The sequence below is a fragment of the Bos taurus genome, chromosome 15 (genome assembly GCF_002263795.3).
Source record: "Bos taurus isolate L1 Dominette 01449 registration number 42190680 breed Hereford chromosome 15, ARS-UCD2.0, whole genome shotgun sequence".
Lineage (NCBI taxonomy): Eukaryota > Metazoa > Chordata > Mammalia > Artiodactyla > Bovidae > Bos > Bos taurus.
This window is the reverse complement of record NC_037342.1, coordinates 27,871,214-28,082,594: the sequence shown is the minus strand read 5'-3', so window position 1 is coordinate 28,082,594 and position 211,381 is coordinate 27,871,214. Positions and strand designations below refer to the sequence as shown.

Here is a 211,381-nt window from a genome sequence, read left to right as displayed (position 1 = left end):
TAGAAAATTTTCATGTGCACTTGAGAAGGCTGTATATTCTATTGTCCAATAGAACATCTATATATGTCTGTTAGGTTCACTTGGTCTAGTCTTATTCAAATTCACTGTTATTAATTCTCTGTCTAGATGATCTATCCATTGTTGAGAGTGGGGTATTAAAGACCCCAACTATTACTGTACTGCTGTTTATGTCTCCTTTTAGCTCTTAACTTTTGCTTTATGTGTTTATGTGCTCCAATGTTGGGCACATAAATATTTACAATTACTTGATCTTCTTGATATATTGGCCCCCTGATCATTATATAATGATTTTGTCTCTTTATCACTTTTAAAGTCTGTTTTGTCTGATGTAAGTATAGTTACCCTACTTTGGTGGTGTTCTTACAATCTGTTTGAAACATTTTTCCATCTCTTTACCCTTAGTCTATATGGCTTTAAGGCTAAAATGATTCTCCTGAAGGCAGCACATCTTTGGATCTTTTTTTCCCCAGTCAGTCATTCTATGTCTTCTAATTGAAGAGTTTAATCTGTTTACATTTAAAGTAGTTGATGATAAATAAGGACTACTGCTGCCATTTCATTTTCTAGATCTATTGTTCATTGTTTCTTATCCTGCTGTCTTTTTTTGTGTTTTGATGTCTTCTGGTATCAAAATGTTTTGACTTCTTTATCACATTCTTGTGTATAACTACTACAGGTTTTTCCCTGTGGTTACCATGAGGCTTAAATAAAATATCTTAAAATTGTAATTCCCTATTTCTTTAAATTTTTATATTAAAGTATAGATGACTAACAATGTTTTAATTTCAGGTATACAACAAGGTGATTCAGTGATACATATACACGTATCCATTTTTCAAATTCTTTTCCCATTTAGATTATTCAAGTGTATTGAGCAGCATTCCCTGTGCTATAGTAGGTCCTTGTTGGTTATCGATGTTAAATATAGCAGTAGTAACATTCTGTTTTAAACTGATAACTTCAATAGAATTTCAAAGCTTGACATTTTTACTTCTCCTCACATTTTAGAGTATTGATGTTGCAATTTACATGTTTCTATATTGTATAACTAAAAGAATATTGGTAAAATGGTTATTTTTACTACATTTGCCTTCTAACTTTTAAACTAGAGTTGTGAATTACACACTACTATTACTGAACCTGACTGTGTATTTACTATTTATGATGTTAACTAGAGTCCTTTTATTTACACTCAAAGAATTCCTTCTTATCAGTTCAGTACAGTCGCTCAGTCATGTCCAACTCTTTGCAACCCCATGAATCACAGCACACCAGGCCTCCCTGTCCATCACCAACTCCCAGAGTTCACTGAGACTCACGTCCATTGAGTCAGTGATGCCATCCAGCCATCTCATCCTCTGTTGTCCCCTTCTCCTCTTGCCCCCAATCCCTCCCAGCATCAGAGTCTTTTCCAATGAGTCGACTCTTTGCATGAGGTGGCCAAAGTACTGGAGTTTCAGCTTCAGCATCAGTCCTTCCAATGAACACTCAGGACTGATCTCCTTTAGGATGGACTGGTTGGATCTCCTTGCAGTCCAAGGGACTCTCAAGAGTCTTCTCCAACACCACAGTTAAAAAGCATCAATTCTTCGGTGCTCAGCCTTCTTCACAGTCCAACTCTCACATCCATACATGACCACAGGAAAAACTATAGCCTTGACTAGACGGACCTTTGCTGGCAAAGTGATGTCTCTGCTTTTGAATATGCTATCTAGGTTGGTCATAACTTTCCTTCCAAGGAGTAAGCGTCTTTTAATTTCATGGCTGCAGTCACCATCTGCACTGATTTTGGAGCCCCAAAAAAATAAAGTCTGACACTGTTTCCACTGTTTCCCCATCTATTTCCCATGAAGTGATGGGACCAGATGCCATGATCTTCGTTTTCTGAATGTTGAGCTTTAAGCCAACTTTTTCACTCTCCACTTTCACTTTTATCAAGAGGCTTTTGAGTTCCTCTTCACTTTCTGCCATAAGGGTGGTGTCATCTGCATATCTGAGATTATTAATATTTCTCCAGGCAATCTTGATTCCAGCTTGTGTTACTGGAAAAGGTCAGTATTCATTCCAATGCCAAAGAATTGCACTCATCTCACATGCTAGTAAAGTAATGCTCAAAATTCTCCAAGCCAGGCTTCAGCAATACGTGAACCGTGAACTTCCAAATGTTCAAGCTGGATTTAGAAAAGGCAGAGGAACCAGAGATCAAATTGCCAACATCCGCTGGATCATGGAAAAAGCAAGAGAGTTCCAGAAAAGCATCTATTTCTGCTTTATTGACTATGCCAAAGCCTCTGACTATGTGGATCACAATAAACTGTGGAAAATTCTGAAAGAGATGGGAATACCAGACCACCTGACCTGCCTCTTGAGAAATCTGTATGCAGGTCAGGAAGCAACAGTTCGAACTGGACATGGAACAACAGACTGGTTCCAAATAGGAAAAGGAGTACGTCAAGGCTGTATATTGTCACCCTGCTTATTTAACTTATATGCAGAGAACATCATAAGAAACGCGGGGCTGGAAGAAACTTTTCTTATAGGGCAGGGCTAATGGTGAATTCCCTCAGCTTTTGTTCAGGAAAGTCTTTATCCCTCCATTTCTGCAGGACAGTTTCATCTAATATAGTACTCTTGGTTGACAGGTGTTTTTTTTTTTTTTTTTTTTTTTTTAATTTTAAATATATTATCTCATTCCCTTCTGACCTAAAAAATGTATGTTGAGAAATTTGCAAACAGTCTCCCCTTCTACATAACTTTTCTCTTGCTGCTTTAAAAATTCTTTGACTTTTGACAATTTAATTACAATGTGTCTCACTGCAGCCCTATTCAGGTTCAACCTATTTGAGGTTCTCTTGGATCTGGATAAAGTTTTCAGCCATTATTGCTTTAAATATACCTTCTATCTATTTCTTTTTATCATTCCAGAATTCCCGTAATGTGAATATTGTTTCTTTTTATTGTGTCCCATAAGTTCCATAGGCTTTCTTCACTTTCTTTTTCCTTTCTTTTTGCTTCTCTGACTGTACAGTTTCAAATTTCTTATCGTCCAGGTTACTGATTCTTCTGAATGCTGAGTCTGCTTTTTTTTTTTTTTTACTCTACATTGAATTCTTCCATTATATTTTTTCAGCTCTATGATTCCTTTGTTTTTGATGGTTTCTATTTCTTTGCTGAACTTGTTGGGCTCATGCATTGTTTCCCTAATTCCATTTAGTCATCTTGTATTCTTGTAGCTCACTAAACTCCTTTAAGAACATTATTCTGAATTCTTTGTCTGACAGAATATAGATCTCCATTTCTCTAAAGTTGGTTTTTAGAACTTTATTAGTTTCCTTTGGTCTCATATTTATCTATTCATGATCCTTTATTATTTATGTTGGTATCTTCCGACATGAGTAAGGTCTCCCAGTCTTTGCAGGTTTGCTTTGGCAGAGACAATTCACCTGTCAGCTCAGTTTAGCTCTGGACATACCTGCTGGTAATGTCCTTGGGCAGGTGGGCCTACTAATAGGATCTATTCCTGTTTGAGGCAACTGTTTAAGCTCTGAAGTTGGGGGAGGAGGTGCCACTGGCTAAGAACAGTTGGATAAGACTGCTGGCATGGTTCTCTAGCCAAAGGAGGCTGTAGGATAGGCTCTGTGGTTGTCTGAATTCTCTGGTCAGGCTTCCTACACAGTGGGGCTGGGTACTATACTTAGCAGTTGGTGGGGCTATGGCTTAGCTTCCCTTGCCCTCATGGGACAGAGGAATGGGACCCAGGGCCTGCATGGCTCCTCATTTGGGGACTCAAATCAGGCAAAAGTTGTGCACTGGATATCCTCATCAGGTAAGGCCAGCAGCCTTGCTCCGAAGACAGGGAAAGCCTCGGGCTGTGCTCTTTGTCCAAGTGACACTGTAAGCAGGACTGTTGGATGGGTTATATGCAGCCTCTCTCTGGGAGGATTCCCTGGCCAGGTGGGCCAATGGCTGGGTTTAGCAATAAGTGGAGCTATGAATTAGTTTCTCCGCCCAGCTGTTCTTGGGAGGACAGCTCCAAGGCCAGTAAGGCTCTTTGTGGTCCTGACTGAAACCAACGTGTGCCCCAAGTTCCCTGGCCTGACCAGGGCTACTACCCTTGCTAGGGGTGATCAGCTCTGCCCACCTGCCTCTGGGCTCAAGCATTGATGGATTACATAGCAGTTTTCAGGTGTTCTCAAGCAGCCCTTCCTCTTAATGGGCAAAAAGCAAATTGGCAGGAGGTAAGGCTATGTCTGTTCTCCCGCCTGGGTGGGACTGGGAGGCCCATTTCAGACAACTCCCAGATTTTTCCTGAGTAGGCTTTCCAGCTGGGAGAGGCTGAGAGGCACACCAGAGCTGGCAGGACTGTATAACTCAACTCTTCCACCTTGGAATGAGCTGACCAGGCTCCGGTGCTGGTGGAACTCCTCATCTAAGGGCTTGAGTCTCGCAGACCTGCATGCACTCTGCCAAGTTTCCTGGCCATGTGGCACCGTTGATTTGCTCTGCAGATGAGCAAAGCCACAGATTGGGACTATAATTGGTCTCTGCAGGTACAAATTTGGTCTGCCAAGACCCAGTGCTGGAAGCCCCTCCACCTTCTCCATGATTCCCAATGGCTGAGCCTCGCAGTCTCCTGTGATCCCAGTGGGGTGAAACCAGAGCAAGGACTCCCATGAACTGACCCACAATGCTGGGGGTGCTGGATGTCACTCCCAGGCTCTTTCCCTCTGGAAGAACCATAGTCTCAGGGGAGACCTCTCCGTGTGGGGCTGTGCCAGCTCGGGGGAGAGGCAATGTGGTCAGTGTGTAGCTGTTCCTCTTACCCCCTCTAAGGCAATATGCCTGGGTCTTTGTGGTACAGAGGGTGCTTCAGCCTTGCTCCCAGGTTCTAGGGTTCTCTCAGCAGTGCCTTATCCATGAATAGTTGATAGTTGCTATTGGGAATGGGGGAAAATCAGGAATACCCATCATTCCCCTTACTATGTGTTGAACACTGTTCTGAGAACTTTGCATGGATTAACTTCTTTAATCCCCGTAACAACTTTATGGGCTAGATACTCCTATTTTTAAATCTTTTTTATTTTTAAATTTTAATAGTTGATTTACAATGTTATGGTGATTTCTGCTATCCAGCAAAGTGACTGAGCTATATATTTCTCAAATTCTTTTCTGTTATGGTTTAAAACAGAATATTGAACATAGTTCCCTGTGCTATATAGTAGGACCCTGCTATTTATCCATCGTATATATACTCATTTGCATCTGTAACCCCAAACTCCCAATCCCACAGATCTGTTCTCTATATCTGTCTGTTTCATAGGTAAGTTCATCTGTGTCATATTTTAGATTCTACATATAAGTGATATCAGATGGTATTTGTCTTTCTCTTACTGACTTCATTTAGTATGACAATCTCTAGACATATTCATGTTGCTGCAAATGGCATTATTTCACTGTTTTTATGGCTGAGTAGTATTACATTGTATACATGTACCACATCTTCTTTATCCATTCATCTGTTGATGGATATTAGGTTGTTTCCATCTCTTGGCTATTGTGAATAGGGCTGCTATGAACATAAGGGTGCGTGTATCTTTTTGAATTATAGTTTTGTCTGGATATATGCCCAGGAGGGGGATTGCTGGATCATACAGCAACTCTATTTTTAGTTTTTTGAGGAACCTCCGTACTATTTTCCATACTGACTGCACCAGTTTACATTCCCACCAACAGTGTAGGAGGGTTCCTTTTTCTCCACATCCCCTCCAGCATTTGTTATTTGTAGACTTTTTAGTGATGGCCGTTCTGACTGATGTGAGGTGGTACCTCAATGTAGATTTGTATTTCTGGTAATACTTAGTGATAATGAGCATCTCTGTTTGTCTTTGTAGAAATGTCTATTTAGGTCTTCTGCCCATTTTTCAGTTGGGTTGTTTAGTGTTTTGTTCAGTTTGGCTAGATTTTGCTATTAACCCCATTTTAAAGAGATGAGACTCAAGGCACAGAGAGGATAAAGTGAACCTTTGATTCACACTTCCACTGCATTTAAACCTGAGCAGGACCCCTCAAGAGCAGATGCCCCTCTCCTCCATGATGAAAAATGGCGTTACACTGCCCTTCCCTGGGCCCTCTGTATGTACCTGCTGGAGGTGGCAAAGCCAATCAGGGAGGCAGGAGAGGAAGACTGGAGATGCGGGAGGAAAGGAGGAACGAGATGTTCCAGCTCATCGACACTGCTGAGGGCAGGTGCTATTTTTTTTAAACCATCACTTCCCTGCCTTCCCCAAAGAAGCTGCTGGAGGAACAGGCGGCAAGAGCTGCCAGCACCCCTCCCCATCCAAGCCCTGTGTTAAGCCACTGGATGAGGCAGCTCCCCACCCAGGGCAGACCTCTCAGTCACCAAATCTGAGACAGCCACCCTGCTTCATCCCTGGACTGTGCATTCGGGCTTCAAGCTTTTGACCAGGGAAGACATGGGCCCAGAAAGGACCTATTGAGGTCACAGAGCTTGTAAATGTCAGAGCGAAAAGTAAACCCAGGTGTCCTAAGGCCAGGGTTATTTCCCCACTCCCCATACAGCCATTCTGTGTGGAAGCTTCCATGGTAGAGGGGCTATAATCATGCCCAATGGGTCTCCCTTAAGAAAAAGAGGAAATAAACATATCACAGAAGAGCTCTGGGAAACTGTCCGATCCCCACAGTAGGAAAGACCTTTATCCCACCTGTAAAAGGGAAGTGAGTCAGAACAGTTTCCTTTTTTTTTTTTTGTATTTGTATAAAATCCCCAGAAAGAACTGGTATATTTGTTACCTTCAAGATGGCCCATGGATGAACTGACTTTTGTACCAGTTAAATACAAAGCCATGTGAATGCAGAGGCTGTTCAAAATAAATATCCTTTTTAAAACCCTCTTTCCTGAAGCCCCAGTCAGGACTGCTCAGGTCTGGTCTCACCTCTGCTGCACCGACTGTACTTCTGGCCTCTCCCGGAATCTCTTTTGGGCCACCTCCTCCACGGTGAGATCCGAGTGGGCTGAACAAGTCATCTGCAGGCTCCTCTCAGCACCTTTCTCCCTCCCATCCTCAGAGCGGCTCAGACTCAAAAGGCTAGGTACCTTTGTATGTTTGTCTTTACGTTGGTCTTCTTTTGCAAGTCCATGAAATGCAAATTTCTCAGCTGGTTCTTCTGGCAATTTTGCTGCTACAAATCCAAGACCACACAGGCTATTCACACCACTGGAGCAGGAAAAAAACCCACCTGACTTTGCCAGCTTAGAACTTCAGAGAGCTCACCTTTGCGTGAAGAAACAGGGTCGAGTAGCCCCTGGGAAGTGGCATGGTGAGTCTCCGGCTGGTAGGTGGAGCTGGGGCATGATGAGGGAGAACTCAGCTGGGGGCTAAGTGCCCCCAGCACTACTCCAAAGGGCAGAGTGCTCTGAGGACACAGCCACGAGGTGTGAGGCTCCGTGCTTGTAGGGAGCTTCAGGCATTTAAACTCCAGGAGTTCAACTCCAGGACTTCAGGCCCTGGTTTTCTCACTCACAGAAATGGAGCTGAAACTAACTACATAACAGGTTTGTTGGGATTAGATTCAACAGTGCGGTATTCTTTTTGAAAAATATTTTATGCGTGGCTTTGCTGGGTCTTCGTTGCTGCGGGTGGGCTTTCTCTAGTTGCAAGGTATGGGCTCTAGAGCACAGGCTCGGTAGCTGTGGCTCACAGGCTTAGCTGCTCCACAACATGTGGGGTCTTCCTAGACCAGGGATCCAACCTGTGTCTCCTGCACTGGCAGGCAGATTCTTTATCACTGAGCCACCAGGGGAGCCCTAGGTGTTCTGTGAATGTTCATTTCCTTCCCTTTATTCTTAAGCAGAAGGAAGCAAAGGCCTTCAAAAAGGAGACACATTCACACAGCTACTGTGTAGCAAATGGACCTGCAGAGATTTAATTGATGTATAAAACACAGGATTGTCACCAAAGTTGGTTGCAGCACATGAGCTATTCCCGAAGCACACAGAATGAACAAAAATGGACATCCTATGTGGTAGACCAATGCCAAAAAAGTACCTGGGGGTAAACAAGCCAATGGGATCTCAGTTCCTTATCCAAAGAAATGAGGGGTGGAGAGGTGGTTTCTATGCACTGGAGAGGCAGGGGAACCCCCACCACTTTCAAGACAAGAAAAGGGGGCGCATTTTATTTAAACGATGGGGCAGATGTTAAGCACTGCCTGCATGTCCCCTCAAGGAGCCTGCTGATGTGGGAAGGGTGGCAGGGTGCTGTGCTAGACGGCAGGCATGGGCCCAGCCCCTCACCTCCTTCAGAACAAGTCTCCAGGCTCTGAGAAGGGGTGGCAGGGACGGCACAGGTGGAAAAGACAGACGGAAACAACGCACATATATACCCGAGGTGATCCAGGAAGAGGAAACCATGGTGAGCCCTCCCAGTCTCTTCCCGTGGCTCACTGGCTTCCTGTAAGCTGGGTGCCCGAGACCTGAGAATGTAGCTAGGATGCTCTGGGGAGGAGCCCCAGGACAGGGGGAAGGAAGTGCTCCTGAGGAAAGCCCCTGAGGAAAGCCCAGGACGAGCAGAGAGAAGACAGCTGGCAAAACTTCTGGGGCCAGCCTCCAGCCACCGCCCACAGGGCTCTGGGCCCAATCCTGAGATAAGTCAAAAGGTGAGACAGAGTGCTCAGGAAAGGGGACATTAAAAAAAAAAAAAAAAAAGGCTTGATGTCTACAGGGCTGAGGTATTAGAGAGGCGGGCCCTGGTCCCAGAGTACAAACATGCCGGGGGGACTTTGTTCTGGGGAGTGAGGGACCACATATGTGACCCTGGGAGCTCCCAGCGGGCCCCACAGGTCCAACAGACTGACTCTACTCCAAAGGAGTCCCCTGGCCTCTGAAGCAGGAGCTCCTCCACCGCCAACTCTGCCCCCGCTGCCCTACATCAGTGTTGCCAGGTTCATGCAGAAGTCACACAGGGCAGCCTGAGATGCTACAGGCTAGGGGTGGCTTACTGTTCCCGGTGACACCATCCATTTCCCCTGGTGCCCCGGGGCTCCTCTAAGTTCCCAGTGAGGCAAGCAGCACAGAGCGGGGCCGGGAGGATGCTTTATCAGGGGAGTAACGTGCAGGCAGCAAGTAGGGCACATAGTCTGGGTGCAGAAGAGGCCAGGCTGCCCCCCGGCTCAGCGCCTCAGTAGTGATAGATTTTCAGTCTGTTGTTCTCATCCAGGTCCAGCTGCAGAAAGCTGGAACCAGCCGCTGGCTTGGGCACCGAGGAGAAGAGAGGTCTGGCCACAAGGTGAAGGAGAACTCCGCAGTCAGCTGAGCATGGTTGGGGAGGAGTCACGGGCCAGACGGGACCCTCCTGGGACGCCCCCACCCTGCCTAGGGCCCACCTGCCCTGGCAGTTAGAGCGGGAAGGGATCAGGGTTTGGGAGGCAGCTAAAAGGATACAACTTGGGGTCATTCTTGTAATGTTCTAGCCATTTTCGGTTAGCCGCGATCATGTCCTGCAAGTTGGAGGTGCCCACCTGCGGGACTCGGGAAGAGGGATGCTGCAGGCGGCGGAGCTGCTCACTGCAGGGAGGGGAGAGGAGGCAGGAGCACAGCAAGAGTGCCCCTCTGGGGTGAGGAGCATCCATTTCCAAAAGGGAAGAGGGTGGAGCCCCCATCCTGGATGAATGCGCCCGACTTCAAGGCTCCCACGTCTGCCTGTGCCCAGCCAATCTCATCAGCAAACACTTTCCTCTCTATCAACTCAAATACCTTCCCAGCATCAGCTCCCAAGCTGGCTAAAGGGTGAGAGGGGCTGTGTTTATGGTTGGGGGCCTGCAGGGACACATCAAGGGGGGGGGGTACATTTGGCACGGAATAAGATGAAGGGGAAATTAATAACAAGTTTCAATAATTGCCCATCTGTCTCCCCCACAGGGAGCCCCCACTCCCTCCAGATGTTGCTCAGCAGGTCTGGGGGAAGAACGGAGCCGTGTGCAGCAGACAAACAGCTCAGGGCAGAGACAAAGGTCTCACTCCACGGCCAGATCCCATCTCTTCCCAGGGTGCCATTGGGCAGCTTCCTCATGGGGCTGGCTCAGGTAAGGCCAGCCTGCCCCCACTGGCTTCATGGCCTGGGGGACCTGCCTAACGTCTGGGTGATGTGACAGGGCCTTCTGGTCCCGTCACCAGGTCCCACCTGCCCTGGGAGCTGCAGCTGAACGGAGTGGCTCCATCCTGAGCCCACAGGGAGGCTTACCTGGCAGACACATAGCCCAGCCTGTTTTCCAAGGGGGCAGGGCCACTGCTGAGGAACGGGATGCCAGCTGGAAAAGTATGAGGGAAGCAGTCAGAAATGAGCAGCAGTTTAGCCAAGCCAGCCCCTTCTCGCCTCCCAAACCAAAAACAGGAAAAGCTTCTGAGGGTGAGAGAAAGAGTACCCAGGAACTGTCCTACTTATTTCTAAAACTGAAATTACTTTTCAGTTTCGGTAGGGACAAGAAGGTAGAAGCTTTTCCTTCAAATAACTGTTTTTATGGATTTTCACATTCCTCAGCAGGGCCATGAGACCAGAGGAAGCCACATACAGCCAAAGAGCTACAAACCCCAGAGTCACAGACATGGGGTCAAAATCCAGTCTGTGGTACCATGGAGGATATTACTTAACCTCTGAGTCTGCTTCCCCATCTGTAAAATGGGGATTAAAGTGTGGAATAACCTCAGAGGGTTATTATAAGGACTCAGTGAAAAACCATATATAAAATGCCTGGCCCATAATATATAACACTCAAGATGGCAGCAATCACAACTCTGACAAGTGACCTCCTCAGGTTCAGCTGAGCTCTAGAATCCATCATAAAGGCCCCATCAGGTAACCCGTCCTTGACCCAGAGGGCCTCCAGCCACAGGGAGAGCAGCAAGGTCCTCCCAGGGACCCTGAGAGTCTGGGGGCCATGCCAAAGCTGGGCGTGAGGGGCAGGCATCGAGGAGGGAGGAGGGAGGCGGGGAGGCTGAGCCAGAATTGTGCACAGCCCAGAGGGAGGCTTACTTGGAAAATACTTGCGCCATTTCTCCACCAGGAAGTCGTCCACGGTCTGAGCTGCAGAGGAAGAGAGCCTGGGGCCCAGCCCCGGGTCCCAGGTCCACTGGGCAGACGTGGGCCGAGCTGGGGACGAGGCTGAGCCCCGGGTCAGGGACGGGTGGGGGGGAGCCAGGGTGCTCCTGGAGGCCTGGGTGGGGAGCGGCACAGGCGTGGAGGTGAAGAGCGGTGGCGGCTGGGCGTTGAGGCTGCCCACAACACCGAGCACCCCGTTGAGCTGGCTGCTGATGCTCTGCAGGGAGCTGCTCAGGTAGTGGATCTTGTTGGGGAAGGTGGGGCTTGGGGTCAGGTTGACTGCAAAGGGAAGAGGCGGAGGGTGGAGAACGGCCTGGCAGGTACTGCACCCTACTGGCCCACATTCCTACCCCTTTCCCTGTTCCTCTCAACAAAAGCCCCACGGCTTCAGTGTTTCAAAAGCGTCTATAGGGAAAGGCTCTCCAGGAAAGGCCAAGAGGGACGCATCTCTTGCTGAGAGACCCCTGTGCGCTCAGAAGGTCTCCCCGGAGCCTCTGGGCCCTGCAAACCCAGCCAGCTCGCTTCTGCCAGGGCATTTGCTGACCACTTGCTCTGGACACCGGCACGGCAGGGGGGCCCTCTCTTGCAGGGCTGTGGGGAGGGGCTGCATCACTATCCTCCCCCCGCCCACTCACAGCGAGGCAGGGGGCAAGAGTCAGAACTGTCACTGCTCCCATCTTCCAGGTCGCTGAGGTCAAAGGTCACCACCTTCTTGGTCGGGGGTCCTCTCAGCATGTCCTCATCTGAAGCCTGGTGGGAAGATGCAGCAGTTGAGGATGGCACCTGCCCTGTGCTTCCTGCTCTCGTGACAGCTGAGGACTTGGTGGGTAGGCTCTTTGGGTCCCAAGTTCTGGGGGAGGCACAGGCTGCCTTGCAAGTGAGGCTGAGAGAACTCAGCCACTGGAGATATAGGCAGTAAGACCACCAGGGTCAGGCAGGCCCCCACCCTCACCCCGGTAAACACTCCCACGGTGTCTTTCCAGCTCCTTCTGCACCCACATCTCAGGCATCCAGAGAAAAGCCTATGAGGCCCAGGGGTAGCGAAACCGAGGAGCCTCTATTCCTGGCCCTCAAGGCACACCTCTTCTCGGGCACCAGGGCAGGGCCAGTCCTCTCCCGAGAACCTTCAGCAAGAGGATCCAAGTCTGCTCAGGACGTCTCAGCACAGATACCCAAACCCCCAAATGTGCTCGACAGTCAGAGCTGAAGTCACAGCCACTTTCAGCAGCTCAGAAGCCCCAAGCCTACTGCCAATCCTGGGCCTAAGCTGCCCCAACATGGGACCCAAGAACCCCCACCGAATCCCAGAACAGAAGAGGGAGGCTGGGGCCAGGCTGGGCTGCACCTCTTCCCGGAGAGAGGACTCCAGCTGATGCAGCTTCTCCTCCTTCTTCTTCAGCAGGTCGTGGCCTTTCCACAGGGCTGACTTCATCTCATCCAGGTGCCTGGTCTCCTGCAGCCAGGGAGGAAGGGGAGGAGGAAGATGGTGACTAACCACACAGGCACATGCAGGAGTCCCCCCACTCTGCTGTTTGTTGGCTGGGTGATCTGGGTGAGCTTAAATTACTGAACTCTGGATATGCATCCAAAAAAAAAAAAAAAACTTTTCATAGGGTCTTGAAGATTAGAAGAGAGAACATATGATACGTGCCCTCCACTATGCCTACATCTAATAAATTCTCAAAACAGTTACTATTAAACAAATGGTTATTCTTATCATCACTGTTCCAACTACCATTACTACCCCCATCCTCAAGAGCAGGGATTCAGCAGAGCAATTCCAGGCCCTGGGGGTGGAATGCAGATGACCCTGGAAGGCTGCCCTTCCAGAGGTACTGACCTCTGACCCTCTGCTGCCCCACTGCCAGACTTAGGGGCCACAGGGCCCACAATCCCTCACCAGCTCTGAGCATCATTAGAACTCTAAGAGACCAGACATAATCTTCTGCCAAGATCCTCACATGGCAAAGAAGAGTGTGATCACACTAATAATAACCATGAAGACATCTCCTTTTCATTACAAATTAGAGTCTCAGAGAAGGAAAACAGGGAATTCGGCTTATGCTGAGTGTGCTCAAAAGATTTTCACTTATGAGTAAAGTCTTGAGTGTGATGGAATGGCCAAGCAATGTGGAACTTCTAGAAAATGGGAACACCACTACAACCCTGTACATCGTCTCTGGTTACTGTGAGGCCCAAATGACTTCCTAACAGAGAGAGCATTCTGCGAGTGTAAGGAGCTTCCATCCTTGTGGTGATCCATAACCTCCGTCTCCTGTCTGGTCTCCCTAGACTTGTCCAATGACCCTGTGCCTACCTGACCACTCACAGGGAGCCCTGGGCATGATCTGAGGGCAAGCCCAAAGGGAGGGCCAGCTTCCTGCCCCCGGCCCCCCACCCCCAACGTGGCTGAGTGCCCCCGGGGCTCCTGACCTCCTCCAGGTCCTTGCACACGTCCTCCAGGGCCTTGGTGCCTGGTGGGTCTTTGTCCGCCTCCTGAGCACTGGCCAGCTCCTGGCGCCAGTGCTGCTGGGCGGCCTTCAGAGCTGTCTGCCGCCTCCGCATGGAGCGCGACTGTTGCATGAGGAACTCTTTGGCATTGCGGAGAGCCACCCCTTCAGCAGAGAGGTAGTGCCGAGCGCTGCAGAAGGGCAGGGCAGGGGGTGGAGCGGGGACACACGCACTGTGGACTCCTGCTGTGGGTCACGAGCACTGCCCCAGCAGATGTCCAGCTTGAGCACAGACCGCAGGGCTAGGAGAGGGTGGGGACGCCGCTGCTCGAGACCCACGGCGTGGGGCACGCACGCTGTGCACTCCAGTCCTCCCACCCCGACCCTGACAGGAGCCGCACCTGAGGCCTCCAGAGACGGCCAGACTCTCCCATCAGCCTGACCCTCATGCAAGGGTCAGTCCATGCCAGCGTGCTGTGTCAGTGATCACCCTGGGCACCTTCCTGGCTTGTCACAGAAGACTCCTCAGGGCCCCAGCCCCTATCCTCAAACCAAGCCCCACTGGAGACCATGGGCCCAGATCAGTCCCCAGCCCTGACGCACGTCCTCACTCAACCATTCCTGGATCCTCAACCCAAAACAGGACAGGTTATTGGAACGCACCTGTCCAAGGATAGGTCAGTCTCCTTGCTCTGGGAAGAGAGAGAAGGATACCTCTTTAGTCTGGTTCTTAAGACACACGCAGTAGAAAACACCCACTGAATATAACAACATCAGGTAACTACAGGCTCAATGGACCCTGAAGTCCCTCCTAGGGGCCCAGACGATGGTTCTGCCAGCCACCGAGCACCACTTACAGATATATAATTTGACTGATGGAGAAGTAGGGCCAGGAATGATAAGAATAGGAGACTAAAAAGTCCTAGGCAGAACAGTCAGGACCCTTCCTGGAGCCCCACCCCCCGGGGCCCCTCCTACCCACTTCCCCCTGCTGAAGACCCATCCCTCCTGGACCTCAACCCCTCCTAGAGCCCCGCCCAACTCCAGCCACCCTGACCCTTCCAAGAGCAGCTCACCGTCCGGGGGGATCTCCTCAGGTCCTCAAGGAGGAGGTCGGGCTCCAAATGTGGGGAAGTGTTACTGTCCTTTACCTCCAGCTCTTTCAACAAGTCCTGCTTCTTCTGAGCTTGGACCTCCAGGTCGCTGTGATGGGAAATTGCGGAGTGGGGGGAGTTGGTGAGGCAGGGTCACATGCTGAAGCAGGCCTTGCAGCACCTTTCAGGACTCCTAGCAGGGAAGGGGCAGAGCCACCTCCATCCTTTCAATCCTGCCGAAGATGCTGAGGCAGGGCTGGGGCAGGGACAGTAGACCCGGGGGGCCCGGGCTAGTCACAGCCTCTTAACGCCCCCCCCCAAGTCCCTACAAAACGCAGCCCCTCTGCCTGGCTCCACCTCTGCCTGCTAACTGGGCCACGAAGAGACAGAGCCCCCAAGTGGCAGAGGTCAGAAGGCAGGCGGGAGGCACAGGGGTGGCGGAGCGCAGGGGGCCAGACCACCTGACATGCTTCTGCAGCCTCTGACTCTGGGCCTGCAGCAGCTCCACCTGGGACTCCAGCTCCAACTTGCGGGCCTGAAGCTCCTCTAGGATTCTTCGGAGCTGCTGGTTTGATTCCAGCAGGTGGGTGTGCTCCTTCTTTGCCTCCTCCAGGTGCTGATGAGTGGCTGTGGCTTCCTGGGAGGCAGAAGGAAAGACAGAAGGACCTGAAGACGTGGGAGGGAGTCGATGGGGGAGTCAGAGCAGACAGCGGGGTTGCACTGGGGGAGAGGCTGGGCCAGGCCCCACCCCTCCGTGGCCCCGCCCCCCAGGGTTGCCTGAGCTGGTCTCCCACAGAGAAGCTATCTGTGGGGTGCTAGCCAACAGAGTTTGGTACGTTCCCCAGGGGAATGAAGGGGCTGGGGGAGGAAGGAAGTCTAACAAGGGAGGACAGGAGAAGCAGCAGACGAACCTCGCTCTCCAGCACGACCTGCCTCTGCACGTCGAGGAGCTGCTGCTTCTCTTTTCTGGCCACTTCCTTCTGCGGAGCACAGAAGGTCTGGCCATCTGGCTGACTCCGGGCCTCTCCTGGGGGAGCGGACTTCCGGGTCAAGGGTACCTGAGAGCCTGTCCTCCGCCCCTACTCCCGCACCTGGACATCCAGCTGAGCCAATCGGGCCTTGACATCCTTGGTTCTGGTTTCAAGTTCCACCTCTAAATCTTGGAGCTTCCTTTCCTGCACAGAGTGTAGGTAGAGAGAAAGATGGGAGTGCAGCCAGTGCCCAGGCCCGAGCTGAGGGCCAGGAGGAGTTCGCGACCACGTGCCCCACACCATGTGCTCCAAGCTGGGCTGGGCTCCCCCAGCAGAGCATCACCCTTTACTTATTTCAGGGGGAATGGTGAGCAGAGGCAAAGACACCAACCCCAAGGCCTGAGGTGCACTGACCTCTGCTTCTAGTCCTGGGGTGCTCCTTGGCCCAGAAAACAAAAGAGCAAGGATGCCCCGGCTTGGGGATGGCCAGCAAGAGACCTCCCCACCCCCGAAGCCGGCAGGCCCCACCCCCCACCCCTGAAGCCGGCAGGCTCCACCCCGCCGCCGTGGCCCCCAGCACTCTTCTACCCTGGGTGGAGGGGTCGGGGAGGGCAGGCCCCAAGCACCATCAGCCCGGCGCCCACCTGCTCCCGGTGCCGCCTCCGCAGGTCCTCCAGCTGCCGGTCCTGCTCCTGCCTCACCGACTCCAGCTCTCGCTCATGGGCCCTGCGCAGGCGCTCCAGCTCTCCCGTCAGGTGCCCTAGGAGCTCAGCCCGCTGCTTCCTCTCCTGACAGAGGGTGGGGCCGTTGGTGGGAAACCACCGCGGCCCTTCTCAACCCTTTGACCAGAGCCGCCCCCTACCCCCTGCCCTGCCGCCTCAGGTCAGTAAGATCAGGGACCCCAGCAGGCCTCTAAGGCCGGCTCCTGAAGAGAGTGCCCAGGACCACGTGGTCTCAACCCCAGAAAGCCTGCAACCCCTGTCTGCTGCTGAAACAACACTGGACAGATGTCCTGAGAAATCCCTGGTGTGGACACCTGCCTCTCCTACCACTCCTCGCACACACAGCCTTCCTTCCTTAAGGGAAGGGGTCATTACTAAAATGTCACTATTTTTCAACAAGGGCAGAACTGGTTTAGAAAAGGAGTCAACTACATTTTCCTCTGGGCCACTATTTCTGCCCTGGTGCAGAGTCTGGGATACTGGTTCAAGTTTCTGGAGGTGAAGCCTCCAGCTCTGGGCTAAAGTCAGCCACCAGCCCTCGCAGTCGTTCACCCCAACGTGAGCGTGCCACTGGGTCCACTTAGTCACTGAACTTTCCCCTCCAAGCCAGAGGCTGAAGATGGGTATGTAATATCTACATATTGGTTGGCTCTTGGCAATCTATTTCCGGGAGTCCTGGAATTTCTGTAGGCCTGGAGGCACAGGGTTGGTGGTTAAAAATCGAAGGCTCTGGAGTCAGATAGTCTTGGCTTGAATCCTAGCTCCTTTACTTATCAGCCAGGGAGGCTTAAGGGAGTTGCTTATGCTCAAGTCTCAGTTTCCTCTTTTTCAAATGGAGAGAAGGATAGTACGGACGCCCCCACCCAAGGGTATTGTGAAGACTAAATGAGGTTAATGCGCAAAGAGCTCAGGATGCACCTGGCACACGGTACAGGCTCAGTACACCTCGGCTGTTATAAACAGGAGAGCAAAGTGCAGCCTGGCGGCGGGGAGGAGCAGCCCTCCCGCAATGCTCTAGTACAAAGGCAAAACTGGGTTTCACCACTGCTGGGGGCCCGGGAAGGACGCTTCCCACCAGCCCTGACTCCCAAGGCCCTGCGGACATCCGGGAAGGACCCCAAGGGGTGGGAGTGAGTTTCGTGTGCGCGCGCACACACACGTGCGCCAGGGGCTGCGGCCCAGTCACCTCGGCCTCGTACTGCTGCCTGGCCTCAGCCACCACCTGCTGGTGCTCCTCCTTCATCCTGTCCATCTTCCGCTCGTGCTCCCGCTCCACCTCCTGGCGCTTCTCTCTCAGGAGGCCACTGAGCTGCCGGGCAGGAGGCAGGGATGCAACATGCAGGGCTGAGGCACTTGAAGGACTCACACACGTGTGCGACACGCGCCCACCTCCCCCAGCGTCCCTACATACACACGCGGCCACACCCAGCTGCTCCACTCACGTACAGGGCACGGGGTGGAGAAGGACTTGGCCTCCAGGGAACTAAGGCATAAAAACTGAGCCCCAGCCGAGCCGTCCAAGGCAAAGCAGAGGCCCTTCGGGCCAGGACGGCTTGGCCGGCTGTCCAAGTCGCCGGGCCCCCAGGGCGAAAGGAGCAGACCGGCACTCACCTCCTGTTCGTACTCCAGCACCTGGTACACCCTGTGATGGGCTCGCTGCTCCGCCCGCCCAAGGCTCTCCTGCAGCTGGGCCTCCTCTTTCTGGTGAGCTTCCTGCATCTTCTTCTGGAGGCTGGAGACCACCTGAGGAGGCGCCCGCACCGGGGAGCGTGACCCTCAGAGGGCCCTACAGAGGCCGCGGGCGACTCGCTTCCCAGGGACCCAGCCCCCATCCCCCGGGGCTGCAGGAGAGGGAAGCTAGTGGCAGGGCTGGGGTTGGGGTGGAGTTCTGCCGACCAGCCAGCCATGAAGGCTCAGAGCCCGGGGCCCAGCACACCAGGCTCTGCCTGTCAGGCAGGGCTGCCACCTCTCACCTCCCTGTGCTTGGCCTCCAGTGAGGAGGAGAGCCGCTCCAGCTCCTCTCTGTGCTCCCTCTCCAGCGCTGCTGCCGCCTGGGGTGCAACACAGGGCCTGTGAGGACCAGGGCAGGCTGGCCGGGCTCTGACTCTGGGGAGAGGAAGAGCCAGAGAGACCATCCCCAAGGCCCCTCGAGCTAAGGAGCCAAGGGGAACCACAGGCGCGTCTGTATTCCTCCAAAACAGCTGTCCCTCAAGCCTGCAAGCCATGGAGGCCAGCGTGGAGGGAAACTTTCAGTGAGGCTCGGTCATGGCCCTTCCACCCTCGGGCCTCTGGGCCAAACCACCGTACACAGGCCACACTCCTGCCTGTGAATACAGGCCAGGAGGCCTGGCGGCTCAGCACCTTCTTCCTGAGCACGTGCAGCGCAGTGACCTCCCCCGTAGGTCCCCTTGGTCTGGGAACTGACACTCCACCCAGAACCAAAACAAAACACCAGTTCCACCTGACCTACTACCTACTTCTGCCTCTTACCTAGAGACAGACCACTGGATGGGAGGGATAGGGAGTAAGGATAAAGGAGAACAAACTCCCCTGAGTGAGCCAGCCTCTTGCTCTGAGGCAGGGGAGGGAAGGAGAGAGACGAGAGGTCATCACAGCTGCCCTCAGGGACAAGGACGGGGACACTGCACCTTCGTCTCAAGACCTCTGGTCTGGTTTCAGTTCTTTCAGTCATGGAGTCTTCCCAAACCCCCAGGTCCTTTGCCTTCAAACTTCTCTGCTGCTGACAACTCCCAACAGGCCCTGGAGGGGGCCTCTGGACCCCACCGTGGAGACCAGGGCAGCACCTGCTCTGAGTCGAGCGGGCTCCACATGGGCCCAGACGGCCGGCCCAACATCTCCACGCCCTTCCTCGAAGACCCCTGTGCTGCCGGCTCCCCTGGGCGCCAAGGCTGGCTCTTGTTCTTCCTCAGCAGCCAGCCCTCCCCAGGGACACACGGGGGTGAAGGGGGGCACTCACTTCTCTCCTCTCCCCTTCCAGCTGCTCCCTCAACTGCTGCAAGGCCCTCTCCTTCTCCACCTTCAGGGCAGCCTGCTCTCTCTTCTCCGAAGCCTCCATCTCTTCCCTGAGCTGCTCCAGGGTCTGCCTGCTTCTCTCTTCCAAGCTGGCCCTCTCGGCCTTCTGCAGAGACTCCAGCTCTTCTCGCAGCCTCTGCAGGGAAGCCTCTTGCTCGGCCCTGGGCAGAAAAGGAGGTAGGGGTGGGTCTGGGCACTTGTGTTGGTCGGGGTGCGGGAGGGGTGCCGAGAGGGGCGAGCCTCCGGGGAAGGCCAGGCCGCCCACAGTCCACACTCACCTGATTTGGTCCTCATCGGCCTCTGAGCTGGACTGCACCTGGGCGCGGAGCCGGGACAGCCTCTGGCGCTCCTGCTCTCTCATCTGGGTCTCCTCCTCCTCGGTGGCTCTCTGCAGCTGCTCCTTCAGGGAACTGCAAAGCAAAGGCAAGTTTGCTGGCGGGACCACAGGCCTTCCCCTTTCTACACCTAACCCCTGGCTCTCAGCCTCCAAAAGCCTGGAGCCTGCTTGTGAAGCTTCCTATGTCTTAAGGACAAGCCTAACCTCAGCTTCTGGGTCCTGCTGCCTTTAATACCTCCCAGGGCGAGAGGGGCTATGAACTCCACCTGCCCTTTGCCACAGGAAGCAGATCATGAGCTCCATGATCCCAAAATAGCATTTCTGCAAAAGGGTCTCCTCTGCAACCAGGTGGGAGGGCATTTACTCAAGGTTGGATCCAGTCTGACCCCAACCCAGCTCTGGCCACATCACATGAGCCAGCACCTCCAAACCCCACCACACTCCTCCCTGCCTCCTGGCCTTTGTTCAAGCCAGCTCTCCCATCGAGAATCCCCTTTCCTACCTGACGAACCCATGTTCCGTGTTCAACACCCAATTCCCTTCTCTCAGAGAAGCCTTCCCAACTCTCTCCAAGCTCACCAATCCCCTTTCAGCTCCCATCACGCTTTATATGAGGACCTTTCTTATCCATGCCGCTCTCAGCTCCCATCACGCTTTATATGAGGACCTTTCTTATCCATGCCGCTCTCAGCTCCCATCACGCTTTATATGAGGGCCTTTCTCATCCATGCCGCTCTCTGCCACGCATAACATCACACCATAATTCAGCCTCTGTATGTGTGTTTTCCATACAAGTATGGGAGCGTCTCCAGAGAAGCAATCTTGTCTTAAAATCTGCTATCTCCCAAGTGCCAAGCACAGTAACAGAAATGGAAGTAGGGACTCCATGAATGCTGGTTGAATTTGGGCAGTATCACCCAGGCCCAAACTACAAGCAAGTTATCTCTAAGGGGCCCCTTATTCACAGACCGAGATGGTGACCATCTCATCCCAAGCAGACAACCCTCGCGGCCCCCACGTGACCAGGGGCTGTCATATGACCAGTGCTGCGCACTCGGGGAGTTCAAAGCCTGAGAAAAACATGATTCAGAAGACAATCTCTCGGAAAAGCTTCTGCAGTGAATTCCAGAGCCAGAAAAGACTTTGGATCATTTTCTATTTTCAGCTGTCAACACCACTGCTTTCTTCCGTAATGACAGAAAATTTAAAGATTCTTCCTGCTAGATTCCCCCAGAAACCCTTCCTCTTTGTCCCAAGGCTAAATTTTACACATACCACCACAGAATGGAAGGGTCTTTAGCAGTTAAGTCCTGCATTTTACAATGCTCTCCTCTCTTCATCTTACAACTAAACTCAGTCTCTCTGTTTTGTAACTAAAGAAACTTAAGCATCAGCCCGCCTGCCTGCCTTCTCATTCAAGAAATATTTGCTACAAGGTCAGTTGTGGCTTCCAGAAATTTCTACCAAGTGGTAATTTCCCAGCAGAGAGGAGACCCTACCTCTCAGAAAGGCTCATGTATAAATAGAAACAGGGTTCTCATGACAAACTACTTTGAAGAGAGCCAGGCAAGGCACTGCCCACAGAGAAATCACTTAGTCAAGACCACAAACACTGTACTGATTTTAGTTGAAAATACAACCAAGAACCAGCTTTTATTGAGCAACTATCGTGTTTCAGGCCCTGAATCAGATACTTTCAACAGGCTGGTTTTCACTACAACTTAGGAGGGCTCTGGGAGGCCCCTCTGAAGTTGGGGGGTTCGGGAAGGGACAGGAAGCTGTCAGCACAGCCCAGGGTGGCCAGGGAGAGAGAGGAGCCTGGTAGGGAGACATCACCAGGATTTCTTCCTAGGCACTGCCTCTCAAGGTAAGCTGAGTTGCACTCTGTTTGGGAGGCCCCCTACCCCAAGTTCCAGGCAGCTGGAAGAGGAGGATGCCTGGGACCATCTATTCTTTGGGATGCTCTCTGGCAGGGGGATCCAGGAGGGCTGACATAGGATGAACCCTGGTCAGCAGAGCCTGTGTTGGGCTAATGAGGGAGACTGTCCCCAAACCTCTGGGCAGTTGGGTGCTGGTTTTCTCTTAGTTTCTCTAAATTAACCATAAATATTTTATACAGTCTTTGCCATGTATGATATAAAAATAGTAAGTCTACAGCACTTTGGGATCTTCTGTCCAAGAGGACAAGATTTAACCTTTAGCTTAACTGCCAAGTAAGTGAAACATATTAACGTCTTTTTGTAGCACTTTCCCCAACCTGGGACTGTGACAGAGATGGTTTATTACCCTCTCAATATCCATTCTCCCACTTTTCTTTACTAAAAGAACCCTAATTTTATTTTCTCAGGCCCAAAGACCAGCTAAAGGACTACATTCCTCAGTCAACTTTGCACCCTTTGCAAGCAGGAGTGGCCAGTGAGATATAAACAGAAATTATTGGGTAAAGTTCCCATCAAAGTGCCTTTGAAGGGACTGAATGAGCTAGAAGGTGCCCCTATACTTCCTGCCTGGAACACAAATACGATGGCTGGAAATCCAGCAGCTACACTGGACTGTAAAGAGAGCCTACGAGTAAAACTCAGCACTGAAGATGACAGAAGGATCAAAGGACCCCTGGTGATGCTTTACTGTGGAGCCATCATGCCAGCCCTCACCTGCCTTTTCCTATAAAAACCATAACTCCAGCACAGGAGCACACAATCCTATACACACAGGCCCAGCCTAAGCCCATGTGCTGCATTTGTTGAGGGCCTGCCTGTCATGTACTTAAAGAGTAGGAACCCAAACAGAAACTTCTGGGTCCTGGGTAAGAGCACCTCACACCCTATCACATGCTGCATGGTGCAGCCAAAGTAAAAAAATAAAGAATAGTGTTTAAAAAAAAAAAAGAAACAGGTTCTGGAGACAAACTGCCCAGACTGTTAATCCAGGCTCTGCTGTTTATGAGGCTCCACACCTTGGACAAGCTACTTAACCTTCCTGTGCCTCAGCTCCCTCGTCTATATTATAAATTCCACAAAACAGACTTGATGACAGAAACTCATAAGGGCCATTCCCAAGGACTCAACGAATTAGCAGACACAAAGCACGTGGATCAGAGTAATCTCTCAAAAAATACCGGCCATCCCCATTACTATCATGCCTCTCAAGTCCCTTCCCAAGAGAGGAAAGGCATGGGTCTTGACCACGGAGCCCACCCCTCCTCCACCCGGGCCACAGAGGAGTCATCCTGGAGGGGCAGCCAGGGTGACTGGGCCCGGCGGCAGGACCTGAGCGCCTTCTCTTTCTGCTGGTGAAGTTGCAGGGCCTCCGCCTCCTCCTCCCGACACAGCTTCTCCCGCAGCCGCTGCATCTTCTCTTGTTTGGACTCCAGGAGCCGTGTCTGTTCTTGCTCGAGTTCTCGGGTCACCGCCTCGTCCGTGGCCTCCAGCGCGGCCTCTGAGAGCTGCTCCCGGAGAGCTGCGGGCTCTGCAGATCGCCTGCCAAGGGCAGGAGCAGCGTTTCACTCAGTTTACTGCTCACCCACCTTCTGGCACCAGGGTTTATACAGATACTGAACACCCCACATGGAGCCCTAACGGAGGGCCCCTGGTCAGGAGTCACACGTGCATGTCAGGTCGCCCGAGGGCGAGCAGCAAGGCTACCCTCTCGAACACAGGGGCAGCATCTGTTCCACAGCAGCGGCCCCCAACCTTTTTGGCACCAGGAACTGGTTTCATGCAAGACAATTTTTCCACAAACCAGGGGTGCGCGGATGGTCTGGGGATGATTCACATGCTTTACATTTACTGTGCACTTTATTTCTATTATTACTGTATCAGCTCTGGCTCAGGTCCTCGGGCATTAGATCCTGGAGGTTGGAGACCCCTGCTCTATACAATAAGCCCCACTGTGGCTGTGTGAGGGAGGGCCTGAGTGTCTAAGGAGCGGGGTGACACATAGGAGGCCCTCAGGGGACTGGGTAGGTTGTGGCCCGAGTGAACACCCCAAGACATGGCTCAGGAGCTGGCGGCAAGAGAAGAGGGCAAACTTCTGTCCCTCATGGACTCCTCCCGAGTGGGTTCATGGCCCTGGTTCCGTCTCCTACCAGGGATCTCCCTATTACTTGAGGCTCATGCCGGCAGTTTGGGAAGTCCCCAGAGGCTACGCCCTGACTCTCAAAACTGAACAGAGGTCAATGCTTATGAGCCGGCAGGAGAAGCAGCAGCATGTCTCCTAGCCCTGGGGCCCAGAATAGTCCTTGGAAGCCCAGGAATGCGCAACCTCTTTCCACAATGCCAAGGGAGCCAGGCAGGAGACCCTTCCCTAAGCCAGAGTAGCAGGGGCACATCTGAAATGCCAGACTCTGTATCTCCTCAACAGTGCCACAACTTCATCTGCTTAGAGTGAACTCACCATGTGGAAATGGGTAAAAGAATTCTAACTGGGATGCAAAAGGGAGGTGGTTAGATAAGAACAATGGGATTGGTCAAAGAGATGTCTACAAAGTCATGAAGGCTGTTCTGTTGAGCATATTTTAGCTCTTGAAGGAAATAGCCAAAGAGAAACCCCAAGAACATTTTAAGCAATGGAAACATAAGTGGGATAAAGTATTTTGCTTCCCAGAGTGGCTTTCCTAAAGCCAAGGATGCGTGTGCAGGCCCAGGTCCTTAAATCTTACATTAGAAATTGGTCTGGCCACCCAAGCACCACCTTCTCCTGCGATGCTCAGCCTGTGGCAGGCCTGGCCCCACGGCCGAGTGGACCACAGCAGCATGCAGGCAGGGGGTGAATCAAGGAGGGGTGGGGCCAGAGTCCGAGAAGGGGAGCCAGCCTGCAGGGGATGCAGAACCCCCTCCGCCCTCAGCCCCCGCTCTGCAGCAGATGGAAGGCGGCGGGTGGGATCAGACTAGCAAAGCAGAAGGAAATGAGGGCTCTGGAATTCCCTTCCAGCCCCTTGAGGCCAGAGACTGAGGAAACAGACAAAAGGCTACCAAAGTGTCTGAAATACCATTAAGATCCTTCCTAAAATCGTGACTCAAACCAGAAACGGTCCTGACCTCTGTCTTCAGCCCCCTTCCGCTCCCAAGCCCATCTCCCTCCTTCCAATTCCTGCTTTCTCTCAGTCTCCTGACGCAGCCCAGACTGATGCAGATGTAAGATGTAGCCACCACCTCCTCTGAGAATCCTGCCTGGCAAAGAGCCTCCTCCCAACCCTGCCACCGCCGCAGCTCTCCGCCTCATCAACCCTCCAACTCATTTCCAACCTGAGCTGAAAACATCTTTTTTTCCCTGAGATGGTACCTTTTAATGTCTCCCTCCCCTGTGGGCTGCAGAGCTATGTGGGGCCCTAGGGACCGATGCTGCGGAGAGATGCAGCACCAGCCGGCGTGACAGCACGCACCCAGGCTGCACGCACCGCTGAGCCTGCCTGCATGCCTGGCATGCAGGCAGATCGGGGCTGCTTTTCAGCAGGCCTCTTCACCGTGTCCCTGTTTTCAAGACTGAGTATCCCAAACTCCCAGCTTAGGTCCAACGCAGTCAACAGTGAGCCTGAAAGATCTATGACACGCCTGGGAGGTTAAAGCCTCCAGGGGAAGAGGCAGGTCTGATTTCTAGGCCACTCCTCAGGTATCACCATCAGTGAGACCCAGTTTCCAACAGCGAGTGGCCTAGACGAGGCTCAGCAGAACATGTTTCAGGCTGCCTGCCGAGTTACTCTGAGACCTATATGAGGGAAAGCGAGGAGGGACAGGCAAGGAGGGAGGAGAGGGAAGAGGGCTGTGGTATCCACAGTCCTGACATGGCCGTGCCACCACTAAAACTCAGATCACTATCAGGGATTCTGTCTCCACTAATTTTCAACCCAGTGGTTTTTTGTTGTTTTTTTTTACCTTTTATTTTACACTGAAGTGTTAGTTAGCCCCTCAATTGTGTCCGACTCTTTGCAACCCCATAGACTGTGCCAACCAGGTTCTTCTATTCTCCAGGCAAGAATACTGGAGTGGGTAGCCATTCCCTTCTCCAGAGGATCTTCCTGACCCAGGGATCAAACCCAGGTCTCCTGCATTGCAGGCAGATTCTTCACCGTCTGAGCCACAAGGGAAGCCCATTTTATATTGGTAATCAATTAACAGTGCTGTGACAGTTTCAAGTGGATAGCAAAAAGACTCGGCCATACTCCCCTAAACTCCCCTCCCATCCAGGCTGCCACATAACACTGAGCAGAGTTTCATGTGCTATACAGTAGGTCCTTGTTGGTTATCCATTGTAAATATAGCAGCATGTACCTGTCCATCCCAAACTCTCTTAACTATCCCTTCCCCACAACCATAAGTTCATTCTCTAAGTCTGCGAGTGTCTTTCTTCAGCGTGGTGGTTTTAATACATTTGCCTTCTCTCTCTACAAATACCTCAAGAAGGATGCTGGGAAGACAGAGGGAAGGATACGCTTATTTCCCAGACCCAGGCCTTCCAGCCATACAGCACACACAGCAGTGGCTGCTTGCTGGACCTGCCTGCACTCTGACCTCCCTGTGCTCCTAACTCCTCCTGATTCAGCTTGACAACATCCGTGCAGGTGACAGACCCTCCTAATCATGTTTTTTATTCTCTATATTTTACAGTGTTACAATATGTGAAGAAGTTGGCTGGTCAAGGAGAGGGTGCCCCTCCCCGGACCAGGCAATCCTTATAGACAGCAAAGGGAATATGTCTTTCCTAAGCAAACCCACCCTACCATCTCCTAATCTATTTCTCATGCCCTAGATCACCCAGGGCCGGGCCCCAGGCAACCAGAGACCATGCCCAGAGCCCAAAGCCGTCGAAAATTATCCAAACTGCACCCCCCCCACACACTCGCTCGAGTACTCACCCCACCTCACCCATTGCATCCCACGAAAACCCCAATAACAACTCCGGGTCATGCTCTTCCTTCTCGCTTCTTTCCCCTCCTGACCAGCTCTGGTCCTTCCCCACGTGGCTCCACCTGGCATGGCATGCCCTCTTCTCTCTGGAAATATAAGGAATAAATTCTTCTTTCAGTGGCATCAGCCTCTCGGTGTTGTCACTCAGTCACCTCTGCAAATTAAAATTCCATGGATACAAATGAGGCACAGAGTCACTCCCCCGCGAAACCCAGAGAACAAATCCATTCCTAAGGCAGCTGTAAAGGTCAATAGCAAGGAAGTTCTAGAGCCTGAGAAGAGTCCAGGAAAGGAGCAGAAGACATCTCCTAAGAGCACCATGTGAACTGAAACTGTGGGGTCAAGGAGAGGCCGGCCCAGCGGGGACAGCCTCGCAGGGACGGGAGGAGACACACAGAGAGGAGGGCTTGTCAGCCTGGGTGGCCAGGAGGAGCCTCACTGCCCAACTTCTCTCCCAGAAGCCCTGGGAAAACGCCCTCTGACCCCTGACCTCTGCCCAGAGGGTCCTGTTTCTGAAGCCCGGTCACCTCCTGTCCTCATCATAAGCACCCTGATCCAGCTGTCCACAGCCACCAAGGGTCCCTCCCCTACATCACTCCTTCAGCACCACACAGCGCTACAGGAGAGCATGCGTTCCTGGGTCCCTCCAGCCCTTGGTGACACTTGCTGTGAGTAATCAGCGCATGAACCTGTCTCTGCTCAACAATCAGCCCCAATCCTGAAGACTCTTAATCCTTCTGTACTGCTCAGCTCACAAGCAGGAAAAACTGTATCACCCTGAAACCCTGACACCACGCAGGGAAAAGACACAGTGGCTGCAGACCAGGAGACAGAAGTCAAGGGCTCCAGAGACTAGAATCTAGATCTAATTCTGCAATCAACTAGCAATGTGACCTTGGGCAAATCCCTTTGCCCCTCTGAACCTCAGTTTCCTCATCTGTAAAAGAGGTGAGGGGGGAGAAGAGCTAAAAGGTTTCTAAGTTTTAGAAGTGTAACAATGTAGGTGTGCTGTGAACCCAGGCACAAAAGAGCTATATTGTGTACTGGATAATTCCATTCAAATGAAGTTGGGAACAGGAAAAATGAATCTATGTGACAAGCCAGAAGAGTGGTGACCTGGGGCAGGTGGACTAAGAGGAAAGGAGCCCAAGGAAGCTTACAGGATGGGTGGAAATGTTCTCAAAGATCTGGGAGGTTATGATACGGTGTGTGAAAAGTGTTAGTCACTCAGTCATGTCCGGCTCTTTGCAACCCATGGACTGAAGCCCACCAAGCTCCTCTGTCCATGGAATTTACAGGCAAGGATACGGGAGTGGGTAGCCGTTCTCTTCCCCAGGGGATCTGCCTGACCCAGGGGTGGAACCCAGGTCTCCTGCATTGTAGGCAGATTATTTACTGTCTTGAGCCACCAGGGAAGACTGTGACATGGTGCATATGTATATAAACATTCATTGACTTGTACAATTCACGTGTACATACAACCAGGTACATAAATACCTTAATAATTTTTTAAAGGAAAACAGGGCTTGACAGAGCAGAAAACGCGGTTGACCAGGTTTCTGCTAAGGACCCAGAAGGTACTCTGCCCCCTCGCTTCCAGCCTCATACCCTAGGTGTTGACAAGGGGAGCCCTGGGGGCTGCTTAGGGGTCAAGGCTGCACACAGAACCAAGGGTACACTCACTTTCCCCCCACTCCACTCCTTGAGCCAGGGCCAGAGCACCCTCTCCCCACCACCCAAGACGGGATGGACACTAAAGCAATCCACACAACGGAGGACAGGGACAGACATGGAAACTGGCCCTTACACCTCTGGAGAGCCTGGCGGGGTGGGGCTGACCGCCACCTTCTCCTTGGGCTCTTCCTGCCCAGGGCCCGGCCCCTCGGCCTGGGGACGCCATTCTTGGCCCCTCTCGTGGGCAGCAGGTGGGCTTGGGAGCGCCTCCCTTGACAACAACAAGGAAGGAACTGCGTTAAAGCCAGAGGAAGGTGAGAGGCTCCAGGTGTACCCCGCTTGGGGCCCAAGAGCTCTGATGGGGACAAGGGAGGAGGCAGCCCCAGCAACATGTGCCATCTCAGGCCTCGGGTCTCAGCTCCGCTCCCCACCTCCCCACACAGCAGGGGCTGCGTGGGTGCTGCTGCTCTGCCTCCCCAGTGACTCATTTCAGTCAGGTGAGCTCTAAGGCCGGCGTCTTTCTCTTCCTGGGGGAAGCCCGGGGCACTGCACCTCCCTGACCTGGGGCCCAGCACTAGCAGGGCTCCCTCCACCCCCAGGGCTTGCTGAATGACCAGCGGTGGGATGATCATGGGGAAGAAGGGGGCTGGCAGGTGGGGACCAGGAGACATGGCCACCCCCCGGCCGGAACGGCTCAGCCCAGGTGACAGCAGACTCTGCCCTAGCCCCTGCCAGGGGGTGGCTGGGTCAGAAGAGACACTTCCTTGTGCCAGAGTTTCTAAGCTCCCCTAACCAGCCTGTGCACCCCGACTGTAGCTGCAGGCTGCAGACTAGGAAGAGGCAGATTTCCTCAGTTCATATGAAGCACTAACCAGAGACCTCCATTGCTGCTGCTTAGGCTGCAAACCCGCCCCCTGCTCTCCCCACCTCTCCAGACCCACTGCCCCCCAACCCTGGGAGGCTTCCAGCCGGACCTTACCTCTGCAGGGAAACAGAGGGTGGGGGGCTGCCCAGAGAGCCCTCCTCAGGCTCCGCTGCCTCCTTCCACTCAGGCTGCCCCTCTGGGGCCTGTGGAGGCCCTTCGTCGGTGGCCTGGCTGTGAAGGAGACTCTGGAGCCGCTCCTCACGCAAAAGAGGGGGAGATAACCTGAGCAGAGAGCAGAGTCATTGCCTCCACTCAGACAGCAGCAGAACTGCAGAGTGGAGTACGTGGACCCAGGTCCATGCCTCCTCCGGGCTGGACCCCAGTCCTGGCCCCACCTCCATGGAGGGCAACACGGCCAGAAAAGCAGGACAGAGAAGCTCCCTACTGAGCTCGCCCTCTGCCTGGACTGGACTCAGCCCTCCCAGGTCATGGGCTGCATTTGCGTGGCCCAGGAGTGACATCTGGGCACACTCACAGGTGTATCTATCCCCATCTCTGGGGTCTGGGAGTTGGCGAAGTGATGGAAGAATTGAGCAGAAAGAGGGAGAAAGATAGAAGCCAGCCTCAAATGATCACTCTATAGAAAATGCATGAAGCTGTAGCTTTGAGGAAGTAAAAATGCTGATAGCTTTTAAAGGTTCAAAAAGTAGAATGACCACCCCCTTCCCTTGCCAGGGTGGCAACCCTTCTCTTTCATGGGCCCAGGCCTGAGAAGCTGGAAGCCCCTGTCTCTCAATCACACAGACATACACACACAGACACATATACACACACAGACACAGCTGCAGCCATTTCTGGTGTGGCGAGGCGTGGCTCAAAGCTCTGAGCTGCAGCACCGATCCTCTAGCGTGGTCCCCCAGACCTCTAGCAGACTATCCAGCCCTGACCCATGACCAAGGACACACGAGGTTGACCCAATCGGGTGAAGAGGACAGAGCCCTGGCCCCACAACGGTGCTGTGGGCACAAAGTCCCACCAAACGCTGCAGCAGTACCTCCCACTTCTGTCTTGGTTTGCGTGACGCGCACACACACACAAACTCTGCAAGGCCATCCAGTCAGTTCATCACCTGCCTTCAGACAGGAGCACACTGAGACACGCAGACCAAAGGCAGGAATTCTGGCCCCAAGTCCACGGCATCCCAAAGTCCCCAAGGGCCGCCTCCCACACACGGTACCTCTCCGAGCCTCCAGACTGCTTGCTCTGCAGCTCCTCTTGGCTGGACTGGCTGGCATCCTTGTCTTCTCTTCCCAACCTCTGGGCCTGCAGACAAGTAGCAGTGGAAAGTGCACACTGGGGTGGGGGTCTGTACTGACGCCCATGCCAGGAGGGGGTGCTGAGAGGTGGCTCTTGGTGAGGGAGGGCCACTTGGGATGCAGAAGAGAAGGCCTGTCTGCTGTACAATGAAGCCCCTGCGGCCCTGGCTAAGCCCCCAGGCTCACAGCTGCTCCCAGAGCCGGCCTTGCTGCCCTGGGGAGGATGAGTCAGACAACACAGCCACTGCAGGCAGAGTCAGAAGCCACAGGCTGAAGGAGGACACACAAGAAAAAGAAAATCCTGCTTCCTGCAGGTGGAAACATTCACTGCCAGCTGCAGAGAGAAAGCAGACACGTCTGTGAACACCCCAAATCCACGGGCTCCCAACCGCCAGAGCCACCGATCATCGGGAATGCTGAAATTCAGTGAGCAGGACTGGGGACGGCAGACAAAGTGCATCAAAGAGGGAGGATCCTGGAAAGATGGAGATGTGGTGAAACGAGAGACAGCTATACTCCAGATGAGAAGGGCACTGCGAGGGCAACCTGAAGGGAGGAAGATGGAGCGCTCCTTTGCACCATTCTGAGATCCCCCGACACCCAGGTGCCATCAGTACACAATGATGTCCCCTTCCTAATCAGGAATTATACCTGCCAGACAGTGCAAAGAAGAAACGAAGAGAGTCAGCCCCAAACCTCATTTTAAAGTTTGGGTGTCGGGGCAAAGTTAGCAAGCTGGTGAAAAGGACTATTCTTAATACATTCACCAAATTTCTGCAGGGGTAAGGTTACAGGGGTGGAGCACTGCTGTCAGCCTGGACTTAACCCTTAGTTCCAGCACCTCCTCCACTGCAAAATGGGATCACAGGGCTTCCCTTGGATTTCCTCGGTGGCTCCATGGTAAAGAATTCGCCTGCAGTGGAGGAGACGCAAGAGGCATGGGTTCGATCCCCAGGTCGGGTGGCTCAGTGGTAAAGAATTCGTCTGCCAGTGCAGGAGACACAGGTTCCGTCCCTGAACCGGGAAGATCCCACACACCCAGAGTAACTAAGCCTGCGCGCCACAACAATTGAGACTGTGCTCTCGGGCCCAGGAGCCACCACTACTGAAGCCCCCGCACCCTAGAGCCCGTGCTACCTGCAACAGGAGAAGTCACCGCAATGAGAAGCCCACACGCTGCAGCTAGAGAGGGGCCCCTCTCGCCGCAACGAGAGAAAAGCCCACACAGCAACGAAGACCCAGCACAGCCAAAGATAAATAAATAAAATTATCTTTTAAAAAATGCGATAGCGAACCACAGTGTACAGGGCTTCTAGTGGGGCCCAACTCCGGCCCAAAAAAGGCAGGCCACAAACACAGCTCTCCTCACACTCCTCCTCTTCTCCCCCAGCCTGGGGGTAAAAAAAAACAAAAGACACCCAGCTTTGCCAGTGCCAGTCCCCGTCCTAGGACCTGCACTCCTTCCGTCACATTCACAGGGGCCCCGTCTGTCCCGGACCACGAGGGTTAACAGGAGAGGTGGGGCTGGAGACAGCCCACTCCATCTTCCCCGGTGGGGTTCCGGCCGGGCTGGCACACCTCCGTGTCCCCAGCCCCGTACCCGCAGCCCCCCACGCCTCTCCACTGGCAGCCTGAGCCCCGGCAGCTGTGGCCGACTCTGCCATCTGGATGGGTGAGGAAGGGCAGGGTCTGAACTAAAAGCCAGCTCCCCCAAATTACATTAAAAATAGAAACGCTCCCTGGGAGTGCCTCCCGGTGCCCGCAGCAGAAGGGCTCCCTGCCAGCGCTGCCATTCCTGATCGCATCAGCCGGGCAGAGCCCACAGACAATGGCGGGGCGGGCGTCCTTCTCCTGCCCTGCCTCCTCCCCTTCCAGGACTCAACTTGCAACTTGTCTTCCCTACAGATCACACCACACTCAGCAGAGAGCACCCGCCTCCCACAGGCCAATCTATTTCACAAACTAAAATATAAGATGGGTAACAAAGTACAGTGGTCGTAATAAACATTGAGGGGCTGAGCCCTGAATCAGAAAGGATGAGCTGCAGACAATGTCTGTTTCCTTCTTGATTCACCTTTCTGCTAGAAACTCAACCAGTCCTGAGCCAGAGAAAAGGGGATACCTTGGGCAAGTACCCACACAGAGGCCCTTTGAGCAGAGTTCTAGTTGCTCCCTAGAACTTTCTGCCCCAGAAAGGGAGTCAAAGGAACCAGACAAGGCCATCAGGCACGTCGGCACTCTTCAGAACGAGGAGACACATGCCTGTTCTAAGCCTCTGGCTTAAGACTGCTCAAGATACCCCTTCCCTAACCTAAACTCAGCTCTGGGGTTTTGCTTTTGTTCACGATTCAGTCTTCACTTAAGGAAATCACAGGAACTTCCCTGGTGGTCCACTCTTTTCAAAAGCCTCCCAAGGAAATCTGTCTTTTTAAAAGCCCCCCAAGTGCTTCCCTTGTAGCTCAGCTGGTAAAGAATCCGCCTGCAATGCGGGACACCTAGGTTTGATCCCTGGGTTGGGAAGATACCCTGAAGAAGGGAAAGGCTACCCACTCCAGTATTCTGGACTAGAGAATTCCATGGACTGTATAGTCCATGGGGTCGCAAAGAGTCGGACATGACTGAGTCGGACACGGCTGAGTGACTTTCACTTTCTTTCACTTAAGGATTCTAATATTGGCCAGATTTTAGAGTCAGAGCAATGGAAAATCACCTTGCCTGGCCAACTCGGTAACTTTCCCACTTACCTGCTGCCAAAGGTACCTCACCAAAAACTGCTCCAAACCCTTCCTGACGAACACCACCTGGCCTTGTCTATGCCTTTACAGACCTCCAATGCTGCAAACGGAGGGCAGGCAGTGATGGGGAGAGATCCAGTGTCCAGCAGGGACCCGGTGGCTAGGCAGTGGCCCAGGAAGGCTTATCAGCCAGAGCTGAGAGGAACATGTCAGGCTCTAATCAACCAGACTCACAACTCTACCCTGACTCAGGACCAGCTTCACTAAGGGCTCCCAGGCTTGATTCACATTAAATACCTTGTTTGTTTCACCCAAATCAAATGCCCCCTCAAACCTGCAGAGACTGCATGTCAGAACCTCTCTCCTCTCAATAATCCCACAGAGGAGGCAAAAATGATGTTGGCATTTATGTTTTAGACTTTTTTTAAGGATGGACATTCCAGCCGGTCTAAAGTGATACCTCATTGTAGTTTTGATTTGCATTTCTCTAATAATTAATGATACCGAGTACCTTTTCATGTATTTGTTGACCATCTGTCTGTCTTCTTTGAAGAAATGTCTGTTTAGGTCTTCTGCCTATTTTTTGATTGGGTTGTTTGATTTTTTGGTTATTGAGCTACATGAGCTGTTTGTATATTTTAGAGATTAATCCCTTGTCAGTTTTGTTTGCAAATATTTGCTAGTGTTTCACCATGATATTGGTGCTTGTTTTGAGAAAAAAAAAAATCATTTTAGTCATGTTAAATAAATGGCTTCCTTAATGCTATTATTTTTAGAAATTAATATTAAATTTATCAAATACCTTTTGATCTCAAAGTGATCAGAAGGTTTTATCCTCTGATTCACAGATATCATGAAATATATTTAGAAGATTCATAATATTAAACCATCCTTCAATACTAAAAAAAAATTAAAAAATGACCTTGGCTTCAAGCTCCTTGCACATAGGACCTGTGTCTGAGTCATCTTTATCTCCTACTCTGGGTTCAACGACACCCATGCCTGCCCAGCGCTTACATCTGGCAGGGGAGACAGAGAACCAGAAAACAAAAGCAGGAGCACTCAGGGAAGCAGAGGGAAGGGCCGATTCAGCCTGCATGGAGGAGGTGACATCAGAGGTGGGCCTCCGAGACCAAGAAAGAGCTCTCAGGGCACAAGGGGAGGCAGCTGGCAGGGGGGTGGTAAAGCGGTGGACGGTGTTGCCCCAGGGAATGGTGAGCGGTGGGCACAGCCAGGGCATGGCAAGTGGGCTGAGGACATGACTGCAGAGGTTGAATGGGCCAGGTTAGGAAGTGCCCTGAAATCCACAAGCTGCACAGTGCTTTTTTGCACAGGCGCAAATGGTCGGCCCTCAGGTGCTAAATGAATAGATGAAGAGACAAAAACAGGGAGAGAGGGTGCAGGGAATGCCCTTAATTCACAGCAGCAACAGACCACGAACGCCAGAAGCCCCATCGCAGGCAACGTCAGGGCCTTGCCTTGATGAACCAGAAGGGAGAGAACTCTCAGAAATGCACCCTGGGATGGGCAGGCCTCAGCTCTTGATCATCCCCAAAATGAGGCCCCAGCCCAGCCCCAGAGAGACTCACCTCCCACCGGGCTCCATCCAGGACGGAGGAGTGCACGTCCATATCCAGCAGGCGCTCTGAGATCTGGCTGCGGAAACCGAAGCCCTGGAGATGGCGGAGACAGAGAGGTCAGCTCTCCCCCAATCACGGTCAGTGCCCACCAGAGATGAGGGCCTCTCCTCCACCCCCACCTTCCAGAAAGATGCTACTATGTGCCAGACACTGTGCCAAGCATTCCAATACCTACTCACTAACCTCATCTTTAAAATAACATTGGGCTTCCCTGGTGGCTCAGACAGTAAAGAATCTGCCTACAATGCAGGAGACCCGGGTTCGATCCCTGGGTCAGGAAGATCCCCTGGAGTAGAAAATGACAACCCATTCTTGCCTGGAGAATCTTATGGACAGAGGAGCCTGGCGGGGCTACAGCCCATGGAGTCACAAAGAGTAGGACATGACGGAGCGACTAACACTTTTGCTTTTCTTCCAAATAATTCTGTTACTAGATGGAAAGGTATGTGGTAAAGCAACTACGGTATACTGCTCACTGCAGACTCTAGGGAGTGAGTATGTAGGTATTTGCTATAAAATTCTTTTAATTTTTCCATACAGTTGAAATTTTTCATAATCGAATTACAGGGGAAGAAAGTAACCCAATGAGACTGTCCTCTTATTTTTATCTCGCAGAGTAGGAAGCCGTTTGAGAGCCCATGTAACTTGCCCAAGGTCACGCATCTGTTAAGCAGCAGGGCTGGGGGTCAGATGTACCCTGGGCCAACTCCAGAGCCCAAGCTTTTTGCCTGACACGTGCTGCAAAGCATGTCACTTTCCAGCTGTCTCTCCCTCCTGGCGTCCGACAGGAGGCCTAAGTGCCCAGGTCTGTGGGCAGGCAGGAAACAGGGCCTGCCAGGCCCCTCCCAGCGCGTTCTTTCCCCTTCCCATACAGGTGCCCCTCTGGACAATGGGGATGGATCAGCACCACTTTCTCCACTGGCTTCTCTTTGGGATGGACAGCAAGGGCCCACGCAAGTGCCAGCTCCCCACTGCCCTCTGGCTGCCGTAGAGCCAGGACCCCTCCCCCTCCGAAGCCAGGAGCCCCACTGGGCTAGGTGATGGATTGCTACCCGACAGCATGCTAACAGGGACAGTTCTGTCATCAGCCCTGATGAATGGCAGGACGCCCAGCCAAGGTCTGGTCCTGCTGGCCGTGGCTTCCTCCACCCACTCCCGTAAAGAAGAAAAATGCTGACGGACACGCTCCTCCACAGGGCGACTCCCTGAGAAGGGCCAGGGCCCTTGCTTCAGAGAGCTCTGTGGCACAGTGACTCCTCATGATGGTTTCTGCCAACAGTGACTTTGCCTCCTCTCCCTGGCTTGTGGGTTTTCTTTGTGGATGACATTTGCCTTTCAGCGTGAGTTCTACTCCACTCAATGCAGCTGCCATCTGGCTCCTTAAGCCCATGGCTCAGCGAGGGGCTTGAGCGCACACAGCCTCCTAATTCCTCTGCAGCCCCTCGTATCACTACTGCTCATCCCTGACCCTCTCCCACTAATCCCTTCCCTTTGATCTGTCTCCTCCAAACAGATGGAGCATGGTTTCTAAAGAAACACTCTGCCAAAAAGCACCCCAGACTACTCCCCTTAGATACAAACCCGGCAAGTGAAGCCAGGATTCGGGAGGCTCAGTGGAAGGTGGAAGGGCTGGAACAAAGACACTACGGATGCTGGCATTCCAGAGCAGTCTTCACTTTGGAAATGGCCACACCACAACACACATCTTGGTCAGAGCCTGAGGACTGGTCCTTCCCTGCCACAGTTCAGTGATCCCATAAACACATGTACACACAGTCTCTAATCTCCTACACTCATACAATGCTCCTGTTAGGAGCCCAGAGGCCATGATTTCATATGATCTCACAGGCAGTTCATGCAGCAGTAGTAATAACAGCTATGCTTGTTTAATATTCATATGCTAATGATGTACATACACTTTACCCCACTTTCTTCTTGCAACAAACCTAAAAAGTAGGTACTGTTACCCTTGGTAAGGCAAGCTGAGGAAATGGAGTTAGACAAGACCCAAGTTTGAGTCCTAACTTCCTCACTTACAAGCTGTGAGATGCTCGGCAAATTATTTAACCACAGTGACTCGCATATCCATGTTCTTGATCACTACTCTGCTGCCCACCGCCCCACCCCCCCAACTCCTATCTCAGACTCAGACTCACCAAGCCAAGGAAGGACTTGGGGTCAGAAGCAGCAGAGTCTGAGAGCTGTAGCTGCTCCCCGTGTTCACTGATCTCCGACTCCTGGGGAGACAGACACAGAGAAGTCACCGGAGCAGAAGACAGAGGGTCGTTATCAGCCTCCATGGCGCCCACACAGGGCTGAACCCAAACCAAAATCCACCTCCTCTGGAAAACCTGAAAGAGGCCTGTGGACCCTCCCATTCCCAGCCCCCAGCCCACTCAGGCTGGGCAGCCCAGTAGAGGCAACACTCTACACGTGGAGGGACAGCCAAGTGAAGCGGAGTGGGAGGTGGCTAGAAAGTCAGCGGTGGAGAAGTCTGATGCTCTCCTAGAAAAATATGACAAGAGCATCTTTTCCAGAAAGCAGTGAAAAGGTCTTTAATGAATTCCCTCACCACCCCCCTGGAGGAGGAGCAGGACTAAGGGCTGGAAAATGAAGACACCAAATGCTCTCGCCCCTGGCTCCTACGTCTGTTCATCTGGGTCACTGGCCTCATCTTGCCAAGACTTCCTGTAACCCTGACTAACTGGTGCTGGGGCAGGACACTCCCACATGTGGCCCCCCCACCTCCCTCAATGCCTCCTCTCTTTATAGGAATATAAGATGCAACCAGGAATAACCCAAAACTGATGTCAAGAAGTAGGAGGGGGAGGTGGGAAATGGCGAGAGGAAGTAAGTGGGAGCCCAGAAGAGCATGAATATCCCAGGAGGGTGCCCGTGGAAAAGCAAATGTCTGCTCTGAACTTCTAGTGCCAGCAGGTATGGAGTTTCATTCAGGATTTTACTGCCTGCTGGGTCTGGGCATATTTGTCACAATTAAGGGTTCTGGCTTATGTTGACAGCCCATTGCAGGGTCTACAAATGAAGCTTCTGACTCAGTAATAAAGATGAAAAGAGAGAAACGTGCTCCCGGCTCAAGAGAGCAGAGAGGGCTGGAGCCAGCAACTGCCCACAGGACCAAGTGACTTACTTCACTCACCTCCGATCTGCTCTCCTTCGGGACAGAGGCCTCCTCCTTTGGATCCTCTGCTGCCTCTTCCTTCCTGGAACCCTGCTCTCCTGCGTCCACCGGGTCCTCTGGTGCCTCTTTTTCAGTGGTGTTGGCAGGCTGATCACCTCCGGGGTCCACCCCACTTCTGGACGTCCCAGGATCATTCTTCTCAGTCTTTCCTTTTCCTGGGAGCCAACTTGCCTCTCTTCGCTGTCGCTCTTTGTCATCAGCACTGCTCAGGCTGCTGTCTGCACCTTGGCTGAAGGGCTTGCCAGAAGTAAGGGGGCCAGCAGCATCGGAATCAAGAGAAACGTCCTTCTCCTCTGGCTGGCTTGCTCTTGGAGACTCCTAGGGAGCAGCCAACCGCGTCAGAAGGGAAGACATCAGGAATTAATGCAAAGAGTTTGGAGACTTGATAAGACAGAACTGCCATTGTTCCTTGATGCCTGCAGTTCTGAAACCAATGGTTATCCCATACCTCAAAAGCTTTTAAAAACAGACTCCTGGCTCCAGCCCAGATCCACTGACTCTGAACTTCCACGTTGACCTGGATACACCCAACGTGACGCCCCTCCACTGAAGGGCTTGGAATCCAGGGCCCTGGACAGTGCCCGACTCTGTGACCACCCATCACATCCTCAAGTAATAAATCTGTCTTGTTCCAGTCCCACTGGCCAAACCGTAAGATTGCAGGCTCAGAAGTCAATATTTGTTTCCGATAATGATGACAGAGAACCTCATAAGAGAAAGGTCCAGAGCTTCTGTTTTTCATTTTTAAAAGGCAGCAGGGAAGAAATATGGAAAGGGTGCCCCTTCTCCATAGCAATGAGGGTAGCTCTCTCCCTAAAGCACCGCCCCCCACCCGCCACCAGGAGGCTACACAAGCAGCCCAGGAGCCAGGCTCCTCTGTCCGAGGACTGTCAAGTGAGTCCTCTGGGCACGAGGTGCCAGATGGGGTGAGGTGTGTAGGAGACTGACGGGGGGGAAAGGCCCATAGAGGACACGGAAGGTGGGGAGAGGCCTGGGAACACAGGTCTGAGACCTGTGGCGGGAGAGAGGGAAGGAGAGCGCCCGAGGAGGAGAGCCTCGGGCCACAGCCCAGGTCTGAGAGGGCCTCTAGCCCTGTGGAGAGTCCCGCAGTCATCAGGCAGAAATGGCCCTGCTCTGGGGCCTGCTGCACCACCACCGACTCCTTCAACAAGCCGAGCCTTGGCACAAGCTGGGGCAGATCAAAGGTTCAGGAGCTTCAGGCCGTTAATCCACCAAGGTCCCCTCTGCAGGGTCTCTTCAAAGCAGATGGGAGCACCACCCCTCTACAGCTCCCCACTCTGCTTCTCACTCACAAAGCCCATGGGAAAGACCTAGAGAAGAGACCTAGGAAAACGCTTAGAGCTGCCACAAAAAGAAAAGGAACCCCCACCCTTGGAAATACAGCCAGTGATCTCTCCTGAGCTCAGGCAGAGAAGACCTCCTCCCAGAAAACATTTGGCCTGACACTTGGGCCGTCAGTGTGAACAGCTTATGGGCAGGGACTTTTGAAACCTCCTGACCCCTGACTCTGGACACTCCAACAAGAAGCCCGATGACCAGAGTCCAGAGGGCCAAGGAGAAGCCCCAAATCCAGCATCCACCCATGCCGTCTGTTAAAGGATCCACCGAACCCAAAGCTGTGACCACCCACTGTGGGTCTGGCAGCTGACCAACAGGCCCACCCAAACTTTCCAAGGATGGTTAAGAGAAAGAAGCAGCAGAGTGCCTTCAGAGCCCAGCTTCGGAGACAGAACACCCAGGTTTCAAATCCTGGCTCCATGCTTCCAGGGACCTCGTGCAAACTAAATTTTCTGTGCCTCAATTTCTTCCCCTAAAATGAGGGGGTATCATAAGGCCTATCTCATGGGACTGTTGGGAAGATTAAATGAGTTAATGCTCATTAAGTGAGTAAAGAGCAGAGAACTGTACCTGGACACTGCAAGCACTCCGTAAACGCTAACTCATTTTTTTGTGTGCTTATTTGGCTGTACCAGTCTTATTGTGGCAGGCAGGATCTTGGATCTTTATTGCGGCATGCAAGATCTTTTTCAATCTTTTTTAGTTGCAGAATGTGAACTCTTAGTTGTGGCAAGTGGGATCTTAGTTCCATGACCAGGGATCAAACGCAGGCCCCCTGCATTGGGAGCATGTGGAGTCATAGCCACTAGACCACCAGGGAGCTCCGGATAACTCATGTTTTATGATGAGACCCACACGTTCACTGACTGAGCACCTTCTCAACCCTGCCGTGGGGACCCAAGTATGAACACCGACCTTGCCCTCAAGGAATTCAGCTGGGTCTGGAGAAAAGTGAAATGTCCCCGGTGGCCCTGGCTATGAGCCTTAACTGCCAGAAGCAAAGGGCACGGGACACGGTGCTGATGCTGTCATGAGCCTGTGCCCCGGGGAAGGAAGCGGAGGCTGAACAGAGAAGGGGTGAGCTTCCCTCGTGCTCTGGCAGCACCAAAGCACGGTACCCTCCAGTGCTGCCCGCCCTCCCGACACCCCAACTGCAGCGTGGGGGAATTCCGCAGTCAGCTCCTCCCTCCTCTTTGAGAGGCATCTCCAGGGCAAGGCCAGGCCTCCTCACCTCAGTGTCCCCACAGTGGCCAGCTCTCAGCAGTGGCCAGTACGCAGTGACTGGTTGCGGGCTCACGGAGGATGTGGGTAAAGAAGATGTGGCACATGTATACAATGGACTCTTTATTACTCAGCCATAAAAAGGAATGAAACTGCGCCATTTGCAGAGATGTGGATGGACCCAGAGACTGTTATACAGAGTGAAGTTAAGTCAGAAAGAAAAACAAATAGTGTATATTAACGCATATATGTATAATCTAGAAAAAGGGTACAGGTAATCTTTGCAAAGCAGAGAGAGAGACAGAGAACAAACCTATGGATACCAAGCAGGGAGTGGGGACTGGGACTGACATATATACTCTATTGATACTATGTAAAAATCAGGTAACTAACGAGAACCCACTGTACAGCGCAGGGAACAGTGGCGAGCTGCACAGCACAGCTCAGTGCTCCATGTTGACCTAAATGGGAGGCAAAGCCAAAGGGAGGGAGTCCATGTAAACACAGAGCTGGTTCACTTTGCCATACGGTGGAAACGAACACAACATCGTAAAGCAACTATAATCCAACAAAAATTAATGAAAAATCTTATGGAGAAGAAGAATGTGGGGGTGTCTTGCGGGGAGTGAAAGGTGTCTGACCCAGCGAGCAGGACCAATCCGCCCTGGCCATGCTCATCTCCTGATGAAAGACGGGCACAGACATCTGATTGGAGGACAGAGAGCGTATCGGACCACAAGTTCACGTCTCCTTGCACGGCTCACGGCCTTTCTCACCCAGCCCTGCCTGCTCCTCTGAGGTCATCTCCAGCCACACACATCCTGCCTGCAAACAAACATCACGCTATTTCCCTGCTCTGTCGTGCATATCCTTAATATACACACAGAATCTACCCTGAGAAGCTCCCACTGGTCCTGACAGCATCACCTCTTCCAGGAAGCCTTCCTGAGATCAGCCTGCCCCACCTTTTGCACAACTGCTACTGTACTATAACAGCTGGCTTCCTTGCCTGTCGCCCCCACCACATCAGCTCCCTAATATCCGCAGTGCCCTCTGGCACATACAAGCTGCTCAGTCAGTGTTTGGGACGCAATTTTTAAAAATGATTAAGTGCGTCAACACAGAGAAGAAGTCCTACTCTGTAAAGTGGTATCTAGTTTACAAAGCTATACAGAGGTCAGATTATATTTGTCATGGTGGTTGTGAGATGGAAAATAGCTAAACAAAAGTCAACTATGGATATTCAGGATGATGGAAAAACAAGTACGCTATCAAGAATCAGAGGACACCAGATCCACGTGGAGATTCCCATTCTTACACATGAGAGAATACTGCCAGACGGCAAGAATGTCAGGCCCAGGCTATGCCACTCTCAAGCCTTCAAAAGAAGAGCATTTCGTGACAGAGCTGAACCTATTCTGTCTATCTAAATAGTAAAATATTAAAACGTGGCGAACATTAAAATAAATGAACTTGCATTCCCCGTGCCCACGTCAACTGCAGTGACAGTGCGGGCACAGGGACATCTTGTGGGGAAGATGGTAGAGGCACAGGCATCTGTTGTGGATCATCCACAAATGGATGACGGGAGCTGAGTGTCTGGAAAACCCAGCCGCCTCCATGCTCCTCTCCACCCCTGCTCCTCATGCCATCTCGGGGCCCACGGCCTGAGGCCCCGCCCAGGCCCCTGCACATGGCCCCCTGCACCAGCGTCCTATGAGTGAGAACGGGGACACACCCCCAGCGCGGCCCTACTCCCAGTTCAACCATGCTCACGCTCCTTCTGTCTCCTCCTGTCACAGCCCCTGGTCCTTGAGTATCTCAAGGCACATTCCTGCTGTTTACTCCAAAAAGATCTTGCCATCTTTATGAAGGGGGGTGGGGGAGGGTGCAGGAGAGTGCCTGTAAGAATCAGTTCATGAATATTGAATGTACCCCCCCAAAAGCTCTGAGGTCTCCCACACCACAGTCCCCCTCCTGTAGCCCAGAACACAAAGGCAGGGGCCCTACGATCTACAGGGGGGCTCAGGGTGGGGAACAGGGGAGCTGAACAAGACGTCCTTGCACTGATCCCATGCTGGGGAGACCCCCACCAAGCCAAACGTCAGTCTGGTTTCTTTCCCACGTCTCATTCCCACCCAGGCAATCTCAGCTCTTTGCACCGCTCCCCAGTGGTGTGGTTAGCGCTTTCCAATCACACTGACATCATCCTGTTATTTCTAAGCGCAGCTCCCTCCCTCCCCTTTGATCTGCTGATGGGCTTTTCACCAGCTCCACAAGGCCACCTGCTGCCTGCTCGCCTACCCTTCAGCCTCCCCTCTTTCACTCCCTTCCATTCTTAGTGTCTGTTCCAGGAACTGAGCGCTTTTGATTCTGTAATAGACTAGAAATGGGTTTAAGCTGAAGGCAGGAGAGGAGGGGGAAGGGGAGAGAGAGGCATTCTCGCCATCCTGCTGCCCTCTCATGGAATCATGAGCACAGTGACTGTTCACCGCGAGACAGGGTAGAACAAACCATCGGATAAGCTCTCCATCTCGGGCAGCCTGAGATGCCCAACAGCCGGAAGAGGTAGGCAGCTCAGAGGACCCACAGTCTACACTACTGCTGTTCGGTCACCAAGTCGTGTCTGACTCTCTACAACCCCATGGAGCATAGCCTGCCCAGCTCCTCTGTCCGTGGGATTCTCCAGGTAAGAATACTGGAGTGGGTTGCCATTTCGTTCTCAAGGGGATCTTCCTGACCCAGGGATCAAACCTGGGTCTCCTGCACTGCAGGCAGATTCTTTACCGTCTGAGCCCTACCAATAAACTGGGACAAAAGCCATTTTATAGGGTATGGCAATCAGAGACAGCTTTGTCTATCCTGAAACTCCCGTTCATCCCCAACACGAACTTCCCCCACCACCAAAAGCCCCAGTTCCTGCCTGAGGCTAGAACACAGGACTCCAACACTCCATGTGGCAAAAAGAAGGAAATCTGCTAGGACGCTAGAGACAGTGGTGGGGAGTGTATGTAACACCTCCCACTCCAGACATTTTCCCCCCATCACACTGAGTTGCCTATTTATATTAAAGAGGTTATAAAAAAATGCACTTAAAAACTCCCACTCCTTCAAAGAAGCACATAAAGATCAGAAGGGAAGCGTCTGAAAATCCAGGACATGTCAAAGAAGAAAATCCCTTTTTTTGTTGACATTTATATTATAAAGTAAAAATTAACTCTTCCAAGTCATAGTACATTATGATTGGTCCATATGGGGATTTTCAGTTCACCAGCTGAAGCAGGGACCAAGTATCCACTCTAGCCAGGACCTGGGAAAACCCAGGGAAGAAAGAAGCACAACGAGACCTGCCAGCACATCCTCCGGTCCCAGCGTGGCTCAGTCACTCACTCACCTATTCATCCTCTCAAGAGAAAGTGAAAGTCACTCAGTTGTGTCCGACTCTTCGTGACCCCATGGACTTAGCCACAAGGCTCTTCTGTCCTCGGAATTCTCCAGGCCAGAATACTGGAGTGGGTAGCCGTTTCCTTCTCCAAGGGATCTTCCTAACCCAGGGATCAAACCCAAGTCTCCTGCATTGCAGGTGGATTCTTTACCATCTGAGCCACCAGGAAAGCCCAAGAATGCCAGAGTGGGTAGCCTATCCCTTCTCCAGTGGATCTTCCCAACCCCAGAATCGAACTGGGGTCTCCTGCATTGCAGTGGATTCTTCACCAGCTCAGCCACCAGGGAAGCCCATCATCCTCTCAACTGCTCAGCAAAATACACCCAATGCACTTCCTAATTTCCACAGTAAGCCCAGTGATGGACACACAGACATGAACAGGCCAGAATCTTTACTCTCAATTTGCTCGGTCTCGGGGAGACTGCCCTTTCTCCAAAAGCCAGTGAATCCTCCTGACACCATATTCCTACTCATGGTCATCCTTCCAGGCTCAGAACCTGAGCTACTGACTCCAACAGCATCTTAACATCTTAATGGCAGATGAGAACAAAAAAAAGTTATCATTTCAAAAGCATCAAAGAGACAGAAGGCTATGGATTTAATGCCAACAGACCATGCCACACTTGAAAGGAAGAGTTTCAAAGTACACCCAAATTAGGTTGATGACACTCAGAAAAAAGTGTCACACATGGCAGAAAGTGTCAAAGTCATAATCAAAGCATACATGATTGAGCAGAGCCAAAAACGGAGACAGTTTCTGAGGCAACAGAGACAGCTCGGGGACTCCCCAGGTGGTCCAGTGGTTAAGAATCTGCCTTCCAATGCAAGGGACATGGGTTCGAACCCTGGTTGGGGAACTAAGATCCCACATGTTGTGGGGCAACTGTAAGCCTGCATGCCACACCCCTGCACACTGCATAGAAGACCCAGCACAGCCAAAAAGTAACCTTAAAAAATAAAACCAGACAGCCTAAGTATAAAATGGGACCCACCTAATGGCTAGAGTGAAGTCAGCTGAAAAAGCCCACCTACATCTCAGGACATAAGTTTGAGCAACCTCTGGAAGATGGTGAAGGACAGCGAAGCGTGGCATGCTGCAGTCCATGGGGGCAAAGAGTCAAACACAACTGAGCTACTAAACAACACCTCAGGGGTCAGCGAGCATCCTCAACCTCAGCCAGCCTGGGACCTTCTCCAGGCTCTCGAGGAGAGCTGAAGATCACAAAGCAAAAGTCAGAAACGATAAGGACGTGAAAAGGGATGATAAGGATATAATACTAAAAGATAATAAGGAAACGGTGAAATCCATGATACACACCCTATTGTTTCATTGGTCAGTTTTATGACCATTCTAATAAATGTGAGTGATCTCTTCATTTGAAAGTGTTCAAAGTCTTTAAGAGAATTTTCTACTTTATGGAAAGTTTAACTGACCTGGCAATCAATATTTCAATGTTTGGGGAAATCTGAGTTGCTGACTTCATGATGTATTGGTTGTTTGAATATTTTGGGCACCCTTCAGTTCAGTTCAGTTGCCCAGTCATGTCCAACTCTTTGCCACCCCATGAATTGCAGCACGCCAGGCCTCCCTGTCCATCATCAACTCCCGGAGTTCACTCAAACTCATGTCCATCAAGTCGGTGATGCCATCCAGCCATCTCATCCTCTATCGTCCCCTTCTCCTCCTGCCCCCAATCCCTCCCAGCATCAGGGTCTTTTCCAATGAGTCAACTCTTCGCATGAGGTGGCCGAAGTATTGGAGTTTCAGCTTTAGCATCAGTCCTTCCAATGAACACCCAGGACGGATCTCCTTTAGGATGGACTGGCTGGATCTCCTTGCAGTCTAGGGGACTCTCAAGAGTCTTCTCCAACACCACAGTTCAAAACCATCAATTCTTCGGTGCTCAGCTTTCTTCACAGTCCAACTCTCACATCCATACATGACCACTGGAAAAACCATAGCCTTGACTAGACATTCCTTTAGAGAAAGCTTAATTGTCAAAAAATTACTAAATTAGACACTAGGCCAAGAACAAACAGTAGGCAATGTGCCTTTTTCAGTAGAAAAAATGCGTTGGAGACTTTAGCTATTACAATGACATGATGAGTTTTAGGTTTTGTCTGTTCGTTTTAAAGAACATTCTGGTGGGAGTGGAGGACAGACCGGGGAAAGTGATGAGAAGCAACACAGCTGCTGGGGGCACAGTCTGGAAGCTCTTCCCTCCACATTCTGTGGTTCCCAGGCCTTGTGTCTTTGTCCAAGCTGTTCACTTGCCTAAAACATCCCTTCCACTCCCACGTCTAAAACTTAACTATTTCTCTTCAAGATCCAGGTCAAATGTCGTCTCTTCTAAGTTCTCCCTGATCTCTCAGCAGGTAATTTCTCTCCCCTCTAAGGACTTCCCTGGTGGTCTGGTGGCTAAGACTCTGCTCCCCCAGTGCAGGGGTCCCCATTCAATCTCTGGTCAGGGAACTAGATTCCACATGCCTCAACCAAAAGATTCCCTGTGCCACAACCAAGACCTGATGCAACCAAATAAATCAATTCTGAACAGTGTAGCTGTGCTCGAGCTCTTTACACACTCTCCCTTGCTTTAACACTTCCTAAATATTCACTTATTCATCATATACTGAGGGCTCACCAGAGTACCCAGCAGCCTTCCTCTCTGACCGCACAGTCCTGGAGCCCACCCTGGACCACACCTTACCAGTGTTCGGGTCGCCCACAGGGTCCAGCACACGGCTGCCCCACAGCCAGCACTCAAAAGACATTAAGAATCCGGATGGGGAGACTTCCCTGGCAGTCCAGTGGCTAAGACTCCGCACTCCCAATTCAGGGAGCCCGGGTTTGATCCCTGGTTGGAACTACATCCCACGTGCTGGAACTAAAGAGCCCGCATACCACAGTGAAGACTGAAGATCCTGAGTGCTACAACTAAGCTCCAACACAGCCAAATAAAAAAATTTTTTTAATTAAAAAAAAAAAAAAAGAACGAACCCAGATGGCATTACACTTCCATTTATACCCTCCGATGGCTCCCAACACCTATGTAATTCAGTCCCAACTTCTCAGCCGGCACTCAGGCCTTCCATGACCCAGCCCAACCCACCTCCACAGCCCCGCCTCCCGATCCTCTGCCACACACGCCCCGAGCTCCGGGTGAAAGGATGGCCCTCGCCCTCCCCTCCTGCCTCTGCCCATTCAGCGCCCTGCAGCGGGCTCTCTCCCTCGCGGCTCGCCTCTGCGCCTCTGGCCATGCTACCGTTCTTCCCGGCTCACCTCAGGTGTCAGATTCTCACTAAAGCCTTTCCAAACAGACGGGACACCCCCGAATTCTGCTCCCCACAGCACTGCGGCTTACTGCCCGGATGGCCTCCCTCCCTGCATTCTACTCTTGTGTTCTGGTTACACGGGTCTCTCTTTTATAAGAATATAAACTCTTCGAGGGCAGGAATCGCAGCTAACTGAGGCTTGTATGGCTGACAGTGAAGTGCCACACACAGAAAGAGCTGATAAATGGCAGTTACTTGATAAATGAGTGAATGGATGAATTCCTTTCCCTGCTTGTACTTCCCTCACCCCAGGAACCCCATCTGGACAGGACCGGGACTAAAGAGTTCTCTTTCCAAATATATCTCCCTGAGAAGAAAGGCTTAGGAAGGAAGGGGGAACCTGCCGGGCTGAGACGTCTGTCTGCAGGCGCTTCGGGCTCTTACCTCATACTCAAAGTCACCCCCCAGCGCCCCGATGTCCAGGTGCAGGTTCCTAAGAAGCTCACTTGAGCTGCGGACGCTCTGAAAATGAAAACGATGGCAAGGAAACTGGTCAGCCCCGGGTGCAGGACCAGAAGCTCCTCACAGGTCCGAGAGCTCCACTCCTGGGTCAGACCCAGCAGTGATACAGACTGGGCAAACAAGGAAGCTATGGGCTGGAAAACCGCTTTCACTGATTTTCAAAGTAGCACAGAGGTTAAACCAGAAGGTTAAAGCAGCTCAAGTACCCACCAACAGATGAACGGCTGAATGGAATGTGGTAATTTCATACAATGAAATACCATCCAATCACACATGCTACAAAACACTATGCTATATGAAAGAAGCCAGACACACAAGAGGACAAAGACAGCATGATTCCAAGTCTATGAAATATCTAGAACAGGCAAATTCACAGAGACAGAGTAGATCAGGGACTGCGGAGAGGGGAGGATGCAGAGTTATTGTTTAATGGGTACACAGTGTTTCTGGGATTATGAACAAGCTTTGGAGACAGGTGATGATGAAGACTGTATAACACTGCGAGGGTAGTTAAGGCCACTGAATTGTACACTTAAAAGTGGTTTAAATGTAACTTTCAAGGTGTATATATTTGACCACAATTTAAAAAAAAATTTTCGTTGTTGTTTTTTTTAATGGCCCAGAGGATTTTCAGGCCAAGAAAAGGATTCATTCTTACCTGGTTGTCACTCTCTGCCTCATCCTCCTCGTTGGTCTCCTCCCCTAAAGCCAAGAGGCTGAGAGCATTCTTGTCCTCATGGATGGAGCCCAGGAGACCTTTTGTAGCAGCAGAAGGCTTGAGACCCTGTGATGGCTCCAAAAAGAAGGAAGGTCAGGGCACTCCGTGGGAAGACCCTCAGCATGCTTCCACATCTGTAAAGATGGCACCTAGAGCGAGGCCACCACGTCTGAGAAGCTGACCCAGCAGCTCCAGCTCACACTGGTCCCTCCCTGTCCAACTCCTACTGCCCTGGCCGGGAAATGAGCCCTGAGTCTCTCTGACCGTCCTCCACGGCCCACCCACGTTCAGCATCACCCAGGTGTGACTCACCTTCTTCCACACCATATGAGTGTTGAGGACTCAGCCTGTGCCCTCTATTTCTCGATGGGCCACGGCTCCTAGCAAGGAACACGGAGGCCCCACGGTAACTAACTACACTGTACACAGAAAAAAAAGCATTTACCAGCAAGAGTTCGCCGAGCTGACCAGACTCCACCGAGCTCCCCAGGCTCACACTCTGAGGTCCATGAAGAGCAGAAGGCGGGGCATCCACCAGGCCCCTTAATGGAGCCAGGCCCCCAAGAGGAACATGGACGGGGGCTAACGAGGAGCCCAGGGCCTGGGCAACAGAAAACATCCTGTTAGAAACCCAAGTAATCACAGGGCTCTAAGAGTGTGGAGATGGATGTAAAAATAAAACATCTAAATCCTGCCCGCTCAAGTTTAAACCACCTCCGTTCAGAGGCTGCTAAAGAAACACAACATCCAGAAGTCAGCATTGTGCCAACCACGTGAGAATCACGGGCTGGTTTCCCGATTCTCGTAACTCTGCGGCTATCTCCCAGCAAGCAGCTCTTCCACGTCTGGAAAAGCTGCAGAGGGCCCTGCTCTTCCCTTCTGAAGCCACAGAGGAAGCTGGGGAGGGGGTGGGGAGCAGAGACAAAAGCCTCATCTCCCAGCATGAGAAGACTCAATACATAAAGCTGAAAACTGATGAATCAAGAAAAAGCAGCCTAAGCATATTATTTACAAATATGGAAGCAGACACCAGAACAAAGGCATTGCCATGGTAGAGATGGGAGGGGTACCCACACTGTAGAACTGCTATATTTTGTTTTGCACCTTTTGGCTTGTCTTGGCATTGTTTAATATGGGCATGTATTACTTTGATTAAAATGAATATTCACTTTGAAACACACCCATGAGGGTAATTCCCTGGTGGTCAAGTGGTTAGGGCCCCATGCTTCCACTGCAGGGGGCATGGGTTCAATTCCTGCTCAGGAAACTAAGGTCCCACATGCCACACTGCATGGCCAGAAATAAGTTAAAAAAAAAAAAAAAAAAAAAACACATGAGAAACAGAAGAATTCTCTCTCTGCTCTCCTGAGGAGCAAAGAGGCTGGAGAGAGCTCAGCCAGAGGATTACTGCGGCCGCTCCTCTATCTATTCTCAGGATGGTGGGCTTCATGCCCATGAGGACTGGGGAGAGACACCAGAGAGATGGCAGAATTTGTGAGACTTGGGCCACTCATAGGATCTTGGATTCTCGGTTTACTCATCTGCAAGTCACAGATGATATGTGCATGCTACTTAAGGTCTGCTGAGAACTTCAAATGAGATACTGAATGTAAGAAGCACGTGTGCATGGCCCAGACTACCCCAGTGCATGTGTGCGTGGCCCAGGCTACCCCAGCGCATGTGTGCGTGGCCCGGGCTACCCCAGCACGTGTGTGCGTGATCCAGGCTACCCCAGCACGTGTGTGCGTGATCCAGGCTACCCCAGCGCGTGTGTGCGTGGCCCGGGCTACCCCAGCGCGTGTGTGCGTGGCCCGGGCTACCCCAGCGCATGTGTGCGTGGCCCGGGCTACCCCAGCACGTGTGTGCGTGATCCAGGCTACCCCAGCGCGTGTGTGCGTGATCCGGTCTACCCCAGCGCGTGTGTGCGTGATCCAGGCTACCCCAGCGGGTGTGTGCGTGGCCAGGACTACCCCAGCGCATGTGTGCATGATCCAGGACTACCCCAGCGCATGTGTGCATGATCCAGGCTACCCCAGCGCGTGTGTGCGTGGCCCGGGCTACCCCAGCGTGTGTGTGCGTGGCCCGGGCTACCCCAGCGCGTGTGTGTGTAGCCCGGGCTACCCCAGCACGTGTGTGCGTGGCCCGGGCTACCCCAGCGCGTGTGTGCATGGCCCGGGCTACCCCAGCGCGTGTGTGCGTGGCCCGGGCTACCCCAGCGTGTGTGTGCGTGGCCCGGGCTACCCCAGCACGTGTGTGCGTGGCCCGGGCTACCCCAGCGCGTGTGTGCGTGGCCCGGGCTACCCCAGCGCGTGTGTGCGTGGCCCGGGCTACCCCAGCGCGTGTGTGCGTGATCCAGGCTACCCCAGCGCGTGTGTGCGTGATCCGGTCTACCCCAGCGCGTGTGTGCGTGATCCAGGCTACCCCAGCGGGTGTGTGCGTGGCCAGGACTACCCCAGCACATGTGTGCATGATCCAGGACTACCCCAGCGCATGTGTGCATGATCCAGGCTACCCCAGCGCGTGTGTGCGTGGCCAGGGCTACCCCAGAGCATGTGTGCGTGATCCAGGCTACCCCAGCATGTGTGTGCGTGGCCCGGGCTACCCCAGCACGTGTGTGCATGGCCCGGGCTACCCCAGCCACGTGTGTGCGTGGCCCGGGCTACCCCAGCGCGTGTGTGTGTAGCCTGGGCTACCCCAGCACGTGTGTGCATGGCCCGGGCTACCCCAGCGCGTGTGTGCGTGGCCCGGGCTACCCCAGCGTGTGTGTGCGTGGCCCGGGCTACCCCAGCGCGTGTGTGCGTGGCCCGGGCTACCCCAGCGCGTGTGTGCGTGGCCCGGGCTACCCCAGCCGCGTGTGTGTGTAGCCCGGGCTACCCCAGCACGTGTGTGCATGGCCCGGGCTACCCCAGCGCGTGTGTGCGTGGCCCGGGCTACCCCAGCGTGTGTGTGCATGGCCCGGGCTACCCCAGCGCGTGTGTGCGTGGCCCGGGCTACCCCAGCGCGTGTGTGTGTGGCCCGGGCTACCCCAGCGCTATGGAACTGCTATCATAACAGATTAGTGTCACAATGGTCTGGGCTTAGAAACTTAGAGGCAGGAGAGCATTTTGGTGACGGTTTACAATGAGCTCCTCAAAATCCATTTCTTAAACTTAAAATGTGTATAAAACAAAAATTCCATTCCACTCTAATCCCACAGTGACTGAAGAGAGAAAGGGGAACCTAAGGGGGTCAAGATGAGAGGTTCAGGTGGCCTATCTTCTTACCTGCGGCCAGACCACTGGGTGGGTTCCAAACACAACCTGTTTCTGCCCGGGAAAGGCATTAGACTCTCAGTTGAAAGGTGACATGAGACCACCCACTGCCACCCTCCACCCCCGAAATCTTTGTATTGGGTTGGCTAAAAGTTCGTTTGGGGTTTTCTGTATCATTTTATGGAAAAAGCCCAACTTTTTGGCCAACCCAAAGAGATTCCCAGTCATCTAGCCTGTTGCAGGGTATCTTCTCAAGGCAGAAAAGGAGCTGAAAATAATAAAACTGGCCAACACTGCCTGAGCCCTGGGCTCCTGGGTAAAAGCACCTGTCTCATTCCACTCTCAAAACCATCTGAAGTCCCAGTCCCCACAAGAGCAAATGGAGAATGGTGAGGTCAAGACCTCTGCCTGCCCCAAATCGTGGGGCTAGCAACCACAGGAGTAGATATGAGAAGCAGGGCAGTGTCTAAGCCAGTATCTCACACTGCCTCCTGGCTGTGGCAGAAAAGGAGCCCAGGAGAGCTGCTCTGCGGTGCACCATGAGCAAACCTGACTGGCTCCTCCCAGCTGCCCAGCCCACCCAGCAGATCAGTGAGCAAAATTCTTCCCACACTGTATTAAGGGAAAATTACAGACTCCTGACATGGCTAATTTGCTGACGTGCTGGGGGCCTGAGGGAGGGAGACGTGCCCGCTGAGGGCTTTGTTCTCCCAGGCCTTTACCACATCAGCAGTTAGTAGGGAAATTATACATCCCTGGCTCCTAGCTGACCAGCTTCTATAGATGGCCATTAACTTTGGCTAAGAGCTGTGCATGGCGTTGTCCTTCAGAGCGGATAAACTTGCCGCCATTGAGCTAATTAAAACTTTGCAGGATAATCTGCAGCTTATCTGATGTTTATAGTGCTACAGGGGTTATTAGAGCTAACGGAGAACCCAGGCATGTCAGCAGTTAGGAACTGAGGTAGGAACTGAGTAAAGCCACAGCTGGGCAACAGCAAAAGAAGCCAGGGAAATGCAGATAAACCCCATGGTCTGTGTCTTATTTGACTTCTGAATGAAGACGGTGGTGACTCTTTAAAGGGACAAAGGGCCCCGAATGACAGGGCAAGCCCACTCTTTGGTAGATCCCACTAGGGGAAGAAGTGGTCTGTGCAAATTTGACACAGGCTATTCACATGGTTCTGGAAACCCTGGGAAGGAAGGAGCAGCAGCAGCCACTGAGCAGAAGAGAGCCCAGGTTTCGGTCTCTCCTCTCAGCTGGCGCTAGTGGTAAAGAACCTGCATGTCAGTGCAGGAGACGTGAGAAGCTCAAGTTCGATTCCTGGGTCAGGAGAAGGGAATGGCAACCCACTCCAACATTCTTGCCAGGAAAATTCCATGGACAGAGGAGTCTGGTGGGCTACAGCCTATGGGATCACCAAGAGTCAGACACAACTGAGCAACTGAGCACATCATAGCCTCAGGACAGTATTAACTCTCTGTGCTAAGTCACTTCAGTCGGGTCTGAGTCTCTGTGACCCTAGGCACTGTAACTCACTAATTCTGTGTGATTCTGAGAAGGGACTAAGTTCAGAGGCTGGGGGCAGGGTGTCTACTTGGGAGGACCTCTCTATACTATCAGCTGATGGGGAAGGCTCCCAAATCCTGGAACCGTTCCTACATCTTGCATGAACACCATGATCTGTGCCACCTTACTCACCCTCAAAACAGATCATCTTCAGAGCATGTAAAGCACCCGTGAAGTACAGTCAGATCAAGGGAAGGGAAGCCCAGACACCCTCCGCCCCCATCTTGTAGGTGATGGGGTAGAAGAAACAGGAAATGCATGTCATCCCACAAGATGGCCATCCCGGGTGGCTAAGGGCTCCCTGGTCACCGAGGAAGGACAGACAAAAGGAAAGCTGACCTGATGGCTGGGTTAAGATTGTCAGCACAACCTGCTCCCTCCCTGCCAAGTTCACTGGGCCTGATGGCCGTGATGCTCTCTGAGAAGCCTACCTGGTCGAGAAGCTGCATCTTGCCTGGCTCTGCCGCAAGCCCTCTGCTGGAACTCAGCGCGACCAGCCCCTGCCTGAGGGGGCTGCTGCCTGGCAGGAGACGACAGGCTTCCTGCGCGGCCGGGGCAACGTCCACTTCTGGAGGATGCTCCTGCGGCTCCGGCCCCCAAGGCAGAAGCCCAGAGTCCATGGCTCTGATGGCCTCGTGCTCACCCTCGCTAGACAGCCTGGAAGACTCGGCGGCCAGGCAGCAGATCACGCTGGCCAGGTCTTGGCCTGGCATCTCCCGCGTACTCTCGGGCAACCCCAGACCCTCTAGCCGCCGGGAGATCTTGACCATCTGCAGGATGTGCTGGTAGAACCTCTGGTCCTCAGAGTAGTCTTCGCTCTCTGACTGCTCCTCAGTGGAGCTCTGCATGGGGAGCAGCTGGGGCGCCAGGAAGGCGCTGGGGTGCCGCTCTGTGGGCCCAGGGCCTGACTCACCCACGGCCCACTCAGATCCCCGCGGGCTCTGTAGGTCCCACGGAAAGTTGGTCACCTGCCCCAGGACCTCTGAGCCAAGGCGAGAGGCCAGGCTGCTGCTGCTGCTGCTGCCGCTGCTCTCCAAGTCAGGCTCACACCCACTTGGCCTCCTGTCCTCTTGGGGGGGCTCTGGAGAGCCTGGGGATGGGCTCTCCTCAATGGCAGGAGGCCCCCCAGGAGCAATCCCTGCAGGGGTGCTTTGGACCAGTTCTGAGGCTAGGGTATCAGGGGTATTAGCAACAGCCCCTGGGGTGGACCTCCAGCTGAGGCCCCCGGAGCCTCAGGGTCATCAGGCTCGGTTTCCTTGCCGCCCCTGGAGGCGTCCTTATGGACAAGCTTAGAGACCTGCCCCATCCACAGTCCTGGGGCCTCTCTTCTCCTCCTGTCTCTGCCCACGCTCCCCACTTCTCCAGAAACACCCTGCCAGCTCTGGTCTTCAGCTGGGCTGCTGTCTAACAAGAACTTGCCCTTCCCCGTGAGCAGCATGGGGTCAGAACAAGGGGACGGCGAGGGGGCCTCCTCGGGGGATGGTGAGGGAACGGGGCTCTGGCCCTTGTCCCCCCCAGGGCCAGTGGAGCTCCGTTTGGCCACGTCATGCCTGTGCTCCTCCCTTCTCAGCTGCGGGCCCTTGAGGGTCTCAGAAAGCTTTGCGTGGACAGAGGCCTGCGTCTTGCTCTCTAACGCATCCTGCCTGTTCTGGAAGGGCCCGGTGTTGTCAGGGCCCAGAGTGCCAGGTTTCAGCTGTCTGCTCCTCATCTCCAGCTCTTCTATTTCGGGGTCTGGAAACCCCAGGTAGATTTTCTCTGTCAGCGGCTGGGGTTTCTCCAGACCCTGCTGGTCACCTAATTCTGTCCTGCAGTGGGCTGGGGCCCTGCCTAAGATTTTCTCCACATCGGCAAAGATCTGGTGGGTTCGGGAAGCTTGGCCTTTGAAGAGTGGCTGCAGCTTGCTGGGCAGGGAGCCCGTGAGAGGCCTGGGGGTGTCACCCAGCACGCACGGGCTCTTCCCTTTCTTAAAGGAGCCCTCAGTTCTAGCCTGCGTCTCTCGGTCTAGGTCCAGATCAGCCAGCCCAGGTGCTGGGAGAGGGGATGGGCCACGGAGAAAGGAGGAAGAAGGCAGAAGGCCCTGCTCAGGCTGTGTTTCCTAGACGGGTATATAAAGAGGCAGAGAAAATGAAGACAAAGCACTGCTGACTTCTACTGGCTACCATAGCTGCTGGCAAACCCTTAGCAGAAACCCACCCTCCATTCAAAGTAAAAACACAAACCAAAGAGGGAAGAAAAGCTAAAAACTCCCTTGGGCTTTGTTGTTTTCTAGGCTCTAGTTTCCTTATCTACAAAGAGACTTGACTAGATCCATGGCTCAGGAACCTTGCTCCCATGGCACCCTGGGGCCACCATAGTGGGTATGTGGTGGGGAAGGAGCATCGCCTAGACCCCCACTCCCAGGTTCAACCAGAGCAGCTCCGCTTCTTTAGACACTGGCCCTCCACAGAGGAACTGATGTGAAGATGGCGTCACTACTAACAAAAAGTCTGAAAATGTCCAACTAGGTTATCCTGGAGGTACCATCAAGCTCTCAATTCTGTGACTGGTTAACTTCATAAAAATCCACCATTCTTATCAAGGACTATCAGAAATAATCTAAGAAGGGAAGGAAGAGGGGAAACATGAGCAGTGAGCTGAGCCTTGAACACTCAGACTAGGTCTTCTACCAGATGAGCTGGTGCAGCTCAAGAGAGGTCCACACAGTCAGGGAATCTTGGGGTAGGGAAAAAAAACCCCAAGGACTTCCCTAATGGTCCAGTGGTTAAGAAGCTGCCTGCCAGTGCAGGGACATGGGTTCAATCCCTGGTCCAGGAAGATCCCACATGGCACAGAGCAACTAAGCCGATGCATCGCCAACTACAGAGCCTGCACGCCACAACTAGAGAAGCCACGGCAAAGAGAAGCTTATACACTGTGACGAAGGTGGCCTCCAAAAATGCCCACGTGCAGCAAAGAAGACCTAGTGCAGCCGTAAAGAAAGAAAAAAGGAAAAATTCCTATAAGATCAACCACATTCTTCAAATATGCACACTAAACTCCACCCGGCTCTCCTCCAGGAAGCCCAAAACACCTGAGCCCAGATCACCCACCTGGTCAGGTCTGCCTCCAAACAAACTCAAGTTTCAGGCACCTGTCCTGAGCCCTAAGATCCAGACTGGCAGCCCAGGCCTGTCCACTTGCCCTAAGCTCCTGAACCACAGGAGGAATCCTTTGTAACAGGGAGCTCCAGGAACTCAGTCAAATACCCAGAACCTAGGTCTATTACCCAACTCTCCAACACAGAACCCTCACTTCATTTCCTCTCTCACCTGCAGTCATGTCAGAGACTACCCAGATGCCGACTGTCATCTAAAATAGGCCCCGGCAGGAATTCCCCAATGGTCCAGTGGTTAAGACCACTTGCACACTTTCAGTGCAAGGGGAGTGGGTTCCATCCCTGGTCAGGGAACTAAGATCCCACACACCTCGTGATCAAAAATAAGAAACTAAAATAGTCTGGGATTAGTGAAAAGCCCATTATCCATCTTTGACCTTGCAAATACTTGCCATTAGAAAATTCAACCTCTTTGGAAATGACGTGTCCTCTTTTCTCCACCAGAAGAAATGGGTTTGCTATCTTATTTCTTAGAACCACGACTAGTAATGTGGGGTAGGGGTGGGGGTATGGAGGAGGCCTATCGGTAGAGCTTGGAAATGATAAAAAGGATAAATTTATCAGCAACCATCCAGCACCAGAACTGACACCTTGGGAAGGAAGGCAAATGGGGGAATTTTTGCTGAGAAGTAAGCACAGGCGCCGGTGGGAAATAAAGGCCATAAATAAGAGAGCAAATCAACCCGACCACTGAGAAGGTATTCCCAGTGCTTCCCGCCTGGCTGAACTGGGTTCCCAAGCCCCTCCCTCTCCTCAGCGTGGCCCACCTGCCTCACACCTGGAGGAGGGACACAGGACAGTAATGGGAAAGAGCTCTTTCAAGTCTTGAGTGAAAAAGCTGCTTGGGGAATAAGGTAAGGGCATGCAATCAAACGTCGGTGTCTACCGCGAACCAAGGACGCCGGCTGCAAAGACCATCCACGGGGGCAGGTAAAGCCTCAGACATTTCTCTTTGGATCCTGAAGCCACTGGTGGTCTGACAACCGAATTATGGCCCATCAGACATCCAGGAATTTGCACCACTAAGACGCACGATGAATCCACCCGGGGCAGGCCTGGCTTGGAAAGGAGAGGGGACGCACTTGCTCCTCCAGGCTCTCTGGCCTCCGCCAACTGCTCTCTGTGACCCGACTCTCCATAGAGGCAGACAGCATCAATTCTCGGACAACTGCAAAACCCTGTCCCCAGTCGGGCCCTCGCTCACTGACACTATTATGTTATATATGCCTCCCAATAGGGAGGGGGGCAGAAACTGCTTAGCAATAGTAAGCACTAGTTCTAGAAGCTAAAAGGAAAATCTGCCAGAAAACAGATACAATTCAGATGATGTACTATCACAAAATTACTACTGTTGTTGGTCTTAATCTCCCAGCTGTAAACAGCCAGAGGTTCCCAATACCCCCTCAGGTTTCAGGCCTGGTCTCTCTGGGAGCTGGCACCCACTAACTCACCAGGGGACTCTTGGAGGTCTCTTTATCCTTCTTGTCTTTCTTTTCCTTTTCCTTTTTCTTTTTCTTTTCTTTCTTCTTAGTGGCCCCAGGAGTTGACAGCTTGCCCCGCTCTTGGATCACCAGGTTCCGATAGTGTTCATCACAGGGGTGGTCCCATGTGGACTGCCCGTTGGCAAAGTTGAAATAGTAAATATCACCTGTGATGTCCTGGCTGGGGGATGAGCAGAGGTCACAAGTTAGTCCCTGCTCAGGTCCAAAGCTACCCAGCAAAAAAGAAAAACAACAAGGAAGCAGAGAAGAGGGAAGAATTGTGGGGAGAGGGAACGAGGGAGAGAGGAAAAAGAAGAGAAGAATTAACACAAAATTGGCTAGATTTGGCTAAGAATAAGGAGTTAGGTTAGAAACAACCAATTAGGATATTAAGGACTTCTCACATGGAGATATTTAATCATTAGGTTTCCTGAGAATTCATGCTAGACTAAAGAAGGGAAACTTGATTTCAGATGGATAAATACAAACACTATGATGTCTTGGAGATAAATTCTAGGATAGATGTTGCTTGATATTTTCATAAATGATCTAAAGAAAAAAGATATGTTGTGAAAGTTCTGATTTTCAGAAATACATAAGAGACAACAATCCAAGTTAGTGCAGTCAATCAACAATAAAAGAAAATAATGTAGGTGGGCCTCAAGAATCTGTTTCAGTATGGCGAAAATAAGTCTAAAATAAGTCATTCATCCCATCCACCATTATCAGTAATCCATTAGGACAGCTAATAGGAAAAAACCCATCACAATAGCAATCAATGTGAAAGATAAAATACCCAGGAATAAACAGTGTGTGCAAGACCTTCATAAAGTTCCACTGAAAATTCGGGGCAGGGGGGAACAACTGGTAAGACACCCCGTGTTCCTGAATAGGATTCAAATCTGTAAACATGACAATAATCCTCAAATTAATATATAAATCCAATACAATTCTAATCAGGCTCGTTATGAAACTGGACCTTGTCTTGGCCAAGAAGCACACGAGAAGATGTTCAACATCACTCAACATTAAGGAAAAGAAAATTAAAACCACCATGAAGTGCCACTTCACACCCATTAACACAACTATTATCAAAAGAGCAGAAAATGACAAGCGCTGGCGAGGATGCAGAGAAACTGGAACTCCTGTACACTCCTGGTGGGAACGTACAACAGTATAGCCAAAGTGAGCAACAGTGCGACAGGTCCTCAAAAAGTTAGAATTGTGGTCCAGTGGTTAAGAATCGGCCTGCCAATGCAGGGGACACGGGTTCAATCCCTGGTCCAGGAAGATCGCACACGCCACAGAACAACTAAGCCCGTGTGCCACACCTACTGAAGCCCCGCACCCTAACGCCCGTGCTCCGCAGCAAGAGACGCCACCGCAACGCGAAGCCTGCGCGCCACAGCTCGAGTGGCCCCTGCTCTCTGCAACCAAATGCCTGTGCCCAGCAACGAAGACCCAGTGCAGTCAGAAATAAAGATAAAGTTTAAAGATATAGCATGATATTAGAAATCTGAATTACCATATAAACCAGCAATTCTACCCCTGGGTGTACACTCAAAAAAATTGAAAGCAGAAATTCAAACAGGTTATTTGTACACCGATGTTCACAGCAGCATTATTCACATAGCCAACAGAAAGAGAAATTCTCAGAGGCCAGAAACAGAAAGAAAGCATGAAATCTGAGTAATAAGTGCATGAACTGACAGGATCTGACCTGGATATAGGCCCAGGGAACTTGAGTTTAAATGCCAATCTAGAACAAAATGTGGCCTTAGGGCGTCGTAAGTTTGGAAACTAAAACTTAGACCCTAGATATTTCTGGGGCTCTTCAGGCTGTTCTCACCATGAATGGAAAGCCCTAGTGGGCCACGAGGAAGCACATTGCCCACTCCAGGTTCTAGGGGGCAAAATAAAATTTAATGAAAAACTGAAACCCCAAGACATATGTAGATAGAGTCCAAAATGTGGTAAGAAAATGCCAGGTCCAGGAAATTAATGTAAAAATTTAGTCCTAAAGCACTAAAGAATCCTTGGCAGAAACTCCTATAAGGCTACTCAACAACCCAGGAATGAGACACTCACAGAAAATAAACTTCTGCAGAAAGTGAATTCACAAAATGCACAATAAATAATTACACACCATGTGAGGAAACACTTCACCTTGAGGGAGAATCAGTAACACAATGAAAAGAAGGACTGGGAGTAGACAACAAAAAGAAGACTGAAAAACAACAATATTTAAAATTACTGGAGGGAGAAAAGGAAGAGAATCCATAATGAAAGAACAGAACTCTCTAAAAATAAATAAATAAACCTACACATATCGTAAAGAACGTAAGAGGACTTCCCTGGTGGTCCAGTGGTTAAGACTCCACACTCCTAATGCCGGGGGCCCGGGCTCAATCCCTGGCCAGGGAACTAAGATCCCACACGCCCCAACTAAACTCATACACCACAACTAGAGAAGCGGACATGCCACAGCAAAGACCCACTGCAGCCAAAATGAAAAATAAAATTAAAAAAAAAAGAAAAGAAAATAAGAGAACTTGTAGGAATTCGTAGTCATTAAATTCAAAACAAACAAACAAAAAATAACACGTTGATTAAGCAGCAGATTTGCTATAGAAGAAACAAATAGTGAATTGGGAAATATATATGCTAAAAAAAAATATAAAGTCATTTTTAAAATATGAAACAGAAGTTAAGAGACATAGTGGATAAAAATAACTAGGTCTAATATATTTATAGTAAGAGTTCTAGAAAAGAAAGTGATAATGGTTGAGAAGTTTTCAAAATTAAAGAGAGACATGAGTCCTCAGAGCAAGAAAGCATTCCAATTCCTGTACACAGTAAATAAAAGTGAATCCACACCTAGATATACTGTAGTGAAATTACAGGACACCAAAGATTAAAAACAAAATAATGAAAACAACCAGAGGGGGGAAAAATTGATTACCTACAGAGGAACAACTAATAAAGCCAAAAAACATGTCTTATTAGCAAACCCAGCAGACAGAAGATAATGGTACACAACATACAATATTGTCAAAGGGCTGTTTGACAGATCTGCATGCAACTAAACCATTATTCAGGAGTGAGACCAGGAAATTCCCTTGTGGTCCAGTGGGTGGAACTCGGCACTTTCACAGTCAGGGCCCTGGATCAACCCCTGGGTGGGGAACAGCGAGACCAGACAACAATTACTCAGGACACGGGAAGATCAACACATTTAGCATGCTTGATAAAAAGGACATTTAAGAAAAAAACAGACTCACAGACAGGAAACAAGCTTATGGTTACCAAAGGGGATGGGGAAGAACAAATTAGTTTGGTATTAACAGATACAACAAGGTCCTACTGTTTAGCTCAAGGAACTGTATTCAATATTCTGTAGTAAACCATAATGGAAAAGGACATAAAAAAATATTTCTTATATATATAAATACACACACACACATATACATATATACATAACTGAATCATTTTGCTGTATACCAGAAATTAACACAAAAATGTAAATCACTATACTTCATTCTAAAAAACGAGAGACCACATTCTTATCAAGCACACATAAAACATTTAGGTAAGCAGGATCAATTACTGAACCAGAAAAGAATTCTGTAACAGCATGTAACAGAGAATAGATATAATGAACAAATAAAATTGGAAATCAATAATTCAAAAAATACCCATCTCCATCTCATCTCCTTCAAGCTATTATTTTGGAGAAAAGATACTTAACAAAATTTTAATAAATGAAATCCAATAATATGTAACCATTATCAAGCAGTTTACCCCAAGAAAGTAAGGTCAGTTTAACAACTGAAAGTCAATCAATATAATTGACCGTATTAACAGACCAATATAGAAAAATCATGATTCTTCTGTATATGCAGATGCATATATAGATGCAGAAAAAAACATTTGACAAAATTCAATATCCATTTTGGATTTAAACTCTCAACAAGCTAGGAATGCAAGGGAACTTCTTATCCTGACACAGGACATTTAGAAAACCCTACAGTTAACACTGGCTAACATCACACTCAGTGGTGAAAGACTTATGGGAAATTCTTCCCCTTAAGATCAGAAATAAGCCTAAAATGTTCATCGTCACCATTTCTATTCAACTGTATTAAAGGTTCCAGGCAGTGTAATAAGGCAAGAAATAGAAATATAAGATATCCAGGTTAGAAAAGAAGATGAAAAAACATCTTCCCAGAAGACATACTATCTATGTAGAAAATTCTATAGAATCTACAAAAAAAGCTACTAGAACTAACATAAGTTTAGCAAGGTTGCAGGCTAGAAGATCAGTATACAAAAATCAATTCTATTTTATACGAATGCAACCAACACTTGGAAATTGACATTTTAAAAGATAACATTTATAAACATAATGGAAAAGAATATTAAAAAGAATGGATGTATATTTATAACTGAATCACTTTGCTGTACAGAATTAATACATCATAAATCAACTATACTTCGATAACAAAAATAAATACAAGATACCATTTACAGAAGCATCAAAAAAGGAGATAAATCTGACAAAATATGGGCAAGATGTATAAACTAGAAACTAGAAAAGATTTCTTAGCAATATTAAAGAAAGCCTAAATAAATGGAAACAGACTGTGTTCATGGGTTGGAAAACTCAATATTGTTTAAGATGTCAGTCCTCTCAAACTGATTTATAGACTCAGTGCAATTTCAGTCAAAACCCTAAACAGGATTTTTTATAGAAATTGACAAGCTGATTCTAAAATTCATACAGAAATGCAAGGGACCTAGAATACAACTTTGAAAATGGAGAACAAAGTTGCAGAATTTACTCTAAATGACATTGCTGCTGCTGCTGCTAAGTCGCTTCAGTCGTATCCGACTCTGTGCGACCCCATAGACGGCAGCCCACCAGGCTCCCCCGTCCCTGGGATTCTCCAGGCAAGAACACTGGAGCGGGTTGCCATTTCCTTCTCCAATGCATGAAAGTGAAAAGTGAAAGTGAAGTCATTCAGTCGTGTCCGACTCCTAGCGACCCCATGGACTGCAGCCTACCAGGCTCCTCTGTCCATGGGATTCTCCAGGCAAGAGTACTGGAGTGGGGTGCCATTGCCTTCTCTGCTAAATGACATTAAGATGTATAATAAAGCTACAGTAACCCAGACAGCATGGTATCTGTGTAAAGGTAGACAAACAGACCAATGGAAAACAACAGAGAATCCAGACCCGGAAGGAACTCCCCAAGTGACAGCAATTACTCACGGGATTGGGGAGTGTAAGGGTGAAAGCGGACACATATACATAAGTTTCTTTTTTTTTTTTTAAGTAGGAAGTAGAAATAAGTTTATAGAAATGAGATAATTTTTTCAGTATACAGCATGATGATTTGATAAACTTCTTTACTATGAAATGACCACCACAGCAGGGTTAGTTAACACCTCTACTACCTCCATAGTCACCATTTTTCTTTTGTGGTGAGAATATTTCAGATCTGGGACTTCCCTGGTGGTCCACTGGCTAAGACTCCATGCTCCCAGTGCAGGGGGCCTGGGTTCAATTCCTGGTCAGGGAACTAGACCCCACATGCCACAGCTAAGAGTTCGCATGTAGCAATAAAGATCCCACGTGCCCCAACGAAGACTAAAGATTCTATGTGCCACAACTAAGACCCAGCACAGCCAAATAAATACATTTAAAAAAAAAAAGAAAGAAAAAGAATAAAGAGATTAATGATGAGGCAAATGTGGCTAACACGATGGATACTGGAGACCAACAGAAACCACTACCCTACAAACACAACCATGAAGCCCCAGCACCTGGAATACCATGCACAGCGCTGACGGCTTTCCTACAAGAAAGATGTCATGAACTGGAGAAGGTCCAAGGAAAAGCAGCTAAAAAGGTCCAGAGAACAGGGAACCTGCCACGCAAGAAGAAGCTGGAAGGATTAGGCCTCTGAGGCGGCGATGAGTGAGGCTACAATTGCAGTCGTTTTGAAGCATAGCCAATGCATTCAGTGGTTCAGGAAAGAAGAGAATCATCACACCCTGTACACAAGACTGCACAATCCCAGCAGAAGACACGACCCCTCCGGGACATCTGAAGGCTAGTGTGGGACAAAGGAAATCCTACTCTTTGGTACAAAACTCAGGTCACTTACTGTAGGGAGGCAGCGTGGAGAGAGCTCTGTGTACACGAGGAAGACAGAGCTGGGTCTCCAAGAGTGAAAATCCTGGTTTGTGGGGAGGCGGGGGGGAGACAGAGGTGGATGGCAGCGGCTGCGCCACCTCAGCCAGTCTGATCCTCACCGTCAACCTCTGTTCACCCGAGATGACCTAAGTGAATGCCTGTTCCTCACAATTCAGAGCTCAAACTGAAACTGCAAACATGGACCCGCTCATGAACAGGTCACACAAGTTCAGGGCTGGGCAGTCCAGGGAGACAGAAACCGCTGCCAGTCTGTGTCGCCGCACGCAAACCTCTCCAACGCCAGCATCCACTCTGGACACGCTGACGAGGTCCCAGTATTGTCACTCTCCATCTCAGTCAGCAAAGAATAACAGTGACACCTCCTCCGTGTGCTGAAACAGATGATGGCGCTCGAAAGCTTGATGCAGGGCAGCAGCTGAGATCCTGGGACCCTGGAAGTCTGTGCTGAGACCCTCCGGGACCAGAAAGGTAACCTGGCTGCTGTTGTTCAGTCGCTCGGTCGTGTCCAACTCTGCAACTCCATGGACTGCAGCACACCAGGCTTCCCTGTCCACCATCTCTCGGAGTTTGCTGAAACTCATGTCCATTGAGTCGGTGATGCCATCCAGCCATCCAGCCATATTGCCCCTTCTCCTCCTGCCTTCAATCTTTCCCAGCATCAGGGTCTTTTCTAATGAGTCAGTTCCTCACATCAGGTGGCCAGAGTACAGGAGCTTCAGCATCAGTCCTTCCAGTGAATATTCAGGGTTGATTTCCTTTAGGATTGACTGGTTGGATCTCCTTGCAGTCCACAGGACTCTCCAACATCACAGTTCTTCTCCAATGTCACAGTTCGAAAGCATCAATTCTTCAGTGCTCAGCCTTCTTTATGGTCCAACTCTCACATCTGTACATGACTACTGGAAAAACCATAGCTTTGACTATACAGACCTTTGTCAGCAAAGTAATGTCTCTTCTTTTTAACACACTGTTGAGATTTGGCATAGCTTTTCTTCCAAGGAGCAAGCATCTTTTAATTTCATGGCTGCAGTCACCATCTGCAGTGATTTTGGAACCCAAGAAAATAAAGTCTCTCACTGTTCCCATTGTTTCCTCATCTATTTACCATGAAATGATGGGACCGACATCTGCTGGATCATTGAAAAAATGAGTGAGTTCCAAAAAAAATCTACTTTTGCTTTATTGACCATGCCAAAGCCTTTGACTGTGTGGATCACAATAAACTGTGGAAAATTCTTAGAGAGATGGGAATGCCAGACCACCTGACCTGCCTCTTGAGAAATCTGTATGCAGGTCAAAAAGCAACAGTTAGAATTGTACATGGAACAACAGACTGGTTCCAAATTGGGAAAGGAGTACGTCAAGGCTGTATATTGTCACCCTGCTTATTTAACTTGTATGCAGAGTACATCATTTGAAATGCCAAGCTGGATGAAGCACAAGCTGGAATCAAGATTGCCGGGAGAAATATCAATAACCTCAGATATGCAGATGACATCACACTTATGGCAGAAAGCGAAGAACTAAAGAGCCTCTTGATGAGAGAGAAAGAGGAGAGTGAAAAAGTTGGCTTAAAACTCAACATTCAAAAAAATAAGATCATGGCATCTGGTCCCATCACTTCATGGCAAACAGATAGGGAAACAATGGAAACTGTGAGAGACTGTTTTCTGGGGCTCCAAAATCACTGCAGATGGTGATTGCAGCCATGAAATTAAAAGACGCTTGCTCCTTGGAAGAAAAGCTATGACCAACCTACACAGCATATTAAAAAGCAGAGACATTACATTGCCAACAGAAGTCCATCTAGTCAAAGCTATGGTTTTTCCAGTGGTCATGTATGGATGTGAGAGTTGGACTATAAAGAAAGCTGAGTGTCGAAGAATTGATGCTCCTGAACTGTGGTGTTGAGAGTCCCTTGGACTGGAAGGAGATCAAACCAGTCAATTCTAAAGGAAATCAGTCCTGAATATTCACTGGAAGGACTGACGCTGAAGCTCCAATACTTTGGTCAGCTGATGCGAAGAAGTGACTCATTGGAAAAGACCCTGATGCTGGGAAAGATTGAAGGCGGGAGGAGAAGGGGTCGACAGGATGAGATGGTTGGATGGCATTACCAACGTGATGGACATGAATTTGAGTAAGCGCTGGGAGTTGGTGATGCGCAGGGAGGACTGGCGTGCTGCAGTCCATGGGGTCGCAAAGAGTCGGACACGACTGAGCGACTGGACTGAACTGATGGGACTGGATGCCATGATCTTCTTTTTTTGAATGCTGAATTTCAAACCAGGTTTTTCACTCTCCTCTTTCACTTTCATCAAGAGGCTCTTTAGTTCCTCTTTGCTTTCTGCCATAAGAGTGGTGTCATCTGCATATCTGAGGTTATTGATATTTCTCCCAGCAACCTTGATTACAGCTTGTGCTTCATCCAGCCCGGCGTTTCGCATGATGTACTCTGCAGGGAAGTTGAACAAGCAGGGTGACAATATACAGCCTTGACGCACTCCTTTTCCAATTTGGGACCAGTCCATAGTCCCATGTCCAGTTCTAATTGTTGCTTCTTGAACTGCACACAGGTTTCTCAGGAGGCAGGTGAGGCGGTCTGGTATTCCCATCTCTAAGAATTTTCCACAGTTTTTTGTGATCCACACAGTCAAAGATTTTAGTGTAGTCAAGGAAGCAGTTTTTTTTTTTCTGAATTCCCTTACCTTTTCTATGATCCAACAGATGTTGGCAATTTGATCTCTGGTTCCTCTGCCTTTTCTAAATCCAGTTTGAACATGTGGAAGTTCTTGGTTCATGTACTGTTGAAGCCTAGCTTGGAGAATTTTGAGCATTACTTTGCTAGCGTATGAAATGAGTGTAATTATGCAGTAGTTTGAACATTCTTTGGGAAAAAAAAGAAAGGTGATCTGGGCTCCAGCCCAAAGCATCAGGCAGCCCAGCAGAGGGATGGCCCACTGCTGTTTCCAATTCTATGCAGGACAGGCTTCAAAAGGTGGCCAAAGGATTTCCCTGGTAGTCCAGTGGCTAAGACTCCATGCTCCCAATGCGAGGAGCCCAGGTTCAATCCCTGGTCAAGGAACCAGATCCCACATGCCACAACTAAGATTAAAGACTCACAACTGAGACCTGATACAGCCAAATAAATGAATAAAAATGAACATTAAAAAAAAAAAAAGGTAGCCAGTTAAAGCTGATCTCCTCCCTCTGCCACACAGGTCAAGCCAGAGGGCCACACCCACGCTGAACTCACCATGGTTTCCACTCCACAGGCAGTGGGGCCACAATGCCCTCCCGCGCCAGCCACATCAGCTGTGGTTCCTTTATCGGATCAATGCCAATCTCTCTGGCAAATTCAAGAATTTCTGCAAGGAAGGGCAGGGAGGTGTCAAGGTAAGAGAGGTGGGAGTGGGAGGGCGTGGGTACAAAGAAGGAAAAATCACAGTCAGTCTTGGGAGATAATGAGAGAGATATATTGGTCTCTGCCCCTGTTCCAGCTAATATTTGGTCTCTGGCCCCAGTTCCTGACTCTGAGCTCCTACATCTTGTGCAATTTCCTGAGTGATGGGAGGGTCTTCCGTCCCAATGAGGCAACTCTGGGTGGGCTCCTGGGTGCAACCTGGTCACCAGGAAGACCAGTCATGATTAGAAGCTTGGAACTTTCAGTCTCATTGCCTCCATTCTCTAGGGAGGGGCTATAAAATGAGTTAGTAGGCGATCATACCTACATGATGAAGCCGCCATAAAAATCCCTAAACTTGGGTTCAGAGAGCTCCCAACACTTCCACGTGCCAGTAGAGTGTCACATCCCAGCTCCACCAGGACAGGAGCTCCAGTAATTGGAACCCTCTCAGGTCTTGCCCTATGTACCTCTTCATCTGGCTGCTCACCTCTACCCTTTATCCTGTCCTTTTTGGGCTTCCCTGGTAGCTCAGCTGGTAAAGAATCTGCCTGCAATGCAGGAGACCCGTTTGATTCCTGGGTCAGGAAGATCCACTGGAGAAGGGATAGGCTACCCACTCCAGTATTCCTGGGCTTCCCTTGTGGCTCAAATGGTAAAGAATCCGCCTGCAATGCAGGAGACCTGGGTTCAATCCCTGGTTTGGGAAGATTCCCCGGAGAAGGGAAAAGCTATCCACTCCAGTATTCTGGCTTGGAGAATTCCATGGACTCGGTAGTCCATGGGGCTGCAAAAAGTCAGACACAGCTGAGTGACTTTCACTTTGTGGGTCATTTCAGTGGAGAATTTTGGACGCTGACATACCCAGGGACTAGGAAAGGCAAAAAGGACCAGCTGAAATGTAGCTAGCCAAGGACTGTGTGTTCTTTAATTTCACAAATATCTTCTGAGTGCCTTCTATGTGCCAGTCACCATGTGCCAAGACTACAAGAGAAATGGAGCTGACATGCTGGTAGAAGAAACAGCCAGTAATGACATAAACAGAAAAATAGACAAGGAATTAAAGCTTCTGATAAACATAATGAAGGCAGTGAGTGAGGTATGAGACAGAGTGTCGAGGTAGAGGGGCACTCCTTTAGAATGAGTGGTCCAAAAATCTCTCAGAATGGTGACGCTTAACCAATTCTGTGGGAAACAAAGAAGCCAGGTGTGCAAAACACCGAGAAAAGAGCTCTTGGGCAGAAGAGCAGATGCAAAGGGCCTGCAACACGTAGCAGCCTGACTTGTCTGGGGATGGTCAGAAAGGCCATGTGACCAGTAAATGGAGGGAAAGGCAGGCACTGAGTCAGCCTGGCCAGGAGGCAGGGCCGGGTCATACAGAGTCCTGCACATCCCACTAAGGGCACTGAGTACAATGCAAGATTACATGGAAGATTATGAAAAGCAGAGCCCTGATAGGATCCGCTTCACACTACGAGTTCACTCTGGCGCTAAGTGGAGCACAGACTGGAGGTGGAGGAGGAGAAGCAGGGAGGCAGACTAGGAAGCGGCTGCAAGCCCAAGAACAGAAAACGGGGGCTCCAACTCAGGATGTCTGCACGTGACTGAGCAGAAGAGAGGTTTTTTAATAAAAATCCTGAAAAAAAGTTAGACCCCTTTCACAATAGCAAACCAAAAAGAATAAAATATTTAAGAAATGAACTGAGGGGACTTCCTTGATGATCAGTGGTTAAGACTCCATACTTTCAAAGCAGGAGATGTGGGTTCAATCCCTGGTTGAGGAACTAAGATCCCACATGCCACATAGCACAGCCAAAAAACAAACAAACAAACAAACTGAGCAAGAAGTGTGCAAAATCAAAATGAAGAAAACTTCCAGTTACCCATGAAGAAAACAAAAAAAGATGCAAACGGAAAGGAATAGATGTTCTTTGATAGGAACCGCCAGGTTGACCTGGATGCATAACTTAACTGCACAGAGATGGCAATCCTCTGCAGTCTCATTAATAAATTTAACACAATTTTCTCTAATTTTTTTCTACTAACAGTTCCCCAATACACAGCCCTCCCCAGAAAGACAGGGTGATTATAAAGTCCATGGGGAGATAAAGCAGACAAGATAACCAAAAAAACTTTAAAAAAAAAGAAGAAGGGCACTTCGGCCTTACTAGACACTGGAAGGCTTATAACCGAGCCTCAGTAATTCAGAGCACAGCTCTGTAAGAACAGACAGCCTCAAAGAACAGGAGAGAAAGTAGACCCTCATACACACACGCGGCACTCAACCAGCGGGCAAAGGATGAGCTCTTCAGTGAACAGTGTGAACGAACCCGAGGAAAACCTGAGAGCAGGGGAGCTTTTCTAACTATGATCAAAATTCAGGGGCCATATGAGAACTGACTTATAAATGTAACACAAAGATTAAAAATCTCTACATGGCGGGACTCCCCTGGTGATCCTGCGGTTAAGACCTCATGCTTCCATTGCAGGGGGTGCAGGTTCAGTCCTTGGTTGGGAACTAAGATGCCATGTGCCACACAGAGTGGCCAAAAAAAAAATATTTTTTTAATTGAAATTTCTACATGGCAAGCAAACAATAATCCTATGCTATAACAAATCCTATCCTATCCTAATGTGGGATCCACAGATCCAACAGTTCTTCCCCCAAACTGGCTCACAAACCATCTGCACTATAAGCAAAATCTGTGTGTCCAGGTCTGCAACTCAGGAGAAATGCAAAGAAATCTTCACCCATCAAAATAGTCTAGTGTTTCACAGTGAGGGCCCTGGAACTAGAAGACCTGGTTATGGAACCTCACTGCCCTATAGTACTGTGTGACTACTGGGAAGTAACTTAACCTTTTGGTGCCTTGGTTTCCTCATCTGTAAAATGGGATAATAATAGTGCCTCAATCATGGAGTTGCTATGAGGGTTGAAAAGGAAATAACACGTAAAGTTCTTTTGCAGAGAGACTGGCACATGGTAGCACTCAATAAATTTTGTTGTTATTGTTACTAATAATGCTATTGTTGTTTTAAAAAACACAACCACTTCCTGATGGCTCAGACTGTAAAGAGTCCGCCTGCAGTGCAGGAGATCCGGGTTCAATCCCTGGGTTGGGAAGATCCCCTGGAGGAGGGCATGGCAACCCACTCCAATATTCTTGCCTGGAAAATTTCAGGACAGAGGAGCCCCGAGGGCTACAGTCCATGGGTTGCAAAGAGTTAGACAGACTGAGCAACTAACACACTTTAAGAAACTGAGTTTCCCCTAGCCTCAGGACATACTGTATTATATGGTATCTTCTTAACCATATTTTCATTTAAAATTAATCACTGATCTGACCCGAGGTCACCAAATTTTTTCCACAAAAGACCAAACAGTAAATATTTTAGGCTCTGTGGGCTGTACAGTCTCTTGTCACAACAACTCAATACTGCCCCTACAGTGTGAAAGCAGCCATATACAACACATAAACAAGTAAGTGTGGCCGTTTTCTAATAAAACGTTATTTACAAAAGCAAGCTACAGGCCAGGTGAGGCCCATGGGCTATAGTTTGCCAACCCCGGATCTAACTCAAATATACTGAGCAGCCCTGTGCACATTCCCTCCTCTGCACTAGAAGGACGAAAATTAAATCAGAAGCAACTGCCCTCACAGAACTATCACAACACCTCCGGGGCCTCTTACCATGCTCACTGGGGATGTAGTTCTCATCATAGTCTTCCTCCAGAACCAGCTGGTCTCCTATGCGGATGGGTCGGCCGGCCATGATCAGTCTGGGCTCCAACGCCTAGATTCCCCAACCCAAAGAGAAAAATCAGTGTCCCAGCTTAGACGGGGAGAAGTTGAAGCTGGTCTTGGGGCACCTGGGCAGCCCAGCCCCTGCAGGCAGCTGGGCCAGATAGGAGGTTTTTCCAGAGACTGGGGAGAGTGGAGCGGGGAACCAACAGCTCAGAACTTACAAGCCTTATAGGCTCTGTACCCGGGAAAGTTCCTGGAGACACACCTCCCCAAAAGCCTTGCTGAAGACTCCATGGACCACAAAAGTTCTGGAAACCCAACTCTCTCAAGGGTTTGACTTCATACATTTGCCCACAAAGACGAGTAACAACTAACAGTCTACGACCCCTGCTAGAAAACCCTAAACACCAAAATAGCTAGCAGCACACACACCCCCATACACCAGTGTCCCCCAGTGCGCTCAGGCTGTCTCAACACGTGGCCCTGTTTGCACATTCCTACTGACACTCAGCGAAGCCCTCAGGGGGCTTACAGTGTAGTGGAGGCAGGCACACAGTTTCACCAGAAGTAGCAGGCAGAAGAGAAAAAAAAAATCCTGCTCTGGGGAGTATTAAGAAAGAAGTCACACACTCCCAGTGCAGGGATGAAGGAAGACTTTGTTAAGGAACTGGGTACAGAAGGCTGACAAGAGTTCTGAGGGCAGAGAGAAGAACCCAGGCAGAGGAAACAGCCTTTGAGGCAAGGCATTATGCAGTGCCAATGCCAGCGTGCATGGCAGGGACGGAGGGGAAGCCAGGCCTGGTCATGGTCGTGGAGAGCTTGGTGGATGATGCTGAAGGGCCTCGACTCTGCCCTGTAGCACAGGGGAGTCACTGAGGGCTCTGGTGGGAGAAAGTGACACAGAGTGGTTTTTTTTTTCCAAGATGAGAACTTTGGCAGGAGTGCCCTGGCCAGATTGGAGAGATGAGAGACTGCTGCTGCTGCTGCTAAATTGCTCAGTCATGTCCGACTCTGTGCGACCCCATAGATGGCAGCCCACCAGGCTCCCCCGTCCCTGGAATTCTCCAGGCAAGAACACTGGAGTGGGTTGCCATTTCCTTCTCCAATGCATGAAAGTGAAAAGTGAAAGTGAAGTTGCTCAGCCGTGTCCGACTCTTCACGACCCCATGGACTGCAGCCTACCAGGCTCCTCGGTCCATGGGATTCTCCAGGCAAGAGTACTGGAGTGGGGTGCCATTGCCTTCTCCGGATGAGAGACTAGTGTCAGGAAAATCACTAAAGAGGCTACAGTCCCTGGGAAAGATGATGAGGCCTTAACTGGGGCAGAAGCAGTGGGAGTGGAGAAAAAGGGACAGACACAAGGGACGATGTGATGTTAGGTTTAACGTAAGAGAGTCAACTCCTAGGCAGGTTGATAGGAAGCCCGGGGTTCCTGAGGAGGAGAGGGGGGTCTGGGGCTCTAGAAGAGGAGATAGGGGTCTGGAATTCTCAAGGAGGAAGAAAGGACAAACACCTTTTTTTCTCTACATTCCTTAGTCTTAGGCACCTGAAACACTTTTTTTTCTTTAAGCCTGGAACTGATGATTACACAACAAACAACTCAGTTTAAACTCTGTAACTAAGAATTATATATCCATGTATCCTGCTTGAGGACAGTTTCTCCTTCCTGAAAACCTTCTGGCTCATCCTGTTATTTTAAAATGTAAATTATGGGAGTGAGTCTAGTAAGATCTTTACAACCTTGAGACATTCTTTTGATTTATTGCAGTTAACTAATTTAAAAAACTATATAACCCCCTTGCATAGACTAGCAAGGTGGGGGCATTCTCCATCCCCCTTCTGATGTCTATGTCAGAAGCTTTCGAAGTCCCTTTTCACTTCAGTAAAACTCTGCTACACAAAAGTTCCTGGTCCCCGGTCCCCAGGTTAAATCTTCTTCGGAGATCATGAATCCAACACCTAAGCTGTCAACAGGACCAGGATGGGGGCGGGGCGGGGGCAGAAGAGTGGAAAGGAACCCAACCTGAATGCAAGGTTTCTAGCTCAGGGACGGTGATCACATTCTTCAACTGACAGGCTGGTGCGGTTCCACACCTGTTCCTCCCTTCGAATCCCAGCTCCTTCATCCACCTCAGGACCCCAGGTCACAGCATCAGTCCCCTGTGGGAGCTCACACACTGAAGCCTGACGACGCGTGGACAAGTCAGCCTGTAGGCGCGTGCAGACAGCCCTTCAGAGGGCCTCCCCCACTGAGGCAGCATCAGCTGCTCCGCTGTGACCAAAGGGAGGAGCCTGAAGGAACTTTCTGACGTCTCCTGCAGCCACCTCTTCAGAAACGGGCACTGTTCACCTGGGGCAGAGCATGACACGGCCCTCACAGCAGGGGAGTGAGCAGAAAGACCTGGTCAACAGAAAGGAGGCTGGGATACAGCTCGTAAAGAATGCTCAGGAAACAGCCAGGTCGGTGACTCTGAATCTGCTCCAAGATCCCTGGAGGGGGGGCCCTGATAAACGCAAAGGATCTCTGAAGGACCATTCCATGGCCCTCGCTGCACCCTGGCAGGTGAGAGATGGACAAGGAAGGTGTCTTGCCTTAGGACTCACAAAAGATGGTTCCCAGACTTCCCTGGTGGTACAGTGGAGAAGAATCCACCTCCCAATGCCGGGGACACAGGTTCGACCCCCTGGTCTGGCAAGATCCCACATGCCGCGGGGCAGCTAAGCCCAAGTGCCACAACCACTGAAGACCACGTGCCCTAGAGCCCATGCCTCACAACAGAAGCCACCGCAAAGAGAAGCCCCATGCACTGTAACTGCAGAGTAGCCCCTGTTCATCACAACTAGAGAAAGCCCAGGTGCAGCAACGAAGACTCAGCACAGCCAAAAATAAATTAAAATGCCTTTTAAAAAAGATATTTCCCTTTGTCCATCACTGGACCCAACGGAGCCAGCCTTCTGCCACCCCTCATTCCCACCACGACACCTCTAAGCAGTAACTTAGTGCCTCAGGAAGAAAGGCTAAAGAAAGCAGCATTCTTCCCCGCAGTACTTAAGCCCAAGTGAGACGCTCTCTCTCTCCCCTAAGAACACGTAACACCTGTGGATGTAATGCTTGTAATGCCCCCGCGTGCACAGTCTGCCATAAGTAGGGCCCCGACGTGGAAAAAGCAAAGCAGGAAAGTACCAAGAACCAGGGCAGTAGAACGTGGTCCACAGGCTGGGGGCTTAAAGAGATCTCAGAATCTTTAATCCTCTGAGTCAGGGAGGAGAAGGAAAGAAAAGGGGAAAGGATCTCTGGGGGTGGAGGATCACAGTGGCCTGAACGTCAGGCCGTGCCTTATTCAATTCAACAGGCAGTGATCTATACAAGGCGCTGCAGCAACTAACTCAGGGAATCTGAGAAGTTCTGCCTTTAACAGACTTCCCTATCCCTAGACACGTGCCATCTCCAGAAAGAGGGGGCAGGTAAAATCTCTTGTCTTCCTGGCAAAATGCCTCATTAGCTACTTACAAAACTGTCTGTGTTTAACTATTTATAAAGTTCGGGAAGAATGTGGAAAATCTACATTCCTGAATCACTCAAATGTCAAACAAATCTTCTGCCGGAAAAAAAAAATTAAAATGTGGGTGTTCTATTTCCTGGCTTCAGGAAAGAGGTAGGCAAGGACAGGGCAAAAAGAACAGGAATTGCGGGATTGAGGAAGGTAGTGGAAGAGAAACCATATTCATTCAACAGCAGCTGGAGATCATTTATTCATTCAAGAAATACTGGGTTGGCCCAAAATGTGTGTTTGGATTTTCCCTTAATATCCTACAGAAAAACCCAAATGAACTTTTTGGCCAATCCAATATTTACTTATTGCTGGGCACTGGAGAGGCAATTAAAAACAGATTCAGCTGCTACTCCCCTGGAACTGGTCTAGTGAGACAAGGAGACAAACCAGTCATAGGAAAGTGTGTAATTTTAACTGGGGAAGAGCTCTGAAGGAAATGTGCCTGATTTAGATGAAGCCCCTGCTGAGAAGTGAAGAATGAATAGGTAGTCACCCGACAGAGAGAGGAGGAAAAGGTGTTCTAACAAAAGCAGCAGCAGGTGCAAAGGCCCTCCCACAGGAAAGAACACTAAGCGAGGAGAAGGGTGGTCGGAGACGATGCTGGGCAGGTGGGTGGCAGCCAGACCACCCCAGGAACTTGGCCTGGAAGGTCCAGAGAGCTGGAAGTGAGGAAAGGTTTTTCCAGATACACATTTTGAAAGAGGTTACTCCAGGAGCCAATGGAAACAGACAGGAACGGAGGCCAGGTTGGAAAGAAGAAAATCAGAGTAGCTGTAGAGAGATTAGGGAGGAAACCATGAGCCAATCTAGATGAGAGCTGATCGTAACCTGGGCGAGAGGGGGTAAGATGAGAGGTCTAAGAAAGCAGCCCTGAGGTCAGCTTCGGCAAACACACGACACGTGTCCTAACATTTCCCACCAGGCCCGAGACCCTGAGGGACAGTGCTGTCAACCTTGGCGCCCTCGACGAGGCTTCAGGACCATCAACACCGCGCTCCATGCAGCACTTAACAACAGAGCAGATGAAACCTGATGACAAGGGCGTGCCACCAAGCCTGGCACTCACCGTGAGCCACAGAGCTTTGGGGGAGGCTCACCCAACTGTCCTCATCCATCTCCTGCCAATCCCAGAATCTAGCAAAAAAAAAAAAAAAAAAGGAATGGCTCATATACCTCCTCCAGGAAGCCCTCCCTGACTAACCTCAGCCTCTCCCATCAACTTACAACCACTTCAGCACAGAGCACACAGGTTTTCTTGTGTTCACAGGCATATTATTTTCCACATGACCTTTTTCATGGGAATGAGTTCTACCTCTCCTGTTAAACCAAAGACTTCTGAGGCCATGCCTCTGCCTCCTTCTGCATTTTGCAACCAAGCCTAAAATAAGCTATGTAAAGGTAGAAGCCCGATCACTGCTCTAAACCACTGACAGACAATGGAGGAAGCTCAAAAGCCAGAAGAAAACCACACAAGCTTTGGTCCAACTGCCCTTCCCATGCCAAATTTTTCCTCTGTGCTTTGCGTCAGCCAGCATTAATGGTCGAAGCACCAGTTTGGGGGCCAGAAATAGGCAAATTAAATCCCATCTCCCTTGCTTACCAGCTGTTTGACCTTAGGCCAGGTACTTCCCCTTCTCTAAGCCTCAACAACCTCATGTGTGTAACTCAAACAGCCATGATAATCTACTTCAAAAGGCTGAAGGTGAAACAATACTTGTACCAAACACAGTCCCTGATACACAAAATATGTTAAATAAATTTAGCAGTATTACTGATATTACTGACAATTCCACAGTTGGATCATTCTTAACTAGTAAACGGTCTTTCTCACGTTAAGCCAAAATCTGTTTCTAAGAAACTTCCTCCGATTTGTCCTGTTCCACCCTCTGGACCCACAGAGAGAACCCAAGGCGTCTCTACTCCAAGTCAAGTTTTCCCAGCTCCCTTCCCTTCAGCACATGCCATCGGTTCCCAGTCTCCCCACATCATGGTTACCTTCCCATGCATGTGGTCTAATTTAACAGGCAAAGCCAAAAAGTTCTGCATACCTGCATACTCACCAAGCATACAAACACATATGCATACTTCGGGTTCCCTGAGTATCATTTCTTCCACTCTGCTTGAACAATTATAAGGAAAGTTCACTATCAGAAAAGAGAAGAGTTATTGGAGAAGGCATTGGGGAGAACGCTGAAGCCATTAGAGTTGATTAGGCAGTGGTATGAGCACAGGCTTGGGAATATTCTTGGCTTTGAATCCCAGCTCTATCACTTACCACCTGGGCAAGTTGCCTCCGTTTCCTCACCTGTAAAACGGGGATAATAATAATGCCTATCCAGAAGGGTTATGAGGATTAATGTAAAATACTCAAAACATAGTAAAATCTCAATAAACGTTAGTTATTATTGTTGTTCAGTAAGTCGTGTCCAACTCTTTGCAACCCTATGAACTGCAGCACGCCAGGCTGCCCTGTCCTTCCCCACCTCCTGGAGTTTCCTCAAACTTACGTCCATTGAGTCGGTGATGCCATCCAACCATCTCACCATTCACTTATTTAAAGGGCATAGTCTACATTGCTCCAGAGGATAGATCTAGCACTGGGGAATATAAATTAAGGCCATTCAGACATCCAATAACCACTTATCGATTGATTGGTCAGGCACTGTGCTGTCAGGGCTACAAAGCTGGTAACACTTCAGCTCAAGCTAGCTGCGAAGCCAAATATGTAAACACACGATTATGCAGTGTGTTAAGTGCATTAAGGGAAGTGACAGAAAAGGCAACAGGACACAAAGGCAAGGGCAACCTATCCTACTTTGGGAGACCAGGAAAAACACTGCAGAGGACCATCGAGACGGCTTTTGAAAGTTAAGCAGGAGCTCATCAGGATGAGGGAGTAAGGTTATCTGGAGACAAAAGACACAGCTTGTACAAAGGCAAAGAGGCAGGAGAGAGTATATGGCAGGTGCAGAGAATTAATGAAGACAACAAAAGCTTATATTCACTGAATACTTTCTATGTTCCAAGAACTGTACTAGTGCTGTATATACATCATCTCACCACATCCTCTCTGCTAAATAGAGATTTTTATAATCTTTTATTTTACAAAAAAGTAATCTGAGGATAAGCAAATTTAAAAAAACTCTAACCTGCTCAAGGTTTCACACCTAGTAAGTGGCACAGCAGAACATGCATGCATCCATGTCTATCTGACTCCAAAGCCTTGAGCTCTTAAAAAACACCCTTTTAGACCTAGTTATTACCCCCATTTTACAGATGAAGGAACTGAGGCAACTTGCCCAGTTGGTAAGTGGCAGGGCTGGGATTCAAAGCCAAAGATGTTCCCCAATCTGTGCTCATTTGTTGTTTTTGTTTAGTCACTAAGTCGTGTCGGACTGTTTTGTGACCGCATAGACTGTAGCCCGTCAGGTTCCCCTCTCCATGGTGTTTCCCAGGCAAGAAAACTGGAGTGGGTTGCCATTTCCTTGTCCGGGGAATCTTCCGGACCCAGGGATCAAACCCACGTCTCCTACATCAGCAGACAGATTCTTTACCACTGAGGCACTAGGGAAGCCTCTGTGCTTATCATCACTGCATAATCAACTCTACTGTCTTCCAGGCTTTCCTCAGGGCCTTCTCCAGGAAATGTTTTCTTTTCGGTGGTGAACTTTCTTTATAATAGTTCAAGCAGGGTGACCAGAGCACAAGGGACAATGGCAGGAGAAAGACGTACAATGGAAGGCAAGGGACACAAGATAAATGGCTTGGGAGGATTGTGGCTGCATCTTGACATAACAAGGAGCCATCACAGGATTTCACAAAGGAAACAGGCCTGATCAGATCTGTAGTTTAGAGATGATTCTGACAGCTGTGTAAAACTAACTGGAGAAGGGCAAGAACAGAAGCAGAGAGAGCACTTAGAAAGTTATCCTGAAAACACAGGCAAGAAATGATAAACGAAGTCAGTAGCTGTGAGAATGAAAAGGGCCAGATTCTAGGTGTTGTAGGAGGCAGAATAATAGTATCTGATGTCTGCAGTAAGTGAGGGAGAAACAAGAGGACAATCAGCACTTAGGCCAGTACATTGTGATCATCTGTTCACTGCTATGCCTTGCCCAATAGCCCCACCTAGCATACTGCCTAGATATAGGAAATGTCCAACAAATGTCTGCAGCATATTCTAGATGAATGAATTACAAGTGCAGATGTGGCTGAGTGAGTGAAGGGGTGAAGTCCTTCACTGTGACAGGAGCTACAAAGGAGGAACAGATCTGAGGGACCAGGAAGGCTGGGTCAGCATTCAGCTAGGGATGATCAGTAAGCAAGTGGACCTCAAGAAAAGAGGTCTGATGGGAGCCAATTGGGGAGTAACCGTTAAATAGACGGTAACTGAAACTCTGGGTGAAATAGCCCTAAGACGGAGTGTAGTGGGTAGAAAGGAGGGGCTCGCGAAAGCTGATGGGGGCGGGGGAGGGCTGGGGCTTGGAAACCAGAGAGAAAGGAGTCGTAGAAGGCAAGTGAGGAGGGCAGTTCCAGAGTGAGAAGGTGGATTTTTAAATTAATGCAAGGAAAGAAAAAAGCAAAAAACTTACTATCTTCCCCAGCTGACCAAAAGACTGCAGAAGTTTGGGCCTGCCCGGATTCGGACATGGGGGAAGCTTCCCCAAGAGAGAAGTATTCAAGCAGGGTTTAGAAGGCCGGCCTTACACACTTAACTGTGACCAGGACAAACAAGCTAGAGCCCCCGCCAGCTGACACTCGTGGCCCAGGGCCCGCTTTCACTGCCCCGCCAGGACTCCAGCCCAGGCCCTTCCGCCACTCAGATTTTGGATACAGCCGCACTGATCAGGCCCGCTCCATCCTCACTTTTCCTTCAGTTCCCGCCCACACTCGTGCACATCCCGCTGGGTGGCACATGAATGTGCCTCGATTCTCCCGCTTCCCTCCGTTCCCCGCCACCCAACCTGTCCCTCGAGGGCATCCTCACCTGTCCCCCACCCCGGGAGGCCCAGGGCGCTAGCTCCCGGCTCTACGCGGCTTCCCCAGCACCACCCCGGCTCCCGCTTCCAGGGACGCCGGGGTGTTGCCCTGCAGCGGCCAACAACCACTTCCGGAAAGGGTACCAGCCTAGCAACTGAGGGTACCGCCTCTACCTGGAGTCAATAGGTCGCTGAATGAGAGCCTGGCATCAGATTGGTTAAAGGTCCCGTCGAATCACGGCGGCGTTCTGAACGTTTCCCGTTGTACGATGGGAGATGTAGTCCAATATACTAGACGGGGTTCCGCGTGAGTTTAAAAGAGGATTCTGAGTTTAGACATGAGGGGAATTTCTTCCTGAGCAGGAAAGGATCATTCACAGTATCGACAGTAACATGTATTAACTAAGGTAATTTTTTGTCATAATTTTTAGTAGTATAATTAACATCAGGTGAATAATACTCTGATCCTCAATAATCAACCTACAGGCTTTAATAAACAAAAGACTCTCTCGTGCTACTTATGAATTAAGAGACCACTACCAATCGTTTTACTGGAGCTCAGGGCTCAGTTTGCATGTCTGCAAGAAGAGGATAATAATATGTCTTAACTATTTAAAATAGCCTGTTTAAGAAGAAGTAACAATGTGTAGCCCCTCCACACATGCTGCCTAGCAGAAGGGTTACCACTAATATAATTTCAAAGGCTTTAGTTTTGTTTTCACAAGGGCAAATCTTCCTTTCTCTTACATGTCCTTAACCTCCTGAGGAAGTTTAAGACAATCCCAGCTCTGGCCACTACATCAGTGGTGTAGGGAAAGAACAATTGGCCGGGTAGCGGTGGTCAGCTTCTCTCATCCTACTCCACTCATGTCCTACAGCTGAAGTCATGTGTGGCAATGTGAGCGCCCACCAAGCACATTGTGGTGTGCTTGCTTGGCTGTCCTATATAAGCACCACCTGAAAAGCTCTTGCGGGTGAGTTGAGTTCTTGCTGCTGAATCAGCCATTAGAGAGCAAAGCATGTCTGCCTTGCCACTGTGAATAAAGAATGTCTGCGGTTCCTATGGCTCCTTATATCTTCTTTCAGCTTTGCCTTGGCTACCCTGGGTTCAATGATCTGCAAGACAAATGCGAAAACCAGGGAGCGAAAAAAGTGAAGTTACTTGTTTGGTGAGAAAGATGGATCACCTGGAGCAAATCCTCACAGCCTTCCTAGGGGAGATGCATCTGGCTCCTGTTAAGCCCAGAATCTAGTCCCAGCACCACTCAGGGCCTGATCCCAGAAGGAGGAACTCAGACCAGTGTTCCTGTGGATACCAAAGCAGATATCCAGAATGTATTCCTCATGTTTAACTTCAAGTCTTTCCTGTGGCAGTGCTGCCTATGCTCCTTATTTTTCTGACTGTAGATGACAGATCATGACTCCCTCTTCTTTTCCACACTCCTTAAAAGTCTCACAACCACTGAAGCCCACTCTAGAGCCCAGCGCTCTGCAACAAGAGAAGTTGCCACAATGAGAAGCCCCTATACACAACTAGAGAATAGCCTCTGCTCACTGAAATTAGAGAAGGCCTGAGCACTGCAGTGAAGACCCAGCACAGTCCAAAAAATAAGTCTCATAGAGAGGCCAAGGGACGGACTGGGAAGAGACTCTGAGAACTCACCAGTTCATCCACCACGGTCCTTGCACAAAACTGGGGTTCAATAAATCATTCATAGATTTGGTCCCTCCATCCAAGAACTCACAATTAATCTAGCTGATATTAATTGCCATCAAAATTCTTAACTTTTATTCCTTAGCTTGTGTCACTTGCTCTCTCATGGGGAAGGCTAATAAAATAAGGGTTACTATAGAATTAATGAGGTTACCCCACACAGATAAGCAATTTGCATTCTATCAGGTTTCCCTGTAGATTTGTACTCAGAAATGCAAACTAATTTCTAAATGCCCTTAGGCAAACACAATTAACAAAACAAGTCTTTGGGGGAAAATAACAAAAATGACACATCAATTGCTATGCCAGTACAGTAAGTCCCCTACATATGAATGAGTTCTGAGAGCCCATTAGTAAGTCCAATTTGTTCTGAAGTCCAACAAAATTAGCCTAGGTACCTAACTAACACAATCAGCTATATAGTACTGTAATACAGTATTGTAATGGGTTCATAATACTTTTCACACAAATAATATGCACATAAAAAGACAAACAAAAAATAAAACATTTTTAGTGTCATAGCACCTTGAAAAAGTACAGTAGTAAAACACAACAGCTGGCATAGAGGAGCTGGCATTGAGTGAACTAGCAAGAAGAGTTACTGACTGGAGGAGAGAGAAGAGGTGGGAGATGGTAGAGCTAAAGGATCGTCAGCAGTAGGAGACAGAGGGCAAGCTGCAATTTGATTCACACCTGACATTGATGGCACCAGTTCTGGTTCTTTGTTGAATTCAATTCTATCTACTCTCTTGAAAAAACAATCCAGTAATGTCTAGGTAGTGGTTTTTCAGTCATTCAGTCGTGTCCCACTTTTTGTGACCCCACGGACTGCAGCACACCAGGCTTCCCTGTCCTTCACCATCTCCCACTGTTCACTCAAACTCATGTCCATTGAGTTGGTGATGCCATCCAACCATCTCATCCTCTGTCGTCCCCCTCTCCTCCCGCCTTCAATCTTTCCCAGCATCAGGGCCTTTTCTAATGAGTTGGCTCTTCACATCAGGTGGCCAGAGTACTGGAGCTTCAGCTTCAGCATCAGTCCTTCCAGTGAATATTCAGGGTTGATTTCCTTTAGGATTGACTGGTTTGATCTCCCTGCTGTCCAAGGGACTCTTGAGAGTCTTTTCCAACACCACAGTTCGAAAGCATCAGTTCTTTGGTGCTCAGCCTTCTTTATGGTCCAACTCTCACATCTGTACATGACTACTGGAAAAACCATAGCTGTGACCATACAGTCCTTTGTCGGCAAAGTAATGTCTCTGCTTTTTAATACACTGTCTAGGTTTGTTGTAGCTTTTCTTCTGAGCAGCAAGCATCTGGGTAGTAGCTCTTTTTTTTCTCGTCACAGATAACATGGTGGCACCAGATTGCATTCTGAATGACTGCAATAAACTCTGTGTACCATTCTACGTTTAGATCTGATGCCTCAAAAAACAAGTGCCTCCTCAAATAAACAAAATTCTCTTACCATTCCCTGTGTCATGAATCTCTTTGGTTCTTCTTCTTCCTCTTGTCTCTCCTCCTGTCCTTTCTCCTGGCCTCCAATTCCATCAGGTCTTCACATTCTCATCTTTGTAAGTTCACAACTTGGAGGTTCACATGTAGGGGACTTACTATAATATATCCAATGAGTGAGGAAGCGAAACAGAATTTCACACATTGTAAATTATCCTTTGCAGTCAGGAATAAACATTTAGGAGTGATTTTTTTAAATAGATGGGGGAGGAAAAAAAAAATTATTCTCAAGTGTTATGCCACACTCCCAAGTCAGAAACTCCACTGTTAGAACTTTTTCTTTTCTTTTCATCCTGTTTACTGTAATATACAGAAAACCATCTTTATAATAAGAAAAACATTCAATCCTACCTTTCTCTTTTCAAAAAGTATGTAGAGATGTGAAAAGTTTCCTCTACACTTGATCCACCTTATTGGGGGGGACTTTCCTGGTGGCCTAGTGGCTAAGATTCCATCCTCCCAGTGCAGGGGGCTTGGGTTCAATCCCTGGTCAGGGAACTAGATCCCATATACCCCTACCAAAGATCCTTCCTGCTGCAACTAAGATGGTGCCACCAAATAAATAAATATTTTTTAAAGAAATAAATAACATGACAAACTGGAGACTTCCCTGGTGATCCAGTAGTTAAGACTCCATGCTTCCACTGTGGGGGGTGTGAGTTCAATCCCTGCTCAAGGAAGTAAGATCCTGCATGCTGTGGGGCCAATAAATAAAGTAATAACCTTAAAAAAAATAAAATTTCAAACTGTCTTTCCATCTTCCTTCTCTGCTTTATCTTCAAAGCACATATCACCATCTGAAATGCTATAATTTTTATTTCTTATCTGTCTTCCTACCTTAGAATCCATAAGCTACATGAGGAGAGGGATTCCGTCCATTTTATTTATTGTGTCCACAGCGCCAAAACAGTGCTTAGCATGTAGTAGGCATTAAACAGATTTGCTGAATGAATGAATGAGCAAAAGAAGGAAGGAAAGAATCCCACACTTCAGACAGAGGAAACCACTGTTGACATTTCAGTCCCCACCTTTGCTGAAGACATTTTAATGTCTGTGCAGATGTAAATTTATGTGCAAACATGTATATGCACATGTGCAAACATTCTAATTTTTACAGAAATGAGATCAAAGATACATATTATTTTACAATGTCAAACAACTGAACATGTCATAAACATATTCCAGAGTGAACTCATAGAAGTTACTCCACTCCTCATAATGGTTATATAAGATTCCATTGACTGTCTCGTGTCCCTATTGATAATCATTTTTTTGCTTCCAAAGTTTTGATGTTGTACATAATGCTGAAATACTGTTGGATTTTTGTTGGATAGGATCCTAGAAGTGACACTGCTCAGAGTTCACACTTTTTATGTTTTTACGAACATTGCTAAATTTCTCTCTAAAAATGGAATAATTTACAGTTCAACCAATACCTTCACCAACATCAAATATTACCAATGTGAGAGGCAAAAAAAAATTAATGATGGTGGTATCTAAATATTATTTTGTGTGCTTTTACTGTTAATGAAGTTGAAGTTTTTTTCATATGTTTAGTGGCCATCTGAATTTCTTCTATCAAATATCTATTCCCATTCTTTTTTCATTTTTCCCAGGTTGTTGGGGGTTTTATAGACTTGCAGAAGCTCTTTGTATATTATAGACATTTACCCTTTGTCTCTTTATTGTGTGACAAATACACTGTGTGACCAGGGATCAAACCCATGCTCCTGTGATTGCTTACCAGGGTGATTTTCCTGGTGGCTCAGTCAGTAAAGAGTCTTCCTGCAACACGAGAGACCTGGGTTCGATCCCTGGGTCAGGGAAGATCCCCTGAAGGAAATAGCAACCCACTCCAGTATTCTTGCCTGGAGAATTCCATGGACAGAGGAGCCTGGGGGGCTACAGTCCATGGGGTCACAAAGAGACGGACACGACTGAATGACTTTCGCTTTCACCCTTTGTCTCTTTATTGCGTGACAAATACACTGCGTGACCAGGGATCAGACTCATTGCCCCTGTAGTGGAAATGCAGAGTCTTAACCACCGGATTACCAGGGAAGTCCCTGTAATTATATTTTTTTAATGTTTAGCTCTTTGATCTGCAGTTTATTTTTAGATGAGATAGGACTTAGTTTTCTTTCCTCCCAAAAGGCAGCCAATTGTCCCAACAACAGTTATTAGTAAATGCATCCATTTCCCCTTAATATGAGTGTCATCTTTATTATATACAAGGATCCCCAAATATATATTTTTATATTGATTTTTAATTGTTTAACCTGTGTCTAATCACCTTTCTCTATCCATATTATGTGATTTGTAAATAATTATCCTTTGCTTTCTAACATTTGTTCCATTTTTTAATCTTACCAAATTAGCTAGACTGATCTAATCTGACTTAAGAGTAGTGATAATAATCTCTTTCCTAAAGTGAAGTCTCTCAGTTCAGTTCAGTCATTCAGTCATGTCCGACTCTTTGAGACCCCATGAATCGCAGCACACCAGGCCTCCTTGTCCATCACCAACTTCCGGAGTTCACCCAAACTCATGTGCATTGACTCGGTGATGCCATCCAGCCATCTCATCCTCTGTCGTCCACTTTTCCTCCTGCCCCCAATCCCTTCCAGCATCAGAGTCTTTTCCAATGAGTCAACTCTTTGCATGAGGTGGCCAAAATACTGGAGTTTCAGCTTTAGCATCATTCCTTCCAAAGAAATCCTAGGGCTGATCTCCTTCAGAATGGACTGGTTGGATCTCCTTGCAGTCTAAGGGACTCTCAAGAGTCTTCTCCAACACCACAGTTCAAAAGCATCAATTCTTCAGCGCTCAGCCTTCTTCACAGTCCAACTCTCACATCCATACATGACCACAGGAAAAACCATAGCCTTGACTAGATGGACCTTTGTTGGCAAAGTGATGTCTCTGCTTTTGAATATGCTATCTAGGTTGGTCATAACTTTCCTGCCAAGGAGTAAGCGTCTTTTAATTTCATGGCTGCAGTCACCATCTGCAGTGATTTTGGAGCCCCAAAAAATAAAGTCGGATGCTGTTTCTACTGTTTCCCCATCTATTTCCCATGAAGTGATGGGACCAGATGCCATGATCTTCGTTTTCTGAATGTTGAGCTTTAAGCCAAATTTTTCACTCTTCTCTTTCACCCTCATCAAAGAGGCTCTTTAATTCCTCTTCACTTTCTGCCATAAGGGTGGTGTCATCTGCATATCTGAGGTTATTGATATTTCTCCTGGCAAGCTTGATTCCAGCTTGTGCTTCTTCCAGCCCAGCGTTTCTCATGATGTACTCTGCATAGAAGTTAAATAAGCAGGGTGACAATATACAGCCTTGATGTACTCCTTTTCCTATTTGGAATCAGTCTGTTGTTCCATGTCCAGTTCTAACTCTTGCTTCCTGACCTGCATATAGGTTTCTCAAGAGGCAGGTCAGGTGGTCTGCTACTGCCATCTCTTTCAGAATTTTCCACAGTTTGTTGTGATCCACACAGTCAAAGGCTTTGGCATAGTCAATAAAGCAGAAATAGATGTTTTTCTGGAACTCTCTTTCTTTTTCGATGATCCAGCGGATGTTGGCAATTTGATCTCTGGTTCCTCTGCCTTTTCTAAAACCAGCTTGAGCATCTGAAAGTTCACAGTTCATGTACTGCTGAAGCCTGGCTTGGAGAATTTTGAGCATTACTTTACTAGCATGTGAGATGAGTGCAATTGTGCGGTAGTTTGAGCATTCTTTGGCATTGCCTTTCTTTAAGATTGGAATGAAAACTGACCTTTTCCAGTCCTGTGGCCACTGCTGAGTTTTCCAAATTTGCTGGCATATTGAGTGCAGCACTTTCACAGCATCATCTTTTAGGATTTGGAATAGCTCAACTGGAATTCCATCACCTCCACTAGCTTTGTTTGTAGTGATGCTTTCTAAGGCCCACTTGACTTCACATTCCAGGATGTCTGGCTCTAGGTGAGTGATCACACCATCGTGATTATCTGGGTCATGAAGATCGTTTTTGTATAGTTCTTCTGTGTATTCTTGCCACCTCTTCTTAATATCTTCTGCTTCTGTTAGGTCCATACCATTTCTGTCCTTTATCGAGCCCATCTTTGCATGAAATGTTCCCTTGGTATCTCTAATTTTCTTGAAGAGGTCTCTGGTCTTTCCCATTCTGTTGTTTTCCTCTATTTCTTTGCATTGATTGCTGAGGAAGGCTTTCTTATCTCCTCTTGCTATTCTTTGGAACTCTGCATTCAGATGCTTATATCTTTCCTTTTCTCCTTGGCTTTTCGCTTCTCTTCTTTTCACAGCTATTTGTAAGGCCTCCTAAAACAGCCATTTTGCTTTTTTGCATTTCTTTTCCATGGGGATGGTCTTGATCACTGTGTCCTGTACAATGTCATGAACCTCCATCCATAGTTCATCAGGCAATCTATCAGATCTAGTCCCTTAAATCTATTTCTCACTTCCACTGTGTAGTCATAAGGGATTTGATTTACGTCATTCCTGAATGGTCTAGTGTCGTTCAGTCGTGTCCAACTCTTTGCCACCCCATGGACTGTAGCCTGGCAGGCTCCTCCATCCATGGGATTTTCCAAGCAAGAATACTGGAGTGGATTGCCAATTCCTTCTCCAGGGGATCTTCTCAGGTCTCGGTCGCACTGCAGGCAGACTCTGAGCCACCAGGGGGAATCACTTTAGCCTGTTACTATTATGTTTTCCATGCTGTTCTATTATCTTGTTTAAAAAGCTTCTCTTTGGCTTTAATCAAGACTTCTGAAATTTGACAATATATTTCACATTTGATAAATAATATGTTAACATAATCATATGACTTTTCTCCTTTTAGCTATTTTAGCTCTAAAGCTTTTTGTTTTAAGCTCTTACCAATTAACATAAAGATACTTCTTGGAATGATAACACTTTAGAGCTATGCATGGCCATAACCTTCAGCTCACTGACATCACAGAAATCAGTAGGGGCTTGAAGGTTCACCTCAATGAGGGTGGAAGTGAGGGCGGGTAGAGCACCAAAGACACAAAAAGATTCAGCTGAGAGAAGCCCCAGGTGGCTCTCACCTGCCTGCAGGTTCAGGCTCCAGTGAAAGCAGACCACTCTCTGCATTTTCCCCTTTGACCTTGCTCTTTCCTTTGGCTGCTAAGAATACCCTTCTAAACCCCTTAGTCTTGCTATCCAAATGTCTGCTCTTAGAAAATGCACCCATTCTTTAAGGTTCAAATTAATTATCACTTCCTCCCACTGAGTCTTCCCAGGGACTCTCCCCACCCCCAAACCCCTACTTCTTAAAGTCCCATCATTCTGAGTGCTGCATGTGCATTTTTTTATTTCTCTCTGTGGCCCCAGGGCCTGGCAGAGTGCCCGGCATACAGTGGGTGTTCCAGAAATGCCCAGTGAAGGACTAACGAAATGAGAGAGGTCAGCCACCACTCCATCTCCATGGCCCTTCCCGCGCTCCCAGGGTTCTGCAGGGTGGACTCCGGCTCGGCAGAGGGCATCCCAGACCCCTCACCAACCCCGGAAGCCAGGCTGCCTGCCGTGGGAGGACTACACTTCCCAGCAATCCCAGGGAAAAGCGAAAACCCTTTGGCTTTGACAGCCACCACCACAAGTCTTTCCGCCTCCCCGGGCTGCCTGGGAGCTGGGAGCTGGGATTATGGTGGCCTGAGCCACAAACGCAGCTGCAGGAGCCTGGAGCCCCTGACCCTTCCCCTGCCGCCGCCCCACCAGGAAGACCAGGAAAGCAGCCTCAGACCTGCCATGCCTGCCCCGCCCAGCCCCCCGGGGGGCCTGAGACGGCCTCTCCCGGACCGCCGCTGAGGCTGGACCACCAGCCAGATGTAGCCAGGCTCCGGAGCCGTCTCCTCCCCTCCTGTCTCTGAGGATCTCTCCTGCCCGATCCCCACCTCCTGGCCCAGGGGCCGGCCGAAGGGCCTGCAGGCTCTGGAGCCCTGATGCCTTCCTGCTCACTCTCCTGAGAAGCCACCTCTAGCACCCAGAGTTGGGGGCAGGCCCCAGGGACAGACGTGGGCCAAAGTGAGCCCAGAGTGCCCCGAGGCCAGGGCCCACCATGGCCCAAGCGCTGCCCTGGCTCCTTCTGTGGATGGGCTCTGGGGTGCTGCCTGCCCACGGCTCCCAGCCCGGCATCCGGCTGCCCTTGCGAAGCGGGCTGGGGGGTGCCCCCCTGGGGCTGCGGCTGCCCCGGGAGACCGACGAGGAGTCTGAGGAGCCCGGCCGGAGGGGCAGCTTTGTGGAGATGGTGGACAACCTGAGGGGCAAATCCGGCCAGGGCTACTACGTGGAGATGACCTTGGGCAGCCCCCCACAGACGGTAAGGTCGCTGGTCCAGCCCTGCCCTCCCTCCTCATGAGCCGAGGAAGAGAGGCTGGGGGTGCAGCATGCGGGGGGCTCCTGCTAAAATGGGGGCTGCATGGTGTGGGCTGGAGGGATCCTCTCCCAAACATGTCCTCTGGGATCATAGTGGCAGCATTCAGCCCCAAAGCCCCGCTTCCCACTTCCCTTCCCCTCACAGGCTTTGACTGTCCTCCCCTCACTCCTAGTCTTATACACACACCCCTCAGGAAGGATTTGGGGACAAGAAAAACACGTGGATTGGGGAGGCCTGATCTGGGGAAGAGTCCAAACCACAGGGGCTGTGAACAGGTGTCAGCCCACACCATGCCTGAGTCTCCCCACCCCTTTGCTCTGGATCTTGGTCGCCCAATCTCAGCATCTAGGGTTCTGACCAAGGGATCCTGGCATGAGTTGGATCAGCCCTTTTCTCTCTCTGTCTGGGCAGCCGCAGGGCAGTGAAGCGAGGTTTCTTGTGACCTCCACTCTAGCCAGAAGCTGTGAGCTGAGTGTTGCCTTCCCCTGTCCCTTCTTCCTCCCCACCCCTTTGCAGCCTGCACTCCAGCCCCTCCCCCACCTAATGCCTCCCTGAGCACTGGCCAGAGGGAACTGAACTGAGCCTGGGGAAAGGACAGATTGTAAATTGCATAGAACGAAGGAGCCAGAGCCCCCTTCTAAGCATGAGACTCTTTCCATGAGCTGATAGGTGCTTGGGGGTGGCAGCGATGGAGAAAACACTGCCTGCCAGGTCCCCACGCCCCATGCTTCCTGACAGTCCTCCAAGGTACCTCCTAGGTGGCCATGGAAGGTGCAACCTTTGCGCCCCTGCCCGGGTTGGAGTTGGCCACGAGCAGCCCTCTGCTGGGTTGCTGTGGCTGACCTCTGTGAGCATTTGCCTCCTCGGTGGGGGAGTCTGGGCATGGGTAGCAGGATGGCTGAGTGTGTGCTGGTGAGTGTCACCTTGAATCTGAGCCTGCACATCTCTGAGCCACCCCCCTCCCCCGGATCTGTGTCTGGGAGGCTTGTCCTTGGGAGGGTCGGCCAAGGTGGGAGTGTGTCTATGGGCAGAGGGAACCGCTACACTTCCTGGACTTCTCAACAGCACTTACACCAAATTTGGGGGAGAAGCACACTCCCCCTTTCCAATTACCTGATGGAAGCAAGCCTTCCAAGGTCCATGCCACCCAGGCCTATCTCTCACCCCCACCCCCCAGTGGATCCAGGCTCTGGGCTCCCCTCCTTATAGTGCACAGGGGACTATAATCGGACTTGAGGCAGTAGAAGGACAGAGCCTGAATCCAGGCCTCTCGCAGCCTGAGCCAACAGGAGGCCAGGTGTTGTGAGGGAGCAGGAAGCTGTGGGACCAGGTTCCTACTCCCGTTTCTGCTACTGATGCATTGTGCAAATTGTGCATAGATCCTGTGACATGGACACAGGACAGACTGTGGGACCAACAAGAGCTTTGGGGTCAGACAGACCCGGAATGCCAGCTCCACAACCCACAGCCTTTCCTTTTCCCAGCTGTGTGGCCTTGGGAAAATTATATAACCTCTCTGAGGCTCTTGCTGTGTCTTTAAAATGGGTGATATGAGATCTCCTTTGCAAGGTGATAGTGAGGATTAACAGACTTTGTAGGTGAAAGCATCTAAAACAACGCACCTAGACACATACTTGACCGCCAGTAAATGTGAAATCACTTTCTTCTAACTTGCCTGGCCACCTCTGCCTCTTCTGTGTTCTGCAAGGAAGCATAGAAACTTAAGTGTTCTGAGCCTCCACATTTTACATGTAGAACATATAAATGGGGGGCTATTAACCATACTTCCTTGGACCCTTGAGATAAAGTGTACACCCGCTCAGCCCAGGAATTGACAGAGAGCAATTTCCTAATAAATGTCAGCTCCCTCCCGCTCCTTCCCAGGAGAAGGGGAAAGCAGGCTTAAAGTTCAGCACCAGCCCAAGGAGCCCGTGGCAGATGGGGCAACTCTGGGGGTTGTCTTACAGCTCCCAGGCCAACACCAGCCAGTCTGTGCTCTTCGGTGACTTCAGTTCTCCCCCCAGCAGTCTGGGAGAAGGATGCCCTTTTTCCTGACCCTGGGCTTTGGAAGCACCAAATGAGAACGTGAAAGGCACAGTGCCCTGAACAAGTAACTGTGAAACTTGGGGTGCACTTTCTGTGTGCCAGGCAACTAATTGCTGGATTTGGGAGACTGAGCCACAAAGAGACAGGAAATGTATTTTCTGCCTCAAAGAGCTTGAGTGTGGAAGTGAAAATTTAAGTCCCTGGAGGAGGAAATGGCAACCCACTCCAGTATTCTTGCCTGGAGAATCCCATGGATGGCAAAGCCTGGCGGGCTATGGTCCATAGGGTCACAAAAGGATCAGACACGACTGAAGCAACTTCGCACCACGCACCCATACCTAGGTCAGAATCTCAGGCTGAATCTCAGGTTTGAAAATTACTGACCTATAATACAGTGAGTGGATTCTGTAGGTGTTTTTTGCTTTTTCTTTTTTAATTTTTTTCCATCTATACTCTTCTGAGGGAGGGGTTCTTTTCTTCACTTTATTTATTTACTTTGGCCGAATCATATGGCATGCGGGATGTTAGTTCCCCAATCAGGGATTGAAGCCATGACCACTGCAGTGGAAGTATGGAGTCCTGACCACTGAACCACCAGGGAAGTCCCTATAGATGTCCTGGAGGAGGTAAGAATCAGGCAGTCTCACAGAGATGTGCTGTGAGCATTTGTGAGCAAGGTCTTGAAGGATGGATAGGAGGGGCGAGGCCATCTCAGTGAAGAAAGGTCCCCCCAAACTGCGTGCTTCACTTGTGTATCCACCCCTTCCCACCATCTCCCCGAGACCAAGTGAGGACACAGTGAATGAGAGAACGAGGTGTGTGTGTTTGGGTTTACGCGTGTTTGTTCAGGAGACAGTAGGAAACCCAGGCCGGACTTTGGTCTGCCAAAGTGAGGGGAAAATTGAATTTGTGCAGCAGAATGACAAAAGAAGCAATCTTTTAGAAAGAGACATCTGAATTGTAGAAAGAATGGGACTGAGGGATGCAGGTAGCAGGAGGCTCCATCACAAAGGCCCAAGTGTGGAGGGCTGTGACAAGGACTGCGTGAGTCTGTAAGCGGGGGAAATGGGAGGGAGACCGGGCTGCGAGGGACGGTGTGAGGCAGTTAGACCAGACTTGGTAACACTGGTGTGAGGGTGAGGAAGAAGGTGTCAAAGACGATTTCAAGATTCCCATCTGGGATGAATTAGAAAATGACAAGACCATTTGTGAGAAAGTTGGCAGCAGGGGATGGTTTAGGAGTGCGGATATACGAATATATCTTTGTATTTATGATTACAGCTTATAAAAGTTTTAAAATAAACTCTATATAGATTATTTTGTTCTTTCCAGTAATTCCTGCATTATATAAAAAGGTCTTAACCATTTTAAGATTCTAGCAGAATAAATGGGGACTGAAAAATAACTGGCCAGTTGGCTGGTCAGTAAACTGGACCCTGTCTCACCCTTGACTTCCCTCTCAGCCTTGCGTGTGTGCTGTGCCAAGTCACTTCTGTCGTGTCCAATTCTTTGCAGCCCTATGGACTGTAGCCCACCAGGCTCCTCTGTCCATGGGATTCTCCAGGCAAGAATACTGGAGTGGGTTGTCATGCCCTCCTCCAGGGGGTCTTTCCGACCCAGGGATCAAACCCGCGTCTCTTATGTCTCTTGCATTGGCAGATGGGTTCTTTACCATTGGTGCCACCTGGGAAAGCCCTACTCAGCCTTACTACCTACCTATTTGTGTATCTTGAAGGAGAAAAGAGTTTATTAGAGAGTTTATTAGAGATCCTGCTTCCATTTTCTCATCTCCCTTACTGTATTCATCAGCATATGTCACTGTTTTTTGTGACATAAAAATTTCATAAAACACCAAGCTCTTGAGGACAATGTCCTTTTTAATTGATTATTTTTCTGCAGGATTTCATTTCTCCTTAGCTAATATCTATGATAGCATCATACTCAGAAAAGGCACCTAAAAAGTGTCCAGCAAATGAATAAATAAAGTGTAAGACTTCTAAGTAGAACTGTTGATGAGCCATTGTAAGTGCAGGACTGGAGCTCTTCGAGAAAGCATTTTCATTCTCTTCGCTTCAATGAAAGAATGTCATCTCATTGGAAAGGTATGCATATCACCATCCAAACAATGGGGCTCATAATTTAACTGTTAGGATTGAAATCTGGTGGTGGTCAATTTTCAGTTTAACAAATATTTTTTGAACACCTACCATGTACAAAAGAGAAGGATATGTCAGTCTTAGTCCTTGGAGCGCTCATGATTTGGTGTAAGACACAGATACGAGTGCCTAAATATCATGTAAGACCAAGTACATTTGGTACAATGAGAAGTTAGTTCTCTGGTGGTCCAGTGGTTAAAACTCCACACTTCCACTGCAGGGGGTGTGGGTTTGCTCCCTGGTTGGGAATTCTGCATGCTGCAAGGTATGGCCAAAAAAAAACCCCCAAAAACCAGAAGAACAGTGAGTCTTAGAAGTATACAGAAAGCAGCGGCTACTTCTGACAGTGTTAAGAAAGGCTTGCTAGAAAAGGTAGCATTTGAATATGGCCTAGAAAAATGAGAAAGCTTTGCTATTTGGAGAGTGGTTGGGGAGAAAAACTTCAAAAAGAGAGACATGAGCTATGCTAAGAAGCTGGAAGTTGTGATAAGGATGCTGTGAGGCTGACTCGAGGTTGGGCTTCATTCTGGAGGCAGCAGAGAGATGGTCTAGTGAATTTTGGTTCCAGGAACACATTTCCAGGCTGCAGGGTAACTTGGATGGTCTAGAATCCAAGAAGAGAATCTCAATTAGGACGCACGGGTCTGAAAGAAGATGTGAAGGAGGAGAAGTCTTCAGAGAGATGGCATCACCTGTCCGGTCAACCGGATATTCCCTGCCCCTGGTAGGGGAGAGGGAAGAGAAGTCCACTTCCTTTGAACTTCTCTGACTGTGTTTGTGTCAGGATACACAACAAAAGGAACAAGCTTTCAAAGCACAACGTGCTTCCCAGACAGTTTAGAGGTAAACAATCTGTTTGTAATGCAGGAAATGCAAGAGACACAGTTGGATCCCTGGGTCAGGAAGATCCCCTTGAGGAGAAAGTGGCAACCCACCCCAGTATGCTTGCCTGGAAAATCCCGTGAGCAGAGGAGCCTGGCAGACTATAGCCCATGAAGTTGTAAAAGAGTCAGACATGACTGAGCAGTTGAGCACGTTTACAGCACAGTACAGTTTACCAAAATTCCGTGTTTGTTATTCTGCTTTCATTACACAGGCAAGGTATTAGCATGTCCCTTTTGGGGAGGAGGAAACTGAGGCTCAGAGAGATTAAGTGGTTTGCTCCAAGTTATTCAGTTATGGAAGAACAGAGCTGGATTCAAATCCTGATCTTTGGATTCCAAATCCACATACTTGGCTCGTTCCAGCACTCTATAGTCTGGGACATGTTGGTTGACTTTGAGATGCCAGTGGACAATTCTTGTGGATGCAACCAGCTGAGAATGAAAGTGAAAGTGTTTGTCACTCAGTCATGACTCTTTGTGACCCCATGGACTGTAGCCCACCAGTCTCCTCTGTCCATGGGATTCTCCAGGCAAGAACACTGAAGTGGGTTGCCATTCCCTTCTCCAGGGGATCTTCCCAACCCAGGGATTGAACCCAGTCTCCTGCATTGCAGGCAGATTCTTTACTATCTGAGCCATCGGGGAAGCTCTCAGCTGAGAATGGGGATCTAGAAACCAGGAGAGAAGTTGGGACTGGACAGGAAGATTTGAGGATCACCTGCAGAGAGGTAGCTATGGAAGTCAAATTAGCAAACAGACTTATTCTTTGAGAGAATGGAGAGAGAAGAGAGAAATGATTATGGGAAGATTATTGGGTACAGAGATCAAGAGAGCAAAGAAAAGTAATCAGAAAAGTAGAAAACTCCAAGTGGGACTTCCCTAATGGTCCAGTGACTAAGACTCCGTGCTCCCACTGCAGGGGGCCCATGTTCCATCACCAGTCAGGGAACTAGATCCCACATGCTGCAGTGAAGACTGAAGATCCTGAGTATTGCAAAGACCAGCATAGCCAAGTAAATGAATATTTTCAAAAAGAAAGAAAGAAAACTATGAAGATTCAGGGTCTCAAAACCCATGAAGGGACTTCCCTGGTGGTCCAGTGGCTAAGACTCCATGCTCCCAATGCAGGGGGCCAGGGTTCAATCCCCAGTGAAGGAACTAGGTCCCACATGCTGCAACTAAGACCCGGCGCAGACAAATAAATATTTTCTAAAAAAAACAAAAAAACCATGAAGACACGAAGTGGTTTTCCTGACCCCTCCCTAGAATGATTTTCACACTGTGATTTGTGGGATTCTGTAACAGGACCTCAAGGGTGAGGGAGAGGTTAGGAGACAGCTAAGCAGGCAGACCCTGTACCTTCCACTTTTCCACTCACCAGGCACGCCCCCGTCCCACCTGCCTCCAAGTCTCCCAGGCCTCTCAGCATAGGTCAGTTTTGTTTTTAAACAGTGGAATTCCAGGTTTGGTTGATTGACTGGCAGATTGAGTTAAAAGGTTGAAAATTAAATTAATTAATTTAATTAAATAAATTAAATAAATAAATTAAACCTAACCCTATTACAATTAATTAAAAGGTTGAAAACTTTTGAACTCAAAGAACCACCCTTTAAGTTAGACAACCCCAAAACCCAACAACCCCAGACAGTGCTGGCCTCAGCACTGGGAGGCGACCTCCAGATTGGGGTTTGGGCTTTAACTGTACATAAGCCTCTGCTAGGACTCTCAGGCTGTCCTTTCACGCCTGTCTCCTCCTTCACCTCCCCAGGTCTGGAAGGAAAAAGTTCAGAGCTGGGAGTGGGAGGCATTGAGGAATGACTGTGTCCTCTCACTAAGGTAGGCAGTCAGGAGCCCTTCTTGGGTATCTCTGGTAAAGAGCTAAGCAGAAAACTGGTTAAAAATCCAGGAAGAGAAACATCCCTCAGGAAAGCTTCCTCCCTGACAACTAACTTCTCTGTCTGCTGGGAGCCACCTGGCTTGGGGGCCTGGGCAGTGGGGAGTTCTGGAAACAGACCACTTTCCTGGTCCTAGAGTTCCCTGGGCTTCTCCTGGCAGGAGGCTACCCTGGCTGCTGGCCACTGTAACCCCACCACGTACAGGCTGGACTTCTGGGTCGGCCTCTCGGGGTTGGGGAACACTACCAACTGTTTGACTCCAGCACCTGTGGAATTTTCACCAGATAGCCCAAGGCCTGAACCCTGGCGTCTCCTTATGGTTCGAGCAAACAGACCTATGTAGGGGACATAACTGGGCACCACGGGGGAAAGTGGGTATATGCCAGAGATGAGCTTCATTTTCACCTGATAGAGATGATTACAGCCCCTGTAAGCTGTGGATGGGATGAGGTTAGACAACAGGAAGAACACACCATCTAACAGTAAGCAGTGGCTGTGATGCCCTCAGAGCAGGATTTCCTAAGTGGGTTTCGTGGAGACTGAAGGTGCTAAAGAGACACTTCAAGGCAAGGACGGGATGGAGTTACAGGAAGTAAAATCTCTCTTCCAACCACAGCATTTCTGCTTTTTTCTCTTCGATACACTGGAATAATGCATGAGATTGGAAAAAGCTTCTGTTGCTTAAAAAAAACATTTGAAAACCATTGTCTTAGATCTGTTGTTTCAGAATAGTAGGCATATATGTTTTTTGACCATTTACATTTATCATTGCATTTGAATAGGAAGCACTGATAAATATTAGTTGAGCTGGGTTTGAGCCTAGGGGAAACGGAGCAGCCTGTCTAAAGTGGGAAGGGCACCCTTAGGGTTTGGGATGACCCAGCCTCCTTGGGATTCTTTAAAAAAAAAAAAAAAAAGCCCAAGACCAAGGAGTCTGCTTGCTCCCAGGTATCAATTGCCAGCTTCAGCCTGGAGAGCGAAGTGGAAGCAGAGGATGTCTGGGACAGGAGTCCATTTCTATCAGGTCAGCTGACTTGGTCAAAGTGGGAGGCGCCTGGATGGGACAAAATTGCCAGACTCAGTTCGAGGCAGGAGCTGCGTGCTGCGCTGGCCCTCTGCCATGCCCAGCTGCTGACTTGCTCCTTGTGTCCTTCCTTGCCCCTCTCTCTCAGCCTTGGGCAAACTCAGGTCTGGGGATATCCACTTAGGAAAGCAGACGAAGCTGACTCAGAAGCCTCTGGGACCAGCAAGTCCTGAAGTCACTCCAATTGCTCTAAGAACCTGTGCAGCTACTCCATCAATTTCATGGGTATGGTGGGCATCCACTGTTATCATCACTATACACAGTGTCTGACTGGAAATCACCCCTGAAAGGACCCTAGGGCTGAGAACCAATAGCGAGAATCTATAGTCCCAGAAACCTGCACCAAATGAGGCAATTATGGTTAAGAAAAATCGTTACAGAGCATCTACTAAGAGCTAGGTAAGAACTAGATAATAAGCTCAGAAACGTGCCCCCTGCCCTTGTGGAGCTCGCCATGTGTAGGACAGACAGACATCGGATAAATGGCTTCAAGTTGGATGAGGGGGTAGACGAAGCAGCACGTGTTCTTGAGGACTTGTGAGAGTCCAGGCTGGGCTGGGGCGTCAGGGCGAGACCTTTGGGGAAAAGAACGTTTAAATGGTGACTTGGAAGTTGAGCAGAAGTTTGACAAAACAGGGAGAGAACATTTCAGGCAAAGGGAAGGGACTATGAGCAGGTGACAGATGGTTGTGCTCCTGTGAAACTTGAGAAGCATGATGAGAGAGGGGGAGAGAGGGAAGAGATGGCATTTGGAGTTGACTTATGAGTGGTTAGGCATCCCCAACGTCAAGGGTCTCAGGATTTAATTCAGGAAGTTTTTTTTATCAGCTATCTGATGCAGAGTAACAAAGTAAAACAAGTCATCGTCGCTCAGGATTCTGTAGGTTGGTTGTGGCTCTCCAGCAGGCTTACCTGGGCTCCTCACGTGGCTGGTGGGTCAGCTGGGGGCCAGATGAAGCTGGGCCGGCCGCACCTCCTTCTCCATGAAGTCTTTCAACCTCAAGGAGGCAAGACAGAGCCTCCTCACGTACAATCCCAGGGCCACACCCCAGGAGGCCAGTGCCCTCCCCGCCCAGTGCACACACACTTACACCTCTGCTTTCCTCCTTTGTTGGTGTCCCATTGGTCAAATCAAGTAATGTGGCCAAGTCCGCGTCAAAGTTACGGGGGATCACACAAGGGCATGGACACAGCAGTAATGATTCACTAGTGAAACAATCTGCCTTTCCTTTCCAAATGAGAGACAGGAATGTCAGGAGATGAAAGAGCAGACTCTCATGGATGGGCAGAACCAAACGACCCAAGCTTTGTGGCTTGTGTGTGTGCTCAGTCGCTTCAGTCATGTCTGACTGTGCAACCCTAGGGACTGTAGCCCGCCAGACTCCAGACAAGATTCTCCACAGAAGAATACTGGAGTGGATTGCCGTGCCCCCCTATAGGGGAACTTCCTGTTGCAGGGATCAAACCCATGTCCCTTATGTCTCCTGCATTGGCAGGTGGGCTCTTTACCACGTGTCACCTGGGAAGGCTTGTGTGTATCAGGGATTAAATCCTTTCCCTTGATCTCAGTTTTCTCCTCCGTGAAATGGAAGAAAGGCTCCTACATCTCAACCAAGAGGCTTGTGATACAAGACTATAAGGGCTCTTCCCCATAAACTCTGAGGCCGACACAGAAGGAAACAGACTTTTGAGGCCGACACAGAAGGAAACAGACTTTCCTTTAGCAGAAAGAATCAGAGTTACAGCCCCCTCCCAGAGGTATGCAAAAGTGGTAAGACCCTAGCATAGGCTGCCAAGAAAAGTTGTGTTTGTTTGGCCAAAACAATAACTCTTAATAACTGGAGAACTCTCAGAATGAGAACAAGCTCCCATCTCTCCAGGCAAGTAGACAGATGACTCCTGAAGGTTCTTTTCATCCAGAAGAATGGAAACAACTCCCATCTGCTAGTGAGAGCAGGGGCCAAGACAGGTGGGATTTGGGGGACAAGGAGTTTACCCTGAACTCACCAGCTCCATGCCTGTCTCATCATCCAAGATCTGCTGCTGCAAACCCCTCTAGGGGAGCCTTGCTAGTAGAGCAGAATGGGCAGGTGTGTTGGTCCCTGTAGGGCTTGTTAGCACTTCCCTGTGAAGCTACCAGCCCTCAAAGGCCCCCAGGGGCATGCTTGTTTGTTAAGTGATTGGCACTGACCTAGTCCTGACCCCAAGCTGCGGCCCTCTGGGCATCTCAAGGCCAGAGCTACAGAGGCTTCTGAGTTGACCTGGCCCCAAGGGATGGGGAAGACCTAAGATGATTCAAGGACTCCAGCTGCTGCTGCTGCTAAGTCGCTTCAGTCATGTCCGACGCTGTGCGACCCCATAGACGGCAGCCCACTCCAGGCTGCCAGTCAAACCAGTGGCCCTGGTGAGAGGAAGGCAGGTCTGAGCTAGAGCCACACCTATAATCTAAAAACACCCACAGTTTGGGGGCCACTGAGAGATCCCTCCCTCACCCTGAAAATAGGGTACATTAGCTCTTTCCCTTTTTTCCTCTAACCATTCATTAATTCAAGGAATATTTATGAGAATTTCCCTGGTGGTTCAGTGGCTGACTCTGTGCTCCCAATGCAGGGGGCCTGGGTTTGATCCCTGGTCAGGGAACTAGATCCCGCATGCCACAACTAAGACCCAGCACAGCCAATAAATAAATAAGATATACTTATCGCCAGGCACTGTGATACGCACTGGGGACACAATGGAGATTTAAAAAAAAATTAGACACAAGGAAAGGTGAGACTCAGTGGCAAGTCCTATGGAAGCATGTTAACAAGAGAATATGACCTGGTCTTTCTCCCTGAGGAAGTCCCTTCTGAGCTCAGACTGAAGGATGACGACTAGACAGAACTGCAAGTGGAAAGGAGGATGGTCCACGTAGAGTGAATGACCCACGCAACAGTCTTTGAGGAGGGACCATGGCTGATTGGAGGACCTGAAATGAGGCCAGTGTGGCTGGTGGGCAGAGGGCTTGGGGAAGTATGGGACAAGCTAGGCTGGCTACAAAGAGGCAGGGTTGGACCATGAAGGGCTCTATAGGAAACATTAAAGCTTTAAATCTTTATTATAATAGCAAAAGGAAAACCATTGACATGGGAGGGTAACTTGGTCACATCTACACTCTGGAAAGAACATTCTAGCCACAGTACAGAAACAAGTTGGCGAGATCAAGGTGGATGTACCAAGACCAGTTGAGAAGCTATTGTGATATTCTAGGATGAGACGATGAGAGCTCTGCCAGGGGTGGCAAAAGAGTTGGCAAGAAGTGAATACTTTCAGAGGCCTTTAAGCTTAACTGGACAGGACTCGTTGATGCCTTGGATAGAGATGTGAAGAGGAAGGTGTTAGGATGTCTCTGAAGTTGCTGACTTACGGAACAGATGGATGGTGACTAACAGAGGCAACTTTGGAGAAAAGACAGATGGGCAGGACCAGGTAAGGTCAGCCCTGGCCATCCTGAATTTCAGGTGTCTTTGAGGCAGTTCAACAAAGAGTGAGAAACTAGAGCTTTAAGTTCAAGAGTCACAGGGATATACGTGGTAATTACAGCTGCTGCCATGGGTGAGATGGCCTGGGGACACAGCAGAGTGGGAGAGGAAGCGGACCAAAGCCCAGGCCTTGACATGAACCCGCAGAGTAGACAGAAGATCCATCAGAGAGGTGGGAGGAAAGTATGCCACAGGGGGACAGGGACGAGTGTTTCAAGGAGGGAGGGGGCCTTCCCTGGGGGTCAAGTGGCCAAGACTCCAAGCTCCCAATGCAGGGGGCCCAGCTTCGATCCCCAGTTGGGGAACTAGATCCCACATGCCTCAACCAAGACTGGCACAGTCAAATAAAAAATAACTATTAAGGAGGGAGGGGTCAGCAGCACTGAATGTTCTGGAGAAGTCAAGTGAGATGACGATTAATTTGAAAACAGTCTTTTGTATTTGGTGATGTGAAATCCTTGGTAACTGTAGTAAGGGCTGTGCTAGAGCGGAGGAAGGGATAGAGGCGAGACTCAGTTTGAGGATGGGTTGCGGAATGAGTAGGAGGTGGAGAAATGAAGACAGCTTGTCCGATAACTTTGGCTGTGAAGGGAAAGGAGAGAGAGGGTGACTGGAGGCGGGTGTGAGAGTAAAGATTTTTTTTTTAATGAAGGGACAAGCATTTATAAATGCCAATAGGAAGAATCACAGATTTGGGGGTGGGGGTAGGGTGGCATGAGAGTTGAATCCTCCCGAGCTAGGAGGAGGGTCCGCTGAGAGGCAGGACACAGCACAGCAAGGACAGGTGGGAACGATAGACGTGGGGGGTGGGGGGGTCCATCTGGAGGCCCCCATTTGGTGAAATAAGAGGGGAGGGCGTCAGCTAAGATCTGGCTGCATGTAAACCCTCCCCTTGCAGGCTGCCCAGGGGACTCATGATAGAGATGTGGGAAGGACGGGACCAAAATCACTTCTCTCAGAAGCAGGGTCACAGTGCAAAGGGCAAACTGACAGAAGGACATTTGCTCGGGAGGAAATGGCAACTGCTTTATTTTGGTTTCCCCTTTTTTGTGGAGGGTGCAGAGGGGGAGGCAGGGAAAGCAGTGGGAGCCTGAATTCCTGGTGTGGGGGTGGGGGGCGGGGGTTGTTAGAGGGAGGGGGGAAGTGGAGGGAGTCTTGCCTCCCTGGGCAGAGTGGGGAGGCCTTCCTCAGGTGAGGAGAAAGGCTGGGACTGGAAGGGCACCAGGAGAGACGGAAGGGCACCAGGAGAGACGGCGGCCTCCGGGCTGGGAAGGGAAGGACCTGCAGAGAGGGCTCTTCCCTCTGCAGGAGAGAGAGTTGGAATGGGGAGGCCTGAAGCCCCCAGATAAGGCTGCCATTCCAGGGTCAAGGGTGGTTGGTTTCCCCTAGGGCCGGCCAGGCGCCCGTGCTCCACGCCAACCCCCCACCCAATCAGGGGCACCAGCTTGTGGAGGAGACCCTCTTTCTTTGGGGTCCACTGGTAACAGGGATCCCTGTAAACCTGAGGCCAGCCCCCAGGGTGGGGACCAGAATCCTGGCAGGTTGGGGAGGGCGTCCTGAGGAGTGGGTGGGTGAAGCAGCCTTTTTAATCATTAACCTGGTTGATTGAAATCTGAACTGCTGTGCCTCCTGCTTTATTGATTCTCTCTGAAAGCGCAGCATCTGGGGCTGGTGGCTGCTAAGAGACCAGGGAGAGGGACAGAGGGGAGAGGTAGGGGCTGGGCTGGGGGGATGAGAAGACAGGGGAGCTAGGCCAGGAGTGGGGGCTGGGAAGAGGAGGTGGGGTCCGAGGGCTGGGCAAGTGGGCGCTGGGGGGGTGTAGTCAGCAGAGCCCCAGAGGACCATTGAGAGCAGGAAGGAGCCAAAGAACCAGATGGTGGGGGGAAACGCAGTGACCTGCCCAGGGTGACAAGGTCAGAGCCTGCACCACAGCCGAGGTCAGCTGACTTCACGGCACTGAGCAGAAGCGATACAGAAATGGAGGGCCCCAAGGTCGGGGGAGGAGCTGAGGCGAAGGACACAGTAAGCCGCCAAGAAAGGACTCTCTTGACAGATCACTGTGCTCCTGGGGACCAGGGCCTTTCCTTTTTGCCTGTGAGGATGGAGGAGGCATCAAAAAATGGCTGACCGCCTGAGGAGGGGTCAGGCCATCTCGGGAGGAAGAAGGACGAGGCGGAAGAGACGAAGACGGAGCTGCACAGCGAGGAACGGCGGGACGACAGCTGTCTGTCTTCGCTGAGCCAACACCGGGGCCTGGGAGGTGGCTTTTCACCAGGACCGCACACGGGGCTCCTGGCTCCCCAGTACCTCTGACAGTGGGCCTCCTACGTCTCGGTCACCTCTGAGACAGAGGGGAGCCCTTCGTGAGGAGCTCCATTCTGGCAGACAGGGTCAGAAACATGTGGTCTCCCTGTGCCACCCTGGTACCCACAGTGCCCCTGGCCAGTGCCAGCTCCGAGAATAGCTGGTCTCTGAGCTGGGAGGGGGATGAGCCAGGCTGCCTGCTGGTGACGTGGCCCCTAGAACCAGAGATGAGGGGAAAGGGCGAGCTCTGCAGACAGGCTGGGCCAGAACCCAGGGTGAGGAAGGGCATCTGATGGCAGAAACAGGAAGGAGAACACGCACGCGCCAGTGACGTGGCTCTGATGACACAGAAAACGTCCCAGTTCTGCAGAGAAGACAGAAACAGACACAAGGCTTCTGAGGCCATGAGGAGGCTGTCACAGGACGCCACCCTGTGTCTGTGGTCCTGGTACTAACAGGGGCCAGTCTGTCCAGTCCTGCATCTGGGAGCTTCACCCTGGACACTCCAAAGGGAGACCACGTGGCCGGGGCGGGCCGGGGGTACAGGACAGAGCAACGCAGGGAGTGAGTCCAGGCCTCCTGTCCTAACATCTTTCTCTCCCTTTTCTCTGGCAGCTCAACATCCTGGTGGACACAGGCAGCAGTAACTTCGCAGTAGGGGCCGCCCCCCACCCTTTCCTACACCGCTACTACCAGAGGCAGCTGTGAGTACCAGGGAGAGCAAGGGGGAGGGCCCTTTTCCAAAGACCCAGGGCCAAGGAGGGTCTGGGCAGGGAGGAGCTGCAGGGAGAAGGACCAGCTCCCCAGACAGTGACCCAGTGACAGGAGAGGGGGAGTAGAAAGGCTGGGTGGAATGGTAAGTTAAGGGGCGGCCAGGACACGCTCCAGTTCCAAGACAGGGCAACTTCCCGGGGGAGGGAGGGAGGGAGGAGAGCAGCCCCAAAACTCATAGTACAATCTCGGGGTGCCCTGTCTCTCTGCCTTAACTGAGGGGCGTGGGGGCTCCATCCCACAGACCTCAGTGGCTCTTGCTGAGCACGCTGCAGTGACAGCTCCCTTTGCTGTGTCCTCACCTGACACAGTGCAAGGAAGCGAAGGACAAGCCTTCCACAATCCCACTGCCTGACCTGGTTATCAGGGACTGAAAGCTAAATGCTTCCCTGTGCATCCCCGGCGTTGCAGCTGGACATGACTAACGGGTGGGAGGGACAGTAGAAGTGGGCTTTTAAGGTATGAGGGGCAGTGAGGGGTGATCTGGGAGCCCCTTTAATAGAAGAGCAGGAAGTGGTGTATCTGTGTGTGAAAACATGTGAGCAGAGGCTGACATCCCATCCCTTGACTTGTAGGCAGATGCCAAAGCCATGTTCTCAGGCCCCTCCGCTTTAACTTTCCAAAGTCAAGAAAGCAGTCAGGGAAGGGAGCGTGGTCAGTCCCCTCGCTGCCCCATTACTCACACCCCCACCCTGGTCAGTGTGATCCCACACAGGCGGCAGGACACAGGGTGATGAGCAAGTTTCCTCCAAGGGCTGTGCCTTGCCTACCCACCCTGCTGAGGTGCCTGTGCAAACCCTGTCCTTGGACGAACTTGCTGAAGAGATTCCACACTCACCCCACCTGGTACTTTCTCTACCACTCAGATGGTACCACCAGGTCCCAAGGCAGCAAGAGTCAATGGCTCCTTTTCTTTAGGAGCGAGATAAGGTCAGGGGGTGAGAGGTGGGAGATGCTCGCTAGCTGTGCCTTCTGCAGAAGCAGGCACAATACACAAAGCCTAGGCTTGTTCTTGCAGGGCCTGAGCTCCAGATCTAGGAATATGAGCTGTGGACACAGGAGAACGAGCCCCAAGCAAGGTCACTTGACATTCTGTCCTGAGTAAATCATCTACGGATGCTCCGTGGAGCAGCCTGACAGCAGCGTGGAGATACCTGGGATGAGATTAGGCACCAGGGAGTAGGTAGGATGCCAGATCCCTGTACTGGTTGTGGTTATGCACCCACAGATCTCTGCCTCCTTTGCACAGGTCCAGCACGTACCGGGACCTCCGGAAGGGCGTGTATGTGCCCTACACCCAGGGCAAGTGGGAGGGGGAGCTGGGTACCGACCTGGTGAGCATCCCCCACGGCCCCAACGTCACCGTGCGCGCCAACATTGCTGCCATCACGGAATCAGACAAGTTCTTCATCAACGGCTCCAACTGGGAGGGCATCCTGGGGCTAGCCTACGCGGAGATCGCCCGGGTGAGAGGAACAAAGCACTCTGTCTGCATGCTGCACAGGGACAGAGTTGGAGGAGAGGAGGGGCGGGAGGGAACTGAGGGAGGGAGGGAAACAAATCCGTTTAAAGAGCTGCTTGACAGGGGACAGGGTGGCAGTCTGAACTTCATCCCTACAGAGGGCTGAACTATGCTGACAGGTAGAAGAACAGGCTATTTTTCCTACTGACTCTCAGATCTTGAAGAATAAGAGAGAGGCCCCCATAACTCTGAGACAGGTTAAGCAGATGGGAATCAACAATCCTGTAGATCTTTTCTGTTTGCACTGCCAGTGTGCCTTGCTGTCCCTCTCACCACCAAGTCTCAGTACCTTAAGATGGTCTTTCCCCAGGAACACCCTCCCAAGTTTTGCTTTTGCCCCCTGCCCCATTTCTCTTTCCACCGGGGCCCTCTGAGCCAGGACTCACTCCTTGTCTCTCTCTGCCACAGCCCGATGACTCCCTGGAGCCATTCTTTGACTCCCTAGTGAAGCAGACCCACGTGCCCAATCTCTTCTCACTGCAGCTCTGTGGCGCTGGCTTCCCCCTCAACCAGTCGGAAGCGCTGGCCTCAGTTGGAGGGAGCATGGTGAGTAGGTCCTAGGAGAGGGGAGCCCCCCTGCTTCCCACCCTCTGAGGCTCCACCACAGCCTTGGGCTCCACTACTGAGAATCAAGAGAAACCTCTGTATAGTCCCCACCTCCACTTTTCTTCTTCCACCCTTGTCTTCTCTGCATCATTCCAGAAAGGATTTGAGGCTCCTATGGTAAACTTGGAAAGGAGGAGAGAGGATTAGGAAAATTTCAAAGGAAGTAAAAATAAGGCCTCTCAAATCAAGATGATTCAGTCTGACGATCAGAAGGCAGAGATGTAAGGAGTTTAAAAGTCCATTTATTAATTAATTAGGACAACTGGTGAATGGTTCTCTATCTCCAACAAGCAGAGAAAATAAAACTTGTAATATAAGCAAGTTATCATTCACTCCACATTTATTGTGCCGGTTTAGGTTTAAATAACTTTATATCAAAGGGTTGTGTGATTCTGAAACAAGTAATTAAAAATCCTGGAAAGCCTCCTCCCCTGAACACATCCTTGACACACTGAAGAGAGCATCGATCGCTTTAGGACGGGGTCTGATTAGATACAGGAAAATGAGAACGCGGATGTGCAGAGGGCTCTGCCCTGCCGCCCCCTCAGCCCCTAAATGGCTGCTCCTACTGCTGGCACTCTGGGTGACTTGCTGTCCTTCTGTGTCGGCTCATGGGTACTGCCTTTTTTTTCCCCTAGATCATTGGGGGTATCGACCACTCGCTGTACATGGGCAGCCTCTGGTATACTCCCATCAGGCGGGAGTGGTATTATGAGGTGATCATTGTACGGGTGGAGATCAATGGACAGGATCTGAAAATGGACTGCAAGGAGGTAACAAAACCCAGGGGGAAGCAGGGAGAGGTAAGGGGGAGCAACAGAGCATGAGGCCAGACCCTGAGTTATGAGGCTGGGAGGATAAGGCATAGGGGCAGGACCTGCAGGAGGGTTGGGGGCTGAGCGCGGGACTGCCAGGAACCTAAAGGTCACAGCAGGACCAGAGGTTTAACGTGGGACCGGGGCCCACGTGAGTTAACGTCTCGTAAGGAAAAAGCGCGTCTTGCTTTGTGACCCTGGGCGAGTCGTCCGAGAGGCAGAGTGACCCGATGCTGTAGAAGGCTCTGGCTTCAGAGTCAGAGCCTTGGTTTCTAGCTCTGTTCTAGCTACATGCCCTCAGGCAAGTTACTATGCTGTGTTTCAGTTTCCTTATCTGCAAAATGGAAGTAAAAACAGCTTTTCCAAAGACTGGTGAAAAGAGAGAAAATGAATCAAGTGTTTAGCCCAGTGCTTGACACACAGCAGGAGCCAGCAGTTGAACTATTTGGGCATTCCTTACCTAGATTCTTAATGTACATTCAGTTAGAACAGATGCAAATGTATTATGAAAAGTTAAAAGTATTATACAAGACGTTTTTATTTTCAAGATTTGGAGAATGTCTACCCACCTAAGAAAATACGAGTTAACGTTTACTGACTGCTTCCTATGTGCCGGGCACAATTCTCAGCACTTCAAATATATTAATTTATTTAATGCTTATAATAACTCTTTGAGGTAGGTACTATTATTATCCTCATGTTACAGATGAGGAAACTGAGGCACAGATGTTCAGTAACTTGCCCAAAGAGATCCACCAAAGAAGTAGCAAAGCCAGGATGCCAACCCAGGAAGGACCCTAAGCAGTCAGACTCACCCCTCCAATTCTGGCCAACGCCTGGCATCAAAAAGGCTTTTGATATGCTAACCTGTCTTCTCCCTCTCAGTACAACTATGACAAGAGCATCGTTGACAGTGGCACCACCAACCTTCGATTACCCAAGAAAGTGTTCGAAGCTGCTGTCAAATCCATCAAGGCAGCCTCCTCGGTCAGTGGGAGTAAGGACTGGGGTACAAAGATAACAGTGTCACGGGAAGTCATGAGGGGCACAGTCCTCCACAAGAGCCAAGACGCCTACCCTCAGACTCCTCTACTTAGATCGCTTGAAAGTGGTTCTCTTCCATGGGCCTGTCTGTTTGCACACAGTCTCCCTGGTCAGTTTTAGCCTTCACTCTTGCTCTCTTCCTCTAATCCTTGGGTTTTGGCTTAGCTTCCCTTGGTTTAGATACTTCATGTCTAGGGCCCAGTGAGTGTGATCTGAAAATGGGAGGGGTGAGGTGGTCTCATTGTTATCCCTTTCTTGCCAACACAGACGGAGAAGTTCCCAGACGGTTTCTGGCTAGGGGAGCAGCTGGTGTGCTGGCAAGCAGGCACCACCCCATGGAACATTTTCCCAGTCATCTCACTCTACCTAATGGGTGAGGTCACCAACCAGTCCTTCCGCATCACCATCCTTCCACAGGTATGTCCCTAGCCTTAATCAGTGGGATGCCAGGACGAGAACAATGTATATACTAAGAGATAGTCAGCAGGCCTGGCTTCCTGGAACTTGGAAGAGAAAATAGATGAGGGCCCAGTGGTAAAGGGCTTTGGGGGAAACCAAACCCGTGGAGCTCAGGGCTGGCAAAGGAAAACGCAGCCAAAGGGCATCGACACCAAGAAGGCAGAGATGGTGTGGAAGAGAGGAAAACACGAACTCTCACCCTGTGACTGCTTATCCTTAGCAATACCTGCGGCCAGTGGAAGATGTGGCCACCTCCCAAGACGACTGTTACAAGTTCGCCATTTCACAGTCATCCACCGGCACTGTCATGGGAGCGGTCATCATGGAGGGCTTCTACGTGGTCTTTGATCGGGCCCGGAAACGAATTGGCTTTGCTGTCAGTGCTTGCCACGGTGAGAGCACCAGGGATGAGGGTGTGGGGTCAGTCTACTCACCCTGTCCAGCGGTGAGGGCACAGGCCCCCGTCGGCCTGGGAGGGAGGTACCTCAAGCCAGAGGCCACCATTGTGCAAAAGCTAGCGTCAGTGCTTGTGCTTCTTGTGGTCGCTTGGCATGGTGACCCCTGCCTGGACTGGCAACCTCTGTTGGAGACTCGGAGCAGTAACATTTGCTTCGGCACCCTGGAAAGCTCTAGATCCACAGGCAGCAGGCTGGGCCAGCGGTGACCCTGTCAGCTGCCGCAAGCCAGAGTTGAACGCGACTAGCAGGGGCTTGCCACTGAATTTCAGCAGGAGCAGGTGAGTTTACTAGGTATACGTGGGGTTGGCTTTTTGGTCAACTTAGAATGACTGGATTTTAGGTATCATTCCTACTGGACAGGGAGACAGGAAAAGGTTGCTGCCCCCAGTAACCTGGGGGGGGAGAGCCGTGCCTCCACTAGCACTGGCTGTCTGTCCTGCTTCTAAGAATCACCCAGAAGGGAGATTTACAGCCTCCTCAAGGGCTGGTTTCAAGGCCTGTCCCAGGAAGTTCGTTTTGCTGTGTAAATCCTAGCTGCTTTGTGACTCACATATGCCCTTTCCCCAGTGCACGATGAGTTCAGGACAGCAGCGGTGGAAGGCCCTTTCGTCACCCCCGACATGGAAGACTGTGGCTACAACATCCCCCAGACGGATGAGTCGACCCTCATGACCATAGCCTACGTCATGGCTGCCATCTGCGCGCTCTTCATGCTGCCCCTCTGCCTGATGGTGTGCCAGTGGCGCTGCCTCCGCTGCCTGCGGCACCAGCACGACGACTTTGCTGATGACATCTCCCTGCTGAAGTGAGGAGGCGTGCGGGCAGGAGAGAGAGATCCCCCCGAACCACAGCTGGTGGTTCACTCTGGTCACCAGGAGGAGACACGGACGGCACCTGTGGCCGGGGCACCTCAAGAGCCTCGCCCACCCATAAATGCCTCTGTCTTGACAGAGAAGAAGGAAAAGCTGGCAAGGTGGGTTGCAGGGACTGCACCTGTAGGAACCAGGACAGGGAAGAAAAAGTACTCTGACAGTGGGAATACTCTTGGTCACCTCAAACTTGAGTTGGGAAATCCTGCTGCTTGAAACTTCAGCCCTGAACCTTTGACCACCATCCCTTTATAGAGTCTCCAACCCAAAGTATTCTCCTTTTCTTACTTCTGGAAGTAAGGTGACCCCCCACAGGTGTCTGCAGTACCCTGGCAGAGCGAGGGCGAATCCCGTTTCCCTGCTGGCCAGTCAGCGGGCACGGATGGACACACAGTTTGCTATTTGCTTTAGAGATAGGGACTGTATAGACAAACCTAACCTTGGTGCAAAAACTGCCTCTTGAATTAAAAAATTATTAAAAAACAATTTGTACAAATAATTTGTACAAACGGGGGTGGCTGGATGAGGAGACAGAGAGGGAGTACAAAGACAGGGAACAGCTGGGATCAATGCTAGGCAAGGTTAGAAAGTGCCTGCTCGCTAGGCCCAGTTTTAGACAGCATCTCCAAGACAGAACCCATCTTCTAAGATGGGTGTTGCTTCCCAGTGTCTTCTTTTCTGTGGTTGCAGCCTGACCAAAAGTGCGATGGGAAAAAGGGCTTCTCTAGCCAAAAAGCTCTTTTTAGCTCTCTTAAAGGAAAAGTGCCCACTAAAAGGTTCCATCTGACAAATGAGTTTCTACCTTATTAATTCCTTGTCCCTACCTGAACCCTCTAGTCTACATGTGATAGGCAGCACTGAAACATCCTCAACCCCCAGGAGCCCCAGATGCCCTACGGGAAATCAGCCAGAAGAGAGCAAATACAACAGGGCTGCACTTTGTCTTCCTGGCTGCCTGTTCACCCCAACCCCGCCCAAGCCCCATTCCTCCGGAGCTTCGAAGCTGAGGTGCTAAGAGCAGATAGGAGTCCTCTCCTCTCTAATCCTTGAAAGCAGAATCCTGGAGATTCATTCAACAGGTACAGAGTTGATGCTCTGTACCCCTGCCTGGATTTCTTTCTGTTCAGCTCTAAGTGGTAGTAACATCTTGACATAATCATAGCAGCTTCGTTGCCTTCTCACCCTCTCAAGGTCGCCCTCATTTACTTGGCTAAGGCATCCCACAGTGGCACCAGTATCATGCCAAGAGTGTCAGGAACGCAGGGCTTTCTGGCTCCAGCAGCATCACCTTCAGGAACTAGGCTGCGTGGAGAAAGGATGGCAGATGCCAGGCTTTCTGATTCCCTTCACCACAAGAGTCCCTTGATGGAGGCCATCCTTGGCCCCATCCTCCTCTTTACTTCCCATTCCTCATATGACTTGGGCACCCAGGCTGGTTCTTGGGCCAGGCAGTGGGGGCCAAGTTCATTTCCTCCCTATCAGTTCTAAGCCAGTTGACTAGACCAGTGTTAGTGGGAAGAGCTGAATTCTCTGACTGTTCCACTGGATCCTGTTCCTATCTGGTCAACACACTGCTTCCAGGTATGGAACCTGCAGAGAGTGGACATACCTGCAGAAGAGGCAGAGGGAAACACAAGGAGGGCCTCGGGAGATCCTGGCCTCAGTCAGCTGCCCACAAGCCATAAACCAATAAAACAAGAATACTGAGTCACAGTTTTTTATCCGAGTCCTCTTCATTCCCACTGCACTTGATGCTGCTCTGGCTGGCTGGGAACACCCCATGACCACAGAGACTGACAGGAAGATTGGAGACTGTCCACTTCCGGTTCCGAACTTACTGTGTAAATAAACTTCCAGAATTGCTTCTATGAAATGAAAATGCCACGTTCTGCTTTATAATTCTTGAACCATGTTGGGGAAAACTGGCTTTCCCCAGCTCTTTCCAGGGCATAAAACTCAACCCCTTCATTAGTAAGACTCGTTGTCCGATTTTTTTCTTTAAAAGAGAAAACTTGTACTTATTTTTCTTTTCATGGTTTCTTCCTTTCTTATCCTGAAACCATGAACTCTGAAGTGTAAAAAAAATCTTGACCACAGCTTCTTGCTTGTAAAAATATGTATTATATATTTCTATTTTTAAATCTACACCAGAAAAATGACTGTGCCATCCCCACTCACTGCATCAGAGGCCTTCCCTGTGGGTCTACATGGCTTGTACCAGTGCAGGCCAGGGGACAGAGGGAAAAGGGAGAACAATGGAGGCCAAAACGTAAGTGTTGCTTTTGGATGGATCCTGAACAAGAAAGCGGAGAGCGATGATGAGACCCGGCCCCCACACACACCCTCCACCACACTGTCCCCCTGTGGCAGCCGGCTTTCCAGGGGCTTTCACTAGGAAGCAGTTAAGCCCCCTATCCCCTCCTTTTTTCTCTTTACTCCTTTGGTGTCAAGGATTTGTGGAAAAGAAACAGAATATTCTTTATACCCATTTCTAATTTCTAAATTTTCATGGGATATTGAAAAATACAGCAAGTGGCCGGAAGGCTGCTGCAAAGTTGAGGGGAGATAAAATCTTAAGATTCCAAGATAAAAAATGAATCCCTCCCCCAAGTGAAAAAAACAAAGAACTGGTCTTCCACATTGCCGCCTTCCCTGTTCATGATAGCTGCCAAACGGGAGACATTAACATGTCATTAACCAAAAAAAGTGGGTCATCTGACCTCTACAGTGGGGAGTGTTCAGGCCATTTCAGTCACCCTACAAGATGCCAAGGAGATCCCGGGAAATCCAGCTCCTTATACTGATGCCAGTCAGTAAACCTGGGCAAGTGAGACAAGAGAGGAGAAAGAGTATGTTCATGACCTGACAGTCCGGGTGAAAGACAAAGTAGGAAGAGTCACATGAACACAGAGGAGAGAATTATTTGCTCTGACAGGAAAAGTCTTTGCTACCCTCGTAAGTACTGCCAGTGCCAGTAAGCATTTCCAGGTCCAAGAATGGGAAAAATTCAGCTGTTGGTAATATAATAATATCCTTTCCCTGGAGCTAATTTTTTATTAATGCTTAATTTTTACTTGGGCTTTCCTGGTAGCTCAGCTGGTAAAGAATCCGCCTGCAATGCAGGAGACCCTGGTTCAATTCTTGGGTCGGGAAGATCCCCTGGAGAAGGGATAGGCTACCCACTCCAGTATTCTTGGGCTTCCCTGGTGGCTCAGCTGGTAAAAAATCTGCCTGAAGCCATTGCAAGAGTAAAGATAAAAGGATAGGAAAAAATTCAAAGCTCTAATAGAAACTCAGCTTTCCCAAGTATAAACCTAGGAACTGGAAGTGCTCAGTAAGAAGAGGTGGAAAAATGACTCAGTTCCAACTAGTTATCCACAGAACAAATGACTTATAAACTTGAAATATAACTTCCCTTCTTCATATTACTTTGGTCTCCATTTTCTCCCTGATAGGAAACATGTCCCCATAGCTTTCTGGCTTCAACAATTCAAACCTATATCCCATGATCATTCTGAAAGTAATTTTGCACAGACATCTCCTCACCCCAGTGCCTGCCTGGAACTCACTCAAGGTCACCAAACAACTTGGTTGTGAACCAACCGCCTTAACCTTCAGGGGGAAGAGGGAATAGCTAGACCAGGAAACTGGAAGTGAATGGGGAAAAGGTGAGGACTTCACAAGCTTGGTCTATGAGAGCTTGATCAGAAGCCAAGGCAGTGGTGGAAACGGAGGGCATGGCCCAGAACAGACCTGTGGGCTGTGCTAGTTTCTAAAGAGATGACTACCCAGGAAGCAGGGAGGACAGAAGTCTGTGGGAGGCATGGGGGCAATGGGACCTGGTTACACTGTTATTCTTGGACTGTGAATTTTGCTGATGTAAAACAGACTATTCTGTAAACCTAATGTCATGTACAAATAACAAGTGTTAACGCAGTAAAACATTCAAAATGAAAAGTCAAACTGTCAGGGTTACATCTTGTTTTCCTCAATCAGTCTCATTTTCTCCATTTGGAGGAGAGGGGCTGAACAGCACTGAGGCTTCCGGAGGCTTTCAGTGAGCAAGGCATCTGGCTGAACAGCAGGTGAGCACCAGGGTTCAAATCTGCATACATGAGCCTTAAGAAAATGGACTAGAGGCTGAGCCAAACCAAAGCAGGGTGACCGTAGAGCAAGAGCAGCTTCCTAGCTGGTTTTTACATGTATCTGAAAACAGCCCTAGGCAGGAATATCGTAATTTCAAGGCCAAATGAAACATCACCTTACCTACAATCTGCTTCCCCCAGAGGACCTGCAAGGTGAGGGGGACAGACCATTTCTGCATAATATACATACTTTCATTTACGAACATTTGAATACAGACTTTCTATACACACATTACCTATATAATAAAAATGTACATGGCATGAGTATATGTCACTGTATAAATATAGAGTTTTAGAAATCTGGAACCCGCACATCCTGTTCACATCAGTTTCTCCTCTTCATCCTCCCAGTCAGGTCCGTCATTTAAGAGTTGGACAAAAGGGACAGGTGTCATTTGTGTTGGTCTGGGCCCAGAATTTGATACACTGGAAAGAAAGAGAGACATACCTCAGGTTGCTCTGAAAAGATGGAGAGGGGTGGAGAGTGTGGTTAAGGTTTTCAACAGGTGCATGGAACGTTAACTAAGTCAGAAAAGCTCACTGGAGGACCTGAGGGCTGGTTCACTGGCTTTTACCTCCAGAAGAGTCTTCAGAGCAGGTGAACCTGATTTTTTTACAGGGAACACTAAAAACCAGCTCATCACAGTGTGAAGCTGCTTTCTGTTGACTCACTAGGCTTGCTGCTTCTTACAATCCATTCAGGATATGCATTGCCCTCAAATCTTATTCAGGGTTTTCCCTTCCTAAGAATTTAGATGTAAATTTAGTTTCTACCTCTTAGAAACACAAAATGAACAAAACAAAATAGTAAAAAGGAAATCATCCCGGGTGCTAAGAGACTTAACTCAGTCTGGTAACATAAGAGATAGGAATAACTTGTCAGTTGGCGAAGATAATCTGTAACAGGTGAGTCGTCAAACTATTTTATTAATGGAGTTACATATTTCATATTCAAGTTCCCTATCCCATTCCTGTCACCTAAGCAAAATCTCTTGGGAATGGTACATCTGAAACAATGACTAGATACATACATCTTTTTGTCAATTTTCCAAGACAGTGACTCTCAGTGTTCTAGTAAGAACTGTTTATCCAGTCCAGTCCCCTACAGGGAATGGGGTAAGGAAGCTGGGAGAGCCTAGCTGCCAGTATTCTGAATTCTGCTCATGTTTTAAGCCACGATTTACTGAAAACCTTATGTTTAGATATTAATAATGGCATCAACACTGTAAAAAATTCAAGAAAATTAAGATGATCACAGTTGTCAAAAGGAAGAGCGGAAAGAGGAAGGGCTGCAGCACCCACCTCCTTGTGTAGCACGTGGGTACATGCCATCGGATGCAGCTCGCTGGGCTGGACGAGTTTCTGGCACATTAGACACAGTTTACAGGTGGCTGGAGCCTGCACAGCAGAGGAGGGACCGTCAAAAGAGGGAGGAACCTCTGGGTCTCCTGGCCTTTTATGCCCATGATTCTATCTACAATTTCCACGTAGCAAAGAGATTTTACACCACAGAAAGAAAAGTTCAAATACAGAGTACTTGCATTTTCCCACCCTGGGCTACCAACAACCCAGCTGAGGAGATAATGGTTTCTTCCTGCACGCCACCTATAAATCCACTCCCTCCTCACCACCCCCAGCTTCTCCAACATCCCAGTTTTCAAAGAAAAGAGTCTTACATGTGAAGACCTCCCAGGATATGAAACTTGGGCAGAAGGCAAGAACATTGGGGTACTGATTTGGGCGAGTGGAGCAGGGTACAGGGCCCGGATCCGACCAAGTGGCTGTGGGCAGAAACGTTGTCAGAGTGAGGCAGGAATGTCTGCGTAACAGGGCGTTACCAAAAGGAAATCATTCATTTCTCAGCCCGGTGAAGGAAGAAAGCAGGCCAGACACCCCTGGCTGCAATGCTGCTTCTCACCCCAAATTTTTCTGAAATCTGCCTCTTGCTTCAACATCTCAACAGGTCTGCTGCTGCTGCTAAGTCGCTTCAGTCGTGTCCGACTCTGTGCGACCCCATAGACGGCAGCCCACCGGGCTCCCCCGCCCCTGGGATTCTCCAGGCAAGAACACCGGAGTGGGTTGCCATTTCCTTCACAGGTCGGAGATCCCACCAAATAGCTTTTCTTACCTGAGTACTTGCCGCCACCCGCTCATGCTCTGCCAGTCGCGCGGCTACCAGCTGGATCAGCTCCTCCATGGTCAGACCTGCCATGGTCGTACGTGCTGTCTTGATTTGCTGAAGAATGTTGGTCATCTGAGCCCTAAGAAAGAGAGATATTGAGGGGGAGAAATTTTGTGCTACTTTCATGGGGAATATCTATGAAACCTCTCCTATTTTAACCCATAAATATTTCTCTGGAAAACACTTTTTAAATTAATCCTTAAAAACACTTACTTATTGCATTGTGGGAACCGAGTCAGCAACTTCTCCAGAATCTTCTCCAGTTTGTCTACTGGTTGGGGCCGGGGAGTTTCAGTAGAAGCCTTAACACCACCCAAGCCTGGGGGAGGCGGGATGGAGGCAGCAGGGGGCACGTGCGGACCATGGGGGCCGACAAGGGAACCCAAGCTGGGGCTATTTCTCCCATGGGAGCCAGGAAGGGGTGGGGAAGGCTGGTTGGGCTGGGAAAGGGCAGGGTTCAGGATTGGGAAAGACAAGGACCGGGGATCTGCACTGGGCATAACCATGGGCATCGTGACCTGCCCAATGGAGAAGGGCATCCGAGGAGCCAGAGAGGGACTGGGCTGAAACACCTGAAGCATGAAGTCTGTCTGCAGAAGGGAAGAGGTGGAAGATGAGAGGGAGAGAAAGAAAACAGAAGTTTAGGCAACTGAAATCAGTAAGCAACTCTTTCTTGTACCAAATAAGGACATCCAATACCTTTATAAAAACAAAGGAAAGATTCTAGGCTCTGCCACCAACATGAAAAAGTAGACTCGCCAGAGCCAGCGTGCTTACCTCTGATGGGGGTGGAGGCAGGGTTGGGGTAGGGATCTGAGGAAGGCTGCTCAGCTTGGCTCCATTCCTCACGAGCTGGATATGATTATTAAATTGGTCCTAGGAAACAGAGAAGAGCAAGCGTTATCCTTTACTGCTGAGCAGAGTGAGGCTCTCTATAAAGAGACCAGCATCCTGTATCAGGAAGACAAGAGGAGTGGTAGAACAGGCCCTAGGGCAATGCAAGTGGTCCTGCCCTGTGGCCAGGAGTGTGCAAGCACAGATGAACTCCAGCTCAACAATCACCCATCACTACACTTACCCGAACATTCTTTTTCATTATCCGAACTCCATTCAGTCTTGTCTCCCACTCCTGTTTGGAACGAACTGTCTCTAGTGTTGGGGGAGTTGACCTTTCAAGAAACCAACAGTGATTTACAGAATTAGAGAGAGTCCCACTCCTAATTCTCTCAGATAGCAGAAGAATAGCTAGAGAGAAGGGCCTGCAGAGAAGAGGTTGGAGCAGATACAGGAGAAGGCCATGGTCCTAAGTTGACTGCTTCACTTTAACTCCAGCATCATGGAAGCCAAGTACTGGAGAAAGAGGACCCACCACAGAGAGAGGGCTCTCATCTGGCTGAAAATGCCACAGGGGTCTCCAGACTTCATGGCAGAAAGAGGATAAATGACTGTATAAGAAACATATCTCCAAAGACATTTGTTACACTTGAAAGAGTAAGAGATACTGTTTATCCAATTCAAAATTATAAAAGAAAAAGGACAAAACTATAAAACTGTAGAAAGAGAAGAGCCAGAGAGTGTGGAAGTTTAGAAAATGGAAAGAGAAATCACTGAACAAAATACTGTCACACAAAGATGATTTGCCGTGAAGACAGAACACGTGCCAGACTAGCTGGCCGAGGGTTTCAAAGCCCTAAAAAGAAATGCCCCCCAAAACACAAAACTGCAGGGCCATTAAAACCCTAGAAACAGAAGGTACTTACTTGAGGTAAGTAAGGTGTAGCTCTGCCTCTTTTTCTGCTTCTTCTAGTTTCAATACCAGCAACTCTTTCCGACTCTCTAATGATAAGATCTAAGGAAATCACACACACACACACACACACACACACACACACACATACATGCTTTATTAATTTTACACACACAAAGCTACCCCTAGATAGTTAAAACAATGTTTAATGGCTCTATGGTAGCATATTTATATGGTTTGGTATATAACCCCATACTAAAAGTATGTACCACCTGGAAGCCCCAAATCCAGACCTTCAACACAGTGGCTCTTCTCACCTCTGCCTTCCAGGCCCGTTCTGTCTCTTCCATAATGTTCCGATTTATTTCACCATCTTGATTCTTGAGTCTATCCAGTTCCATTTCCCACACTTCTCTGTAAGATAAGAAACAAATGGAGATGTGAACATTTCTACTTTCAAATGTAAAGTGTTCATACAATTTCAGACCACTTTAAACATTATTTGTATTTATCTATAGTTAACACTTAAGACTGATAAAGTCAACTCGTATAATAGATACAACTAGGAGGGCATATTCTTCTTTAACCTATATATGTTGTCCTCCCCAAATAAACTTCCTGCCAGAGGAAGAATTCTCTAATAGTTAGACAAAGGTTTATAGTTAGATGTATTCTCCTCATATAGCTAATATTCCTCAAGTGAAAAAATATACGAAGAGTTAGAATCCTCTTACCATAAGAATATGTGGAATACGTTGTGGGGTCAATCAAGGATCCATTTAGCCTACTAGATACTCTTTGACAATGGGATAATTGTAGGAAAACATGTTCGCTGCCTTCTGTGAATGACGTTATTCTGAAAGATTATAAGTGTTCATCCAATACCTCTAACTTTCACTAAGTCATTTGTCAACTACGGTTAACACTTACATTAGAAAAAGTCTCTTACTATGTCAGTGGGGGGCATCCCACAAATTCACACACAAAAATCTTTTCCTTTGGGCATGTGGCAACATTATCTCATGGGGATCCAGTAAGACAAAAATACTAGCAACCACAACAAAAATGGTTAAGGAATTCTTTAACAGTCATAGAAAAGGTCAGCCTTATCATGCGTTCACTAGCCTGTAAGATACGTATCTGATTTCATTTCATTAAGAGGTACTAACTGTAACCCATGCTAGGAAAAAAAAAAAATCAGTTGGCCATAACAGATGGTCAAAAAATTCCTTGGTAGAACAGAAACCAATGAGTATGTTTTAACTCTTTAAATGCTTGGTTTAATTTCTCTCAAGTCCCATGCTGCTGTTATTTTGCATAACCAGTTTAAGGAATCAATGGTTCAAATGAATAAATCCTACCAGATCATACAAGTCTGACTTGCTGCAGGTCCCAAGATGTTTGCATTTTGCATAATTTAAAATTTTAATTTTGCTTTTGGTCATGTAAATAATACAGATTATAAAAAGTTAGGAAAATACAAAACAGAGCCTACTGGTTCAAAAAGATAACATGTACCCCAAAGTTCAGAGCAGCACTATTTACAATAGCCAAGACATCGATGCAACCTAAGTGTCCTCCACTGACGGATGGATAAAGAAGATATGGTTTATATATACAAAGGATATTAGTCAGTCATAAAAGAGAATGAAATAATGTTATCTGCAGCAACATGGATGGACCTAGAGGTTATCAAAATAAGTGAAGTAAGTCAGAGAAATGATACCACTTATATGTGGAATCTAAAAAAATGATAAAAATGAACTTATTTACAAAACAGAAACAGACTCACAGAGACAGAAAACAAACTTATGGTTATCAAAGGGGAAGGGGGAGGGGCTGATAAATTAGGAGCCTAAGATTAACAGGTACACACTACTTTATACAAAACAGATAAACAACAAGGTCCTACTATATAGCAAAGGGAACTATATTCAATATCTTATAATCATCTATAATGGAAAAGAATCTGAAAAGAATATACATACATATATATGTAAAATACATTATAAATCAACTATACTTCAATTAAAAAGCAGAGTCTCACAGACTTCATGAACGAGCTTATAGTTGTCTAGGGGGAAGGGATAGTTAGGGAGTTTGGGATGAACTGTACACACTGCTACACTTAAAACGGATAACCAACAAGAACCCACTGTATAGCACAGGGAACTCTGCTCAATGTTATGTGGTAGCCTGGATGGGAGGGGAGTTTGGGGAAGAATGGATATATGTAGATGTATGGCTGAGTCCCTTTGCTATTCACTTGAAACTATCATAACATTGTTTGTTAATTGGCTATATCCCAATACAAAATAAAAAGTTAAAAAAAGAGAGAGAGAGTGTCTAATACAGATGTCCCAACTCTTCTACTTACTGCTTGAATGACCCTTGATAAGTTAATCTTTCTAAGGCTCAGTTTCTTCATCTGAAAAATGAGTAGAATCTACGTCATAGGACTGATGGGAGAGTTCACTGAGGAAACACACATGAAGAATTTAACAGGGTGCTTAGCACATGGAAACATTCAACAGATTGCTCTACAACTGCAACTGCTCTATTCACAAAAAATCACTATTATATGTCTTTCCAGTCTTTTAAAATAAATATTTGTGTGTGTGTGTATATGTATATATATATATATATATATATATATGTTGTTGTTATTTAGTCACTAAGTCATGTCTGACTCTTGCAACCCCATGGACTGTAGCCCGTCAGACTCCTCCTCTGCCCCTGGGATTTCCCAGGCATGAATACCTGAGTGGGTTGCCATTTACTTCTCCAGAGGATCTTCCTGATTCAGGGACAGAATCTACCTGCATTGGCAGGTGGATTCTTTACTGCTAAGCCACCAGGGAAGCTCATATATATAGATATGTAACATATAATTCCATTACATACTTTTTCAAACAAAACCTGTGATTCTATGTTATTTTCATTCTATTTTTCCATATCATTAAAATATTCTTCAAAAATGTGATTTTAAAATAACTATCTATTATACATATATCTCATTTATTTAGGTATTCTCATTTTTTAATTTCACAATTATAAATATTATAACGAGCATCTGTACATGTGTACTAACATAGGTTGATGATAAAAGTAATGTATTTAGATTTGAGAGGGAGTTTCTTATAGCAGTTAAGAGCATAGCTCACAGCTCAAACCCAGACCTTATTACTATCTATACAACCTCTGGCAAGCTACTTAATATTTCTGTGTCTTATTTTCCTTGAGTAAAATGGAGATAATAAAATCATCTACCTTCCACATAGGGCTATTATGCAGATTAAATGAGTTAATACATGTAAAACAGAACAGTTTCTGACATATCAGATCAGATCAGATCAGTCGCTCAGTCGTGTCTGACTCTTTGCGACCCCATGAATCGCAGCACGCCAGGCCTCCCTGTCCATCACCAATTCCCAGAGTTCACTGAGACTCATGTCCATCGAGTCATTGATGCCATCCAGCCATCTCATCCTCTGTCATCTCCTTCTCCTCCTGCCCCCAATCCCTCCCAGCATCAGAGTCTTTTCCAATGAGTCAACTCTTCGCATGAGGTGGCCAAAGTACTGGAGTTTCAGCTTTAGCATCATTCCTTCCAAAGAAATCCCAGGGCTGATCTCCTTCAGAATGGACTGGTGGGATCTCCTTGCAGTCCAAGGGACTCTCAAGAGTCTTCTCCAACACCACAGTTCAAAAGCATCAATTCTTCGGTGCTCAGCCTTCTTCACAGTCCAACTCTCACATCCATACATGACCACAGGAAAAACCATAGCCTTGACTAGATGAACATTTGTTGGCAAAGTAATGTCTCTGCTTTTGAACACGCTATCTAGATTGGTCATAACTTTCCTTCCAAGGAGTAAGCGTCTTTTAATTTCATGGCTGCAGTCACCATCTGCAGTGATTTTGGAGCCCAGAAAAATAAAGTCTCACACTGTTTCCACTGTTTCCCCATCTATTTCCCATGAAGTGATGGGACCGGATGCCATGATCTTCGTTTTCTGAATGTTGAGCTTTAAGCCAACTTTTTCACTCTCCACTTTCACTTTCATCAAGAGGCTTTTGAGTTCCTCTTTGCTTTCTGCCATAAGGGTGGTGTCATCTGCATATCTGAGGTTATTGATATTTCTCCCGGCAATCTTACATATAGTAAGAACTTAATAAATGTTAGTTATCGTTTGGATGTTAGAGCATCTTCCTTCAGAGAAACTAAAATATATGAATACATAGTTCCCACCACAAGTGAAGAGAAGCAGATGCTAAGTGTCTTGTAAAGTAACATAGAGACAGAACTAAAAATTAAGATCTTGGGTCCTCAGCCCAAATACTCTCCTTTCAGAATATATTATACTCCAAACAAGGCAAAAGCAAACAAAACAAATACTGGTGGATGAGGTTAATACAGACAGGAGTTGGTTGTCCTGAATTTGAGGTAGGTTATGAAGTCCTTTTCTCTGAACTGAAGCTATTGAGTTGGCCAAGAAGTTCATTCAAGTTTTTCCATACAATCGTACAGAAAAACCTAAACAAACTTGCTGGCCAATCCACTAATACAAACCAATACAGAATGTATGAGTCAGACAAAAACAGAAAAAAAATTTTACCCTGAGATGTAAAGCAAACTTGTTTATGAGACTAGAATCCTTACGTGATTTAATTTAACTCAACATCTGCTAAGCAGCCTACAAAGTGCTGCTGCTGCTGCTGCTAAATCACTCAGTCATGTCCGACTCTGTGCGACCCCATAGACGGCAGCCCACCAGGCTCCCCCGTCTCTGGGATTCTCCAGGCAAGAACACTGGAGTGGGTTGCCATTTCCTTCTCCAATACATGAAAGTGAAAAGTGAAAGTGAAGTCGCTCAGTGGTGTCTGACTCTTAGCGACCCCATGGACTGCAGCCCACCAAGCTCCTCCATCCATGGGATTTTCCAGGCAAAAGTACTAGAGTGGGGTGCCATCTCCTTCTCTGACAAAGTGCTAGGAAAGCGAAAAGAAAGTGTGAGTCACTCAGTTATGTCTGACTCTGAGACCCCATGAATTTCTGCTAAAAGCTGGGGATAAAAGGATGCCTAGTTCCTGCCCTCAAGCAGCTCACAATTCAGTAATTATCCAAGTGAACAAAAGGAACAGGAAATTCTGGACAGATCAAATAACATGTGCAAAGGCCAAAGAGAACGAGAGCACCAAGCTGAGGAAAGAGTCCAGGTAGGCAAGGAGTATATAAGTAGTCCAGGCTGGGATACAGATGAGAGTGTCCCTGGCATAGAGATGGCAGTATGAGCCCTAAGAAAGGAAGAAATAACCTGGAACAGCAGTTTGAAAACTACAGTTCACAGTCCCCAAAACCCTTTGAGGGCCTGATCTATGGAGCAAAATTAATTTCATGATAACACTAAATTCATTTGCTTTTTTCACTTTCATGCTTTCATGAGTCTACAGTGGAGTTTTCCTGATGCTACACAGCATGTAATGATATCATCACTCTAGCGGCTAGTGGAGTATATGTTTCTGTAGTCTAATGTTTTCTAGCATTTTCTAAGGTAGTAGGCTTAGGATATAATTCAAGTTTCTTTCCTCCTTAGTACTTCTGTTTGGGCTCTTATAATTATCTTCAGTTATACTTGCTGTAATCTCATTATTATCCAATAAATCATTACTGTAAAATTTTAAAGTTCTCCACACATCAGGCAGAAACAAGTACTTTTTGTTATTTTGCTTTGCAATAATACTTTTTAAATTTGGGGGAAACTCTTCTTAATTTTTCAGTTCAGTTCAGTTGCTTCGTTGTGTCCGACTCTTTGCAACCCAAGGACTGCAGCATGTCAGGCTTCCCTCTCCATCACCAGCTCCAGGAGCCTGCTCAAACTCATATCCAACGAGTCGGTGATGCCATCCAACCATCTCATCCTCTGTCATCCCCTTCACCTCCTGCCTTCAATCTTTCCCAGCATCAGGGTCTTTTCGAATGACCCAGTTCTTCACATCAGATGGCCAAAATATTGGAGCTTCAGCATCAGTCCTCCCAATGAATATTTAGGACTGATTTCCTTTAGGATGGACTGGTTGGATCTCCTTGCAGTCCAAGGGACTCTCAAGAGTCTTCTCCAACACCATAGTTCAAAAGCATCAATTCTTCAGTGCTCAACTTTCTTTATGGTCCAACTCTCACATCCATACGTGACTACTGGAAAAACCATAGCTTTGACTATACAGACCTTTATTGGTAAAGTAATGTCTCTGCTTTTTAATCTGCTGTCTAGGTTTGTCATAGGTTTTTTCCAAGAAGCAAGCATCTTTTAATTTCATGGCTGCAGTCACCATCTGCAGTGATTTTGGAGCCCCCAAAAATAAAGTCTGTCACTGTTTCCATCGTTTCTCCATATATTTACCATGAAATAATGGGACCGGATGCCATGATCTTAGCTTTTTGATTGTTGAGTTTTAAGCCAGCTTTTTCACTCTCCTCTTAACTTTCATCAAGAGGCTCTTTAGTTCCTCTTTGCTTTCTGCCATAAGTGAGTGAAAGTAGCTCAGTCGTGTCCGACTCCATGGACTGTATAGTCCATGGAATTCTCCAGGCCAGAATACTGGACTGGGTGGCCTTTACCTTTTCCGGGGGATCTTCCCAACCCAGGGATCGAACCCAGGTCTCCCACATTGCAGGCGCATTCTTTACCAGCTGAGCCCAAGGGAAGCCCAAGAATTCTGGAGTGGGTAGCCTATCCCTTCTCCAGTGGATATCTTGACCCAGGAATTGAATCAGGGTCTCCTCCATTGCAGGCGGATTATTTACCAACTGAGCTATCAGGGAAGCTCTTCTGTCATAAGGGTGGCAGAAATTTTTAAATTATATCTAATGTGTATTATTTTAGAATTTATTTTTTCTAAAATAAAAGAAAATTTATTTGTAATTTTTCATTTATTTTTAAGAATAAATCATTGACTCCAGAATTCCCTGGCAATCCAGTGATTAGAATTCTGCACTTTGACTGCTGAGGGCATAGCTTCAATCCCTGGTTGGGGAACTAAAATTCTGCAAGCTGCCTGGTACAGCCAAAAAATTAAAATAGAAAAAAAAAATCATGGACTCAAAACAGGGAGATTAGAAAACTTACTTTCTCAACCCACATCTGCAATACATACATTTAAAGATTGCCAAAATAAATGTAACTGGCCTAGAGTCTCTGACTCATGGAAAGGAAGAATCTACTCCAAAAAAAACTGGGCAAAATTATATATAAGAAACCACAGTATGATAAGAGCCATTTTTCTTTCTCTTGACTTTATAGATGTTAACAATTTAGCTAACTGTATCTTAAGCAACAGAACATTTTCTAATTATATTATGCCAGTTAAGTTACAGTGACATTTTGAGATCAATCATTCGGAATTTAAAGTAGTTGAATATTTTAAATGCAGATGTAATGAATCTTTACAATTCTTAAAGATTGTTAACACCTTTCAATCTAGAAATGAGAAAGTCATTGAACTATCTTAGGGTAAGTGACTGAACCTCCTTACCTGGAGAAGCACAACTTGGTACAGCTGACATTGCTACATGCCTGCTGAATGAAGTCAGTAAAATAAATCATGGCAGTGCCCCTCTTTTAATGATATACTTTTAATTCACCAAATTAAAGATTCTGCTGCAAATCTGAAGACTTGATTACTATCTCATCTGCAGAACTAGAATTTTACTTTACAAACAGATGAATCCATAGACAAGATTAGACCTGCCATTTTCTTTATATTCTTCTAGCACTGGCACCAGTTAATCACTGACAGTGATGTCGTGTATGAATTCTTAGTAACAAACACAAGTGATGCTGACATAATCCAAGATGAATATAACTGTTTTGAATCTCATGGTTTATCTTAGAACAACTGTGCAGACACTTACTTTGCACTTACTAGTATGAAAATTACAGTGGATACAAACATTGGCACCATATACAAATGAAGTCAGTGGCATCAAATTACACTACTAGTCATTGTATTCTTTGCTGCCACACAGGCAGTTGGGAGACGGGCAGTTTTACTTCAGGATGCCTTGACAAAGCCATCAAAAGTAATAATTTTATTAAATCTCAACCTTAAACACATATATTTTTAATATTCTGTTTATGAAATGCTACATGCCGAAATACTACAGTTGTCTTGAGGAAAAGCACATGTGAGCCTGTTTGAGTCGAACCAGCCTCTTTTTTCATGTAAAATCATTTTTACTTCAAAGAACAGCTGACATGCTCTTGAAAATGAAAAACACTTGTTATTTCAAAGGAAACAACTGACAGTGTTTGTTGCCAACAATAACATTTGAGCTTTCAGAAAAAATTTAAAATTTTTGGAAAGTCTACATGGGCCACTGGGAGCTTGAAGGCTTCCATTACTTACTCTGATGAGATGAAAAGTGACATAAACAAATGTGATTCTTTAAATATTGTGTATTAAAATGTATTAATACTTGGAAGAGCTGCATAACTTTGAACCAGTATTTTCCAAACTATCAATGTAGTTTTCACCAGTTCAACTGTAGGACCTACCTGGAACCCCAGAGTTGGTATAAAGATTATTTTCAGCTGAAGACATTTCAGGTTCAACAGATGCAGAAAAAAGCTTCCTCAGAGCTTTCTCTAGCTAACAGCAGCAACTTCTGGGAAATAACGCTGTCATAAATTCCTCTTCAAGGCAGATCTACTCCCAGAAGAAAGAATGCAAATAAAATCTACCCAAATCCCTTCTCTGGAGGGAATTTCATGGCCCTGAAGGAGATGGAAAAACCATTCATACCTATATATATATTATCACAAATTTAGAACTACCGCTTGTTCTCCTGAAATCTCATTTATCTTTCCCCAAATCCAAAACCTGTCCTTTCTCCCCACTTTTAAGAAGTCTTTTGTTTTCCCATAAGCCCCAGATTCTAATCATTCCTTTGAGCTAGTGATCCCTGAGTTCTCCCACTGTATGCATGCTGCATGTATAAACTGGGTTTTTTCCTCCTGTTACTGTCTTTTGTCAGTTTAATTCACAGTCCTTAGAAACTGAAACTACTAGGGTAGAAGGATAAGGTTTTCCTCCCCAAATCAAAATAGTTAAAGATCCATTCAAAGTGCAAGTAAAGACAGTAAATTTTAATGTAACAGTACAAAATCACTGATGTGCTTTCAGATTCCACAATGCAACGCAACTGTAAGAAACTACCAGCTGTCGAGCTGTGGAGCACTATCAAAGGAGAATAGCCACAATTATCTAAAAAGGCTATTGGGACTTTCCTGATGGTCCACTGGTTAGGTCTCTGCACTCTGGTCCAGGTTTGATTCTGGTCGGGGAACTAGATCCCACATACCACAACTGAAAAAAAAAAAGACCCTGCATGCATCAGCTAAAAAGAAAAATGCCACACGCTGCAGTGAAGACCCCATGTGCTCTCTAGTGCAAACAAATAAACAAATACAAACAAACATTAAAAAGACTATTACAACAGCCCTTGCTTTTCCAACTGCACACCTGTGTATCACCAGACTTTCTTCCTATACTTTAACCAAAACAACATATTGCAATAGAGAAGTAGATAGGATTAAAGAGGCTTACAAAAATATAAACAATGTCATTCTTCTAACTAAATTGATATTTGCTTTTTGGATTAGGCATAGATTTCTTGGAACACAAAACACAGGAACCACAAAAGAAAAAAAAAGGTAACCTGGACTTCATCAAAATTTAAACTTTTGGAAATAAAAGGAATCCAAATTGGAAAGGAAAGAGGTAAAACTGTCCCTGTCGGCTGATAACATGACACTATACACAGAAAAGGCTTCCCTGGTGGCTCAGATTGTAAAGCATCTGCCTGCAATGCAGGAGACCTGGGTTCGCTCCCTGGGTTGTGAAGACCCCTGGAGAAGGAAATGGCACCCCACTCCAGTACCCTTGCCTGGAAAATCCCATGGACAGAGGAGCCTGGTAGGCTACAGTCCATGGGGTCACAAAGAGTCAGACACAACTGAGCGACTTCACTCACTCACTCATACAGAGAAAATCCTAAGGACATCACCAAAAAACTTCTAGAGCTCATCAATGAATTTGGTAAAGTTGCAGGATATAAAATTAATATACAGAAATCTGTTGTGTTTCTATACACTAACAAGGAACTATCAGAAAGAGAAATTAAGGAAACAATCCCATTTATTACCATTAAATCAAAAAGCTAAAATACCTAGGAATAGGCCTACCTGCGGAGGGTAAAGACCTGTACTCTGAAAACAATAAGACACTGATGAAAGAAACTGAAGACAACACAGATGGAAAGATATACCGTGTTCTCGGACTGGAAGAATCAGTATTGTTAAAAATGACCATGATATCCAAGGCAATCTATAGATTCAATGTAATCTCTATCAAAATACCTAAAGGCATTTTTCACAGAACTAAGACAAAAATTTTTAAATTTGTATCGAAATTCAAAAGACATCAAATAGCCAAAACAATCTTGAGAAAGAAGGTTAGAGCTGGAGGAATCACACTACCTGACCTCAGATTATACTGCAAAGCTACAGTAATTAAAATATTAAGGCACTGGCACAAAAACAGACACACAGATCAATGGAATAGGATAGAGAGCCCAGAAATAAACTCAGGCACCTATGGCCAATTAACCAAACAAGAAGGCAAGAACATACAGTGAAGAAGACAGTCTCTTCAATAAGGGGTGCTGGGAAAACTGGAGAGCTACACGTAAAAGAATGAAATAAGAACTTTCTCTAACACCATACACACAAAATCAACTCAAAATGCATTAGAGACCTAAATGTAAGACTGGATACTATAAAACTCCTGCAGGAAAACACAGGCAGAACACTGTATGACATAAATTGTAGCAATATTTCTCTGGATCCATCTACTAAGGAAATAAAAGTAGAAATAAACAAATAGGACCTAATTAAATTTAAAAACAAAGGAAAGCACCAACAAAATGAAAAGATAATCTACTGAATGAAGAAAATATCTGCAAATGATATAATTGATAAAGGATTAATATATCCAACACACATAAACAGCTCATACAACTCAACATCAAAACAAACATTAAAAGATGGTCAAAAGAAAAGACAATTTTCCTAAAAGAAAATGCATATGGCCAACAGGCCCAGGGAAAGATGTTCAACACTGTTAATCATAAGAGAAATGCAAATCAAAACCACAGTGAGATATTACTTTACACCTGTGAGAATGGCTATCATCGAAAAGAACACAAATAATGGGGTGTGGAGAGAAGGGGACTCTCATACACTGTCGGTGGGAATGTAAATTAGTGCAGCCACTGTGGAAAACAGTATAGAAATTTCTCAAAAAACTAAAAACACAACTATCATATGGTCCAACAATTCCACGTCTGTGAATATAACCAAAAAAAAAAAAACATGAAACAAAACCAGAAAACCCCACAAATTCAAAAAGATATGTGCACCTCAATGTTCAAGGCAGCATTATTTACAACTGCCAAGACATGGGAGCAACCCAAGTGTCCACTGACAGATGAATAGATAGAGAAGATGTGGTATATATATACAATGAATACATTCAGCCATAAAGAAGAAAGAAATGTTGCCATTTGAAGCAACATGTCTGGACCTGGAGGGCACTATGCTAAGTAAAATAAGTTAGGCAGAGGCAAATACTGTACAATATGTGGATTCTAAAAAATACAACAAACTAATGAATATAACAAAGTTAGAAGACTCACAGATATAGGGAACAAACCAGTGGTTACCAGTGGTGGGTGGCAATACAAGGGTGGGGAAGTAGAGGCACAACTACCGAGTGTGAGGTAAGCTGGGAGGATGTATAAACAACACAAGGAATACAGACAAATATTTTGTAGTAAGTGTAAATGAAGGAAAATTATATAAAAGTAATTATTTTTTAAATTAAATGTTTGCATTTCAAAAGATACTGTTACAAAATGCAAAGAAAGGCAAGTTATATACTGGGAGAAAATATTTGTAAAACACAGATAAAAGGACTTGTACTAAGAATTCTCAATAAGAAAACATGTCTTTTGGGTTTTTTTTTAGAAAACATGTTTTTAAATGGGTAAAATGTTCAAACACTTCTCCAAAAAAGAACAACAAATGGCAGATGAAGACATGAAAAGATGTTCACATCAACAGTCATTAGGAAAAGGCAAAATAAAACCACAACAAGATACTATTAAACACTTACCAGAATGGCTAAAACTAAAAAGACTGATAACACCAAGTACTGGTGAGGATATGGAGTAACCAAAACACTATGCATTGCTGCTGGGCATGCAAAACAGCAAAGCAACATTGGAAAACCATTTACCAGTTTCTTATAAAGTCAAGCCAACACATGGTCCAGCAATCCCACTCCTATTTACTCAAGAGAAAACATGCTCACATAAAGACTTGCACTTGAGTATTCAGAGCAGCTTTTTTTTGGCCACACTATATGGCATGCAGGCTCTTAGCTCCACAACCAGAGATCAAACTTGTGCCTCCTGCAGTGGAAGCATGGAGTCTTAATCACTGGGCCACCAGTTTTATTTATAATAGACAAAAAATGGATATAACCTGAATGTCCAAATAAATAAATAAACTTAGTATATAACCTCAGTATATCAGTAAATACTATTCATTAATAAAAAGGAATTAAACTACTGATACATGCAACAACATGTATAAATTACAAAAGATTTTATCCCCAATAAGGGACAGAAAAGGCTATATATTCTGAGTCTATTTACATGAAGTTCTAGAAAAGGCAAACTACACTGAGAGAAAGCAGACCAGTGACTGCCAGTGCCTCAGGGTAGTGGGGGCAACTGATTTCCAAGAGATAAGAAAGAACTTTCTGGAGTGATGAAAATGTTATACCATGATTGTGGTGGTAGTTATATGACAGTATACATTCTTCAAAACACATCATTTAAAACTGGTGAATTTTACTGCACTGCATGGTATCTGTATTCAGCAGTTTATTCTTGCTGGGTGTTCAAAACACAGTGCTAATATAAATTTAGTACCCGGCATCATTGTTTTTCTTGGCTTTGTGCATGTTAGGCCGGTATTTTTACTTACACAGTATCCCTGAAGTTTCTCATACTGTAAATCTGACATAATCTTCAATAGGAACTAATACTTCTCTTTCTCTAGGGTCTCTAAAATTCAGAACCAGGCAGATCCATCTCCTCTGACCCTAAACATGGTCCTAATGTAATTGCTTGAGAAAACTGAATTCCAAAGATTACTGTTGGGGAATTGTTTTTAAGATTTTTTTTTATGAGGATCATTTTTAAAGTCTTTATTGAATTTGTTACAATACTGCTTCTGTTTATATTTTTTGCTTGTTTTGGCTGAGAGGTATTTGGGATCTTAGCTCACCAACCAGGGATCGAACTCGTACCTGCTGCAACGGAAAGTGAAGTCTTAACCACTGGACCATCAGGGAAGTCCCCAGTGGGGTATTTTTGAAGTATGTTCATATTTCATTGGAGATCAAAGAAATCCAGTTAAAAAAACTGTGGTAAGACTGCTTGACATGATAACTGTGGATTAAGCAGAATTCTTTCTGAAAGGACAACCTTGAAGATTATGATCCAAACACTGGAGGAACTAAGGTGACTGGCAGTGGATGGAATCAGAATATGTGAAATTTCTTAAAAACTTACTGACTTACATAATTTTGCCTATGTTACACATAAAGAAAACCCTTTACACTTTGTAGGAAAAAAAGGGTTACTTTTATATAAACTATACCTCCTTAAAACTGTATTTAAAACAAAAATTAACAGCCTCCACCCTCAAGGCCACTGTCCTAAATCTGCTCCACTTCCTTTATTCATCATCTCTGCCATCTCAGCCACCTCACTGTCACTACTCTTCTTCTCCCTCTAACAATCAACAAATCTCACCAATCCTACCTCAGAATACCCTTCCTTTCTCTTTTTCTTCCACTGAGATCAGGCCCTCATTTAATCTTTTCAAAACTCTGTCTTCCTGACATAAATTTATCTTCACTTTAGCACATCTAACTTAATGAAGCCACAACTGTCCCTCTAAAAATTAAATCTGTAGAGCTTCCACTTCCAGTAAGGGTAGTTGTTGTTTTGTTGTTCAGTTGCTAAGTTGCGTCCAATTCTTTGTGACCTCATGGACTGCAGCACGCCAGGCTTCCCTGTCCTTTACTATCTCCTGGAGTTTGCTCAAACTCATGTCCATTGAGTTGATGATGCCACCCAACCATCTTATCCTCTGTTGTCCCTTTTCTTCTTGCCCTCAATCTTTCCCAACATCAGGGTGGCCCAAGTGATCTTTCTTCACATCAGGTGGCCCAAGTATTGGAACTTCAGCTTCAGCATCAGTCCTTCCAACCCAGTATTCAGGGTTGATTTCCTTTAGGATTGACTGGTGTGATCTCCTTGCTGTCCAAGGCACTTTCAAGAGTCTTTTCCACACCACGGTTCAAAAGCATCAATTCTTCAGCCCTCAGCCTTCTTTATGGTACAGTTCCCACATCTGTACACGACTACTGGAAAAACCACAGTTTTGACTAGACAGACCTTTTTCGGCAGTGATGTGTCTGCTTCATAATATGCTATCTAGGTTTGTAATAGCTTTTCTTCCAAGTAGCAAGTGTCTTTTAATTTCCTGGCTGCAGTTACCATCCGCAGAGATTTTGGAGCCCAAGAAAATAAAATCTGTCACAGTTTTTACTTTTTTCCCATCTATTTGCCATGAAGTGATGGGACCAGATGCCATGATCTTAGCTTTGTGAATGCTGAGTTTTAAGCCAGCTTTTTCACTCTCCTCTTTCACCCTTATCAAGAGGTTCTTTCATTCCTCTTTACTTTCTGCCATTAGAGTGGTATTATCTGCATATCTGAGATTGTTGATACTTCTCCCGGCAATCTTGATTCCAGCTTGGGATTCATTCAGCCTGTCAGAGTTGCTCCTAATATTAGGCCAACGATTTCTGCAGATAAAAAACTATAAGTTCTATACAAAATGTAAAAAAGCACCTATCTAAAGATACTAAAGAACAAACAAAAACCAGAAGACCTGACAACTGAAGAAGTGAACATCATTATTGTTTTTTGTTTTTTATGGCTAATCACCATTCATCTAAGGACAAACCACAGATAGCTCTGTGATGACAACTAAAACTGAGATAGAAATTTTGAAGCCTTACTAGTTCAAGAACAAAAAGGATAAAACTGGGAGCTACCATAACAGCTGGAAAGTGAAGGAGAAATCCCCAAAAGATAAAAGCCATGGCCAGGGAGGCCCCAATTCTGCATATAAATCGATTTGATCTCTGGATGACCCCTGAACCAGCCATGCACAGAGGGGACTCCAAGGAGCCCATCTACAGATACACGAACTGAACAGAAACCACAGCTGCTGCCTACCAAGCAGGTATGTATTATGTTTAAGCCTAGAAAATAGCCTGATGAGATAAATTTAAAAAAAAATAAACCAACCACAAGATTTCATGGAAGAATACAATAGAATCGAGAGTTTCTGCAACATATTATTCACATATTCAGGATCCAACCCTCAATTACCAATATATAAAGAAAAGGGAAACATGATCCATACTCAAAAGTAGGGTCTGCACATTATGGTCTGTAGATCAAACTCTGGCTGCTACCTGGTTTTACAAATAAAGTTTTATTGGAACACAGCCATACTCATTTTGTTTACATATTGTCTATGGTTGCTTTCATGCTTCAACAGCAGAGTTGAGTAGTTGTGACAGAGACTGTGTGGTCTGCAAAACCTCAATATTTACTATATGATTGCCAATCCCTTCCCTCCACCCTGAGCTATTGACAACCAGTGATCTGCTTTCTCTCACTATAGTTTTTTCTGTTCTAGAACTTCATGTAAACAGAATCATACAGTGCATACCTTTTGTGTCTGGTTTCTCATTTAGAATAATGCTTTGACTCTGACTCCTGGTCAAGAAAAATGAGCAATCAATGGAAAGGACTCCAAGGAGACCAAGATGCTAGAATTAGCTGGCAACGTTTTAAAGCACTTATTTTAACTATGCAGAAGAACATAAAGAAAAATATGTTCACAAGGAGTGAATACATAAGAACAGTTTTGCAGAGAAAGAGAAACTTAAAAAAAAAAAAAAAGAACTGAATGGAAATGAAAGAACTGAAAAATACAATTTTGGAAATATAAAATTTAATGCATGGGCTTAACAGCAGACTGGAAACTGGAAATGATATAATAAAAAGTAGGATTTCTCAGGCACTCCAGTGGTTAAGACTCAGCAATTCCATTGCAGGGGGCATAGGTCTGATTCCTGGTCAGGGGACTAAGATCCCACATGCTGTGTGGCATGGCCAAAAAAAAAAAAAGTAAATTTGAAGATACATAAATGGAAATTATCCAATATGATGAACAGTAAAAAAGAACTAGAAAGAAATAAAAGAGCCTCCATAAGCTACAGGACAATATCAAAAGTTCTAACATGTTAAAGTGGAGTCTCAGAAGCAAAGGTGGGAATGAGGCAGGAAAAGTATTTGAAAATTATGTCAAAATTTCACAAATATGGTGAATACATAACTTTATAGAATAAGCAGCTGAGAAAACTTGAAACAGGAATAAAAGGAAGAAAGCCATACCTGGGAAAATCAAAGTCAAGCTGCTGAAAACCAAAGATAAAATATTGAAAAAAACCATAGAAAAAAAGTGACACAACACACAGAAGAAACAAAACAACCATTACTGAGTTCTCATCAGAAATAATAGAAGAGGGTGGGATGAATTGAGAGAGCAGCATTTAAACATAAACATCACCACATGCAAAACTGATAGCTAGTGGAAAGTTGCTGGGTAACATAGGGAGCTTAACCTGGTGCTCTGTGACAACCTGGAAGGGTGGGATGGCGGAAGGCGGTGGGACAGAGGCTCAGGGGAAGGGGACATATGTATACTTATGGCTAATTCACATTGTTCTATGGCAGAAACCAACACAACCTTGTAAAGCAATTATCCTCCAATTAAAAAATTTTTTTTAAATTATAGGAGACAGTTAATATTAAAACAACATTTTCAACTGAATAAACAAATTGCTAGATATTCACACAATGAACTATATTCAGTATGTGGCGGATTCATTTTGATATTTGGCAAAACTAATACAATTATGTAAAGTTTAAAAATAAAATAAAATTTAAAAAAAAAAAAAGAGAGAAGGCAAGGGTAGGATGATTTGAGAGAATAGCATTGAAACATGTATATTACCATATGTGAAATAGATCGCCAGTCCAGGTTTGATGCACGAGACAAGGTGCTCAGGGCTGGTCACTGGGATGACCCTAAGGGATGGGATGGGGAGGGAAGTGGGAGGGGGGCTCAGGATGGGGAACACATGTACACCCGTGGCTGATTCATGTCAATGTATGGCAAAAACCACTACAATATTGTAATTAGCCTCCAATTAAATAAATTAATTTACAAAAAAAAAAAAAGAAATGAACACCTATATCTATTTTAAAAATTGATTTAATAATTAATAACCTTCTAAAACAGAAAATACCAGGCCTAGATGGGTTCACTGGTGAATTCTAATACATATTTAAGGAAAAAATTAAACCAATTCTCTGCAATCTTACCCTAATGTAATACCAGACAAAAATAATAGAAGAAAAAAAACTACAGACCAACATCTCTCCTGAACAGAAACACAAAAGTCCTCAACAAAACACTAGTAAATCAAATACAAAAAAAGTAAAAAAAAAAGGATTTTGACCAAGTGGGATTTATCCCAGGTATGCAAGCCTAGTTCAACATTAAAAAATCAACTAAAATTATCCATCATATCAAAAGACTAAAAAAAGAAGAATAAAATGATCATGTCAATATATGCAGAAAAAGCATTTGACAAAATCCAGCACCCACTAATGATAAAAACTCAGTAAACTAGGAATAGGGAGAACTCTCAACTTGGCAAAGATTATCTACAAACAATCTACAGTTAACATCATACTCAAGAGTGAGAAACGGGAAGCTTTTCCCAGATCACGTACAAGCTAAAGATGTCCCCCTCACCATCTCTTTTCAATATTATATTAGAAGTTCTTGCTAATATAATAAAGTAAGGAAAAGAAACCAAAGGTATACAAATTGGAAAGTAAGACATAAAACTGTCTTTGTTTGCACATGACGTGATCGTCTATGTAGAAAATTAAAAAGAATAGACAAAAAAAACCCTTGAACTAATAGGTGGTTAAAGCAAAGTTGCAGGACATGAAGCTAATATACAAAAGTCAGCTGCTTTTCTAAATGTTAACAGTGAACATTTGAAATTAAAAACACAATATCATTTATATTACATACATTTAGGCATAAATCTAACAAAATATGTACAAGATCTGTATGAGGAAAATGACAAAAATTCTGATAACAAAATCAAAGTACTAAATAAATGGAGAGATATTCCATGTTCATGGCCAGGAAGACTCAACATTGTCAAGATGTCAGTTTGGGGGACTTCCCTGGTGGTCCAGTGGTTAAAAGTCCACTTGGCAATGCAGGGGACAGTTTGATCCTTGGTTGGGAGGATGCCACATACCGTGGGGCAACCAAGCCTGAGCATCACAACTACTGAAGCCCACACACCTAGAGCCTGTGCTCTGCAACCAGAGAAACCCATCGCAATGAGAAGTCCACCACTGCAACTAGAGACCTTCTGCAACGATGAGAGTAGCCCTCACTGGGCACAACTATAGAAAGATCACTCATAGTAACAAAGACCCAGCACAGCCAGAAAGAAAAAAGTCAGTTCTTCCCAAGTTGATCTATAGTCAGTGCAATCCCAATCAATTCCCAGCAAGTTATTGTATGGATATCAACAAATTGATTCTAAAGTTTATAAGAAGAGGCAAAAGACCACAACACTGAAGGAAAAGGACAACACTGGGAGACTGATGCTACTTGACTTCCAGACTTACTATAAAGCTATAGAATCAAGACAATGTGGTGTTCATAAGAGATAAATGGAACAGACCAGAGGGCCTAGAAATTGAACTCCATAAATACAGTCAAATGATCTTTAATAAAGGAGTGACGACAATAAAATGGAGCAAAGAGTCTCTTCAACAAATAGTGTTAGATGTGGATATGTTAGGTGGCTTCAGTTCTGTCCAATTCTTTGTGACCCTATGGACTGTAGCCTGCCAGGCTCCTCTGTCCATGGGATTCTCCAGGCCAGAACACTGGAGTGGATTGCCATACCCTCCTCCAGGGGATCTTCCTGACCCAGGGATCGAACCTGCATCTCTTATGTCTCCTGCATTGGTAGGCAGGTTCTTTACCACTGGAGCCACTGGTTCTTTACCTGGGAAGCCCGTTAGAAGAGGACATCAACATGCAAAAAAATGGATCTAAACACAGACCTTACACCTTTCACAAAGATTAACAAAAGCTGGATCATGGACCTAAATGTAAAACACAAAATTGTAAAACTCCTAGAAGATAACATCAGAGAAAACTAAATGAATTTGATATAACACCAAAGACACAACCCATGAAATACCTGATAAATAAGGCTTCATTAAAATTAAAAACTTCTGTTCTGCAAAAGACGGTATCAAGAATAAGAGAAGACAAGCCACAGACTGTGAGAAAATATTTGTAAAAGACACATCTGACAAAGGAACGTTATCTTAAAAACACAAAGAGCTCTTAAAATTCAACAATAAAACAAACAATAGGGGAGTTCCCTGCTGGTCTAGAGTAGGGACTCCGGGCTTTCACTGTCCTGGCCTAGGTTTAATCCCTGGTTGGGGAACTTAGATCCTACAGGCCATGCAGCACAGCCAAAAATATAAGAATACAATTAAATCAAAAATATAATCTCTCAGTTTAAAAAAAAAAAAGATTTAAAAAAATGGGCCAAAGACTGACAGATAGCTCACCAAAGAAGACATACTGATAGCAAATGAAGATGTGAAAAGATGCTCCATATCACTTGTCATCAGGAAAATGAAATTAAAACACCAATGAGATACCACTATATACCAAGCAGAATGGCCAAAATCTAGAACACTGACAACAACAAATGCTGGCAAGGATGTGGAGCAACAGGAGCGCTCATTTGTTTCTGCTGGGAAAGCAAAGTGGCACAGCAGCCACTTTGGAAGACAATTTGGCAGTTTCTTATAAACTAATCTTATTTTTACCATACAATCCAGCCACTATACTTCTTGATATCTACCTAAAAGAGCTGAAAACTTACGTCCATACAAAAACTTGCGCATGGATATCTACAGCACCTTTATTCATAACTGCCAAAACTTGGAAGCAAGCAAGTTATCCTGCAGTGGATGAATAAAGAAAGAACTATTGTACATTCAAACAATGGAGTACTCTTTCATGCTAAAGAGAAATGAGCTATCAAACCATGAAAAGGCATACTTTCAAATGCATATTACTAAGTGAAAGAAGCCAGTCTGAAAGGCTACATATTATATGATTCAACTATAAAGCATTCTGGAAAAGGCAAAACTACAGAGACAATAAAAAAATCAGTAGGGGAGTGTGGGATGAACCAGTAGAGCACAGAGGATGGGCAGTGAAAAATACTCTGTATAATGTCGGATATATGACATCATACATTTATCCAAATCATGGGCAGTGAAAAATACTCTGCATAATGTCGGATATATGTCATCATACATTTATCCAAATCATAGGCTGTGTAATACCAAGAGTGAACCCTAAGGTAAACTACGGACTTTGGGCGATTATGATGTGTCACTGTAGGTTCACCTTTGGTAAAAAATGTGCCACTCTAGTGAGTGACGTTGATAAAGGGAAGGCTGTGCATGTGTGAGGGCAGGGGGCATATAGGAAATCTCTTTACTTTCCTCTCAATTTTGTTGTAAACTTCAAACTACAATAAAAAAAAAATAAAGTCTTTTTTTAAAAAAGTAATGAACTATTAATACAGTTCACATTCATCACAACATCATAGATGAATCTCAAAAATGTGGTAAGTGACGAGATTTCTCTGGTGATCCAGTGGCTGAGACTCTGTGCTCCTAATGCAGGGGGCCAGGGTTTGAACACTGGGCAGAGAACTAGATCCCATGTGCTGCAAATAAGAATTTGAATTCCACAACTAAAGATCCTGAGTACCACAACTGGGACCCAGTGCAGTCAAATAAATAATTTTTTTCTTAATAGGGTGAGACACATGTCTAGAAAAGATAAGTATAATATAGTAATACAGAAGGAAAGTGTTCACCTGGGAATGGAGGGGAGGAAGCAGTGATTAAGAAGAAATACAGGGAATATTTTAGGGTAATGGTACGTGCTATACCTTAACTGTGTTAGCATTAACATGTGTGATTAATCTGTCAAAACTCATCAAAATGTAATTTAAAATAAGGGTATTTTATTATAAGTAAATTATATGCAAAAAAAATTTGTTTCATTTAAAGAATAATTCTAAGTTTCAGCAATTAAGACTATGAAAATTTCCCAAATACTTTATCTAATAAAATTATAAATCTTTCTAATATGGTATAATCACCAGGCACATAATTTGTTTTTATGATGCATTTTGCCAGTGAATTAAATAGATGTGTATTCAGGGTGAAAAAGGCCAAATTAAAATAGAATTCTACAGAATAGTCAATGAGTTAATATTTAATTTACACAGTAAAGAGTGGACCTAAATCTAATCATATCACTAGCTGTATTAAATACAAATATACTAAGAGCCTCTACAAGGAACCTTGTCAGAATAGATTAAAAAAAAAAAAAATTATATGTTGATAGGTTGAAGGTAAAATATGGAAAAATATATACTATGTAAAGAGTAAGCATATCTAACTGCAATACCTATATCAATATTACATAAAATAAACATTAAGATTATGACCAAGATAAAGACATTTTATAATGATAAAATGTCAATGTCATGATGAAGACAATTTATCAAGAACAAATAATAATTGTATATGTATCTAACAACACAGTTTCAAAATATAAGAACAAAAATTGACAGGATTAAAAGGAAAAAGAGAAAACTTTATAATCACATAGATTTTAACACTGCCCCCTCAGCAAATGATATAACTAAATATTTTAAAATAAAAAATATAGAAAACCTTTATTCTATATAAATTATATCTAAAATTTCATTTTTTCAACTTAAAGGATAATTCTAAGTTTCAACAATTAACACTATGAAAGTTTCAATTAACACAGACATAAAAATCCTTTTCAAATATCAGTGAGTCAAATTCAGCAATACATAAAAACAATAATATATCTTGTTCAACTTGGATGCATCCCAAGAATGGAGAAATGGTTTAACATTTGAAAACAAATCAATGTAATTCACTATATTAACAGAATATGGGAGAAAAAATATTTGATAATTTTAATAGATACAGAAAAACCATTTGACAAAATTATGCATCCATTCATATTAAGAACTCTCAGAAAATCAGGTGTTTTTATAGAAACTGATAAGCTGCTTCATATACATACAAATATACACACCCACACAGACACACACACACACATATATACATAAAAGCAAACAATCTAAAATATCCAAAGTAATCTTGAACAAAAAGCAGAAGATTTTGCATACTCTGACTTCATGACTTACTATAAGTCTGTAACAGACTCTTGAGAGTCCCTTGGACTGCAAGGAGATCCAACCAGTCCATTCTGAAGGAGATCAGCCCTGGGATTTCTTTGGAGGGAATGATGCTGAAGCTGAAATTCCAGTACTTTGGCCACCTCATGGGAAGAGTTGACTCATTGGAAAAGACCCTGATGCTGGGAGGGATTGGGGGCAGGAGGAGAAGGGGATGACAGAGGATGAGATGGCTGGATGGCATCAATGACTCGATGGACGTGAGTCTGAGTGAACTCCGGGAGTTGATGATGGACAGGGAGGCCTGACGTGCTGCGATTCATGGGGTCGCAAAGAGTCGGACACGACTGAGCGACTGAACAGACTGAACTGATAATAATCACAATGCTATGGTTTAGCATAAAGATAGGCAAATATAATCAATGCAATGGATTGGTACTGTACCCAGAATAAACCCACTATTTATATAAATGACTCAAGGTGCCATTTGGTTTTTGGCAAAGGTGTCAAGCAACGCAATGAGGAAAGGAACATTTCTCAACAAATGGTACCAAAACAACTGGATAAAATTAACATCAACCCCTACTCATCACCATACACAAAAATTAACTTGAGATGGATCACAGACATAAATATTAAAGCTAAAATGATAAAAATCCCACGAGAAAACAGAGGAGAACATCTTTGCTACTTCAGAGTAGGCAAAGGTTTTTTAGGACAGAAAATACAATAACTATAAATGAAAACGTAATAAAATAGATATCACTGAAATTAAATTTTCTGTTCACCAAAAGATGCAATTTTAAAATGAACAGATAAGTCAGAGTAGAATAAAATTTTCACAGAACGTGTAACCAACAAAAGACTTATATTTGGAATATGTAACAAGCTTATACTACACAGTTACAAAAGGCCAAAACCTCAACCTCTGCCCTGCAGAAAGGTGGTGATAGAGAAATATCTGACAGAACACTTCACAACAACAGATAAATGAATGGCCAATAAGCACACGGAAAAAGTGGTCAACATCATTAGTCACTGCTGTTGTTGCTGTTTACTCGCTTCAGTCGCATCCGACTCTGTGTGACCCCATGGACTATAGCCCGCCAGGCTCCTCTGTCCATTGGATTCTCCAGGCAAGAGTACTGGAGTGGGTTGCCATGCCCTCCTCCAGGAGATATTCCCAACCCAGGGATCGAACCCAGGTCTCCTGCACTGCAGGCAGATTCTTTACCACTGAGCCACCAGGGAACCCTAATGACTAATGGGAAATGCAAATTAAGCCACAATGAAATACTTATTGCACAGTCATTTGAATGGCAAGGATATGAAGCAACCAGAATTCTCAAACATTGTAATAGAGCATAAAATATCATATAAACTTTGAAATATGTCTGGCCTTTTCTTATAAAACTAAACATATACCTACTACCCAACAACCCAATAATTCTATCCCAAGGAATATACCGAAGAAAAATAAAATCATATGATCACACAAACACTTGTACATGAATATTCATAGCTGCTGCTGCTGCTGCTGCTGCTGCGTCGCTTCAGTCGTGTCCGACTCTGTGCGACCCCACAGACGGCAGCCCACCAGGCTTCCCCGTCCCTGGGATTCTCCAGGCAATAATACTGGAGTGGGTTCCCTTTTCCTTCTCCAATGGTGGTGTGGGGGGTGCTAAAAAGTATAGCAGGTTTCCCTGGTGGCTCAGCAGTAAAGAATCCTCCTTCCAATGCAGGAGACACAGGTTCAATCCCTGGGTCAGAAAGATCCCCCGCAGAAGGTGGGAAATGGCAACCCACTCCAGTACTCTTGCCTGGAAAATCCCACGGACAGAGGAACCTGGCAGGCTACAGTCCATGGGGTCACAAAAGAGACAAGACAGAGCAACTAAGCCAAAACCACCAAAAGATAAGCTAGGAACATAAACAGGAACTAGATAATTAAGGGCTTCTTATACTAAATACAGAGTTTAAACTTTACCCTAGGAACTATGAAGGATTTTAAGCTGGGAAATGACATTTTCAGATCCACATCTTAGAAAGATTTCTATGGAAGCTGTGTACTAGACAGACGAGAATGGAGGCAAAGAAAGTTCAGTAGCCTGCTTCAGACCTAGAAGAAGGGATAGAAACCTGCAGTAAGAGTGCAGAGTGAATGGAGAGGGATCCCTAATGTTCAGAACCTACAGGACATGGTGAAGCACATGTGGTAGAGAGGGGCTAAGAGACAGGAATGTGGAATGACTCGTTTCTTCCGCTGAGGCCTTGGAAGAGGGTATGGTGCCAGTTAGGGAAAATTGGGAGAAACAAGAGGCAACAGGATTCACACACAGGTAGAAAGTTTAGACTCAGATACAAGAACAGGAAGAAAGCACGGATGTGTCTACTGACAGGAAACGGAAGGAAGTTTTACTCGGTGGCCCCTATTTTTTCAGTGAAATAAAAGGCAAGCTCACATGCTAAAACTAATGAGAGAAACGGTGGAGACAGAAAGTTTAGAAAGAGAAGTAATAGTTAGGGACAGCCCTCAGAGGAAGAGGGAGCCCTGAGGATCTATCTGAGTGTTTTTGAAAGTCAAACTCATTCTGGCCTCAAGATCCACAGTGGTAGGATTTCCTCCAGCAGACTCAGCAGCCCAACTATAAGAATACAGACGTTAGGTGGCTAACTTGGGCCAGGACTGGAGTACTATGAAAAAAATGAAGGGAAAGGAACAAGTCTCAGCAGAATTGATGGCAATGGTATAAAAGTAATTCCAGTAATGGACTTTGAGTCTCAGCGGGCTAGGTAAAGAAACGCTTCCGGGGAGCTGGAGGACTGGTGGAAAATGTAATGAGGTCAACAAACAAGAAAGAGGATCTGATGTGGTCAAAGTGTACATTTATGGGGAATAAGACAGAAAGCTGGAAGGACTGAAGGCTGTGGTCAAAATAAAGGATGTTGCAACAGTCTGGCTCACTGCTTTGCACCTAAGAAACACTCACTGAACTTACTGATGGCCAGACAGGCTATTAGGACTTCAAAGCCTATCAGTTAAACAAACTAGCATTTGGTGAGAAATTTCCAAAAGGAATCCTCATTCACACTGTCAATTCAATATAGCATAAACTCTTATATCACATCAAAAGTAAGGCTTCCAACATTAACTCCCCTGATCTGCTATTTACCTATCACAAGCTCGTCATGCAAGCTCAAAGCATTTAAAAAAAAAGAAGGATCTTGCTTGATACTGCAATTTTTCTGCTACTTGTCCCAAGCTACCTCTGAATCAACTGACGTTGTCTTTTAAAGTGTAAGCTCACCATATTTATTCAAGAGCAGTCCTATTTGCTGTTATTCTTGATGAGTCACTATTCAAGGCAGGAAGCTTGAAAAGAAGTTTAGCCCTAGAAAAGACCTAGCTTGGCAGCCTCCCCTTTCTAATATACCAGCAATAATCTTGAAGCTGGGAACTAGAAAGTGTCCCCTCAAAAGCAAGACATCACTGTAAGGCAGCCAGGTGTCAAGGAGAAAAATCAAATTTATGACTAAACTGAATATTTGGTCCTTTACTTTTTTGTCAATTCATGCTGTCTTTCTTAAAAAATTATAGTTATATTAATAAAACAGTGACTACCTTCAAATAGTACAAAGCACTTAGCAGATTTCTATTAAGTAAATTCATTTTTATATAATATCAATCAGAAATTATCCTAATTTCCTATCCAGTAATTCAAATTCTTCAGTGTCTCTCACTATCAGGGGAAAATCTCAAACCCCTTAACAAAGTATGTAAGCCTTTGTGATCTGATTTCTGACTTCTCCACTAGCCTCACTCCTCTCCACTTAACCTCAGTTGTTATTCTCTCTCCTCTGTAGGTCCCCTGCCTGCAATGTCCTTTTCCTTACTCACTGCCTGACTAATTCCTCCCTGTATCTACCCTGCAACTTTTTCTCTGAAAATTTCAAACAAACATAAAAGTTAATAGAAGAATACAATAAACATATGTCCTAAAAATAAATAAATATATGCCCTTCATCTGGATCCACCAGCTGTTACACTTTTTGCCACATTTACTTTACCCCTCTCTGAACTACCTGAAAGTTACAGACATCATGACACTTAACCCTTAAAACTTCAGCAAGTATCTCTGAAGAATAAGATCCTTCTATGTAATCACATACCATAATCACCCAAAATATTTACCACTGATACAGTATTACCTAATATGTAGTCCAAACTCAAATTTCCCCAGGTATTCCAAAATGTTCTTTCATAGTTACCATCTCACATACTTGAAAAAAGATTTGGCAAATGAACCTGCTATTTTCCACTTAGCTATCTGACACATTAGCAAGCCAAGATTTCTTGATAAATAAAAAACGCATTTTAGTAGAATTTAAGTAAAATCACAGTATTCACAGCTATTTTGATTTCCAAACAGGTCACAAGAAGAAACTTGGAAATTTGAAACTATGACCAAACTTTATGCCACCTTAGTCATACTGCAGTACCCTGAAAAGGACACAGATTCATTAAATAGCTTTCCAAACAGCTTACAAGCTACTTTTGAAATCTGCTTTTGGTATTGAACATAAATACAAATCAAAGTAGTCTCATCTTCTAAACTGTAAAGTATCAGTTAAGGAAGTGAAACAGGTGCTAGATTTATACCAAAATCTTGATCATACCTGGGACCAAGCAATTCACTACTATCATATCAATGTATTAATGAATTCCTGAGACACTTTTTGTTAAGTTTAACACAGGTTGATGAAAAAGCTAAAATTACTATAGGATATTAATTTGGGCACTTGTTTTTCAAATAAAAATTAAGACTGAAAGAAAAGGAACTAGAAACACAAACAGAACTAGCCTCTTATATACAAACAGACATTCACAGAGCGTTTTTATTTCTTAACAGCATCATTTACCTTCTGCCCTTCTCACAAAGCTTCTCAATTTCAGCTTTTAGATCCTGCTCCTTCTGCAGAAACTCCTTCTTTTCTTTCTCTATTTTCTTCTTCGTTTCTTCTCGCTTTATTGTTACATCTTGGATAGCCTTTAATATCTCCTGAGTCCCACACAATTATAGTCACACACAAAGAAGGAAATGAATTAGTTCTTTTGGTCTGAAGGTTACTTTCAACTATCACAAATTAACACTGACTTCAGAGAATTTAAAATGAACTAAAGGATTCTAGTTCATGAGTAGTCCCAAAAGCCAGTACTTAGATATAAGGGAGTAAGTAATAATGCAGATATCAATTCAACAGGAGAAAGAATTTCTAACAATCACAACTGTTCAAAAATGGAATTTACTGCCTTGTGAAGCAATAATCTCCCCATTACTGGTGCTCAAATAAAGGCTGAATGAACACCTGTCAAGACTGCTGAGAAAGGCATTCTTGCACAGGGTGGGAGTTTGTTTCTTCCAACAAATATGGTCTTGCTTTGTTTTGTTATGGTTCTACTTTATTATGTGTAGGGATTATCTGATCTTTTTAAATTATCTGACTACATGTATAATAAGTCAAACAATTAAAAAGTGATAAATTTAAGTCATCTCTTATTCAGTCGCTCAGTTGTGTCTGACTCTGAGACCCCATGGACTGCAGCATGCCAGGCTTCTCTGTCCTTCATCATCTCCCAGAGCTTGCTCAAACTCATGTCCATTGAATCAGTGATGCCATTCAACCATCTTGTCGTCTGTCATCCCTTTCTCCTCCTGCCTTCAATCTTGCCCAGAATCAAGGTCTTTTCTAGTGAATCAGCTGTTTGTATCAGGTGGCCAAAGTCATCTCTAATTCACACCAATTCCACCCATAAAGTAATCAATGTGTTAAAGTGTTTTGTACTATGCTTTCACAACTTTATCCATCCTCACACCAACACATGTACTTATATACATATTTCTTTGCTTTTCTGTTTTTTTATAATGAGGTGCTTTTATATACATTATTCTGCATCTTGCTTTGTTTACCTGACATGAACATACTTACAGCAAATATAGACAAAACTAAAAAACAGCTGCATAACACAACATGACACATGTATTTAGCCAATTTAGCCACTCTATTAAAAGCGTCCATCAGGTTTATTCCAGTTTTCTTGTACTACAAACAGTACTACAATAAACATTCTATGTCTATACTTTCACATAAAAACCTTTTATTTCTGTTGAGTAGACTTCTAATAATGAAGAGTCTAGGTCAAGGTATATACACATTTTAAAATTTAACTGACAATTCCCAGTATCTTTTCTAAAAAAAAAAAAAAATGATAACAATTCACACTCCTACTAATGTCTAAAAAGAGTTCATTTTTTTCTTACCCTTGACAGCTTATTTTGTTTTGCCCTCTCGTGAGAAAGAGGGAGGAAGGGTATCTAATAATTTTAATGAACATTTTACCGCCTCCTATTCTTTTCCTGTTTTCACCGTCTGTCTCCTCCAACTGGAATAAACATCCAATGAAGGCAAAGACTATGTTTTGTTTACCACTAAATCTTCAGGGACTAGGTTGGGAACTTGAAAATATTTGTTGCATGAATGAATCAACAACAGTAAGGCTGAGTTTATTTTCATATATTTATTCCCCATTTGCTTTTCCTCTTCTGTGAATTACTGTTTATAATCGTAGGCAAAACAATAGCCCCTGGCTCACAAAAATGTCCACGTTCTACCCCTTGGAACCTTTGTTACCTTCCTTAACAAAAAGATAGGGAGAGAATCCTGGATTACCTGGGTGGGCCCAATCTAATCACAAATAGGTCTTTAGAAGTAGAGAAACTTTCCCTGTCCTGAGCAGAGGAAGATGTGGTTAGGGAAGAATGGTTACAGAAATGCAACATTGCTGACTGTGAAGAGGGAGAAAGGGTCACAGGTCAAGGAATGCAAGCAGCCTCTAGAAGCCAGGAAGGCAAGGAAATGTCTTCTCCCCTGGAGTCCCAAGAAAGGAAGGCCGCCATCCCAATACCTTGACTTTAGCCCAGTGACACCCATGCTGGGCTTCTGACCTATAGAACTGATATAATAAATGTGTTGTTTTAAGCTCTAAATTCATGACAATCTGCTACAGTAGCAATAGGAAACTATTACAATAGAAAAGTAATACAATAACCTTTCCTGGTGTTGCTTTAGACTATTTGGCTTTTACTATGAATTTGTAGGAATCAAAGTGTCTTGGATCTTAAACCCTTCGTCAGATCTGCTAGAAATATTTTCTCTCAGTCTAATATTGATCTTTTGACTGTTTTCTGTATCTTTGCCATATCAAAAATTTTAATTATATATAATTAAATTAATTTTTAAAAATCTTCTGGGTTTTCTGCCTGGATTAAGAGGACCTCTTGCAACTCAAGGTACATACATATTCTCCTAAATTTTCTTCTAACTTAAAATTTTTTTTTTCAGTTTTCTATGTATATTTTTAATCCACTTAGGATTTTATTTTTAAATACAGTATGAGACAGGAATCTAATCAAATGACTTTCCAGGTAGGCAATCAATTACATCAACAAAATATATTAAATAAATATATTCTGAACTAAAATAGGAGTGAGAATTTGGATAAGATGCCCTCAAAGTTCTTGTTTATACTTAAAATTCTATGATAACCATTAAAAAGTTACTTGCAGATTGCCTTTCGGGGAGGTGATTTGTGATGCTGTCTACAGCTCACCTGTGCAATAAAATCTGTTTACTCCATCTTTTGTTCCTAGGGACTGTTTTAATTTTTAATTCAAATACATTGTTATCCTTTAGTCAAAGGACACGGGAGTATGTTTTAGGTCATTTTAAACTAGCCTCACTAGGGCTTCCCTAGTGGCTCAGATGGTAAAGAATCTTCCTGCAGTGTAAGAGACCTGGATTTGTTCCCTGGGTTGGAAAGATCCCCTGGAGAAGGAAAGGAATGGCAACCTACCCAAGTATTCTTCCCCAGAGAATTCCATGGACAGAGAAGCCTGGCGGGGACAGTACATGGGGTAGCAGAGTCAGACAAGACTGAAACACACACACACACACTGCTTTTTTATTTCTATTAATTTGAAAACAAAGTCGAATTAGGGACTATAGCTTTACTTGTTGCCAATTTTAATATAAGCAGGATACCTGGTGATTCTTCATTTCTTCTTCTCTCCTTTGCTGAAGTTGCTTTAATTGCACTTGGAGCTGATTCTCCACTTGCCTCTGCTTGTCCAAGACCTCCTGGTAACGCTCCTTCAACAGGGTTCTCTCTGTCATCATTTTATCCTATGGGTAACAACAGAAAAGCAGTTGAATTCCTCAATTTAACTGCAAGAAACATTCACCGTAGGCTTGTTCAAGGCATGAAGCACAGCTCTTAGGCTGCAGGGTCCAGTATTGGAGCTACTAGCCATGCTGTCTGGTAAGTAAATTTAAAGTAATTAGAATAAGAAAATGTAAACATCCGGTTCTTCAGTCACCTTGCCACACTCCTAGCGCTTAAGTAGTGGCTACTATACTAGACAGCACACATAGAGAACACTTCCATCGTGAAAGGAAACTCTGCTGTACAACACTGCACTAAGATGTGGGTGGCAACCATGGCCTATGAGCCAAATCCAGCCATCGTCGGATTTTTTAAGTAAATGTTTTCCAGGAACGTAGCCATACTCGACGGTTTACTGGCTGCTTTCACACTACAACAGCAGAGGGGAGCAGTTACAAAAGAGCCCAGCTCACCTAGAAAGCCTAAGAGCTCTACTAACTGATTCTTATATAAACTACTTCTCTGCTCTAGGGTATAAGAGGAATAAGGTATTTTATCATCTATTAAGAAGAAGAATGAGCAAAAACAAAGAACAGATCATTTACTCAAAATGCATCCAGAAACTGGATTCCTTACTGGTCATCAGCACTAAAAACTGACAAACCCACCAGTGCTCTGGGTGACCTGCGATTCAGATCGGGCAAATTGGCAAGTTCTCACATAAAGTAGGAGCAGAAGTAAAGCTTTTAAGGGCCACAGTTCAGCTCTGCCTCCCTGACATTAGTAAATCAAGAAAAGTAATGGTTAGCTTTCAAAGGAACACTAAAACTTAGAGGGTCAATTTAAACACATTTGGTACAAGGTAGCCCATGTACTCTTGCCTGAAAAATCCCATGGGCGGAGGAGCCTGGTAGGCTGCAGTCCATGGGGTCGCTAAGAGTCAAACACGACTGAAGCAACTTAGCAGCAGCAGCAGCCCATGTAAAACTTAGAGCATTAAACTGAATTCATTCACTAGACGATAACTATTTTCAAAGAAAAGAAAGGTTTTAGAAGTGAATGGGGAAAAAAAGAAAAAGAAGTGAATGAGGGGAAACTTATCACCCTATGACAAAAACCAAAACAAATCAGAAGCTTTCAAGATGGGATTTTAGCTTTGGGATAAGCTAGCCCTTAGTCCAGGTGCTGAAATGTGACTAAGGCTCCCTAAACAGATGACTCCTTAGCATCATAACTTTAAAGGTTTTCCGAACCTGAGGCCTATGGATAGGTGTGTACAAAATTTTTTGAGAGGAGAATTCAAAGTTTTCAAAAGATTCTGAAAGATCTTAACCCAAGAAAAGGTTGAAAAAAAAATGTTAAGAACCAACTGATGAAACTAGTAAATACGAGCACTCTTTTCTTTTCTTCTCTCTTTACTTTCTTATGGAAACTTTTTTGTCCATAATGCATCTTTATATATAACACAGGATGGGGACAAAAAGAACTCAAGTCTTCACAGAAAGAAGTTTCAAGGACACACTATTAGTACGTGCAAATTGATGACTTAGAGGTGTAGAGGAAACTACTTGATCCAGTTCTTCTCCAAGCCAAAGGGTTACACACTGCTGCTTTGTTTCACTGGTGGCTAATTGGTTCTGAGAGCCCAGAGGCCCAATTTGAAATGCAGGCAGTGGGCAATTACTGCAAGTGCATGAAAAGGGTAGCAAATAAAACAAGAGCAAAGTTCCTGCATCGCCATCCAGCTTAATACCTGACTAGTTTCACTGCCTTTTATAAAGCATCTGGCCCACATCACCACCTATAAAAACACAGCCAAAGAGACCACAACCCTGGGCCTCTTTCAGTCCAATGGCTTGCCAGTCTCTACCCTTTTCTGACTGATGTAAAGCTTATCTGCAACTTCTTAAGTTGGCCTCTTCAATTGCTATACAGTCGGGATATCCCAACTCCACCTTACAACTGTGGGGGCCAAATAAATACTACATGTAAAGTGCCTAGAGTAAGTGCTCAAGAAAAGACAACTTCTCCTCCTCCCCTTGGAGGTTCTCTTCTAGCCTCATTCTCAGCTTGCACATGGCCATCAGGTCTCTCATCTCTGGTATCTTTTTACTTGCCTGTTATAAATAACTCCTGAGTTGCTCTCTCTATTTAAAAGTTTTTATTGGCCTCATGTGGTTAACACACTCCAATAACTGACTTCTTTCCATCTGCCCCTCAATTTCTTTGACTTGTGCCAAATATCTTCTTTATTTCCTCTTATATACTCTTTTCTCAATAGTACCTACTGTTCTAGAAAATTCAAAGACAAACAAACAACAAAATATTAACTGGTTTTCCTCCTTATTTCCACTCAACTAACATATCTTATCCTAAAGACCTCTTCCTGAACCAAGGGTGCCTTTCTGCACATTATCCTTCCTTTTAAAAATATACGCCCAGATATTCCCACACATACAAGGTAGAAGTTTTTGCCACAAAATGCCAGGGACAGATCAAGGGGACCACTTTAACAAAAATAAATGTGAAGCTCTCTAAGGTTTAAAAACCAATTACCTAGGAATAAAATAAGAAGACACAACTAAACAATACATGAGAAAAAGACATGATGAAGTTTGAGTGCAAGCTCAACGGTGTGATGAGATGGCCAAAACAAACTGCTGTCAGCTTAAGAAATGGTGTCTCGAATGAGAGAGAGAACAAGGGTCCCATTGTGTTGTGGAGTAATTATACTGTCTGTGCATTAGCTCTCAGGATCACATTTTAAAAGAAACATTGAGAAGATGGAACCTGTCGAGGTGGAAAAGAAGTCAGGATGATGAAAAGCTGAAAAATATATGAAGAAAAGAAGAGTATTAAAAACATCTGGGGACATTTCACCTGGAAAGGTTCAGACCTGAAAGGTAGGAGGAAAAGGCATTAAAAAAAAAAAACAAAACACTTTGACTATATTGGGAGCTAACAAGTAAAACATTTTAGATTTACTCTATGTAGCTCAGGAGAGAACTATAACAAGAAGCTTTAGTGGTTCTGTTCTCATCCCATAATAAGATCTAACAGTAAGAGCTATTTTCTAAATGCGTATGTTGCTTTATGAGTAGTAAGCGTCCCATCTCTGGAAGTAATCAAGCAGAAGTTAGCTGATCATCTGTCAGGGATTTTATAAAGGAGATTCCTGCGCCTTTTCCAATTGAGATGATGTGACTCTAGATCTTCCGCGTTAACAGTTTCATATACCAACAATGACAGTTTAACTACTCACCAGATTCTTTTCAATATCTTGATCTGTGTTTACCTCTGAATCAGTTGTCTTAAAGTCAGTCTATAAAGAAAGAAACAATTACATTCAGAACTGTTCAGAGACATTTTAAAAGGCAGAATTATATAGCCCTTTCACTGAGAAATCTGTCACAAGTAACAGAGAAATTAACTTTTTGTTCTTTCTCCTTATCAGCTTCACAGCAAGAGAACTGTAGCTCTGGCAAATGCCCTCTGACATCCATGCTACATTAGGCACTTATCCCACAAAATAACCTGAACGAGACCCAACAACTGATGCAAAGACAACCCCAAGGCTGAAACAAGAATTTTGGCCTCCTACAACTTATTGTGCCCATTCTTCTTTCTATGATAAAGCATATCAGTCACTAGAAGGCAGGAGACATTGTACTTCTTAAGATGTAGGTCAGAGAATAAACAAGGATTCCTCCTGCAAGTGCGAAGATGAGAAATAAGAATGCTAATGACCTACGCTCATCAGTTACTCAGTGCAAGCGATTGTATGTAGGTCATGAAGTTCCTAGTCGCCATGATAGATACTGGCTGTTACTTATGGAACATCAGTAACAACAGAATGAAGTTATCACAGAGCACCATATGAGAGTAGTATGAGAGTTGCCAGTAAAAAAAAAAGAGAGAGAGAGACAGAGCAGTTCTCCACCAACTAGGAAGAATTATCTCCTGCCCTCCAAAAAAAAAAAAAAAAATTAAATTAAAAGCCCGAATTCCATGTTAGTAGTAGAAACTTGATACTTGACCTGGACAGCAATGTTCTGAGAAAGCTTCAGGGAAGAGCTATCCTGATCATCATCCTGATCCACTCTGACTCCTTCAACCCCATTTGCTGGAGGCACCACAGGTGGGAACTCCAAGCCTGGGTCCCTGCTCCCTTCCTTTAGGATGGAGGCTTGTGGGGCCTTCTCTTCAGGACAATTCCCGGAGGCAAGCTGCTTTGTATGGCACCCTGCCTTAAGAGACCGAGTGGCGGGGTGGAGGCTCTCCTGGAGGCACGTGTCCCCCTCCTCTCCTGCCGTGCTGGCCACATCCTTCAGATCAGACTGGGACCCACCGCCAGACAGACCAAGGGCCGTGGCTATCAAGTTTTCTCCTAAAACCGCCCGGTGCGCTGCTGAAGTGTCACCTGCTGATGAGCCAGGATTCTGCTCTGGGTGTTCCAAATGGGCATTTCTGTTATTCTCCTTGGTTATCGTTTGGTTACTTACACTCGACAGAGGCGAGTTCTTATGCTTCTGTGCAGGGTCTTTGGGGCTATGAAAACAGAAGATAAAGTTTCACTCTTCATCCAGTCTTAAAGAGGCTGAAACATATAAGACTTTTAATACAACCACTAGAAGAACAAGACTGGCCTATACAAGCCCCTCCAAATTATCAGGATGAAAAGGAACTTAGCTTCCATTCAGTAATTTTGATCACACACACACAGAGTATAGCACAGTGGTGAAGAATCTGGGTTCTGGAGACAGTCCACAATAATCACACATGAATGACTCTGGGGACCCAGAAATTGGGGGGTGTCAAATTTAATAATTTGGGGGAATGCAGATGAAATAGCCTACTGTTAGACTATTTCATTTAAGTACATGTACTACTTTTGTTACACATAATATTTTTAATAAATAAAATATTAATTTGGAATTCTACTCTCGTTTCACAAAAATAATTCACACTCAAATTCCCTAGACAGATCTTTGACCAGAACCACTTTTTAGGTTCTTCAACCGCTTTCTAGAGCACAGCATCACTACTTCATGTTGCCTGAAGTACAGACAATTTTGAATCCAAAATTGAAGCTGCCAGTAGAAATTTTATCCCAGATGACACATGTATAACACTGGAAAAACTGTTTTTATGATTGCCACAACCATTAACATACTGTTTTTAAGAGAGATCTTCAAAATCTATTTATAAGGACATCCAACATTCACAACTCTTTCACCCAATAATAATGACTATATATGCATTAAATTCTTTTGCCATTAGAAAAATTAAAACTGATTCTGTCCGCCGATACCCTTAAGGACTCCAAACCAGCACTGACTGAGGCTTTAGGTCATTATGCCTTTCTTTCCTCAAGTACCTACTGTTCTAGAAAATTCAAAAACAAACAAACACAACAACAAAATAGTACCTACTGTTCAAAATAAAACAACAGAGAACATCTTGTAAAATGAAAATCTTTATAAACGCTCTTTGCTGACTCCTCGCTGGGATCAAGCAGGCTACGGGGACACAAATTATAAATTTGGACAGACACAGTAACTAGGCGTGAATCCTGACTGCTATTTACTAGTGGTTTAACTCTGGGCAAGTTATTTAACTCCATTTGCAAAACAGAAATAATATTACCTACCTAATAGGGATTATTGTGAGGATTACATGAGATAAAGCATCTGCAGTGTTTAGTTCTGGCATACAGTAAACACTCAATAAACCTTAGCTGCTATTATTATTACTAGTAGTATGTGCCTGTTTTTTTTTTTTTTTTTTTAAGCTGCACCATGCAGCATGTGGGACGAGGGATTGAAACCATGCCCCCTGCATTGGAAGGGCAGAGTCTTATTAACCACTGGACCACCAGGGAAGTGCACTATTTATAAAATGAAGATGTGAGTTTATGGTGAGGTTTTACTTAACTCCTGTCCCCATTATCCACTAACAAACCTCTCTTCTTCATTTAAATAGCTATTTATTAAGTACACTGGAGTCAGACAAGCCTGAGTTTAAATCCTGACTCCAACACAGCATGGTAACCTTGGGCAAGTTACTAACGTCTCTCTGTCTTAGTTTTCTCACCTGTTAATGGGAATAATAGTATTAACACCTACCTCCTGGGATTGTTAGGAGAATTAAATGTATTAACACATACAGAGCTGCTAGGACACTGTTATCTATTGCATTAGGTCCTATGTACTGTACAAAAGTGTTGAGGTAGCCAACCTAGTACAACATTATACATAACAATGGTTTAATCACTATAAAATGCCAAGGCTGGTTAACCATAATTCCAGTCTTCAAAGAGTTTAGTTGGAAGGCAAACTACACACATGAAGTAGTAAGTCATACTAACAAAGCTATCTATTTATCTATAATACAAATGTAGATCCATGTACATATACATATACAAAGCATACATATATACTAAGTGTGTGTGTGTGTATATATATATATACACACACAATATACAGGTACAATATATAAACATATAGTTAAATAAACAGTCCATGTAGGAGAAGTTGGGAAATATTTGCATTTTCAAATAAGTTTGACCAGCTGTATTCTATTTACTCAACAAACAATTAGCATGCCTGCTGAGTGTTGGATACTATGAGGGGTACCAAATATACAAATATAGATCAGACAGTCCCTACTTTTAAAAAAGCTTCATCGAGGGCAATGCCTCTAGAGCCAAAAAGGGGAAAGACCAACTACACTTCTGTAAGAAGTCCATCTCCAAAGCCCCTCACCCAAACGAAATCTACCCAGTCAGGAGTCCACACGTTACCTTAGACCATCTGGGGGACCTTCATCTGGTTTGGAAGCACAGACACTAGAAGAGGATTCCGGAGGATTGGGAGCAGTGGCCACCACGCCAGCTACCTCAGATGCTGCCATCGTGCTCTGCACATTCAGAAACAAATTACAGCTACAAGTTCCAAGACTTCAAAACAAATGTATCTTTCCCCATCAGAATGTCCATACAGCAGAATCATATCAGGAAAGAAACACAAAGAAAAAGCTGGGCTCCAGGAGAAAATACTTCAGAGTATTCCTCAACAGGATATAAAAAGAGCCATGGCATGCAATAGGCCCCAAGGGACATCAATCCTCAAACATCATTATATATATCATTACATATATTACACACACATATATGTGTGTGTGTAAACAACACTATATATGCCTGTGCAAAGCTTTTTCAGTTTAGGAGAAATGCAGTCTCACAGACTGTGAGAATCCTCCAAATGATCCACATACCTACCTTGCTTAATATCATTTACAAAAGATGTGATTTGGGGCCTAATATCAATGGTATCTTATGTTTTAAAATCATTTTATGCCTGTCACATTAAAAGCATTCTCCATTAATATACGTTTTCTGGAAGTATTCTTGTGGGAGAGAAAAAATAGTTATTTAATTGGGCAATCCAAGTATCTTTTACTCTGTGTTCCCCACAGATGGGAAAAGTTTGACAACCACTGACTGCGGAAAGTACACTCTTCAGTTACTGGAGGTGCAAAAGAGTATGAGAATCTCAGTTACTCCAGCATGAAAATGAGAAGATGAAAAACAGTAATCCAAGTAAGGGAAGTGGGACAGGGGCCTTTTTTAGATCAAAAGGTCATCCTTTATGTTGCAGGACAAATTCATGGCCTTCTATGGTGAAAAGATAAAAAAGAATATGGGAGGAGGGAGTGTAACATAAGGTTAGCTTAAATCTCGTTTTTATTTTAATAGCATCCCAGGTACATCCCTGACCCGCGAAGAAAGCATAGGGCAGGCATCGAGGCTGGCCTGTGTCAACACTTAAGTCCCAGGCTATCGTCCCCCTGTGCCTCAGTTTTCCCCATCATACGAGGGTTCCAGGAGAAAAACGGGCCCCAGATCGCCATTACTGTTCTCACAGGTGCAAAATGTCCTGCCCCATCGGAGCCCGGGCCGGGGGTTCCCGGCGCCCGGTCAACAAAACCACAGGTCACGGGTCCTATGTGCAACTCGGTGGCTGAGAGCCGCAGAGGGGAGGGGGACGGGGACATCTGGTAGGAGGCTGCGGCCGGGGCGGGGGGCGTTAGGTCGAAGAGGCCAAGGGGAGCCTCGCACCGCAACCCGGCGGCGATCAGACGGCGAAGCCGAGAGCGACGGGTCAGCGGGGGAGATCCGGGGACGGTCGCGAAAGGGACAATGGGGGGAAGCGACGCCGAGTGGTCCTGGCCGCCCTCCACAGCGGGGCTGGCCCTACCGGCCGATCCCTCAGGCCAGAGCCCCCTTCGCACCTTGCCCTCGGCCCCCCGGTCAGGCTGCCAACCCCGCGTCCCACTTCTAGGCCGGGACCCCCATGCCCGTCCCCGCAACTCCCTCCACACACACCCCACCCCCCCCGCAGCCTCGACCCCCGCCCCTCGCACCGCAGCCCCTCGCCCGCGCGCCCGCCCCGCACACACCTCCCGCGTCGCGCCCCCGGGAGCGAACGGGGGAGGGACGGGACGCACCTGAGCGGGCGGAGCGGGGGGGAGGGGGCGGTCGAACCTGGGGGGGAGGGGTCGAGCGCCGGCCCGCGCGCGCGACACCTCCCACTTCCGGCGGCACGAGCGGCGGGGGGCGAGGCTCGGCCCCGGAGAGGAGAGGCCGCGGTGGCACCCGCGCCGCCGCAGATGGCGCCCCCTGGCGGCCGGAGTCGGCGCGGTCGGGGCCGAGGGTTGGGGACCGGGGGGACACGGACTTGGCGGAAACCGTCCCTTGCGCTAAGATGCTAGTGGATTCCGCCCGGGCGCAGGGACTTGAGAGATGGCGACCGCGAGAAGGACTTGAGACCTGGCGGAGGGAGAACCCCTCTCTAGGAAGGTTATCAGGCCAGAGTCAGGGTCATGGCGGTCAGAGAGAGAAGAGGAACAAGTGTTGTTTTAAAGGTCTCAACCGAGATGCCTTGTCCAGAGGACGCCATGAGGGAGAGGACCGGCCTTATGGAGAGGGTAGCTTCTGCAGGTGCCCCGAGGACGCGGGGCGGTGGGCCAGCCGCCGCACACGCTGCTTCCTCAGCGGAGGACGCCCGGAGAAGCCGCCCCGCCCCCGGCGCCCCCACAACGTCGCCGGCGGCTCCTGGCCGCTCTCTCGGCCCGGCCGGGGGCCCGCCGCTGATTGGCTGCGCCGCCGGGCGGAAGTGATGCTGCTGTCACCGGCTTCTCGGGCTCCCGCGGAGCCGCGAGTTTCCGCAGGCGGGCGGCGGCGGCGGCCGGGCCGGTGAGTTGGGAACTCGGTGGGGGCGGGGCATTGGAAGTCCGGGTGCTCTAGAACTGGGGGTGGGGGCGGCTGCTGCCGCTGTCTGAGAATGAGCGAGCTGCCCAGAGGGTGCCTTCATTCCCCGCGTGCGCGAGCCCAGGGAGAAGGGGCCACGGCGTCCAGGATTCCAAGATCGTGCGGGTCCTCTGAGGAGAAGGGGGCCCTTTGCACCGGGCATTGGAGGCCAGCGGTCGATGAAACTGACCTCTGGCAGGCAGCCTGATTTCTAGGAACAGGTTGTAGAGGTTGCGAGCTTCCCAAGAGGAGGAGGAGGAAGACAGCCTCTTGGGAACAGGAATCTTGGACTCGGGCTGCCCTCCTTGGCACCTAAGAGCTGTAGAGACACGCCTAGTTAGTTGGGGCGAAGTTGAGATCTGCTTTCAGATGATAGCTAAGGTTTCTTTCCCAAAAGCCGAGGGTGGAGGTGAGCTGCGGGGTCAAGTCCTGCCCTGCCAGAAGGACTGGAGGATGTGGTGGTCAGGTTTCTCCTGTCTTCCTGAAATCTGTGGGCTCCTCTGAGACGGAAGGAGCCTTGCTCAGTTGGGTCGCTATCAACTTATCTCACAAGAATTTTCTTTTGCTTCAGTAAGGCCTGCAGATTGGGAAGGACACCTGAGTGTCTTGGGACAGTGTAGGGTGCCATCGGGCAGGGAGGTATTTTCCTGGGAACCTAAGAGAGAAGGAGATATGTGGATCTGGGGAAGGAAATGTTAGGTGGCGGAGGTTCCCTTCTCCCTTTCCAAAGAGACTTGTGTACAATACCCATATTTTCAGACTGATCCACTTGGGTATGTGTGCGGGTACTAAGCCCTGCCTCAAGGTGACCCCCTGCCCCCCAGCCCACTAGAAAGCAGATGCTTCTGAAGGAGCTCAGCCACCAGTAGGGACACACTTGTCCCACGGCCCAGTCACCTGTCCCTGTCCCCACATTTGCCCACTAATTTGGCCCTTCTGTCAAGCCATGGGTGGCAGTCCCAGGTTTAGAACACTTCACAGACAACTTGCTGAGCTAGTGACTAAGGGAAGCCCTGCAGTGGTGCTTTCCAATCCCCACCCCACCCACTTGCCTCTTATTCCTGTTCAGTTTTGTTTGCATTCTGAACTTTTCCCCATTTCGCCCCCGCCTCCTCCTACTCTTATTTCCCCTGGCGTCCTTCACAGGTACAGAAACCAGGAAATGAGCTACCACCCAGACTTCTAAAGAAGCAGTCCTACCTACTTTTTTGTTCTTTTTTTAAAAAAATATTTAGTTGTCTATTATTTATTTTGGCTGCACTGGGTCTTAGCTGTGGCATGCCGGATCTTTAGTTGCTGCTTGTGGAATCAGTTCCCTGACCAGGGATCGAACCCAGGCCCTCTGCATTGGGAGCACAGAGTCTTAGCCAGTGGACCAGGAGGCAAGTCCCCTATCTACTTTTTCAAGAGAAGTTTTGAGTAAGAGTTCAAGCCCTCCTCTCAGCATCTAGGAAAAAAAAAGAAGAGGATGGCCTGATGTTTAGGATGAGAAGTAGGGTTTCTGGGTTTTGTACCCATCTGGCCTTACTATACCACTTTGGTTCCAGTCTGTGACCTATTTGAGATTCCTGCAAGTGATCATTAGCAGTTTCTTTGGTCACAGATCCCAGGGTTCCTGGCTAGCCTCTGCTTGCTCCACTGGGTTTGGGAGGACACCATTTCTTGTTTTCTTGGGGTGTACAGGTCTGCAGTCTGTGCTGGGAGTCACCGCTACTCACAGCGGAAGGAATGCCTTTTCTCCATTTGCACAAAATGAGCGTGAGGTGGTTAACCAGACCAGGAGCTCAGCCTCACTCTGAGTCCAGGTGGGAATGGGGCCCCACTGTGGGAAGTTAGCCCTCAAGACCACGGATGGGTCTGAGAAGTCAGCTGGGGAAAGATTTCTGTCCCCTCTGAAGAAGGGAGGAGGGTCTCTTCTAAAGAACAATCATGGAGCTGCCAGGAATTGGCAGGAGCGATACGACTTCTGCGCTCAAGATGGCAACAGTGGGGAAGAGCAGTGTGGTACCTGTTAGCACCTGGACCTCCTGCTTGATTGTTTCGTGACAATCATGCCATTGAGGGACCCACTAGGCTTACTTCTGGCCCCCCACTCCCTCCAGGGGCTTATCCCTGTTGGTCAGAGATCAATGTGAATGAAAAGAGAAGATCACACGTTTAACGATTTAAAAGGCATGGGTTAGGAGTCTCCGGGTATGGTACCTTGGTGCTTGGTCGCCCCCTGAGAGTCCTGCTGTTATCAGCTGTCTTACCTCTGATGTCCTTCTCTTTGTCCGCAGCCTACTGCTCTGATGCCGAAAGGGAGGCAGAAAGTGCCACACTCAGATGCCCCCCTGGGCCTGCCCACGGGCCTCTGGCTGGAGTTAGCTGGGCTCTTCCTACTGCTTCCCTGGGTTATGGGCCTGGTGGGGGCAGGTGGGCCCAGGGCCCAGGGCCCCAGGGGGCTAAGCTGGGCAGTGCGTCTGGATGGTCCGGAAGGCGAGGGAGCAGAGGAGTCGCTGGAACGGCGGGCAGATGCTCTGGCCCAGGCGACGGGGCTGATGAACGCAGGGCGCATCGGGGAGCTCCAGGGGCACTACCTCTTGGTCCAGCCAGCAGGGCATCGCCAGGCCCGGCAGGTCAAGGCCATCCGGCAGCAGGTGGAGGCCGTGCTGGCCAGGCACGAAGCTGTGCGCTGGCACTCAGAACAGAGGCTGCTCAAGCGGACCAAGCGTGGCGTCCACTTCAATGACCCCAAGTACCCGCAGCAGTGGCACCTGGTGAGTCCAGCCCTGCCGATTCCAGCTTCAGACAGCTAGGGCAGGGGTACCCGGTGCTTGTGGGCATTTGTCTGTGTTAACTCTTCAGGGGCCTCCCATCCTTTGCTTGAGGAGACGTTTCCATGGGCTTCGATGATAGGCTTCATCCTCGGGCTCCACGTGCTCTGTGCTCACTCTCAGAGAGCCAGAGGACTGCAGTGCCCGGCGCGGGTGCTGGGGCCAGGCCGCCTGGGCTGCCTGCCACTGACTAGCCTGTGCCTTTGGGCGCACTGTTTAACCTCTCTGTTAATGGAGAGGGCAATGGTTACAGTTAAGTGAACTAATGTATGTGTGCTGGACACATGGGAAACACTTTACAAGAGTTAGCTAGTAACATTATATTATACAATGTGAATGTAATGTATATCATGCCTGTGTGGGGTTAGCTAGTAATGTTATGTTATACAATGTTAATATAATGTATATCATGCCTGTGCAGGGGTTAGCTAGTAATGTTATACTATACAATGTTAATATAATGTATATCATGCGTGCAGTGGATACTAAGTCGCTTCACTCACGTCCTACTCTGTGACCCCATGGACTGTAGCCACCAGGCTCCTCTGTCCATGGGATTCTGCAGGCAAGAATACTGGAGTGGGTTGCCATGCCCTCCTCCAGGGGATCTTCCCAACCTAGGGATTGAACCTGTGCCTCTTATGTCTCCTGCATTGGCAGGTGGGTTCTTTACCACTAGTGCCACCTGGGAAGCCCCAGTGTATATCATACGGCATATTAATACCCAGCCCTTAACCCTAGTCACTTTCACCCTTGTTGCCCATGAGTGATGCCAAGCTTTCCTGGACACCTGGGCTGTGGCAGAGCTCTCACAGGTTCCCTCCTTGGCTCCGTCCCCACCTACCCCTGTTTGTCCATCCCTCTCTCTGGCCCCCTGACAGAGGCCAAGGGCGCGAAGGGGCTGCTCGCTATACTTGTCTCCCTATGAGCTGTGCTGTGCATCACTGGACTCCCAAGGCTCAGAGAGCAGTTCCTGACCCCGTCTCTCCCCCAGAATAACCGGCGGAGCCCCGGCAGGGACATCAATGTGACGGGTGTCTGGGAGCGCAATGTCACCGGGCGCGGGGTGACCGTGGTGGTCGTGGACGACGGCGTGGAGCACACCATCCAGGACATCGCCCCCAACTACGTGAGTGGCCCTGGAGTCAGTCCCGCCCCCTGGCCTTACCTGATTCTTGATGTTGCCTCAGGCCTGTTCCCTTTCCCAGTGACCTCTCACTGGGCCAGAGGGAAGGGCCTCGGAGGTAGGATGCTGCTCTTCATCTGCTCCTCTCCCCCAGGCAGCCTTGTGCCTGGCAGCTAGATCACAGGCTCCAGCTCAGCAGAGAGATACTTCCTGGATCCTGCTGCCACTCCCTGCCCTGGGAAATAAGGAGTAGCCCTAGGCAAATTCCCTCTCCACTCAAGTCCTAGTGCCTCCCCCTCTATAAAGCCTGCCCTTTAAGTAGCCGGAAGCCTCTTTTATCCCAGGCTTACCATGGAAGCAGCTCCTGGGCATATTTCTATAATATTGGCCAAGAGAGAAGTTTGCCTAGAGCTATAGCACTTCTGGCGCTAAAGAGCCTGCCTGCCAATGCAGGAGGCCCAACAGACTCAAGTTCAGTCCCCAGGTCAGGAAGATCCCCTGGAGAAGGAAATGGCAAACTCCTCCAGTATTCTTGCCTGGAGAATCCCATGGACAGAGGAACCTGGCTGGCCACAGTCCATGGGGTCGCAAAGAGTCGGGCACGACTGAAGCAACTTGGCACAGCACAGCACAGCACGCAGCACTTCTCAGCTTTGCCCTAGGTGTCCTGTCCTTCTGCCGCCTGTGTGGCTGGCAGAGATGGGCCCGCAGTGTTGGCTCAGAGCCCCAAACCCCCAGTTCTCTCTCCCTGAGCTCCAGGAGCTGACCGGTTGGAACCAGTGAGTGACGACATCTCCCCCCTCCTCCCCTGCCATGTTTCAGAGCCCTGAGGGCAGCTATGACCTCAACTCTAATGACCCTGACCCCATGCCCCACCCGGACTTGGAGAATGGCAACCACCACGGCACGCGGTGCGCGGGCGAGATTGCTGCCGTGCCCAACAACAGCTTCTGTGCGGTGGGAGTAGCGTTCGGGAGCCGCATAGCAGGTACCTCCAGTCCAGCCTCAGTACACCCCCCGGCCCTGCTGTGACTGCTGTCTTCATCCTCTGTCCCTCCTCCTTGAATTCCAACACGACTTTATTTCCCCTTCAACACACAGCAGAAAGCAAAGGGTACACTTATAAATAGGTGTCTGCAGGACAGATCGGCTCATTGATTTTTTCTCAGTGCTTTGGTGTTTCTAACATGTTTTTAGCAGCAAACCCCACTTCAAAAAGGGCTTCCCAGGTGGCTCAGTGGTAAAGAATTCGCTTGTCAATCAATGTAGGAGACACAAGAGATGTGGGTTTAATCCCTGGATCAGGAAGATCCCCTGGAGTAGAAAATGGCAACCCACTCCAGTATTTTTGCCTAGAAAATTCCATGGACAGAGGACCCTAGCATGGTCCGTGGAGTCACAAAGAGTCGGACACGACTGAGCACGCACGACTATATAAAACAGCTAAGAACGTGGAAATGAGCTGGATGAGAGATGGAGGTAAAAGGCCACCTGCTCAGACCCCACTTCCCTTTTCCTGATCATGGTTATGCCCCATCAGTGCTCAGCTCATTGTAATGATAGCTCCTTTTACTTATCCATGATATTGTATTTTCATGGTTTACCAATGGCCTCCTCATCTCCCCTTCTTTCTTGATCCCGTGTGTCTGTGGAGGCCCCTCTCCCTTCTCCCAGCTCTCTAGCTCCCGCCCCTGCTGATGGTCACTGTCTGCTTCCAATCCCTTCAAGAGAGCTGAGTGGCCCTGGCCCATACTGGGGTGGTTCTATGGCCCCTTGGCCTCTCGGTCTTTGTCCATCAAGGCAGAGGGTGAAGGGAATGGATGCAGACGCCTTCCTGGTGATTTCTCATAAACGCTTGGAGCCTGCATTTACGAGGCTGGAACAGAGTGGCTGCATTCCTCCTATAGTCCAGCAGGGGACAGCAGCCCTCTCTGTAAATGAGACTACAGAGGGAGGGAGCCCAGGTCCCTTCTGAGAGCTCCACCAGGATGTGACCTGCCCCGTCTTAGAAGGTGAGACTAGACATCCGTGGGAGGAGCAATGGGCTGAGAACCATCTGTTGAATACCATCTGTGTCAGGCATCGCTGCAGTGTTTTATGAGATAGAGGATGCATGAAAAAAGGGAACTTTGGATTCCCTACCTTCTAGCCTATGCCTCTGCCCACCAGACCCCAGGATCCGTAAAGTCTAAGATTTAGCATTACATTAGAAAATATTTCTGGCCAGGTACATGCACGTGATATAAAGATTCAAAAGATCCGAGAGCGCTTAGAAAAGTTAAGTCTCCACAGGGGGCCCCCACAACCACCCGGCTCCCCATCTAGGAGACCAGCATTACTGAGGAGCTGGTATGGCCTACACTGCCTAGGTATCCGGGTACTGGATGGACCCCTGACAGACAGCATGGAGGCTGTGGCGTTCAATAAACACTACCAGATCAACGACATCTACAGCTGCAGGTGAGGTGCAGCCAGGAGCAAGGTGAAGGGTCCAGAGGCGGGGGCACCGGGCGAAGCCCCCACCAGAGAACAGCGGTGTGTGGGGGGCTCTCCCATGGGGTACAACCTGTAAGTCCACTGCCCTCATTTCTCCAGACCCCCAGCTTCTGGATTCTCCGTCTTAAGCCCCAAGTCACCCCAGTGATCAGGTTGCCACACAAGAAGTGTTCCATCCCTCCTTGAGTTTATTTAATAAACTCGTAATGCTCTGGAAGAAATTTAGGATTCCTGTCCTACCACAACTGGGCTGAATACCCAGTGCAAAGCCCCTCTGCCCCCACCCAGGGGCAGCTCCAGGTTGTGGATCTGGCAGGAAGGGGGTGGCTGATAAGCAGGAGCTGAGGTTGGGTTGCTGGCGCCGCATCGATGGCAGCCTGTTCTTCCCCAGCCAGTATCTCCTGTAGATACACAACGTCCTCCACATGTAGAGAAAGGACCGAGAACTCCTAGACACCTTACACAGGTTGTCTACTTCCTTCGCAGGTGCTCTGCCATCAGGCCTAGAATTAGCTTCTTTGGTGGGGAAGGGGTGGCCTCTCATCCCTTTCCACCACTCTGTACTCCCTGGGGACCTGAGAAGGGGTTTTTAGGAGCAGGTTAGAGTAGTCCTGAACTCGGAAAGTTTCCAAGGACAAGAACATTAGCACGTCCTTCTGTTTTCCACTTTGGAGTGAGGGCTGGACTCTTACGTCCTTTCATCACGCGAGTCCTGGGCTGGAGCCCTTGGGAGGAGGGGAAGCGTGGGGCAGAGGGATGGCCCGCCGAGGCTGGGCTGGGTGGGCAGCCACGGCCTGGCCCTGGCTCTTCCCACTGGGTGTCTCTCCACAGCTGGGGACCAGACGATGACGGGAAGACAGTGGATGGACCCCACCAGCTGGGCAAGGTAGCTGGGAACCGTGGAGACCTTGGGGACCAAGTTCACCCTCGTCATCCCATTCCCGGAAGTGCTCCCGCCCTCCCCCAGACCTGCCTTGTAGCCCCGACCACTCCTTTGGGAACAGCACTCCTGCCCTGGGGTGAAGGGGTGAGGGGGACATTCTTAGAATGGAGCAGTGCTTTGCTCTGATTTTGTGCTCAGCTCCGCATTTCTGGCCCACCTTCTCTGATAAGCAGAGCACATCCATCAAGCAGTTGTTCCACTAATAGCCCCCTAACCCTCTTAAGTCCATCTTTAAGTCTCTTTCTCCCTTGTCCAATGCCCTTGAGGTTTTTTGTTTTCCTTCTAGAAGGGGACAGGAGGGCGAGTGGCGTGGTAGGTGGGGTCTTCCTGTGAGTTCCTCAGCTGACCTGGGTGTTTTGCTCCTCAGGCTGCCTTGCAGCACGGGGTGATCGCTGGCCGCCAGGGCTTTGGGAGCATCTTTGTGGTGGCCAGTGGCAATGGGGGCCAGCACAACGACAACTGCAACTACGATGGCTATGCCAACTCCATCTACACTGTCACCATAGGTAGGGGGCCCAGTGGTCCCACAGCGCACGGGTGCTCACGTTGTGTGTGTGTGTGTGAGAGAGAGAGAGGGAGAGAAAGAGAGACTCAGCAGTGAGGAGACTTGTATCTGGGGGTGTGTGTGTCACTTAGAGGTGACCGGACCATGTATCTCAGTGTGTGTGTGTGGTGTGTCACTCAGGGGTGAAGAGACTGTGTATCCGGGTGTGTGTGTATGTGTGTGTGTGTGTGTGTGACTCAGGGGTAAAGGGACTGTATATCTGAGTGTGTGTGTTTGTGTGTCAGAGGTGAGGGGACCATGTATCTCAGTGTGTGTGTATGTGTGTGTCAGGGGTGAAGGGACTGTATATCTGGGTGTGTGTCAGGGGTGAGGGGACCATGTATCTCAGTGAGTGTGTGGTATGTCACTCAGGGGTGAAGGGACTATATCTGGTTGTTTGTGTGTGTGTCACTCAGGGATAAAGGGACTGTATACCGGGGGGTGTGTGTACGTGTCAAAGGTGAAGAGACCGTGTATCTCAGTGTGTGTCACTCGGGTGAAGGGACCGTATATCTGGATATGTGTGTGTATGTGTGTATGTGTCAGGGGTGAGGGGACCATGTATCTCAGTGTGTATATGTGTGTGTCACTCAAGAGTAAAGGAACCATGTGTTTGGATGTGTGTGTGAGGGGACCAAGTATGTCAGTGTGTGTATGTGTGTGTCACTCAGGGGTGACGGGACCATGTATCTGGATGTGTGTGTGTGTGTGTCACTCAAGCTGATGGGACTGTATATGTGTGTGTCACTCAGGGGTGAGGGGACCATGTATCTGGGTGTGTGTTACTCGGGGGTGAAGGGACCGTGTGTCTGGGTGCATGTCACTCAAGGGTGAGGGGACCATGTATCTGGATATGTGTGTGTGTCACTCGAGCTGAAGGGACTGTGTGTATGTGTGTCACTCAGGGGTGAAGGGACCATGTATCTGGGTGTGTGTTACTCAGGGGTGAAGGGACCGTGTGTCTGGGTGTGTGTTACTCAGGGGTGAAGGGACCGTGTGTCTGGGTGTGTGTTACTCAGGGTGAAGGGACCATGTGTCTGGGTGTGTGTCACTCAGGGGTGAAGGGACCATGTGTCTGGGTGTGTGTCACTCAGGAGTGAAGGGACCGTGTGTCTGGGTGTGTGTTACTCAGGGGTAAAGGGACCATGTGTCGGGGTATGTGTCACTCAGGGGTGAGGGGACCATGTATCTGGGTAGTTGTCACTCAAGCATGAAGGGACCGTGTGTCTGGGTGTGTGTTACTCAGGGTGAAGAGACTGTGTGTCTGGGTGCGTGTCACTCAGGGGTGAAGGGACCATGTGTCTGGATGTGTGTCAGGGGTGAAGGGACCGTGTATCTGGGTGTGTGTTACTCAGGGTGAAGGGACCATGTGTCTGGGTGTGTGTTACTCAGGGGTGAAGGGACCGTGTGTCTGGGTGTGTGTTACTCAGGGTGAAGGGACCGTGTGTCTGGGTGTGTGTCACTCAAGGGTGAGGGGACCATGTGTCTGGGTGTGTGTGTGTGTCACTTGAGCTGAAGGGACTGTGTGTGTGTGTGTGTCACTCGGGTAAGGGGCCGTATATCTGGGTGTGTGTCACTCAGGGGTGAGGGGCTGTGCGTCTGGGTGTGTGTCACTCAGGGGTGAAGGGACTGTGTGGGTGTGTGTCACTAAGGGGTGAGGGGCTGTGTGTCTGGGTGTGTGTCACTCAGGGGTGAGGGGTCGTGTATCTGGGTGTGTGTCACTCAGGGATGAGGGGCCATGTATCTGAGTTTGTGTCACTCAGGGGTGAGGGGCTGTGTGTCTGGGTTTGTGTCACTCAGGGGTGAGGGGACCATATGTCTGGGTGTGTGTCACTAAGGGGTGAGGGGCCATGTATCTGGGTGCATGTCACTAAGGGGTGAGGGGCCGTGTATCTGGGTGTCACTCAGGGGTGAGGGGACCATGTATCTGGGTGTGTGTCACTCAGGGGTGAAGGGACCATGTGTCTGGGTGTGTCAGGGGTGAGGGGACAGTGTGTCTGGGTGTGTGTCACTCAGATGTGAGGGGACTGTGTATGTGGGTGTGTGTCACTCAAGGATGAGGGGACCGTGTGTCTGGGTGTGTGTCACTCAGGGCTGAAGGGACCGTGTGTCTGGGTGTGTGTCACTCAGGGCTGAAGGGACCGTGTGTCTGGGTGTATATCACTCGGGTGAGTGGACTATGTGTCTGGGTGTGTGTCACTCAGAGGTGAGGGGCCATGTATCTGGGTGTGTGTCACTCAGAGGTGAGGGGCTGTGTATCTGGGTGTGTGCGTCAGTGGTGAGGGGACCGTGTGTCTGGGTGTGTGTCACTCAGTGCTGAGGGGCCGTGTATGTGGGTGTGTGTCACTCAGGTGTGAGGGGACCATGTATTTGTGTGTGTGTCACTCAGGGGTGAGGGGACCATGTATCTGGGTGTGTGTCACTCAGGGGTGAGGGGACCATGTATCTGGGTGCATGTCACTCAGGGGTGAGGGGACCATGTATCTGGGTGTGTGTCACTCAGGGGTGAAGGGACCGTGTATCTCTGTGTGTGGCACCTAGGAGTGAGGGGACCATGTATCTGGATGTGTGTGTGTGTGTCACTCGAGCTGAAGGGACTGTGTGTGTGTGTGTGTCACTCCAGTGAAGGGACCATGTGTCTGGGTGTGTGTCACTCAGGAGTGAAGGGACCATGTGTCTGGGTGTGTGTCACTCGGGTGAGAGGCCATGTATCTGTGTGTGTGTCACTCAGGGGTGAAGGGACTGTGTCTGGGTGTGTGTCACTCAGGGGTGAGGAGCCGTGTATCTGGGTGCGTGTGTCAGTGGTGAGGTGACCGTGTGTCTGGGTGTGTGTCACTCAGGGGTGAGGGGCCGTGTATCTGGGTGTGTGTCACTCGGGTGAGGGGACCGTGTGTCTGGGTATTTGTCACTCAGGGGTGAGGGGACCATGTATGGGTGTGTGTCACTCAGGGGTGAAGGGACCGTGTGTCTGGGCGTGTGTCACTCAGTGGTGAGGGGCTGTGTATCTGGGTGTGTCATTCAGGGGTGAGGGGACCACGTATGGGTGTGTGTCACTCAGGGGTGAGGGGCCGTGTGTCTGGGTGTGTGTCACTCAGTGGTGAGGGGCCGTGTATCTGGGTGTGTCATTCAGGGGTGAGGGGACCATGTATGGGTGTGTGTCACTCAGGGGTGAGGGGCTGTGTGTCTGGGTGTGTGTCACTCAGTGGTGAGGGGCCGTGTATCTGGGTGTGTGTGTCAGGGGTGAGGGGACCATGTATGGGTGTGTGTCACTCAGGGGTGAAGGGACTGTGTGTCTGGGTGTGTGTCACTCAGTAGTGAGGGGCCATGTATCTGGGTGTGTCACTCGGGTGAGGGGACCATGTATGGGTGTGTGTCACTCAGGGGTGAGGGGCCGTGTGTCTGGGTGTGTGTCACTCAGTGGTGAGGGGCCGTGTATCTGGGTGTGTGTGTCAGGGGTGAGGGGACCATGTATGGGTGTGTGTCACTCAGGGGTGAGGGGACTGTGTGTCTGGGTATTTGTCACTCAGGGGTGAGGGGACCATGTGTGGGTGTGTGTCACTCAGGGGTGAAGGGACCGTGTGTCTGGGTGTGTGTCACTCAGTGGTGAGGGGCCGTGTATCTAGGTGTGTGTCACTCAGTGGTGAGGGGCCGTGTATCTGGGTGTGTGTCACTCAGTGGTGAGGGGCCGTGTATCTGGGTGTGTGTGTCAGGGGTGAGGGGACCACATATGGGTATGTGTCACTCAGGGGTGAGGGGCCGTGTGTCTGGGTGTGTGTCACTCAGTGGTGAGGGGCTGTGTATCTGGGTGTGTGTGTCAGGGGTGAGGGGACCACATATGGGTATGTGTCACTCAGGGGTGAGGGGCTGTGTATCTGGGTGCGTGTCACTCAGAGTTGAAGGGACTGTGTATCTGGGTGTGTGTCACTCAGGGGTGAGGGGACCGTGTGTCTGGGCATTTGTCACTCAGGGATGAGGGGACCATGTATGGGTGTGTGTCACTCAGGGGTGAGGGGCCGTGTATCTGGGTGCGTGTCACTCAGAGTTGAAGGGACTGTGTATCTGGGTGTGTGTCACTCAGGGGTGAGGGGACCATGTATCTGGATGTGCGTCTGTGTCACTCGAGCTGAAGGGACTGTGTGTGTATGTATGTGTCACTCAGGGGTGAAGGGACCATGTGTCTGGGTGCGCGTCTGTGTCACTCGAGCTGAAGGGACTGTGTGTGTATGTGTCACTCGGGTGAAGGGACCATGTGTCTGGGTGTGTGTCACTCAGGGGTGAGGGGACCGTGTGTCTGGGTGTGTGTCACTCATGGGTGAAGGGACCGTGTGTCTGGGTGTGTGTCACTCAGGGGTGAAGGGACCGTGTGTCTGGGTGCATGTCACTCCGGGGTGAGGGGCCGTGTATCTGGGTGCGTGTCACTCAGAGTTGAAGGGACTGTGTATCTGGGTGTGTGTCACTCAGGGGTGAGGGGACCATGTATCTGGATGTGCGTCTGTGTCACTCGAGCTGAAGGGACTGTGTGTGTATGTGTCACTCAGGGGTGAAGGGACCATGTATCTGGGTGTGTGTCACTCAGGGGTGAGGGGACCGTGTATCTGGTGTGTGTCACTCAGGTGTGAGGGGACAGTGTATGTGGGTGTGTGTCACTCAGGGGTGAGGAAAATGTGTATCTGGGTGTCACTCAGGGGTGAGGGGGCCGTGTGTCTGGGTGTGTATGACTCAGTGGTGAGGGGCCATGTATCTGGGTGTGTGGGTGTGTGTCACTCAGGTGTGAGGAGACAGTGTATGTGGGTGTGTGTCACTCAGGGGTGAGGAAACCGTGTATCTGAGTGTCACTCAGGGGTGAGGGGGCCGTGTGGGTGTATATCACTCAGGGGTGAGGGGACCATGTGTCTGTGTGTGTGTCACTTGGGTGACAGGGCCGTGTGTCTGGGTGTGTATCACTCAGTAGTGAGGGGCCATGTATCTGGGTGTGTGGGTGTGTGTCACTCAGGTGTGAGGGGACAGTGTATGTGGGTGTGTGTCACTCAGGGGTGAGGAAACTGTGTATCTGGGTGTCACTCAGGGGTGAGGGGGCCGTGTGTCTGGGTGTATATCACTCAGGGGTGAGGGGACTGTGTGTGTGTGTGTCACTCGGTTGAGGGGACCGTGTGTCTGTGTGTGTGTCACTCTGGTGTGAGGGGACCGTGTATGTGGGTGTGTGTTACTCAGCGGTGAGGGAACCGTGTATCTGGGTGTCCCTCAGGGGTGAGGGGACCATGTGTCTGGGTGTGCCCCTAGCTTCCATGTGTCTGTCTGAGTGTGTGTGCACAGTCTCTCTTCAGACTCAGCCCTGCTCTCAGGGGAGGTCAGGACTTCCTTATAAGTTATTCCCGGGAGCACTTCCTACCCATCATCTAAGATAACCCCCTCCGTGCCCCCCGCCCCCACCTCCACCACCACAGCTGGTTAGGCCTCTGGTCCAGCCTCTCTTCCCACGGGTCACTTCCCTCCTGCTTGAAACGTTCCCTGACCTCCCTGCCACACCAGCCTAAATTAACTGCCTTTTACCTGTGCTGCCTGCTGTAGGCATTTACCATCCCACCTGTACCTACTTCTCTGACCTCCCCTGACCATGGGCTCCTTGAGATCAGGTCTGTGGCCTTTCCCCACAATCCCTATGTCTCACACAGTGTGTGACTCGCGGTAGATGACCGATAAGTAACAGAAACGCATGTGTGAATGGATGAGTCCGTGTTGAGTGGCCACCCCCTGCAGTCTGCTGAAAGAATGGTCTCGGCACAGACTACCCTCTGCCATTTGAGACCGCTTGTCTCGGGGAGGCGTGTGGGTACTTGAAGGACTTGGACCACTGAGATCATGTTTTAAGCCCAGGACCAACCCCTCGACGATAACTCAGAGGTGAGTCTGATGTCCTCAGACCCTCACCTCCACTCCCATTTCCCTGCTCCTCCCCCAGGTGCTGTGGACGAGGAGGGACGAATGCCTTTCTACGCCGAGGAGTGTGCCTCCATGCTGGCGGTCACCTTCAGTGGCGGGGACAAGATGCTCCGGAGCATCGTGAGTGCTCTGCCCCACCCACCGGCCCTCTGCTCCCCGGCCCGGCTCTCGGGATCCTCTTCCCTAGCAGATCTGTTTCCCTAAGAGTCTGCCCCTGTTGGTAGAATGGAGTTGAGGACTCTAAATGTATCTGTGTAAAGGGTTTTTAATCTTTAAATTTTTAAAAACCTTATTTATGTATGGCTGTGCTGGTCCTCCTCGCTGCACGGGCTTTTCTCTAGTTTTGGCAAGTGGGGGTCTCTGTCGTTACAGTGTCTGGACTTCTCACCAGGGTGGCTTCTCCTGCTGCAGAGTACAAGTTCTGGGGCACACGGGCCCAGTATGCAGCTCCCAGGCTCCAGAGCACTGTGCGGGATTAGTAGTTGTGCTGCAAGGGCTTAGTTGCCCCGAGGCGTGTGGAATCTTCTGAGCCCAAGGATTGAACCTGTGTCTCCTGCACTGGCAGTCAGATTCTTTACCACTGAGCCATGAGGGAAGCTCCTTCATCTTTAAATTTTTAACTTAACAAATAATGCATGTTTTATAGGAATCACTCTGAGCACACATGGATGAAAGAACTTTTGAAATGTCTTCCTTTGGTAGAATACGGGCTTTGCCTAATTTCTATGGGCTTAAAAAAAATCATCATTGCATTGCTATGCAGTCCTTACGTAAATACTGCGAGTTCTGATCCTGTTCATCCTCAGGAGTAAAGCTAGTGGTTGTCTGCACCGCATGGGTGGGAAAAGGAGTCTGGAATGTCCCCGTCAACCCCAGAGACAGCTCTTTCCTTAGAGCTGGGCTTGGAGTCACAGCAAACAAGAGGTTGGAGCAAGCAAGTGGAGTTTCTCAAGCTGTGGGAACCTGTGAAGGAATTCAGAGTGCAGTGCCTATCCCCAGCTGGCTCAGCTCCAGCCCGTCATCTGAGAGCTCCCTGCCCGTCCTGATGCCCGTAACAGAGTGACCTGGGGACGGGGGGCTCTGGGGCAGGGCTGGGCCGCAGCCAGCCGGTGTCACATTTCTCCAGTGGCTCGCAGTTGGGAGGACTCTCTGGGGCTGTTGGGAATTGGGCTGCTGCCTCTGGGTCAAATTCTCTTTCCCAAACTGAAATTCTGTTTTTGCTGCTCAATGACTTCTGGTCAATACAATGTTCCGAGGCTCTGGGCCAGGTGACCCCAGCCCCTTCCCCCACCCTGGGAGAAGAAAAAAGGGAATGAGCTAAAGTAAGCGGGCAGGAGGCTTTGCTTAACAGACAGGAGTCTGGTGGTGCAGAGGGTCTGGTGCAGAGGGGCACCACCCACCCCCAGCCCAGGCCAGGCTAGAGGGGGAGGAACAGCAGGAACATCCTGGCAGGACTCTTGCTCATCCCAGCCACAGTCGGGGCCCAAGAAGTTACCGGGCATACGAGATCCCCTTGTTCTGGGGCACCTGTCTTTTCTCCTCCGGATTCAACTCTGCTTCACCCCCACCACTTTCTATCTGAACTATAATTTGTCCAGAAACGCAAAGAGAGTTTGTTCAGCCAACCTCCCATCTTTGGGTTGTCCGTCTTGAAAACCAGTTGCCAGTTTCTGTTCAATGACCAGCTTGGTGGGGCTGCCTCCCCCAGGGCGGGCACGGAGGGACACGCCACCCCACCGTCTGCTGCCCAGGGCTCCTGCCACCAGAGGCAAGTTTACCAGCCTCCTGGCTCCACACTAGACTGTCACTGTGAGGCTGTTTCCTTAACAGGAAAAAATTAATCTGCTCCCTGGCACAGACCAGGCTTCCCACCCTCATTGAGACTTCCACTTGAAGAGTTTTTCCCTTCTCTTTTGTGAGAGCACGGCATCTGAGTGGAAATGACATGTCTTGGCAGCTGCTATAACAGCTGGAAGGCAAGCAGCAAGGACGGTGGAGAAAGGGCAGCTCTTGGCAGAGGTAGCACCTTGGTATCTGACCCAGGAGAGAAGCCTGGAAGGAAAAGATGTTCTAGTGTTAGCATGGGCACCACCTGCTAGATCCAGAGGGCCATGGGCTGCAGTGGATTCAGGCAGGGCCCTCCCTGGCTCCACCCTGTGTGGCTCCAGGGAGGATGAGAATGTAGAAAGAACTGGATGGCAGACAGGTGCCGTGTCCCTCCCCCTCTCACCTCCCACCTCAGGACTGCAGGTAGAGAAGGGGGACCCGAGGCACTTGGCCCTGAGGAGGGAGGTGGCCTGGCCCATCGATCGCCACAGGCCAGGGTGGGCCACCTGTCTGGCCCACTGTCTGGCATCCAGTTCTTTCCACATTCTCATCCTCCCTGGAGCAGATGCTCCGTCCGTGCTGAGCCCACCAGTGGGCGAGGGGGGACGCTGTCCTCTCCCTGGGACACACTCCCTGTGTTCACCCTGACATCAGGCCAGCCCCGTCTCTGAGCCGCCAAGCCAGAGCTCCTCGCCCGCTGCCGTCACTGTTGTTCCAGCTCCAGCTGGGGGCCCTGGAGCTCCCCGGCCGCTCCTCTGTCTCCACGGCTGCAGGGGCGGGGAGATCGGGGAAGGGATCATCAGCTGAGCAGGAATCAGGACACATGAGGCCTTTCCCCTCTCCACCTCCTTTCCACGCCACTGCAGCCAAGACCCTCAGAGTAACTGGTTTTTCTCAGCTCTCCAGAGGTTCTCCTGTAAGGCCCAGGAGGATGAAGAATCTCCTTCCTCCTGACCGGCCAGACGCAGAGGTCCCCGGGAGGCTCGCTGGCTCTGAGGCCCCGCCCTGCCCCCTCCCCCACTGCCCTGGAAACGCAGGCCCTAACCAGCCCCCGTGCCCCCCATTCTGCTTCCCAGGTGACCACCGACTGGGACCTTCAGAAGGGCACCGGCTGCACCGAGGGCCACACAGGGACCTCGGCTGCCGCGCCCCTAGCGGCTGGCATGATAGCCCTGATGCTGCAGGTGCGGCCCTGCCTCACGTGGCGTGACGTCCAGCACATCATCGTCTTCACGGCCACCCGGGTGAGCGCTTCGCAGGCAGATGCACGGCCTGGCCTGGCCCACCTCAGAGTTTTGGTCCCGAGGGCTTGGAGGTATCAGGAGGTTCAGATTCTAGATGTCCCAGGCATTAGGTGCCAGTGTCTCCCAGAGTTGCATTCCTACTGAAGCAGTGTGGAGACCCCACCAAGACCACAGACCTGAATTCACTTGTCCTTGTCCTGCGGCCATCTCACCTGCAAAGGAGCATTCTGGCCAGGCTCCCAGGTCCCTCTCTAAACAGGCCGTTGGGCTGGTGACATCACGGGGCTTTGCCCTTTTGTCCCAGCTTTCCTCGGGGAGTCCCTTCCTAGCAGCCTTTGTGGGAGAGTCTGGGCTGGAAGAGCCATCAGGGTGAGTCAGGAAACCTAAACTCCGCAAGGCTCACCAGGACCCCTGTGCTGTCAGTACGAGGACCGCCACGCGGACTGGATCACCAATGAGGCTGGCTTCAGCCACAGCCACCAGCACGGATTCGGCCTGCTCAACGCTTGGAGACTTGTGAACGCCGCCAAGGTGAATGGCTGTCCTGCGTGGAGGGGGCGAGTGGGGGCGGGCCGAATGCTTGAAACACTACCCATCATGTTGTAGGTGCTTAATAGATGTTCATTCACTGGAGACCCATTTTACCCACGAAGAAGCAGGCTCAACACTCTATAAAGTTTCTTAAACTGACAGGAGAGTAAATGAGACCTCAGTGTTGCGTGGAGCCCTCAGGGTGTCAGCTCCCCATCTGCCTGTGTCCCCTGGCTCCGTGTTGTGATGCTGTAGGGAGCAGTCCAGGTTGTCCGCAGAGCGAAAGACAGTGATGATTAAGGGAGAAATAAAAAGTGCAGCCCTAGGGGTCAGGTAGGCGAGATTGGCTGTGCGAGGTCTGTCCGTTTGTTCATTCGCTGCCCCCTCTTCCTTTTACAGATCTGGACATCTGTCCCTTACTTAGCTTCCTACGTCAGCCCTGTGTTGAAAGAGAACAAGGCGATCCCACTGTCCGCCCGCCCCCTGGAGGTGCTGTGGAATGGTAAGCGGTCAGCAGAAAGGGGGTTAATCCTAGGCCAGAGGCTCAGGGCGGGGTGATGGAGAAGTTAGACTCGTCCTCCTGCTGGTCCTGCCCCTTCCTTTAGGAGCTGAGCTCCAGCCAGATCTGCGGCGTTCTCTTTGACCATTTTAGGACATGTTGCTGCTTCTGAGTTGGCTGGCCCCCTGGCTGCTTGAGAGACCTTTCTCCTGAGTTACAGGTGGTGGGAGGAAGCTGCTGAGCAAGCTATTAGGAAGGCTGGTGGGAGGGCTGGGCCAGAACCTGGGGAGACAGGCACAAGTCGAAAGATGTTCCTTTGACTTCCATGCTAGGAACTTGCCAGATGATCCTCTGCAGCCCAGTGGGCTTTGGATGAAGTGAAGGAGCTGGGAATGTCTCCCTTTGATTCTCAGGCTTGTCTAATTACAGAATCAGCTGGAACCTGTTGGGGGAGAACAGAGGAGTCCCCAGAGGGCTCTCTAGATTGGAGTGGTCCTCCCTCCGCCTCCACCTCCATCCCACCCGGGGCCACGGGACTGTCTGAAGGGGTGAGGGCTGTCTGTCTGTGGGCAGTCCGAGACATGGTCTCGTGTTGAGCCCAGAGGTTGAAACCCTTCCCAGAGAAGAGGGCAGCTGGGCTGGGGTACTCAGCCATGCTAGAGGATCCTCTCTCTGCGGACTCCCCAGAGTTGCCACTGGAGAGTTTTCCATCCCTCCAGTTCTTTGGGGATTTTTTTTTTCCTCAAGGAATTTTGACAAGCAAAGTTCTCCACTGTGTTTTGTAAAGTCGGAAGCATGTCATGCTTTGTACCCAGGTGGAGCTTTGTTCTCGCTGTTGCCACCCTCCTAGGAAGTGATGAGGCCAGCACAGTGGCCACAAGGAGGGATGGCCAAAGATGGGAGCGTAGAAGGGAGGGTTGGGGCTGCTCCCCTGGGTGGGAAGAGTTCCGTTGTCTCTCTCCCTAACCATGTCCAGCACTTGCCCAGTTTCCCCTCTACGTGGAAGGAAATCCATGGGCCCGGTTCATTGCATTTTCCGTAAAAGGAATGCTATCTTGGAAAGGGCATAAAACATCAGCCAAGGCAGAAGAGTGTAGGAACATTCCCAGGAATGCAGTTCAAGTAGGAACCTCAGGGCTTTGCACTCACATGTCTTGGAGACAGTACATCTTTTAACTTTTATTACCTCCTATCCAGAGCTGCTGTCTCTCATTTAATTAACAGTAACCCACAGTCACATCCATCAAGTGAGGTAGTCAGCTTAGAAGCGGGTTAGGGTCCTTTTCAACTTCATCATCCTCTGCCTCCCACTAACCAGGGACGTTCCCCCGGCATGTCTGACAAACTTCCCTCGATACAGAGGCATCTGGAAACTACTTGTTTGTCACGAAAAAGCAGGAGAAAGAAGGACAGATTGTCCTGGGAGGAGGAGAGCAGGAGTTGGAGTAGGGGAGAGAAAGACAGAGAGAAGGGAGGTAGACTCAGCGAGTTTTGCTAATGGAGCCCTTCACGGGTTTGGAGGGCAGCCAGCAGTCTGCTGATCTCCAGGGTCAGCAAAGATGTCTTCCCCTCTGTTGTTGTGACTCCAGACAGAACTGAAGGTCCAGGCTCATGGGCATTCTTGGAGGCTGCAGGAAGTCAGTCCAGTTCACGTAGAGCTGAGCAACTCAGTCCCAGACGGTCAGCAAACCTCTTCCCCTATGGCCAAGTGATAGTCTTTCCCACCAAGACCTGGGCAAGTCAGTGTCCAAGGGCTGGCAGGTGAACTTTTTTGTAAGATAGAAGGAAGTAAATATTCCTGTTATGGAAAGGAGGTGAAATTCCAAGACTCTAGAGCAGTGGTGACCAAGAGAACTTTCTATGATGGTGGAAATGTTCTCTATTTGTGCTGCTAAGCTGCTCCATGGCACGAGGGATCTTAGTTCCTCGACCAGAGATTGAACCCATGGCCCCTACATTGCAAGGCAAATTCTTAACCGTTCGGCCACCAGGGAAGTCCCAGTAATTGATTTTAAATAGCCACATGTGGCCGGTGCCACCTTCTTAGGCAGGGCAGCTCTAGAGCAAGACAGGTTGTCATTTCTCCCCATTGGCAGGAGGGCCCCTTGGTTCCTTGAGCTCTGACTCTGGGTCTGAAATGTCTTTGGAGGGCAGGAGAGAGGGTGGGGCTTGGGAGGCGGATCTCAAACACAAGGGAGCCTGTGTGTATTTACAGAAGATTCCTGAACACCTCTTGGAAATACCCTTTTATCCTTGTTTGCAGCCCCAGCTGGCTACCACCATCCCCCGCCAGCCATGTTTCAGTCCTGTTCCTTCCTGGCTCCAAATCTTTCCCTCCCCATTGATTGCTCCTTCTGCCTTCCAACACCCTCAGCACATCTGTTAGGAAACACCTTTAAGCCCCTGCCTGCCTCCAGCTAGTAACCTTTTCAAATGAACTAACCAAAGCAACTGCTCACCTATATCACCCTCTCTCCACTGCTGAAGACTTACTTCATCGCTCTGAGGTGCCCCTCTCAGGCTCAGACCCGGGGCCAGCTCACAGCTCATCTCGGTCGATGACGCTTAGCCCTGTTATCAGACCGGATTAACAAGGCCTGTGTGTCAGCCTTCCCTCTCCTCCACCTCCTCTTCCCAGCTCATCCTGTGGCTCCAGTGGCCTGCTTTGCTCCATGGTCCTCTGCTGGCCTGAGGAACTTGGTTTTCTATTCACTCACCTCACTACTTCCAAACCATGAGTTCCTTCTGAGACTCATGCCATGTTCTTGACCCTCCCTGTACGTCTTCGTCCTCGATGGCCCAGTTGTACTTATGGCTTTAGCTGCCACCTCTCCACAAATGATTCCTAGATTGACATCTCTTATTCTGATCCCTAAACAAGGATAGTGACAAGGATAGAGATTTTTCTAGTTTCTGTAAGATTATGGGCAAATAAAGCCCTGGGATCTTCTCAGCGGTGGTTGAATGAGATCCCATGTTGCTAAAGGTAAAATAATAATATGATGATCACCATCAACTAAGATGAGTGCTTCTGGGACTTCCCTGGTGGTCCAGTGGTTAAGACTCCGCACTTATGCAGGGGGTACGGGCTTCATCCCTGGTCAGGGAACTAAGATCCTGCATGCCATGCAGCGCAGCCAAAAAAAAGATAAATGCCTTTTATGTGCCAAGCACTGGCCTAAGGGTTAACTCATTTAATATACTGGCTCAATTCTAATAACATAATTCTCATGTTCTCACATGCATGGCTACCCAAGTCCCTGTACACACCAATAAGTGAATGCATATAGCATGCCACTCTGTACACATGCTAACACAGACGAGCACGCTCAGGTCTCTTTTAGGATTCTATTCTGTTCTATTATGCTTTGTAATGTGTCACTTGGTGGCTCAGACGGTAAAGAATCTGCCTGCAATTCAGGAGACCCAGGTTCGATCCCTGGGTCAATAAGGTACACTAGAGAAGGGAACGGCAACCCACTCCAGTACTCTCACCTAGAGAATTCCATGGACAGAGGAGCCTGGTGGGCTACAGTCCATGGAGTCGCAAAGAGTTGGACACAACTGAGTGACTAAGCACACCTACATGCATAGTAAAAATTTATATATATGTAAATTTCACATATATAAATGTACATATGTACAACCTCACCAAAGTAAGAGTAAAGGAATAGAAGTGGAATGAGCACAAGGACAAGGAGAATGAGAGAAGAGATCACAGCAAAGTAGAGATTGCAGTACGGTTTTGGAAGATAGAGCATGAATGGAGAAGTGAGCAGGGCTAAGAAAATTGCAAACCAAATGCCTGCAAGAGTGATCCTAGGCAACAAGCTCGTTTATGCCACAGAATTTCCAGAGACTCGGGGCTGGGAATTCCCTGCAGCCCAGTGGTTAGAACTCTGAGCTTTCATTGCCAGGGCCCAGGTTCATTCACTGGTGTGGGAACTAAGATTCCACAAGCCATGCGATGGGGCCAAAAAAAGGGCTCAGGACTCGGAGGCCCCATGCACTTCAGAGGACAAAGATGAGGTTAAGAGAATAGAACTAGGCATCAGTTAAAAGGTGGACGCCCGGGTGCCTTCTCCCATGCTTAGCAGCCAGGTAGTGGCCCCTTCCTTATCTAGGCAGGAGTTGGGAGGTTTATTCTCCAGAGCCCGGAGCCCCCAGGTACAGCAGAAAACAGGAGACAGAGGGTATATCTTAAAATGATTAACCATGAACCATATAAGGGGTACGTGTTACAGATAAGGAAACTAATTCTCACAGCTAGTAAATGGCTGACCTGGAATTTGAACCCAGGCTGGGTGGCTCCAGAGCCCAGGCTCTTAGCACTAGTAGGCACAAGTGATGAGTTGAGAAAGGGTTTGTTTTTCCTTTGTAGTGGGAAAGGCGTAAGCAAGAAAATCCAGCCAAGAGACTGTATAATTGGTCTGATCCGGCTTTGGCCTTTTGCCAGATAGTTACTGTGAAAGGAAAAGAAAACAAGGGAATGTAAATAAGAACATGTTGGAGAGAGGAGCTGTGGGATCTTAGGCGGTTAGGGAAGAGGAGCTTGACGGGTATCTTGAGGAGCAAGAAAATAAAGGAATCAAGAAGGTGGTGGAGGGACTTTCCTGGTTGATGGTCCAATGGTTAAGACTCCACACTTCCACTGCAAGGGGTGCGGATTTGATTGCTGGTTGGGGAACTAAGATCCCACATGCCGCGTGGTGCAGCCAAAAAAAGAAGGTAGCGGAGAAAGCAAAGGGACAGCTGGTTGCTTTCTGGGAAGGCGGAACATTGGCTTCCATGAGTTGCAAGAGTGAGAGAAAAGACACACGTGCACACAGACAAACGCAGTGAGAAGGCTCAGTGCGTATTTACCAACGCAGCATCAAGAATTTGCAGGAGCTTTTTTGTTCTCATTTTTGCTCAACTACTGTTCTAATTTGTGTTGTTTACATAATAAATCCCACAAGGGAAGTTACTGACCCATTCAGAAGTGAAGCAGTGCCAGATAAGGACGAGGCCCGGGGTCTGGCCATGGAAGTCTGTGCTGACGTGGGGTGGAGAAAGGTCTGTGGAGTCGAGGAAGGAGAGGGATGTGAAGAGATGGCGTTGGACAGGTAGACCCGTGAACACTGGTGTTGTCTGATAATGGGTGGTGGCCCTCCTCCCTGACGTGAGCCCAGTGAGAGGGGGACTGAGTGGGAGGCCGGATGAACAGGAAGGACAGACAGTGGGGCCACAGGAAGCCCTGAGCCCTTTCTTCCCTCTCTTCTTTTTTACCTTGGCTGTGCTGCACGGCTTTCGGGATCTTAGTTCCCTGACCAGGGATTGAACCCGGGCCCTCAGCAGTGAAAACTCGGATTCCTAACCACTGGACCATCAGGGAACTCCCCCCTCTTTCTTCTTTGACCAGCTATCCATGCCCACACTGCCTCACCCCTAGACTACAATCAGCTGTTTTAGCTGGTCTTCCTGTCACCTGTTTCTTCTTTCTACTCCAATTCAGCCTACCCACAGCTGTTAGGAGTAACCTCCCTTTAACACTTTTTAAAAAAAACTCCATCCTTGCACAGTAATCTCTAATAGTTCGCAGTTGCTTGTTTAAAATAAAAATGTTAAAGCCTTTCCCATCCAAGGTTCCGTGCCCGTCGTCTCTCACCTCCTCTCTGAGCTTCTTCATCTGTAGAATTGGGTGTTGCTCTGTGCTTTGCCTGTTGGCCTGAATTAATGGAAGAAAAGTTGTCTTGGAAAGAGTCATTTCTCATCGCAGCCTAATTTCTTAATATTCTTCAACTGAGTCTAATACTTCACTAGTTTGTTTTTTTAACTTTTTATTTTGAAATAATTGTAGATTGACAGGAGGGTGCAAAGAACTGTTCAGGGAAGTCCTATGCGCTCTTCTCCTGGTGTTAAATGTCTTAGACTAGAACAATAGGAAAGCCAAGAAAATGATACTGGTCCAATTCATAGAACTTATTCAGATTTTACCAGTTAGACATAGATTCTCTGTGAGTGTGTATGTGTGTGAGTGTGTCTGTGCAGTTTTACCACGTGCAGTCTTGTGTAACCACCACCACAATCAATATCGAGAGCCGTCCCATCCCAGGACTCCTGTCACCCCTTACGCCCACACCCGACCCTCTGCCCCACCCCTAGCGCCTGGCAGCCACTCACCTGTTGTCCATCTACAGGTAGTGTTACTCATGAGTATTATGTAAGTGAAGTCCTGCGCTGTGTGTCCTTTCGATATTGGCTTTTTTCCCTTCAGTACAATGTCGCTGAAGTTTGTTCACATCACTAGTATGGTGGATTTTTTGTTGTTGTTCGTTTTTTTGAATGCATAACTCATCTTTTATTTGTGTATTTTTGGCTCTGTGGGGTCTTCATTCCTGTGTGCCAGCGTTTCTCTGGTTGTGCCAAGCAGGGCTGCTCTTCGTTGCGGTGCACGGGCTTCTCGTCGCAGTGGCTTCTCTCGTCGCGGAGCACAGGCTCTAGGTGCACGGGCTTCAGTAGTTTTAGTGCTTGGGCTCAGTAGTTGTGGCGCACGGGCTTGGTTGCGCCACAGAATGTGGACTCTTCCTGGACCAGGCATCAAACCTGTGTCCCCTGCATTGGCAGATGGATTCTTAACCAGTGGACCACCAGGGAAGCCCATCACTTCAGTAGTGTTTTTTTTCCCCCCCAAAACATGTGTTTCCTTCAATATGAAACTTGGTCATTTCTACCTCTGCCTTTATATGTGCCGTTTTCCCTTCTAGAGTACCCTCTACCAACACTCTCTACCAATCTTATTCCCTTCCTCAGAGTGTGTCTCACAACTGAGTGCCTAAACCTGTCTGCCTCATCTCTGTTCTGGCATCAGTTATGTGGACCTCATATGACGTCATTTTCCACTTGCAGGTAGAAGGCAGAGGCCATATCCAACTTATCTTTACATTCCCAGTGTCTAGTACGGTGCCTGAAATGTAGGAGGTACTGAGGAAATTATTTTTTGAATGAATGAACGTTGGAAATGGCTCCGTTTGTTTCTTGTCTTGTGTCTTGGTTATGTGTTGCCTTCCCGACTGGACTCTAAATTATAAACTTGAAATCAGCAAGGGCACTCCCTTTCCTAGTGTACACAAGGTTCAGTCAGGGTTGCCGAAGGTACTTGTATACGCCTTTGTGTTTGGTGGGGTGAAGTGAGGGCGTAAGTATCTGTGGGGCTGGTTTCCCAGCTGCCCAGCCTGACTTCCCACAGTCAGCAGGATGGACCTGGACATGTCGGGGCTGAAGACCCTGGAGCACGTGGCCGTGACCATCTCCATCACCCACCCACGACGTGGCAGCTTGGAAGTGAAGCTCTTTTGCCCCAGTGGCATGATGTCCCTTATCGGCGCCCCCCGCAGCTTGGACTCGTACGTACTTGTGCCCCTACCTTCTGAGCTCTCTTTGCAGTGAGGGCCTTGTCCAGGAAAAGATCTGGGAGGAGACACTCGCCCTGTCCTAAACTCCCCTGGCGTTGGCTTTGTGACCTGCTTTGTTCAAGTGCTTACAGCGTGCTCGGCACCGCACTTTACGAATGTTTTCTTCAGTCCTTGTAAGAACGATGCAGAGGGACTTCCCTGGCAGTCCAGTGGCTAAGACTCTGTGCTCCCAGTGCAGGGGGCCCGGGTTCAATTCCTGGTCAGAGAACTAGATCCCACCTACCGCTCTGCACGACCAAGAGAAAGACGATGGAGAGTAGACTTTGTAACCTCCTCTTACAAGTGAGGAAACAAGTCAGAGGCCTAGTAAGCGCCTGAGAGAGTAACAGTGAGCCTAGATCTACGGGACTCCCAAGCCGGTCGGTGTGCTCTCCATGTTTGCTTTTTCCAGTTCACCACGTTGACACATGCCCGCCCCTCAGCTCCTGAGATCATCCCGGGGCAAGGGCCAGCACTTGAGGGCCCCTTGTGGCACCCTCCTGATTGGCTGTAGCTCAGACCATAGCTGCTACTACAGTAAGAAAGTGCTCCTGGGCCAAGGGGTCAATTCCCCGCTCCACACCTTCCTCTGTCTCCTGTGTCCTTGCCCCAGGGATCCCAACGGCTTCAATGACTGGACCTTCTCCACGGTGCGGTGCTGGGGGGAGAGGGCGAAAGGGACCTACAGACTCGTCATCAGGGACGTAGGTAAGCCTGCCTGCCTCCCGGCCAGGGCCCCGCCTTTCACGAGTGTCGTCCGTTCCTCTGGATCTCAGAGTCCCCACAGAGAGTGTCCCAGGTGGAACACCTAGGTGCCATCGGACCATAAGGGTAGCTGCCAAGAAGTATGCCCCGTCCACAGAATGGGCACTGAGACCTGTTCGTTAATTGTTCATTAATACTACCTCTCATCTTCCTTGGCAAAGTGACTGATCCATTTTTCCTCAGGATAGCAACACAAATTCCTTGTTGAAACCACATTTCAAGTTCTTTCACATATAACCATCCTGCGGCCAGCCCTGGTAGGCAGGTAAGGGCAGGACTAATTTTCACCATTTTTTTTTAAACTGAGGCCCACCCAAGATTTGAAGTAACATATGTGAAATCATACAGTATTTTAAGGAGAAAATTGGAAACTGAACCCAACCCTCCCAATTTCCCCCAAATTAGGTATACATCAGGCTTTCCTCATAGCTCAGTTGGTAAAGAATCCTCCTGCAATGCAGGAGACCTCGGTTCGATTTCCTGGTTTGGGAAGATCCCCTGGAGAAGGGAACAGCTACCCACTCCAGTATTCTGGCCTGGAGAACTCCCTGGACCGTACAGTCCATGGGGTCGCAAAGAGTCTTTCACTCTCAGGTGTACCTCACCAGACAGGTGGTCTTCAGACCTTTAATTTAGCAGGACTTTTTTTTTTCCAAGAAAAATCCCAGCTAAAACCCTAAAACATGAAAGAGGAAAAATTTCTTAGCTTTGGAGTGCTCCCTTTCACCCTCCCCTTTCCATTCCCAAGAGCACCTGAGAGGCAGGTCTGCAGAACCCCGGGGTCAGTGGGACAGAGTTAGACGACTGTGGCTGCCCACCCATGCGGTCTGAGTCCCTCTGGGTGGCAGGACGGGCAGGCCTTCTGCCGTCTGGCCAGCCGTGAGGCCAGGCTCACGGACCACCCTGCTTGCTGCCCTAGGAGACGAGACGTCCCAGGCCGGCGTCCTCCGGCAATGGCAGCTCACCCTGTATGGCTCTGTGTGGAGTCCAGTAGACATCAGAGACAGACAGAGGTAGGTGTAGCCGTGGGCGTCAGAGGGCTGGGGACTTGGGGGTGGAGGATGGGGAGGCCACCTAGGGAGCTCCACTTCCTGTGTCCCGTTTGCTGTGGGACCTCGCCCTGTCCAGCTGGCAGGCGGGAGGATGGGCAAGGCAGGCGAGTAGAGGAACCAGGCTGAGTGGGGCATCGTTGTCTCCTGTCTGCTCCACAGGCTGCTAGAAAGTGCCATGAGTGGGAAATACCTGCACGACGGCTTCACGCTGCCCTGCCCGCCCGGGCTGAACATCCCCGAGGAAGACGGTTATACCATCACCCCCAACACTCTCAAGGTGCGGGCAGGCAGGGGTGCCCTGGGGTGTTGTCTTCGGTGGGTGACTCAAGGCATCTTGGGAGCGATGCATTGGGCAGACCTGGGTCCCCATTTTCCTGGCTAACTCTCTTGTAGCGGGGGACAGAGGGTGTGGGTTGGGGGTGGGAGAGGCAACTCCCAGAAGGAGAGAGACTCTCTGAGCCCACTGTTCTGGGCTGAGAAAGGCTGCAGGCTTCCGGGAGAGCAGCCCTACATAGGTGCTTGCTTTCCCCAGACCCTGGTGCTGATTGGCTGCTTCACCGTCTTCTGGACCATTTACTACACGCTGGAAGTATACTTGAGCCAGAGGAATGTGGCCTTTGGCCCAATTTGTCGGAGTGGACCGTGCCACTGGCCCCAGCGAAGCCAGAAAGCCAAGGAGGAAGGGACAGAACTAGAATCAATGCCCCTTTGCAGCAGCCAGGATCCAGGTGGAGTGGGGCTGGAGAGCGAGGGCTCTCCCACCACCTCAAGGCTCCACGCCCCAGACCTGCTGGATCAGGGGGACTGGAGCCTGTCCCAGAGCAGGGGTGCCTTGGACGTCCCTCAGCTCCTGCCCCCAGACCTGCTGCAGGGGAAGGAGGCGCAGATGTGCTGACCTGGGGCCTGACAGCCACCGTGGGATGGGCTCTCACTTCCTAAGACTGTAGGAGTGTGGAAAGCTGCTTCCTAGTTCTGGGAACTCTGGGCAGAAAGCAGTCCGGGTGCTTCCAGCTGGGACCAGAGGCCTGAAGACACCCTCTGGCTAAAGACCATGCTCAGGGAGGGCGTGGGCCTGCAGAAGGTCCAGTCAGCAGAGCAGCGGTGCCAGAGAACAGGCTGGCAACAGTCGTGGAGCCTTCCTCCAACAGAGTAGGAGCTTTTGGTGAGAAGGTCTCAGACGACGGACTAGGGCTTGCTTCTCCAGGGCAGGCCAGCAGTGTGCTTCTCCTTGCTTCTCCAGGGCAGGCCAGCAGTGTGGGTCACCCAGGCCCTCAGCACACATGGCCAGAAGAGCATCTCAGCAGAAATGTCACTGGGGTCCCTTGGGAAGAGGGCTTAGGGGTGGAAGCTGGAAAGAGCCCCCGGATATGCCTGTCTGTTTAACGACCCCGGGGACAGAAACGGCAGCCCTTTCCTCTCTGCCCCTCACCGTCCAGCCTCAGCCTTGGACTTGGCCATGTTGGTTTGGCAGTCAGCCCCTAACTCAGCACATGTGCCCTGAAAGCAGCTGCCTGCATCAGCCCTGATCAGCAGGAGCCCACCTTGAGCACGCCCCTGACCCCTTTGTCCTGAAGGACCAGTACAATGCACCTGGCGGGGCTGTGGATAGGCACGGCCCCCAGGCCCAGGCCGCTCTACCGGGGCATCTTCAGCAGGTCTGCCACCCCATCTTCCTCTGCAAAGTACTCAGGGAAATGGCCGTGCCCACCGGAGGCCGGCCGGCTGCCTGGCAGGCTGCGACTTCCTCCCATTCTTGGCCTCCTCCCCTCTGAGCGAGTTGGTTTTTTGGAACTTTGTTTTTTTTAATGCTTACGATTTGGTTTTCTCTTTCCACAGCAACATTTTGTTGAATTTTTTCTGCACAGCTTTTCCAAAATAAAAACCTTCCTTCCACACAGTGTCGCCCTATGCCCACTCCTTTCGACCACCTAGCCAAAGCTAACACAAGTCACCAAGCTGCCCCTCTTTCCCTTCAGAACTGTCATCCATGCCCCTCTTCCACCCCCTGAAATCGTGGAACACATGAGAACCCGAGCTGCCTGACTGTCCCCCGCTCTTACTTCTGGAACCAGAACCAAAGCGACCAGGGCAAATCAGACTCTGGCAGCCAGGCCTGAGAAAAAAAATTTATGTATATTTTTTTTTCTTTTTGAATTTCAACCCCCCAAATATTCCAGCAAAAAAAAAAAAAAATCAAGGGAGGTTGGGCTGGGTCTCCTTCTATGAGCATCTGCTTCCAAGGAGGACAGTGGACTTGCCCACGCCCAGGCTACCACCAGCCCACGTCTCCCCTGCTCAGCCCAGGATGGGGGGAAGGCAGAGCTGGTGGGGGAGCTGGGAGGCGGGCCGGGGGAGCAGTGCTTTGGGGTCAGGAGTTGGGCTGAGGCTGAGGGGTGGGGGCAAGCTGCCCAAGTGCAGTCACCTTTGCTCAGTGACGGAGCCTCGAAGCTTGGCCGGGGCTGAAGGAACTACACGGCTGTGTGTGAGGCGGGCGAGGCAGGATGCTGTGGCCAGCGAGCTGGGCAAAGGTGGGGCTGGGCGCCGGCCCTCACCCTCTTAACTGATGATCTGCCGGGGCCGCCCATAGCCCGTCATGCCAGCCTGCGAGGCCCCTCTGTTGCTGCCCATCTGTAGGCCGATGACATGCTTGCCCTCCTGCAGCTGGCTCTCTGTGAATTCCCTCTTATGCTCCTGGGCTTTCCTAGGAAAGGAGGAACCAAGACAAAGACTTGCCGGGACTGTGTGTTTGCCATCTGCCTTTGGTTTCCTCTGTTACTCCTAGCCCGATGCCATCCCCTCCCGCCTTTCACGGCTCTCATTTCCTTATTGCAGCTGCCCCGCAGCACGGGCTGGGAAGACTGGCTCAGACAGGAGGGTAGAAAGGGAGGAGTCAAGATGTACTATGGACCCACTTCCCCCACCCTAGACCCTCACTGTGTACCTTTTCTGGCTTTCTGCTTCCTGTAACCACTGCACTAACCGGCTAGCCCCCCTCCTGTAGAAACCTGAGCTTAGCGTGCAGGGAACCCCTGGTGGCCACGTACTTCATAAACCAGTTGGGATCTCCACGGTAGTGTCCATCATTCTTGGTCACTGCCAAGCTGCCCAGGGCCATCAAGGTCCTCTGCACCGCAGCCAGGTCTTTGCCTGTGAGTAGGAAGAGGGGAGGGGAGACAGCCTTTAGGACTGTGTAAACAGAATCCAAGGCAGAGCCAGCCTGTGCCCCTCAGAAAGATGGCCAACCCAGGGGCAAAGGTGGTCCTGAAATCGAAGGGGACGCAGAGATCCCACCATGGGAATGGGATTCTCCTGGTGTATGCCACTCCTGCTGTGCAGACCCGTCATAGTGGCAGATTGGATCATCCCTCATCCCTGCCTCCGCCTCCTGTACACCTGCCTCATCCACCCATCTCCTCTCTCTACCTTCAAAGAGGTCAACGGTCTGGAACATGTCAGTCTTGGTGACGCCATAATCCTCAGCTGCCTTCAGGAACTGAGCCACCTGCTCCATCTGCTTGAAGACCATGGAGGGCGGGTTCTCGGGCACCTTCACTGGCTTGGAGCCATCAGGATACAGGCTATTGACCAGCTTGCTCAGAATCTGCCAGGCAAAGAAGGCAGCTGAGGACTCAGCTTGAGGTGGGGGTGGGGGGCCCTGCCCCATGACGGTGGCACGATGGCACGACCCCGGCCCCTGCCCTAGGTGTCACTCACCACGCCATTCTTCAGCCAGACCTGGAAGCCCAGGCGCCCGCGGTCGGGGCGCCCCACATCGGGGCCGCACTGCATTACGATCCACTCCACCAGCCGCTCCTCCAGCTCCTCGTCATACTTCTTCTCGATTTTCGACTGCACTTCCCGGCTCATGCCATAGGAAGGACCCTTGTTGGCCATGTTGGCGGGGAGCTAAAGCAGCACAGGCCAGGAGAGGGAGGGGGTCAGGGAGTCAGAGAACAGCTCTGCGGTCACGGGTGCCTGGCAGGTCTTGTCTTCCAGCTCTGAGGATCAGGGGAGTGGGGAGACCACTCTAGCACCACGGCACTTACCTGGGCTAGCTCGCCCCCTCAGTCCAGGAAGCCTCTCTGAACTTGGAGACTAGATTTTTGGCAGTCTAGAGCAGAAGTTAGTAAACTGTTTGGGTAAATAACCAGATAGTCATTTTACTGACAGTCATATTATGGCTTTGCAGGCCATAAAGTCCCTGCCATTGTAGCCTCGAAGCAGCTTTGGGCAATATGTAAACAAGTGAGCATGGGTGGGTTCAAATAAAACTTTATTTACACAAACAGATGACAGGCTGCATTTATGGGTTTAACAGTCCCTGGTCTAGAGCACCCTTTCTTTGCTAAGATTGGTGACAGGCACTGGAGAGGTCTTTTGGAAGAGACCACATTGACCCTCAAAATGAAGCCAGCAGATGTCTTTGTCCAGTGAGGTGTGAGGTGGTTTGGTGCCTCTGCCTCAAGTTATGGGGTTCCCTCCAACTCTCAGTTCTCCCAGAAGCAGGAACCCCAAAACTCCAGCTCTTTGCTAGCTCAGCTCAGCCTCCAGCCGACAGCTACAGAGGCTGAAGCTTTCCCACCCCTGGTAAGGGCTAGGAAGCCAGCAAAGCCCAGGAGCTTTTGGCCAAGAAGTTGTATTTCCCCAGAGGAGCCAGATGTGCGAGGGCTGCCAGCTGGTGCACCCACCACCCTGCCTGGTGAACTCAGGCTCTCACCACTGTGGGAGCTTGAGTAACCACAAAGCCGGAGTTCTCCAGGGACGTGAGCCCAGCATTTGCCAAGCAAAGCAGGGAAGACCTCCCCAACTTGTGGCCCTAGGGCCCAGGGCTGGCCCCACTCAGGAGCGCCCACAAGTGGCAGGGGAGCAGCAGGAGCAGGGCCAAGCAGGGAGGCTGCTGAGGAGGCTTGGGTGTGACCGGTGGGGAGGAACCTGAGCTGGCCTCAGGTATCACGTGGCGCCAGAGCTCATCAGAAGAGTCCTTTGAAAGAGGAATCAAATGAGGCCAAACCATTCCCTGGCCTCCGAGAGGTCAGAGGTTGGGAGGGAGAGCATGGTCTGAGGATGGAGGCAGTCACTACCGTGTTCCCCCAACTCCCTCTCCTGTCAGAGCTGAGCCCTTCTTCCTTCCCACTCCCATGGAAGGCAGTGGACATTATTACTTCACAGGGTCCCAGCTAAGCTGCCAAAACCCACTTGCCCGGCCCTTCCTTCCCCATGGCTGACGGCTTTCCTGAGCTCTCATGCCCCGTCTGTGCAGGGAGGATAATATATCTACCCCAGAGAACTGGGAACATTCCAGAAGGCCCTGTCTGTGATGACCCAACACATGGCCTGTCCCTCAGTGAAGATCCTTAAAACGCTGGTCTTTTGCCCCCAGAGCCGGTCTCCTGGTAGTGACCCAAGAAAGCCAGCCCCTGACCAATCGGTAAAAAGCAGTTTCTCCTGCTCCAGGCTCCACCCCTCTTCATAATCATATTCCCTGAGGGGATTGCAAAGTTTGGGAGAAGAAAACAAGAGAAAGGCTCCTCTAAATTCCAGCCACTTGGCCCCTCACTTCTCCCTGAGTCTGCTTCCTTATTTGTAAAGTGAGGGCTGGACCACCTCCGAGGATGTGGTTCTCAGAGCATCCCAGCCAGTGATGCCAAAGAACCCAAAGGCCAAGTCCCTCCCTTCCCCACCCTGCTGTGTCTCATCCCTGCTTCCCGAGGACTCCTGGGTGAAGCACTGGGGTCAAGACACACCAGCAGCTGGGACCAGGGGGTTTCAGCCCATATCCTTCATCCAGGCCTCCCACCCACCCGCCTCTTCTTAGCTTTCACCACACCATCCCAGGCAGGCAGGAGGCACCCCATGGTCGGGGCCCCAGCCCCCATCTCCTATGTCCTGCCTTTCCCTCCCCTCTTCCCCTCTTTCTGCCCCTCCCCACCCCCAGACCTCGCACTGGGCCCATGAGGAACAGGGGCCAAGCAGAGGGAGTCTCCCACCCCCAGCTTCCAGCCTCAGGAGATTCGGGACAGTCAAGGTGGCAGGGCTCACAGTGACAAGGACACAAACTTGCAGCCCCGAGAGACGACATTTGGATTGATCAGAACCAGGGAGGGAGATGAAAGACACCCTACCCCCACCCTCCTCCCTCCTGGTGGAGAGCCTGAAAGCGGAGGGTTCCAAGAAGAATCCTGCCAGGCCCTCTGACAAAGGCCTCTCCAGGCCCACCTTGGAGCTGCTGGGGAGGGGTGAGGGGAGACAGCGGCCCACCCAGGGTCTTTCCAGGCAAAGGCTCCTAGGACAGGATGGACAGGGAGCCTGAGGCTCTGCCTTGACCCCCCACCCCTGCCCTGTGGCTCCATCAGCCTCCCCTCCCTGGAGAAAAAAAACAAGCCCAGCTGCCAAGAGGCGGGGGCAGCTCCTCCCAGCAGGAACCCGGAAAACCAGGGTTCTCTTCTGGACTGCTGTGCCCCCCTGTCTTCAGAACAAACAAAACAGGACACAGGACAAGCACAGGAGCGGTGGCTTGACTAAATTCTGGGGTCAGGGGAGACCTGTCCTACCCACCTACCCTTTGAAAAACAACCATTAAAGGAAACGCCAGACCTCAGGAGCAGGCCCTGCCTGGCCCTGTCTGCACCGCCCAGGCCGTCACGCCAAGGCTCTTGGCAGGCCACCCCCATCCTCTGCTGGTGGGTGACCTCCGCCTCAGGGTATGGAGGGAGCTGCGTGCCTGGAGAGTCGGTTCTCTTACTGTTCACGCATCCTTCCACCCTAGCCAGTTCCAGAAGACAAGAGCTTTGTGTCCCACTTCCTCAGTGGCTACCCAGGGCCTCTCCTAGGCTGCTCAGGACCTGGGGATCCAGCAGAGGGTCACTGCGCTCCAGCCCTGGTGTACCACACACCCCCTTCACCTCCTCCGACATCCTCCTGGCCTGGCTGGATAGCAGACAATAAGCCTTGGGTCTAAATCGACTCCACCTTTGAGCCCATCACACCACACGTAGGGTGACTATGGCTGAAAATGGGGTGCCTCCCTGACCCCAGTTTCCCAGTTTTCCGCCATCAATCCTTCTGCACCAGCAAAGTCTCCCTGGGCATCTCAATTGGGTTCAAGGCTGCCCAGTCTAAGAGGTACGGGACTCTAGTAACCCCTTCCCACCCAGCAAGCTAGGACCACCTCTGCAGGTGGAGGTGGGGAGTGCACACTGAAGAGGGTGGGCTTCCCCCTGCCTGGGAGCCTGAGAGTTCTGCCTGCGATACACCCACTGCGACCTCCAACTGCTGAGCCCCAGCCCAACTCCCCTCCAGACCCGGACAAATGCACTTACAGGGGTTCCTCGGGGCTCTCAGGAAGGCGTGAGCTCTGTCTGGACTTGGACAGACAGGATGGGGCGCTGGCTGGGTGAGGGGTTTAAAGGGCTGCCACGGCGGTGATGTCAGCCTCCCCCCGGCTGACTCGCCCCGGCCCCCTCCTGTCCAGAGGAAACCGGCTCCTTCCCCACCCCCGGCTCCCCCAGTGACTCCACACAGGCTCCATATTTGGGGAAAGACACCAAGTTGGAGCAGTCTACTGGGGGCTGCCCGAGACATTCTCTGCGTGCTTTGGGGATGGAGCCGGCGGGGGCGGGGCCACCCTGCCGGCGGGGAACCGCCGGGAAAAGCCTTTTATGGACAGGACCACGAAGGCTTTCCCTGCCGTCTGGACTTAGGGTTGCTCCTCTGACACTGTTCCCTGCCTCCGGGTTTGCGGGGAGGGGGAAATTCAAGAGGGGCTGTCCAGTGAAATAGGTTGGGGGACCCCTCCCTGAGGCTTGTGGGGGACTAACCAGCCACTCTCTCCTTCTGGGGCTTTTAGCCCTAGCGGGAGACAGGAGCTCACCTTTCCTGAGGACCAGGCTACGTGCCAGGCATTTTGCAAACGCGCTCATTTGATACTCATAGCTGCATCATGACAGCATAATTACTCTCCCATTTTACAAATGAGGAGACAAAGGCTCGGAGGGCGTCTTACCCAAGGCCACGTGGTGAGTCTTGAGAGGCAGAACCTGGGCATCCCTGCCGACCCCCCAGCCATGTGGGAGCCAGAGAGGCCGGCAGACCCACCCTTCCAGCTGCACCTGCTCAGGTTGAGAGTTCGCAGTTGGGGTGGGTTTTAAATCACAGACTTTAGCTGGAGGTGGGACTGGGGGGTTCAGCAACAGCTCAGTCCGATCCAGAAGGTCTGCATGGCCTGAAGCACCAACACTGGGGTTGGAGGCTCAAAGACTTCTATCATCCTTCCCTCCTTTTTTTTTTTTTTTTTGATGTATTTGTTTATGTATTTATTTATGGCCAGTGCTGCTCGGCATGTGGCATCTTAATTGGATGTGGCATCTTAATTGGATCTGGCATGTTAATTCCCCAACCAAGGATCGAACCTGCACCCCCTGCAGTGGAAAGGCAGAGTCTTAATCACTGGACCACCAGGGAAGCCCTCCCACCCTGCCCCTTTTCAAACAGTCTCTACCTCCTCTGGAAAACAGACAACCCCATCACCCAAGAAAGGAGACCCGCTCAAATCTCGCTTCAGCGAAGGATAGGGAGTGAAGAAAGGAAAGGGGCACCCGGTGGGGGCTCTGGGCTGCCTGCTGTGGCACCGCTCCATCCTTGGGCAGCCTGGCAGGGAAGAGCTAATACTCCACCACACACTGCACATCCACCACCCGGCACCACTAGGAAAGGCCTTTCCTGCACAACCAGCTCGGGACGCCAGAGTCTAGCAGCGCAGAAGTACAGTGCCCCCCAGTGGCACCTGCGGGGAAGAGCAGGGAGAGGAGCTAGGGAGCCGCTAAAGAGGAGCCCTCTAGACTTTGAGTTGTGTCCTTAATTCACCAGGTTCCTCCTCGAAAGCCCGCCCCACCCTACCCCCGGCCCCCGCCCCGCCCCGCCCCGCCCCTCATCTTGTCCTCCCTAGGCTGCCGAAATTTAAATCGCCTTCCAGGGTCATCTCGAAGGTCCCCCCCTTTTGGAGCTTGCGCGGTGGGCACTCCCCCACCATACACTCCATCTCGGGTTCCCTAAGCACCACCTGTCCATTCAAGTCAGGTGAGGGAGCACTGCCCTGTGCCTGCAGCCTGCTGAGCCGAGAGGGACTCAGCTAAGAAGTGAAGCTGGCCTGACTGGTGGCTGGGAACCAGATGGGCAGAGGCTGCCCCCATCTGCCAGGTGAAATGGCATAGCTATGGCTTTTTCCCTACACGATCCTCTCCACTCACGGCGCCCAGCACAGAGCAGGCCTCTGGTAAAGGTTGACTAAACTGATGCCATTGCTCACAGGAGAGAAAAAACATGAGGCTGTCAAGGGACTACTATTCCCCACAGGTCTGGGGCTTGGAAGAGAATGGCAGACCAAAGACCTGGGAAATGGAGGAGCCCGGCCCCAGCCCTTGTTCTCAACACTTCCATCCAGAAAGAGGGGGCAGGAGACAGGCCCAAGGACTGCATCTGGTTGTTTCTTTAATTGAATGCAAACTCATTCATAGAAAACAGAAATGCAACCATAGCATGGAAACAGACATTAAACGGAGCTCTGAAAAAAGATCCAGACCCTCCGCCCCTCCCCAGCCCGAGGGAGAGCTATAAAAACAAGTTGAGAAGAATAAAACACATTCCCATCCCCAAGGCCGAGGCCCGACCTGATCTCCCCAACCTTGGCATCTGGAACAGACCAAGTAGGGCGAAAGAGCGGCCAGGGGAACCACAGTTGGGGCAACTCAGTGTAAACGCAAGGTTTCATACGTGTGCATGTGTGTGTAACACAGAACTTGGCTGAAGACTGGACGGAAACTTAGAAGCCAGCCCTGTGTCCCAGAGTGAGGCTGGACCAGGGACACAGAGGGGAAGGGCATGTCCCTTCCCTGAGCCCCTAAGACAGGCACTGGGGCTCCTGCGGCCGTGGAGGAGCTGTGCTCTCTGTAGCGCCCCTCCTTCGCCTCTGGACATTCTTGGGCAGTGTCAAATGGCACTGGAAGGCCCACAAGTGGGGCTTGGCAGGACTAAGGGCCTGGAAAGAGGAAGAAAGGAAAGGACTGAGTTGCTTTTTCCTTCCAATCCTGGTTGCCAACATCAGTCACTGGGTGCCATCATCAGTCTGGGGGCTGACGGCACATGAAAGACCTCCGAATTCAGCTCTTCAATCACAGGCGGTTCCCACGCTGCAGGCTTTGTCCCTTGTTGCTAAAGAACCAGCCCTGAGCGCAGGTCAGAGAGAGGCGGCAGCGCTGCCCAGGATCCCTTGCAGGCCTTAGCACCAAAAGCCCAGCACCAGCCGGCCAGCCCCCCAGATCTGACAGCCGCATCCATCCTGGCTGACCGGAGAGGGCAGTGATGGCAGGCAGGCGCAGACCCAGGAGAAGTGGAGTGAACTCTGGTGCAGGACAGAGAATCAGGCCCCAGACTGCGGGCCCTGGAGTGGAAGCTCGGGCAAGAAGGGTGGGCTTTGGGTCCAGGCCAAGGGGGAAGGGGAAGGATGGCCAGAACGCGAGCCATGAAATGGGCAGGCAACGCTTCCCTCCTTCCTCCTGCAGAACGACAATCGGACAGCTGATGGACTGGGACCCGTGGAAGGCCCCAATACTGAGAAGAAAGCAGCAGTTTGGCCAACATTCGGGGTTGAAGGAGCACAGGCCTCATCCCTGGCAGAGGGCAGGAGCAAGGCTCAAGGTCACCCTGTGACTGTCCCAGGCCCAAGCCTGGGCTGGACCTCGCTGTCCCACAGCCCCTGGCACTGGGCGGCAGGCTGGGACTCAGGCCCCTGGCACTATGGAACCTTCGGGCGGTGAGGCAGAGGAGCTCGGGGCTCCATGAGAGAAGCAAGGGGGCCCAGCCCCCCTAGAAGACGTAGATCTTGTCCCGCTGCACGGTGTCCAGGTCGTCGTCCAGCGTCAGCAACACCTGGAGGGCAGATGCGGAGTCAAACAGGGGATGGGAGGCCTGCTCTGCCCCCTCTCCAGTCCCCCCACCTACCAGGAACGACCCAAACATGGCAATGGAGGAGAGGAAGTGCCAGATGTCGTGATCATCAAAGAAGTCGAGGAGGATGCAGTCCCGGTTGTGCTCCCGCGACTCTGCGGGGGTTTTCTGGAGAGGAATAGGGAGAGCTGTTTGGTGACACTGCCCGGGCGAGGCCAAGCCAGACCCACTTCCATCTGCTGGAGGGCACCTCTGATGCTAGCTCCAGCCTCAGGCCAGAGAGCACCCTCTTTCAGGCTCACCCCTTGCCTTATCTCCCACATCTAAGAATTGGCCTTTAGTTGCAAACTTCTCCCTAAGGGCACTGGTCCTGATGCCCTTGCAGAGCTAGCAGGTCACCAAAGGCTCCTAACTGGTTCCCTGCCTTAGACCTCGCCCCCTGCACCAATCAGTCCTCCAGGGCTTCTTCCAGCTCACTTTCTGTCTGAAACACTCAAGTCAGATCAGACAAACCTGCCCAAGGACAACAGTAGCCATCACCTGCACCTCATGGTCCTCCATGCTCTCTCCCCCATCTCCAGCCAACACTGGCTGGACTGTGTCTGTGCCACACACTGAGGCTGCAGAGATGATCAAGAAAGACCTGGTCTGTCCTCAAGGAGCTCACCATCTCCACTCGCTCCCAAGCGAATGCATCATTGACCCCAAAGCTGCCTCTGTCTCATTACTCAAGTCATGGTGCCTCTGGGCCACAGAGTCTTTAAGGCCAAGAGCAAGGTCCACCTCCTCTAACAAGCTTTCCTGGACCTCCTAACTCACAGAAGTCTTTCTGCCCTCTGCCTCCTGCACATCCCCTCACTTGTCCTCCCTGTTACCCTTCATCTTGTGGATCATATTGCAGAGACAAGCCAGGAACTCACAGTCTTTCTGTCGCTGGGAACTAGATTTTAAGTGTTTCAAAGGGGACTTCCCTGGTGGTCTAGTTAGGACTCTGCACGCTCATTGCCTAGGACCTGGGTTCAGTCCTGGTCAGGGAACTAAAATCCCACAAGCTGTGCTGTGTAGCCAAAAAAAAATAAAATTGCTTCAAAGGCAGAGATCATGCCAGACTTAGTTCTGATCACAGCAGGTGCCCTATGAGCAGAGGGAAGAACCTGACATCTCTGGCTTCAAACCCCAGCGGTGCCACCACTGGCTGTATGACCCTGAGCAGGTCACTTGTCTGTCTGAGGCCCGGCTACCGCATTAGTAAGATGGGGATACCTCCACCATTGACATGGTCAGTGTCAGGAGGATTAAATGTAAAAGTGGCTGTTAAAGAGCACTGGCAATGCTCACAAACAGGTTTGAAAAGAGACCTGTTTGTGGGCTCACGATGAGCCTGTAGCAGGAGGACTACTCACCTGCCAGGTGCTGAGGCCCTGGAAGAAGAAGAAGAGGGCGAAGCCCCAGACCACCGAGGTGCAGACGATGCAGAGCAGGGGAATGAGCTTGATCCTCTCCCCGCTCCGGAGCTGGGGGAACACGGGGAGATCAGCCTGAGGCCCTGCCTCACCGTAGCATGGGGGTGAGGGGGTGGGGGTGGGAGACGGGCCTGAGGCCCCGCCCCACTTCCTGCCTGCCCTTCAAGCCGCTTCCCAGGCATTCAGGATGCTTCCCAGGCATTCAGGATGGACCTTTTAGGAAGCCTTCTCGGATCCATCCCATCACCCCAGAGCCTCACCTGACCCCACGCTGGCAGCCGGGTGCCCTCACCCCTGAGGTCCACCCTGGCTGGGCCTCCATGTGCCCCTGTCTGCCAGGGGATACAGCTGGGTCCTCCTCTCACACTGGATGGCACAAGGGCCCTGTAGAAACCCCTGGCCCTCCGAGACCCAAGCTCACCACAGTCTCAGCGAGCCCCACATCCTCAACCTTTTCTGTGCAGAACTGGACTCTTGCCAGCTGTGTCCTGAAGTGCTACCAGTTTCGTGGGCTGTACTGAGACTACAGAAGGGGCTCAGGAAACAAGTCTGAGGATGTGGCGGGCTTCCGGTGAGTAGTGGAAGGGACTAGCCTCTCCCCTCCTCAAAACTCAGTGGATGGAGAGGGACAGATGGAGAAGGACAGAAAGACTCCCCCTCCCTCCCGGTGCTGCCCCAGGCAGGCTCAGCCCTCCCCGCTCACCTTCATAATAATGTAGAAGGCAAAGTAAAGAAGCAGGTTGCAGATGCCAATGGCCAACAAGTAGGAGGCGAAATCGTTGGGACGCATGATGAGCCCGTAGGCCGCCCTGGCAGGAGGGAGGGCCAGCTGGTGAAGCAGGGGATGGAGAGCAAGGAAGGGGCTTCCCTCACCCCGCCCCTACCCTGTGTCTTATGAGGATGTGGGGTGGGGTTCAGAGGCCCACAGAAGATTCTAGAACCCCAGGGGCCCACACCTGTCTCCTGGGCCCCCGTTTCTCGTGCCCATATTTGTCCACAGCCCCCAGAGGAACCAGCGGCTGGCCAAGTCCGCAGCTGCCCACCCCACCCGGGGACGCAGGTGATGGCTGGACTCACAGCGACCAGTTGATGATGTTGCCCATGACCAGCAGCACCATGCGGTCCTGGAGGGAAGCAGAGAAACGGGGCTGAGAGACTGGTGAGAAGGGGAGGGAGGCCTGAGTCAGCAGCCCCTACCGGGCCCCACCCCTGGCAATCAGCTTTGCTCCGCACCCCCTACCCCCCCTGGAGGAAGGAGTGCAGACAGAGGAGGAGGGGCTCGGGAGCTGGGCAGGTACCACGTAGAGAGGCCCGCTGCACTGCCGGATACAGTCCGTGTAGAGCACGTGGAGGATGCGACGGCAGATCCCTGAGTCTGCGAGAAGGGAAGCTGCTCAAAGGCCCGGCACCCTTTTGTCCCGGCCCCTGTGCTGTGCCAGCCGACAGGGCCCAGGGCCTTCAGGGGCACAGCTGTGCCAAGGCCTCATGAATTCCATGCCCGGTGATTCTTCCGGGGTCTCCGTGAGAGGGCAGAGCCCCAAAGTCTCCTGTGAGGCCAGGTCCCCGAGGCCCCCAACCCCAGCAGGCCCTGGGCAAGCTCTCACCCAGCTTCCAGCGACCCATGTAATAGAGCTGTGTGCTGAGCAGCAGGGTGGCAGTGATGTGGATGACTGAGAAGATGATCCAGAACGCTGTGTTCCCCTTGCCGAAGACCTGTGGGGGCACCCGAGGGCAAGGGTGAGGAGGCGCAGGGGAAAGCCCCCTCCCTCCGCCCCACCCTGCCCTTCTTCTGGAGAAGCTGGGCTGGCAGCCATGCCAGGCTGGGAGGGCACCCTAGGGAGGGAGCGGGGGTCTCTCCGGCAGGGGTGGTGGGCAGGGGTGTGTGCAGAGTGGGCCGGGGCCTCACCACGCCCAGCACAGAGAAGAAGATGACGATGGCCAAGCAGGCATAGGCGCTGTAGGCACTGGCGTTGATGTCTGGGTGCCGCTTCTGGTAGAGCTTCAGCATGCAGAGCCCCGCGATCATGTACATGAACGACGTGTCTAGGCAGAGGAACAGATGTGGCCGTGAGCTGCAGAAACCTCCACTGAGCCCCAGCATGGAACCCCAGCCCCCACACCTCATTATAGCCACGGAGCGAGAGCTGGTGGCAGCCTGGCACTTGAACCCTGGCTCCTTAATTGTCCCTCCCACGCCACACTACTGCCCCTGGGGCTGTCACCCACAGTCTGACTTCCCCTGATGACAAGGACAACTCAGTCCAAGCACCCAGAGATTAGGAAGTGTGTCTTAGTTATCTTTTTCTCCATAGAAAAGACTTGACAGATGCATGAAATGGCACTAAGACACCTATTTTCTACAAGCTAAGCTGCAAGGAGATCAAACCAGTCAATCCAAAAGGAAATCAACCCTGAATATTCTCCGGAAAGACTGATGCTGAAGCCAAAGTGTTAATACTTTTGGCCACCAGATGCGAAGAGCAAACTCATTGGAAAAGATCCTGACGCTGGGAAAGATCGAAGGCAGTAGGAGAAGAGGGTAACAGGGGATGAGATGGTTGGATGGCATCACCAACTCAATGGACATGAGTTTTGAGCAAACTCCAGGACATAGTGATGGACAGGGAAGCCTGGCGTGCTGCAGTCCATGGGGTTGCAGAGCCGGACAAGATTTAGAAAGTAAGCAACAACAAGGTGTAGGTTCACGCAAATCCTCCAGCCCTGGAATCTCCTACACAGCTGCATCTTGGGGATCTCAATCCTTGCCAGTGAGTGGGGAGGGCAAAGTCAGGCAGGTCCCTGTTCTAGGTTCAGCCAGCGAAGCGGGAGGTCCCACTCACCAAACTGGAAATTGGTGTAGTTGGGGCAGACGTGATAGCAAGCGCTAAGCAGCCCCTCCATCATCAGGGCCGTGCCCATGGCATAGAACAGGCCAAAGTGTTTGGGGATCCCACATTCCTGTTGGGGAGGGAGAAGGGAAGGGTGAGAGAGAAGGTGAGGCAGTGAGGTGGGAAAGGAGGAAGGAAGGGGCCCTGAAGAGGGAGATCACGGGAGAGGAGTGGGCCAGGGAGAGAGTGATTCAGGAAGGGCTGGGCTTTGATGGGCAGGGCTGGGCTGGGCTGGGCAGGGCCATGCCTGCTAGCAAGGGTCTGGAGTGAGGCCAGGGTGGGCGGGGCAGGCGTGCTGCTCACCAGGGCGCAGAGGTCATTGCGCAGCAGGGCCCGGTTGTGGTTGATCTCCCGTTGCAAGATGATGAGCAGGAAGAGCAGCCCCAGCAGGATGTACCCCAGGTTGCTGAGGATGTTGTTGAAGGCGCTGGAAGGGGCGACACGGGACGCATTGTCTCAACCTCAGGCCCCAGGCCCGTTCCCCACCCTCGAGGTGGGCATTCACAGAGCCCCTGCCCCTTGCACCGGTTCACCAAGAGATGGGAAAAGGGGGCATCGCAAGATGATTCCCACCTGAGGTTGCCCAGCGGGTGGGCACAGAGGAAGTTATAGTAGCAGATGTCCTGGTTCCCTGTGACATTCACCACCTGCAGTGGGAGCGAGAACAGGGTGGGGTGAGAGGGAGCTCCTAACTCTCCTGACTCAGGCCACAGCCTGTGCACCACCCGTCTGGTTCTCCAACGGATGGGGGGGTGCCACCTCGGCCAGCAGGCGTGTGCCCACAACACCAGCGAGCCCCACTTCTAGCACAGTCGCTGCCCTCCTCGCTAGGTGTGGCTGAAAACTCTTGAGGCATGACCATGACAGGCTCTTGCCCCACGGCACAGAGAAGAGGGAAGGGAAACTGAGACTTACTTTCTCACCACTTCCGTTTCATAAAATCCCCACAAACTGGGGGAGGTGCCATCAGGGCTAGCATGCTGCCCCCCATTTGGCAGATGAACTGACTGAGGCTCAAGGAGGTTGAAGGACTTGCTCAAGGCCACCCAGGTGGTAAGGCAGAGCTGGGACTGGAACCCTAGGACCTGGGCTTGCTCCAGAGCCTCAGGCTGGGAGGCTCTGCCTGGGCAACGCCCCAGAGTCTGTGGCAGCTGCTCAGAGGCACTTAGCATGGGCCCCGCCCGCTCACCGTCTGGTAGGTGATCACCAGCTGTACCACGGGAAGTGCATAGAAGACGGCAATGGTGGCGATGTTCCTGGGAAGTGGGAGAGCGCTGGTGAGCTGGCAGCACCCAGAAAGAGAGCCCGAGACCCCACCACCCTGACCCACCCCACCCGCTCACCAGAAGTAGATCTGGTACTTCTTCCGCAGGACACGTTTGTCCTTGCGTGCCAGGTCAGCCACATAGAGGTATTGCTACGTGGGGAGAAGCTGGAGTGAGCCCCCTGCCCCACCACCCTGGAAGGCCCTCTTGCCCCAGTAGAGGAGGACAAGGGGGACCTCCTTCCCACTGGCCAGGGTTTCGGATGGTCCAGAGGCCTGGGAGCCGAGTCAGTTTCTCCAGAAGCTATGCTGTCCTAACAGATCTCTCTCCCTTTGCTTTCCTAACATGCCACGGGCAGGGGGCGGTGGGGGCAGGGGCCTATGCGGGGCTGAACACAGAATCTCGCTTCCTTGTTAAGCAGGGCCAGCCCTCCTGGGCTCACACCTTGGTGCGAATGACGTTCTTGTCTGAATCGACATCGGCCAGAGTGTCATAGTCATCTTCCTCCACAGAGCTCATGGAGTCCAGTCGCGGTCGAGTGCCCGGGGGGTCTGGGGGAGAAAGCGGGAAAGGGTTACCAGGTAGGCACTGAACCCAAGATCTGCAGCAACTGTCACAATTTCTAGGTGGTGGGACCAGGCAAATTGTGGGCTCAGAGTGGGGGTGGAGGTGGGCTCAGGCCTGGGGAGAAGGCATCAGGGGCTCCCAAGTCCTGGAGGGGAGCCAGGACGGGCTCGGCAAACAGTCTGCCTAGCAGGGACGCTCGAGCCCTGCCCCTCACTGGGCTAGGGCTTCCAGGCCAGGACACTGAGCAGACCTCAGGCCCCAGACATGAGCAGCAGGACTGAATCAGCAGAAGTCATGCTGATTAGAAGAGGCCCAGTCGTGTGGGTTCTGAGAAGACACTGCCGTGGCCCCCGCTGGGAAAAGACCCAGTGAGCCCTGGGATGCAGGCAAGGGTGGCAGGCTGCCTCCAAGAAGAGCACCAGCCACTTCATCCTGTTCTTTTCTCACGTCATCAGAAGCTTCCTCCCACAACCTTGCTGACCAAAACCCCCAGAGGCTGAGACATAACACCCTTGCCCACGAGCCCCAGCAGGCCAGCAAGAGAGGCGCTGGGAAACACAACAGCTGACCAACATCTGGCCTGGGGATGGCAGGTGTGCAAGCCCACCAGCATCAGGGGCCAGTGCCTGCCTATTTCAAAAGACACACGAGCTAGCAATTATCGGCATTAGACGGGCAAGCCATGCACAAAGCATCTTTCTGGTCCTCGAGCCTCCTGGCTCCAGTCAACTGCCCTGGCAGGAGCTGATTGGCAGAGCAGCGCCCACCCTCCCCACATCTACCCATGGCAATGCACAGCTGCCGCATCTGGCCAAAGGGGAGGCGTCGCTTGAACTGGTCGTGCCCTTCAAAGGAAAGGGAGAGTTAGCGGGGAAGCGGGGGCCAAGAAGGAAGGGATGAGGGAGGAGAAGGCAGGGAGACAGCAAGCCCTTCCCTGGTTCCAGCAGCTGGCAGAAGACGCAACAGCAGCTAGCACCAGCCCGACGTCACACAGCCCTCCCGCACTTGGCCCACTCACCCGGGTAATTGTAGGATAGGTCCCCGGGGCCCGCACTGTCAACCGGACCGTCGGTGGAGCCGGTGGAGCCAGAACCGTTCTCTGCAGGGGAATCGTAAGTGGTGAGGCCGGTAGCAGAGACCTCAGGGCAGGTGGCCCTGGACCCAACCCCGGGGGCCGCTGAGGAGGCCACTGGAGGTGGTGACCAGCAAGCTTGGGCGCTGACACCTACCAAAGGAGCCGTAGTTGTAGCCGTCATAGGGGGAGCTGCCAGGAAAGGAGTCGGCCAGGACCCGAGGGTGACCTGCAGGGAGAAGTCAGGGACCTTTAGCCTTGGCAGCAGAGAGAGGTTGAAAGCCAGGGACAAGAGGGCAGGAAGACTCCAGAGAAGAGAGATGCTGAGGACCACGGTGGCAGCAAAGAACAAGCGGCTATAGTTCCAGCAAACACAGTGCCCTCCCGCCACCACCACGACCGCCCCAGTAGAAACATTCACCCCCTGTGTCCTCCCTAGAGACTGCAACATCAAGGAACTGACCATCTAAGTCACCAGCAGCAAGGACAGGCCCGCATCGCCAGCCTGGGTCCCACACAGACCTCCCTGAAAAACTTCCCTTTCCCGCCCACTCTGGATGCCAGCTCCTCTGCCCACAGCGCCTGGAGCTTACCAAGAAGAGAAGCTGAGAGAGAAGGTCCCAAGCAGGAGGGAAGATAGAGAGAGCAGGAGAGAAGAAAGGGAAAGAGAACGGAAGGTTAATAATCCCAGACAAGGTGAGCTGAGTTATCTGAAGTGGCAGACCGGGTACACAGACCCAGGCACGGAGTGAATCAAGTGATGGCCTTTAACACGGGCGTGTTAGAGACCAAGAGGCACTCCGTCCCAGCCCCATTTCCACCTGTGCTGTTACTCCCTATCTGAACATCCCAAAGCCCCTGCCTCCTCCAGCCCCCAAGGGCACCATCCACCGATATCCCCTCCACACCACAAAGCAGAGAGCCCTCCCCACCCAGACCCTCTGCAGGTACCGCTTTCTGGGCAGGCTCGGTCCACGGCCACCAGAAGGCTCTTCTTCCTTTGCCTGCAGGGACAGAATCCAGAGGCAAACCAGAAGGGGAGGAGGAGGCGCAGTCCTCTGCTGGGCTGGCCCGCCTTCCACCCTCTCCATCCCACAGCCCTGGCCTCCCTCCATGACCCCAGGGGTTCTCCCAGGCCTGAAGCAATGGGGGTCTCCCTCCTGGGGAAGAAGGTTGAGGGGGAGGGGTTGGTCTCCAGAGGAGAGGCCCAGGGACCTGAGACCCTCACAGGGACCCACCTTTCTCTGCCCCATGGAGGGCGCTCAGATCTGGCCAGGTCACTTTCCCCCCATCCCCTGCCTGACCCACCCCGGAGCAGGGGAGGGTCCAGCGTTTCCACTTTACCTCCAGTTTTCCCAACAGGCCAGAAGCACGGTAAGCAGGTAGAAGGAGAGAAATATGCCCAGGCAGAAGAGCATACCGCCAACGTAGGCCTCCGCTGTAGGGAGGGGAGCGGGCAGGGAAACAGACCAACGCTTTCCAAGCCTGCCTGTCACACGGGCCCAGCCTCATCTCTCCCACATCTCCGCTTGGTGGAATAGCCCAGCCGGTGCAGACAATACACCAGACTCGACATGGTTCCTGTCTGCTCAAGCACCTCCCTCTACTAGAACTTTCTCTTCTAGTTCTTTCTCCTTGACTTAATCTTCAAAGCACAGCTGAGGCGCTGTGTCCCCTAGGAGGCCTTCTCCACCCTGACCTCCCACAGAGACCGTCCTGGGCTCCTCAAAGCCCTCGGCACCCTTCAGGGCAGCAGGCTCTAGGCAGGGGCGCCCCAACGACCACAGGTGGAGCACAGGTACTGAGCCCACAGAAGGGGCTTCAGACAACGTGCTGAGGACTCTGCGTGGCGAGGCAGCTGCTTTCCCCTCCCGTCACAATCTCTTACGTTTACCTTATACATTCCACTTTACAAAGGGCTCTCTATTCAATCACTCAGTAAATATTTTTTGAGCCTGACTAAAGGGCCGGGAAGTTTCCTACGAATTTTGTAGGACCGACCAGTTTTGCTGAACCGACTTAGTGAGACTAACAGATTCTAGTACTCCTGTTATAGAGATGGGGAAACTGAGGCTCAATGAGATTACCCTGCCTATAAAGGCAGACACAGATATAGAACTCAGTCCCGCAATCTCTTCACTCATGGATGCTCTGAAGTGCGTTACACTGGCACTCACCGTGCTCTCATCATGAAGTCTGCCAAGAACACTCCTTCCTACCCTGTCAGCCTGCTCGGGTAGGTCCTCCTCACCCGTCCCATTCCGAAAACACTCCCTACCCCAGGCCTGAAAGAGGAGCCAGAAGCCAGGCCATCCCCACTCAGCCACCCACACTCACACGTGACTGCTCTCGAGACCAGCACAGACAGGGTTTTCTGGCGGTGCCCTTGATCGACCGGTTCATCTGGAAGTAAAATGGCAAAATGGCAAACGAGCGTCTGCCTGGAGCTTGGGTAGAGTTGGTGGGATCAGGCCTGGACGAGTCTAGGGCCAAAAACCTATATCCCAACAGATCCACCAGCCATGCAGGCTCTTCTACCTCCCAGGAAGAGCCCAAGCCCTCTCCACCCCCAGCCAGGCCCAGGGCACAAAATGTACCTTCTATAAAGGGGTAGAAAGGCAGGGAGCCCCCACAGGCCTGGTCTTCAGTCTTCACCACCACCACCACGTAAAAGCTGTTGCTGGGGAAGTCTTTGCGCTGCAGGACGATGACAGTGATAAGGGTGACGGTGGTGAGGACGATGGTGGTGTGATGAGACTGTTGTCATCACATCATCGTCACCATTTGTCATCACCATCCCCACCCTCTTCTGAACAGACCCTATGCTAAACGCTTGGCATATATATTATCTTAATTAACCCTCACAAAGATCCTCACGAGTAGGTACTATCATCCCTGTAGGATGTTAGCTTGGAGTCGCACTGCCAGTAAGTGGTACAGCCAGGATCATCTGACTTCAGAGCCCAAACCCTGCACCTAAATTATTGCCAGGTGAGCAAATGTGGGTATGCCCACCATTGTGGAAGCCATGGGGGCCCTACTGCAGTTTGAGCATCAGTCAGAAGAAAAAGTGGAGGGATCATGGTACCTCCATCAGCTGCACAACGAGATGTCATGAGGTGAACATATGCCTCCCCCTCCCTGGCCCCAGCACAGCTTTTAGCCTTTGCCAAGAGCAGCCCTCATCACCAGCCAGTTGCAGGGAATGGGGCAGATGTGATAGCCATAAAGGGTACTCTGCTGTCTCCTATCCCCAGAGGCCACTGGGATTGAGATTCAATACTTGTAAATACCAGGGGACCCAACGTCTTGGGGACTGACACACCAAGACAGCCCTGTGGCAGGTTAGGGACGGGGCAGGGGCAAAGCAGCAAGGTTGAGGAGGCGGACCACCTGGCGGTGCCCCCATGGGGCCACGTGCACTTCCTACCTGCACGGTGATGGCCGCCTTCTTGGTCATCGTCTGATACATGCCGATGAAGGCTACGTTGTTGTCTAGGTCATACACGGGACACTGCAGGGGGAGGAGGGCAGAGACAGATGGACAGGGTCCTGGGCCCCGCCCCCTCTCTTCAGCAGCCTGGCGCGCCGCGAAAGGGCTGCTGACTCACCAGCACATCCTGGATGGAGATCACTGAGCAAGGGAAGGCCGTGTTGGAGGCCACCTTGACAATGACCGAGTCCACTCCTTCCGGGAACTCATACTTGAAGTACTGAGGGTACAGGGAGGGCAGGGAGAGCCCCATCCCGTGAGGATGCTTTCTCTGCCCCTCTAAAGGGAAGGGTGTGAATCCTCCCAGGGTCGGGCAGTGCAGACTCTGCAGGGAGAGGCCCTGACCACAAGCAGCAGCGCCATTTCCCACACACCGCTCCCCTCAACCTCAGCTGGGCATGCAGGACAGCACCCAGGAGGCAATAGGAGAGATGGCCGTCCAAGCCCATGTCTCTGCGCCTCCCAGGCCATCTGTTCCCCACCACCTTGGGACCAGGGCTCCCATCTCTATAGAATTCTCCATGGAGAGTACAGCCAACCTGAAACTCCTGGCAAAGACTGCTGGCCGCCCCCACCCCCAAGCTCAAGCTTCCCCATTTCTCCCCCTGAGAGGCAGTAGACAGGGAGGCCTTACCTGGGGCTGCGCTGCCGTGGTGTTGAAGCTGAATGGCTCCCCGGTCCTGTGGGGCAGAGAAGAGCCATCCCCCGCCCCAACACCATCACTCCCAGAGCTTGGGAAGGAGGGCAGTCCCGCACGCCCCCTCCCTCTCCCCTGCAGACCTGAGCACGAAGTCGTCCATTCGGCTGACACGGAGCTGGTACGTGGTGTTAACTGGTGACAGGGTGGACACATCCACGTAGAAGAACTGGACCTCGGACTCATTCTTGGTGGGGGGCTGACACAGCGTTCGCTCCACCTTTTGGTAGAGGTACTTGCGCTGGAACCTGTGGCCCGAGGCAGAGTCAGGACCTGACAGGCCCTCCATTCCTCCACCCCGGTCCCACCACCTCCCTACCCCACCCCCGCGAGGCTGACAAGCTGGCTTGGCCCTCTTGCTGTTGACCAGCCTCCTGTCTTAGGGGACTGCGAGGAGAAACAGAGGAGTGCTGGGGTGGTTAGAGGCCCTGGACAAGGGTCCGGGTGAGGTTCCGATCAAGGCCTGGCCTGAGAAGACCCACCCCCAGCCCGACCCAGCGCCCAGGTCCTACTCACAGCCCTCGGAGGATCAGGGGCACTTGGAAGGACACCACTGCCTCCTTCTGGCGGACTACAAACAGCAAAGGAGCACCCTTCTGCTTGTTCAGGACGTTCACGGACACTCTCACGCCTTCCGTCTACAGGGCACATGGAGACGGACCTCGGTCAAGCCCGTGCTGGCTCTAACTCTGTCACGGGGAGCACATGGCTCCAGAGACCGTGAGCTCTGCCCTCGCTCCGCAGACCACTCTGAGCTTTCCCATCCGGGTTGGGCTGGGGGAAACACCTAATGGCAGCCCACTCCAGTACTCTTGCCTGGAGAATCCCATGGACAGAGGAGCCTGGCGGGCTACAGTCCACAGGGTCGCAAGGAGTTGGACACGACTGAGCGACTCACACACACACACACACTGCTTCTGCCAGAGCGGCCCCCAGCGTCCAGGAGGGACTTAGAAGAGAGGACAGGAATCACAATGGAGACCTGGGGTGCTCTGCAGCCTCCTTCCTTGTGAGTCAGGAAATCTGCTATTCCACAACTCATCTGGTGGCCACAGGCCACAAACAGGGAGGTGGGGAAACAGGACTTGTCGAAAGCCAAGAAGGCCAACTTCTATCCTCAGCTCCGACCAAGGGCTGGGGCTGTGGGAAAGTCACTTCATATCTCTGAGCCTCACCTTACCCCCTCTATAAAATGGAGAGATTGCCACTCTTGGCGCTATGAAGGAAAGGATATAGGACACTCAGAGCTTAAAGAAAAAGAATAAAATTAAATGAATCTTGGGAATGCTTGTTATTGGGCTGCTGAAACCCAAACTCAGGGCAGCACTCCCCGGAGGGGTAGAGGCCACAGCCCTCAGGGTAACCCCACTTATGGGTAACCTCACATATGGGGGCAAACATAGACAGGACTCTAAGCTGGATGCGATCAAACTTCAGAGAACCAAGCACTGAAGGCAGATCCTGGCCTGTCATCAAAACCTAATACCTCCCTATTCTGGAAAAAAAAAATCAGATTCCCATTCTGAACTCCACTATTTCTTAGTAAATCCAGTCCTGGTAAGAGCTGAGTCGGAGACCATCAGCCAGGCTGGGGCAAGAGTTCTCCCAATTTCAGCCCCACCTTGGGTCTGAACTTCCCAGACCCAGCTGTGCCGGGTGCTCAGCTCACAGGTGGGGAGGAAATGAAAGAGAAATCAGAGTGGGGAAGCTTCTCCACGGTAGGCAAACTCCCTCTCCCCTCCCACCCACCCTGGGGTTGGCTGTATCCCCACCACCTTCAACTTACAAGGCCATCTGGCTTTCCAAGGGAGGATGAGGGCTGGGAAGGTCCCAGCAGTTACAGCAGCCTGGAAAGTCCTGCATTCATTTCCCCAGGGAGTCTCAGCCATAAGCAAGCCCCAACCCCTGGGCAGAGTCTTTCAGCTTGGGCCAGTCTCATCCTCTTGGGGTTTTCTGGGCCAAGCCCAGTAGCAAACCTGCTTCCTTGCTCCCAGACCCACAGCACTGTCAAGATTCTGGGGGTTGGGTAGGGAGCAAGGCCAGTCCTGCTCAGACTACAGCTGATGGAAAGGAAGTGATCAAAAAGAGAAGGGGGGAATGAGGCAACTTCAGAAACCCGTCCAGGTGTAGCTTCAGAACAAACATCCCCAGCACAGGAGGAAACTGCTGGCAAGAGGGTCCAGTGTGGTTCTGGAAAACCCAGAGGGGCCGCTGTTCTTGGGAACTGACAGAGCCCTGGTCGTCTGGCTCGCCCCACTCGCCACCAGCCCGGAGCCCAGCCCCTTCCCTCACCCGGTTGCGGGTCACGGTGTGGTTGAAGGTGTAGATGTTGACCAGCTCGCTGTTGACCTCATCCACGTAGGTGCGCTCAAACTCCGCGTCTTTCTGCGAGACGTTCTTAGGCCCCAGAACTCCCAGATGGCTCTCGACCGAGGCCACCAAGAGAGCCCAGAAGGGCAAGCCCAGGGCGAACATGGCCCCGGCAGGGTGGTAGTGGCAGCGGCGGCGGCGGTGGCAAGCGACAGGACACCTCCAGGGCGGGTTGGGGCTTGGGCCGCAGCTTCCAGCATCTCACCAGGACCAGAACTTTAACCCCGGCCTGAGATTAGGAAGCGTCCCCTCCCTGGAGCCGCAGACGCGCTCTCAGGGACCAGGGAGGGGACGGGGCGGCTGGGGGCTGGAGGGCCGGGGGAAGGGTGACGGGCCTCAGGAAGGGGCCCCAGCTCGCCAGGGGCCGAACACGGCCCGGAGACTCGGTGGGCGCCCGCCGGGGATGTGACAGCCGGGAGGCAGCTGGTTGCTGGGAGCCTGGAGACGCCGACGGGGAAAAGGGGGAGCGAGGGAGGGAGGGGAAGCCGGTGGCCGGACCGGCCGCGAAGGGGCGGAGAGTCTGAGGGCGAGGGGCGTGATAGGAGGTAGCGATCCGACGCCGCGCGGCGCCGCCAGTTCTTTCGGGCGCCGGCCCTTTAAGGGCGGGCAGACGCGGCTGCTTCAGCGCTCAGAACTCCGGGGAGTGAGCGACGCCGCGGGGCGGTAAACAGCAGGACTGCCGGCCCGCCCGCTGACGTCAGGGGAAACTGACACGGATTTAAAGGGCCAGGGCTCGAATTGGGTCTTAAAGGGGCCGCCGGTTTCCAGCTGGAGGCCCTCTCCCACTCCTCTCCTATTGCCGCCTCCCCTTTCATTATCTTTCCCGTCTCTGAAAGGTCACTTTGGATTAGATGGATAGCTCCGTGAAGGATGTTCAAGAATTGGATTCTCGTTGACAAATTCTCTTTCTCAAACATAACGATTACCCTCACCCCTTCAACGCTGCCATTACCTCGAACACTCCTGGGCCTTTTTTTTTTTTCCTCCCAATGATCCTAAGAAAAGAAAAATTTCTAAGAACTAGGAAACTGCCCGCGGAGGGGGAGCCCAGACAGAACCGCCAGAGGAACCCTCTCGCCTCCCTGAAGCGGCCA

General features: G+C 49.4%; 6 protein-coding genes and 1 non-coding gene across 18 annotated transcripts; 3 read left to right on the top strand and 4 right to left on the bottom strand.

Moving 5' to 3' along the window:
- Positions 1-7,938: 7,938 nt before the first annotated feature.
- On the bottom strand, positions 7,939-80,103 carry CEP164 (centrosomal protein 164). Of its 5 annotated transcripts, XM_015474629.3 has the most exons (34): positions 79,979-80,103; positions 76,058-76,125; positions 71,384-71,486; positions 67,545-67,656; positions 58,040-58,250; positions 49,060-49,215; positions 48,555-48,689; positions 47,819-47,896; positions 38,026-38,394; positions 37,034-37,114; positions 34,827-34,910; positions 30,424-30,509; positions 29,301-29,468; positions 28,455-28,592; positions 26,596-26,733; positions 23,012-23,221; positions 19,684-19,815; positions 19,350-19,566; positions 18,346-18,423; positions 17,984-18,115; positions 17,559-17,681; positions 16,295-16,438; positions 15,771-15,854; positions 15,591-15,659; positions 15,141-15,316; positions 14,662-14,788; positions 14,249-14,277; positions 13,569-13,776; positions 12,481-12,588; positions 11,771-11,885; positions 11,070-11,414; positions 10,281-10,347; positions 9,482-9,604; positions 7,939-9,315 (listed from the first exon to the last, which is right to left on the bottom strand). In XM_015474629.3, the coding sequence occupies exons 3-34, from the start codon at positions 71,463-71,465 to the stop codon at positions 9,219-9,221; spliced, it is 4,422 nt and encodes a 1,473-aa protein (XP_015330115.2). In that variant the 5' UTR covers positions 71,466-71,486; positions 76,058-76,125; positions 79,979-80,103; the 3' UTR covers positions 7,939-9,218. The 5 variants fall into 5 exon arrangements, with proteins under 5 accessions (XP_015330115.2, XP_010810704.2, XP_024831531.1 ...); XM_010812402.3 differs by lacking the exon at positions 76,058-76,125; XM_024975763.2 differs by lacking the exons at positions 49,060-49,215; positions 76,058-76,125.
- An 8,718-nt stretch (positions 80,104-88,821) lies between these two features.
- On the top strand, positions 88,822-110,535 carry BACE1 (beta-secretase 1). Of its 2 annotated transcripts, NM_001046531.1 has the most exons (9): positions 88,876-89,548; positions 104,111-104,199; positions 105,516-105,732; positions 106,197-106,334; positions 107,033-107,167; positions 108,095-108,196; positions 108,521-108,670; positions 108,933-109,104; positions 109,738-110,535. In NM_001046531.1, the coding sequence occupies exons 1-9, from the start codon at positions 89,288-89,290 to the stop codon at positions 109,977-109,979; spliced, it is 1,506 nt and encodes a 501-aa protein (NP_001039996.1). In that variant the 5' UTR covers positions 88,876-89,287; the 3' UTR covers positions 109,980-110,535. The 2 variants fall into 2 exon arrangements, with proteins under 2 accessions (XP_005215919.1, NP_001039996.1); XM_005215862.5 differs by having other exon boundaries at positions 88,822-89,548; positions 108,933-110,525.
- RNF214 (ring finger protein 214) lies at positions 106,617-157,602 on the bottom strand. Of its 3 annotated transcripts, none has more exons than XM_005215867.5 (15): positions 157,466-157,602; positions 155,808-155,923; positions 153,043-153,553; positions 152,268-152,327; positions 148,885-149,025; positions 145,705-145,844; positions 118,431-118,527; positions 118,127-118,215; positions 117,445-117,535; positions 117,144-117,242; positions 116,580-116,956; positions 116,313-116,445; positions 115,861-115,965; positions 115,487-115,582; positions 106,617-114,610 (listed from the first exon to the last, which is right to left on the bottom strand). In XM_005215867.5, exons 2-15 carry the CDS (start codon positions 155,915-155,917, stop codon positions 114,545-114,547), a joined length of 2,115 nt encoding a protein of 704 aa, XP_005215924.1. In that variant the 5' UTR covers positions 155,918-155,923; positions 157,466-157,602; the 3' UTR covers positions 106,617-114,544.
- On the top strand, positions 131,097-131,234 carry LOC112441671 (small nucleolar RNA SNORA8). Its single transcript, XR_003029536.1, has one exon. It is a non-coding gene; the product is annotated as a small nucleolar RNA SNORA8 (small nucleolar RNA).
- Positions 157,603-158,189: 587 nt separating the features above from the next.
- PCSK7 (proprotein convertase subtilisin/kexin type 7) lies at positions 158,190-187,545 on the top strand. 3 transcript variants are annotated; one of them, XM_005215839.5, is made up of 17 exons: positions 158,190-158,261; positions 159,999-160,120; positions 160,595-161,074; positions 162,126-162,260; positions 163,080-163,245; positions 164,627-164,717; positions 165,585-165,639; positions 166,064-166,202; positions 172,200-172,300; positions 175,084-175,251; positions 175,675-175,782; positions 176,182-176,284; positions 183,510-183,666; positions 184,328-184,422; positions 185,399-185,492; positions 185,691-185,808; positions 186,064-187,426. In XM_005215839.5, exons 3-17 carry the CDS (start codon positions 160,607-160,609, stop codon positions 186,424-186,426), a joined length of 2,361 nt encoding a protein of 786 aa, XP_005215896.1. In that variant the 5' UTR covers positions 158,190-158,261; positions 159,999-160,120; positions 160,595-160,606; the 3' UTR covers positions 186,427-187,426. The 3 variants fall into 3 exon arrangements, with proteins under 3 accessions (XP_005215896.1, XP_024831015.1, NP_001179907.1); XM_024975247.2 differs by lacking the exon at positions 159,999-160,120; NM_001192978.2 differs by lacking the exon at positions 158,190-158,261 and having other exon boundaries at positions 159,998-160,120; positions 186,064-187,545.
- Positions 187,546-187,645: 100 nt separating this feature from the next.
- Positions 187,646-192,910, bottom strand: TAGLN (transgelin). Of its 2 annotated transcripts, none has more exons than XM_005215830.5 (5): positions 192,851-192,910; positions 189,246-189,529; positions 188,955-189,132; positions 188,576-188,678; positions 187,646-188,232 (listed from the first exon to the last, which is right to left on the bottom strand). In XM_005215830.5, exons 2-5 carry the CDS (start codon positions 189,423-189,425, stop codon positions 188,088-188,090), a joined length of 606 nt encoding a protein of 201 aa, XP_005215887.1. In that variant the 5' UTR covers positions 189,426-189,529; positions 192,851-192,910; the 3' UTR covers positions 187,646-188,087.
- Positions 192,911-194,993: 2,083 nt separating this feature from the next.
- Positions 194,994-210,626, bottom strand: SIDT2 (SID1 transmembrane family member 2). Of its 2 annotated transcripts, NM_001024530.3 has the most exons (26): positions 210,210-210,425; positions 208,434-208,555; positions 208,001-208,165; positions 207,855-207,900; positions 207,339-207,440; positions 207,158-207,241; positions 206,325-206,424; positions 206,065-206,130; positions 205,072-205,165; positions 204,679-204,731; positions 203,885-203,956; positions 203,674-203,754; positions 202,533-202,639; positions 202,167-202,240; positions 202,013-202,079; positions 201,397-201,470; positions 201,127-201,250; positions 200,776-200,893; positions 199,842-199,978; positions 199,540-199,648; positions 199,234-199,310; positions 199,013-199,059; positions 198,639-198,744; positions 197,876-197,986; positions 196,527-196,640; positions 194,994-196,454 (listed from the first exon to the last, which is right to left on the bottom strand). In NM_001024530.3, the coding sequence occupies exons 1-26, from the start codon at positions 210,390-210,392 to the stop codon at positions 196,392-196,394; spliced, it is 2,496 nt and encodes an 831-aa protein (NP_001019701.3). In that variant the 5' UTR covers positions 210,393-210,425; the 3' UTR covers positions 194,994-196,391. The 2 variants fall into 2 exon arrangements, with proteins under 2 accessions (NP_001019701.3, XP_059730662.1); XM_059874679.1 differs by lacking the exon at positions 207,339-207,440 and having other exon boundaries at positions 194,998-196,454; positions 210,210-210,626.
- Between the last annotated feature and the right edge of the window lie 755 nt (positions 210,627-211,381).

What these genes read in the sequence shown, in the direction of transcription:
- RNF214 (XM_005215867.5), bottom strand. Translation starts at nt 155,917, where the DNA reads ATGGCAGCATCTGAGGTAGCTGGCGTGGTGGCCACTGCTCCCAATCCT. An exon ending in CTCAGAACATTGCTGTCCAG is followed by an intron (nt 152,328 to 153,042) that starts GTCAAGTATCAA and finishes CTTTCTTTATAG; the next exon opens with ACTGACTTTAAGACAACTGA. An exon ending in TGCCTCCACCCCCATCAGAG is followed by an intron (nt 116,957 to 117,143) that starts GTAAGCACGCTG and finishes TCCCTTCTGCAG; the next exon opens with ACAGACTTCATGCTTCAGGT.
- CEP164 (XM_015474629.3), bottom strand. Translation starts at nt 71,465, where the DNA reads ATGGCCGGCCGACCCATCCGCATAGGAGACCAGCTGGTTCTGGAGGAA. An exon ending in CCCTCTGTTTCCCTGCAGAG is followed by an intron (nt 28,593 to 29,300) that starts GTAAGGTCCGGC and finishes GTTGTTGTCAAG; the next exon opens with GGAGGCGCTCCCAAGCCCAC. An exon ending in TGTGCAAGGACCTGGAGGAG is followed by an intron (nt 12,589 to 13,568) that starts GTCAGGAGCCCC and finishes CCCTGGCTGCAG; the next exon opens with GAGACCAGGCACCTGGATGA.
- PCSK7 (NM_001192978.2), top strand. Translation starts at nt 160,607, where the DNA reads ATGCCGAAAGGGAGGCAGAAAGTGCCACACTCAGATGCCCCCCTGGGC. An exon ending in GACCCCACCAGCTGGGCAAG is followed by an intron (nt 165,640 to 166,063) that starts GTAGCTGGGAAC and finishes TTTGCTCCTCAG; the next exon opens with GCTGCCTTGCAGCACGGGGT. An exon ending in CATCTACACTGTCACCATAG is followed by an intron (nt 166,203 to 172,199) that starts GTAGGGGGCCCA and finishes CTCCTCCCCCAG; the next exon opens with GTGCTGTGGACGAGGAGGGA.
- SIDT2 (NM_001024530.3), bottom strand. Translation starts at nt 210,392, where the DNA reads ATGTTCGCCCTGGGCTTGCCCTTCTGGGCTCTCTTGGTGGCCTCGGTC. An exon ending in CCTATCCTACAATTACCCGG is followed by an intron (nt 202,640 to 203,673) that starts GTGAGTGGGCCA and finishes TTTCTCCCCCAG; the next exon opens with ACCCCCCGGGCACTCGACCG. An exon ending in AACATCATCAACTGGTCGCT is followed by an intron (nt 198,745 to 199,012) that starts GTGAGTCCAGCC and finishes CCCTCCTGCCAG; the next exon opens with GGCGGCCTACGGGCTCATCA.
- BACE1 (XM_005215862.5), top strand. Translation starts at nt 89,288, where the DNA reads ATGGCCCAAGCGCTGCCCTGGCTCCTTCTGTGGATGGGCTCTGGGGTG. An exon ending in TGGGCAGCCCCCCACAGACG is followed by an intron (nt 89,549 to 104,110) that starts GTAAGGTCGCTG and finishes TTTCTCTGGCAG; the next exon opens with CTCAACATCCTGGTGGACAC. An exon ending in CGCTACTACCAGAGGCAGCT is followed by an intron (nt 104,200 to 105,515) that starts GTGAGTACCAGG and finishes TCCTTTGCACAG; the next exon opens with GTCCAGCACGTACCGGGACC.
- TAGLN (XM_005215830.5), bottom strand. Translation starts at nt 189,425, where the DNA reads ATGGCCAACAAGGGTCCTTCCTATGGCATGAGCCGGGAAGTGCAGTCG. An exon ending in TCTGGCTGAAGAATGGCGTG is followed by an intron (nt 189,133 to 189,245) that starts GTGAGTGACACC and finishes TTTGCCTGGCAG; the next exon opens with ATTCTGAGCAAGCTGGTCAA. An exon ending in GATCCCAACTGGTTTATGAA is followed by an intron (nt 188,233 to 188,575) that starts GTACGTGGCCAC and finishes CTCCTTTCCTAG; the next exon opens with GAAAGCCCAGGAGCATAAGA.